The sequence below is a fragment of the Alosa sapidissima genome, chromosome 4 (assembly GCF_018492685.1).
Source record: "Alosa sapidissima isolate fAloSap1 chromosome 4, fAloSap1.pri, whole genome shotgun sequence".
In the NCBI taxonomy this organism is placed as follows: domain Eukaryota; kingdom Metazoa; phylum Chordata; class Actinopteri; order Clupeiformes; family Clupeidae; genus Alosa; species Alosa sapidissima.
The window spans coordinates 2,960,413-3,236,505 of record NC_055960.1 but is presented as its reverse complement, the minus strand read 5'-3'; the positions used below and the strand labels follow the sequence as shown (position 1 = coordinate 3,236,505).

Below are 276,093 nucleotides of genomic sequence, written 5' to 3'. Positions count from 1 at the left end.
AATAGTTAAAAAAGTATAAAAGTTTCAAAGTTGAAAAGACATAGCAGCTTGGTCTGTTTGAATACCTACGTTACAAAGTTTGAATGAAGTTTCTAAGTTAAACTGTTCAAGAGAAATTGCGTACGGAAAAAGTGGTAAGCGGAATAATAATAATAAGAAGAAGTTGTTGAAGTTGCCTAGGAAGAACTGTACAGTGCATTTTCATACACTGTAATAAAAGTTTGTTTTGCATTTTATGTTAATATACAGTATGTTTATATTTTCATGCACTGGTAATTTCCTCGAAATTACATTTTCTAGTTACAGTGCATGAAAATGCACTGTACTGTTCTTCCAAGGCAACAACAACAACTTCTTATTATTATTCCGCTTACCACTTTTTCCGTACGCAATTTCTCTTGAACAGTTTAACTTAGAAACTTCGTTCAAACTATGTAACGTAGGTATTCAAACGGTCCAAGCTGCTATGTCTTTTCAACTTTGAAACTTTTATACTTTTTTAACTATTAAAGAAAAACTTTTTAAAAATCCCCATAGACTTAACATTGCTGATTGTGACATCATAATACGGCCGTTAAGCAATTAGAATCCTATGGCAGGTGTTCAGGCCACCTGGATCAACTGCCAGTCTCAGGCTTTAAGCATACAAACTGGCCTTATTAAGACTACACATCCTGTTCAACTGCTTCCTCTGCCAAAAAACTGTTTCAAAATAAAAGTCCTCACTACAATATTTCACTGTTAAACAATTTAACCCTTTAAACTACTGAACTTTTCAACTGTTCAGCCATTGTAATTGTTACTCGTCATGAACTATGACTCTTACCCACTGTAGCTAGTTAGCATGTTAGCATAGTTAGCATGCTAGTTAGCATTTTAACAAAACTGCTAAAAATGATTAGCTAAGTTAGCTAAGTAACATGGTTAGCATAGTTATCATGTTAGCATTGTTAGCATGCTAGTTAGCATTTTTTGCTAAACTGCTAAAAACGATTAGCTAAGTAACATGGTTAGCATAGTTAGCATGTTAGCATGCTAGTTAGGATTTTTAGCAAAACTGCTAAAATATTAGCTAAGTAACATGGTTAACATAGTTAGCATTGTTAGCATAACTACTAAAAATGATTAGCTAGGTTAGCTAAGTCACATGGTTAGTATAGTTAGCATGTTAGCATAGTTAACATGTTAGTTAGCATAGTTAGCATAACTATTAAAATGATTAGCTAGGTTAGCTAAGTCACATAATTAGCATAGTTAGCATGTTAGCATGTTTAGCAAAACTGCTAGAAAACGTTAGTTAAGTTAGCTAAGTAGCATGGTTAGCATGTTAGCATTGCTAGCACTGCTATAAATCATTAGCTAAGTAGCATGGTTAGCATAGTTAAAAATCTTAGCATAACTGCTAGCAAACATTAGAGCCATTCCAACTTTCAGTTATCGTCAAATATCTACCTATACACAGCCATTAAACTATTTGAATATCAACATTCATTAAACTTCCAGTCTGTCAACAACTTTTAAGTTATTTGCCTTCAACTTTTAAACGGTCTACTTTTAAACTATCATTAAACTATCTATTAAACTAGCTGTCTATCAACAACTTTTAAACTATCTACTGTCTATCAACAACTTTTAAACTATCTACATTCAGCTTTTAAACAGTCTACTTTTAAACTATCAACTTTTATTAAGCTATGCAACCACCATGTCTATCCTAGCATCACCGTAGTAACCATCTCTGTATTATCTGTTTTAACTATACATGATATTTTACATCACAGCATTTCTAGTTATTATTAGGGGTCCGAGCAGCGTAGCTGCAGGACCCCTATTGTTTCTGTACCGTTCATTTTTGGCCAAAATTCTGTAAAAGTCATACTGCAGCCTAAACCGTAACTCCAAAACTCTTCAAATTTTCAGGTATGGTTACCAGTACCCCCCTCTGCCCATAACCCAAAATTTGGGGTACTGCACCCAAAGGTGGCGCTGTTGGGGAAAAAAGTTAATTATGCTAATTTCTCCTTACCAGATTGACCTAGACTCAAAATTCTTTCATAATATTAATCTCTAAACTCAGATGCATCTTTTTGGCCCTGGTCTTATGGTCTAAAAATGTTTACTTTTGACACAATTTCATGGAAAAGCCAAACATTATAAAAAGTTTCACACTCTTCAAAAATAATTAAATCTTCACCAAAATTCTCACAGACAATGTTTAGACCAAGCCTCACAAAAGTTATCGATCAGAATTTTGATATTTTGTTCCATTTCAGAGATATAGGCCAATAAAGTTAGACCACTTAGGCCATTTTTCCTAGATCACCTATATTCCTATAAACCGTAAGTCCTAGAAACTTCACATTTTCAAGTATTGTTACCAGTACCCCCCACTACCCATAACCCAAAATTTGGGGTACTGCACCCAAAGGTGGCGCTCTTGTCAAAAATGCTTATTTCTCCTTACCAGATTGACCTAGACTCAAAATTCTTTCATCATATTAATCTCTACATTCAGATGCATCTTTTTCACCCTGGTCTTATGCTCTAAAAATGTTTACTTTTGCCACAATTTCAGAGAAAAGCCAAACATCATAAAAAGTTTCACAGGCTTCAAAAATTATCAAATCTTCACCAAAATTCTCACAGACAATGTTCAGACAAAGCCTCACAAAAGTTATCAAAAGAATTTGGATATGTTTTTCCATTTCAGAGATATAGACCAATAAAGTTCGACCACTCAGCCCATTTCTCCTATATCACCTATATTCCTATATGAGTAATTTTTTTTCCTTGGAGAACAACCATACAACCATCATTATGTGGATACCATTAACAGTGCACATTTTCAGATCTGTACTCTTTTTTATAAAGCCCTTAATTCTATTGTCAAATGTATGCTAGGAATTTTCTTGATGTTGTGTGTTTGCCAACACACATTTTCACCATGTGAATGTGACTGCCAAATATGTAGGGTTGTCAGTGGCTCAGTGGGATAATGCCTAGTGCTGATGTTTGTTAGGTTGAGAGTTCGAATCCCTGGTAGTGCTTTAGGCTCTAGCTCGAATACTATTGGTTATTGAAGATTCACACCATTGAACAGCACCTGAATGACATCAGGCAATCAACATACACAGTCATTAGTTGCCAAGAATCAGAATGCCGAGACACTCTGACATTTAGGGGAACTTCTTTGTTTACTATTTTTCCTTCATCATTAAGTCTATCATATTTATATTTCATCCATTAGTGTTCTTCTCTACAAATGTCTAATTGCCCCAGAATTTCAACAAGTTTTCAGGTGTACTCTTTCAGGAAAGCCCTTCATTTTATTGTCAAATGTATGCTTGGAGTTTTTCTTGTTGTGTGTTTACCAATACACATTTTCACCATGTGAATGTGACTGCCCAATGTGTATGATTGTTAGTGGCTCAGTGGGATAATGCCTTGAACTGGTGTTTCTTAGGTTGAGTGTTCAAATCCCCGTTAGAACTTTAGGATCAAGCTGCACATGCTATTGGTCATTTAAGATTCACACCATTGAACAGCACCTGAATGACATCAGCCAATCAACATTCACCAAGTTGCCAAGAATCAGAATGCCGGGACTCTCTATTACATTTAGGGCAACTTCTTTGTTTACTATTTTTCCTTCATCATTAAGTCTATCATATTTATATTTCATCCATTAGTGTTCATCTCTACAAATGTCTAATTGCCCCAGAATTTCAAAAAGTTTTCAGGTGTACTCTTTTAGGAAAGCCCTTCATTTTATTGTAAAAATGTATGCTTAGAGTTTTTCTTGTTGTGTGTTTACCAATACACATTTTTACCATGTGAATGTGACTGGCCAACATGTAGGATTGACAGTGGCTCAGTGGGATAATGCCTTCTACTGGCGATCCTTAGGTTGAGAGTTCAAATCCCACTTGAAGCATTAGTGTTAGAATACTGTTGGGTTTTGGATGGTAGCATACTACAATAGAATGCTGTTGGGTTGTGGAGGTTAACACACTATAACATTACAGCTACTTGTCAATATGGACTTGTGTGCAAGGCAAGTGTAACTGTATAATTATAGGCTGTTTATCTTATTGACTCCGACACAGCTGTAGCCTATAATTATTTGTTATTCTTATAATATTTGTTATTTCTTATACATATTTAGTCGGCTCTTCCACTTGACAGAACAACTCTGTATCGGTTAAAGATGTCACGCATGAAACAATGCTGCAGAAACACGAAAATACGACTTTGAGTTTAGTAGGCTATAATTTTCAATTTTCATCTAGTGCACGATGGGTAATAATTTAAAGGAATCGTGTTGCAGTCTTGTAAATAGTGACCCTGCAAGATCCCTAGTCATTGCAAAATCATAGTCTGTGACTTAAAACTCTACTACTTGTCTTTAGATGTGAGAGGGTCTGAGACTGTAGTCTTTCAAAAATCTTTTCCAAATCTTTGCAAATCTTTCCAAAGTCTGTCAGTGTAAGGAGGGCTTGTGGTGAAAGTGCTGTGGAGAAATTGCATGATTGTTTGGCTCTGCCACCTAACCACACCCAGTTTACCTGCTGGGAAACCCTGTAGCGCCGGAGCAGGGGCTCAGACCAGGATAAATTGTTTGCTCGCCCTCAGTTCACTCTTTTGTTCATCTCAACCCAGCACTCCAGTGTGTCCTGCTTTGTGTGCGTCTTTGAGTTAACGTAAGTCATCACTTTAATGACCCTCACTATGACTTTTGTGATGTTTATCAGTTTGTAGAGTAGCTCTGCCATCATGTGTCAAGTTAAGGTCTTTGTTTGCTGGTTTGGTGTGTTGGAGTCCCATGTGAGAGATGATTAGGTGATGTTGGTTGACTTGGGATGTCAAGTATTGTTTAGTTGTACCTTATATAGCCATATGATTTCAGTTTATTGTTCAAATGTCAATTGGTTTGTTTGTGAGTTGGGATCTGTACTGATTTACCCCATTTCACTGATTACTCCATTTTCTGTTTGTTTCCTCTTTGATTCAGCACACATACAAGTAAAGAACAAAAGAACAGATGAATTGAAACTCAAATAAAGTTCACTTGTGTTGCACCAAAACCTGCCATCTCCGTGTCATCACTCCATACCATTGAACCTTCTGACCGAGGCTCTGCCTGCTTGCCACACACTCACTCTACCTCGACCCACATCGCCCCCTACAGTTCCTTAATAGAATACTGTTAAGAATACTGTTGGGTTGTGGAGGTTAGCACACTATAACGTTACAGATACTTGTCAGGACTTGTCGTGCAAGGCAAGTATAATTGCATAATTATAGGCTGTTCATCTTATTGACTCCAACACAGAACCCACCCCCACCCCCCTTCACCTACCACCACAAATACAATTCCATTCTGTGGGAAACACTGCCTTCCATCAACAGACGCTTCATCTTATCCATGACAAATGCATAGTCCTGTAGAATAGAGTATTGTTAGAATACTATTGAGTTGTGGAGATTAGCGCAATAGAATACTACTGTTAGAATACTGTTGGGTTGTGGAGGTTAGCACACTAGAATAGGGTATTGTTAGAATACTATTAGGTTGTGGAGGTTAGCACACTATAACGTTACAGCACAGGGTAATCCTAATTTTATGCATCAAATTTATTCCAATCCAACTCAAAAGTTTTGAACAACACAAAGTGAAGGTTTTATCCAGATCAAAACCAAGAATAGATTATGTGATCTAATTCAATTTCAGGATCCTTGTTTCCCTTTGAACAAGCCATTTTCAAGATTTGATCCAATCCGATAGCCGAAATCCGGTAACTGAAATCCGATAACCAAAATCCAATCACGTTTCTTTTGAACAATTGGGCCCAAACAATCAAAGCATATGTAAAACTAAAAAGCTATGCTACCTCATGTTCGTTTTGCTCGGACCCCGTAAATCACCGCTTGCGGTTATATTTATTATTATTTTTCTTTTTACCTTTTTCTGCACGCTATTCAGCCCAAACCGCTTAACGTACAAATTTTGTTGAAGCACCGTTCCGTAGATCTTCCAAGGCTTTACCGTCCTATCCGTTTTTCATTTTTGAGAAGTTTATACTTTTTGAGATATTTGTAATTAAAAGTGTATTTTTCCCCATAGACTTGAATGGGGGCTGTGATGTCATAATAGAGCCAGCTGCGCTCGTTAAGTAGTTCTCAGAGCAGTTCCCAGGCTAATCAGAACACTGGCACAGGTGTCACCTGTGAGGAATTCAACTGTCTCAGCTTCTAAGCATACAATCTAGCTCTACCTGAACTACACATCCTGTTAAAGTGTTTCCTGTGTGTCAAAATAAAAGTCCCAGCCATATCTCATGCATTCAGCATTATATCTCCAGAACGGCTTGACGTACATGCTTCAAATTTGGTACAAGTGTTTTTATGGACTCAAAGATGAAGTGAGTTGAAGTTGGAGGTTGAAGGTCAAATGTCAAGGTCAAAAACACCTTGAGTATGATATCTCAAGAATGCCATGTCACACAATATTCAAATTTGGTTACTCCAAAAGCACCTTTGCAGGTATCACAATTACCCTACCAACCAGCTAGCAGCAAGCTCAACAGCCCCACCAACACCCTAACCAGCAGACTGCATCCCCTCATGTAATTCCTCGGAATTACATTTCTAGTTAGCAACAACAGCCGTGGGAATATCCATGACCAATCCCACGATCACGAGTGCTATATTGCTTTTATACAACAATTCTACCACAAACTAAATAATCTGAAAACACCCCATTATTGTTTAAAAATTTTAATTTCAACATCGTTCTTACGCATCAAAAAATAGTTCCCTTTTCAATAGACAGCGTCTTGGTTGCTAGGTAACCAACATTACAGATCCCTCGTTACGGGTCTTTGTGGTTTACGTGTCTTCCATAGGTGTCTTCTTGAAAGAAATGTTGAAAGTCGGGCTGAAATCACATTCATATCTAGGTTTGCTGCATGCATGTTACATGGACACTGGGCCATGTCATGTAAGGGACATGGTACTGCAAAAAAACAGAAACATAGTCTACATTGCAGAACCACTCAACTTTATTAATTTATGGTGAATAAATGTTACACTGTGCACAGCCTGACGTGACGATGCTAGCACGTTAGCAGCGGTTAACTAATTATGCTAATGTTAGTTATCTACAAGTCTCCTCCAAGTGACAATCATATTATACACAATGCTGAGAACAATTAGCATCCTCGTTTATCTTACTTACATTGAGTTGACTGTGTGGCTTAATCCACAGATGTGGTGAAGCACTGTTTCGTTATGGTTTGCTAAGGAGTAGGCCTAACCCATTGCTTGAAATGGTGGAGAGCTGGGATGAGAACATTATGTGAAATCTTCGCATTGTATCGCGGAGTGATTTATTATTAGCTGTGCAAAGTCTGAGTTGAAACAGAGACTTTCTAATGAGGAGACACAGCACTCAAAAAATACTCCATAGAAATGCATGGGGCCAGTTTGTCACGCCAATAGAGTGGTGAAGTCCCGCCCCTTCCGTTTGCCTCCATGGGACCTATCTTTCAAAAAAATTTGAACGGCAGTCTATGGCGAAAAATAAATTATTTTCTGGTCCCGGTTGACTTGTGCCTTGAATTACCCATATGATGTTTGTCAATTTTAAAGACAATTTTTCATGTAAAGACATTTGCAGTTTGTTTCGTAACTATTGAATTACAACATTGTGAAAGATCGTAATTCCAACGACTACAAACCCATCAGTCGCGCTAGTGACGTTAGCTCATTCACAGCCACACTAGATTGTACAAGCATACCAGCAACAGGTCTAAATTGGGCTTTCCTTGCCGAAGAAAATACCATGAGTCAGAGGATTAAACACATCAGGTAAGTTGTATTCGTCCATAGACTGTACATTACATACTGTTAAGTGACATAGCAGGCAGCAAGATGCAACCGTTAACTAGCATAACAGCTCTTATCGTTTCATTACGTTGGTGACGTACATCGTTCGAGACGAGAGAGGTAGTCCACTGAGTGGATTCGCACAAAACCAACATAACTTTTGAAGTCTATCGAACAACAGTACTTTATTGACGTGAAAAATTATCTTTTAAATTCACACACATCATATGTGAAATTTGTGGCACAATTCAAACTGGACCAAAAAATAATTGTTATCTCTCCATTAACTCCCGTTCATAATTTTTTGAAAGATAGGTCCCATGGACCGGAAGTAGAAGGGGCGGGACTTCACCACTCAATATGGCCGTTGTCTACTACACAACGACAAACGTCGACATGTGAATACATTGAGCCAATCATGTGGTGTGATGTGAATACATTGAGCCAATCATATGGTGTGTTGTGAAGACATCGTGCCAATCATGTGTTGTGATCTCGCTGCTGGAGCAAGATTGGTGTCGTGAAGCCTTGCGCACGTGCAGTTCGACCCAAAGACTGTGCCCGATGAGTGCCCATAAAACGTTGGTATATGGCCGCCGAGTGGAGGGACTTGCCTAAAATGTCCAGGGATATTCCAACTCATGGAACGTCTCTCAGCCAATCAGAAACAAATAAATAGTTCCCAATTGTTGTATAATAAATGTAATGAGTTTGCATCTTTTTTCAAAGGCAAAATTGATCAAATCAGACTGAACATATCTTCTCAACTACAAACTCAATGTAACCCTTTAACTGGCACACCATGATAAAAGTTATGAAAAAATATATTTTTTGTTTATCTTGCTCTATTAGGCTGTAGTATGAAAAATCTGTGATTTATTTTTTCAAAGGACCCTCCCATTCAATTTCTATGAACCGCTACCAAACGGTTGAGGCGCCAATTTATGGTAAAAGTCAGTTATCTGACTTAAGTAAATTTCCCATTGAAATTAATGGGATTTTATGGATTTAGGTGAAGAAAGTGTACACATAATACATTTTTGGTCTGTACCATGAAGGGAAAACTGGCCCACTGGTTAGCACTCTGGACTTGTAACCGGAGGGTTGCCGATTCGAGCCCCGACCAGTGGGCCGCGGCTGAAGTGCCCTTGAGCAAGGCACCTAACCCCTCACTGCTCCCCGAGCGCCGCCCTTGCTGCAGGCAGCTCACTGCGCCAGGATTAGTGTGTGCTTCACCTCACTGTGTGTTCACTGTCTGCTGTTTGTGTTTCACTAATTCACCGATTGGGTTAAATGCAGAAACCAAATTTCCCTCACGGGATCAAAAAAGCATATATACTTATACTTATGTCCCGATTGTCATGCTAATAAAGCAACTTTAAAGGAACATGCCGACTTTTGGGGACTTGAGCTCATTCACTGTATTCCCCAGAGTTCGCTAAGTCGATACATATCCTTCTCATCTCCGTGCGTGTAGTTACTCGGTCTGACACACCCACCGCTAGCCTAGTTTAGCACAGGTGCCTCGAAGTGGCCGGCTTCATTAGCCTACACCTCCCAATAGTGACAAAATAATTCCAACATTTTCCTATTTACATGCTGTGATTTGTATAGTTACAATGTGTACAAATAACAATGTCATATGAGACACAGCCCTTCTGTAAGCATATAGGCCTACTGGTTAGCGCTCCGGACTTGCAACCGGAGGGTTGCCGGTTCGAACCCCGACCAGTAGGCACGGCTGAAGTGCCCTTGCGCAAGGCACCTAACCCCTCACTGGTCCCCGAGCACCGCTGTTGTTGCAGGCAGCTCACTACGCCGGGATTAGTGTGTGCTTCACTTCACTGTGTGCTGAGTGTGTTTCACTAATTCGCGGATTGGGATAAATGCAGAGACCAAATTTCCCTCACGGGATCAAAAGAGTATATATACTTATAACAATTAGATTATATACTTATATACTTATAATATCATATACTAATAATTATGACCGCCACGCAGCGAAGTGGCAGTCATAAAGGTTTAGTCAGATTTTTTTTTTTTTTTCTTTTTCGCATGCCCAAATTTCCGTCAATGATTCCCGGGACACTGAAAGACCGGGGTACACGAAACTTGGTGGGCATGTAACCCCACATGGATAGCATGGAACCATCGTTTTTCGTTTTGATCTGTAGCCCCCCCCCCGCTGGACTGGACCCCCCGAAAGGAGGGTAGGGCAGACACAGTTCTCTGTGAATATCTTGAGAACTGTAGGGCCTAGGATGACCATTTTTTTCCGTATGTTTGCCTCCATGGCTCATGTTAACCCATTTCATGTGCACACATGTGCACAAACAGATACACACACACACACATACATTCACAGTAATCATACATATGACACATACTCACACAGTAGACACATGTATGCTTGCATGCACAGGCACATACGCAGGCACACACACAAGCACGCACACACACACACACACACACACACACCCACACACATAAACATAACACAAACAATCAAGAATTTCTCAGAATTATGAAGGTGGAGGTGGGGTTGTATAAAAGGAATTTTACATGTGAAATCTATGAACTAATCATGTTTTGGTACTTGTTGTCTAGCAGATACCAGTGAGAATTGAGTGTGGATAATGCAATTCAGTGAGACAGTTAGAATCATATAGGCCTTTCAGCGTGATTTCTTTTTGTGGAAAAAATGTGCTGGACTGGGCGGTAGTCATATTTTGTACCGCTCTGCGGTACATCTAGTTATATACTTATACTGGTTGGAACTATGTTTTCATTCAGGGAAATCAATGCTCCTTGGGGTTTGAAGAAGTAGTACTAGAGCTTTTCAGGTGCTGCTTGCAAATCACTTCGCCCAAGTAGCTACGGAATGTCAACATAGTACCAATGTGGTATGAAATTGGGTTAGCCTATTCACCATCTTCCCTAGACTTAGTGAGCAAACATTTTTGTCTCCTTGCATGCATTGTCTTAGCTTAGCATAGTGAATGGAATCTCTCGTCGCTGGATAGCATGTTGTTAGTAAAAGTGAGACAATAAAAAAAAATCCCTAATTACTTGTGGTCTGGTATTCACACACCAAGCACTACATTAATCAGAGCTCCCGTAGCACAAAGGGTTAGACGTCAGTTTTCAAAGCACTTGAAGCATTGTGCCAGCGTCGCAGGTTCAAATCCTGCTTCATCACGTGACCACCGCGGTCTCCCGTTAATTTTACCGTAGCCTAGTCAGTGCAATCGCTGATCGGAAGATCGCGAGAACTTGCGTGCGTGCGTGCGTGCGTCCGTGCGATCTCTTAAGAAGCCAATTGCGTCACTGTTTCTAACTGTTTGCTATCTGTTGCGCTGTTTACTGAGGGCACTCATATTAACCACTGATATCAATTGCAACAGCCAGAGAAATAAAAATCATTTTTTACAAGGAAGGCCTTTGGCCTACACACACTACGGCAAGCGTCACGAGACTGTCATAATGGATAGAACACCGAGACTGTCCTAATGGATAGAACACTGAGACGGTCATAATGGATAGAACACCAAGCACTACATTTATCAGAGCTCCCGTAGCACAATGGGTTAGACGTCACTTTGCAAAGCACTTGAAGCATTGTGCCAGCGTCACAGGTTGAAATCCTGCTTCATCACGTGACCACCGCGGTCTCCCGTTAATTTTGCCATAGCCTAGTCAGTGCAATCGCGGATCGGAAGATCGCGAGAACGTGCGTGCGTGCGTGCGTGCGATCTCTTAAGAAGCCAATTGCGTCACTGTTTCTAACTGTTTGCTATCTGTTGCGCTGTTTACTGAGGGCACTCATATTAACCACTGATATCAATTGCAACAGCCAGAGAAATAAAAATCATTTTTTACAAGGACGGCCTTTGGCCTACACACACTACGGCCAGCGTCACGAGACTGTCATAATGGATAGAACACCGAGACTGTCCTAATGGATAGAACACTGAGACGGTCATAATGGATAGAACACCAAGCACTACATTAATCAGAGCTCCCGTAGCACAATGGGTTAGACGTCACTTTGCAAAGCACTTGAAGCATTGTGCCAGCGTCGCAGGTTCAAATCCTGCTTCATCACGTGACCACCGCGGTCTCCCGTTAATTTTGCCGTAGCCTAGTCAGTGCAATCGCGGATCGGAAGATCGCGAGAACGTGCGTGCGTGCGTGCGTGCGATCTCTTAAGAAGCCAATTGCGTCACTGTTTCTAACTGTTTGCTATCTGTTGCGCTGTTTACTGAGGGCACTCATATTAACCACTGATATCAATTGCAACAGCCAGAGAAATAAAAATCATTTTTTACAAGGACGGCCTTTGGCCTACACACACTACGGCCAGCGTCACGAGACTGTCATAATGGATAGAACACCGAGCACTATGTTAATCAGAGCTCCCGTAGCACAATGGGTTAGACAGAGCTCCCGTAGCACAATGGATTAGACGTCGCTGTGCAAAGCACTTGAAGCATTGTGCCAGCGTGGCAGGTTCAAATCCTGCTTGATGACGTGACCACCGCGGTCTCCCGTTAATTTTACCGTAGCCTAGTCAGTGCAATCGCGGATCGGAAGATCGCGAGAACGTTCGTGCGTGCGTGCGTGCGTGCGATCTCTTAAGAAGCCAATTGCGTGACTGTTTCTAACTGTTTGCTATCTGTTGCGCTGTATACTGAGGGCACTCATATTAACCACTGATATCAATTGCAACAACCAGAGAAATAAAAATCATTTTTTACAAGGAAGGCCTTTGGCCTACACACACTACGGCCAGCGTCACGAGACTGTCATAATGGATAGAATACCGAGACTGTCCTAATGGATAGAACACTGAGACTGTCATAATGGATAGAACACCGAGCACTACGTTAATCAGAGCTCCCTTAGCACAATGGATTAGACGTCGCTGTGCAAAGCACTTGAAGCATTGTGCCACCGTCTCAGGTTCAAATCCTGCTTCGTGACGTGACCACCGCGGTCTCCCGTTAATTTTACCGTAGCCTAGTCAGTGCAATCGCGGATCGGAAGATCGCGAGAACGTGCGTGCGTGCGTGCGTGCGTGCGTGCGATCTCTTAAGAAGCCAATTGCGTGACTGTTTCTAACTGTTTGCTATCTGTTGCGCTGTTTACTGAGGGCACTCATATTAACCACTGATATCAATTGCAACAGCCAGAGAAATAAAAATCATTTTTTACAAGGAAGGTCTTTGGCCTACACACACTACGGCCAGCGTCACGAGACTGTCATAATGGATAGAACACCGAGACTGTCCTAATGGATAGAACACTGAGACTGTCATAATGGATAGAACACCGAGCACTCTGTTAATCAGAGCTCCCGTAGCACCATGGATAGACGTCGCTGTGCAAAGCACTTGTAGCATTGTGCCAGCGTCGCAGGTTCAAATCCTGCTTCATCACGTAACCACAGCGGTCACCCGTTCATTTTACCGTAGCCTAGTCAGTGCAATCGCGGATCGGAAGATCGCGACAACGTGCGTGCGTGCGTTCGTGCGTGCGATCTCTTAAGAAGCCAATTGCGTGACTGTTTCTAACTGTTTGCTATCTGTTGCGCTGTTTACTGAGGGCACTCATATTAACCACTGATATCAATTGCAACAGCCATAGAAATAAAAATCATTTTTTACAAGGAAGGCCTTTGGCCTACACACACTACGGCCAGCGTCACGAGACTGTCATAATGGATAGAACACCGAGACTGTCCTAATGGATAGAACACTGAGACGGTCATAATGGATAGAACACCAAGCACTACATTAATCAGAGCTCCCGTAGCACAATGGGTTAGACGTCACTTTGCAAAGCACTTGAAGCATTGTGCCAGCGTCGCAGGTTCAAATCCTGCTTCATCACGTGACCACCGCGGTCTCCCGTTAATTTTGCCGTAGCCTAGTCAGTGCAATCACGGATCGGAAGATCGCGAGAACGTGCGTGCGTGCGTGCGTGCGTGCGATCTCTTAAGAAGCCAATTGCGTCACTGTTTCTAACTGTTTGCTATCTGTTGCGCTGTTTACTGAGGGCACTCATATTAACCACTGATATCAATTGCAACAGCCAGAGAAATAAAAATCATTTTTTACAAGGACGGCCTTTGGCCTACACACACTACGGCCAGCGTCACGAGACTGTCATAATGGATAGAACACCGAGCACTATGTTAATCAGAGCTCCCGTAGCACAATGGGTTAGACAGAGCTCCCGTAGCACAATGGATTAGACGTCGCTGTGCAAAGCACTTGAAGCATTGTGCCAGCGTGGCAGGTTCAAATCCTGCTTCATGACGTGACCACCGCGGTCTCCCGTTAATTTTACCGTAGCCTAGTCAGTGCAATCGCGGATCGGAAGATCGCGAGAACGTTCGTGCGTGCGTGCGTGCGTGCGATCTCTTAAGAAGCCAATTGCGTGACTGTTTCTAACTGTTTGCTATCTGTTGCGCTGTATACTGAGGGCACTCATATTAACCACTGATATCAATTGCAACAACCAGAGAAATAAAAATCATTTTTTACAAGGAAGGCCTTTGGCCTACACACACTACGGCCAGCGTCACGAGACTGTCATAATGGATAGAATACCGAGACTGTCCTAATGGATAGAACACTGAGACTGTCATAATGGATAGAACACCGAGCACTACGTTAATCAGAGCTCCCTTAGCACAATGGATTAGACGTCGCTGTGCAAAGCACTTGAAGCATTGTGCCACCGTCTCAGGTTCAAATCCTGCTTCGTGACGTGACCACCGCGGTCTCCCGTTAATTTTACCGTAGCCTAGTCAGTGCAATCGCGGATCGGAAGATCGCGAGAACGTGCGTGCGTGCGTGCGTGCGTGCGATCTCTTAAGAAGCCAATTGCGTGACTGTTTCTAACTGTTTGCTATCTGTTGCGCTGTTTACTGAGGGCACTCATATTAACCACTGATATCAATTGCAACAGCCAGAGAAATAAAAATCATTTTTTACAAGGAAGGTCTTTGGCCTACACACACTACGGCCAGCGTCACGAGACTGTCATAATGGATAGAACACCGAGACTGTCCTAATGGATAGAACACTGAGACTGTCATAATGGATAGAACACCGAGCACTCTGTTAATCAGAGCTCCCGTAGCACCATGGATAGACGTCGCTGTGCAAAGCACTTGTAGCATTGTGCCAGCGTCGCAGGTTCAAATCCTGCTTCATCACGTAACCACAGCGGTCACCCATTAATTTTACCGTAGCCTAGTCAGTGCAATCGCGGATCGGAAGATCGCGACAACGTGCGTGCGTGCGTTCGTGCGTGCGATCTCTTAAGAAGCCAATTGCGTGACTGTTTCTAACTGTTTGCTATCTGTTGCGCTGTTTACTGAGGGCACTCATATTAACCACTGATATCAATTGCAACAGCCATAGAAATAAAAATCATTTTTTACAAGGAAGGCCTTTGGCCTACACACACTACGGCCAGCGTCACGAGACTGTCATAATGGATAGAACACCGAGACTGTCCTAATGGATAGAACACTGAGACGGTCATAATGGATAGAACACCAAGCACTACATTAATCAGAGCTCCCGTAGCACAATGGGTTAGACGTCACTTTGCAAAGCACTTGAAGCATTGTGCCAGCGTCGCAGGTTCAAATCCTGCTTCATCACGTGACCACCGCGGTCTCCCGTCAATTTTGCCGTAGCCTAGTCAGTGCAATCACGGATCGGAAGATCGCGAGAACGTGCGTGCGTGCGTGCGTGCGTGCGATCTCTTAAGAAGCCAATTGCGTCACTGTTTCTAACTGTTTGCTATCTGTTGCGCTGTTTACTGAGGGCACTCATATTAACCACTGATATCAATTGCAACAGCCAGAGAAATAAAAATCATTTTTTACAAGGACGGCCTTTGGCCTACACACACTACGGCCAGCGTCACGAGACTGTCATAATGGATAGAACACCGAGCACTATGTTAATCAGAGCTCCCGTAGCACAATGGGTTAGACAGAGCTCCCGTAGCACAATGGATTAGACGTCGCTGTGCAAAGCACTTGAAGCATTGTGCCAGCGTGGCAGGTTCAAATCCTGCTTCATGACGTGACCACCGCGGTCTCCCGTTAATTTTACCGTAGCCTAGTCAGTGCAATCGCGGATCGGAAGATCGCGAGAACGTTCGTGCGTGCGTGCGTGCGATCTCTTAAGAAGCCAATTGCGTGACTGTTTCTAACTGTTTGCTATCTGTTGCGCTGTATACTGAGGGCACTCATATTAACCACTGATATCAATTGCAACAACCAGAGAAATAAAAATCATTTTTTACAAGGAAGGCCTTTGGCCTACACACACTACGGCCAGCGTCACGAGACTGTCATAATGGATAGAATACCGAGACTGTCCTAATGGATAGAACACTGAGACTGTCATAATGGATAGAACACCGAGCACTACGTTAATCAGAGCTCCCTTAGCACAATGGATTAGACGTCGCTGTGCAAAGCACTTGAAGCATTGTGCCACCGTCTCAGGTTCAAATCCTGCTTCGTGACGTGACCACCGCGGTCTCCCGTTAATTTTACCGTAGCCTAGTCAGTGCAATCGCGGATCGGAAGATCGCGAGAACGTGCGTGCGTGCGTGCGTGCGTGCGTGCGATCTCTTAAGAAGCCAATTGCGTGACTGTTTCTAACTGTTTGCTATCTGTTGCGCTGTTTACTGAGGGCACTCATATTAACCACTGATATCAATTGCAACAGCCAGAGAAATAAAAATCATTTTTTACAAGGAAGGTCTTTGGCCTACACACACTACGGCCAGCGTCACGAGACTGTCATAATGGATAGAACACCGAGACTGTCCTAATGGATAGAACACTGAGACTGTCATAATGGATAGAACACCGAGCACTCTGTTAATCAGAGCTCCCGTAGCACCATGGATAGACGTCGCTGTGCAAAGCACTTGTAGCATTGTGCCAGCGTCGCAGGTTCAAATCCTGCTTCATCACGTAACCACAGCGGTCACCCGTTAATTTTACCGTAGCCTAGTCAGTGCAATCGCGGATCGGAAGATCGCGACAACGTGCGTGCGTGCGTTCGTGCGTGCGATCTCTTAAGAAGCCAATTGCGTGACTGTTTCTAACTGTTTGCTATCTGTTGCACTGTATACTGAGGGCACTCATATTAACCACTGATATCAATTGCAACAACCAGAGAAATAAAAATCATTTTTTACAAGGAAGGCCTTTGGCCTACACACACTACGGCCAGCGTCACGAGACTGTCATAATGGATAGAACACCGAGACTGTCCTAATGGATAGAACACTGAGACTGTCATAATGGATAGAACACCGAGCACTACGTTAATCAGAGCTCCCTTAGCACAATGGATTAGACGTCGCTGTGCAAAGCACTTGAAGCATTGTGCCACCGTCTCAGGTTCAAATCCTGCTTCGTGACGTGACCACCGCGGTCTCTCGTTAATTTTACCGTAGCCTAGTCAGTGCAATCGCGGATCGGAAGATCGCGAGAACGTGCGTGCGTGCGTGCGTGCGATCTCTTAAGAAGCCAATTGCGTCACTGTTTCTAACTGTTTGCTATCTGTTGCGCTGTTTACTGAGGGCACTCATATTAACCACTGATATCAATTGCAACAGCCAGAGAAATAAAAATCATTTTTTACAAGGACGGCCTTTGGCCTACACACACTACGGCCAGCGTCACGAGACTGTCATAATGGATAGAACACCGAGCACTATGTTAATCAGAGCTCCCGTAGCACAATGGGTTAGACAGAGCTCCCGTAGCACAATGGATTAGACGTCGCTGTGCAAAGCACTTGAAGCATTGTGCCAGCGTGGCAGGTTCAAATCCTGCTTCATGACGTGACCACCGCGGTCTCCCGTTAATTTTACCGTAGCCTAGTCAGTGCAATCGCGGATCGGAAGATCGCGAGAACGTTCGTGCGTGCGTGCGTGCGTGCGATCTCTTAAGAAGCCAATTGCGTGACTGTTTCTAACTGTTTGCTATCTGTTGCGCTGTATACTGAGGGCACTCATATTAACCACTGATATCAATTGCAACAACCAGAGAAATAAAAATCATTTTTTACAAGGAAGGCCTTTGGCCTACACACACTACGGCCAGCGTCACGAGACTGTCATAATGGATAGAATACCGAGACTGTCCTAATGGATAGAACACTGAGACTGTCATAATGGATAGAACACCGAGCACTACGTTAATCAGAGCTCCCTTAGCACAATGGATTAGACGTCGCTGTGCAAAGCACTTGAAGCATTGTGCCACCGTCTCAGGTTCAAATCCTGCTTCGTGACGTGACCACCGCGGTCTCCCGTTAATTTTACCGTAGCCTAGTCAGTGCAATCGCGGATCGGAAGATCGCGAGAACGTGCGTGCGTGCGTGCGTGCGTGCGTGCGATCTCTTAAGAAGCCAATTGCGTGACTGTTTCTAACTGTTTGCTATCTGTTGCGCTGTTTACTGAGGGCACTCATATTAACCACTGATATCAATTGCAACAGCCAGAGAAATAAAAATCATTTTTTACAAGGAAGGTCTTTGGCCTACACACACTACGGCCAGCGTCACGAGACTGTCATAATGGATAGAACACCGAGACTGTCCTAATGGATAGAACACTGAGACTGTCATAATGGATAGAACACCGAGCACTCTGTTAATCAGAGCTCCCGTAGCACCATGGATAGACGTCGCTGTGCAAAGCACTTGTAGCATTGTGCCAGCGTCGCAGGTTCAAATCCTGCTTCATCACGTAACCACAGCGGTCACCCGTTAATTTTACCGTAGCCTAGTCAGTGCAATCGCGGATCGGAAGATCGCGACAACGTGCGTGCGTGCGTTCGTGCGTGCGATCTCTTAAGAAGCCAATTGCGTGACTGTTTCTAACTGTTTGCTATCTGTTGCGCTGTTTACTGAGGGCACTCATATTAACCACTGATATCAATTGCAACAGCCATAGAAATAAAAATCATTTTTTACAAGGAAGGCCTTTGGCCTACACACACTACGGCCAGCGTCACGAGACTGTCATAATGGATAGAACACCGAGACTGTCCTAATGGATAGAACACTGAGACGGTCATAATGGATAGAACACCAAGCACTACATTAATCAGAGCTCCCGTAGCACAATGGGTTAGACGTCACTTTGCAAAGCACTTGAAGCATTGTGCCAGCGTCGCAGGTTCAAATCCTGCTTCATCACGTGACCACCGCGGTCTCCCGTTAATTTTGCCGTAGCCTAGTCAGTGCAATCACGGATCGGAAGATCGCGAGAACGTGCGTGCGTGCGTGCGTGCGTGCGATCTCTTAAGAAGCCAATTGCGTCACTGTTTCTAACTGTTTGCTATCTGTTGCGCTGTTTACTGAGGGCACTCATATTAACCACTGATATCAATTGCAACAGCCAGAGAAATAAAAATCATTTTTTACAAGGACGGCCTTTGGCCTACACACACTACGGCCAGCGTCACGAGACTGTCATAATGGATAGAACACCGAGACTGTCCTAATGGATAGAACACTGAGACTGTCATAATGGATAGAACACCGAGCACTACGTTAATCAGAGCTCCCTTAGCACAATGGATTAGACGTCGCTGTGCAAAGCACTTGAAGCATTGTGCCACCGTCTCAGGTTCAAATCCTGCTTCGTGACGTGACCACCGCGGTCTCTCGTTAATTTTACCGTAGCCTAGTCAGTGCAATCGCGGATCGGAAGATCGCGAGAACGTGCGTGCGTGCGTGCGTGCGATCTCTTAAGAAGCCAATTGCGTCACTGTTTCTAACTGTTTGCTATCTGTTGCGCTGTTTACTGAGGGCACTCATATTAACCACTGATATCAATTGCAACAGCCAGAGAAATAAAAATCATTTTTTACAAGGACGGCCTTTGGCCTACACACACTACGGCCAGCGTCACGAGACTGTCATAATGGATAGAACACCGAGCACTATGTTAATCAGAGCTCCCGTAGCACAATGGGTTAGACAGAGCTCCCGTAGCACAATGGATTAGACGTCGCTGTGCAAAGCACTTGAAGCATTGTGCCAGCGTGGCAGGTTCAAATCCTGCTTCATGACGTGACCACCGCGGTCTCCCGTTAATTTTACCGTAGCCTAGTCAGTGCAATCGCGGATCGGAAGATCGCGAGAACGTTCGTGCGTGCGTGCGTGCGTGCGATCTCTTAAGAAGCCAATTGCGTGACTGTTTCTAACTGTTTGCTATCTGTTGCGCTGTATACTGAGGGCACTCATATTAACCACTGATATCAATTGCAACAACCAGAGAAATAAAAATCATTTTTTACAAGGAAGGCCTTTGGCCTACACACACTACGGCCAGCGTCACGAGACTGTCATAATGGATAGAATACCGAGACTGTCCTAATGGATAGAACACTGAGACTGTCATAATGGATAGAACACCGAGCACTACGTTAATCAGAGCTCCCTTAGCACAATGGATTAGACGTCGCTGTGCAAAGCACTTGAAGCATTGTGCCACCGTCTCAGGTTCAAATCCTGCTTCGTGACGTGACCACCGCGGTCTCCCGTTAATTTTACCGTAGCCTAGTCAGTGCAATCGCGGATCGGAAGATCGCGAGAACGTGCGTGCGTGCGTGCGTGCGTGCGTGCGATCTCTTAAGAAGCCAATTGCGTGACTGTTTCTAACTGTTTGCTATCTGTTGCGCTGTTTACTGAGGGCACTCATATTAACCACTGATATCAATTGCAACAGCCAGAGAAATAAAAATCATTTTTTACAAGGAAGGTCTTTGGCCTACACACACTACGGCCAGCGTCACGAGACTGTCATAATGGATAGAACACCGAGACTGTCCTAATGGATAGAACACTGAGACTGTCATAATGGATAGAACACCGAGCACTCTGTTAATCAGAGCTCCCGTAGCACCATGGATAGACGTCGCTGTGCAAAGCACTTGTAGCATTGTGCCAGCGTCGCAGGTTCAAATCCTGCTTCATCACGTAACCACAGCGGTCACCCGTTAATTTTACCGTAGCCTAGTCAGTGCAATCGCGGATCGGAAGATCGCGACAACGTGCGTGCGTGCGTTCGTGCGTGCGATCTCTTAAGAAGCCAATTGCGTGACTGTTTCTAACTGTTTGCTATCTGTTGCGCTGTTTACTGAGGGCACTCATATTAACCACTGATATCAATTGCAACAGCCATAGAAATAAAAATCATTTTTTACAAGGAAGGCCTTTGGCCTACACACACTACGGCCAGCGTCACGAGACTGTCATAATGGATAGAACACCGAGACTGTCCTAATGGATAGAACACTGAGACGGTCATAATGGATAGAACACCAAGCACTACATTAATCAGAGCTCCCGTAGCACAATGGGTTAGACGTCACTTTGCAAAGCACTTGAAGCATTGTGCCAGCGTCGCAGGTTCAAATCCTGCTTCATCACGTGACCACCGCGGTCTCCCGTTAATTTTGCCGTAGCCTAGTCAGTGCAATCACGGATCGGAAGATCGCGAGAACGTGCGTGCGTGCGTGCGTGCGTGCGATCTCTTAAGAAGCCAATTGCGTCACTGTTTCTAACTGTTTGCTATCTGTTGCGCTGTTTACTGAGGGCACTCATATTAACCACTGATATCAATTGCAACAGCCAGAGAAATAAAAATCATTTTTTACAAGGACGGCCTTTGGCCTACACACACTACGGCCAGCGTCACGAGACTGTCATAATGGATAGAACACCGAGCACTATGTTAATCAGAGCTCCCGTAGCACAATGGGTTAGACAGAGCTCCCGTAGCACAATGGATTAGACGTCGCTGTGCAAAGCACTTGAAGCATTGTGCCAGCGTGGCAGGTTCAAATCCTGCTTCATGACGTGACCACCGCGGTCTCCCGTTAATTTTACTGTAGCCTAGTCAGTGCAATCGCGGATCGGAAGATCGCGAGAACGTTCGTGCGTGCGTGCGTGCGTGCGATCTCTTAAGAAGCCAATTGCGTGACTGTTTCTAACTGTTTGCTATCTGTTGCGCTGTATACTGAGGGCACTCATATTAACCACTGATATCAATTGCAACAACCAGAGAAATAAAAATCATTTTTTACAAGGAAGGCCTTTGGCCTACACACACTACGGCCAGCGTCACGAGACTGTCATAATGGATAGAATACCGAGACTGTCCTAATGGATAGAACACTGAGACTGTCATAATGGATAGAACACCGAGCACTACGTTAATCAGAGCTCCCTTAGCACAATGGATTAGACGTCGCTGTGCAAAGCACTTGAAGCATTGTGCCACCGTCTCAGGTTCAAATCCTGCTTCGTGACGTGACCACCGCGGTCTCCCGTTAATTTTACCGTAGCCTAGTCAGTGCAATCGCGGATCGGAAGATCGCGAGAACGTGCGTGCGTGCGTGCGTGCGTGCGTGCGATCTCTTAAGAAGCCAATTGCGTGACTGTTTCTAACTGTTTGCTATCTGTTGCGCTGTTTACTGAGGGCACTCATATTAACCACTGATATCAATTGCAACAGCCAGAGAAATAAAAATCATTTTTTACAAGGAAGGTCTTTGGCCTACACACACTACGGCCAGCGTCACGAGACTGTCATAATGGATAGAACACCGAGACTGTCCTAATGGATAGAACACTGAGACTGTCATAATGGATAGAACACCGAGCACTCTGTTAATCAGAGCTCCCGTAGCACCATGGATAGACGTCGCTGTGCAAAGCACTTGTAGCATTGTGCCAGCGTCGCAGGTTCAAATCCTGCTTCATCACGTAACCACAGCGGTCACCCGTTAATTTTACCGTAGCCTAGTCAGTGCAATCGCGGATCGGAAGATCGCGACAACGTGCGTGCGTGCGTTCGTGCGTGCGATCTCTTAAGAAGCCAATTGCGTGACTGTTTCTAACTGTTTGCTATCTGTTGCGCTGTTTACTGAGGGCACTCATATTAACCACTGATATCAATTGCAACAGCCATAGAAATAAAAATCATTTTTTACAAGGAAGGCCTTTGGCCTACACACACTACGGCCAGCGTCACGAGACTGTCATAATGGATAGAACACCGAGACTGTCCTAATGGATAGAACACTGAGACGGTCATAATGGATAGAACACCAAGCACTACATTAATCAGAGCTCCCGTAGCACAATGGGTTAGACGTCACTTTGCAAAGCACTTGAAGCATTGTGCCAGCGTCGCAGGTTCAAATCCTGCTTCATCACGTGACCACCGCGGTCTCCCGTTAATTTTGCCGTAGCCTAGTCAGTGCAATCACGGATCGGAAGATCGCGAGAACGTGCGTGCGTGCGTGCGTGCGTGCGATCTCTTAAGAAGCCAATTGCGTCACTGTTTCTAACTGTTTGCTATCTGTTGCGCTGTTTACTGAGGGCACTCATATTAACCACTGATATCAATTGCAACAGCCAGAGAAATAAAAATCATTTTTTACGAGGAAGGTCTTTGGCCTACACACACTACGGCCAGCGTCACGAGACTGTCATAATGGATAGAACACCGAGACTGTCCTAATGGATAGAACACTGAGACTGTCATAATGGATAGAACACCAAGCACTACATTAATCAGAGCTCCCGTAGCACAATGGGTTAGACGTCACTTTGCAAAGCACTTGAAGCATTGTGCCAGCGTCGCAGGTTCAAATCCTGCTTCATCACGTGACCACCGCGGTCTCCCGTTAATTTTGCCGTAGCCTAGTCAGTGCAATCGCGGATCGGAAGATCGCGAGAACGTGCGTGCGTGCGTGCGTGCGATCTCTTAAGAAGCCAATTGCGTCACTGTTTCTAACTGTTTGCTATCTGTTGCGCTGTTTACTGAGGGCACTCATATTAACCACTGATATCAATTGCAACAGCCAGAGAAATAAAAATCATTTTTTACAAGGACGGCCTTTGGCCTACACACACTACGGCCAGCGTCACGAGACTGTCATAATGGATAGAACACCGAGCACTATGTTAATCAGAGCTCCCGTAGCACAATGGGTTAGACAGAGCTCCCGTAGCACAATGGATTAGACGTCGCTGTGCAAAGCACTTGAAGCATTGTGCCAGCGTGGCAGGTTCAAATCCTGCTTCATGACGTGACCACCGCGGTCTCCCGTTAATTTTACTGTAGCCTAGTCAGTGCAATCGCGGATCGGAAGATCGCGAGAACGTTCGTGCGTGCGTGCGTGCGTGCGATCTCTTAAGAAGCCAATTGCGTGACTGTTTCTAACTGTTTGCTATCTGTTGCGCTGTATACTGAGGGCACTCATATTAACCACTGATATCAATTGCAACAACCAGAGAAATAAAAATCATTTTTTACAAGGAAGGCCTTTGGCCTACACACACTACGGCCAGCGTCACGAGACTGTCATAATGGATAGAATACCGAGACTGTCCTAATGGATAGAACACTGAGACTGTCATAATGGATAGAACACCGAGCACTACGTTAATCAGAGCTCCCTTAGCACAATGGATTAGACGTCGCTGTGCAAAGCACTTGAAGCATTGTGCCACCGTCTCAGGTTCAAATCCTGCTTCGTGACGTGACCACCGCGGTCTCCCGTTAATTTTACCGTAGCCTAGTCAGTGCAATCGCGGATCGGAAGATCGCGAGAACGTGCGTGCGTGCGTGCGTGCGTGCGTGCGATCTCTTAAGAAGCCAATTGCGTGACTGTTTCTAACTGTTTGCTATCTGTTGCGCTGTTTACTGAGGGCACTCATATTAACCACTGATATCAATTGCAACAGCCAGAGAAATAAAAATCATTTTTTACAAGGAAGGTCTTTGGCCTACACACACTACGGCCAGCGTCACGAGACTGTCATAATGGATAGAACACCGAGACTGTCCTAATGGATAGAACACTGAGACTGTCATAATGGATAGAACACCGAGCACTCTGTTAATCAGAGCTCCCGTAGCACCATGGATAGACGTCGCTGTGCAAAGCACTTGTAGCATTGTGCCAGCGTCGCAGGTTCAAATCCTGCTTCATCACGTAACCACAGCGGTCACCCGTTAATTTTACCGTAGCCTAGTCAGTGCAATCGCGGATCGGAAGATCGCGACAACGTGCGTGCGTGCGTTCGTGCGTGCGATCTCTTAAGAAGCCAATTGCGTGACTGTTTCTAACTGTTTGCTATCTGTTGCGCTGTTTACTGAGGGCACTCATATTAACCACTGATATCAATTGCAACAGCCATAGAAATAAAAATCATTTTTTACAAGGAAGGCCTTTGGCCTACACACACTACGGCCAGCGTCACGAGACTGTCATAATGGATAGAACACCGAGACTGTCCTAATGGATAGAACACTGAGACGGTCATAATGGATAGAACACCAAGCACTACATTAATCAGAGCTCCCGTAGCACAATGGGTTAGACGTCACTTTGCAAAGCACTTGTAGCATTGTGCCAGCGTCGCAGGTTCAAATCCTGCTTCATCACGTAACCACAGCGTCCACCCGTTAATTTTACCGTAGCCTAGTCAGTGCAATCGCGGATCGGAAGATCGCGACAACGTGCGTGCGTGCGTTCGTGCGTGCGATCTCTTAAGAAGCCAATTGCGTGACTGTTTCTAACTGTTTGCTATCTGTTGCGCTGTTTACTGAGGGCACTCATATTAACCACTGATATCAATTGCAACAGCCATAGAAATAAAAATCATTTTTTACAAGGAAGGCCTTTGGCCTACACACACTACGGCCAGCGTCACGAGACTGTCATAATGGATAGAACACCGAGACTGTCCTAATGGATAGAACACTGAGACGGTCATAATGGATAGAACACCAAGCACTACATTAATCAGAGCTCCCGTAGCACAATGGGTTAGACGTCACTTTGCAAAGCACTTGAAGCATTGTGCCAGCGTCGCAGGTTCAAATCCTGCTTCATCACGTGACCACCGCGGTCTCCCGTTAATTTTGCCGTAGCCTAGTCAGTGCAATCACGGATCGGAAGATCGCGAGAACGTGCGTGCGTGCGTGCGTGCGTGCGATCTCTTAAGAAGCCAATTGCGTCACTGTTTCTAACTGTTTGCTATCTGTTGCGCTGTTTACTGAGGGCACTCATATTAACCACTGATATCAATTGCAACAGCCAGAGAAATAAAAATCATTTTTTACAAGGACGGCCTTTGGCCTACACACACTACGGCCAGCGTCACGAGACTGTCATAATGGATAGAACACCGAGCACTATGTTAATCAGAGCTCCCGTAGCACAATGGGTTAGACAGGGCTCCCGTAGCACAATGGATTAGACGTCGCTGTGCAAAGCACTTGAAGCATTGTGCCAGCGTGGCAGGTTCAAATCCTGCTTCATGACGTGACCACCGCGGTCTCCCGTTAATTTTACCGTAGCCTAGTCAGTGCAATCGCGGATCGGAAGATCGCGAGAACGTTCGTGCGTGCGTGCGTGCGATCTCTTAAGAAGCCAATTGCGTGACTGTTTCTAACTGTTTGCTATCTGTTGCGCTGTATACTGAGGGCACTCATATTAACCACTGATATCAATTGCAACAACCAGAGAAATAAAAATCATTTTTTACAAGGAAGGCCTTTGGCCTACACACACTACGGCCAGCGTCACGAGACTGTCATAATGGATAGAATACCGAGACTGTCCTAATGGATAGAACACTGAGACTGTCATAATGGATAGAACACCGAGCACTACGTTAATCAGAGCTCCCTTAGCACAATGGATTAGACGTCGCTGTGCAAAGCACTTGAAGCATTGTGCCACCGTCTCAGGTTCAAATCCTGCTTCGTGACGTGACCACCGCGGTCTCCCGTTAATTTTACCGTAGCCTAGTCAGTGCAATCGCGGATCGGAAGATCGCGAGAACGTGCGTGCGTGCGTGCGTGCGTGCGTGCGATCTCTTAAGAAGCCAATTGCGTGACTGTTTCTAACTGTTTGCTATCTGTTGCGCTGTTTACTGAGGGCACTCATATTAACCACTGATATCAATTGCAACAGCCAGAGAAATAAAAATCATTTTTTACAAGGAAGGTCTTTGGCCTACACACACTACGGCCAGCGTCACGAGACTGTCATAATGGATAGAACACCGAGACTGTCCTAATGGATAGAACACTGAGACGGTCATAATGGATAGAACACCAAGCACTACATTAATCAGAGCTCCCGTAGCACAATGGGTTAGACGTCACTTTGCAAAGCACTTGAAGCATTGTGCCAGCGTCACAGGTTCAAATCCTGCTTCATCACGTGACCACCGCGGTCTCCCGTTAATTTTGCCGTAGCCTAGTCAGTGCAATCGCGGATCGGAAGATCGCGAGAACGTTCGTGCGTGCGTGCGTGCGATCTCTTAAGAAGCCAATTGCGTGACTGTTTCTAACTGTTTGCTATCTGTTGCACTGTATACTGAGGGCACTCATATTAACCACTGATATCAATTGCAACAACCAGAGAAATAAAAATCATTTTTTACAAGGAAGGCCTTTGGCCTACACACACTACGGCCAGCATCACGAGACTGTCATAATGGATAGAACACCGAGACTGTCCTAATGGATAGAACACTGAGACTGTCATAATGGATAGAACACCGAGCACTACGTTAATCAGAGCTCCCTTAGCACAATGGATTAGACGTCGCTGTGCAAAGCACTTGAAGCATTGTGCCACCGTCTCAGATTCAAATCCTGCTTCGTGACGTGACCACCGCGGTCTCCCGTTAATTTTACCGTAGCCTAGTCAGTGCAATCGCGGATCGGAAGATCGCGAGAACGTGCGTGCGTGCGTGCGTGCGTGCGTGCGATCTCTTAAGAAGCCAATTGCGTGACTGTTTCTAACTGTTTGCTATCTGTTGCGCTGTTTACTGAGGGCACTCATATTAACCACTGATATCAATTGCAACAGCCAGAGAAATAAAAATCATTTTTTACAAGGAAGGTCTTTGGCCTACACACACTACGGCCAGCGTCACGAGACTGTCATAATGGATAGAACACCGAGACTGTCCTAATGGATAGAACACTGAGACTGTCATAATGGATAGAACACCGAGCACTCTGTTAATCAGAGCTCCCGTAGCACCATGGATAGACGTCGCTGTGCAAAGCACTTGTAGCATTGTGCCAGCGTCGCAGGTTCAAATCCTGCTTCATCACGTAACCACAGCGGTCACCCGTTAATTTTACCGTAGCCTAGTCAGTGCAATCGCGGATCGGAAGATCGCGACAACGTGCGTGCGTGCGTTCGTGCGTGCGATCTCTTAAGAAGCCAATTGCGTGACTGTTTCTAACTGTTTGCTATCTGTTGCGCTGTTTACTGAGGGCACTCATATTAACCACTGATATCAATTGCAACAGCCAGAGAAATAAAAATCATTTTTTACAAGGAAGGTCTTTGGCCTACACACACTACGGCCAGCGTCACGAGACTGTCATAATGGATAGAACACCGAGACTGTCCTAATGGATAGAACACTGAGACTGTCATAATGGATAGAACACCGAGCACTCTGTTAATCAGAGCTCCCGTAGCACCATGGATAGACGTCGCTGTGCAAAGCACTTGTAGCATTGTGCCAGCGTCGCAGGTTCAAATCCTGCTTCATCACGTAACCACAGCGGTCACCCGTTAATTTTACCGTAGCCTAGTCAGTGCAATCGCGGATCGGAAGATCGCGACAACGTGCGTGCGTGCGTTCGTGCGTGCGATCTCTTAAGAAGCCAATTGCGTGACTGTTTCTAACTGTTTGCTATCTGTTGCGCTGTTTACTGAGGGCACTCATATTAACCACTGATATCAATTGCAACAGCCATAGAAATAAAAATCATTTTTTACAAGGAAGGCCTTTGGCCTACACACACTACGGCCAGCGTCACGAGACTGTCATAATGGATAGAACACCGAGACTGTCCTAATGGATAGAACACTGAGACGGTCATAATGGATAGAACACCAAGCACTACATTAATCAGAGCTCCCGTAGCACAATGGGTTAGACGTCACTTTGCAAAGCACTTGAAGCATTGTGCCAGCGTCGCAGGTTCAAATCCTGCTTCATCACGTGACCACCGCGGTCTCCCGTTAATTTTGCCGTAGCCTAGTCAGTGCAATCACGGATCGGAAGATCGCGAGAACGTGCGTGCGTGCGTGCGTGCGTGCGATCTCTTAAGAAGCCAATTGCGTCACTGTTTCTAACTGTTTGCTATCTGTTGCGCTGTTTACTGAGGGCACTCATATTAACCACTGATATCAATTGCAACAGCCAGAGAAATAAAAATCATTTTTTACAAGGACGGCCTTTGGCCTACACACACTACGGCCAGCGTCACGAGACTGTCATAATGGATAGAACACCGAGCACTATGTTAATCAGAGCTCCCGTAGCACAATGGGTTAGACAGAGCTCCCGTAGCACAATGGATTAGACGTCGCTGTGCAAAGCACTTGAAGCATTGTGCCAGCGTGGCAGGTTCAAATCCTGCTTCATGACGTGACCACCGCGGTCTCCCGTTAATTTTACTGTAGCCTAGTCAGTGCAATCGCGGATCGGAAGATCGCGAGAACGTTCGTGCGTGCGTGCGTGCGTGCGATCTCTTAAGAAGCCAATTGCGTGACTGTTTCTAACTGTTTGCTATCTGTTGCGCTGTATACTGAGGGCACTCATATTAACCACTGATATCAATTGCAACAACCAGAGAAATAAAAATCATTTTTTACAAGGAAGGCCTTTGGCCTACACACACTACGGCCAGCGTCACGAGACTGTCATAATGGATAGAATACCGAGACTGTCCTAATGGATAGAACACTGAGACTGTCATAATGGATAGAACACCGAGCACTACGTTAATCAGAGCTCCCTTAGCACAATGGATTAGACGTCGCTGTGCAAAGCACTTGAAGCATTGTGCCACCGTCTCAGGTTCAAATCCTGCTTCGTGACGTGACCACCGCGGTCTCCCGTTAATTTTACCGTAGCCTAGTCAGTGCAATCGCGGATCGGAAGATCGCGAGAACGTGCGTGCGTGCGTGCGTGCGTGCGTGCGATCTCTTAAGAAGCCAATTGCGTGACTGTTTCTAACTGTTTGCTATCTGTTGCGCTGTTTACTGAGGGCACTCATATTAACCACTGATATCAATTGCAACAGCCAGAGAAATAAAAATCATTTTTTACAAGGAAGGTCTTTGGCCTACACACACTACGGCCAGCGTCACGAGACTGTCATAATGGATAGAACACCGAGCACTCTGTTAATCAGAGCTCCCGTAGCACCATGGATAGACGTCGCTGTGCAAAGCACTTGTAGCATTGTGCCAGCGTCGCAGGTTCAAATCCTGCTTCATCACGTAACCACAGCGGTCACCCGTTAATTTTACCGTAGCCTAGTCAGTGCAATCGCGGATCGGAAGATCGCGACAACGTGCGTGCGTGCGTTCGTGCGTGCGATCTCTTAAGAAGCCAATTGCGTGACTGTTTCTAACTGTTTGCTATCTGTTGCGCTGTTTACTGAGGGCACTCATATTAACCACTGATATCAATTGCAACAGCCATAGAAATAAAAATCATTTTTTACAAGGAAGGCCTTTGGCCTACACACACTACGGCCAGCGTCACGAGACTGTCATAATGGATAGAACACCGAGACTGTCCTAATGGATAGAACACTGAGACGGTCATAATGGATAGAACACCAAGCACTACATTAATCAGAGCTCCCGTAGCACAATGGGTTAGACGTCACTTTGCAAAGCACTTGAAGCATTGTGCCAGCGTCGCAGGTTCAAATCCTGCTTCATCACGTGACCACCGCGGTCTCCCGTTAATTTTGCCGTAGCCTAGTCAGTGCAATCACGGATCGGAAGATCGCGAGAACGTGCGTGCGTGCGTGCGTGCGTGCGATCTCTTAAGAAGCCAATTGCGTCACTGTTTCTAACTGTTTGCTATCTGTTGCGCTGTTTACTGAGGGCACTCATATTAACCACTGATATCAATTGCAACAGCCAGAGAAATAAAAATCATTTTTTACAAGGACGGCCTTTGGCCTACACACACTACGGCCAGCGTCACGAGACTGTCATAATGGATAGAACACCGAGCACTATGTTAATCAGAGCTCCCGTAGCACAATGGGTTAGACAGGGCTCCCGTAGCACAATGGATTAGACGTCGCTGTGCAAAGCACTTGAAGCATTGTGCCAGCGTGGCAGGTTCAAATCCTGCTTCATGACGTGACCACCGCGGTCTCCCGTTAATTTTACCGTAGCCTAGTCAGTGCAATCGCGGATCGGAAGATCGCGAGAACGTTCGTGCGTGCGTGCGTGCGATCTCTTAAGAAGCCAATTGCGTGACTGTTTCTAACTGTTTGCTATCTGTTGCGCTGTATACTGAGGGCACTCATATTAACCACTGATATCAATTGCAACAACCAGAGAAATAAAAATCATTTTTTACAAGGAAGGCCTTTGGCCTACACACACTACGGCCAGCGTCACGAGACTGTCATAATGGATAGAATACCGAGACTGTCCTAATGGATAGAACACTGAGACTGTCATAATGGATAGAACACCGAGCACTACGTTAATCAGAGCTCCCTTAGCACAATGGATTAGACGTCGCTGTGCAAAGCACTTGAAGCATTGTGCCACCGTCTCAGGTTCAAATCCTGCTTCGTGACGTGACCACCGCGGTCTCCCGTTAATTTTACCGTAGCCTAGTCAGTGCAATCGCGGATCGGAAGATCGCGAGAACGTGCGTGCGTGCGTGCGTGCGTGCGTGCGATCTCTTAAGAAGCCAATTGCGTGACTGTTTCTAACTGTTTGCTATCTGTTGCGCTGTTTACTGAGGGCACTCATATTAACCACTGATATCAATTGCAACAGCCAGAGAAATAAAAATCATTTTTTACAAGGAAGGTCTTTGGCCTACACACACTACGGCCAGCGTCACGAGACTGTCATAATGGATAGAACACCGAGACTGTCCTAATGGATAGAACACTGAGACGGTCATAATGGATAGAACACCAAGCACTACATTAATCAGAGCTCCCGTAGCACAATGGGTTAGACGTCACTTTGCAAAGCACTTGAAGCATTGTGCCAGCGTCACAGGTTCAAATCCTGCTTCATCACGTGACCACCGCGGTCTCCCGTTAATTTTGCCGTAGCCTAGTCAGTGCAATCGCGGATCGGAAGATCGCGAGAACGTTCGTGCGTGCGTGCGTGCGATCTCTTAAGAAGCCAATTGCGTGACTGTTTCTAACTGTTTGCTATCTGTTGCGCTGTATACTGAGGGCACTCATATTAACCACTGATATCAATTGCAACAACCAGAGAAATAAAAATCATTTTTTACAAGGAAGGCCTTTGGCCTACACACACTACGGCCAGCGTCACGAGACTGTCATAATGGATAGAACACCGAGACTGTCCTAATGGATAGAACACTGAGACTGTCATAATGGATAGAACACCGAGCACTACGTTAATCAGAGCTCCCTTAGCACAATGGATTAGACGTCGCTGTGCAAAGCACTTGAAGCATTGTGCCACCGTCTCAGGTTCAAATCCTGCTTCGTGACGTGACCACCGCGGTCTCCCGTTAATTTTACCGTAGCCTAGTCAGTGCAATCGCGGATCGGAAGATCGCGAGAACGTGCGTGCGTGCGTGCGTGCGTGCGTGCGATCTCTTAAGAAGCCAATTGCGTGACTGTTTCTAACTGTTTGCTATCTGTTGCGCTGTTTACTGAGGGCACTCATATTAACCACTGATATCAATTGCAACAGCCAGAGAAATAAAAATCATTTTTTACAAGGAAGGTCTTTGGCCTACACACACTACGGCCAGCGTCACGAGACTGTCATAATGGATAGAACACCGAGACTGTCCTAATGGATAGAACACTGAGACTGTCATAATGGATAGAACACCGAGCACTCTGTTAATCAGAGCTCCCGTAGCACCATGGATAGACGTCGCTGTGCAAAGCACTTGTAGCATTGTGCCAGCGTCGCAGGTTCAAATCCTGCTTCATCACGTAACCACAGCGGTCACCCGTTAATTTTACCGTAGCCTAGTCAGTGCAATCGCGGATCGGAAGATCGCGACAACGTGCGTGCGTGCGTTCGTGCGTGCGATCTCTTAAGAAGCCAATTGCGTGACTGTTTCTAACTGTTTGCTATCTGTTGCGCTGTTTACTGAGGGCACTCATATTAACCACTGATATCAATTGCAACAGCCAGAGAAATAAAAATCATTTTTTACAAGGAAGGTCTTTGGCCTACACACACTACGGCCAGCGTCACGAGACTGTCATAATGGATAGAACACCGAGACTGTCCTAATGGATAGAACACTGAGACTGTCATAATGGATAGAACACCGAGCACTCTGTTAATCAGAGCTCCCGTAGCACCATGGATAGACGTCGCTGTGCAAAGCACTTGTAGCATTGTGCCAGCGTCGCAGGTTCAAATCCTGCTTCATCACGTAACCACAGCGGTCACCCGTTAATTTTACCGTAGCCTAGTCAGTGCAATCGCGGATCGGAAGATCGCGACAACGTGCGTGCGTGCGTTCGTGCGTGCGATCTCTTAAGAAGCCAATTGCGTGACTGTTTCTAACTGTTTGCTATCTGTTGCGCTGTTTACTGAGGGCACTCATATTAACCACTGATATCAATTGCAACAGCCATAGAAATAAAAATCATTTTTTACAAGGAAGGCCTTTGGCCTACACACACTACGGCCAGCGTCACGAGACTGTCATAATGGATAGAACACCGAGACTGTCCTAATGGATAGAACACTGAGACGGTCATAATGGATAGAACACCAAGCACTACATTAATCAGAGCTCCCGTAGCACAATGGGTTAGACGTCACTTTGCAAAGCACTTGAAGCATTGTGCCAGCGTCGCAGGTTCAAATCCTGCTTCATCACGTGACCACCGCGGTCTCCCGTTAATTTTGCCGTAGCCTAGTCAGTGCAATCACGGATCGGAAGATCGCGAGAACGTGCGTGCGTGCGTGCGTGCGTGCGATCTCTTAAGAAGCCAATTGCGTCACTGTTTCTAACTGTTTGCTATCTGTTGCGCTGTTTACTGAGGGCACTCATATTAACCACTGATATCAATTGCAACAGCCAGAGAAATAAAAATCATTTTTTACAAGGACGGCCTTTGGCCTACACACACTACGGCCAGCGTCACGAGACTGTCATAATGGATAGAACACCGAGCACTATGTTAATCAGAGCTCCCGTAGCACAATGGGTTAGACAGAGCTCCCGTAGCACAATGGATTAGACGTCGCTGTGCAAAGCACTTGAAGCATTGTGCCAGCGTGGCAGGTTCAAATCCTGCTTCATGACGTGACCACCGCGGTCTCCCGTTAATTTTACTGTAGCCTAGTCAGTGCAATCGCGGATCGGAAGATCGCGAGAACGTTCGTGCGTGCGTGCGTGCGTGCGATCTCTTAAGAAGCCAATTGCGTGACTGTTTCTAACTGTTTGCTATCTGTTGCGCTGTATACTGAGGGCACTCATATTAACCACTGATATCAATTGCAACAACCAGAGAAATAAAAATCATTTTTTACAAGGAAGGCCTTTGGCCTACACACACTACGGCCAGCGTCACGAGACTGTCATAATGGATAGAATACCGAGACTGTCCTAATGGATAGAACACTGAGACTGTCATAATGGATAGAACACCGAGCACTACGTTAATCAGAGCTCCCTTAGCACAATGGATTAGACGTCGCTGTGCAAAGCACTTGAAGCATTGTGCCACCGTCTCAGGTTCAAATCCTGCTTCGTGACGTGACCACCGCGGTCTCCCGTTAATTTTACCGTAGCCTAGTCAGTGCAATCGCGGATCGGAAGATCGCGAGAACGTGCGTGCGTGCGTGCGTGCGTGCGTGCGATCTCTTAAGAAGCCAATTGCGTGACTGTTTCTAACTGTTTGCTATCTGTTGCGCTGTTTACTGAGGGCACTCATATTAACCACTGATATCAATTGCAACAGCCAGAGAAATAAAAATCATTTTTTACAAGGAAGGTCTTTGGCCTACACACACTACGGCCAGCGTCACGAGACTGTCATAATGGATAGAACACCGAGACTGTCCTAATGGATAGAACACTGAGACTGTCATAATGGATAGAACACCGAGCACTCTGTTAATCAGAGCTCCCGTAGCACCATGGATAGACGTCGCTGTGCAAAGCACTTGTAGCATTGTGCCAGCGTCGCAGGTTCAAATCCTGCTTCATCACGTAACCACAGCGGTCACCCGTTAATTTTACCGTAGCCTAGTCAGTGCAATCGCGGATCGGAAGATCGCGACAACGTGCGTGCGTGCGTTCGTGCGTGCGATCTCTTAAGAAGCCAATTGCGTGACTGTTTCTAACTGTTTGCTATCTGTTGCGCTGTTTACTGAGGGCACTCATATTAACCACTGATATCAATTGCAACAGCCATAGAAATAAAAATCATTTTTTACAAGGAAGGCCTTTGGCCTACACACACTACGGCCAGCGTCACGAGACTGTCATAATGGATAGAACACCGAGACTGTCCTAATGGATAGAACACTGAGACGGTCATAATGGATAGAACACCAAGCACTACATTAATCAGAGCTCCCGTAGCACAATGGGTTAGACGTCACTTTGCAAAGCACTTGAAGCATTGTGCCAGCGTCGCAGGTTCAAATCCTGCTTCATCACGTGACCACCGCGGTCTCCCGTTAATTTTGCCGTAGCCTAGTCAGTGCAATCACGGATCGGAAGATCGCGAGAACGTGCGTGCGTGCGTGCGTGCGTGCGATCTCTTAAGAAGCCAATTGCGTCACTGTTTCTAACTGTTTGCTATCTGTTGCGCTGTTTACTGAGGGCACTCATATTAACCACTGATATCAATTGCAACAGCCAGAGAAATAAAAATCATTTTTTACAAGGACGGCCTTTGGCCTACACACACTACGGCCAGCGTCACGAGACTGTCATAATGGATAGAACACCGAGCACTATGTTAATCAGAGCTCCCGTAGCACAATGGGTTAGACAGGGCTCCCGTAGCACAATGGATTAGACGTCGCTGTGCAAAGCACTTGAAGCATTGTGCCAGCGTGGCAGGTTCAAATCCTGCTTCATGACGTGACCACCGCGGTCTCCCGTTAATTTTACCGTAGCCTAGTCAGTGCAATCGCGGATCGGAAGATCGCGAGAACGTTCGTGCGTGCGTGCGTGCGATCTCTTAAGAAGCCAATTGCGTGACTGTTTCTAACTGTTTGCTATCTGTTGCGCTGTATACTGAGGGCACTCATATTAACCACTGATATCAATTGCAACAACCAGAGAAATAAAAATCATTTTTTACAAGGAAGGCCTTTGGCCTACACACACTACGGCCAGCGTCACGAGACTGTCATAATGGATAGAATACCGAGACTGTCCTAATGGATAGAACACTGAGACTGTCATAATGGATAGAACACCGAGCACTACGTTAATCAGAGCTCCCTTAGCACAATGGATTAGACGTCGCTGTGCAAAGCACTTGAAGCATTGTGCCACCGTCTCAGGTTCAAATCCTGCTTCGTGACGTGACCACCGCGGTCTCCCGTTAATTTTACCGTAGCCTAGTCAGTGCAATCGCGGATCGGAAGATCGCGAGAACGTGCGTGCGTGCGTGCGTGCGTGCGTGCGATCTCTTAAGAAGCCAATTGCGTGACTGTTTCTAACTGTTTGCTATCTGTTGCGCTGTTTACTGAGGGCACTCATATTAACCACTGATATCAATTGCAACAGCCAGAGAAATAAAAATCATTTTTTACAAGGAAGGTCTTTGGCCTACACACACTACGGCCAGCGTCACGAGACTGTCATAATGGATAGAACACCGAGACTGTCCTAATGGATAGAACACTGAGACGGTCATAATGGATAGAACACCAAGCACTACATTAATCAGAGCTCCCGTAGCACAATGGGTTAGACGTCACTTTGCAAAGCACTTGAAGCATTGTGCCAGCGTCACAGGTTCAAATCCTGCTTCATCACGTGACCACCGCGGTCTCCCGTTAATTTTGCCGTAGCCTAGTCAGTGCAATCGCGGATCGGAAGATCGCGAGAACGTTCGTGCGTGCGTGCGTGCGATCTCTTAAGAAGCCAATTGCGTGACTGTTTCTAACTGTTTGCTATCTGTTGCGCTGTATACTGAGGGCACTCATATTAACCACTGATATCAATTGCAACAACCAGAGAAATAAAAATCATTTTTTACAAGGAAGGCCTTTGGCCTACACACACTACGGCCAGCGTCACGAGACTGTCATAATGGATAGAACACCGAGACTGTCCTAATGGATAGAACACTGAGACTGTCATAATGGATAGAACACCGAGCACTACGTTAATCAGAGCTCCCTTAGCACAATGGATTAGACGTCGCTGTGCAAAGCACTTGAAGCATTGTGCCACCGTCTCAGGTTCAAATCCTGCTTCGTGACGTGACCACCGCGGTCTCCCGTTAATTTTACCGTAGCCTAGTCAGTGCAATCGCGGATCGGAAGATCGCGAGAACGTGCGTGCGTGCGTGCGTGCGTGCGTGCGATCTCTTAAGAAGCCAATTGCGTGACTGTTTCTAACTGTTTGCTATCTGTTGCGCTGTTTACTGAGGGCACTCATATTAACCACTGATATCAATTGCAACAGCCAGAGAAATAAAAATCATTTTTTACAAGGAAGGTCTTTGGCCTACACACACTACGGCCAGCGTCACGAGACTGTCATAATGGATAGAACACCGAGACTGTCCTAATGGATAGAACACTGAGACTGTCATAATGGATAGAACACCGAGCACTCTGTTAATCAGAGCTCCCGTAGCACCATGGATAGACGTCGCTGTGCAAAGCACTTGTAGCATTGTGCCAGCGTCGCAGGTTCAAATCCTGCTTCATCACGTAACCACAGCGGTCACCCGTTAATTTTACCGTAGCCTAGTCAGTGCAATCGCGGATCGGAAGATCGCGACAACGTGCGTGCGTGCGTTCGTGCGTGCGATCTCTTAAGAAGCCAATTGCGTGACTGTTTCTAACTGTTTGCTATCTGTTGCGCTGTTTACTGAGGGCACTCATATTAACCACTGATATCAATTGCAACAGCCAGAGAAATAAAAATCATTTTTTACAAGGAAGGTCTTTGGCCTACACACACTACGGCCAGCGTCACGAGACTGTCATAATGGATAGAACACCGAGACTGTCCTAATGGATAGAACACTGAGACTGTCATAATGGATAGAACACCGAGCACTCTGTTAATCAGAGCTCCCGTAGCACCATGGATAGACGTCGCTGTGCAAAGCACTTGTAGCATTGTGCCAGCGTCGCAGGTTCAAATCCTGCTTCATCACGTAACCACAGCGGTCACCCGTTAATTTTACCGTAGCCTAGTCAGTGCAATCGCGGATCGGAAGATCGCGACAACGTGCGTGCGTGCGTTCGTGCGTGCGATCTCTTAAGAAGCCAATTGCGTGACTGTTTCTAACTGTTTGCTATCTGTTGCGCTGTTTACTGAGGGCACTCATATTAACCACTGATATCAATTGCAACAGCCATAGAAATAAAAATCATTTTTTACAAGGAAGGCCTTTGGCCTACACACACTACGGCCAGCGTCACGAGACTGTCATAATGGATAGAACACCGAGACTGTCCTAATGGATAGAACACTGAGACGGTCATAATGGATAGAACACCAAGCACTACATTAATCAGAGCTCCCGTAGCACAATGGGTTAGACGTCACTTTGCAAAGCACTTGAAGCATTGTGCCAGCGTCGCAGGTTCAAATCCTGCTTCATCACGTGACCACCGCGGTCTCCCGTTAATTTTGCCGTAGCCTAGTCAGTGCAATCACGGATCGGAAGATCGCGAGAACGTGCGTGCGTGCGTGCGTGCGTGCGATCTCTTAAGAAGCCAATTGCGTCACTGTTTCTAACTGTTTGCTATCTGTTGCGCTGTTTACTGAGGGCACTCATATTAACCACTGATATCAATTGCAACAGCCAGAGAAATAAAAATCATTTTTTACAAGGACGGCCTTTGGCCTACACACACTACGGCCAGCGTCACGAGACTGTCATAATGGATAGAACACCGAGCACTATGTTAATCAGAGCTCCCGTAGCACAATGGGTTAGACAGAGCTCCCGTAGCACAATGGATTAGACGTCGCTGTGCAAAGCACTTGAAGCATTGTGCCAGCGTGGCAGGTTCAAATCCTGCTTCATGACGTGACCACCGCGGTCTCCCGTTAATTTTACCGTAGCCTAGTCAGTGCAATCGCGGATCGGAAGATCGCGAGAACGTTCGTGCGTGCGTGCGTGCGATCTCTTAAGAAGCCAATTGCGTGACTGTTTCTAACTGTTTGCTATCTGTTGCGCTGTATACTGAGGGCACTCATATTAACCACTGATATCAATTGCAACAACCAGAGAAATAAAAATCATTTTTTACAAGGAAGGCCTTTGGCCTACACACACTACGGCCAGCGTCACGAGACTGTCATAATGGATAGAATACCGAGACTGTCCTAATGGATAGAACACTGAGACTGTCATAATGGATAGAACACCGAGCACTACTTAATCAGAGCTCCCTTAGCACAATGGATTAGACGTCGCTGTGCAAAGCACTTGAAGCATTGTGCCACCGTCTCAGGTTCAAATCCTGCTTCATGACGTGACCACCGCGGTCTCCCGTTAATTTTACCGTAGCCTAGTCAGTGCAATCGCAGATCGGAAGATCGCGAGAACGTGCGTGCGTGCGTGCGTGCGTGCGTGCGTGCGTGCGTGCGATCTCTTAAGAAGCCAATTGCGTGACTCTTTCTAACTGTTTGCTATCTGTTGCGCTGTTTACTGAGGGCACTCATATTAACCACTGATATCAATTGCAACAGCCAGAGAAATAAAAATCATTTTTTACAAGGAAGGCCTTTGGCCTACACACACTACGGCCAGCGTCACGAGACTGTCATAATGGATAGAACACCGAGACTGTCCTAATGGATAGAATACTGAGACGGTCATAATGGATAGAACACCAAGCACTACATTAATCAGAGCTCCCGTAGCACAATGGGTTAGACGTCACTTTGCAAAGCACTTGAAGCATTGTGCCAGCGTCACAGGTTCAAATCCTGCTTCATCACGTGACCACCGCGGTCTCCCGTTAATTTTGCCGTAGCCTAGTCAGTGCAATCGCGGATCGGAAGATCGCGAGAACGTTCGTGCGTGCGTGCGTGCGATCTCTTAAGAAGCCAATTGCGTGACTGTTTCTAACTGTTTGCTATCTGTTGCACTGTATACTGAGGGCACTCATATTAACCACTGATATCAATTGCAACAACCAGAGAAATAAAAATCATTTTTTACAAGGAAGGCCTTTGGCCTACACACACTACGGCCAGCGTCACGAGACTGTCATAATGGATAGAACACCGAGACTGTCCTAATGGATAGAACACTGAGACTGTCATAATGGATAGAACACCGAGCACTACGTTAATCAGAGCTCCCTTAGCACAATGGATTAGACGTCGCTGTGCAAAGCACTTGAAGCATTGTGCCACCGTCTCAGGTTCAAATCCTGCTTCGTGACGTGACCACCGCGGTCTCCCGTTAATTTTACCGTAGCCTAGTCAGTGCAATCGCGGATCGGAAGATCGCGAGAACGTGCGCTCGTGCGTGCGTGCGTGCGTGCGATCTCTTAAGAAGCCAATTGCGTCACTGTTTCTAACTGTTTGCTATCTGTTGCGCTGTTTACTGAGGGCACTCATATTAACCACTGATATCAATTGCAACAGCCAGAGAAATAAAAATCATTTTTTACAAGGAAGGTCTTTGGCCTACACACACTACGGCCAGCGTCACGAGACTGTCATAATGGATAGAACACCGAGACTGTCCTAATGGATAGAACACTGAGACTGTCATAATGGATAGAACACTGAGCACTACGTTAATCAGAGCTCCCTTAGCACAATGGATTAGACGTCGCTGTGCAAAGCACTTGAAGCATTGTGCCACCGTCTCAGGTTCAAATCCTGCTTCGTGACGTGACCACCGCGGTCTCTCGTTAATTTTACCGTAGCCTAGTCAGTGCAATCGCGGATCGGAAGATCGCGAGAACGTGCGTGCGTGCGTGCGTGCGTGCGATCTCTTAAGAAGCCAATTGCGTCACTGTTTCTAACTGTTTGCTATCTGTTGCGCTGTTTACTGAGGGCACTCATATTAACCACTGATATCAATTGCAACAGCCAGAGAAATAAAAATCATTTTTTACAAGGAAGGTCTTTGGCCTACACACACTACGGCCAGCGTCACGAGACTGTCATAATGGATAGAACACCGAGACTGTCCTAATGGATAGAACACTGAGACTGTCATAATGGATAGAATACCGAGCACTCTGTTAATCAGAGCTCCCGTAGCACCATGGATAGACGTCGCTGTGCAAAGCACTTGTAGCATTGTGCCAGCGTCGCAGGTTCAAATCCTGCTTCATCACGTAACCACAGCGGTCACCCGTTCATTTTACCGTAGCCTAGTCAGTGCAATCGCGGATCGGAAGATCGCGAGAACGTGCGTGCGTGCGTGCGTGCGTGCGATCTCTTAAGAAGCCAATTGCGTGACTGTTTCTAACTGTTTGCTATCTGTTGCGCTGTTTACTGAGGGCACTCATATTAACCACTGATATCAATTGCAACAGCCAGAGAAATAAAAATCATTTTTTACAAGGAAGGTCTTTGGCCTACACACACTACGGCCAGCGTCACGAGACTGTCATAATGGATAGAACACCGAGACTGTCCTAATGGATAGAACACTGAGACTGTCATAATGGATAGAGTGCTGTCATAATGGATAGAACACCGAGAACTCTGTTAATCAGAGCTCCCGTAGCACCATGGATAGACGTCGCTGTGCAAAGCACTTGTAGCATTGTGCCAGCGTCGCAGGTTCAAATCCTGCTTCATCACGTAACCACAGCGGTCACCCGTTAATTTTACCGTAGCCTAGTCAGTGCAATCGCGGATCGGAAGATCGCGAGAATGTGCGTGCGTGCGTGCGTGCGTGCGATCTCTTAAGAAGCCAATTGCGTCACTGTTTCTAACTGTTTGCTATCTGTTGCGCTGTTTACTGAGGGCACTCATATTAACCACTGATATCAATTGCAACAGCCAGAGAAATAAAAATCATTTTTTACAAGGACGGCCTTTGGCCTACACACACTACGGCCAGCGTCACGAGACTGTCATAATGGATAGAACACCGAGCACTATGTTAATCAGAGCTCCCGTAGCACAATGGGTTAGACAGAGCTCCCGTAGCACAATGGATTAGACGTCGCTGTGCAAAGCACTTGAAGCATTGTGCCAGCGTGGCAGGTTCAAATCCTGCTTCATGACGTGACCACCGCGGTCTCCCGTTAATTTTACCGTAGCCTAGTCAGTGCAATCGCGGATCGGAAGATCGCGAGAACGTTCGTGCGTGCGTGCGTGCGATCTCTTAAGAAGCCAATTGCGTGACTGTTTCTAACTGTTTGCTATCTGTTGCGCTGTATACTGAGGGCACTCATATTAACCACTGATATCAATTGCAACAACCAGAGAAATAAAAATCATTTTTTACAAGGAAGGTCTTTGGCCTACACACACTACGGCCAGCGTCACGAGACTGTCATAATGGATAGAACACCGAGACTGTCCTAATGGATAGAACACTGAGACTGTCATAATGGATAGAACACCGAGCACTACGTTAATCAGAGCTCCCTTAGCACAATGGATTAGACGTCGCTGTGCAAAGCACTTGAAGCATTGTGCCACCGTCTCAGGTTCAAATCCTGCTTCGTGACGTGACCACCGCGGTCTCTCGTTAATTTTACCGTAGCCTAGTCAGTGCAATCGCGGATCGGAAGATCGCGAGAACGTGCGTGCGTGCGTGCGTGCGTGCGATCTCTTAAGAAGCCAATTGCGTCACTGTTTCTAACTGTTTGCTATCTGTTGCGCTGTTTACTGAGGGCACTCATATTAACCACTGATATCAATTGCAACAGCCAGAGAAATAAAAATCATTTTTTACAAGGAAGGTCTTTGGCCTACACACACTACGGCCAGCGTCACGAGACTGTCATAATGGATAGAACACCGAGACTGTCCTAATGGATAGAACACTGAGACTGTCATAATGGATAGAACACCGAGCACTCTGTTAATCAGAGCTCCCGTAGCACCATGGATAGACGTCGCTGTGCAAAGCACTTGTAGCATTGTGCCAGCGTCGCAGGTTCAAATCCTGCTTCATCACGTAACCACAGCGGTCACCCGTTCATTTTACCGTAGCCTAGTCAGTGCAATCGCTGATCGGAAGATCGCGAGAACGTGCGTGCGTGCGTGCGTGCGTGCGATCTCTTAAGAAGCCAATTGCGTGACTGTTTCTAACTGTTTGCTATCTGTTGCGCTGTTTACTGAGGGCACTCATATTAACCACTGATATCAATTGCAACAGCCAGAGAAATAAAAATCATTTTTTACAAGGAAGGTCTTTGGCCTACACACACTACGGCCAGCGTCACGAGACTGTCATAATGGATAGAACACCGAGACTGTCCTAATGGATAGAACACTGAGACTGTCATAATGGATAGAGTGCTGTCATAATGGATAGAACACCGAGAACTCTGTTAATCAGAGCTCCCGTAGCACCATGGATAGACGTCGCTGTGCAAAGCACTTGTAGCATTGTGCCAGCGTCGCAGGTTCAAATCCTGCTTCATCACGTAACCACAGCGGTCACCCGTTAATTTTACCGTAGCCTAGTCAGTGCAATCGCGGATCGGAAGATCGCGAGAATGTGCGTGCGTGCGTGCGTGCGTGCGATCTCTTAAGAAGCCAATTGCGTCACTGTTTCTAACTGTTTGCTATCTGTTGCGCTGTTTACTGAGGGCACTCATATTAACCACTGATATCAATTGCAACAGCCAGAGAAATAAAAATCATTTTTTACAAGGACGGCCTTTGGCCTACACACACTACGGCCAGCGTCACGAGACTGTCATAATGGATAGAACACCGAGCACTATGTTAATCAGAGCTCCCGTAGCACAATGGGTTAGACAGAGCTCCCGTAGCACAATGGATTAGACGTCGCTGTGCAAAGCACTTGAAGCATTGTGCCGGCGTGGCAGGTTCAAATCCTGCTTCATGACGTGACCACCGCGGTCTCCCGTTAATTTTACCGTAGCCTAGTCAGTGCAATCGCGGATCGGAAGATCGCGAGAACGTTCGTGCGTGCGTGCGTGCGATCTCTTAAGAAGCCAATTGCGTGACTGTTTCTAACTGTTTGCTATCTGTTGCGCTGTATACTGAGGGCACTCATATTAACCACTGATATCAATTGCAACAACCAGAGAAATAAAAATCATTTTTTACAAGGAAGGCCTTTGGCCTACACACACTACGGCCAGCGTCACGAGACTGTCATAATGGATAGAATACCGAGACTGTCCTAATGGATAGAACACTGAGACTGTCATAATGGATAGAACACCGAGCACTACTTAATCAGAGCTCCCTTAGCACAATGGATTAGACGTCGCTGTGCAAAGCACTTGAAGCATTGTGCCACCGTCTCAGGTTCAAATCCTGCTTCATGACGTGACCACCGCGGTCTCCCGTTAATTTTACCGTAGCCTAGTCAGTGCAATCGCAGATCGGAAGATCGCGAGAACGTGCGTGCGTGCGTGCGTGCGTGCGTGCGTGCGTGCGTGCGATCTCTTAAGAAGCCAATTGCGTGACTCTTTCTAACTGTTTGCTATCTGTTGCGCTGTTTACTGAGGGCACTCATATTAACCACTGATATCAATTGCAACAGCCAGAGAAATAAAAATCATTTTTTACAAGGAAGGCCTTTGGCCTACACACACTACGGCCAGCGTCACGAGACTGTCATAATGGATAGAACACCGAGACTGTCCTAATGGATAGAATACTGAGACGGTCATAATGGATAGAACACCAAGCACTACATTAATCAGAGCTCCCGTAGCACAATGGGTTAGACGTCACTTTGCAAAGCACTTGAAGCATTGTGCCAGCGTCACAGGTTCAAATCCTGCTTCATCACGTGACCACCGCGGTCTCCCGTTAATTTTGCCGTAGCCTAGTCAGTGCAATCGCGGATCGGAAGATCGCGAGAACGTTCGTGCGTGCGTGCGTGCGATCTCTTAAGAAGCCAATTGCGTGACTGTTTCTAACTGTTTGCTATCTGTTGCACTGTATACTGAGGGCACTCATATTAACCACTGATATCAATTGCAACAACCAGAGAAATAAAAATCATTTTTTACAAGGAAGGCCTTTGGCCTACACACACTACGGCCAGCGTCACGAGACTGTCATAATGGATAGAACACCGAGACTGTCCTAATGGATAGAACACTGAGACTGTCATAATGGATAGAACACCGAGCACTACGTTAATCAGAGCTCCCTTAGCACAATGGATTAGACGTCGCTGTGCAAAGCACTTGAAGCATTGTGCCACCGTCTCAGGTTCAAATCCTGCTTCGTGACGTGACCACCGCGGTCTCCCGTTAATTTTACCGTAGCCTAGTCAGTGCAATCGCGGATCGGAAGATCGCGAGAACGTGCGTGCGTGCGTGCGTGCGTGCGTGCGATCTCTTAAGAAGCCAATTGCGTCACTGTTTCTAACTGTTTGCTATCTGTTGCGCTGTTTACTGAGGGCACTCATATTAACCACTGATATCAATTGCAACAGCCAGAGAAATAAAAATCATTTTTTACAAGGAAGGTCTTTGGCCTACACACACTACGGCCAGCGTCACGAGACTGTCATAATGGATAGAACACCGAGACTGTCCTAATGGATAGAACACTGAGACTGTCATAATGGATAGAACACCGAGCACTACGTTAATCAGAGCTCCCTTAGCACAATGGATTAGACGTCGCTGTGCAAAGCACTTGAAGCATTGTGCCACTGTCTCAGGTTCAAATCCTGCTTCGTGACGTGACCACCGCGGTCTCTCGTTAATTTTACCGTAGCCTAGTCAGTGCAATCGCGGATCGGAAGATCGCGAGAACGTGCGTGCGTGCGTGCGTGCGTGCGTGCGATCTCTTAAGAAGCCAATTGCGTCACTGTTTCTAACTGTTTGCTATCTGTTGCGCTGTTTACTGAGGGCACTCATATTAACCACTGATATCAATTGCAACAGCCAGAGAAATAAAAATCATTTTTTACAAGGAAGGTCTTTGGCCTACACACACTACGGCCAGCGTCACGAGACTGTCATAATGGATAGAACACCGAGACTGTCCTAATGGATAGAACACTGAGACTGTCATAATGGATAGAACACCGAGCACTCTGTTAATCAGAGCTCCCGTAGCACCATGGATAGACGTCGCTGTGCAAAGCACTTGTAGCATTGTGCCAGCGTCGCAGGTTCAAATCCTGCTTCATCACGTAACCACAGCGGTCACCCGTTCATTTTACCGTAGCCTAGTCAGTGCAATCGCGGATCGGAAGATCGCGAGAACGTGCGTGCGTGCGTGCGTGCGTGCGATCTCTTAAGAAGCCAATTGCGTGACTGTTTCTAACTGTTTGCTATCTGTTGCGCTGTTTACTGAGGGCACTCATATTAACCACTGATATCAATTGCAACAGCCAGAGAAATAAAAATCATTTTTTACAAGGAAGGTCTTTGGCCTACACACACTACGGCCAGCGTCACGAGACTGTCATAATGGATAGAACACCGAGACTGTCCTAATGGATAGAACACTGAGACTGTCATAATGGATAGAGTGCTGTCATAATGGATAGAACACCGAGAACTCTGTTAATCAGAGCTCCCGTAGCACCATGGATAGACGTCGCTGTGCAAAGCACTTGTAGCATTGTGCCAGCGTCGCAGGTTCAAATCCTGCTTCATCACGTAACCACAGCGGTCACCCGTTAATTTTACCGTAGCCTAGTCAGTGCAATCGCGGATCGGAAGATCGCGAGAATGTGCGTGCGTGCGTGCGTGCGTGCGATCTCTTAAGAAGCCAATTGCGTCACTGTTTCTAACTGTTTGCTATCTGTTGCGCTGTTTACTGAGGGCACTCATATTAACCACTGATATCAATTGCAACAGCCAGAGAAATAAAAATCATTTTTTACAAGGACGGCCTTTGGCCTACACACACTACGGCCAGCGTCACGAGACTGTCATAATGGATAGAACACCGAGCACTATGTTAATCAGAGCTCCCGTAGCACAATGGGTTAGACAGAGCTCCCGTAGCACAATGGATTAGACGTCGCTGTGCAAAGCACTTGAAGCATTGTGCCAGCGTGGCAGGTTCAAATCCTGCTTCATGACGTGACCACCGCGGTCTCCCGTTAATTTTACCGTAGCCTAGTCAGTGCAATCGCGGATCGGAAGATCGCGAGAACGTTCGTGCGTGCGTGCGTGCGATCTCTTAAGAAGCCAATTGCGTGACTGTTTCTAACTGTTTGCTATCTGTTGCGCTGTATACTGAGGGCACTCATATTAACCACTGATATCAATTGCAACAACCAGAGAAATAAAAATCATTTTTTACAAGGAAGGCCTTTGGCCTACACACACTACGGCCAGCGTCACGAGACTGTCATAATGGATAGAATACCGAGACTGTCCTAATGGATAGAACACTGAGACTGTCATAATGGATAGAACACCGAGCACTACTTAATCAGAGCTCCCTTAGCACAATGGATTAGACGTCGCTGTGCAAAGCACTTGAAGCATTGTGCCACCGTCTCAGGTTCAAATCCTGCTTCATGACGTGACCACCGCGGTCTCCCGTTAATTTTACCGTAGCCTAGTCAGTGCAATCGCAGATCGGAAGATCGCGAGAACGTGCGTGCGTGCGTGCGTGCGTGCGTGCGTGCGTGCGTGCGATCTCTTAAGAAGCCAATTGCGTGACTCTTTCTAACTGTTTGCTATCTGTTGCGCTGTTTACTAAGGGCACTCATATTAACCACTGATATCAATTGCAACAGCCAGAGAAATAAAAATCATTTTTTACAAGGAAGGCCTTTGGCCTACACACACTACGGCCAGCGTCACGAGACTGTCATAATGGATAGAACACCGAGACTGTCCTAATGGATAGAATACTGAGACGGTCATAATGGATAGAACACCAAGCACTACATTAATCAGAGCTCCCGTAGCACAATGGGTTAGACGTCACTTTGCAAAGCACTTGAAGCATTGTGCCAGCGTCACAGGTTCAAATCCTGCTTCATCACGTGACCACCGCGGTCTCCCGTTAATTTTGCCGTAGCCTAGTCAGTGCAATCGCGGATCGGAAGATCGCGAGAACGTTCGTGCGTGCGTGCGTGCGATCTCTTAAGAAGCCAATTGCGTGACTGTTTCTAACTGTTTGCTATCTGTTGCACTGTATACTGAGGGCACTCATATTAACCACTGATATCAATTGCAACAACCAGAGAAATAAAAATCATTTTTTACAAGGAAGGCCTTTGGCCTACACACACTACGGCCAGCGTCACGAGACTGTCATAATGGATAGAACACCGAGACTGTCCTAATGGATAGAACACTGAGACTGTCATAATGGATAGAACACCGAGCACTACGTTAATCAGAGCTCCCTTAGCACAATGGATTAGACGTCGCTGTGCAAAGCACTTGAAGCATTGTGCCACCGTCTCAGGTTCAAATCCTGCTTCGTGACGTGACCACCGCGGTCTCCCGTTAATTTTACCGTAGCCTAGTCAGTGCAATCGCGGATCGGAAGATCGCGAGAACGTGCGTGCGTGCGTGCGTGCGTGCGTGCGATCTCTTAAGAAGCCAATTGCGTCACTGTTTCTAACTGTTTGCTATCTGTTGCGCTGTTTACTGAGGGCACTCATATTAACCACTGATATCAATTGCAACAGCCAGAGAAATAAAAATCATTTTTTACAAGGAAGGTCTTTGGCCTACACACACTACGGCCAGCGTCACGAGACTGTCATAATGGATAGAACACCGAGACTGTCCTAATGGATAGAACACTGAGACTGTCATAATGGATAGAACACCGAGCACTACGTTAATCAGAGCTCCCTTAGCACAATGGATTAGACGTCGCTGTGCAAAGCACTTGAAGCATTGTGCCACTGTCTCAGGTTCAAATCCTGCTTCGTGACGTGACCACCGCGGTCTCTCGTTAATTTTACCGTAGCCTAGTCAGTGCAATCGCGGATCGGAAGATCGCGAGAACGTGCGTGCGTGCGTGCGTGCGTGCGTGCGATCTCTTAAGAAGCCAATTGCGTCACTGTTTCTAACTGTTTGCTATCTGTTGCGCTGTTTACTGAGGGCACTCATATTAACCACTGATATCAATTGCAACAGCCAGAGAAATAAAAATCATTTTTTACAAGGAAGGTCTTTGGCCTACACACACTACGGCCAGCGTCACGAGACTGTCATAATGGATAGAACACCGAGACTGTCCTAATGGATAGAACACTGAGACTGTCATAATGGATAGAACACCGAGCACTCTGTTAATCAGAGCTCCCGTAGCACCATGGATAGACGTCGCTGTGCAAAGCACTTGTAGCATTGTGCCAGCGTCGCAGGTTCAAATCCTGCTTCATCACGTAACCACAGCGGTCACCCGTTCATTTTACCGTAGCCTAGTCAGTGCAATCGCGGATCGGAAGATCGCGAGAACGTGCGTGCGTGCGTGCGTGCGTGCGATCTCTTAAGAAGCCAATTGCGTGACTGTTTCTAACTGTTTGCTATCTGTTGCGCTGTTTACTGAGGGCACTCATATTAACCACTGATATCAATTGCAACAGCCAGAGAAATAAAAATCATTTTTTACAAGGAAGGTCTTTGGCCTACACACACTACGGCCAGCGTCACGAGACTGTCATAATGGATAGAACACCGAGACTGTCCTAATGGATAGAACACTGAGACTGTCATAATGGATAGAGTGCTGTCATAATGGATAGAACACCGAGAACTCTGTTAATCAGAGCTCCCGTAGCACCATGGATAGACGTCGCTGTGCAAAGCACTTGTAGCATTGTGCCAGCGTCGCAGGTTCAAATCCTGCTTCATCACGTAACCACAGCGGTCACCCGTTAATTTTACCGTAGCCTAGTCAGTGCAATCGCGGATCGGAAGATCGCGAGAATGTGCGTGCGTGCGTGCGTGCGTGCGATCTCTTAAGAAGCCAATTGCGTCACTGTTTCTAACTGTTTGCTATCTGTTGCGCTGTTTACTGAGGGCACTCATATTAACCACTGATATCAATTGCAACAGCCAGAGAAATAAAAATCATTTTTTACAAGGACGGCCTTTGGCCTACACACACTACGGCCAGCGTCACGAGACTGTCATAATGGATAGAACACCGAGCACTATGTTAATCAGAGCTCCCGTAGCACAATGGGTTAGACAGAGCTCCCGTAGCACAATGGATTAGACGTCGCTGTGCAAAGCACTTGAAGCATTGTGCCAGCGTGGCAGGTTCAAATCCTGCTTCATGACGTGACCACCGCGGTCTCCCGTTAATTTTACCGTAGCCTAGTCAGTGCAATCGCGGATCGGAAGATCGCGAGAACGTTCGTGCGTGCGTGCGTGCGATCTCTTAAGAAGCCAATTGCGTGACTGTTTCTAACTGTTTGCTATCTGTTGCGCTGTATACTGAGGGCACTCATATTAACCACTGATATCAATTGCAACAACCAGAGAAATAAAAATCATTTTTTACAAGGAAGGCCTTTGGCCTACACACACTACGGCCAGCGTCACGAGACTGTCATAATGGATAGAATACCGAGACTGTCCTAATGGATAGAACACTGAGACTGTCATAATGGATAGAACACCGAGCACTACTTAATCAGAGCTCCCTTAGCACAATGGATTAGACGTCGCTGTGCAAAGCACTTGAAGCATTGTGCCACCGTCTCAGGTTCAAATCCTGCTTCATGACGTGACCACCGCGGTCTCCCGTTAATTTTACCGTAGCCTAGTCAGTGCAATCGCAGATCGGAAGATCGCGAGAACGTGCGTGCGTGCGTGCGTGCGTGCGTGCGTGCGTGCGTGCGATCTCTTAAGAAGCCAATTGCGTGACTCTTTCTAACTGTTTGCTATCTGTTGCGCTGTTTACTAAGGGCACTCATATTAACCACTGATATCAATTGCAACAGCCAGAGAAATAAAAATCATTTTTTACAAGGAAGGCCTTTGGCCTACACACACTACGGCCAGCGTCACGAGACTGTCATAATGGATAGAACACCGAGACTGTCCTAATGGATAGAATACTGAGACGGTCATAATGGATAGAACACCAAGCACTACATTAATCAGAGCTCCCGTAGCACAATGGGTTAGACGTCACTTTGCAAAGCACTTGAAGCATTGTGCCAGCGTCACAGGTTCAAATCCTGCTTCATCACGTGACCACCGCGGTCTCCCGTTAATTTTACCGTAGCCTAGTCAGTGCAATCGCGGATCGGAAGATCGCGAGAACGTGCGTGCGTGCGTGCGTGCGATCTCTTAAGAAGCCAATTGCGTCACTGTTTCTAACTGTTTGCTATCTGTTGCGCTGTTTACTGAGGGCACTCATATTAACCACTGATATCAATTGCAACAGCCAGAGAAATAAAAATCATTTTTTACAAGGAAGGTCTTTGGCCTACACACACTACGGCCAGCGTCACGAGACTGTCATAATGGATAGAACACCGAGACTGTCCTAATGGATAGAACACTGAGACTGTCATAATGGATAGAACACCGAGCACTCTGTTAATCAGAGCTCCCGTAGCACCATGGATAGACGTCGCTGTGCAAAGCACTTGTAGCATTGTGCCAGCGTCGCAGGTTCAAATCCTGCTTCATCACGTAACCACAGCGGTCACCCGTTCATTTTACCGTAGCCTAGTCAGTGCAATCGCGGATCGGAAGATCGCGAGAACGTGCGTGCGTGCGTTCGTGCGTGCGATCTCTTAAGAAGCCAATTGCGTGACTGTTTCTAACTGTTTGCTATCTGTTGCGCTGTTTACTGAGGGCACTCATATTAACCACTGATATCAATTGCAACAGCCAGAGAAATAAAAATCGTTTTTTACAAGGAAGGCCTTTGGCCTACACACACTACGGCCAGCGTCACGAGACTGTCATAATGGATAGAACACCGAGACTGTCCTAATGGATAGAACACTGAGACTGTCATAATGGATAGAACACCGAGCACTACGTTAATCAGAGCTCCCTTAGCACAATGGATTAGACGTCGCTGTGCAAAGCACTTGAAGCATTGTGCCACCTTCTCAGGTTCAAATCCTGCTTCGTGACGTGACCACCGCGGTCTCCCGTTAATTTTACCGTAGCCTAGTCAGTGCAATCGCGGATCGGAAGATCGCGAGAACGTGCGTGCGTGCGTGCGTGCGATCTCTTAAGAAGCCAATTGCGTCACTGTTTCTAACTGTTTGCTATCTGTTGCGCTGTTTACTGAGGGCACTCATATTAACCACTGATATCAATTGCAACAGCCAGAGAAATAAAAATCATTTTTTACAAGGAAGGTCTTTGGCCTACACACACTACGGCCAGCGTCACGAGACTGTCATAATGGATAGAACACCGAGACTGTCCTAATGGATAGAACACTGAGACTGTCATAATGGATAGAACACCGAGCACTCTGTTAATCAGAGCTCCCGTAGCACCATGGATAGACGTCGCTGTGCAAAGCACTTGTAGCATTGTGCCAGCGTCGCAGGTTCAAATCCTGCTTCATCACGTAACCACAGCGGTCACCCGTTCATTTTACCGTAGCCTAGTCAGTGCAATCGCGGATCGGAAGATCGCGAGAACGTGCGTGCGTGCGTTCGTGCGTGCGATCTCTTAAGAAGCCAATTGCGTGACTGTTTCTAACTGTTTGCTATCTGTTGCGCTGTATACTGAGGGCACTCATATTAACCACTGATATCAATTGCAACAACCAGAGAAATAAAAATCATTTTTTACAAGGAAGGCCTTTGGCCTACACACACTACGGCCAGCGTCACGAGACTGTCATAATGGATAGAATACCGAGACTGTCCTAATGGATAGAACACTGAGACTGTCATAATGGATAGAACACCGAGCACTACTTAATCAGAGCTCCCTTAGCACAATGGATTAGACGTCGCTGTGCAAAGCACTTGAAGCATTGTGCCACCGTCTCAGGTTCAAATCCTGCTTCATGACGTGACCACCGCGGTCTCCCGTTAATTTTACCGTAGCCTAGTCAGTGCAATCGCAGATCGGAAGATCGCGAGAACGTGCGTGCGTGCGTGCGTGCGTGCGTGCGTGCGTGCGTGCGATCTCTTAAGAAGCCAATTGCGTGACTCTTTCTAACTGTTTGCTATCTGTTGCGCTGTTTACTAAGGGCACTCATATTAACCACTGATATCAATTGCAACAGCCAGAGAAATAAAAATCATTTTTTACAAGGAAGGCCTTTGGCCTACACACACTACGGCCAGCGTCACGAGACTGTCATAATGGATAGAACACCGAGACTGTCCTAATGGATAGAATACTGAGACGGTCATAATGGATAGAACACCAAGCACTACATTAATCAGAGCTCCCGTAGCACAATGGGTTAGACGTCACTTTGCAAAGCACTTGAAGCATTGTGCCAGCGTCACAGGTTCAAATCCTGCTTCATCACGTGACCACCGCGGTCTCCCGTTAATTTTGCCGTAGCCTAGTCAGTGCAATCGCGGATCGGAAGATCGCGAGAACGTTCGTGCGTGCGTGCGTGCGATCTCTTAAGAAGCCAATTGCGTGACTGTTTCTAACTGTTTGCTATCTGTTGCACTGTATACTGAGGGCACTCATATTAACCACTGATATCAATTGCAACAACCAGAGAAATAAAAATCATTTTTTACAAGGAAGGCCTTTGGCCTACACACACTACGGCCAGCGTCACGAGACTGTCATAATGGATAGAACACCGAGACTGTCCTAATGGATAGAACACTGAGACTGTCATAATGGATAGAACACCGAGCACTACGTTAATCAGAGCTCCCTTAGCACAATGGATTAGACGTCGCTGTGCAAAGCACTTGAAGCATTGTGCCACCGTCTCAGGTTCAAATCCTGCTTCGTGACGTGACCACCGCGGTCTCCCGTTAATTTTACCGTAGCCTAGTCAGTGCAATCGCGGATCGGAAGATCGCGAGAACGTGCGTGCGTGCGTGCGTGCGTGCGTGCGATCTCTTAAGAAGCCAATTGCGTCACTGTTTCTAACTGTTTGCTATCTGTTGCGCTGTTTACTGAGGGCACTCATATTAACCACTGATATCAATTGCAACAGCCAGAGAAATAAAAATCATTTTTTACAAGGAAGGTCTTTGGCCTACACACACTACGGCCAGCGTCACGAGACTGTCATAATGGATAGAACACCGAGACTGTCCTAATGGATAGAACACTGAGACTGTCATAATGGATAGAACACCGAGCACTACGTTAATCAGAGCTCCCTTAGCACAATGGATTAGACGTCGCTGTGCAAAGCACTTGAAGCATTGTGCCACCGTCTCAGGTTCAAATCCTGCTTCGTGACGTGACCACCGCGGTCTCTCGTTAATTTTACCGTAGCCTAGTCAGTGCAATCGCGGATCGGAAGATCGCGAGAACGTGCGTGCGTGCGTGCGTGCGTGCGATCTCTTAAGAAGCCAATTGCGTCACTGTTTCTAACTGTTTGCTATCTGTTGCGCTGTTTACTGAGGGCACTCATATTAACCACTGATATCAATTGCAACAGCCAGAGAAATAAAAATCATTTTTTACAAGGAAGGTCTTTGGCCTACACACACTACGGCCAGCGTCACGAGACTGTCATAATGGATAGAACACCGAGACTGTCCTAATGGATAGAACACTGAGACTGTCATAATGGATAGAACACCGAGCACTCTGTTAATCAGAGCTCCCGTAGCACCATGGATAGACGTCGCTGTGCAAAGCACTTGTAGCATTGTGCCAGCGTCGCAGGTTCAAATCCTGCTTCATCACGTAACCACAGCGGTCACCCGTTCATTTTACCGTAGCCTAGTCAGTGCAATCGCGGATCGGAAGATCGCGAGAACGTGCGTGCGTGCGTGCGTGCGTGCGATCTCTTAAGAAGCCAATTGCGTGACTGTTTCTAACTGTTTGCTATCTGTTGCGCTGTTTACTGAGGGCACTCATATTAACCACTGATATCAATTGCAACAGCCAGAGAAATAAAAATCATTTTTTACAAGGAAGGCCTTTGGCCTACACACACTACGGCCAGCGTCACGAGACTGTCATAATGGATAGAACACCGAGACTGTCCTAATGGATAGAACACTGAGACTGTCATAATGGATAGAACACCGAGCACTACGTTAATCAGAGCTCCCTTAGCACAATGGATTAGACGTCGCTGTGCAAATCACTTGAAGCATTGTGCCACCTTCTCAGGTTCAAATCCTGCTTCGTGACGTGACCACCGCGGTCTCCCGTTAATTTTACCGTAGCCTAGTCAGTGCAATCGCGGATCGGAAGATCGCGAGAACGTGCGTGCGTGCGTGCGTGCGATCTCTTAAGAAGCCAATTGCGTCACTGTTTCTAACTGTTTGCTATCTGTTGCGCTGTTTACTGAGGGCACTCATATTAACCACTGATATCAATTGCAACAGCCAGAGAAATAAAAATCATTTTTTACAAGGAAGGTCTTTGGCCTACACACACTACGGCCAGCGTCACGAGACTGTCATAATGGATAGAACACCGAGACTGTCCTAATGGATAGAACACTGAGACTGTCATAATGGATAGAACACCGAGCACTCTGTTAATCAGAGCTCCCGTAGCACCATGGATAGACGTCGCTGTGCAAAGCACTTGTAGCATTGTGCCAGCGTCGCAGGTTCAAATCCTGCTTCATCACGTAACCACAGCGGTCACCCGTTCATTTTACCGTAGCCTAGTCAGTGCAATCGCGGATCGGAAGATCGCGAGAACGTGCGTGCGTGCGTTCGTGCGTGCGATCTCTTAAGAAGCCAATTGCGTGACTGTTTCTAACTGTTTGCTATCTGTTGCGCTGTTTACTGAGGGCACTCATATTAACCACTGATATCAATTGCAACAGCCAGAGAAATAAAAATCGTTTTTTACAAGGAAGGCCTTTGGCCTACACACACTACGGCCAGCGTCACGAGACTGTCATAATGGATAGAACACCGAGACTGTCCTAATGGATAGAACACTGAGACTGTCATAATGGATAGAACACCGAGCACTACGTTAATCAGAGCTCCCTTAGCACAATGGATTAGACGTCGCTGTGCAAAGCACTTGAAGCATTGTGCCACTGTCTCAGGTTCAAATCCTGCTTCGTGACGTGACCACCGCGGTCTCTCGTTAATTTTACCGTAGCCTAGTCAGTGCAATCGCGGATCGGAAGATCGCGAGAACGTGCGTGCGTGCGTGCGTGCGTGCGTGCGATCTCTTAAGAAGCCAATTGCGTCACTGTTTCTAACTGTTTGCTATCTGTTGCGCTGTTTACTGAGGGCACTCATATTAACCACTGATATCAATTGCAACAGCCAGAGAAATAAAAATCATTTTTTACAAGGAAGGTCTTTGGCCTACACACACTACGGCCAGCGTCACGAGACTGTCATAATGGATAGAACACCGAGACTGTCCTAATGGATAGAACACTGAGACTGTCATAATGGATAGAACACCGAGCACTCTGTTAATCAGAGCTCCCGTAGCACCATGGATAGACGTCGCTGTGCAAAGCACTTGTAGCATTGTGCCAGCGTCGCAGGTTCAAATCCTGCTTCATCACGTAACCACAGCGGTCACCCGTTCATTTTACCGTAGCCTAGTCAGTGCAATCGCGGATCGGAAGATCGCGAGAACGTGCGTGCGTGCGTGCGTGCGTGCGATCTCTTAAGAAGCCAATTGCGTGACTGTTTCTAACTGTTTGCTATCTGTTGCGCTGTTTACTGAGGGCACTCATATTAACCACTGATATCAATTGCAACAGCCAGAGAAATAAAAATCATTTTTTACAAGGAAGGTCTTTGGCCTACACACACTACGGCCAGCGTCACGAGACTGTCATAATGGATAGAACACCGAGACTGTCCTAATGGATAGAACACTGAGACTGTCATAATGGATAGAGTGCTGTCATAATGGATAGAACACCGAGAACTCTGTTAATCAGAGCTCCCGTAGCACCATGGATAGACGTCGCTGTGCAAAGCACTTGTAGCATTGTGCCAGCGTCGCAGGTTCAAATCCTGCTTCATCACGTAACCACAGCGGTCACCCGTTAATTTTACCGTAGCCTAGTCAGTGCAATCGCGGATCGGAAGATCGCGAGAATGTGCGTGCGTGCGTGCGTGCGTGCGATCTCTTAAGAAGCCAATTGCGTCACTGTTTCTAACTGTTTGCTATCTGTTGCGCTGTTTACTGAGGGCACTCATATTAACCACTGATATCAATTGCAACAGCCAGAGAAATAAAAATCATTTTTTACAAGGACGGCCTTTGGCCTACACACACTACGGCCAGCGTCACGAGACTGTCATAATGGATAGAACACCGAGCACTATGTTAATCAGAGCTCCCGTAGCACAATGGGTTAGACAGAGCTCCCGTAGCACAATGGATTAGACGTCGCTGTGCAAAGCACTTGAAGCATTGTGCCAGCGTGGCAGGTTCAAATCCTGCTTCATGACGTGACCACCGCGGTCTCCCGTTAATTTTACCGTAGCCTAGTCAGTGCAATCGCGGATCGGAAGATCGCGAGAACGTTCGTGCGTGCGTGCGTGCGATCTCTTAAGAAGCCAATTGCGTGACTGTTTCTAACTGTTTGCTATCTGTTGCGCTGTATACTGAGGGCACTCATATTAACCACTGATATCAATTGCAACAACCAGAGAAATAAAAATCATTTTTTACAAGGAAGGCCTTTGGCCTACACACACTACGGCCAGCGTCACGAGACTGTCATAATGGATAGAATACCGAGACTGTCCTAATGGATAGAACACTGAGACTGTCATAATGGATAGAACACCGAGCACTACTTAATCAGAGCTCCCTTAGCACAATGGATTAGACGTCGCTGTGCAAAGCACTTGAAGCATTGTGCCACCGTCTCAGGTTCAAATCCTGCTTCATGACGTGACCACCGCGGTCTCCCGTTAATTTTACCGTAGCCTAGTCAGTGCAATCGCAGATCGGAAGATCGCGAGAACGTGCGTGCGTGCGTGCGTGCGTGCGTGCGTGCGTGCGTGCGATCTCTTAAGAAGCCAATTGCGTGACTCTTTCTAACTGTTTGCTATCTGTTGCGCTGTTTACTAAGGGCACTCATATTAACCACTGATATCAATTGCAACAGCCAGAGAAATAAAAATCATTTTTTACAAGGAAGGCCTTTGGCCTACACACACTACGGCCAGCGTCACGAGACTGTCATAATGGATAGAACACCGAGACTGTCCTAATGGATAGAATACTGAGACGGTCATAATGGATAGAACACCAAGCACTACATTAATCAGAGCTCCCGTAGCACAATGGGTTAGACGTCACTTTGCAAAGCACTTGAAGCATTGTGCCAGCGTCACAGGTTCAAATCCTGCTTCATCACGTGACCACCGCGGTCTCCCGTTAATTTTACCGTAGCCTAGTCAGTGCAATCGCGGATCGGAAGATCGCGAGAACGTGCGTGCGTGCGTGCGTGCGATCTCTTAAGAAGCCAATTGCGTCACTGTTTCTAACTGTTTGCTATCTGTTGCGCTGTTTACTGAGGGCACTCATATTAACCACTGATATCAATTGCAACAGCCAGAGAAATAAAAATCATTTTTTACAAGGAAGGTCTTTGGCCTACACACACTACGGCCAGCGTCACGAGACTGTCATAATGGATAGAACACCGAGACTGTCCTAATGGATAGAACACTGAGACTGTCATAATGGATAGAACACCGAGCACTCTGTTAATCAGAGCTCCCGTAGCACCATGGATAGACGTCGCTGTGCAAAGCACTTGTAGCATTGTGCCAGCGTCGCAGGTTCAAATCCTGCTTCATCACGTAACCACAGCGGTCACCCGTTCATTTTACCGTAGCCTAGTCAGTGCAATCGCGGATCGGAAGATCGCGAGAACGTGCGTGCGTGCGTTCGTGCGTGCGATCTCTTAAGAAGCCAATTGCGTGACTGTTTCTAACTGTTTGCTATCTGTTGCGCTGTTTACTGAGGGCACTCATATTAACCACTGATATCAATTGCAACAGCCAGAGAAATAAAAATCGTTTTTTACAAGGAAGGCCTTTGGCCTACACACACTACGGCCAGCGTCACGAGACTGTCATAATGGATAGAACACCGAGACTGTCCTAATGGATAGAACACTGAGACTGTCATAATGGATAGAACACCGAGCACTACGTTAATCAGAGCTCCCTTAGCACAATGGATTAGACGTCGCTGTGCAAAGCACTTGAAGCATTGTGCCACCTTCTCAGGTTCAAATCCTGCTTCGTGACGTGACCACCGCGGTCTCCCGTTAATTTTACCGTAGCCTAGTCAGTGCAATCGCGGATCGGAAGATCGCGAGAACGTGCGTGCGTGCGTGCGTGCGATCTCTTAAGAAGCCAATTGCGTCACTGTTTCTAACTGTTTGCTATCTGTTGCGCTGTTTACTGAGGGCACTCATATTAACCACTGATATCAATTGCAACAGCCAGAGAAATAAAAATCATTTTTTACAAGGAAGGTCTTTGGCCTACACACACTACGGCCAGCGTCACGAGACTGTCATAATGGATAGAACACCGAGACTGTCCTAATGGATAGAACACTGAGACTGTCATAATGGATAGAACACCGAGCACTCTGTTAATCAGAGCTCCCGTAGCACCATGGATAGACGTCGCTGTGCAAAGCACTTGTAGCATTGTGCCAGCGTCGCAGGTTCAAATCCTGCTTCATCACGTAACCACAGCGGTCACCCGTTCATTTTACCGTAGCCTAGTCAGTGCAATCGCGGATCGGAAGATCGCGAGAACGTGCGTGCGTGCGTTCGTGCGTGCGATCTCTTAAGAAGCCAATTGCGTGACTGTTTCTAACTGTTTGCTATCTGTTGCGCTGTATACTGAGGGCACTCATATTAACCACTGATATCAATTGCAACAACCAGAGAAATAAAAATCATTTTTTACAAGGAAGGCCTTTGGCCTACACACACTACGGCCAGCGTCACGAGACTGTCATAATGGATAGAATACCGAGACTGTCCTAATGGATAGAACACTGAGACTGTCATAATGGATAGAACACCGAGCACTACTTAATCAGAGCTCCCTTAGCACAATGGATTAGACGTCGCTGTGCAAAGCACTTGAAGCATTGTGCCACCGTCTCAGGTTCAAATCCTGCTTCATGACGTGACCACCGCGGTCTCCCGTTAATTTTACCGTAGCCTAGTCAGTGCAATCGCAGATCGGAAGATCGCGAGAACGTGCGTGCGTGCGTGCGTGCGTGCGTGCGTGCGTGCGTGCGATCTCTTAAGAAGCCAATTGCGTGACTCTTTCTAACTGTTTGCTATCTGTTGCGCTGTTTACTAAGGGCACTCATATTAACCACTGATATCAATTGCAACAGCCAGAGAAATAAAAATCATTTTTTACAAGGAAGGCCTTTGGCCTACACACACTACGGCCAGCGTCACGAGACTGTCATAATGGATAGAACACCGAGACTGTCCTAATGGATAGAATACTGAGACGGTCATAATGGATAGAACACCAAGCACTACATTAATCAGAGCTCCCGTAGCACAATGGGTTAGACGTCACTTTGCAAAGCACTTGAAGCATTGTGCCAGCGTCACAGGTTCAAATCCTGCTTCATCACGTGACCACCGCGGTCTCCCGTTAATTTTGCCGTAGCCTAGTCAGTGCAATCGCGGATCGGAAGATCGCGAGAACGTTCGTGCGTGCGTGCGTGCGATCTCTTAAGAAGCCAATTGCGTGACTGTTTCTAACTGTTTGCTATCTGTTGCACTGTATACTGAGGGCACTCATATTAACCACTGATATCAATTGCAACAACCAGAGAAATAAAAATCATTTTTTACAAGGAAGGCCTTTGGCCTACACACACTACGGCCAGCGTCACGAGACTGTCATAATGGATAGAACACCGAGACTGTCCTAATGGATAGAACACTGAGACTGTCATAATGGATAGAACACCGAGCACTACGTTAATCAGAGCTCCCTTAGCACAATGGATTAGACGTCGCTGTGCAAAGCACTTGAAGCATTGTGCCACCGTCTCAGGTTCAAATCCTGCTTCGTGACGTGACCACCGCGGTCTCCCGTTAATTTTACCGTAGCCTAGTCAGTGCAATCGCGGATCGGAAGATCGCGAGAACGTGCGTGCGTGCGTGCGTGCGTGCGTGCGATCTCTTAAGAAGCCAATTGCGTCACTGTTTCTAACTGTTTGCTATCTGTTGCGCTGTTTACTGAGGGCACTCATATTAACCACTGATATCAATTGCAACAGCCAGAGAAATAAAAATCATTTTTTACAAGGAAGGTCTTTGGCCTACACACACTACGGCCAGCGTCACGAGACTGTCATAATGGATAGAACACCGAGACTGTCCTAATGGATAGAACACTGAGACTGTCATAATGGATAGAACACCGAGCACTACGTTAATCAGAGCTCCCTTAGCACAATGGATTAGACGTCGCTGTGCAAAGCACTTGAAGCATTGTGCCACCGTCTCAGGTTCAAATCCTGCTTCGTGACGTGACCACCGCGGTCTCTCGTTAATTTTACCGTAGCCTAGTCAGTGCAATCGCGGATCGGAAGATCGCGAGAACGTGCGTGCGTGCGTGCGTGCGTGCGATCTCTTAAGAAGCCAATTGCGTCACTGTTTCTAACTGTTTGCTATCTGTTGCGCTGTTTACTGAGGGCACTCATATTAACCACTGATATCAATTGCAACAGCCAGAGAAATAAAAATCATTTTTTACAAGGAAGGTCTTTGGCCTACACACACTACGGCCAGCGTCACGAGACTGTCATAATGGATAGAACACCGAGACTGTCCTAATGGATAGAACACTGAGACTGTCATAATGGATAGAACACCGAGCACTCTGTTAATCAGAGCTCCCGTAGCACCATGGATAGACGTCGCTGTGCAAAGCACTTGTAGCATTGTGCCAGCGTCGCAGGTTCAAATCCTGCTTCATCACGTAACCACAGCGGTCACCCGTTCATTTTACCGTAGCCTAGTCAGTGCAATCGCGGATCGGAAGATCGCGAGAACGTGCGTGCGTGCGTGCGTGCGTGCGATCTCTTAAGAAGCCAATTGCGTGACTGTTTCTAACTGTTTGCTATCTGTTGCGCTGTTTACTGAGGGCACTCATATTAACCACTGATATCAATTGCAACAGCCAGAGAAATAAAAATCATTTTTTACAAGGAAGGCCTTTGGCCTACACACACTACGGCCAGCGTCACGAGACTGTCATAATGGATAGAACACCGAGACTGTCCTAATGGATAGAACACTGAGACTGTCATAATGGATAGAACACCGAGCACTACGTTAATCAGAGCTCCCTTAGCACAATGGATTAGACGTCGCTGTGCAAATCACTTGAAGCATTGTGCCACCTTCTCAGGTTCAAATCCTGCTTCGTGACGTGACCACCGCGGTCTCCCGTTAATTTTACCGTAGCCTAGTCAGTGCAATCGCGGATCGGAAGATCGCGAGAACGTGCGTGCGTGCGTGCGTGCGATCTCTTAAGAAGCCAATTGCGTCACTGTTTCTAACTGTTTGCTATCTGTTGCGCTGTTTACTGAGGGCACTCATATTAACCACTGATATCAATTGCAACAGCCAGAGAAATAAAAATCATTTTTTACAAGGAAGGTCTTTGGCCTACACACACTACGGCCAGCGTCACGAGACTGTCATAATGGATAGAACACCGAGACTGTCCTAATGGATAGAACACTGAGACTGTCATAATGGATAGAACACCGAGCACTCTGTTAATCAGAGCTCCCGTAGCACCATGGATAGACGTCGCTGTGCAAAGCACTTGTAGCATTGTGCCAGCGTCGCAGGTTCAAATCCTGCTTCATCACGTAACCACAGCGGTCACCCGTTCATTTTACCGTAGCCTAGTCAGTGCAATCGCGGATCGGAAGATCGCGAGAACGTGCGTGCGTGCGTTCGTGCGTGCGATCTCTTAAGAAGCCAATTGCGTGACTGTTTCTAACTGTTTGCTATCTGTTGCGCTGTTTACTGAGGGCACTCATATTAACCACTGATATCAATTGCAACAGCCAGAGAAATAAAAATCGTTTTTTACAAGGAAGGCCTTTGGCCTACACACACTACGGCCAGCGTCACGAGACTGTCATAATGGATAGAACACCGAGACTGTCCTAATGGATAGAACACTGAGACTGTCATAATGGATAGAACACCGAGCACTACGTTAATCAGAGCTCCCTTAGCACAATGGATTAGACGTCGCTGTGCAAAGCACTTGAAGCATTGTGCCACCTTCTCAGGTTCAAATCCTGCTTCGTGACGTGACCACCGCGGTCTCCCGTTAATTTTACCGTAGCCTAGTCAGTGCAATCGCGGATCGGAAGATCGCGAGAACGTGCGTGCGTGCGTGCGTGCGATCTCTTAAGAAGCCAATTGCGTCACTGTTTCTAACTGTTTGCTATCTGTTGCGCTGTTTACTGAGGGCACTCATATTAACCACTGATATCAATTGCAACAGCCAGAGAAATAAAAATCATTTTTTACAAGGAAGGTCTTTGGCCTACACACACTACGGCCAGCGTCACGAGACTGTCATAATGGATAGAACACCGAGACTGTCCTAATGGATAGAACACTGAGACTGTCATAATGGATAGAACACCGAGCACTCTGTTAATCAGAGCTCCCGTAGCACCATGGATAGACGTCGCTGTGCAAAGCACTTGTAGCATTGTGCCAGCGTCGCAGGTTCAAATCCTGCTTCATCACGTAACCACAGCGGTCACCCGTTCATTTTACCGTAGCCTAGTCAGTGCAATCGCGGATCGGAAGATCGCGAGAACGTGCGTGCGTGCGTTCGTGCGTGCGATCTCTTAAGAAGCCAATTGCGTGACTGTTTCTAACTGTTTGCTATCTGTTGCGCTGTATACTGAGGGCACTCATATTAACCACTGATATCAATTGCAACAACCAGAGAAATAAAAATCATTTTTTACAAGGAAGGCCTTTGGCCTACACACACTACGGCCAGCGTCACGAGACTGTCATAATGGATAGAATACCGAGACTGTCCTAATGGATAGAACACTGAGACTGTCATAATGGATAGAACACCGAGCACTACTTAATCAGAGCTCCCTTAGCACAATGGATTAGACGTCGCTGTGCAAAGCACTTGAAGCATTGTGCCACCGTCTCAGGTTCAAATCCTGCTTCATGACGTGACCACCGCGGTCTCCCGTTAATTTTACCGTAGCCTAGTCAGTGCAATCGCAGATCGGAAGATCGCGAGAACGTGCGTGCGTGCGTGCGTGCGTGCGTGCGTGCGTGCGTGCGATCTCTTAAGAAGCCAATTGCGTGACTCTTTCTAACTGTTTGCTATCTGTTGCGCTGTTTACTAAGGGCACTCATATTAACCACTGATATCAATTGCAACAGCCAGAGAAATAAAAATCATTTTTTACAAGGAAGGCCTTTGGCCTACACACACTACGGCCAGCGTCACGAGACTGTCATAATGGATAGAACACCGAGACTGTCCTAATGGATAGAATACTGAGACGGTCATAATGGATAGAACACCAAGCACTACATTAATCAGAGCTCCCGTAGCACAATGGGTTAGACGTCACTTTGCAAAGCACTTGAAGCATTGTGCCAGCGTCACAGGTTCAAATCCTGCTTCATCACGTGACCACCGCGGTCTCCCGTTAATTTTGCCGTAGCCTAGTCAGTGCAATCGCGGATCGGAAGATCGCGAGAACGTTCGTGCGTGCGTGCGTGCGATCTCTTAAGAAGCCAATTGCGTGACTGTTTCTAACTGTTTGCTATCTGTTGCACTGTATACTGAGGGCACTCATATTAACCACTGATATCAATTGCAACAACCAGAGAAATAAAAATCATTTTTTACAAGGAAGGCCTTTGGCCTACACACACTACGGCCAGCGTCACGAGACTGTCATAATGGATAGAACACCGAGACTGTCCTAATGGATAGAACACTGAGACTGTCATAATGGATAGAACACCGAGCACTACGTTAATCAGAGCTCCCTTAGCACAATGGATTAGACGTCGCTGTGCAAAGCACTTGAAGCATTGTGCCACCGTCTCAGGTTCAAATCCTGCTTCGTGACGTGACCACCGCGGTCTCCCGTTAATTTTACCGTAGCCTAGTCAGTGCAATCGCGGATCGGAAGATCGCGAGAACGTGCGTGCGTGCGTGCGTGCGTGCGTGCGATCTCTTAAGAAGCCAATTGCGTCACTGTTTCTAACTGTTTGCTATCTGTTGCGCTGTTTACTGAGGGCACTCATATTAACCACTGATATCAATTGCAACAGCCAGAGAAATAAAAATCTTTTTTTACAAGGACGGCCTCGTGCTATCTGTTGCGCTGTTTACTGAGGGCACTCATATTAACCACTGATATCACTTGCAACAGTCAGAGAAATAAAAATCATTTTTTACAAGGAAGGCCTTTGGGCAAGTCACCTAACCCCTTCACTGCTCCCCGAGCGCCGCCGTTGAAGCCGGCAGCTCACTGCGCCGGGATTAGTGTGTGCTTCACCTCACTGTGTGTTCACTGTCTGCTGTTTGTGCTTCACTAATTCACCGATTGGGTTAAATGCAGAAACCAAATTTCCCTCACGGGATCAAAAAAGCATATATACTTATACTTATGTCCCGATTGTCATGCTAATAAAGCAACTTTAAAGGAACATGCCGACTTTTGGGGACTTGAGCTCATTCACTGTATTCCCCAGAGTTCGCTAAGTCGATACATACCCTTCTCATCTCCGTGCGTGTAGTTACTCGGTCTGACACACCCACCGCTAGCCTAGTTTAGCACAGGTGCCTCGAAGTGGCCGGCTTCATTAGCCTACTAGCCAACTATTTGTATAGTTACAATGTGTACAAATAACAATATTATATGAGACACAGCCCTTCTGTAAGCATATTGGCCTACTGGTTAGCGCTCCGGACTTGCAACCGGAGGGTTGCCGGTTCGAACCCTGACCAGTAGGCACGGCTGAAGTGCCCTTGCGCAAGGCACCTTACCCCTCACTGGTCCCCGAGCGCTGCTGTTGTTGCAGGCAGCTCACTACGCCGGGATTAGTGTGTGTTCCACTTCACTGTGTGCTGAGTGTGTTTCACTAATTCGCAGATTGGGATAAATGCAGAGACCAAATTTCCCTCACAGGATCAAAAGAGTATATATACTTATAACAATTAGATTATATACTTATAATATCATATACTAATGTAACAAGGTGGACCTTAAGTGTGTTGCAGGTGACCCAAATAAATGGATAGGAACAGAGAGCTTTGGTCAATAATTTTTGCTTTTTATTTCTCTTTAACTGCTCCAGGAGGGGGAAAGGAGACTTGGTCAGGGAGAATGTCAGAACAGAAACAAACAATAATAGCTCAATAAACTTGGGGATAACACAAAGACAAGGACCCCTGGGTACAGCTGTGACTGTCTTTTAAGCACTAGTTAGCAAAATACCATACGCCGTCGCTCGACTAGGAGGGAACAAAACTGTGCTCACACGCACCCACAAGTGCCACTACACTGCAATCATCAGGAGTGAGTAATCAATCACACTAAAGAACACTCATGAAATGGTTTGAAACCCACACTGGCCACTAGGGCATATACTAAGAAGGAGCCTACTGCTATACAGGCATTGGCTATCTAGCAAAATTACAATCGGTCACAGCTAGGAGGGGCAAGGAGACAAGAGGAGACAAATAAAAATAATAAAACTCAAACCAGTAAAAGGGAGAAAAATCAGGAGGGGAACATTAACTGAGGCAGCCCTCGAGCGGATGGTTAAGAGGGCTGCTCAAAAACACTGGCCGACTAGGCCAGTGCCGACAGGGTAGGAGAGGGGAAAAGCAGAAAACAAACAAACTGGGGATGAACAACCAACTAACTCAACCTGACCATAAACCAACCTAGCGCCGCTACTTGGCATTGGAAGGCACAATAATGGGCTAAGGACAGAGCAGGTCACCACTAGGGGGCATACAAACAAAAAAAACACAAACTAAATTTAATCAGGGGAAAACAGTGGTCAGGCTGTCATACTGACAGCCAGCTGTGATCTTGGCCTTGTTTGTGCTATGGGCAAGAGGCCCGAGGGGTCAGAGTGGAGGAGGGAGGGCGCATCAGCGATGCCCAGCGTGAAATAAGCACAAGAAAACGCTCCTGTCCTCCAGAGTAGCCTACTGCCAGCGAATTATGACCGCCGCGCAGCGAAGCGGCGGTCATATAGGTTTAGTCAGATTTTTTTTTTTTTTTCTTTTTCGCATGCCCAAATTTCCGTCAATGATTCCCGGGACACTGAAAGACCGGGGTACACGAAACTTGGTGGGCATGTAACCCCACATGGATAGCATGGAACCATCGTTTTTCGTTTTGATCTGTAGCCCCCCCGCTGGACTGGACCCCCCGAAAGGAGGGTAGGGCAGACACAGTTCTCTGTGAATATCTTGAGAACTGTAGGGCCTAGGATGACCATTTTTTTCCGTATGTTTGCCTCCAGGGCTCATGTTAACCCATTTCATGTGCACACATGTGCACAAACAGATACACACACACACACATACATTCACAGTAATCATACATATGACACATACTCACACAGTATACACATGTATGCTTGCATGCACAGGCACATACGCAGGCAAACACACAAGCATGCACACACACACACACACACACACACACACACACACACACACACACACACACACACACACACACATAACATAAACATAACACAATCAAGAATTTCTCAGAATTATGAACAGGCAAGATGGAGGTGGGGTTGTATAAAATGAATTTTACATGTGAAATCTATGAACTAATCATGTTTTGGTACTTGTTGTCTAGCAGATACCAGTGAGAATTGAGCGTGGATAATGCAATTCAGTGAGACAGTTAGAATCATATAGGCCTTTCAGCGTGATTTCTTTTTGTGGAAAAAATGTGCTGGACTGGGCGGCAGTCATATTTTGTACCGCTCTGCGGTACATCTAGTTATATACTTATACTGGTTGGAACTATGTTTTCATTCAGGGAAATCAATGCTCCTTGGGGTTTGAAGAAGTAGTACTAGAGCTTTTCAGGTGCTGCCTGCAAATCACTTCGCCCAAGTAGGTGTGCTACGGAATGTCAACATAGTACCAATGTGGTATGAAATTGGGTTAGCCTATTCACCATCTTCCCTAGAGTTAGTGAGCAAACATTTTTGTCTCCTTGCATGCATTGTCTTAGCTTAGCATAGTGAATGGAATCTCTCGTCGCTGGATAGCATGTTGTTAGTAAAAGTGAGCCAATAAAAAAAAATCCCTAATTACTTGTGGTCTGGTATTCACAACAAGTACAAATGGCAATGCAGATTAAGAAGAGGTGATTTCCTAGGCAGATGTATTGACTTGAGACTAGGGTGAAGCACAGGCGAAGTACTACTACTTCGGTGCAGAGATATCACGCAACACAAGAGTGTTATGTGTGTCAAACAGCATAAGAGTGGCACATGTCCGCCATATCCATTCATTTATTTCACGTAAAACGTAACGTAAAACACCTACAACACCGGATGTACGTCATTCAACAGTCCAAAAGCCGGCTGTCGTAAAACTGTCAGACATAACATTTCCCCCCCTTTTGCCCAGGATAAAAAGACCCAAACCACATCCCTGAGAAGTAGTTACCAAAATTTAAAACAGTCCCACTAGAACAAGCAGGAATATAAACGCTGTAAAGAAAACACCAGACTAAAACGGCTCACCACAAATGTCCATCTGTATATGCTCCCAGGGCCCTGCCGGCCACTGCAGGGGCTGGAGGGGCGGGGCCGATGGAGGGCCCGTCTTGCCACTCACCAGGCAGTACAGTCCTTGACCATGGCTTCGATGTCCCAGTCTATTCCTGGCCACCAGACCACCTCTCGGCACCGCTGCTTCACCCTGATGACGCCCAGGTGTCCTTCATGAGCCATGGCCAGCACCGGGGCCCGTAAGGCAAGGGGTACAACTGTGCGGTGTCCCCGGGCAACACAGTGATCGTTCCAGCAGAAAAGCTCATCCTTAAAGAGTCTGAGTCTGTGGTGTCCGTATTGAAGTCTGTGGCTGAGGGAGAAGTAGCCGGAGTGGGTGTAGAGCGTGACAGTAGGTCTGCCACCACGTTCTCTCGGCCTGGCGTATACTGCAGTGTAAAGTTATACTGGTGAAGTCTAACATACCAGCGATGGATGCGCAGGGGCCTGTGTCCTGATCTGGGGCTCATGTTAGCAAGCAGAGCTGTGAGCACTTGGTGGTCTGTACGGAGAGTGAATGAACGGCCATACAAGTATATGTGCCAGTGCTCGCATGCCCAGACGCAGGCCAGGGCCTCTCTCTCCCCTCCACTGAGTACTTCTGCTGAATTAAGGGCCCGTGAGGCAAACGCAACCGGCCGCTCTGTGCCGTCATGGAGCTAAGACAGCACAGCCCCGACTGCAAAGTTTGAGGCATCGCATGTGAGAAGAGTTGGGCTGGACGGATCAAAGTGAGACTTCAGCTGTGCGATGGCGTCCGCACAGGCTGGGGTCCATGTCCATGGGGCGTCCTTCTTGAGGAGTAGACGGAGCGGAGCAGTAGTGGCAGAATACTGTGGTAGGAAGTGCAGATAATAAACCGTCATACCCAGAAAGGAGGCGAGGTGGGCAGGACTGGATGGCATGGGCAGCTGTTGGATGGCCTCCACATTGGAGTGTAGAGGGCTAAGTCCTTCTGGGGTCAGGCGAAACCCCACAAACTCCACCTCAGATGCAGAGAAGATGCATTTCTCCCCATTCAGTGTGAGGTTATGAGAGGCCAGAGTGTCCAGTACCTGTGTCAGACGTGGGTCATGGATAGCAGGTGTTGGTCCATGCACCACTATGTCGTTGAGAAAAATGACCACTCCAGGGATGCCAGCAAAGATAGTAGACATTATCTTTTGAAAACAGCTAGGGGCGGTTACAACAATTTGGGTGCAGGGGAACCTGCAGGTAGCCCTGGCGGAGATCAAGCTTGGAAAATGTCTTGGAGCCATAAAACTGTGAGGTCAGTTCTTCTGCGGTGGGCAGCGGGTATTTATCTGGTACCACAGCCTTGTTTACCGCCCTCAGGTCCACACACACTCGCAAGCCGCCTGTTTTCTTTTTGGCAATCACCAGATTCGAGATCCATGGTGAAGCGTCGACTGGTTCGATGATGCCTGCTTCCAACAACTTTGTCAGCTCCGCTTTGACATCGTCGCGCAATGCCAGGGGAATGCGTCAAAGGGGCTGTATGACTGGGTGCGTGTCCGTGTGCAGGAGAGGTTGATGCATGAAGGCTGAGAGGCAGCACAGGCATGAAAAGAGCTGCGGCCATCGCTGTTCCCATGCTGAGCTGACCTGCAGGATCAGCGCCCCGCTGCTGTCCAGGAATGTGAAACCCAGGCTGGTGATAAGGTCCAGCCCCATGAGGTTAGCACCGTGCTGTGCCACCTGGAAGGTGAAGGTCGGGATGCATTTGCTCCCATGACGCATTGCACAGTTCAGGGAGCCAACTAGGGAGATCTTTGCATTACCGCACCTGTGTAGCACTGCAGATGACGTCTGTAAAGTTATGTGGGGCAGGAAACGCTTGACTGTGGGCCAGTTGAGAAGTGATACGGCCGCCCCAGTATCCAACAGCAGCGATACACAGACTCCATCCAACTCCACAGTGCACGTCTTGAACAGTACACGGGCAGAGCTGACTGAATGTATGGGAGTGGGGCTTGTAGTGGTACCTTTCCCGTGTCGTGGACCAGCCCGTGGTCCCGCTGTGGCTGGTGCAGAGCGGCAAACCCTGGCAAAATGGTTGCTTCTCCCACAGTGTTGACACATCTGTCCTCTGGCGGGGCAATCGTGGGCTGTGGTGGAGTGCGAGGAAGAACCACAATCGCCACAGCCACGGCGTCGTCAGGCAATGCTGGGCTAGGCGGGCTCAGGCTCCTTGACCTGTTGAGTTAAGACGGGCTGCATGGAAGCGTGGGAAGATAGTTTTGTGGCTAACTCAGTGGCTGTTTCAATCTGCAGCGCTATCTTTAAAGCCTCGCTTAGTGTCAGATCGTCCGGCGACATAACCAACTTCTCCTGTGTCTTAGGGTGGATTGCATGTTCAGCGAGCTGATCTCTTATCATTTCCTCCTCCATTGTCCCGAATTTACAGAGGGAGGCTAAGCCACGGAGGTCGGCTACATAGTGCTGGATCGACTCACCCGCGGTCTGTTTGCGCTGCCGGAAAACAATTCTGTGAAGTATTACTGTCTGTGGCGCCACGAAGTGTGCCTTAAGCAATGTAGTAGCGTCCTAGTAGTTCTTCGCATGACCCAATGTCCTGATTATGCGTTGTCCCTCGGCACAGGAACTGTGTAGGTGGTGGGATTGAAAGCTCCATCCTCGTCGCCAATGTTATGTGTTTTCAAACAGCATCAGAGAGGCACATGTCCGCCATATCAGAGACCGTCTACGGATATTCTCTGGCCATATCAGAGAATGTCTAATAAGGGGAGAACCTTCACTCTCGCAACTCTTCCGGTGTGGTACTGCATCTAGGGTCGCTCGCGGGCGAGTCCAGAATGAATGGAGGTCTATGGAGCTGTACCCCTCAAAATCCATACTTTTTTTTCAAGTAATTTGAATATTGTATTCGAAAGTGGAGGCAAAGACAATACACTTGGTTGAGTATTATATTTTTTAAAGTCACTTAATTGTTCTAAAAAGCCTTTCAAACGTGTCAATGACGTCATTCATTAGCGTGATCATAGCATAGCATAGCATCAATGCTAGCGTGTTATGGGCAACAATGACCCAACCTGTAAGAAAACGAAAGGACATGACTCCTGGATTATTTCACTTTTGATTGATAATCCATATCCATTTTGCGAAAAATAAAATAAAATCTGAGGGTTTCAGTTGTTAAATAGGTGAAAACAAAAAATGTAGCCATGTAGCTCCATAGGACCCCATGTATTTTGGACTCGCCCGCGATCGCCATCTAGGTGAACTCTGGTGAACTGCAGCCAAATTCGGTTTGTATGGGATTAATAGAGAGTGGGGAGGCTCTCCGAAGACGGGCTCTGGCCATATCCATTAATTTATTTCACTAACGTAAAACACCTACAACACCGGATGTACGTCATTCGACAGTCCGAAAGCCGGCTGTCGTAAAACTGTCAGACATAACAATGAGTACCTTGTCTCACTCGCCACAGCACGGACAATCTCTAGCCTACTCTTTAAAAACAGCCCCTACAAGATGCTTGGCGATTCTGACCTTTTGACGATCAAAACTATCTCAGCAACAGACATGAAACTGCCGCAAACAGCCCCTACAAGATGCTTGGCGATTCTGACCTTTTGACGATCAAAACTATCTCAGCAACAGAGACATGAAACTGCCCCAACTGGTCTCTGACAAGTCCTTAAAACTACAGTCCATTCTCATCCAAGCATTTTGGGATGCCTGGAGCCATAGTGCTCAATGTCCCCAAATATGTTGCTGGCTGCACTAAGCCATTCTAAGCTGTATGTATAGGCTAAAACCAGTCCTGGTAGGTCCAGCTATCCCCTGCCCCCTCCTCATCCTTTTAACCTCTGGATGAGACCTTCTCAGCAGCAAGCACACACTCCTGTACAGAATATACGGCCCCCACTCTCCACACACTAACATATGATTGACTTGATATGCAAATGAGCAATAAAAAAACCCAACTGCAAATGAAAGCTACTATTTACCCCCCTGTAAGCACTCATATCGCACATCAGGATCCGCCACCATAGTTATTTCTGAATCCTTTGCACTGCACTCTTAAAATTAATTCCAAACTATATGTTACTCCTGTCCAAGTAGCCTACAGATAGCTTACATGTTATGCCGTAGTTTGATAGTTTATATACTGAATGGATAAATATGCCCGCAGGAGTTAGCCTACAATAACAAGGCTACCATTAACGAACATCTTGATGTCATCAAAGGTAGCCTGCACAATGTATAAACATTTATTTACCTTCACATTTCTTGATACTTATGTTGCAAAAACACAACGCTGATATGCGTGTAAGTTTGAAATACCAGTCATTGATGATGATTCTGTAATCGTTTCGGTTAGCTCCGTGGAACAAATTAAATTGTTTAGGCTATCAAACCCATAGATCGAACCACATCACTGGGATCAGAGGATCCATTACAATATCACATGATCCAAGTCAGACGACAAATGAGAGCATGTTCAGTGATGTTCATCCCTTTTCCTTCTCATACTAGATAAGAAGCGAAGCTGCGAGGCACCCATAGTGATTGTACTTTTTCCTATTATACAAAACGCTCATTTGTCATTGAACCATACAGTAAAAAGTTGTGAAATTTTCAGGTATGGTTACCAGTACCCCCCCTCTACCCATAACCCAAAATCTGGGGTACTGCACCCAGGTGGCGCTATTGCCAAAAAAGTGAATTATGCTTATTTCTCCTTACCCGATTGACCTAGACTCAAAATTCTTTCATCATCAGATGCATCTTTTTTAGAGTGGTCTTATGCCCTAAAAATGTTTACTTTTGCCACAATTTCATAGAAAAGCCAAACATCATAAAAAGTTTAAAAGGCTTCAAAAATAATCAAATCTTTACCAAAATTCTCACACACAATGTTGACACCAAGCCTCAAAAAAGTTATCAAAAGAATTTTGATATGTTGTTCCATTTCAGAGACATAGGCCAATAAAGTTGGACCACTCAGTCCTTTTTTCCTATATCACTTATATTCCCATATGAGTCATTTTATTGTATAACAACCATACAACCATCATTAGGTGGATGCCATTAACAGTGCAAATTTTCAGACCTGTACTCTTTTTCAAAAGCTCTTAATTCTCTTGTGAAATGTTTGCTTGGAGTTTTCTTGTTGTGTGTTTACCAATACACATTTTCACCATGTGAATGTGACTTGCCAACATGTAGGATTGTCAGTGAGTCAGTGGGATAATGCCATGTACTGGTGATCCTTACAGTAGGTTGAGAGTTTGAATCCCAGCTAGGGCAGCCATTCAAAAACTCTGTGTAGGACATGGGTAGAGTCTTCTAAGATGCAGTTGGCTTTCCTTAATGTTGCCTTATCGTGCAGTGATATTAGAGACTGAAGAGGGTGGCCAATGATTTTAGAACATGTTCACAATGCTCTGGAGGTGTTTCTTATTTTTGGCTGAGAGGGAGTGAAACCATGCAGCACATGGATGAAAAGGTCAGTATACTTTCAATAAAGGAGGTGTAAGAGGAATGACTCCAAAGGAGTAAAGTTTCCTCAAGAAATACTGCCTCTGTTGACATTTTTTAACAATCACCTGGGTCTTAGGTCATTACATGGACTCACGTCATCCGTTGCCGAACTGAATTGTGGGTCCGTTGCGTCACGTTTCTCCCGTCGCTCGCATTGAAAAGTACAGCTGTTGCTGCACCGACAGACAGCACCGGCCAATCAAGCCAATCGACGGACGGCACCAACCAATCAAATTACGGTTATACCTTAAGTCATTTGCATAGCTACCGTTGGGAACACCCACTGGCATGCTTTGACGGAACAAAACTGTTTGTAGAAGCCCTTACGGCTCCTACACACAGTTGCGTGCGTTGCAGTGCTGGAGACGCATCCCATTCACTTTACATGGGCTCACGTCATCCGTTGCCGAACTGAATTGTGGGTCAGTTGCATCGCGTTTCTCCCGTCGCTCGCGTTGAGAAATTCAGCTGTTGCTGCACTGACAGACGGCACCGGCCAATCAAATTACAGTTATACTTTAAGTAATTTGCATAGCTACGTCGGGAACACCACTGGCATGCGTTGACGGAACAAAACTGTGTGTAGGAGCCGTTACGCTGGTGATCCACTAGCATGCGATGCAAACTCTGCGACGCAGTATCCCTATTCATTTCTATGAGAAGCGAATTCCGCACCCGCAAAGGAGTCTGGGTATGCGGTGCGATGAGAGCTGTGGATGCGGTGCGTCCAAAACTTTGGTACTGGGGATCCATAGGTTGAGAGTTCAAATCCCAACTACAGCATTATAATCACATTCTACTATTGCCCATTTAAGATTCATATCATTGAACAGCACCTGAATGACATCAGACAATCAACATTCACGCTCCTCAATTTCCAAGAATCTCAAAAAGGAAGTCAACTTTTATCTCAGCAAAGCTTTCACATATCAAAACCAAACTCGCTACATGGACTCAGGACCCACTTAGGATGAGGCTCAAGAAATTTGCTGATCTTTGACCACTAAGGGGGCGTTATAATCACAGGAACTAGGCTCATATCTCAGCAACGCTTACACGTATCAAAACCAAACTTGGTACATGGACATGGGACCCGATCCTGAGGACGCAAAATAAATGTGGTGTCTTTTGACCACTAAGCTCATATCTCAGCAATGCTTTCATGTATAGAAACCAAACTTGATATATGGACTTGGGAGGCCATCCTGAGGACGCACAATACATTTGGTGTACTTTGACCACTAGGGGCACTATAATTAGCAAGACTTTGTCGTATCAACACCAAACATGGTACATAGACTCGTGAACACGCCCTGAGTGCCTAAAATAAATTTGGTGACATTTGACCACTATGTGCGCTATAATTAGAAGGAAATCCAGTCTTATATCAAAATCCAGTTCAGTCTAATCTAATCCAATCCAATCCATTTCAATCCAATACAATCCAGTCCAATCCAATCTATAATTACAGGAAGTAGGCTCATATCTCAGCAATGCTTTTACGTATGGAAACCAAACTTTTAGATGGACTCAAAACCCATTCTCAATCCAATTCAATTCAATCCAGTCCAGTCCATTCCAGTCCAATCCCATTTATAATCACAGGAAGTAGGCTCATATCTCAGCAATCCCAATTGAATCCAATCCAGTCAAGTCAAGTCAAATCAAGTCAAGTCCAATTTATAATCACAGAAAGGAGGCTCATATCTAAGCAATACCAATTGAATCCAATCCAGTCCTATCCAATCTATAATCACAAGAAGTAGGCTCATATCTCAAAAATGCTTTTCCATATAGAAACCAAACTTTATACATGGATTCAAGACCCAATCTAATCCAATCCAGTCCAGTCCAATCACATCCAATCACAATCCCAACTCCTGCTCTCTGCTTGGCCCCCACATTGCTACTTGCAACTTTGTATTGCAACTATATATTTTTATATTTTTGTATCTGTTCTTCACCTCATAGCAGCAGACCTGCTTCACATTGTGTAAATGTATCATTATTGTCTGGCATATTCCTAAGTCCCTGAAAAGCCCCTTCTCAAGAAGACTAATTTGGATGCCACCATACTAAACAACAGGCCCATGTCCAATCTACCTTTTATGAAAAAATTGTCTTTAATCAACTAACCACCTTCCTAACATCAAATGGGTATTTTGATTACTTTCAGTCAGGTTTTCGGGCCAATGTCCTTGACCTGTGGTGTTCCCCAGGGGTCGATCTTGGGGCCACTATTAACCTCTATATGCTCCCACTTGGACAAACCATTAAAAACAATTTGATTTCCTATAGCTATGCCGATGACACCCAATTTTACTTAGCTTTATCGCCTAATGACTATGGTCCCCTTGAATCCCTTTGTCAGCAACTGGATGTCTCAATGATGTCTTCAGTTGAACAAAGAAAAAACTGAAGTAACTATTTGGTAAAAAGGAGGAAAGACTTTAGGTTGCCATTCTCCTTGATATTAAAGAGCTTAAATCAAAGGATATTGTTAAAATATTGGTGTCATAATTGACAGTGATCTAAATTTAAACAGCCATATGAAAGCAATAACTAAATCAGCCTACCTACTACCTCAAAAACATTGCCAAACTTAGAGGGCTAATGTCAAAACATGATGTAGAAAAACTTATTCATGCATTCATCTCCAGTAGGGTTGATTACTGCAATGGACTTTTCACAGGCTTTCCAAAAAAAGACTATCAAACAGCTTCAAATCATACAAAATGCAGCGGCTAGGGTTCTCACGAAAACTAAAAGAACTGACCACATTACTCCAATACTTGTCCCTGCGTTGGCGTCTAGTAAGTCACAGAATTGACTTCAAAGCACTTCTGCTTGTTTGTAAATCACTACATGGAACGGGACCAAATTACCTAGCAGACATGCTTCAGCAGTACACACCTTCCAGACCTCTAAGGTCTCAGGATAAATATTTGTTAGTAAAAACCTACAGTACTGTTAGAACTAAACATGGTGAAGCAGCTTTTAGTTGCTATGCAGTTCAGCCCTGGAACCAACTTTCAGATTAGATCAAAGTTGCCCCAACTGTAGTCAGTTTCAAATCTAGACTTAAAACCAAACTTTTCTTTTATCCTTTCATTGCCCAGTTCACAGAGCACTCTTCGGGGTGAGTGTTTGTTCCTTGTAGTATTGCTGTCCTTAGTTGGGCAAAGGGGGATTCTGTGTAGTAGTTGCCCTGTCATTCAACAGAATAGACAGATCGGGCATAGTCAGAGTGTAATGGCTCGTTCTTTACGGCTTGAGAGTTACAGTTTCTCTGAAACTCTGAGTGTTAACTATTTTGGCTGTTAATACTCCACGAGGGGGACTGTCGAGCCCTGTGGTCAGGCATTTTGGCCCTGAAAGGAAATATATGTGTGCGTGCACAGTTTGGGACTACCTCAAGAATCTCCATAGAGTGCTGCTGTTCACTAGGTGCTTGACTAGTAATCATTATATGTGTTTTTTTGTGTGTTGTAATTATTATTTTTTAAACACTTTAAAACTATTGCCATTTTATGTGTTTTACCCCTTTACCCCTTTGAGCTATTCTATCAATTCCTGTGGTCTTTTAAAGAGGACATCATGGGCTTTCTAATGATATATCATGTGATTGGCTGGGTTGCTGGGAACCTCCTCTTTCTTGTTCTCAAAAATGGTTGACATCAAAACAAGCACATTTTATGGAAGGAGGAGAGATAAGTCAAATAGTGTCTTCTTATTAAGCATTCATTATGATGGCAATATATGGTCTTGTTAATGAAAATGTCAGGAATCATATGATTAATTTTGAAAGAAGTTAAGTTATTTACATTTTGAAATAATAGTGACTTTATGAATGTCCATTATAATGGACACCAGGACCAACATATTTAGATTTTTTGGGAAATTTAGGAGATCATTTGTATAGGATGAATGAGGGGGGGGGGGGGGGGGGGGGGGGTTCAGATTTGGAGCTCTCAGGTGATGATTGAGTGAAACAGAGATGAGGACTATGAACCTGTGCCTCAAGAAGATAGCGAGGAAGAGTAAGACTAAAAAATGAAAGAAAAACAGATGAAAGAAAAACATGAAAATTAAATGAACAATCCAGAAAAAAGAAATACAACTGTCCAAAAAGGCAAATAAAGTAGTCTAGAAGGATAAATAACCTTTTCCCTTATATTTGGTTAAGTTTACCCTTAATTTAATACCACTAAAAGCATAATTTCTCCATTTTTGTCTATTTTCATGGCTACCTTTTCATACTAAAACGCTCCTTTTGTCCACCACAGGGGACATGCTATAAAATTTAAAATAAAAATAATAATAAAAAAAAAAATTGTAAGATGTTTTTTTTTTATCCTAAATAGAAAGGAAATCACAACAAAAAAGAAATTGTTGGACACTTTTTTTTCTTGGTTCCCAGGATGATAATATAAATCAGATTGAACGACTGTGTATGAAATGCGCTATATAAATAAAGTTGACTTGACCTAACTTTCATTTTGAAATTCTTGAGGGACATGTGCATTTTGAACAATAAATTTAGAGCATCATTCTTCTCTTCACACCTTTTGAAATTTAGGCTACCTGGATCACCCAGAGTAAGGAAAGACAAACTACGAAAAATCTGAATTACAAAAAGGCTTGTCGATGACTTTCGAAATGTGAACCATTCATAGATTTCCTTTTCATTGTTTCAAGAAACCTTTTTCATCCAGAGGAAAAGAAAAGCCAGCATACTTTGATGAATTGAATCAATCTTAGGTTGGGAATGTGCTAGGAAAGTATAGCCTAGACTTAAAATTTGGAGTCAGGCTATGTTAATTTTTGTAAGGCAATCAAAATATAATTTAGATAAAAATTAACCACAATTCTAAAAATTGATTTCTGATGAAACGCCTGATAGGGTAGGAAAATCACTTTTTAAAATGTGGACATATAGATAAATGTCCAGATTCCCCAACCAGCCATGTAGCCTACCACTCTCAGTTTAAAAGCATGTGGTGCCTATTTCCTACTATGCTATCTGCTCTGTTTTGTAGCCTACCACCTGAAAGTAGATTGCCCTGGCAAAAGATGGATATGGATATGGACATTGGACACCTTAATTTCGTTCTGGATAAGTGAAGTAGCCTATCTCTATCTACTATGATCAGTTACTTTATTTTGTGCCTTGTGTGTTAAAATGTCTGTGGTAGCCTAGGAGGGTCTGAAGTCTTGTTAGTTGCAACTTTCTAACAAAGGTTAGGCTACAGTAGTCCTACAAGACACATCACAAATGTGACGTCATTTGATCCGGTCAGCTGCTGTGTGATAACTTCCTCGCCACGTTGTTTTCATCTGATTGGCCGAGATGACAAGCCAAAGGGGCGAGACTGATGACATTTCAGACATACCATTTTGAAGTGAAGACAGTGGAATGACGCATTGTTGTCGACCCAAACTAGAAATTTCCCATTAATGTAAATGTGTTTTTAAATGACATTTACAACGACTAGATCAACGGAAATTTGGAGGTTAGCATACTCTACCCCTTAGTGCTAGCTTATCCACGTATCGCCACCTAAATACTATACGTTAACGTTATATTTTTTATGGTCAAGTCATACATTGCCATTTTAGTCTTTTGTTGGTGTGCACGCAAACCCAGCAGTCTACACCTGCCTCAGAATTGGTACATCTTGTGACCTCATACGTAGGCGTTGTTGTTGAATGGCATTGTGGTCTTGAAACGCCCCTAACGTTACTTGAATTTCAAGTCTCATTCATTAGAGAGGTAAAGCCCGTTTTCCTTGTAACATTAAGTGTAATTCATGTGTCGTTGTGAAAGGTATATTGGTGGATAACTGCCGATCCATTACCATTTGATCGATAAGATATCTACAAGACCACTTAAAGCAGCAGCGTGATTGAGTTTAGAAGCTACGTTAGCTACGAGGGTGTTAGCACCTTCCAACACTGGTAAGTGCAGTGACATGTCTGGAAACAGCCTTGCTAACTAGCTAATGATTTTATATATTTTTTGTTCTACAGTGACAAGACACTTTTTTAAATCCACACAAAACTGAAAGGACATGTGTAGTTAAACCCCTGTCGTATTGTCACAGCTAGCTTCTAGGTAACTAAAGAAACTGTGTAAAGGTAACATCAACCAAAGTTAATGTTAGCTTGCAAGCCTCCCCGCTAAAGTTAGTCGACCGTAGTACATTACAGTGTTTAGGTTATCTTAGTGCAAATTCAGTAATAATCGCGACGCTTCTCTGTCATGCATTCATCCGGAATTTTGAAAATGGTACTGTTATTTATAAAACAAAGTACAGAGGTTTGCGAGGTACGTTACTGTTAGCCATGTTATCTGGCTGTTATTAGAGTTTATTCAGACAACCTCTAACGTTGACCATTTAACATTAACAGCTGTTTGATTTAAACGAGGAACGTTTTGAAAACAATCTGGGTTTATGACAAAAGTAAAGTTCAAGTTGATCGTGATGTGGTGATATGATATGGTGTTTCATTGCCTCTGGTGGCAAGAACATTGTTTGACATTGTATTTCATCATATACCAGGTGTTGTTCTCACATCGGACCCCATGCTCAGCGGCTTCATTTCGTGTGTGTTGCACTAACCTCCCTTACTGTGGATCCACAATGAAGGCCTTGATTCTGGTCGGTGGTTATGGTACACGATTACGACCCCTGACTCTCAGTGTGCCTAAACCTCTGGTGGATTTTTGCAACAAACCTATTCTCCTGCATCAGGTGGAGGCACTAGTGAAGGTTAGTGTTCTCTTTTTTCCTTGCCGACATTCTATATTTCTTCCTTTGTAAATCACATTTCAGAGTTTGTCACTAGATGTTTGCTGTGATTTGATTGACACCCAAACGCGCGTGATTGTCCCAGCGACCAAATCGATCTTCCAATGTCAGAATGCCAAGTTACATTTCATCACATGTATTCTCTTAGACACTGCCTGCGATGTCCCCTGAATGTGCATGAGCTCTCTTCAAATTATTGAAGTGGTGTGTGTGTGTGTGTTTGTTTGTTTGTTTGTTTTGTGATTGAGAGATTTCCATCTTAGGCTTTACTGAGAGTGTGCTCTCTTTATTCAGGCTGGAGTAAGCCATGTCATTCTGGCTGTTAGCTACATGTCTGAGTTGCTGGAGAGAGAGATGAGGGCACAAGAGGAAAGGGTAAGTTCTGTCCACATCATCTTGAACTGCAAGCAAAAACTCTCTCTGCCTCATTCAAAGTGCAATAGGCTATGTGCACGAAAGCCTCTTCAGTTAGCTCATTTATTTCCGGTAGAGCGTTAACTGTGTTGTAATGCCATCTTTTGTTATATTCTGCTCCTTTCGTCTTCACTGCCGCACGTGTTTGCCCAATAATAACAAGTTTAACACATGCATAAAGCCTTCTGTATTGTAATATGCTGATTCACTAGGTGCAACGCACAACCGGCTCCGTGTAGACACTAATTACATTAAAAGTACACTATGCAAGATTTTCGCCTTAATATAACCTTTCCGAAGGTAAACAAACTTGTAATAGGCAAATCATTCACCTAACATAACAATACAGCATAGACGTAGCGAGTTGCTACCGAGAAAACCAGTAATGCAACTTCCAAGAACAGCGGCCCGACAAATCTCGCGAGAATCGTGAAACATTAACTTATTTGTCAGTAGATATACCTCTTTGGAGTGAGTTTTTGCCTGTTAATCCTTCAACTCTACAACAAAAGCATTTTCATTGTGTACAGGGGGGACAAGTCATGAAAAGTTTGCTATATACAACGGCAGAGTAATATATACATATATTGCAACTCTAGATGGAGCTCTACAGTCGCCAAAAATACCTAAACCTGCATAGTGTACCTAACACTATTAATAATAGCGGCAGGTTCAAACACACCTGGCTCCACCAGTAACAAACGAACGCACAGAGAGCCTGTTTCCTTTTCTTTGACATGTCTGTTAACAAGCATCTGTCTGTGGGCGGCTCTAAGGAGCACTGCTGTGCCACTCTGCTCGGCTTCAAGTCATTATAAAAGCCATTTCGGCTTCCACCCTTTTCCTAAAAACGCCAGCCTATGTGCAGTGGCTGCACAAAATAAGGAGGGAAGGATTTTCAGTTAGCACACGTTTTAGTACAGCTGAAGTACTCTTCAGGTGCTTGTTGTTCTGTTTTTTGACATTTTCTCTCTTTCTCTCTCAGCTTGGTATTACAATTTCACTGTCACATGAGAAGGAACCTCTGGGAACAGGTTAGTAGATGCATCTAACGCTGACAGTGCTAGTGGTTTTCATTAACACTCACGTAAGAGGTGAGTAAAAAGTTCAGGTAGCATTCTGTGTCAACACTATAACATCTCAAAACAGTACTTTTATTTGTTTGTTTGTTTTTGTTTTTCAAGCTCATTTGAAGTAGTATATTTAAGTGTTTAAAGACTGCAGATAGTTACTGAAGTCTTCAGTAAGAATATTCCATTGTCAACCATTGTTCCATTGTTAATATTCCATTAATAAAGGTTAATGGTGTTGCACAACAGTAGTAGTAATACTAGAACAGTACTTGTGACTAAGGGTTCTCCCATTCACGTGTAAGGCCTTTTTTTCCGCGCTTCCAGATACGCACTTTTCAGTTCCATATACAGTATTCACCCATTACCGCTTCTGTCACACCTTCAGCACCGATCCACCACCTCATTAATTTAGGTTGATATGAAAACGTGGAATTTTGACTTTCTGAATGCCATTTAAATTCAGAAAAAAAAACACAAACCAGTCTTTGATTTTTAAATAGCGGTATACAATATGACAGCTGCTCAGTTCTGTACATCGTACATGGGAGAATTTGCCCTTAGTGAATACTTGTTACTTGTGAAATAGTGCCCGTTGAAATATGCTATTTCTGTAGAATTCTGTAGAAAACCTGTAGCCCAATTACATGCCTGCAGGTAGGCCTGCTTTAAAAATAGGATGATTGGGAGAAACATCATTCCAGCTAAGCAGTCAGTAATGAATACAGAATATTATATTATAATAAATGTGCAGTGAGCAGAATTCTTTTACAGATTAAAATTACAAGCCTAACAACGGTTAAGGCTATATGTTATTTAGTGTTTTTTATGTGTGTCTGTTCCTTCATAGCTGGACCTCTTGCTTTGGCGAGAGAGTTGCTGTCCGACAACGAGGAGCCTTTCTTTGTACTCAATAGTGATGTTATCTGTGACTTCCCATTTGAGGATATGTTGAAGTTCCACAAGCATCACGGCAAAGAGGGCACCATTGTGGTAAAGTGGGCCATTTTACCTTACCCTGCTTTTAAACCTATTGTTCAGTGTACCGGTACTCTGTTTTTGCTTGGATTATCTAAGGCACCAGGCAAATGTGCAGGGAAAATCTACGGCTGTCGGCTTCCCTCTTTGTAATAAATTTAGTATGCAGTACATTTTACCGCATTATGTAATAAGTATTATATCGCGGTTGTTATTACAAAATGGGGGTGTTGCAATGAAAAATGGATGTAAATGTAATAATATGGTGCATTATGTAATAACCAAATAAAATTGACATAATGTATTTACATTTTGACGAGTTATTACATAATATGTTGTTACAACTTTCCAAGACTTACTTTGACTTCCCCTACTAGCCAGCCAGTGGTGAATGCAACATGGAGACAAGCTTTATTAGCCTTGTTGTCTTTGGTAGCACCTGTAGTGCCAAGTAAGCCTGTAGTGCTGTAGTCCCAAGTAAGGACACCTCTGTATTCAGAAGTTGACTAATAAGGAATTCTACATTGCATATGACAGGTGACTAAGGTGGAAGAGCCATCAAAATATGGAGTTGTGGTGTATGAGGGAGAGACGGGAAGCATTCATCGGTTTGTGGAGAAGCCGCAGGTTTTTGTTTCAAACAAGATCAATGCTGGGATGTACATTTTTTCACCCTCTATGCTTCAGAGAATTCAGGTAAATTCTAGAAGTGAAATGGCTGAAATTAGCGTGAAAGAATCAAGTATCCTCCATTCCAGTATTCTAAGACACTGGCTCGACCGTAAAGGCATTAAGCCTGCTATGTTTAAAATACTCCTTTGAAGTTTTAGGTCAGACCCTCTAAAGTGTGTGTGTGTGTGTGTGTGTGTGTGTGTGTGCGCGTGCGCGCTGTCAATGCAGTTAAGGCCCACTTCAATAGAGAAGGAAATCTTTCCTGTGATGGCAGAGCAGGGACACCTCTATGCCATGGAACTTCAGGGTATGGTGACGAGTGTTTTGACTGATAAAATGAACCTCAGCCTTCTATGCTGATTTTACTGCTGTACTATAAACATTCTTTTTATACGATTTACTGTGATATTCACCAAAGTTTATATTTAAATAAGGGTCATAGTTGTGTCGATATCATGCTTGATATCATGCTGTTTGTGTGTCAGGCTTCTGGATGGACATCGGCCAGCCTAAAGACTTTCTAACCGGCATGTGCATGTACCTGCAGTCTGTTAGACAGCAGACCCCAGAGAGACTGCGCACTGGACCTGGATTTCATGGCAACGTACTTGTGGTGAGACCCCTGATCCATACAGTAATCCCAGCTTGTCAGGAAAACATGCCTGAGCAGTAATAGTATTTAAGTTGAATTCAGTCAGGTCAACATCATATAGGAACACGGATCACTATAATTGCCAGTGAGAACCAATGATTTTGTAGTAGCCAAAATAAGATACCACCCCATTTTCAAAAAACTTTGGACACCATGTAAATAGAATGATTTGCAAATCATATAAACTCAATTATTTTAGAATAGTTCAAAGACAACATGCATTGTTATAATGGAGAATAAAAAAAAAAAATGTGTTATTTGAATTTGATGCTAGCAACATGGAGCATCACAGTGGTAAAAGTCCCATGCTGCTATGACGACTCCTTTTTTTTAAGGAGAAATCCAGCGAATTATTATTATTTTATTTATTTTTTTCCTGCACCCACTTACTTGAATGCCCTCATACAGGCATATGCTACCTCCGGACCGTTGCACTCCTCAGACGAACGGGGTCTAGCTCAAGCCAATCCAAACTAGTAGTAGAATCTTTGCAACAATGACCGCTGCAAAAATATAATAACAGTGACAACAGGTTTTGAGCTATGAATCATGTCTTTCATCTCTTTCTGTGAGTAGTTCTTTCGCTGTCATTGAAAGTGAAAGTAAGCAAGTAGGCTATGTTTCTATGCAACATTTGCAACTTTCAAGTTATGTTGCCGATCTATTTGTTTATTCTCAGCAGATGCATGAAAGGGTAACCAAATACCTGTAAGTTTCTTTTTCTCATTTTGATAGGCCTATAGCCTAATAACATATATTGTCCACTGGTCATTATTGGAAAATAAATCCTGACCATGTCAACATTGGGTGAATAGAACACCGATGCAAAGCGGAGTTAATATGGCAAGCCAGTTTAACATGACGTAGCCTTTTGTCACAGTTGATAAGCAGCTGTTTTCCACACGCCAAAGTGGTGTAGTACCTGCCATAATTCAGCCTCCAGTACACACAGCACAGGAAGCAAAATCACATTGCCTGTTTTGATATGCATTCTTCTCATCTGCCCAGAAGACATTTGTTGCATGACAGTAGTCAACCTTACCAATCAATATGTAAGTACATCGCTCATGGTTCCTAAGTGTAGGGAAGACCCCTACGCTGAAGTAGGCACTAAAATGGTTTTAAGACCTGTGGCTATAGACCTGAATTACAATCGCCCCATGTCGTGTGAACACGCAAAAAGTTATAGGAACCACAAAAAAGGTATTTCTATGCCAGGCACTGAAATTTCATCATTCTAAAGTAAACCACTTAAAGGTGCTGTCAGCGATCCTACGAGATTTCAAGGCCATATCATTTTTTGTCATATTTAGCGGTCATCTCCTCACGACCCACTAGCTGCCCATTACATTACATTAAATTTAAATATAATCATAAACATAAACAAACGGGACTTCCTGTGCAATTGCTGACTGCACCTTATAGCCAAAGCAAGATTGATCATTGTGTTTTTCTGTGTGACCTCAGCATGGTGTTGATGTTGATTCCTGTAATGTGTTTTCATGCAGGATCCAACGGCAGTGATTGGGGAGAATTGCAGTATTGGACCAAATGTGACTTTGGGGGCAGGTGTTGTTCTTGAGGATGGTGTGCGCATTAAGCGCTGCACTGTGCTGAAGGGGGCACGTGTGCGCTCCCATTCCTGGCTCGAGTCCTGCATTGTTGGCTGGAGCTCCTCTGTGGGCCAGTGGGTGAGTAAGGAAACTGCTCCTTATTCTGTGTGAATCACACAATTTCTTTGTTCTATCTATTTTCCTATGTCATCCCCTTTACATCCACTGTGTATTGATCTCCCAAAGAGAAACTTACAATGTCACTGTTCAATTTCCTCCATAATGGAATTGTGGAATAGTTCTATTGAATCGGCAGCTATAACCATGCATGTATAACCCATGTATAACAAATGCCTCTGACCATTTCAAACAAATTAACTTGAGCAGGAACCATTCTAAACAAAAACCATTCTAAACCATCCATTTCCATAGGTGCGGATGGAGAATGTGACGGTGCTGGGTGAGGATGTGATTGTCAATGATGAGCTCTACCTCAATGGGGCCAATGTACTGCCTCACAAATCCATCACAGACTCTGTTCCTGAACCACGGATCATCATGTAGCCTGGACCTTGCCAACAAACATCACTCTCAAAGTGCCCAAATATGTGACAAACTAGTCAAAGAGGGTGAGGCAACTGATGGAGCACCTATGTGTTTGGTTGGTTGTTGATTGATTTATGATGGGGAAGAAAACTGACTGATTATGGACTACAGAAGAGATTAAACTTCTGAGAGATATGCATCATAGTGGGCACTAAGTAGCACTAATTCTATGGAAGGAATTCGAGCATCAGTTTGGTATTTTCGTAAAAGCGAAGACATATTAGTGGGATTGCTTATTGGAACTCCACACACCCATGAAGGAGTTAGGCAGAAGGTTAAGACATCACATTGCCTTAAGACCAGTTGGGATAAGGGTTACTTTTATTATGCATTTTTTTTTCTGTCTTGGTTTTTGTCTTTTTTGTAAGCTCAGCTTTTGCCTCCCAGTGTCTTATGTGTGATGGGTTTTATGTTAGAAATACAGACTGGTCTAGTGTTGTTACTTTGATTTTATATCATTATTTTAAGAACCCAACATTATAACAGGTTTCCCAAATGTGCAAAGGTTGTTATTATTGGGTGAGGAGCTGCTCAGTTGCAAGGGTCATTAATTAAGAGTTTGTATTCTTTTATCAGTGATCAAGAACAAAGAAATGTGATGATGCACCTTTGTCATTTCTATCAGTGCAAGATTCAAGATTCAATCCTTTTGCATTTATATAAAAAGAATCAGACATCTCTTTTTTGTCTTTAGTGTATTGCATAGTAGTAGGCCTTTCATGATGATGGCTTGTTTACATGTGCATTGGGTATCTGACAGTAATGGTCACAAGGTGGCAGAAAATGCACAAAAGCTGAACAAAGAATATCATTCAAGTTCTAAATATGATGCAACATATCTCAGAAGAAAGGGAAAGAGCACATCAGACTAGTTGTACACTACCTCCAATTGAGATATTTTAGATTATTTAAGGTATTTTAGATGATGTCCTCGTATTACATCCTTGAATTAAACTCTCTCTTCCATTGCTAAGTTCAGTGAATGTGATCGGCCAAAGTAGATCTGACTGCACAATCTACTAGACAAGTACGCTTACATTATTCATTACTAAACTTCTCTCTTCCTTTCTGCGTCTGCGTCCTCTGAAAATAGTGCTGCCCTGACAGATTTTGATGAATCAGGTGGACAGGCATTTCAGCCTGAAATTAAATTTTTACTCTACCCTTCCTTAAAAAGGCAAAACAAAGGCGTTGAGTCAAATTACAGGAAACATCCTCCCATGATTCTGTAGCTGATGTCAAAGAATGCGACCAGTACATTCTTTTCAGCTTGTATCGCATACTCACTCACGGCTTCGGGTGATGTCATGCCTTTTTTTTTTTTTTTTTTTTCGGAAGGTTGGGTGTTCCCAATTTGTAGCATTAAAACATTAAACGTTATTAGAGCGGAGAAACTCAGCTGTCTATTGGTTTGGCAACTCCATGTTTTGTTGTAATTGGATGACTGAACTAGAGAGACATTTTACCCGCCTCGTTTCTTAGGCTACATAAGCTTTGTGCAACGCATGTGTGGCAGAAAACAATCATAGCTTTACCTACCTATCGCTACACTCTGATTACTTTTGTAGAAAGTCACAACTTTAGACCACAATCAAAGAAACCAATGGATCTATCCGCGGGAATACAGAAAGTGAGTAAACATCTCGACATTCTCTGCATTAACTTGACCTTGCGTAAATTGCCTTGAGTGAATGAGTTTGTTCTACTGGTATTTGAAAAGTGTCTAACCTTAAACTATTTCACCAAGGAGGCCGTCGTAAGTCCAGGTAGCCTAGCCTATGTCAATAGTGAAAAATGCCATAGACTACTTAAAATCACCTTAGATTGATGAACTAGACTAATATTAGGTTGAGGCAATACCTACGATATGATAGATCTAATCATAATTGGAGATTAGTTTTGAGACTTGATCTGTAGCTAAACAATCCCGACAGTTTAATTAGCCTAGGACAGCTATGTTTCATAAATTGGTTCATCAATGATAAGACATCTAGTTTAAAACCAAGTTCAGAGTTGGTCCTTTATTTATATATAGGCCTATATATTTTATTTATTTCAGACGTATGTAGGCTACACGTCTAATAGTTTAATAGATTCATATAAGATGGTTTCGATTCGGTTCTAAACTAAAGGCAATTCTGTGGCTGGCATGTGTCGTAGGCCCATACATACAGTCATATTTCGGTTTGAGTGTACAAAATTGCGAGATTGCCTATTATTAGCATACATTCGGGACCCCATCTATGCCTACCTCTTGACCTGGCGAGTTAAGAAACGAGAGGAAAACAGACCGGTCGCTGACTTAATTGCCTGCTCGTTTCACTTCTGTCACATTATTTGCCGTTTGGGCCGGGTTATCAACTAACCGGACTACACAGATGGGGTACTACTGTGGCGGCAGTGTAGTAACCAGGCTATGAACAGTAACACGCTCTGATCTATGTGCTATGGACTCTACATCATGTCCTATAGTCTCTCAGCCAGTGACCTGTTAAAGCATTTGCGTCACGGTCATGAAATTAGTAAGGCACTTAATGCAAAAGTCTGAAGTCTTATCCATGTTCTAAATTTAAACTGGTCAGAACCCCCCCTCAAAATCAACATTCCTTTATTTTTGTTCTTAATCAATTGCCACAGCGGGCCTAGTGGTGCTATTCATAGGGAATTAAGGGAATAAGTTTGAATTTGAAGTTGTGTTAACAAGACACATGCATGCGTTGGATTTAGATTATGAATGTTACTATTTAAAAAAAAAAAAAAAAAAAAAATATATATATATATATATATATATATATATATATATATATATATATATATATATATAAGCTTATATCAAAGTATCTGCCAGGGTCATACTGCATCTCAGCGTACAGTGTAATAAAGTCACTTTAGTGCACACAACACAGAGGCACAGGCATGAGGATGTGCCTATTGGCCCCCAGGGTCTTTGCACATATTTGCTTTGGAAAGGGGATTATAAAAGGGTTTAATTGTCATGGACACCTCTTTGTAGGTCTGTTGTTTGGTATCTGTTTATGACATTATTTTGCTTGTCATCTTTTCAACAGTCCTCTTTATTGGCACTGTGTGAAGTGTCATTCTATTTTTGTGGGGATTTGGAGAGTTGGAGTGTGTATGAAACAACCGGGTTGTATTTCACCAGTTACTTTACATGCTGCTTATTTGTCAATTGACAACCATTGTTTTGTTGCCTAGCAGACCTGTTCACTGTGCCCTTCATTGATAACAGAAACATTAGAGGCCTATCAGACTTACCTGTGCAAGCACTAAGAATGACACTTGTCTTTATTTACATAACCCTAGGAAAATCACAAGAAAATTGTTCTGCAATACACAGGGCAGGTCCTCATGTGCAAGTTGTATTTGAATGGATGTAAACCTGCTCCATTCTTCATTCACAGTGCAGAGGGAAGTAAAATTGATTACTGGCTACATAATACATTATTAAGTAGGGTTGTAGACGTGTGCTGCCTAGGTCTATTTAGTCCCATCTGACTGCACCGCTGCCTCTGAAATGTGCCAGGAGACAGACAAATGTTTGATCTTTTTAAGGCACTTGCTCACCACCACAAAGCCTCTCATTCACACAAAAAACCTTCCCTGCAACTGAAGGAAAGGACTTTGGCTTCTGTCCCAAAAACTATAAATAGTTTCAAGACTTCAGTTTTTTTTAGAGCAAGGACTCATAGACACATTCATTCATACAAGTATGTTGTTTAGGCTGTAGGAATTAAGGCACAAAAAAAGTGTTTGCAGTCTGTACTCAAGACAGGGTTATAATCTAGACCACAGCCATTACAAAACAGAGTTTGTCAAACAGCACAGGGACGTCATTAGGCAGAGCTAAAGAGCAGGGCTAACTTGGGCAGTTGGAAAGGATTGGGTAGGCAAGAAACAAGCAAGAAGAGGAAACTTGATGAGTAGCAGCTTCTTAAGCACAACAATGGCAATGGATGAACTGGTATGATTTTAAGAGGAGTATTGGCTGAAGAGGATCATGGGCAATGGATGCTAACTCTGCTCAGTAGCATCAAAGCTACATTATTTAGGATTTTCTATTTGCAGAGACCTCACCCAGTTTATATCTTTTATGATCAAAAATTGAATATAATATTCACTCATGGTGCAGAATTAAGGTTGAGGACCTTCCACAGTGGCAGAGCTAGTGTCTGCTAACCAGGCCGGCTCCAGTGGTCAGTCCTCCTGCTGGACCCAGCAGACCCTGGTCTTGCTTCGCTGGACCCAGCAGTCCCTGCCTTATCCATGCCAGATCCTGAAGCTAGATTTGCTACAGGGTCGACTACAGACATGGTCAAACGTTTTGGCAGTGACACAAACTTTGCTGCTTCGGTTTTTGTGGTGACAATTTTTATCAATCGTCCTATATTAATCACATCTTTGAACAAACGGTTTTATATATTTATAAAGAAGAAATTGCCAGAGCACATGGGTTCTGTGACTTCTCAGGTCCACGGCATAGGCACTTCTCAGGTCCACGGCATAGGCACGGAAGTCCCTTGTGGTGACAATTTACATTCTTCCTAGATTATGACTATATATATTATAAAACAATGTCGGAATTATTTTACCTTGAAATCACCCGGATCTGACACTACCAGTCCTCTAGTATCAAGTCCGGATGTCACAGAAGTGAGCATCTATCTGAACAAAAAAGGTTAAAGCGCGGTTCGATTCACCGAGTGAGGGGGCGTGGTGATAATATTCTGAACTCAATTCAAAACTGATGATATTCTCTTGGACCAACAGTAGCCTATACGTCTTGATAGCCTTTATGTAGACAGGGTTTAGGCTACCACTGGATGAGAACGATAAATTAGGTGCTACAGAAACTATAGCCTAAGTTAAAAAAAAAAAAAAAAAAGATGGTCTTAAAAGGGCAACTTTCGATCCCCAGGATCTTGTTATTGCAAGTGCATCTTGGGGATGGAAACATGTTGCCCTTTTTGCCTTTATTGTGACAGAACAGTAAAGAGAGAAAGGAAGTGAGTAGGAGAGAGAGATGGGGTGGGATTGGGAAATGACCCAGGCCGGACTCCAACCCGGGTCCCCACGGGCACCTGGACACAAATGTGGTATGAACAAGTTTGAAAACTTGAGTCAGTTTGAGATTCAGACCCAATTGTACGGACATAGTCCGCAGGTCATGTCTGAAAACAGCTCAAGTAAAACCTAGTCTAAAGTAAAATGTGCATTATTTCACTGTTATTTTAAGAGCCCACTGTCAAGAAGTCTAGCTTGTGATCTGCCTAGTGTGCAACACAATGAAAAGAATGTGCTAGTGTGCCAAAGTCCTCAGGATCTTTATTCACTGATCTGAATGTCAATTGGGATGAGTGCTTTTTTCTAGCTACATTTTAAATTTGAACCCCTTCTCAATCAGTACTATAAAAGTAAATGACTAAATGTTAGACTCGTCATTGCCTATAAGATCAATGCCTAGGTGAGTACAGACACATGTATCCTCTGCTTGTCACACACACACACACACACACATATATTTCAGCTAATCAAGTGAAGTCCTTCTGTTACATAGATGGTGCTTGCAATCGGCTCTCATAGGCAATTGGAGATGGGCTGCCCTCGTCACACCCATGATTGATTCAAAAGCTTTTGAACCATGCGTCTGGAGTCTGATCATTTATTCTGCCGCCAATCTGGCAAAAGTGCACTTGGACACACCCCTAAAGGCACTTAAAGGAATACGCCACCCCTAGGTGAAATTGGGTCACTCCCAATTTCACCTTTTCAGATGCCAGAAAATAGTTCCAAATCTAAATTGGTCTAGTAAATCCCTTCGTGTTCATTTGCATTGATATTTGTACTCGATGTGAATGTACAGGTTACGAGAAATAATTATAAAAAATATTTTATTTGATTCACTTTTGCAACGATATGCTAGCTGGAATCGCCGGATTACAGTGACTACGCTAAGCTAAAGCTAACCGGGCCGTTTCTAGATTAGGACAATGGCTGTGTCGGCTATAAAACGCTTTGGCTCACTCATCCAACTCTAGGGACTGCGGGGAGTGACCCAATTTCACCTACAAAATAGGACTCTCTGTTTTCTTCACCTGTGAGGTAACCATATAAGAATTTATTAGCACAACAGTGACCCCGGTCTTAAAGGAGAAATCCGGCTGATTTTTACATGGATCTTGATCGCTAGACGTCGCCGAGTACTGTTGATAGAAAAAAAAAGACCAAAATCGGTGCTACCAAACTGGAGTAGCTACAGCTAATGGCCAGTACTCCCAGTCAGCTACAATGCTCGGTCTGGGGGTATCATCTAAATGTGCCTTTTTTGCCTCTTAAAGCAACACCAAAGATTCTTTTTCGTATTCGTAACAGGATGAACGGCACTTCTGCATTTATTTTGCAGCCCTCTATCGGCTATAACCACACTATGCAAGTTTGCCAGATCAGATAGCGGATCTGTAGTTCGAATGAGACATAAGAAACTACAAATTCGACTTGCTTTACGGCAAGCGTTACTATAGCCGATAGGTGGAGTAAGGCTCTGGGTGGAGCGTACTCGGCAGGTACATATTTTGAAAGACTGTATGCTGCGGTAGGCTAAATTATTTACCACAGCGGTAATGGACAATTCCGCTTACAACCTGTAGGGGGACCGAAGAGGAAAAGTGCTTTGGTGTTGTTTTAACAGACTCAAAATGTCATTAGAAGTTCTGTGCAACATGAACAGGGCCCTTTAGTGACAAAGCAATGCATTTTCAACTCATGAATTGTGAAGGAACTGTTTGAATTCAAAGTTTGTACTGTCACATACCTCAGTTTCCATCAGTCGCTTCCAGGAAAGCCCAAGACAGTCTGTTCGCAACGCAAACTTGAAGTTTATTTCCCCTACAAAAATAGGTTGCACTGTAATGATTATGACCATATAATGACTATGTAACTACATGGAAATGGTCCAAAGCTTACACGTTACTGAAAGCTAAGTCTATTCTTGTGCTGAAGTATCAAGGGAATTCAGTTGTTGCAGGAAAAGGCAAACAGACAGTATAAACTTTGAATTTAGATGGTTTCTTCACAGCTAAGTAGAAAATGCATTGTTTTGTCACGTAAGGACTCATTTAGTACAGACCTTTTAATGACGTATTGAGTCTGTTAAGAGACAAAAAAGGCATGATGCCCCCAAACCTAGCTTTAGCTGACTGCGAGTACTGGCTATTAGCTGCAGCTACTCCAGTTCGGTAGCACCCATTTTGGTCGTTTTTTCCCCTATCGACAGTACTTGGTGACGTCTAGCGATCAAGATCCATGTAAAAATCACCAGATTTCTCCTTTAATAAAGACACCAACAGTATGTCCAGCAACCTGCTGTATGTTAAAAATGCTCAATTCAGTGGGCTGTTTTGTTTTTATATTGCTATCTAGATGTCAGTGGGACAGCCTACAGTTGGTGGTGCCATGATGTGCCTGACGTGTAAAGGGGTCTGCACTGGATTTCAGCCGCATTCCTGGAGGTAATTTATTGTCCTTGCTAAAAACGTATAGAAAACCTGGGAAGCTTCCTTCCCCATCCCAGATAGCAAGAGGCTGGCGGACCACTGTTGGTCTATTGGGGGCATAGCTGGCAGTCCGCTGGCATTTTGCTCATCGGTTCTCTGGTCGTCCGCTGGCAGTTTGTAGACAAATTGCCCAATATTTTGCCACTATATTTTGTCCGCTATCTGCCAATCAGATTTTGCTATCTGGGATGTTCCTTTCACATTTGCAGAATGTCTCGTTACATTCCTCGTGGCCAACTCTGGATTTCCAAATGCCTTAAAAATGACACATGTAGGGATATTTAGCACATTCCCACCTATCTGGCATGAATAACATAGTTGTCACAGAATGATTCTACATGGTATTTTAACTAATTCTGTTAACAGTTACTTGTAACATGTTCCTTTCAAGGGATAATTGACAAGGTAATACAACCTCAAATCAGAAAAAGTTGTGACGTTGTGTAAAATGCAAATAAAACAGAATTTGATAATCTGCAAATCTTGTAAACCCATATGTAACTGTAAAAAGGATAGACAACATATCAAATGTTGAGAATTAGAAATGTGATAAATGGTAAATATATGCCCAGTAAACAATTTTCGGTTGCAGGATGCAGGAACGTTCGCTGCTAATTTTCCCTCATGGTCGTTCAGGAATGTTTTCTTGACAGCGCCATAACGTTCCTTCATGGTTAAATCTTTTGGGAATGTTCGCGGAAGGTTCTTTGAAACTTTAAAAATCGTAGCCTACTAAGCGGGCACTGAGTGATTTGATTTGGGAGATATATCAGCCTACGATAGGAGAGAGATCAAGTGCATGTATCAAATCTAATTGTCATTCATTCATTGTTAATATAATATCAAAACACCAGCAAGAGAAGGCTAAACTGTTTCATCCATATTATTTAAAATCAAACAATAATAAATGTGGCAACTGACTTTCAGTGCATGCTTGGAACTAACTAAAGCTAAGTTACAAAATGAACCTCAATAGAGACGCTTCCAAATCAGCACAGCGCCGGTACTTTATTGAATCCAAGGTCGAACCAGACAGAGATCTGGGAACGTCAGTTAAAGGATAAAAAATGTATCCTTAATATAACCATCAAGGAACGTTCCCAAAAGGTTTCCTGACAGTTGCACAAAACTATACCATTATGGAACGTTCTAGGAACGTCAGTTAAAGGATAAAAAATGTATCCTTAATATAACCATCAGGGAACGTGCCCAAAAGGTTCCCTGACAGTTGCACAAAAACAGCTGTAGGGGGACTTTCTGGGAATGTTCTCTGACGGCTACACAACACAATACCTTTAGATGACATTCCCAGAATGTCTTTTAAAGGTTAAAAAGGAATGGAATGTTGCGTGTTTGCTGGGTGTTTAGTTTGAATTTCATGCCAGCAACACGTTTAAAAAATAGTTGGGACAGGGGCAACTAATTGCTTGAAAAAGTTGTGTAAGGAGGAATATTTCACAACTAATTAGGGTAACTGGCACCATAATTGGGTATAAAAAGTTCTCACAAGATTTGTCGGGCTGCCGTTCTTGAAGTTGCATGGGTAGATTTCTCGGTAGGGACTCGCTACGTCTATAGCTATGCTCGGTGAACGATTCTAGTTTGTTTACCATCAAATTAGCTTTGTAAAGGTGAAAATCTTGCATAGTCTACCTTCAACATGAAATTGCAAAGAACTTGGGTATTTCATCATCTACAGTACATAACATCATTAAAATATTCAGAGAATCCAGATAAATCTTTGCAAACAAGGGACAGAGCTGAAAAACAATATTGGATGCCCGTGGTCTTTAGGACCCCAGATGGCACTGCATAAAAAACAGACCTGTTTCTGTACAGAAAGTCACAGAAAGTCAGTGTATAGGCTCAGGAAAACTTCAGATAACCATCGTCTGAGTACAGTTTGATTCTCAATTCACAAAAGCCACCATGCAAAAGAAGAAATTGTATTTAGACATGATACAGAAATGTCACCGTCTTATCTGGGCCTGAGCTCGTTTAAAATTGACTGAGGTAAAGTGGAAAATGGTCCTGTGGTTAGACCAATGAAAATGTGTAATTCTTTTTGGAAATCATGGACACTCTGTGCTAAAGAGGAGAGGGTCTATCCAACTATCCAACTTGTTATAGCGCTCAGTTCAAAACCCAGCATCTAGGACGGTGTGGAGGTGCATTAGGCATGGGCATCTTGCACATCTGGCAAGGCACAATCAATTCTGAATGATGTACACAGGTTATGAGCAACATATACTGCCATCCAGACAATGTCTTTTTCAGGGAAGACATTGAATATTTCAGGAAAACTATGCCAAAATGAATTATGCCCATATTTAAACAATATGGCTTCATGGAAGAAGAGTCCAGGTGCTAAAATGGCCTGTCTTCAGTCCAGACCTGTTAAATTGGGTGCAACATGGAATGAAAAAAATGATCAAGAAGACCCTTTTGAGCAGCTGAAATTCTATATCGGGCAGGAATGGGACATTTAATTCTCAACTCTAGCAAGTGGTCTCCTATCTATATATATATATATATATATATATATATATATATATATATATATATATATATATATATATATATATATATATATATATATATATATCTTTATATGAAAAGATGAAGCAGCACAGTGGTAAACATGCCCCTGTCCCAACATTTTTTAAACATGTTACTGGCATCAAATTCAAAATGAACATCTATTTTCCATGAAATAGTCAAATTTGTCATTTCATGTTTGAAATTTGTAGAATCACATTCTGTTTTTATTTGCATTTTACACAACGTCCCAACTTTTTCTGATTTGGGGTTATGACTTGCAACAGCTGTCTTAAGTTCAAGCAAAAGAAACTCAACTCAAGAGAAGAATGTAACCACTGCTTACATGTGTTTACCACACTCCATAAAAGGCCTAACCTGGAAACAATTATTTTCCCTAAAACTGAGTTGATTTCATATGGAATGCAAACAAGCTGTACAATTTATCAAATTTGTCTATTTTTTGTTTGACCCTTGGCAGCGCCTTCTTACGCTTCAAATAAATTTGCAGTGAACCAGTCAATTGCCAGTCAAACCCTTTTGTGAACACAACTTTTAAGTTGCTAGCAGATTGCCAGTGATGCAAGCACACTGTGTTTGCATCAAAAAGATTGGCTCTTTTGTCTACTAGTGAATAACATGTTTCAGCAGTATGTAGACAAAGAGGTGAGTAAACTGAATGACTGTGCTGTTTCAGGAAAGCCTGCATAGTGTGCCACTGCAGCCAAGAAGAACATACCCCTAACTCTGACTTGGAGGATGACCGGAAGATGGGCTGCTTGCTGGCAGACTCTCGGTATAGTCACCTCACAGCCAAGGTCAAGGGTGGCGATGGCTTGCGTGTGTACAAGCGCAACCGCATGATCATCACCAACCCAGTGGTGTCACGCAAAGACCCCACCTTCCACACGATCACCTATGATTGGGCCCCTCCAGGCCTCACACAAAAACTGGTAAGAGTTAACATATTTGGCCATTCTCAGCAATCTGTTATAAAAGGATATCATGTTATGGTGCAAAGGGAATTCTGTTACAAAAGGAAATACACCATTTCAACATGGGGGGAATAGCTCAGGTGTAAACAATAAGGTCCAACCCTGACTTGTTAACCAAAAGTGGCTGATGGCTAGAGGTGGGTCGGTCGCGAACGAACTAGTTCGTTCGAACGGGTCTTTAAAATGAAAAACCTAACTGGTTCGACTTTCCAGTTCTTGTTCGTTCTTTCATTCGTCGCTGAATCACACTGACCTAGTGCTGCTGTGAATACCTATGGCCCAGCTTCCTAAGGCGAGAGCCAAACCAATTGTATGCTGTTGTCTGTATTGTTTCTAAAACATTCTCATCGAATTAGCCAATGAGGGGCATGACAGCATAGCAACCGTTTCCATGAAAAAAAACAAAATAAAAAAACAAAAAACAAATGGGCTAGTAAGACTAGTGGGAGAGCATATGATAAAAAATAACGATAATGGTTTACATTAACAATTCCATTTTGCATTTCATTTACATTTACATTTAAATATCTGTCTAACGGTAAATGCATGGGCGGATTATGAACTTTCGGGCCCCTGGACCCAGATGTATTGAGGGCCCCCCACTAATTGTCGTATGTCGACACTAATTGTCGTATGTCGTATATGTGAGAGGGGGGGGGGGGTTTGGGGGTCCTCCCCCAGAACATTTTGGTAACACTTTACTTGACGGGTGAGTTCATAAAACATTCATAGCAGCTGTCATGAACTGCACATAAAGCATTTCATGAGACATGACTCAACATTCATACCAAACCTTTCATGAATGTGGAAGACAGACTGATGAGAACTTGGAATTATCCTTTTAAGTTAAGTCTTATGAAGACAAATTTACTCAACGCTCTGGCAGAAAAATGTGCTTGTTTTTAGGACAAATTTCCTTAAAGCACTGGCAGATAAATTTGAATGTTTTCAGGATGAGATGTCTTAAATTAAGTCAAATGATTTTACGTGTAAGCGCTAGGTAAGTCTGTTTATACTGAAAACAATACCAACTAGATGTTTTGATATTAAGATTATATAAGATTAATGACACTTGGTTAGATTTTATTAGGTAAGCAATTTTTGCAGTGTGGTGGCCAATTTATGTGATTTAAATGATTCCTCATGCTCTCTGAACCACTTTTCCATAATTTCCATTCAATTAGCCAATTGACATTGTCATCCTGGAGTATGCTGGTGTCGTCAGGGTATATGATTGCTCATGGCAGTGCATTTAACACAACCAATGGCTGCGCTGATGGCGACTGGGTTAAACAGATATGATGTGTATTTTCTTTGGAATTGGAATAAACATATATTTAAAGGTGCTCTAAGCGATGCCACGCGTTTTTTAGGCTAAAACATTTTATGTCACTGCAAACATCACCTAACCAACCGCTAGCTGTCTGTGTCCTGAAAACACTGTAAAAAAACGCGATCTCTGTGGACAGCCCAGGCTCCAAAAACGGCAACAAAAACCACCTGGGCAAACCTAGCCCATAAAAACATAACAAACTGTTCCAGCAAATCACAGACGAGATGTGCGTTTAGGAGAGTTTCAATTGCACGGGAGCAGCACGGGAGGGAGGGGGAGGAAGTAGCGAGCTAGCTCTCTGTTTTGTTTGAAAGTCAACAGAAGTGACGTTACCCGGCCAGCATCGCTTAGAGCACCTTTAACCTTTTTTGCAAGAAAGCTGTGTTTGCTGCACTTCTGAAAAGATTTGGTAAGTTTAAAGGAGAACTCCGGCCAATTTTAACACAGAGCTCAGTTGATCATGTTCATGGAATACTGTCGGTCAAAAAAAATGTGAAGAAAATCGGTGCCATCTGGCTAGCGGATAAAGCAGCCAAAGTGCCTACAAGCTATGCTATGAGGGCATGTACTAAACTGTGCCTTTGTGCCTCATAACAGACTCAAAATGTCATGACAAGTGCTGTGCAACATGAAAAGGGTCCTTACATGACATTACTGTACGTGTTCAACCCAATAATTGTGAAGGAACAGTATAAATCCTGTGTTTGTAGCCTAGGCTGTCAGCCTACCTGTTTTGCTCTGATGCTTCCTGTAGCCTAAAGTCCTTTTCCCATTTCCACAGAAACCAAACGTGAAGTTATACTGATGATTTAGCATTGCAATGTTTATATTAATGACTGTAACAATATGGAAACTCCAAATGAGAGCTGCAGCTACACGCTACTGAATGGAATATGGAGGACCAAAGACGACAGTATAAGTAAATAAATGCAGAAATAAATGAGATATTTTCCCCCCCGGAACATTGAAAGACCAGGCTGAATGAAACTTTATTTTCATTTTGATCCGTCACCCAGCCGCCACTCCGGACCCCGCAAAAGCAGGGTAGGCAGAACACAGTTTTCTGTGATATCTCGAAAACTGTAGGGCCTAGGATGACCAATTTTTTTGTATGTTGGTCTCAAGGGGCCATGTCAACCCATCCCATAATCACTCCTTTAAAGTATAGTGCCACCTAGTTAAAAATGAAAAGGCAAAAACTTGTAATCACAGGTATCTTTGGCTGACGTTCAAAACTGCATGAAATTTGAATGAAATTTGAACCAAGTGCATATTATTTCCATGCGGTTTGGCCTTTCATTTAAACGAAAACAGAGGTTTTATCACTGAAAACGATTATTTCTGAAAACTTAGGGCAAAGTGGATATGTGAGAAAACTCCCGTTTCACTTTCATCAAGGGAAAACAGTGTGTTTGCATTGTGACATATCTTTCCCGCGTTTGTTTGAAATCTCTGATTGTCCACATGTTTGCAACACCCTTCCCAAGCTGTTTTTAGCATCGGTGTGAACGGAATTATTTTTTTTAAATAAAGGAGGGGACATATCTGTTTTTCCAAATAAACTACCCTGCTAGGCCTACGTATTTGTCTTAGATTTTGTTATTGGGTGTTGTACAAGATATTGACAGCGCATATTGAGCCCCACCTCTCAACGCACACATTCCTTGAAAATTAACTTTATTAATTTAACAGTTGAATTGAAAACCGAATTGTCTGTAGTCTCCTTATTTCATGCGACTGCTTAACAAACTTGCAACAATGTTTTCTTCTTCTACACGATTCACGCGAATTAAACGTGAAGCTTATGCACGGCCGGCGCCATCGACTGGTCTGGCATATGCACTACAGCACATTTAGCCGGTTACACCTCTGTGTGTGCATGTGTCACACCTTTAACGGAAGAGAAAATTCACCCGGCGGTTTCGTGTAGACGTACCCTTAATGTTATCTGCAATGAGCTAGGCTCCACCCCTTCACCTGAGTCTATGGGCGAGGTGAATACGTCTTTGTACATGGTGATGAGCTGTTGCCTGCCAAGTGACCCAAGCATAAGGCCTTCCGCTCTGTGGAGCTCCTTGGTTATGGTAAAATGCATCAGCCCAAGTCATTCACATCCATCCAACAATGGATGTTGGTGCGTTCGACTTCTTGCATTCCTGCGCAGATCTGGCTGAGTCTTACAATACAAACATACATCACGTTCAGCCAGATCTACACAACAGTGGAAGAAGTCAAACACGCCCACTGATTTGGTGCTACCGGAACACAAAGTAAGGCAATGTGCTGCCTTAAAAAACAACCCTTGTTATAACCTCTCTGTACACTTTCAAGGTTTACAATACTTTGGTTTGTCTTTAGGGACCCTATATAGGCCTACGCTACCACCGAAGTGTAAGGCTATTTTGAGCCTAGTCAGTGGGTTTGAAATAGCGATATATTTTGACGTGGCTCCATGCCTGCTGCTACAGGCTATAAACCATTTAGTTACTAATGCAAACAACGGTGTAGCTCAACTCCTCTTAACATAATTTTGCTCTCAAATGAAAGCTTGAACTCCTTATCATCCATAAATAGACCCCAAATTGTTTTAACTCAGGATCTTTCCTTTAATATAAAATCAATATGCATAGTAAAGAAACGATCAGACACGATATAGCCCTATGCCGTGTAGGCTATTAATTAAATCACATCTTGTAGATTGCACTCAACTTGTCTGATACATAAGGCGACGTGACCTTAAACACCAAAATGTGATCAGGCATTTCAAACCTCCACATTATGAGAGTTTTAATGTCTAGCAAGCAACAGAAGTTGTTTGAATAAGAATAGTTCATCAAGATTGCAATCCCCGTCAATTTTGTGAAGAAGCTGAGGAGCCTGAATCCTTTACATAACAGCCTCTTCCATCTCTCCAACAAGGAACGAGAAAAAAAAATCCTTTTGCAGTCTTCCAACGGAGAATAATCCATAAGGACATTTTTATAAGATGCCTAATTTAGATTAGCCCCAATTTGAAAACTTTGATGCATTAAAAATGAGCAAAGAATCCCACGATTTCGGTTCAATGGCTTTCAGTGGTTGCTTATTATTAATCCGTGAATAGGATTATGGAGGTATCACTTAAATTCACAAGATTTAAGAAATCCACTGTTACCAACCATTACAAGCTAGCTTGTTGGTAAGGGGTTGAAATAACACTCCAAAATAGGCTACATTTAGAGAATAGGCTTGTCTGATAGGAACACTCGTGCATGCATGGCTCAGATATCAGACCAGCAACATTTTGTAGATAAAGCTATTGCTAATTTGCATCTTTGATTTAGGCTATGGATCTCCCCTTGGATTTTAATAAACTGAAAGCATAACAAAACAAGGTTAAGTTCAACATGTCAAATAGCCTGGCTATCCATGATTCAAAATAGCCTACTTGCCTTAGAGAAATAAGTAGGCTTGTCTATTGGTTAAAAAACCACACATTGGTCATTGCAATTGAAAAATACCGTATCGAGTTTGTATCGTGTCACCAAAGTGTACTGTTTAAACATGTGGATGCTTGAATGATGGACATGGGCCCAACGTTTCAATAAAGAGGAATGTGTCTGTTGTCCTTATTCGGGTTGGGACCCAGGCCTCTGACCTTTACCATTTCAAAGACATGGCTGTCACTGGTCTTATTTTAGCACAGTGTTGTAATTTATTCTGCCCAGGCCTGAGCTAAGCACTAGGTGTTAGTGCTGCTGTTTCTGGTGGCCCTGTGGGACCCAAAGGCCAGGATGCATCAGGACAGAGATCTGGACCAATATCCCTTGGTGTTTCCATCTTGCCTGTGGCAGCAATGATCTATTGCTTTAGAGATTAGAGCAGAACGTTGATCCCGTAATGACTGAGCAGTTAAAGCAGGCTGTCATGTCTTTCATTCTTTGGATTTAATAGGTAGCAATCTTGCTTCAGTATTTGGTTGATAGATATTGTAAGCAATGGTGGCTGTAACCATAAATGTTAGTCTCTGATTGTCTCTGATTGGAATTGGTTTTCCCGCAAGTGGAAAATGTTTGAGTTTGGAGCACATTTTGGACCCTAATTTCACTAACATGCAAAGAGTAATTTTGGACATTTTCACACACTCAGTGATGCCTTTTGGCTATATCAGTTGACACGGCTGATCATATTAATGGTTACAGTTCACAGTCAGTGTGTCCTGGAAATGTTTAGTAGCAGAAGTTAAGGTTGATAATTATCATGAACCTGTCTGTTTCAATATTTCGCTAAAGAAATACTTGTAAACTATAATTGCCACTAACAAAGTCTAAACAAATGTCCTATTTTGGGGCCCTTAGTAATGGCAAACAAAAAGTTAAACACAAATCTATAAATCGAAGCCAACATTCCCACATACAATGTATAAAATCAGTAACAAAATAACAAAACAAAATCAAATGTAAGATTTTATGAAAGACTTTTTTAGTTATCATTAACATTGGTTGAATTAATGCCATAAAAAGGTTTCGTCACAAAATGGTGATGCAGTCTTTGTTATTAATAAATGTTTTAATTAAATTAATAAATGTTATTAAAAACAGAATATGACTATTTGCAAATCATGTTAACACGTATTTAAAAACCTGGAGGAACATTCCACAACTAATTAGATTAATTGGCAACTTGGTTTGGTATAAAAATTGCTCTTTTATTTGTGACTGAAGCATTGAGAGTAGTTAAAGCCTCTCAGTCAACGGGTTTACAGTACTTGACTTATCTAAAGCCTTTGACACAGTGAACCACAGTGAACCTGACATTCTATCTACATTATTTGAGCTGGGAATTTCTGGGGAAAACCCTTAATTGCTTTATTTCCTACCCCAGAGGATGTTCATTCAGTGTATCTTGGCAAGAAGGGGGGTATCAAGGTCTCATGACCTCACCACAGGTGTACCTCAGTGATCAGTATTGTCAGCCTTTCATTAACTTTAAGGGCTCTATCTATGGAGCTAAAGTTGTCTCAATAATATTTGTATAATGCGCAGAGGGGGATCCACAAATATTTCTTGATTTGCATGTGTATTTTGATATCTACAAATAAAAAAAACATATTTGTAACTCGTATATTGATTTTTACAAATATAGATAGCATTTGTAAATATAGATAGCATTTGTAAATAAAATGCCATTTGTAAAACCGAAAATTTCATTTGTGAAATGTGATTCTGCATTTGTGGATCACCAGCACACGCATTCTTCGCTTTCCAAAGTTACGTGTTTTTGAGACGTTCTTCGCATGAAAGTCACATAAATCCACACGTAAAAAAAACATATTTGTAACTTGTAAATTGGTTTTCGCAATGTAGATGTGTATTTGTAAATGAAATGGCATTTGTAAAACTGAAAATTGCCTTTGTGAAATCTAATTTTGCATTTGTGGATCACCAGCACACGCAGTTTTTGTTTTCGCATTTGTGGATCAGTACACGTGTTTTTGAGACAATCTTTGCGGCAGAGGAGCCACCCAGATCCACAAATAGCCAACCTCTAATTCGCCTGCTGACAGACTTTCTAATCCAGTAGATGGCAGTGTTGTTCTATGGGATTCATAACACACAGAGCTAGCGAACCTATCGTAAACGTGCTAATTACCAACCATTTCGTTCGAAAATTCTAAAACAACGTTTTTTAATACTTCAAAATAACATTTGTTAAATGAACCTTATATTTTTCAGTAGCAATAGGTGTGTAGATTTGAACAAAATCTAGTTTGGTTCTTACCGGGGCTTTTACTGCCTGAAATATCCGATTTTTTTTACCACGCTCAGAGTTTAGTGCTGGGCTGGTGGGTACTTATTCCCAACCTTTCTCACTGCACATCAACGGTTAGCCCGAGAATTCTCGTCGTCGCAATTCAAAATTCCACTGGAGCTCCAAGCGGATTTGTACAAGCAGCCTTACAACACTGTTTACAGCTCTTCGAGTCACGGTAAAATGTAATTTTTGGTACATAGCTAATTTAGATAAACTTATGGTGTGGGTGCTTGCGTTTCTTTAGGAATCCGCCGACTTGGTTTGTATAGAAATGAATATTAAGTGACACATACACGTAAGAGTTTGGACATACTGTACGTGACGGTTGGTAATATATGACGTTCCTATAGTTCTCACAGTAAATCTAACAAGTTATGCCTTTTACAACAAGCTTTTTGATGGAAAAGTGGTTTAGAATTACGAACTTTGAGTTTGTTTATCGTTACCTAGTAACCGAGGCTTTATTATTGCAATTTCGAAATGTACAAGAAATGCAGTAGTGCAGTGGTTAGAGGAGCGAGCTTTGACTCCAAGGATTGTTGGTTCAAATCCAGGATCAATCATTTTGCTAGGCCTACTTTTACAACTTTTGTGTTAGCATGTAAATATCCTGTCCAACACTAACATTGGCAGAATGATTACTCCTGGATTTCAACCAACAATCCTTGGGGTCAGAGCTCGCTCCTCTAACCACTGCACTACCGCATTTCTTGTACATCACGAAGATGGAGTACTGAAGTCTGACGTAGCATTTCCATGACCGCAGAATCACTGGATCTAAACAACAAACTTTGTTCGAAGTGGCTTAAATAGCATTGAATGTAGACATGTGTAGTGTTTCTCATACATTGACTTATTTGTGGCGGCCCACCACAATATCAACATTGACCACCACACAATGATTTTCCAGGTTGTACTAAAAATTGTGCTTAACTCTAGTTAGCATCATATCCATGCTGCGCTAATTTGTTAAAAACTGCTGCATTCAAGTTAATTCTGCAAACCTGCCACCACAAATAGAATTCAATTCTGTGGGAAACACTGCATGTGGCATCATTTCTAGCTAATAAATTGTTTTAAATGTAGGCTATAGCCAGTTAAACGTGCTTTACCTGCTAGGCAGCAGCTTACCCACATAACACGGATTCCCTGGCAGGTGTAATATAAAGAAACAAAATTCCAGTGGATATTTCACGTCTTCTCAAAGACTGACGGCTGTTAAGAGTGACGTTTTTTGCTTAAAAAATAAAGCCAAAACACGTCCGTGAATTTAAGGATTTTAGCCGCATGCTGCGACTTTACATACTTATCTCTTTTACGGAGGAAACCCATGCTAAAATAAAACTCTGTAGTCACGAATTTGATCGTGTTGGTATAAATATATGTTGTAGTATGTGATTCCTACAGTGTAAAAAAGTATACTAACATCTTAGAAACGTTGTAAAATGATTGAAATAGATTAAGAAAGCCACGCTAATGGTGTTATCAATGGTTAGATTGATTTGTTTAGATCCAGTGAAATTGCTGCCTTGGCAACGCTACGTCATAGCTTCGGTACTCTATTGCAATACATTTTAAGCTCTATTATCATGGTTACCCATGAAAACAAAAAAACATGGTCAAACTACAGTCATGGTTACCCAAAAAACTATGAAACCGAAAAAACATGGTCTCATGGTCTCTCCGAAAAAACTCTTAAGCAGATTCACGAAGGTGTTCTTAAACCTCAGAATTGTTCGCAGTTTCGTTCTTATCATGATGAATACCATTTCTTCTTTGGTTTTAACACTTTAACACTGGTTTTAACAGCCTCGGTTGCTAGGTAAAGATAAACAAACTGAAAGATCGTGATTCTTGATTTCGCTTACAAACTGACGGTTTTATGCGTTCATTTACGGTAATCAAATTGTCTTGCTCATGTAGTGTATAATATAAGGTAGAAATGAAAGGTGGTGTATCAGCCTCAATTTGTGTGCACACGGCCCTGCAGTATCATGCCCTTTTATGGGGATTGACAGGGCGTTTACCTATGCTAATTAAGAACAATTGGCACAACCCATCAACTTAAGAAGAAATGGTATTCATCATGATGAGAATGAAACTGCGAACAATTCTGAGGTTTAAGACTCTTTACTATGACAAAATAACCATGTTTTTTCGGTTTCATGGTTTTTTGGGTAACCATGACCGTAGTTTGACCATGTTTTTTTGTTTTCATGGGTAACCATGATAACCATGGTTTATCACTATAGTTGATAAATAAGCACCATGCCCCGCAGGGGTGCTGCTAGAAAATTTGGGCCCTATGACAGACAATAATTCTGGGCTCCCTGTCAGTGCTGGGCTCTTAGAATTGTCCTGACTTCCCCCCACCAGCAGCACCCCATATGCTCTGTGTGAGGATTGAACTCACAACCTACTACCTACATGTACCTGCTACCTACCGTGCTAACAAGGCTTCAACTGCAGATGTCAGTACGGAGATCTCATGGTTAATCACTATTGTTTTATCATGGTTTCACTGCAGTTAAACCCTAACATTACCATGGTATAAACCATGGCTTTCCTCAGAAGGTATAAACCATGGCTTTTCCTAACCCAACTTCATAGTTCAAAAAACACTGTAGTTACACGGTTACCTTGTTAAAGCCATAGTAGTACCACAGTCACCATGAAGTGCGATAGGGGAACCATGGTGGTACCAAAGTTACAATGAAGAACTATGCATTAACCATAGTAGTACCATGATTAGGAGCATGGTGATCATCACCACCATAGAGTACCATGGTAAAACCATAGTTACTGCATTAAAACCATAGGAAACCATAGTGAATTTTCTTAAGGGTTTGACCATTCTATTTTTTTAATCTCAAAGACCTGTGACCTCACCCCCTTCTCTCTCTCTCTCCCTCTCTCACCTGCTCTCTCCACAAGGCTATGCAGTATATGGAGCTGCTTCCTGAGGAGAGACGTCCAGTGGCAGGCACTGAGGGAGCTATCCATCGTCGTAGGCAGTTGGTGAGGCAACTCCCTCTCCATGATCATAATCCTTTGCACTGCCACAACCTGTCTGATGCAGAACTGCAGGCCATGGCCACCTTTGTGAAGAACTTTAAGGAGCAGGTTTTAGGTGTGGGGGAGGTATCTCTGCCTGGGGAGAGGGAGAAGGCACAGGAGAAGAGTGAATCTCCTGCAGAACCAGCTCAGACGATACAGCCCATTACCAACGGCACTTCGGAGAAGAGTGATAAGAAAAGTGAATATGTGAGTCTGCCCTACTTTTCTCTCTCTCTCTCTCTCACTCACTCACTCTCACTCTCACTCACACTTGTGCATACAAACAAATTAACTACATAATATTACATAACAGGCTCTTGAACATGATCACCATCTCTATAGCTTTCCTCAAGTCATCAGGGGCCTCATGTACAAAGACTTGGATTTCAAAAAGTGTGGATTTCATACTAAAACATTGCGTACGTGCAAACCTGGGCAAATGCGTGAAGCTGACCCCATTTATCACAGTTTTTGTGGAAAGCTCTTCAAAATCTGAAATGTTTGATAAGCCAGTCATCAACAATCGTGTAACCAAATATCGGCGCTGTGTATAGGTTTCACATTCCCTTTTCATTCTTATCCTTTAATAAGTCTACAGTTGTCATTATAGATAGGTTGTTGCATAACTTAGTAGTATTTGCGCATGTTGCATGTCCATTTATCTAGAAACATAGGCCTACTTCAAAGTGTTATCATTTTTAATAACCCACATTTCACAATATACTGTGCAAATAAAGGCCTAGACTCGCGATCAACTAATGTTGTTGCGCTGCATTGCCTCTAAGTGCCGCCAACTGACGATACACATTGAAAATGTGCGTACACCAGGCCAGACATGAAGTTGGCGTGGAGGACCGCACATTCTCACGTTCAAGTCAGTCTTCGTACATCCGAACGTGAGCGCGAGAAGTGGCGTATGCAGCATTTTTGTGCGTATTCAAGCTTTGTACATGAGTCCCCAGGTGCTTACTCTAAATCAACCATACTTGTGTTCATTGAGAGTGTGAATTGTCTTTACAGTTTTTCTCAGTTGCTAAAACACTAAAACCCATTGTCTGTTGTCAATACCTTAAACCATTTCACATGGACACAATTTGCAGATCTCACAATTTTTAGCAAAACTTTGAACACATTCTCATTCTCAAAACACATTCTGCACTCTAATGCACATGCATCCATACTGGTAAACACAAGTGGCAAAAATGAAATAGAAATATAAACATGTCGTTGATTAAACACTCAAAATTGATTTCACTTGTTTCAAATGATGTGACAAAACCAATATAAGCCAGTTCAGAGAGGTTGTTGGAGGTGGGAATGAGAATGGATAGAAGAAACTATGTGAGAGGACGAGTGCATATGCGAGGTGGGGGACGAGGATGAAAGGGAGGATGGCAAAAAAAGGATTTTTATTGGACACTGTAGAGTGCATTGTAGGCTGTATACTGTACAATACTGTAAACAAATCGTATGGCCCTGAACATTGTGCCTTCCATTTGTTTACAGTACTGACTGCTCAATAGATTTTGACTGGTTGCAAGTTCATATTAATAAAGAACAAGAATCAAAGGACAAGTTTCTGAGATGCAGGGTACTGTAAAAATAGGGGTACAAGGAGGAGGAAGAACAAAAAAAGCAAAGAGCAAAGCAAAGTTCATCAAAAGACAATGACGGAAAAATGAGAAATTTGTTTTGAGATTAAAAATGTACTTCTCCCTGAGAACTATATGTTTTGAACAATGTGTTTTCTATTTTCTGGTTTATTGTTTACTGACTGCTTAATAGTGTATATCATTTTGATCACTTTGAAACGTTGATCTTTGATCACACTAAAACTGTTTTGAGGCGAAAGTTTGATTTTGCAAGAAGAGTCAGAGGTTTTGTAAATAATGCTTGAAGCTGAAGTTTTGTGTTTTAAGAAAATAGAGCAAGGTTGTGTTTCAGCAATTGAGAAAAACTGTAATTATACCTCCGCACTGGCGATAGCCGTGGCCATAGGATTAAGTTTTGGAGGTCAAGGAGGTGGAGGTGAAGTTCAAGGTCACTGTGACCATGAAAGTCAAGAATGCCTTGAGGCACATGCTTCAAATATTGTAGGAATGTTTAATTGGACTCTAAGATGAACTGATTCATTGAATTGATGAATTTTGGAGGTCATAGGTCAAATGTCAAGGTCACTGTGACCACATGTATGCCCCATTCTCATGAACACAATATCTAAAGAATGCATTGAGGCATGTTCTTCAAATTTTGTATGAATGTTAACTTGGACTTTGAGACGATCTGATCGACTTTCGAGGTCAAAGGTTAAAGCTCAAGGTCACTGTGACCACATGTATGTCCCTTTCTCACGAACACGATATCTACAATGCCTTAAAGCATATTGTTTGGTATGAACATTCACTAGTGAGATTCCTTTCAACTCTGTGGGCCCTATTTTGACGATCAGAAACGCAGCGCATAGCGTATTCTTATCACGACACAAAGTTTATTCCTATCTTACACTCAAATTTTTCTCCATGCTCTTCTTGTGGGCAGCCGTGGCCCACTGGTTAGCACTCTGGACTTGTAACCGGAGGGTTGCCGGTTCGAGCCCCTACCAGTGGGCCGCGGCTGAAGTGCCCTTGAGCAAGGCACCTAACCCCTCACTGCTCCCCGAGCGCCTTCGTTGTAGCAGGCAGCTCACTGCGCCGGGATTAGTGTGTGCTTCACCTCACTGTGTGTTCACTGTGTGCTGAGTGTGTTTCACTAATTCACCGATTGGGTTAAATGCAGAGACCAAATTTCCCTCACGGGATCAAAAAAGTATATATACTTATACTTACTCTTTTATTACATGATGCGCCCAGGGGTGTGGCAAATAACAACATAAGGTGTGGTCTGGCACGTGATCTAAAAATCACTATCTTACACCATCTAAAAAGCATTACGCCACTGACCAAGAAAAACCTGGTCTATAGCGAAAGGCGTATATGAAGCACAGCTGAAGACGCAGTCACGAGATGCAAGTGTAACGGATGCCAGCTAGCTTAGCTGTGCTTGTGGAATGTTGGTAAACCTCACTCCCCGACGCCTCAAGAGTGCTGCTGGCATGCAAGCTAGTAGCCTGTGCTTTTAGCTCAACTGTCAGCACGCTCGCCTACCGATCCGAGGTGCTGCTGTTCGCGGGTTCGAGTCCGGGCGTGTGCAGGGCTGAATCGTGCAGGTTCAACACAACGCAGGTTACATAAGCAGCAACTCCTCTGCAGAATAAATGTTCTTAGGTTTTTTATTCAATCATTCGAACATTATTGGGGTAAGTGCTTTTTTCAGGCTATGTTTTTTCGATGGTAACCCATTGTCAGTCAATAGTGAAAGTAATTAACTGTGTATAACTGTTTTGTCATTGACTATGACACCACAGTGAAGTTAGTTTCACTTTGCCTATGAGTTCAAATAATAGACGAGTGCAGATGCGTATAGCCTATACTCTTCTAGTCACAAACAATTTCAGTTAAGCATTGTTTAGTGGAATACCTGTTCCATACGGTCTCACATGCAAGCAGATTTCTTCAAATGCGCTGGTGACCATCAAAATACCGATGCGGGAATCTCTCATTGTTTTAAAGGATGTTACACCCAAAACACACCCATGACTGATTAAGAAACATAAGAACCACCTTTTTGAGCCAGGCGTCGACGTTTGATAACAAAACCACCCCCAATGTGGACTGGACAAACCCCCGAAATTTATTTAAAACTATTCACCAGTGACCATGATCGCCAATATAGGGCCCTATAATCTATATCTATATCTATTCTATATATATATATCTATATATCTATGTATAATCTATATTACTTGCCTTGCGACACACATGTTTGTCAACCAGAAATTCTGTGTGGAGGCATATCATTGCAACTTGATCATTCTGGTTTTATTCTTTTTATTATCATATATTATTATATGTAAGTGTGTTGCTGTGTTTCTTGCCAGAGGTGCAGTGGCTGTGGGGAACTGGCAGCAGAGGACAGTCTGGTGGTGTATGCTGAGAGGGCTGGTTACCAGAAGCTGTGGCACCCCACCTGCTTTATATGTGCAGAGTGTGGGGAGGGGCTGGTGGATCTGGTGTACTTCTGGATAAACGGAAGACTGCTGTGTGGACGCCATTACGGCCAGAGTGGGAGACCCCGTTGTCCTGGTTGTGATGAGGTAGGGGTGGCAATGGTTATGCATGTTGTGATGTGAATGTCTAATGTTTTACTGAGCCACCCTGTAAATGTAGAAATTAGAAAAGAAATCTGTAGTTAAAAACAAATGAAAAATATGAAAATGTAGTGTAGTTATATTTTCAAATCTTTGGTAATGTATCTTAATGTTATGATGTGTGTTTTGAATTGAAAATATGTCCGCTATAACCTGACTCTATCTCCCTGTCTATTCACCCACAGCTGATTTTCTCTGAGTTGTATCATAAAGGAGAAGATGGGCAGTTATGGCATAAAGAGCATTACTGCTGCTGGGAATGTGGTCAGAAACTCAACACTCCATGTGGTTGTGCCAACAGAAAGCTTAGACCTGTCTGAACGGCTGCTCAAATAAACGTAGATGTGTCCATCTGAATAAGCCTTTCAACTCAGCCTGTTAATCAACAATTATACTGTTGTCTCATCCCATATCCATTACAAAACTCATGACTGTTTAATGCATTAAATGCAAAACAGCCTCTTACAAACGGCTCTTAAATTCATCTGAATAAGCCCATGCCAGCCATAGGAAACGTAAGCCCATTTAAACATGATTTGTTTTTACCATTTCGGGAGGAATTTGTTTCTGTGATTTGAAGAATGAGAAGCCCTACTATGCAGATGGATTGGATATATCTTATGTATTTCTCTCTTTCAGCCTAGCCTATAGCCAATATAACAATTCATCTGAGCACCTTGTGGATATAGCTCACTGATTCTTGAGATAAGGGACAAAACATGTCCCCCGTCTTTAAGTTGTAGTTTTGCGCTAAAAATTTACAAATTAATCATTTAAAAATACTTTAGAGGTTTAGTGTATTAATGTAAAGGACCATGTTTACTTATGACATCAATTTCACATATTTTATATATTTTCATTGGAATGGCTTAAAATACGGACCCTGTGCCCTGAAAGACATGCAGTTTAGCCTGTCCTCAGCAAGAGGTCACAATGTGAAACTGCAAAAACAAGTGTAATGCATAAATATAACTAAATGAATTGAGTGGTTAGATAAAATGTCACATAATACATGAAGTGAACTTAACATCATTATTACACATAAACACTGCTAACCAAAGTTGTGTCTTCACTTCATGTCAACTCTTTGCACCTCTTACTTGTGGTGCATGTAACTGTAGGACACATGGTTTCATAAGAAACAGCTGCCGTCACAGCTTATGTGTGTCAACACCATCTTCCAAATATGACACCACTAGTTTAAAATTTTGGAATAAATGTTGACATTTTGTGTAGGAAACAGATTGCTACTGAGGAAAAACTAAATGGCTCCAGAGAGCAAGTCATGGACATGAACATCAAGTTTATATGTAAAAAACATATAATTTTGTCAACTCCATCAGGCATCAACTCCGTCAGATTGTACGTTGTTTACGCTGAAAGAGTTGAAAAGTGCTCCCAAAAACTCTTATGTAATGTATAACAACCACAAACAATAATTATAAGTTCATAAAGTTAGAAGAGGCCATGGAACAAGTGTCAGTCAATTAAATCAAATAACCATCAGGTGTATAATAAGCTAAAGGAGGTAACTATGGGGTGTTATGGGGTGTTTTGGAGCCTGACACAAAGTAATGTCCCAAAAATCTCACTTAGCTGTTGTGGAGCGTAACTTATGCCCTTGCTTGCATAGACTATGACAAGGCACTTCAATATGTGTGTTAACCTTGGTTTGTCAACTGCGTCAGACTTTGTCAACATAGGAGCACACAAGGCTGCAAATGTTCTTGTCTTCCTTTTCCCCTTTCATGTTCATTCTAGAACTAGGCAGAGTACGCCAACACCGAACAAATGTGCTACCTCTGGAATTTCGATTTCAATTTAATTTCACTTAGAGTGCCAAAACATTACACATGTCTCATGGCGCTTTACAGAGTGTTAAACATTCAGAGAGGGCACATGAGTAACAGGGGCGAGGACAAAACTCCCTAGAATTGGAGATACATACAGTATAGGAAGAAACCTTGAGCAGATCCATGACTCAAGGGCCTGACCCATCTGCCTAGGGTAGGTTTACTGGTAATGGTTTACCTCGGGGGGAAGAAAGAGAGATATAGAGTGGGTTAGTAGTCATGTTAGTAGTCATGGTGGTTAGTATTAATAGTATTAATAGTTAGTATATCAATGGTACTATATAGTGTTATACTATAGAGAGAAAAGGCAAGAGAGGGAGAGTTGAGAGAGGGGGAGAAGAGGGAGTTGAACGGCAAGACAGAGAGAAGAGGTAGGAGGGAGAGTTGAGAGAGAGAGAGGGAGGGGGAGAGAGGAGGGGTTGTACTGTACGGCGTGACACATGAAAAGTCCATGACAGCGCTATGCTATAGCAGCATAACTATGGCATGGTGAAGGGTAGTCAGCACCAGCGCAGGTATGGTCAGTGACCAACATCGCACGCATGACTGGGGTGCCAGTCACACAAGGACACAGCAGGGTGGTCCATTCCAAAAAAACCCTGAGGTGGTTGAAGTTCCACACTGCTCCATACCTAACTATGGGAAGCACTAAAGAGGTATGTCTAGATTTAAAAATAGGGAGGGTGTCTACTAATCAAATTGAGGGAAGGAGATTATTCTACAGGAGGGGTGCGCGGTAGCAGAAAGCTCTGCCTCCTACTGTAGTTTTTAAGATTCTTGGGATTACAAGAAGTCCAGTTTTCTGTGATCGTAGGGGTCTAGGGGGGTTATATGGGACTAGGAGATCTTTAATATATTCAGGTGCCCAGCCATTTATGGCTTTGTATGTTAGAAGTAATATTTTGAAGTCAATATGACTTTTAACAGATAGCCAACATGCTAGGATGGGGGAAATATGTTCATATTTTTTGGTCCTAGTGAGCAGCAAGCAGCTGCATTTTTTATAAGCTGTAAGCTCTTTAGACATGTTTATTGCAGCCAGCGTATAGAGCATTGCAATAGTCTATCCTTGAAGTGACAAAAGTGTGGGTTAATTTTTAAACGTCTGGTAAAGATACGGACTTCCTTATTTTTTAAATGTTCCCTAAGTGGTAAAATAAAGTTTTGGTGATCTGTTTTATGTGATTATTTAGTGATAGGTCCTGGTCAATTTTAACTCCTAGATTTTAACACTTGTGGATGAGGTCATGGGAAGATCACTATACTGTATGTAGCCTCTGATAAGGATAGGATATTCATCTTTTTAGTATCTAAAACCATGACTTCTGTTTTATCTGTGTTCAAAAGCAGGAAGTTGTTCATCTTTTATGTGTCAAGTTTGGCAAACAGGGTTAATTAATCAGGTTTTATGAAGATATATAATTGTGCATCATCTGCATAAGAATGGAAATTAATGCCATGTTTCCTAATTTCAGAGCCTAGGGGAAGCATATAATGAGAAAATAACAGGGGCCCCAGTACTGAGCCTTGAGGCACTCCATATTTTACCATAGTAGATGGTTCAGGGTAGATGGTTCATTATGGACCTGTACAAATTGTCGACGGTTAGAAAGGTATGATCTCAACCAAGCAAATGCTGAGTCTTTGATGCCTATGGAATGTTCAAGCCTATGAAATAGTATGTCATGGTCTATGGTGTCAAAGGCATCGCTGAGGTCTAGGAGGACCAGTATTGATACATATCCATTATCAGCAGCAATGAGGAGGTATCTATAATCAACAGCAATGAGCTTTCCCTTTTTGAAAGGCATCTTTATTAAACAGATCTTTTTAAGTGTGAGCTGGGCTTTGGGAGACACCTTCAATCCCTTTTATAATTTGCACTCCTTCAGTGCCAATAAGCTGTCGCTTTTCATTCTAGCTGGACATGTGCGCTTGTCAATGTTCTGCTTATGTTACATTGTTGACCTGCAGCCAAAACTCCCAGCTGTATGTGTACTGTGTGAGTGAGTGCCCTTTCCTCCCATCCCATCCATGCGAGTAGCCCTCCTGTGCCAGCGAGCTGCTCCTATCCAGTACTCACTGAAGCTCCGTTGTTGCTTGTATATCACAAATGAAGGGCTGTAGTATACGTGTGGTTAATATTGAGTGAACTCGACTGAAAAAGAGTGCATGGTTATCAATAGTATCAGCTTCGGCACGAGTCTCTGAGCATAAAATCTTACCCGACTTTGCATTCAAGTCATTTTGTCTCAGTCAGAGGTCAGGATTTCCAAATATCCAATGTGTAATGAAGGCGGCATTATAGGCAGTGGCTCACAAAAATATCTCTGAGACAGGTGATTGGAGATTGGAGATGACCTCATCCAAGTATAACTTCCCATTGGTTAATGTCTCCTGTACTCCCTTAGAGAACGGTGGTAGTATTCATTACAAGATATTTTAGATTATTCGGTTTTCTTTTGAAGCTCGGCACATTATTCTCTTTCCATGTCTGCCACTGCCTTCAAAATCTTGTTACCTGTTGTTTTTTGACTTTCCCTTCCCTTGAGGGTTCCATATCAAAACTGATTTGTAATTAATTTCCCTTTCTATCAGCTGTTTGTCAACACAGTCAGTTGTAGTCAACACCGTCAGTTTGCCAATGTAACGGAGGCGAACTGAGCTAGCATGCTAGTTGCGCATGTAAATCCTCACATCCCTAACCTTAAGAACGCTTCTAACTGCTGAGTTGGAAGCCTGGGCTTTTAGCTCAGTGGTTAGAGCGTTCGACTCTCACGCCAGTGTGTGTTGAGGTGGCGGGTTCGAGGGCTATGAGCGGCGGACGAACAGACCTCTGTTACATCAATACCATAAGATGAAGGTTTTTGTCTTTTTTTAACAAATATCTGTTACTTTCTGTGGAATTTATTTTGGTAAATATAGTAAAACATACTTTGAACTACACACAATGATTTCTTATTTGCCTAAGAACACTGATTATATGCTTAATATTAAAGATGAATATACAAAATTAATGTATTTCAAAATGGGGTGTTCCAAAATAGTGTAAAATCAAAGCAAAATAGTTTAGAATGAATTTTACTACATAACTGTGCTAGAAAACAACACTATTAAACACTTAAGAACTTTACAGTCTTTATGAATTTATGAAATTAAGATAAAATATGTTTTGATGTGTCTAATGGAGTTGACCAAATTAAATTATGAAGTGAATGAATGTCAATTTTCATAAAAAAGTCTTTTAATATAAAACATGTTCCCTTTTATATTTTTGTAGCCAAGACCTGTATCTATACACATAGCAATTTTGATTTATGTAGGATTTTAAAAAAAATATTGAAGACAAAATGGTTTTGTCCCTTATCCCAAGAATCAGTGTGCTATATGATCTGTTCATTTGAGTGCCTAATGGATTAAGCTGTAGGATCTGTTAATTTAATTTTAATGTTTAATTTTGCTTAGTATTATACTGCTAAAATAGTAGCTTAATGCAGTCAAGGACCCTTTTTGATGATCTAAAACACATAGTTTGATGCATGGTTTAAGCGCTTTTAGGGTTTGTCGTGTCCAGTCCACTTTTGCTAGTTTGACAGCGGAATAAGTGATCAGACAACAGGTGCATGGCTCTAAGGGATTGTTCTTCTGTTTCTTAATTAATCATGGGTGTGTGTTGTGCATAACATCCATTAAACCAATACGAGTGACATCTGCTATTCTCTTTAAGAACAAAGAGCTCAAAATCAAATGGCACATTGGTATTTCGGTGACGAGTGAGTGCATCTCTGCAGAAGGAATCTTCTTGCACGCGTGACCGTGTATGCAACAGCAGGATTCCACTAAAGCTTGCTCTGCTAAAACATGTGTGTGACAAGCCGATTATACACACGTCTGCACCTAGTATTTGAACTCGTAGGCAACGGCCAATTAAAGTCCTACTCTTAGTTATTTGTCTGGCTTACCCTAATAATATTTCTTGCCACATGTTAGACTTCTTGACAGAGCCTTCTGAAAATAGCAGTGTAGAACTGCACATTTCTCTAGGCCAGGTTCTTCTGACATTAGCATTTTAATGGTATTAATATAGCAATTTGTGACCATGCGCCTGACCACACCTAGTTTTTTCATCGACACGCATGTGAGTGAGCAAGGTTCATTTGACAACTCGTCAACTCGAGCGCCTGGCGGAATAATGATCATTGTGCCGGTGTAAACTAGCAAGGAGAGTTGCATGGCATTTGGCGGAATAATGATCATTGCGCCGGTGTAAACTAGCAAGGAGAGTTGCATGGCGCCTGGCTCCATGATTCACCAGGTGTAAAACAGGGCCTGACCATACGTTTTACACCAGTTTTGTATTGTTTTCTAAATTATTTCTATAGGTATTTGCTTCATATGCCAGGAAATGACAGCAACATGCTCTTTTATACCCTACATCTCTCTTTCACAAAGTATCTTTAATAATAATGCCATGTTTTAACTGGAGGACATTCATCACATACTACCTGCAATTTTTTATTTAACTGTAATATGTTTGTATATAAAATCATACTGCACAAGCAAATCATCCCCAAACTTTTTTTTTTTTTTGACAAAAGTAAGGATTTCTTACTTATAATTAAAATTGTCCTATGGTTGCTGTAGTGCTATGAGACATTATATTAACAATCAAAAAAAAAAAAAAAAAAAATTATATATATATCTGTTTCCCCAGATGGCCAATCTGATACTGGAATTTATAGCAGGTTTTGTGTATTGAAGTTACCAGCTCAGTCCAATGTTATGACTAATTACTTCTCTTGATTGTTTGTAATATATTGTATGTCGTATTGTACCATAAACATGCCATGTAACCAGTGTCCACCACATTCATGCATATATGTGATTCCTACCCTAATAAAGATGTTCTAAAGTACTATTGAACTGTTACAGAAATGTCATAAATGTATGATTGTTTACATTGTTCTTTACATTTTGTTTAAAGTTTTTGCAGTTTCAAGTAAATATTTATTCATTAGTAAGTTTGCAAGTATTTATTATCACAGGCTGTTCTCATGTGTTGTTACTTGTGAAGGGTAAAGCGCTGTGGAAGTACAGACCTTGGATCTTGGAGCATACAGTAGCGCTCCAATCTTTGCTCCAGACAGCTTATGACATGAGGGTCTAATTGTTGGTGGTTTTACACAAGATACAAAGCAGGTATTCATACCTGTTTGTTTGAACCTGTCTCAACTGAACACTCTCCAGATGTCTCAGTGCAGACACACCCAGAGTACTGGCTCTCTCACTTAAGGCACTTGATTGTGTGAGTGATATTGCAGGATAAACACATCTTTCTCTGAGATCATGTTCATATATCCATTTGTTGTAACATCTACAGTAATGCAATTTTCATGACGAGTGCTGAACTGAATTTCTGATCAGAATCTGAGTATCAGCTTTCAGAAGCGTAAAGTACCATAGCCTATATTTAACCTGTTACACCATAACTGATTTTTCTCTTTTTTTCAGTTATGAGGCTCTAAAAGTTTTACTGAATGACATTTGTACATGTTTATACACATTGTTTTTTGGTCTACTAATCTTTTTACTCTGTTTTTCCTTTTAGTCATGTTTGATCCAGATTAAGTATGCAAAATGCATGCAGGTATGAACTATGAAGTTTATGATGATGACTTACCCCTTAATAGGTCAAATAGTTTGCACTTTCCAGGCTATTGGTCGAGCATTCTGGTTGCGCTGTAGACTGCCAGTGACTTTTAAATGTATAAAATAATTGGGCCAGCATGTATAAGAATTTCCATTAATTTATCAGGAGAAATATGTTCATTCACATTTCTTTCAGTGCCACATCTCATTGGTCGCAGTTGTGAGAATACCATTACCATTAAAAAGATAAGGGTTACTAATGATATGTGATTTGGTTATTTTTGTATTTGAGGAATGATGTGATTAAACATTATACCAGCATGTGGTGTTCAAGGGGAAATATTGTGCTCACATGATATGGCAACAGGGAAGTACAGGAGACTTTTGAAAGGTTGTCATGTGGTCAGAATGGTCAGAAACAGCAAGAAAAGAAACAGTCTAGCTCTGTGTTCTATTATTAGTTTTAGAAAAAAGGTTCCCCTGTGGGATAGTTAAGAGTGTTCTGAAAGTATTTATTACTTAAGAATGGTAAGTATGTAGGGGTTAAGAACAAGAAAAAGGAAAGCGCAATACTGCCTACTCTGAAGGTTTGACTGACCGAAGTGTCAGCTCATCAGTACATCAGTCAATGCGTTGAGCAGTGTTGCACTTTTCTTTTTCTCGCTGTTAGTTGTGGGCGATATAGCTGCACCTGTCATATAACTTATCAAGGTGTACAGGCTCCCCTCTATCCAAGCATGTAGTGGTGATATTATGTCCTCTCCGGGGTATTTTGTGCCATAATATGCTAAAGTGAAATACTGTATATGTTATAGGAAAAACAAACAGACAGGGTATCCAGGAGCATTCATTTGTTTTTGGCTAAAGTACATGCTCTGCACAAATCCCCTTAGCAAAAACCAAGTGAACAAATGTGTAGCTGCCATCTTTTAAATGGTATGCCACAAAGCAAGTCTATATTTATTATATCTATCTCTGAGCCTGCACATGGGATAAACACTTGTGAGATGGAAAGGTAGCCTATTGTAACCCTAAAAACTCCAGAGAGGGATACAGGAATTTCAACTGATTTCACTGCACTTGGCGAGAAACACTGGCATTCACTGTGAGCTTTTAGACTCCAGAACTGTTTCCCTGACCACTTTCTTCTATTTGGGTAAAACAGAAAACTAAAAATAACCATACTGCTTACTTTGCCTCTGAAAATATTTAAACTATTTCTCATATCACATTTTATACCAATTATGTCATCCATAGTTACTGAAAGCTTTGTTCTGATGTGGTAAATAGAATGGTTGTTATTTACAAACTTTGATTTCTAACGGCTGACTGAGGTCAAATAAGGTCCTATACGATTAGACTGCCACATCATTGAATTCAGTGACATTCTGCAAATTACAGCAGTCTTGGATCTGTGAGTTGGAGATAATGTGTCTCATATTGTTTCAGAGATATGCTCTGTTTCAGCCAATTCATATCTTGCTTAGGGAGCACATAGGTAAAGGTGTAATTGGACTGTCTGTTCCACTCAAACATCTAAAATCTTTCACCAGAGTTGTGGACTGTGCCTTTAAAAATGTTATCTGTCAGGAGACCATGAAATTGTTGAATGCAGGATGATGATTTGGTGTGTGCTCTAGCCTGATGTCTGCCTGGGCATGAGTAAGGTAAGGTAGCCTACCACGTGCTCCTCCACGGCCTCCTCTCGTGGTTCATTAGAGGCACAACTTTGAGTGTACTTACTCCTGTGTGTGTCTTTCCCATTTGAAGTGTGTACACTACCACCTAGTGGATGCTTGCATCAGAACAGCCACAATTTCTTGGACATGATTTCATGTTTTATTTGCACATTTCCATCACATGTGACCCTGTGTATATTCATGCTTTAGGGTATAATTGATACATTTTCAGAGAAATCAGTCATTATTATTATAGCAGTCATTATTGACCCTGAGAGAGGGTCAATCCTCCCAGGTGCTGTCCATCGGCTGCAATGACCACTGTGTGGCCTCTACCTCTACCGCAAAACGTCTCGCTCTCACACCATTTTCACCATGATTCTGCAGTCCAAGGAGACCAATGGGGAGGTCAACATCTGGTCATCGCAGTTTAAGCTGGTGGACCTGGCTGGGTCAGAGAGACAGAATGACACACATGCTGAGGGCTCCAGCTTAAAGGTGAGTTGGTATCAGTGGGAATACTGTATTGTGGCCGTGTTACCGGTAATAACATTTTGGTTAAGGCCCCATGACTCATGTGTGTTTGGTGTTTGGTACCAGTGTGTTCTTCAAGAAGAGAGCAGCATCAATCAGTCTTTGATGTGCTGGAGTCAGGTGATCATGCGTCTGGGGGATGTGTCCACTGGGAAGACCCGACACATCTGCTACCGTGACTCCAATCTCACCTTCCTGCTGAAGGTGGATTCAAATGTTATCAGAAATGTGGGTGTGCAAGAAAACCGCACAGCTTAGTTCAACACTGAAAATGTAGCATATGAGACAAAATTGTTACACAAGATAGAACTTATTTCTGCCCATAAGAGCAACTCTAGGTTTTTTTTTTGTTTCAGTAGATTATCTGGTAAACCCAAACCCACCTTGTGCCCCAGTTACTCAGACAGCCTATTTCCACCTGAGAAACATTGCCAAAGTGCGGCCCTTTTTAACTCAACAAGATGCAGAAAAAACTAATTCATGCCTTTATCACTAGCAGGTTAGACTACTGCAATGCACTTTTCACTGGTCTTCCCAAAAAACATCTAAAGAAATTGGCACTCATACAGAACTCTGCGGCTAGACTTTTAATTAAAACCAAGAAGAGAGAACACATCACCCCTGTGTTGGCTGAACTGCACTGGCTCCCTATTTCCTATATAATTGATTTTAAGGTTATGTTAATTACTTACAAAGCTCTGAATGGCATAGCACCTTCATATATCTCAGAGCTTTTAATATCTTACCAACCACAAAGGAAACTTAGATCATCCAATTGTAATCTTTTAATCGTACCCAAAGTGCTCCACAAGCAAAGTGGAGAAGCTGCTTTTATCCATTATCCCCCAAATCTATGGAACACCCTGCCTCTGTACATCAAGCAGGCAAGTTCAGTAAATATTTTTTAAAAAGATCTGAAAACATACCTGTATAGGAAAGCTTTTAGCTAACTCATCTTATCCTGTAGACTACTTTTTCAGATTATTCTACATCTGCTGCTATTGGAAGGCGCAGCCAGCCAGAAGCAGATGGTCTCCCCCTATCAAGTCAGGTTCTGCTCAAGGTTTCTTCCTGGAATATGGGAGTTTTTCCTTGCCACAGTTGCCATATGGCGTGCTTGTGGGGGGTAAAGGGTTAAGGCTGCCAGTCTTATGACATGTTATTTTCTATATTTTTGATATGTTGCTGATTGGATCATAAACGGCCACAGCAATGAAGAAAAGTCATTGATAATGACTGACTGACTATTATTGTGTTACATGCTTCAAATGTAAAGCACTTTGAGCTGCATTCTGTGTATGAAAGGTGCTATACAAATAAAGCTTATTATTATTATTATTATTATTATTATTATTATAATTAAAAGTGATGCTGATTGTAAAAAAATCTTGTCCTTTTTTACTGAGAAGGTGGAGGCTATTAGAGCTTCTATTACTCCTGGTTCAAGTTAATTAGAGGACCCCATTCTCAACAATGTCTCATATGAAAGTGTCTTCCAGCCCTCTGTGAAGCGGCGTCATATGGGTTTAGTCAGAGTTTTTTTCTTCCGGATTTTTCAGTAATTTTGTGTCAACGATTCCTGGGACACGGAAAGACCGGAGTGCATGAAACTTGGTGGGCAAGTATCCCCACAAAGATGACACGGAACCATTGTTTTTCATTTTGATCCGCCTAACTGGACCCCCCAAAAGGAAGGTAGGCCGGACACAGTTTTTTTGTGAATATCTAAGAACCGTAGGGTCTAGGAGGATCTTTTTTTTTTTTTTAGTATGTTGGTCTCAAGGGGCCATGTCAACCCATCCCATAACCCCTCATTTGATGTATAGTGCCACCTAGTTAAAAATTAAAAAGCAAAAATGAGGTGTTGTAAGCGCAGGTATCTCTGGCTGACAGGGTCAAAACTGCACAAAATTGGAGGAGTAGGATCATTCTGACATCCTCTGAATGCATGCCAAGTTTCATGGAATTCCGCTCATGGGGTGCCATACAATAAATTAATTTATGTGTAAATTTGAGTGACTACACCAACTGGCCTGTAAATGGCCGGACACAGTTTTCTGTGAATATCTCGAGAACCGTAGGGCCTACGATGACCAATTTTTTTTGTATGTTGGCCTCCAGGGGCCATGTCAACCCATTCCATATCCACTCATTTGATGTATAGCGCCACCTAGTTATAAATGAAACGGCAAAAACGAGGCATTGTAATTGTAGGTCTTTAGCTGACAGGTTTTGTGGAATTCCGTTCATGGGGGGGGGGCATACAATAATACAATAAATGAATATTATGTGTACATTTAGTAACTGTACACTATGCATGCACACACACACACACACACACACACACACACACACACACACACACACACACGCACACACACATAAAAACACAAACATGCAGGCAAGCAGGCACACACACACTTACACACCTGTCCCATACCTCAGTTTCCATCAGTTGCTTCCAGGAAAGCCCAAGTTTATTTTACCCTCAAAAATAGGTAATTGAACACTGTGTTCATAAATTAATAAATCGTAAAATTGATTTTTATTCCTCTGGCTGTTGCAATTGATATCAATGATTAATATGAATGCCCTCAGTAAAAAAGCACAACAAACAGAACGCAAACAGTTACAAACAGTCACGCACTCGGCTTCATAAGATGTCGCGTGACAAGTCAAGTCAAGTCAGTTTTATTTGTATAGCGCATTTAACGTGCACAGTATGCAACCCAAAGCGCTCCACATATAGGCTAAGACATTGTCAGCGTAACAGAAAGGGAGATCGCGGAAACGGCGGCGCAGTGCATCAGGCCAGATTCGAACAGGCGATGCAATTCTTAAAGTGCTATATAGCACAGGGCTGCCTTTTCTATGTGTGCCACGGAGACGCTGATTAATGCAGTGCTCATTATATACATGATTAGAGTCTCGTGACGCCGGCTACTGCGTGTAGGTCAAAGTCCGCTGCTCGGCGACATTCCCCTATTTTGTAAAATTGATTTTTATTCCTCTGGGTGTTGCAATTGATATCAATAATTAATATGATTGCCCTCAGTAAAAAAGCACAACAAACAGAACACAAACAGTTAAAAACAGTCACGCACTCGGCTTCATAAGATGTCACGTGCCAGCGGGACCGCGCTGACCACCGGGCGGCGTGGCGTAAAAGAACGGGAGATCGCCGGTTGGGTGTGAAAAAGACCCGCACCACCCCTCTGCATCCACAAAGTGATGGACTCGTGGAGCGATTTAATCACACCCTCACCACCCAGCTTGCAATTCTAACCAGCACACACCAGTGCGACTGGGACCAGCACCTTCCCCTTGTTCTCTGGTCGTACAGGACAGCCGTCCAGGAGTCAACAGGTTGCACCCCTGCTGCCCTCATGTTTGAGAGGGAGCTACGGACACCTGTGGATTTGGTGTTTGGTGCTCCACCAGAGCCAGAGATCCAGGGAGGCAACAGCATGGAACATCTATGCAGGTAGTGGGACAGGCTGAGAACTGTCCATGAACTTGCTCGTACAGCACAAGGAGAAGCTGCGGCAAAACAAAAATGGGCATATGATACCCGCAGCAACCAGAGAGACTTTGTTGTTGGAGACAAAGTCTGGGTTCACTGTCCCGTTAGGAAGAAGGGACTGTCACCTAAACTCTGCAGTCACTGGCAAGGGCCATGCGAGGTACTTAAAATGGGTGGTGTACAGCAGTGGTTCTTAACTGGTGGGTCGGGACCCAAAAGTGGGTCGCGGAACCTTTCTTTTATTGGGTCGCGGAGCTTGTGGTTAAAAAAAAGGAAGAAATCGCCCATTTCAAATAGACTTAAATTGAGACGAAATGGTGCAGAATCAACAGTGTGCGATATTCACAATTGCTGGAACATGAGTGAAAATGCCTCATAATAAAGTACACCTGTCAAAGACAGACCTGTCAAGTACTTTAAGGTGACATCAGGAGTTAGAGACTTCACAAATGTAATGCCAAACAGCATGTTCCAAACAAATAGGCCTACAGGCACTTCGCCTTTCTTAGCATGTAGCTCACCAAATCTGTTGTCTTGAACGCTATAAAATATATATGGGTCGTGACTTCATGAACAACGGAAATTGTGGGTCCCAAAGCCAGACCAGTTAAGAACCACTGGTGTACAGGGTGCGCATGAATGGTCGTCGACGTCGCATGGTGGTTCTCCACCGTGATCACTTGGCCCCATATCAGCCTTTGGCTGAGCCAGCTGTGACTGCAGGTGAGGACAGAGACTGCAGCGGCCCTACATTCCCCCTGACTCAATCTCAGCCGCCGAGTCCAATGAGGAATGCGTCAAGAGACCCTCTGGCCTCTGCTCCTCTGCCTTCTCAGACCACTGCTGCCTCTCCGCCACGCACACCACTACCAACTGGGCGCCCGCGGCACCAGCAGAGACTTCCATCAGCCCTGCAGGACTTTGTGTGTAGACTTTGGGAGTCGCCCGGGACGGCTGACTCCATAGGTGGGAGCAATGTGATGACTGAGGAAACCTCTGAGCTTCCTGGTTAGAACTCCTTAGCAACGAGTCCATAGCAACCAATTCATGTGTTGAATTTGCCATTACCCAGTGTGCTTTGTTTAATGGTCTCAATGTTTTATTGTTTTATTTCATGTGGATATTAGTTATTAGAGGTGTAACTGTGTTTTTGCAGTGATGCAGGAATTGTGCATTCATGTTCATGCTTGTGTGTTTCCACAATGTTGTTCTGTAGCTGTGCTGAAATGGCCACCCTTTTGGTGGAGTGTGTTGTGTAGGATGACAAGCCAGAATGTAAGTCATGTAGGTTGAGGTTGTTAAAAGCAAACGACTGACTTGTTTTGTGAAACATCATTAAAAGTGAAAATCATCACAATATAAATGCCCTCAGTAAAAAAGCACAACAAACAGAAAGCAAACAATTACAAACAGTCACGCACATCATAAGATTTTGCGTGGCGGCCTGCACTCGCGAACGAGCTGACCACTGGACGGCCTAGCGTAAAACAGGAGAGCGAGAGACACCGGCCGCAACGGCAGCCGAAGCATCAAGCCGGATTTGGACCGGCGATGCTTCTGGCACAATTCTTAATGTGCTCAACACAGCACGGTCTTCTCAATAGTGCCATGCAGGAGCTGCTCAACGTAGTGCTCTGTATTATTAGTCTCGTGACGCTGGCTATTGCATATAGCAAAGTCCGCCGCGCAGAGGCGTCCTCCTTTTTCGTAAAATTAGTGCAGATTAATCGATTCCGTATGACCTTTGACCCCGAGCCGTTCTAATCAGTAAAAATTAGACTGTAAAATGAAGGAGAGAGAAGAAAACGTGCTGCCTGGATCATTGATTGGAACATTTACTTTTAAAAAATGGCCTAATGGTGTTGATAAAAAAAGTGTTGAAAATGAAAGTCCCCTGCAATGTCTGCAGCAAGGAATTGCATATCACCGGAGTCAACTCATCAACTCTAGTCACAATGCAAAGAAATGTTGACATTGAGGGGAGTGTTAATATATTTTCATTGTGTCCCCAAGGTTATATCTGTGGCCTGAAATGCCTTGTATGTGAAAAAAAAACTTTAGCCTACTTTATTTTGAATTTATTTGAATTTGAAGCACTTTGAATTTATTTCCTCAACATAGGTCATATCATAGATTATTATGGCAATTATTTGAACAGTGAAAATAATAATAAAAGAGTTTTTGACCTTTAAAGTCACTAATGCTGATTATTCAAGTATTCATTTGAATACTTTCACAGCAAAAATTATTTATGCGATTAATTTAGATTAATTAATTACAGAGTATGTAATTAATTAGATTATTTTTTTTAATCAATTGACAGCCCTAATGTATATATATATATATATATATATATAATCATATTACATATTACATATTACATATTCTCTACCACAACAGAAGAAACAGATGTTCGCTATACCAGATTCGCTATACCAGAAGGCATGTGAAGCAGGCAGGACTCAGTGTCTTCAGAACACTGTAGACCATCTTCTGAACCTGCAGCAACACCTGTACCTGCGTCAAGTCCATCTAGTGAGACTCGTTCAGCAGCAACTGCTGCCAGCACAGATCAGTGCCTCTTCTATCAGAAGCAGACAAAAGAGCGTTTTCATGAGTCATATTTCAACATGAAACATGAACGTTCAACATGGTAAAAAGAGATATGACGAGGGTAAGGAATTTGAAAAGCAAGAACAATGTTGGCATAGTCAGATATCAGATATTGAGTTTGTCAGCCTAGTTTGCTTCAGCCTGAAAGCTGGAGAATTCCACAACATGACTGACCTTAAGTCAGTCTACTTCAGCATCTTTGAACGTAACAGTGCACAATGTACAGCCAACTACAAAAGCCATCAAGAGCATAATCACGTTCATAATCATAATCGTAGTCATAGCGACGTTACCCAGATCTAGTGTGTTTGTCTGTGTGATGCTGCCATAGACGATTTTTGAATCATGCGCCAGACCACACCTTAGGTTGCTAATTACGACACACATGGGCGCAAGGCTTAATAAAAGTGGAGCGCATGACGAAAAATCATCACATTATTAAGTGTAAGATAAGAATAAGCTTTGCGCCACTTTGCGCCAGGTGCATGATAGATCCCATTAGGTTGTTGGGGAATAGTAATAATCCAGCAGCATCAGTATTAAAATATCAAACAAAGGCTAAGGGTTTAGATGGGACATAGGCCTACATAATTTATCAGAACAGTACGGCATCAAAGAGTTAGAGTTTAGTCCTGCAATAATTGAATGAAGTTACTCGCTGGATGCTTCCAGTTCCAGAAGTAACTTTAAAAGAAAAGAGAGAACACCCAGATGATCAGAGTTTTGCATGGTATGGTGAAAGATATTTGTCTTCTTCATTTTAAGGTTTTGTTAAAATTTACACAGATGGATCAAAAAACCAAAATGGTCATTGTGGTGTAGGAATTTACCTTCCTGAATTTAAAAGAGGTCTGAAGTGGGCTATATACATTTTCAGTGGTTCTTAACTAGTGGGTCGGGACCCAAAAGTGGGTCATGGAACCGCTCTGGGTGGGTCGCGGAGCTTGTGGTTTAAAAAATAAAAAATAAAAAATCGCCCATTTCAAATGTTACCCCTTATCAGATATATTATTGGACCTTTATTTTTATAGACGTATATACTATTTGTATGTCAGTCTTTGCCATGGATATAGACAAGATAGTAGGATATGGATTGACTTAAATTGAGATGAAATGGGACAGAAACCCAGAAACCAGTGTGTGATGTTCACAATTGCTGGCACATAGAAAATACCACATAACAAAAGCACCCCTGTCAAAGACAAACCTGTCGAGCACTTTGAAAGGTGACATCAAATTTCCCTCATAGGATCAAAAGAGTATATATACTTATCAGGAGTTGAAGACTTCACAAATGTAATGCCAAACATCAGAATGTTCCAAACAAGTATGCCTACAGGCACTTCACTTCTTAGCTCACCGTATCTGTTGGCTTGATCGCTAAAAAAATATATGGGTTGGGATTTAATTAATAGGATCATGGAATTGTGGGTCCCACAGCCAGACCAGTTAAGAACTGGATTAAATAATAACCTCTCAGTATATTCAATTGAAATGACTGGTAATAACAGATGCTCAGATTCAGTGGTTGTATTGCAGAGCTTTGAAAGTGGTGTTTCAGTCAGAGATGATCTAGTAGGTTAGACATATGTTAAGTATTCAAAGCCTAGGAATTACAGGTCAGTTCTGTAGGGTTCCAGCATGCATGAAAAGGCAGATGATTTAGCTAAAGGCACTAAAAAATAAATAGAAATTCAGGTTCCAATAGGGAAAGGAGAAGCAAAAGCTAAAATAAATTGAAATAACAACGAAGTGGCAAGAAGAATGGGAAGCAGAACCTAGGTACTATACAACATTCAAAAACAGGTTGGAGGAAAAATAATTAAGAATAAGGAAGAAATACTCAAGATTAAGCATGGGACATAGCCTACAGGATTGAATGCAGCACTGAAGCCGGTAGGAAAAGGAAATGGTTTATGCACAGAATGTCATACACAGGAATATGTGGAATTTTTTTTTAGATGTAGGAGGTACAGAGAGCAGAGGAGTTGGTGACACTCTGAGCTACAGTTCTCGAGGTCAGAGGAGAGGCAGGAAAGTAGAAGAAGTGACTCACCCACGCCACTCACAGCCACAGCGTACAAAAATTGTCCCTTGGAATTACACAGTTTTATGAGTAGTTCTGAGATTTTGAGCTTCAACGTTTTAGAATTCCATAGCCGACACACTTCATCTCACCTTCTTTAATTGTCACAGAATAAGAATAGTATGTCATTAACTAAATTTTGACCAAAAATTCATATAGAACAGTGGTTCTCAAACTGAGTACCATTGGTGGTACGCGGACTATATGGCCCACTCCATGCAGGAGTCTCCGAGATGTTTTTTTTCTTTCATAAAGATGAAATAATCACTACAAATGATAAAATCAAAATATGTATAGGCCTACAATAAAAAAACCTTGATGGAGTTAAATTTAAACTAGTTTTTTTTTATTATGTAAAACATAGGGCCTAGGCTACAATGTAAAATTGGTCTAGTAGCATATTTTAATATCATATGGTGGTACTTGGAGGTGGTATTCATTGTGAAAAGTTTAGAACATTATAATTCTGAGGGGGCGTAATGAACCATATAGGCTACTAATAGCCCAGTGGTTTTCAAAGTGGGGACCTGCCAGAGAGGCCTCAGCAGGTTGAATGGTAAAATAAAAGCAACAAATAAATACATTTGAAAAATACAATGCCATTATAATAATTTGTCGACTATCTCGATAAAGTATTTGGGGGGCCTTGTCGTGGGAAAGTTTGGGATCCCCTGGTATAGCCTACAGTCTGTAATGAACTAATGAATAACAGAATAAATTCCGACTTTTATTCTGAAGGATTAGTGAATGGCGGCCATATTGAATTTTTTTGTCGTTATCCGCTGCTGCTGAAGTGTCTATCTCGCTTTCCCGCGTGAAGTTCGTACTCTGTAAGTTACTTGACGTTACTTTCTCAAAATATTTGTCAGTGAGGTGTAAAACATCGAGAAACTGTCCACTCATAACGATAGTAAAGCCTATATCTGTATGCTACGATGGAATTGCACTCCAGAAGGTAAATGGATGAGAATAATATTGTATATGTTCTAAGGTAAACCTATGAGGTGGACTCCTGTGTGTATAAACATCTACGTCTTAACGTTTACGTTACCAACATTACGTTAGCTTGTTCCACTGAGCCAAAATATAATAGACACCCTAACGTCAAGCCCAACTTGGTTCACAGATGCTGTGTCTCAAACCCTATCTTTTAGCTGCTACTGTCTATGCTCAAACAGCATACTTCCGTCCGTAACTTAGCAGCTAACGTACACTGTTAGTGTGCACTGCGCTTACTTGCGTTGTGCCCACTGTATTGTCCCAATATCTGCACTATACTTCAACTAAGTATTTGAAGTGTGCACGTAGGCGGTTTGAATCGTTGTGTGACGGTCAACTAATTGCAAGCTATTGGATAGAAGTAGTGCTGTATTTGATACTGCTGGGTCGGACCGCTGTCACGCTATCCGGAGAAATATTGTTTGGTCACCGCTATTGACCGATTTGCGGCCCCCATTGACTTCTTTTGAACACATGTAAACAAGGTTTAGGTCACAGGTTACCTTGGCGGCCGTTATCCCTAACTTGTTAGTTAATTACATTAAAAAACATACCTATATATTACATCACAATTAATAAATGAACGAAGTAAAAAAAACAAAAAAACACAATATATCAGAGGGATTACAATAATTATGGCGCTATTGTGCTGCACGGCCACCAGATGACGCCATTTCACTCCTTGCTTTTACATCCAAAAAAGGCCCGAAGTGCAGTGAAATGGCGCCATCTAGTGGCTTGAAATATGTAATGTAGCCCATTATATTTATTAGAAAAGAAGCGACCGTCGAATAATCTTTGTTTTTTCTTTTTAAACTTAGTACCTTTATAAATTGTGGAGTATTATTAAGGTACGTTTTGGAATGTAATTACATTACATTACATTTAGCAGACACTTCTTGACCAAAGTGACATATGTCAGCCATATTACAAGGGATCACATTGTCCCCAGAGCAACTTGGGGTTAAGTGCCTTGCTCAAGGGCACAACGGTGGAAGCCGGGAATTGACCCGACAAACTTTCAGGCTACTGCACGCTAGCCCAGCTCCTTAACCACTACACTACCACCGCCCTGCCATTCGACTGACATTCGACATTAAAAGACCACAAATTTAGGCAATGGGCACAGGGGTCTTAGGGGCTGAGCGACGCTTTGCATAAAATTTCTCCTCACTGCTTAAGCAGTTGTTATTCCTGCTCTATGTATGTTGTACCAAAATGTAGTTTATTATCAAAGTGAAATGGTTGCTGGCATAAGTCAGCGGCGTTAGTTTAACCACATAATTGACGTTTTGTTTACATGTGTTGAATGGAAGTCAATGGGAGCCGGAAATCGGTAAATACCGGTTACCAAAGATTATTTCTCCGGATAGCGAGACGGTGGTCCGGGAGTCCTTTCTCGAGAGAAAGTGACGTTCGCTTGCTCCAAGATCATGAGGAACAAGCGTTGTAACATTACACTCTAACGTTATATCTACAATGTAGTTTGGCATAATTAGTATTCTATTGCAAGGGCAAACAAAATTAGCTTGGTTACGTTAAACATACCCAAGACCGAGGTGTAAAGATTCTACAGTGGGGATCTAGAATACAGGGCAGAAAAGGTGTCAGAGTGACAACACGTCTTGTATGTGTAACTGTTACGTTATCAAATAATACAAACAAGATTGATGAAAAAAGCAGTTACATATAACTTGTCTTTCACGTTTTAGAATGTCTTCAACTTCCGCCATTTCTCCTGTCCTGTTCTTGGACTGTAAAGGAGAGCAGATGCGCTTCTACATTCGTCCGGGTCCTGCAAAAGCCCAACTTCGTGATATGATTTATGCTGGGGGTGGGTGTCTAACCCGTTTCCGGGAACCTGGTGCCCTTCTGCTTGCAGATCCGAAGGAGATAACTGACATCACCAACAATAGCGGAGAACTTTATGTCTCTACCCAGTACATTTGGGACTGTGTGAAGAAGAACCAGCAATTGGATGAGATGAATTACAGGCTGAGCACCACACAAAACATCCAGACGAGATCACTGCGATCTAAAGAAGCAGCGGTTGGACGAATGGGTTACACGACAGATGAGGACGAAGCGATTTTGAACTACATATCAAAGCGTCAGAAAGAGGCACGAGGCAACAGTGTATGGCAGCTTATGGAAAAGCAGAAGATTACGCCCCACAGCTGGCAGTCTATGAAAGACCGTTATCTCAAACACTTAAGGGACAGGCCACCAAAGGGCAAGATGGGGCAACTGGAGTTTGTGTCCATGCCTAAGCCTCACAAAGATACTGCACAGCAAGTGCTATTGGATAATGACATCCCTGTTCAGTTACCTGTGAATGAGCCTGCCACCTTGTCTGGAGCTGAGTCTGAGTCAGCTGTAGTTGAAGGGGTAGCAGTAGATCATCCTCCAGAAGAAAGGCCTGAACATCCTGCTGAAGAGGCACTAGATGGAGATGGAAGTGGAGCTTCTGCTACAGGGCAACAGACACCTGGAGAATGCCCCGAGGGAGACGTGGTAGTAGTGCCTGAAGATGAACCCTCTCTTAAGAGATCCAGACTTGATGCAGATGAAGGGGGTGGAAATCAAGGGATGAGTGGTGAGTCCTGCACTATTTAGGCTACGTTAGTTTCAGTCAGGGCTCGACAGTAACGGTTGCCCAGCAACCAAATTATGACGAGTGACAACCTCAACAAAATTTCCCCACATGTTCTTTTGAAGTAACATGCGTGTGCGCAAGGCATGCTTCTAGAGCCTACTCCCCTAGCCTGTGGCTGTGCGTCTTTTCTCCTCACACATGTATGTGCAGCTGTCGTGCCATAAACAGAGAGACATGGCTGCTAGTTTAAGTGATGCATAACTCATAATAATAGGCTAATATCAAGTTGATTTGCTCACTTGCATCTCAAGTTTTTGTTGCTAACCTACCTAGGCTATGGGATTTAGGTAATTTAAGCCTACTATTGGGTTTAACGTCATTTAGAAATAGGCAACTTAACCTTGGCAAACTTTTACATCTGGAGAGAGCTCCTTGCAAACTATCCTGCTAGCTCAGGTTATGTCTGTCATTCGTGTAGTGGTCACTAAAATCATTAATGAACATTGCAAAACACTTCCCATGATCCCATTAAGATTTTCTTTGACTTGTTAGTTTTTTGAACATTTATTTTATCTAATGACATAGAAAACATAATGTATTGCATCCACCTTACTCACCATGCACAACTATTATTCACTAGCCTAAAACCGTGAGACTCTTAGACAGTAAAAGATAGGGTGAGACTAAAGGCTAATTACTCATGCATTTCTTAAAGTGACAGGCACTCAATTACACCTACACACAACCAATTGCGCACTCAATTAGCCCTACACACCACATTAAACATAGATACAGACAGTATATGTATCTATGACCTAAAGATATGCCTAAGTGTAATAATTTAAAAATCAATATGAAGTATTCAAATTACTACATATTTCTAGAAGCACCCTAGAGCTGGGCTAGTCTAGTCACTCTCCATTGGCTTGTGAGCTCGAAAAATTAAACTTCTATCAGGCCAATCAAATCGTGTATAGAGTTGTTAGGCGGGCTTAATATAACGATTGATGGCAGAGTTGCAACGGTTTGGCTTGAATTCCCTGCTACTTGAAAACAAATAAGATAATGTTGCTGTTGGCGAACAGTGTGACACGAGTTAAGCTTTTATTAAGTTGGCAAAAGTTTGAACTAGCCAACTAGCTCCGCTGGTGGGAAACCATAGGACTCATAGCGCTGTCCTATTGCGTGCAGAGGAAATTTGAAAGACAACCGATTATCCCGCCCCTCGGACTGAGCACTGGGAATGGTGAGTGCCCAGACCCTACATTTTAATGTGGGTTTGGCTCGTCAGGCTAACATATTTTAGCTACTAGTAATTATGCAGATTATAAAATACTATACATTATTAACAAAATATTTAAACTATAGTGAATTCCAAAATATGTGAAATAGAAACATATGTTATAAGCCATCATTTTCTGTGTGTGTTTGTGTGTGTGTGGAGAGATTCAAGCAGAATCTATAAACTCTATCTAATCTATACAATTTCGATAAACATTGAAAAACTTTTGATTGGCAATCAAAGCAGCATGAGAAAGCTGCAAAGCGAGTGGTCGTGGCTCAATGTGTGGAGGCAGGCGCTAACTAGTGTCATCCTTATTTTAGTGCACAAATCGAGAAAACTGAAAATAACAGGCCGTTAATAATGGGGCAACCATTTTTTGTCTTTGGCAAAACCTCATGCCTTGTTGCCCAGCTGGCAACCACTTTTAAAGGCTAATGTTGAACCCTGGTTTCAGTTGCAAATTCTGCTTATAATATATTTTTTGGTATGTGTTGTTTTCTATTTATATTTTTATCTGGTATTGTAATTGGGTCTGTCCATCTATGTGCCTTGAGCAGTTTTCTAGGAGTTATCAGTTATCAAGATAAAACCAACCCAAATGTGGTGTCTTTTCCAATGAACTACTTTATTGATAGGCAGTGTTGGGAAGTATCAGAATACATGTATTCTGGATTATGAATTTAAAATACAAAATTTGAGTAACTGTTTAAATACAGTTACAATTTAAAAGGGTGGCATTTGGAATACAGTTACATTGATACATTTTACATCTTAAGTTATAAGTTAAGTTATAACATGTAGGCCAAGGCCTTTCAAACTCAAATGCAAATATTCTTTTAGCCGCACCATGTAGCCTATGGATCTCCCACGTGGCTCCTTTCTCTTTTCCTCTCTGTTTATATTGATGGCCAGAAATTATTGTTTTAGGCTAGTGTAGCTTTGTGTTTATTGAGAGTGCAAAAAGGCATGTTACTACCCTTGTGCTGTTGACATTCATAAAAAAAGAAATCTGTGTATATTTTGTCTGTGTATATTTTGTTTAGGTTGATGTTGTATGTATTTAACATGAATGTTTGAAGCTTTTATAATAATGTTTGTGAAATGCAGGTCCTGGGAATGAGTTGACCCCTAAAGAAGGAGGTTTGCAATCATCAAAAACATCGACACCAACCAAGAGAGGACTGGGTATTCTTGACAGGGCAGTGAGGGAATTTCGTAATTCACTTTGGGTAAGAGGCTGACCTGAGGTGCGTTCAAATTTGCAAAACATAGGCAAATGTTTGTGAACACTGGCAAACAGTTTGAGGAGGTAGTTCTCTGCAAACATACAGTGGAGCTGGATGCATGCTGGACAAAGTGTTACCGTTACAATGGATTGAAACACCAGATTGCGTTTTTGAAGTGATTTTCATTCACTTTGTATTTAAAGTGTAAATCTAGAGTAAAAACAACCTAGGGTTTATTTACGGTAGTTAACAACTTTATGCAAAATTATGTTAATTGGTACCGTTTTGAGCAAGACCGTTTATTTGCATTATCACTGCAGTGTTTCCCAGAGAATTGAATTCTATTTGTGGTGGTTGGTTTACAGAATTAACTTGAAGGCAACAGTTTTTTAACAAATTAGCACAGCGTGGTTATGATACTAACCAGATTTAAGCACAATTTAGTACAACCTGAAAAATCATTGTGTGGTGGTCAATGTTGATATTGTGGTGGGCCGCCACAAATAAGTCAATGTATGGGAAACACTGCACTGAATGGACTTACAGTGATGCTAACCGGGCAAGGTACCAAGTCGCTATTTCACTAACAATGCTCAAAATATAATTACACTTCTGTGGTAGTGTGGTGAGGGTTTCTACAGACAAAGTATTGTAAACTTTGAAAGTGTACAGAGAGGTTATAACAAGACCTATCTGTAGGAAGAAAATGCAATGGGTTCCTGGTCAGTTATTGTCAAATCAGCAAGCACGTTCGATCTTGTAGTGCTGAACGCACACCACTATTTTTCTATGGACGTTAGATCAGGGGACTGAGATGGCAATGGCAGAAGCTTGATTTTGTGTTCAGTAAACCATTTTTGTTTTGATATTTGTTTTGGTTTATTGACCTGATGAAGAATCTAATTATGACCCAATTTTAGTGTCTTGGCAGAGATTGACAGATTTCCATTGAAAATGTTGAGGTTTTTCTTGGGGTTCATGATTCCATGCACTTTAATAAGGTTCCCTAAAAACAGCCCCACAATATCAATTGTAAAATCAAAATTTTCATTGCAACTAATTTCATCCTTGGGGTGTATAGACTAATTAGAATGCATGTGTTTAATAGCCTGCAGAATTTTGTGTAAATATTTTGTCTGAAAAATCAGACTTGGTCTGTTTGTTACAGACTTTAAAGACATACAGCTACAGCTATTTATTATTATTGTGAATGAATAAGCATTCTTGGAAGGGTTGTAATCTGAATATTTTTTCTACATTCTATTGAGATAAATGACGTGGAGAGAAGAACTACTTTATGTTCCATACATCCTTGCTATTGAGTGACTATCTACCTTTAGAATTTAGTCAGCATGTCATACTTTGTTAATTGGGTTCAACTCTTTTGTTTTAGACTGAAGATAACAGTCGGCCTCAGATGACTGCCTCTATCCTTTCGCAGTCAGACAGTGAAACTGAGATATTTCATGAGGCTATGGAACAAGTGACTGGCTCACCTCCACAACAGAAGAAAAGTATGGGGTCAAAATGTAATAGTCATAAGACTGCTGAGTATGGGGAGAGCACCAAAACGTGTAATGTAAAGCAAAGTTCCTGCAGGAGCCACTTGTTCCTGTTAGAGGGCGAGTCACAAGAGGATGACTTTAGCCATACCTCACAGGAGGAGGGCTGTGCTCCACACCCTGTGAATTTGGAAGGAGAAAGGTTAGTCTTGGACTTGATGAAAGATTGCAGTAAGAACCTGCTTGACGTTACTAAATCACTGCTAAAGGCAAGTGGTGATGTTACATTAGCTCAGTGCCACCTTCTGCAGGGGACATTTCCTCGGCCACTGTGGAGTCAGAGGGAGGACCAGCTTCTGCTGTCAGAAGATCCAATCTCTAAGTGTCAACTTGAGGAGAAGTACGGAAAGGAGGGTGTGTGTGCCAGAGTCTCTTTCCTAAAATCAGAATGACTTTGAATCTGTTTTATTTGTAACAAATAACTGACAACTTTCAGTTCTATCTAAGTTTGTGTATTATTTTGCCTTTAAATTGTATATTGTACAGTGTGGAATTTCAAACAAATAATTAAAACATTTGGTATTTTGATGGGGAAAAAATGCATTTTTTATTATACTTCCTATTCAGGGGCATGAAAATCTTTTTCATAGAACTGGCCAATAAGATAATGGCCATGATGACAATTGTTTGAGAGAAGTGTGACACAGATGTAGCGGTGACATAGGCATGAGATTCGCGTTTTTGTGTACCTTAAACATTTTTGGTCCAACCGACGCTCCGTGACTTGGAATTGCGTGAAGAAGAGGTAATGTTACTTGTAGTGTTGACACAATTTGGAGAGTTGTTTTGAAACGAAACCGGCTCGATTCACTGAGCGAGTCGTGTGCTCACTTTGTATATAAACAACTGACGAAACGTGCACGGTTTTAGATATCTGTGTCGTTTTTCCAAGGCCCTTGGTGAGTATACTTTGCTAGGAGCTAAGCGGATAGCTGTTACTATGAGGCTAAGCAAAGCTTCAATGGCTGTCACTGTCATGGAGTGACTAACGTTAAATCATTGACACCCTGGAAAGTATCCTTCGCCAGCCAGCGAAAATCTTGTTTGAGTTGTGCGCTTAGTGTCTGTTACTGGTTGACCCCAGTTGAATCAAGGAGCTGTTTCTGAAATTGGTCTACATACCACAAGTTAGCCTGCTTGCTAGCTGCCTCTTAGCTATCGATACTGATGTTGCCGTTATCAGTCTCACTCCCAACATCATGTAATGTTACAAGATCCAGGGAAAGCAAGCAAGACACGAAATGCTGACGATAGTTTAATATGTAGTGGTTTTAGCGACATGTCCGACCATTTGTAAGACAACATTCAACATAACGTTACAATATACGAGCTGTCATCGAATTTATGTTAGATCAATAGCCTATCGTAAAGAATGAAAGTGTCTAGTTTGAAGGGTAACGTTAACCTTACAATGACATCTTTCTGAAATGAACGCGCAGTTCATTCTTTGCAATGCAAAAATTCAGTTATTCGTAGATTTACACTGCGATTTCATACAGGGTCGGGGTACAGCCCTAAACCACACAGTTGGAGGACAAACAATGTTGGTGTAAAGATGAACGGTCGGTAAGTGATTTGGGATGAAGAAAAAGCCAGAGTCCCTCAGAGAATCAGAATCAGATTCAGTTTTATTGTTGCATCTTGATTTACCGGTATATTGACATATTCAGGACTTAGGGGCGTAAGAGCTACTTCAAAGTTTTGGAAACCGAACAAGTTCGCGTTATTACCAGTCACTTTCCTGATTAAGGGCTCTTTTCCTTTCTCACTGAAATCGCCGTGGAACTTAATTTTACCTTTTGTCAAATTCAAAACATCTGTTTTCTACATGTTTCTCACAGAGCGACAACAAAGGAGCAACATGAGCTCTAAGGGAGGAGGTACAGCCTTGAGCCGTGCTAATTACCGCCTGGCCTCCGACACTGAGAAACCCAAAGCCACAGGTGAGCTCCAGCTATGCTCTATAATCTGTGTGGTATGTCAGCAAGGCACACACTTTCTCCAATCTACTGTACACATTTATTCCCTCTCCAAAGGACTGCATCTCCTTTTCATACCGTTTCCTCTTATAGATGAAACAACCTGACGGTTTTGTCTATTTATTTATTTGAAGTTAATTTGATGAATACAACAGGTTGTCTTTAGATCCGCCCCTTTCAGTGTTGATAGTACTTTACAGCATACAATGGCTCTTTATAACTGTATGATGGCTTGAATTGGAATCTGTTGTTTAAAGGAACTACACTAGCAAATTGCAAATACTCTTTTAGATTATTTGCCATTTTTCTCTACTGTGGTGGTGTTTTTTTAGGTTTTCTGAACTTAATTGTATTGAGATATGTGTGTATATCCTATACAGCTTGCTAGTACCAGAGGGACTTGTTAAAAAACTACTGTGAAATAGTTTCTTTTGATTTATCAGTCACAAATAGTCAGCAAAGTCTTTAACAAGTAGGCCTACAGATTGAATTGACAGTTAAAATGCAGTGGATGAAGTGTAGATTATTTCAGCAATCTCTGAATTTGAGATTTTCAAAAAAAAAAAAAAATGGGCTGTAAATTAATTTGGCCAGTAAACTAATTTGGCCATTGAGTTCAGTTCTCAATGTCTTGTCCAGTACTGTGTCAGACTCCTCTTGTATCATAGCAACACGGAACTGAGCTAACCCTGACTACACCTTACTCGATTGGAAACTGTGTATCCTCTGTGATGGGAATACTTTTTCTATGTGGTCGGCACAGTTTAAAGAGATAATCCAATACAAAACACTTTAATCATCTATTGAAACTGAGTATTATGATTTCCAAGCTACGATAGCTAGTTAGACAGCAGCAAAGCACTCTGAATTGATGGAGGGGGTAGACAATTCTGTGGCACACTAAACATACTGAAGGGGAAGCAGATTTGCATTTAACTTGGGGCAATAAACGCTTGTGTTTTAGTCTTGTCCTGGGTAAAACTGCAAACTGGACATATAAGCTATGCCTGTGTTCCTTGTAGGGATTGTGAATGAGAAGCTGCTGAGTGACTACCTGCACCATGTATTTCCCAGATATGGACTCACATCAGCTGCTTACAGGTTCAGTTGAATTGCAAACTCCTTTAAAGCACTTTAAATACACGATTCACAACATTTCACAGAAAATAGCAATGTAGCAAAAATTGACTGGCACAACATGACAAAACACAATATTATTGCAAGCGAAACCTTTTTTAAAGTCCTTTTTTGGGCCTTTTGCCTTAGAATAGAATAGAATAGAATAAATATTTAATGTCCACCAAGGTGGACATTTTTCTTTGGCTCACCAGACATAAAAGACAGATAGACATACAGCCACAATATCATCTCAGACATATGAGTTGAAATATCATGATAAAATACATAGAAAAGAATAAGAGTAAAAAATACATAAAAATAAAAGTAAAAGAAGAAATAGAAGAAATAGCATCTCAGTTTGATATTGTCACTTGGTTTGATTGAGGATACTGATGGCATTTGGAGTAAAGGATTTTAAATCCACTTTTGGCCAGAGGCACTCTGTAGCGCCTCCCAGACTTCAGGAGCTGAAACTGGCTAGAGAGAGGGTGTGTACTATCTGCAATGATCCTAGCTTTCTTCCTCATTCTGTCAGTATATATTTGTGTCAGTTGTATTTAGAACGGTTCACTGGTGATCAGAACACCCACTACACATTTTAATGACAAATGTAAACAGGCTCAAATTCTTCAAAAATGGGGTAGTGTGTCCACCACTGTACAGAAATGGGGGTGGTGGTGGATGGGTGGGCTCAGTTTGTTGTGCTTCCCCCACTCTTATTCTTATGTCTTTATAGGCCATTTCCAATCCTTGAGCAGAGTCATGTTTCCCACTGCTCTATACATAGTGTATGATGAACCAAGCCAAAGGTAAGATGAGCCGGTGAAGGTGGCCTGGACATGGTTTAGACTTCAGCTGTGCTTAACTCCGTAATCTGTGTGTGCTGGACCTCAGCACAGTTCCCACTGAAGTATTTTTAACTGTTCTAGATACCTCCCTCTGTGCACATCAGAAAAATATGATGAAGCAGCATATGATTTATTTAAGCGATTCAGAGGCCATCGTTTGAAAGAAAAGCTTTAAATATAGAAATGCAAATAAAGCTTGAACCTGTTTAAAAAGCATGAAAGCTTGAACCTGTGCATACATGGTTGCAGTGCAGAGCTTTAAAGTTGAACACTTTAGGATGATATACAGGCCGAGAATTTCATCATCTTTGGGGCAAGACCACTTGGCCTTCGGGCATATTGGGCAAGGTCACAAAGGTCACATGCCAGAGCATCACTTCCAAAGTTAACTATACAGTACATAAACAGTATATATGCATATGGGCACGTGAGACACCACTTTAGTGATTGGCTGGAAACATGAATGGCTTTTGAAAATAGATAGGCAAAAACACATATTTCATTCATTTGTGTCATTATGTCTTATGGCCAACACACCATAAGAAGGAAAGACAGACTACAACATTACTTCAAATTAAGGCACATTTATTAATATAATTGATTATATATAGATGTCAGCAAGGGACTTTGTTAAATAATTGGTTAAATAACTGATTTTTAAGAGTTGACAGTTGAAGGATGTTAACTAGATAGACTATTGAAGCAGCAAAAACGTAGGTGATAAAATGAAGCCTAACCGAGGCAATTCTACCAAGCAACTTCGATCAAAACAAACTAATGAATTAACCAGTACGCCACATATGGGCTAGCATTATGCTTTCTATTGATAGTTTCAGTCCCAATCTGTTGGTAAATTAATCATACCTATGTATAGCAACTAATTTGGTTTTAACTCTAGCGCTAGGCAAGGCTATCTCGTCATAACATTTATGACGAGTAGTGTAGTCCTCCTCAGATTAATGTCAGAGAATTGGATAAATTAACGTTAACCTTATCAGGACCTGTTATTAAGTCACAGAAAACATTAGTTCAGTTCAGCAACGTAAGGGAATGGACCAATGACAGCTGACATTAGGCTATTGGTTTCCAAAGCTGCTTAGTATAGCCTATCTGCATGTATTGCCTTTCATTTGGACTTAAGAGTTGTTTATTCATGTATACATGTATGTATGTATGTATGTATGTATGTGTATGGGACTATTACTGATGGGATTGTTCTTCTGTGTAGGAAAACCTTAACCTTCCCAGACCTGGAGGCCCATTTGGAGCACCTGCTGTCAGAGGGCGAGCTCACAGAAGACAGTAGAGGTCAGATTGTTGTTCAGAAATGTGCCATGGCCTGCACAGGAACTTGACAAATGAATCTTTATTTTCTCCTTAGGGATCCAGTGAATGCCTGCAGTCTGATCATGCCCTAACACCCTAACCTGCCCTGAATGTAACATATGCATATGCACAATGTGGCATATACACTACCGGTCAAATGTTAGTTAGCCTTTTAAAATGATATGAGATTAGTAAACAGAATGTGCCTATGGAACATTGGATGAATGGTTGCTGATAATAGGCAATGAAGATATTGCATTAAAGATCAGCCATTTCTTTCCACAACAGTCGAGAACCCTTTTTTCAATTATGTAAGCACATAATGTAATCTGCAAACTGCTCCCCTGATTAAAAAAAAGAATGCAACTGATCTCAGCTGGTATTCTGTCTATAATGGAGTGGAATGAAAAAATCTAAGTGACCCCAAGCTTTTGACCGGTAGTGTACAGTACCTGTATGTTGGCCATGCTCAAATGTTTTGAAACACCTGGATTCATAATAAATACAGTGAAAAGTTGTGTTTAATTAGGCTATGGCTGACAATACAAACCTCCTGCCAAAGTGTGCCTGTTTCAAGGCCAGCATATGCCCTGATGGGAGCAGCATGAAGAATGGGTTGAGGGGGTGACTGGAGTCATGTGCAATGCTATGTGCTCTGCGCTTAGTGGCTTGGCGGTGGATCATATTGGATACGTTGTGACTCGGCTGCAGAGTATAGTGACAGAGGGGGCATTTGCGATCCAGCGAGATCCAGCTGTGTTCTAACATGAGGCCTACCTTACCACCTATGGCACCATGCATGTTGCTAACTGCTAATAACTTTGCCTGTCTAACAAATTTTATATCCGAGATTGACTTTGTTGTGATAAGAACAAACTAGTTCATTTGCATGCATGAGTAGCCTATTGAACCTAATTTGCGCTGTGGTGTTGATAATGAAAAATGTTTAAGAGAAGTCCGCACACTACTTGGTAGTTTTCTTGCTTAATTTTCTTATGTTTGGCTTACATGACGTTTCGACCTACTGGTCTTCCTCAGATTCACGTCGTGTCACACGTTTATAATGCTAACATTTAGTGAATATCGGGCTGAGCTGTCATTCTGTGCTGCAACAACCTTAGATTGTTCTGATTCAAGTAGGCTACAGAGTCTCCGTTGTGTGTCTGAGAGAGTGAGAGCAGGACGAGGAGAGGCGGTGGGAGTTTTTCTGTCGCTGCATGTAGCCTAACTCACAAAAGAAGACCATATTTACATGAAATAGTAACAAAATAGAAATGTAATAGCCTATCTGGTGGTCACACTAGGGGGGCACAGATTTGATTTGAGGGGACACCGCCCCCTTTTGCCCCCCTTAGCGTCGGCTCTGTGCGTACGAGTTTGTTTCTGTTGGAGGCAGTTAGCATAGAAGCTGGGGAACATAGAAAGTATGAGTTGGGTTCTGCACTTATACAGCAGTAACGGGTGGTACAGGGCAATGGAAAGTGCTTTGAACTAGCTGAGCAGAGAGTCTCTAATAAGATGAAGAGAGGGAGCTGGAGCACACTGATCGCTTGCAGTCTTTTATTTCAGTGTAGACACTTGACTGACGTTTCAACACTTCTGTGTCTTCCTCCGTGTTGACTCTGAGGAAGATACAGAGTTGACTCTGTAGAAGACACAGTAGTATCGAAACATCAGTCAAGTGTTTGCACTGTAATAAAAGACTGATAGCGATCAGTGTGCTCCAGCTCTCACTCTAATTACCAGAGCTACTTTAATTAGCAGAGAGTCTCTGTTGGCATTGTTTATGGATTTTAAAACTCAATAATCTCTAAGCTTAATGTCCAGGGTGAGTTCTAGGTATTAGAAATACTGCACCATTTCAGCAGTTTCATTCCTGATGCAGGTAGGGTTGTGGGAGGCATTATGAACTGCACCAATGTGTTGTGTCCTGGAGGTATTGTTTAGTAGTAGTAGGGAAAAAAGTTGCATCTTGAGGTCACCAAATCTAAAGCCAAAACCTATTATTTACTGAGGAGCTCAGTACTCAGTGATCATGGATGTGGAAGAGTATAATAGTGGCCAAGACCATCCCAATCATCTAAACCATATATGTGCTTTTTGTCACATTAGCCTCTCTCTCTTTTTAAAATCTCCCACCACCCAACCAAGGGTTTGTCCTACCCCCTGGCCATATCTCCAAAATCAAGTTCCCATATTCCAACAATCCTATTTTGAAGGTCCTACATAATGTCCAGTTCTGGGCAGTCTTTGAGGGATCACAATGTTTATGGTCAATGAATAGTGCTGCTAGTGTGTTTAGTTTGACCTTTGTTAAGGGTCTGGGTTCCAGTGTGATAACATTTCTGTGCTATGTGCTCTCATTGTCTCTAGCAGCTTAGACCTTCACTTGTTTAATATAATGTCCAATTGAATTTTTCAGTTGATGATCAATTTAATTGTTGACTGGTCTGTGAGTGCATACAATGTTTGTTTACAGTTTCGTTTGTATTTGAAGAGCTTCAATCAGAGTACTACCTTGTGGCAAAATCGCCTAACATAATGACCACTCTCCTCTCTCCCTCTCGCATTTCTGTCTTTTCCCTTGCCGTTCAAGACCAGGCAGCTGAAGGCCGTCTTGGACCCTTTACGGTAGTGTTGGACCACACCAGTGGCTTTGAAGGCCTCCTCTTTGTTGATGATGATCTCCTTGGGGTAGGAAGAAATTGTTTTATGCAGAACTCTTGCACCAAGATTGATGTGGGGATATTGCAAGTGTGTGATACAAAATACCTCTGATAAATGGTTTCAAATACAAATTTTACATGCACAATTATGCTGTTTATTAATGTTTTTGTTACTTCTTCTTTCTTGAACTTAAGGTCATTGGCCACAGCAATTTCAGCTCCATCAGAGCTACCACTTGTGTATTCAAAGGTAATTCTGTGACTCACTATTAAGTGAATTTGATTTGATTGACATTAGCATTGCATGTGAAATCAACATGTAAAATGGCTAACTTTGGGGTAATTCATGACATTTGCCTATAAATCTGAACTGGCATGCTGAAATCTGGCATGCTGAGTCTTTGTATATCCTTCATTAATTTGTTTGGATCCTACGCACCACCAGTTGGATTACAGCCAAAGTCAAGGCGCGGATTCACCTTTGTATATCATGCTGAAATACTGAACATTAAGATTAACCAATTCAGCACACCAGCACACCAGTAATGACTGTGTTGCTGTGATGTTACGTCTTGTTTATTTCAGATTCTCCATCTGCATTAATCAATGCCAAGCTAATGAAGGAACCCTATCCCTAAAAAACAAGTCTGATTGTCAAAAGTCATTGTGTAGATTACATATGTATAAGTTGTTGATGATTGACAGCTTTTTATGAATTTACCCCAATGAGTTGAGACCTACAGCATCCTCATTTTGTTTGGTTGTTTATTCACCTCTCTGCCTCTTTATCCTATCATGTGCTGCTTTATTAATAAATTAGCAGGGTTCCTAAGGAATATAGAATTTCTGGAATACAATGGAATTTTGGAGAGTCTATTTTTCCAGACATGGAAAGTCAGGAAATGTTATCATTTTTGGGTCAAAGTCATGGAATATCAGGGAATTTTGTTGTAGCAGTTTAAAATTGGGAAAAATCATGGAATTTTACATTTAACTTCGAGTGGGAACCCTGTATTAGTGCTGTGTTATTCATCTGTAATCCTACATTTAACAACTTGTGCTTTTGTAGGGAAGTGGGTGTATGAGGTGCTCATTTCATCCCAGGGCCTGATGCAGATCGGTTGGTGCACTCTCAACTGCAGGTTCAATCAGGAGGTAATGTCCCATGAAAATTCATTTCAACTTGAATCAGACATGTAGTCTTGATCAACCCAACATATTTCTGTTTTAGCCGTCATATAGTTAGGGAAAGTTAGACTTTTTTTCAGCCAATCTGCAAAAAAAATTCTTACCAATAGCTTTTTTTACTATGTGTTCCTATAGGTGTCTAGTAACACCTCCCAATTTATCCACGGCCAAATCCTCGGGGAAACACCTTGTTTTGTTACAAAACAAAACTTTCTTAATCAGTTTAAACTTTAACAAACCTCATCCCTCAACTCCCCTGCACTTCCTCACTCCTGTTATCTTCTGGCTGGTTGATGTTCTGGGAAGAGTTACCATGACAGTTCCAACAAGCAGAAATACACTTGACTCCTTGCTTTTTACAGCAGCACCTGAGAGTGTCACAGACGCCTACACAGTTGCAGCTGACAAACTTCAGAAGGTAGTCTGGTGCAATAGGATCTGGTGTGACTGGTGCATAATCATGTTCTCCTTGTTTCTATCCACACTCAAGGACATCTAGTGATGGATTTTGTAGCAGTAGCCAATCTCTGGTCTGGAGATATGCCCGCAGAGAGTGCTATGCTGCACCTCCTGTAGTCGGAGGTAGTTTCTAAGGCTTGACACTAGTTATGTTGTCCTCATGAGTTTTACATGTTGCACACTGTCCACCCTCAACATTGGACACTCTTTTCTCTCTCTATCTATCTCTCTGTCTCTCACACACACATTTATGCACATTGACTCTCTCACAAACACATTCACAACCACCCACCCACCCACACCCACACAAACACATATGCATACACTTACAAATAAAGTTCACACCTTCACTGATACTGTCTCTCTCTGTCTCTGTCTCTCTCACACACACACACACACACACACACACACACACACACAAATACACACATGCAAAATGTCCTTTCTCACACACACCATGTTGAGACAAAACTGTCTATGATTATAGTACCAGTGTTTTACAAGCAAAGTGTGTGTGTGTGAGTGTGAAGAGAGTCCTCACACACACCCTGTTGAGACAAAACTATCTGTGATTATAGTACCAGTGTGTTACACGCAAAGTGTGTGTGTGTGAGAGAGAGAGTCCCATGCGGAGAGTGGATGGTGATCAACAAAATGTAAAACTCATGAGTATTAACTGAGTTAATATTTTTGTATATTTTATTATATCTTTTCATGGGACAACACTGAAGAAATAACACTTTGCTACAATGTAAAGTAGTGACTGTACAGCTTGTATAACAGTGTACAAATGCTGTCCCCTCAAAATAACTCAACACACAGCCATTAATGTCTAAACCGCTGGCACCAAAAGTGAGTACACCCCTAAGTGAAAATGTCCAAATTGTGCCTAAAGTGTTCATATTTTGTGTGGCCACCATTATTTTCCAGCAGTGCCTTAACCCTCTTGGCCATGAAATTCACCAGAGCTTCACAGGTTGCCACTGGAATCCTCTTCCACTCCATGGCGACATCATGGAGCAGGTGGATGTTAGAAACCTTGCACTCCTCCACCTTCCATTTGAGGATGCCCCACAGATGCTCAATAGGGTTTAGGTCTGGAATAATGCTTGGCCAGTCCATCACCTTTACCCTCAGCTTCTTTAGCGAGGCAGTGGTCGTCTTGTAGGTGTGTTTGGGGTCGTTCTGGAATACTGCCCCACGGCCCAGTTTCCAAGGGAGGGGATCATGTTCTGCTTCAGTATGTTACAGTACATGTTGGCATTCATGGTTCCCTCAATGAACTGTAGCTCCCCAAGGCAGCACTCATGCAGCCCCAGACCATGACACTCCCACCACCATGCTTGACTGTAGGCAAGACACACTTGTCTTTGTACTCCTCACCTGGTTCCCGCCACACACACTTGACACCATCTGAATCAAATAAGTTTATCTTGGTCTCATCAGACCACAGGACATGGTTACAGTTATCCATGTCCTTAGTCTCCTTGTCTTCAGTAAACTGTTTGCGGGCTTTCTTGTGCATCATCTTTTATAAGAGGCTTCCTTCTGGGACGACAGCCATGTAGACCAATTTGATGCATTCTTTATGTAGAGCAACAATAATTTATTGATGTCGCCATGGAGTGGAAGAGGATTCCAGTGGCAACCTGTGAAACTCCAAGAGGGTTAAGGCACTGCTGGAAAATAATGGTGGCCACACAAAATATGAACACTTTAGGCACAATTTGGACATTTTCACTTAGGGGTGTACTCACTTTTGGTGCCAGCGGACATTAGACATTAATGGCTGTGTGTTGAGTTATTTTGAGGGGACAGCACATGTACACTGTTATACAAGCTGTACACTCACTACTTTACATTGTAGCAAAGTGTTATTTCTTCAGTGTTGTCCCATGAAAAGATATAATAAAATATTTACAAAAATATTAACTCAGTTAATCCTCATGAGTTTTACATTTTGTTGATCACCATACACTCTCCGCATGGGACTCTCTCTCTCACACACACACACTTTGCGTGTAACACACTGGTACTATAATCACAGATAGTTTTGTCTCAACAGGGTGTGTGTGAGAAAGGACATTTTGCATGCATGCATGTGTGTGTGTGTGTGTGTGTGTGTGTGTGTGTGTGTGTGTGTGTGTGAGTGAGTGAGTGAGTGAGTGAGAGAGAGAGAGAAAAAAAAAAAAAGTGTCCAATGTTGAGGGTGGACAGTGAGCAACATGTAAAACTCATGAGGACAACATAACTAGTGTCAAGCCTTAGAAACTACCTCCGACTATAGGAGGTGCAGCATAGTACTCTCTGAGGGCATATCTCCAGACCAGAGATTGGCTACTGCTACAAAATCCATCACTAGATGTCCTTGAGTGTGGATAGAAACAAGGAGAACATGATTATGCACCAGTCACACCAGATCCTATTGCACCAGACTACCTTCTGAAGTTTGTCAGCTGCAACTGTGTAGGCGTCTGTGACACTCTCAGGTGCTGCTGTAAAAAGCAAGGAGTCAAGTGTATTTCTGCTTGTTGGAACTGTCATGGTAACTCTTGCCAGAACATCAACCAGCCAAAAGATAACAGGAGTGAGGAAGTGCAGGGGAGTTGAGGGATGAGGTTTAAACTGATTAAGAGCGTTTTGTTTTTTAATTGTTCAATAAAACCACTTGTTATGGATTTTTTATGTACTTGGAGTAATTTTTACTCAAAACTAATGGCTGGGATAGATTCAGCACCTCTAAAAAACCCTAGTTAGACATCTCAAAAGCTAATATTGGTCAACAAAATGTTTTCATTATTTTCGCCTAGTCTCTCTGGGCACCCCAAACTTGATGGGCTCTCCAGGTGTTTCCCCGAGGATTTGGCCGTGGATAAATTGGGAGGTGTTACTAGACACCTATAGGAACACATAGTAAAAAAAGCTATTGGTAAGATTTGTTTTTGCAGATTGGTGAAAAAAAAGCCTAACTTTCCCTAACTAATAGTTGTAGTAGCAATGCTGTTCAGATTATGATTACTATACATTTACATTTATTCATTTCGCAGACACTTTTATCTAAAGTGAATAGCACTTTGGAATAATATCTTGTTTACTCACCACAAGTGTTGGTCAGTCAATAGTTACAGTTGCTAGTCAATTTTTACTTACAATTTCTTAACACAGTGTGGGACAAGACAGCAAGCTCATATTGCCTGAACTGGACTGGCCTATTGATTTAATCATTGATTCATTGTGCCACATTTGGGCCTGGTGATGTAGAATATAAACAGGAAGTTGGGGTGCATTTATCATTTTCTCTTGTCCATTACTATTTACATGCAAGATTAGAGGAACGAGTGACAATATCGATTTAAATTTCAGTAATTGTAGTATCATTTCATTAAGTAACTAGTTGTTTGAAAATAAAGGAATTAATCACAGGGTGTGGTAAAACTGCAGTATTTAGGGCTAGTCCACACGTACCAAACCGATCTTTTTTACCTCCGTCTTCCCTGGAACCGTATCAAGAATATTTGCGTCCAAACGGATCCATCTCAACACGACTCAACACGTAACTTCATATCCCAGGCCTATAGGTGGCACTGTTTCTTTACAAAAATTGACCAAAGCTTGCGCGCTGTAGGCTATACCAAAGATGGTTGATTACGATGATACATCCTGAGAGGCCATTTCCTGACCCCGGTAATGTATGCAAATAGGGTAGCAGTAGTACGCGCCTCGCACGAGGGGGGGCCACTATCCCCCATTTATGCAGTGATCGGGCACCCTTTTTAACATGGAGGTCAATGGCAGAATCGAAGAATTTCCCAGAATTTGTCAAAGCCTTATTTTTCTGAGCAATGGATGCACATTTTGGACACGGTATCATGATCTCCAAACCCTCCTCCCCATTTCAGGAGAATGTTGTGACAGTATCTCCAGTCGGGAGAAAATCAACATTAATGAAGGTGTACACCATGTTTGTTTTGTACTCCGGCTTCTGTCTGGCGTGGAACCGAGGCGTTCATACGTTAGTGACACGCCCCTGTGCAGGCGGGGACTGAACCAAAGACTCCACTTTGCCCTCATAGACATGAACTAGGACGACCCATCTTGCTACGCATTCATTATCTTTGGCTATACTAAACAGACAGAATAGGCTACGACGAAAATCCTAGTGCAAGGAAACCAGAATTGTTTGTGTGGACTGATGGTGAACTGTCAACTGTAGTCAACTGTAAAACTAATAAACTTCATTTTTACGGTTTGTGAAGGGTGCAGTCCCGTCCTTTATTTGGCTAACGCAGGTACAAATAATCTCCTTTACTTTCTTTGGTTGTAGGATAGTCCGCGATTCACATTAGTTTTGGCTATCACCGCAATTGCATAGGCTACTAAACGCTAGGCCTACCCAAGTTCTAGGCTATTCCGTCGCCACATTTATAATATTGCTATAAAACCTTCGTTAGTAACAGTCAATACTTTTGCCTGCATCAAATCGCGCATTCGCATTTAGTGTGCTACCATCGGCTTAACATGAGTTCTAAGCGTCTTTGTATGCTCATATCTGACTTCACTAGACTGTGAATGCATGTATTTATTTTGTAAGACATGTAAAATAAATGAATGACACTGGCACTACGCACAAATTAATTTAAACTTACACCGCACTTCCCTAATAACTTCTGACTAGTTCTCTCGTGTCACTGACAGTAGCTAGAATGCATCAAGAAAACACTGGGAAAAACACTGTTCAGTCATAAGCTATTGGTGCTGCGCAGCACCAGTTGTGATATTTATCCTACTGAGTGTAATCGTAGGTAATGTCATGTATGAAAACTAGTATTGTTAGGCAATACTATGAGTGACAAGTCCAGGGCAGCTGAGGTGTGGAGATGACATCATCAATACGCAAGTATGCGGTTTCACTGTCCAAACAAACTCACAAGGGCTACAGTTTCAGATTTTTCCACTCTGGGACCAGGTTTCAAAAAAGTGCGGTTTCGGGCAGTGCGTTTACAGGATTCGTTTGGACGATCGGCCAAGACGAAGCAAAACCGGTGCGTTTAACCCAAAAAGCGTCTCTGTGTGGACGGGGCCTTAGATGCTGTCTTTGAATTTATTGTGTACATCATTTTCATAGTCCTAGAGCTTTTGGGTGGAACATGCAGACTTGAATATTTAATAGAAATGACCATTTGAAACGTATAACTGTGTGGCTAAATTGAGAAGGGCAGGCGATGTCACATCTCTAGTAGATCATGTGTGCTGTGTATAACAGATGTTATGAAGTGCAAAAACCTTTTTTTGTCAGGAGGGTGTTGGTGATACACCGGACTCATATGCTTATGATGGGAACAGAGTGCGCAAGTGGAATGTCACTACTACAAACTATGGAAAGGTGAGAATGTCACAGGAAATCATCATACGTTCCAGAAAGTTTGTTCTACTCAGAAAGCTCTTCAGTAGGCATGCTTATCAACTGCCATTTTCTCTTGCAGTCATGGGCAGCAGGAGACATTGTCAGCTGTTTGATTGATTTGGATGATGGCACTATAACATTTTGTTTGTAAGTGACATTTAAGGGTACATTTTAACATTTTAAATAGAGATTTTTTTATTTTTTGTCCTCTCACAAAATTGTTCTTTATCGTTTGTTGTCTTTCTCTCTCTGTCAGAAATGGTCAGTCCCTGGGTACAGCCTTCAGTAACATTAAGATGGGCCCTGGCATAGCATACTTTCCAGCCATCAGTCTTTCCTTCAAAGAGTCTGTGGCATTCAATTTTGGGAGCCGCCCTCTCAGATATCCTGACAAGCTTTATGAACTTTATGATGTTTTACCTAAACAGGTATATGTGTTGTTGAAAGAAATGCATATTAGGGAGGACTATGAGGTAGGGTGGTTCATATAATGCTACTTATTGGACTGCATGAAGTATTTGTAATGCTTAAGGCTGTTTTCTGATTCTGCGTTGAATTGGCGGAGCAGCCCCGCAGAGGCCTGTGTGTCGCCATGTGCCCCCCACAAGCCCTCCGCCTGACACCCCCCACAAGCCCTCCGCCTGACACCCCCCACAAGCCCTCCGCCTGACACGCACCTCCAAAACAATTCTAACCACGCGTCAACGTGACGCAGACGGCAAGAGCTGCGATTGGTCGACTCGCCCTGTGTGTTGATAGCCGGCTGCTTGAAGCGGCCTACTGTGGGGTGTAGCAACATGCTATTTCACTGACATAAGCTTTGCAAATAAACTGAGGCATATTTGGTTACAATGACGGGGTTATCCATTTGTAAATTTGTCAGTAATGTTTTGAAATCAGCACTTCGCCAGCAAGCAGTACTTTGTGGGCAGTTGTAGGAAGGTTTGCTTGCTAGCATTTTTCAATAACTTTTACAAAATCTAAGCAAGAAAAGGCCAAACAAATAAGGTTAATATTTCAGCACGGCAGTATATGGACTTCGCCATTCTGACTACCGTTTTGGTGGTGAGCGACACAGACACAGGAGACGCAGAACAACCTCCAGTGTCGAGGCAATGGCATAGCCATTGCGTGGAGTAAACGCAGAATCATAAAACAGCATTTACTTATCGGGGGTTTGTCAATAATTGTTGGTGTTGAATTCAACAAAAATTCATATGAACATGTTTTTTTGTTTTGTTTTAAAGTGTCATGTGCCAAATGTTTAGACCGACTCAGTGTCATGGAAATTGGCATAGAAATATGTATGAATGCACTCAGGGTTCAAACCTAAAATGAATTTATTTGTCATTCATGCATGTTGTGGATGATTATACATGAGTCCTATGTGTTGGGATGAGCTGATTCACCTTGATGTTGGTCTAGTTTACTATGTTCAAGTAAGAACATACCCCTATGTGGTGCACACATGACTAATATCTGACTAATGTGGTGTTTTGAGACTGCTTCCTTAACAAGGCTAGTGTCCACATATCCTGTGGAGGGTTACAAACCACTGCAGGACCCTCCTGCTGCTGACCTCATTAAAGCCAATAGGCTGCTGGGTTACATCAAAACTGTGCTGTCCACTACCATTGATACCCAGGTACACCTTTCAGTGACCATAATTACATGACCATTGTAAACCACCGTACTACCGTAAAGAAAATGTATACACACATTTAGTTATCCACTACCATAGGCATAGATATCCTTGAGCACCTTACCCTAATGATTAACTTTTCTAAAGCTGTTTTGGTATTCCCATCTCTCATCATACTGTAACAATGGTGTAGTGAGAAGAATGGGTAGCATTTACGAGTAGCTTAATCGCATTGGAGCTACATTTGTCATAAGTAGTTTCTTATTTTTCTTTACAAGAATTAGTCTTTTATTCTGCACTGTGCATTTCTTCTTACTTTGGGTACAAACATCTGGCAGACTGCATTTTGTATATATTTTTATGCAGGAGGAGAGGCTTGTTGAAAAAGACAGCTCATTTTGGCAGCTTCAAGGAGAACCAACAGTTCTTGTCACCCTTGCCCACATTTTTAACTACTTTGCACCACTGATGGTACGTGAAACATGTCCGCACCATTTATTCCTAATCATCTAGCATTTTGCAGTGGATAGCCAGCATTTACTTTTATATTGGTTAATTTGCCAGTTGGGTCACCTAAAGTGACTTGTAACTAAAGTACAATGCGGGAAATAATTCTATTTACCTCAATCTCAGTCGGTATAGCATAGTGAGGCAGAAAGTATAGAAAACACTAGACTCTAAGGCTAGATGGATGAGCGGAGAGGGAATATTGAAGTGAGGTAAAATTCAGAATGAAAAATTCTCTTGAAAACAGCACAAGTCATTTATTATTTATTATCTTTCTATACTGAATTATCTACATATCTCACTACCTATACAGTCTCAAATGAGCCTATCCATGAGTAGTTGTAGAGAAGTGCATCACTCAGAAGCGTCACACTAGTCAGATGTTTCCCCTATAACCTTTTGCATGCTATGTAGCCCTGTTCATGCCCTTTGGCTAGCCTAGAAATCTAGACGCACCCTAGCGGCAGCAAATTACATTTGCTGCCAGGGCTGGTCTAGCAACTCTCCGTTGGCTTGTGAGCTCGAAAAATTAAACTTCGATCAGGCCAATCAAATCGTGTATAGAGTCGTTAGGTGGGCTTAACATAATGATTGATGGCATAGTTGCAACGGTTTGGCTTGAATTCCCTGCTACTTGAAAACAAATAAGATAATGTTGCTGTTGGCGAACAGTGTGACACGAGTTAAGCTTTTATTAGTCAACTAGCTCCGCTGGTGGGAAACGCATGGGACTAGCGCTGTCCTATTGCGTGTAGAGGGAATTTGAAAGACAACCGATTATCCCGCCCCTCGGACAGAGTACTGCGAACGGTGAGTGCCCAGACCCTACATTTTAATGTGGGTCTGGCTCGTCAGGCTACCCTTTGGCTGCATTCAGATTCAAATGCAAGAGAAGTCAGGGCAAGATATGGATTGACTAACTGTAACTTTCCTTTTGAAAATGTTTCCCTATTTTTTTTTCAGTGTAAGGTGTATCTAGTGGAGGATGTGTTGATGAACTTCCTGTTGGGCATCTTGGAGGGTGGGGGCTCAGTGGACGAACATCCTCTCATACAGCAGCTCCTGGACCTTTTTTGGCTGCTCATGGAGGTATTGCACTTGTATAATCACTCTGCTGTGCATTTTCAGTGATCATCAACCTTCTGATGTTGTTAAAAGATAAAAGATGTTGTTTCCCCATGGTCACAAAAATGTTATTTCTCTCACATTTTGTGACTACCAATGCTGTATCCATAGATTACTTCAGTGCATTGCATGATTTCCTATATGAATTGAAACCTTTGAGATGGATGCATGTTGATTTTATATTTTTGTTCAGTTTACATAACGGACAGCTTGAGCTGGTAGTTCTGAGTTTTTGTCTCTTTCACCATCAAAATTGTTTTGAGGATGTTCTAAAATTTTGCCCTGGCAAAGGCATACTTTTAAAAACAATAAAAGCCTGCATTTGTCTCATACCCATATCAGGACTATGAGGTGAATGAGTGCCTGAAACAACTGATGATGTCACTTCTTCGGGCCTATCGATTTTCTCCCATCATCCCTGACCTGGGGTTCCAGGTGAGGGGCTTTTCATTCTCAAAGAACTTGCTCTGAGTAGGAGGACTTAACAAAGTGAGTGTGTGCCTCTGACATAAAGAAAGCCAGAATGCATTTGGTGTGAAAAGTGAATTAAAGATTTAGGCTGCACTGTGCCCACTGTGGCCAGAGTCAGAACTAGGTTAATTACTAAAAGAGTTGGTTAAGCTGATCAATAGCAGTGTTGAGCAATACCTAGAAATGGAATGTGTCAGACGATATTACAGTAACCTTTACAATCCCTATATTGTTGCGCATCTGCTGCCGGTTGCACCAGTTGAAAGTTCCATCTTCTGGCCTGTGCAGCCTGATTTCTTTAGAAATAGTTTCAACCTAACACTACAACCTAACACAAGTTATGACTTGAAGGTAAAAGAAAGTAATCCACACACTATATAGCTCCATTGATAGTTTATTTTTTATTTTTCATGCAACGTTTCGAGCCCCTGTCTCTTCCACGGGCTACTCTGCTTTATTCTGATATTTTAAGTTACTCATTTTTTGTTTTCATGAGCTGTAAGCCATAATCATCAAGATTACATCAAAAAATGGCTTATTTCACGTTATATCTAATTAATCTAGAATATATGAAAGATCCACATTTTGAACTAAATTAGGGGGTAAAAATGAACTTTTCCACAATATTCTTAATTTTTTAAGACCCACCTGTATAAGTCGAGAAGAGTTACATACGTGACCAATTACACACATTTAATTCACTTGAACAGTGTTTGAATTATGTCATAACTTAGAATCAGCAACAATATACAAATTGTAAACACCTTACACCTAAACTTATGATCGACCTTCTATTCTACTTGTGTAACTGGCTGCTTCAAAGAATAATATGTAGCATTTCTTCTGCTCCTGAGGCAATTCAATTTACAAAAACATGGTTGTAGCTTTTCAGACCCCTTTTAAATACTGTATCCAACCAGGCTGTTAACGTTACTCTGTTAATCCATAGAAAAACATATGTGATTATTTAGTTGATATCTGATAATAGGCCTACTATTATAATATTCTATCCTCGTCAGGTGTTGCTATTAAGTGGAAAGACATGCAAAAAGAGATGAATGAACTCTGGATGAATTAACTGACAACAACGCAAGTTTTGATAATTGGTTTGTTTTATCTTGATTCATGTTGGTCATGCATTGAAATACTATATTAGGCTTCCATCAAGGTTCAAAATCCCTGTGCACAGCCCTTCTTCCTCCAGGTGCTGATGGTGTGCAGTATAACTATTGAAAAGTCAAAAAGTAGTATACATCGCACACTGGAGAGTATTTTGCTGACTTTGTGAACAACTAATAAAGTCAGCAAAATACTCTCCAGTATGCGATGTATACTACTTTTTGACACACATTGGCACACATTTTTGGCACACATTACGCACAACGTCGACCTTCCATGCAACGCGGCACCGAGCTCGGGCTATAAAAAGCTCACGTTACAAAGTCACAAACAGAGAACATTTGGTGGTGTTACAGGAAAGTATATTAACCAACGTCTTCGTAAAAAAACTTACCGATTGCCAACAGCCTCTGTAGCGTGCTGCACAAAATCCTTTGCAATAAGTTCCTGTCGTCATGCCATTTAAGTAGAGACACAGGCACACACAGGCTAACACGTAAACTCGGGTCAAATCAGGTCAGATCAGTTTGTGTTACAGATATGGAGCGCAGAAAGGTCATTTTTAATCACTAAATAAAAAAAATGGCATTTATTTCTGTAAGGCGCACACCACATATGTCTGTAAATTGCTCAGCCCCAGAGAATCCCTCCACCGTGGCAATGATATTGCCAGTTTCAGGACAATCTGCCCTACACACACATGAAATGCATGTAGAGCTATGAGCTTGCTGTGGTGAGATACATGTCAAAATCTAAGATTTTTTATAATACGCTTTTTATATTTTAATTCTTTCAAAATAAAATCAATGCTAGTACTAATACATGAAATGATGGCAGATCTGGATAGCCTAGCCGAAAATCAAACCAATATATAATAATGTGTGTGGCACTTACAATGACCAGAATAAATCCTTATGAATAAAGGTAGTGAAAATGCCCTAAAAACAGCTTAGGGTACTAAGGGTTAAAATATACATATTTAAAAAGTAGAATCCATGCAAAAATACTAAAAAAAACAATTATTTATTAAATATTTCAGGAAAATATAAGTTGTATGTGTTTATTAGTTCTAAAGTTAAATAAATTAGACACTAATGGCACAGTAAGTCTTTTTTTCTCAACTAAAAATGCTCTGCGCTGGTTAGGGGGTACTTGGCTGAAAAAAAAATTCACAGGGGTACATCACTGAAAAAAGTTTGAGAACCACTGTTCTATTCTAATATTCTCATGAACTTGAATTGTCAGTTTGGTTAGACAGGCTTATTTAGTCAATGATCGCCACACATGAAGTTAAGATTAGTTTGAATGATGACTTGACACTTCTCTGAACTCCAATTATCCATTCAACACATTACTTTCAATGACATAATACTGTTTTGGACATCCTGCCATGACATGTTAATGATAGGCTATTTGCAGCCAGTATTGCCAAGGTATTTTGGCTATAGCCTATCTTGCTTAGTTTTTCACATAGGACAGCAGAATGTCCCATTCTTATAATAAAGGGATGTTTGCAATTATTTGCCCATAGACAGATCAGAATTTAAATGTGATTGGTTTACTTAAATTCACCTCAAATCATAACCAGATTTAACTAAAGAAAGATGGTTTGTTTTAAAGTACTCTTCTTAAATCACTTGCTTTTCAGTAGACATTTATACAACAACCACATTCATTGGAGAGAGTGTGAAGTTTATGCAATGTGAAGGAGAGAGTGTGAAGTTTATGCAAAAACTGCAATGCCGTTTTTACCTGAAACCTGAATAAAAACATCATGTACATCAGATACAATTTTTTTAAATTGCCATGACCACATGATTGTATGTTAGCATTTAGTAGTAATTTCATTTTCTGTTGTTTTTTTAGATTCACTACTTGCGTTTGACTACAGCCATCCTACGTCACGAGAAGTCCAGGAAATATTTGCTCAATAATGTCTTGTATCCTTTTGGCTCAATAGTCCCGTTCCCACTGGAGGGATTTTTGCAGTTCCTAGAACATAATGTTCCTAGAACCCTTTTATTCTTGTGTTCCGACCGGACCAATTTGGGGATTATTAAGTTCTTCTGACCGCAGTCCTATAACTCTTTCAGCTCCTACCTATGGCCACTTTGCCAGAACGAATGTAAAAAAAACGGTTTTGGGGAGTAGTTAGTAGAACTGATTTAGAAGTGGACTGTTCCTATAATGTTCCTATACGTTCCTGTAACTACTTGGTGGGAAAGGGACTAATCACTCCAGCACTCCACAGTGGCTGTCTACACAACTTTTCTGCTGGTCCCTAATAAGAGCAGGCTCTCCACAAAGAGGAAAAAAACACTTTTTAAAATGCCTTTCTCTACATATAATTTAAGCACACTGCAGAAGACTTTATGCATGCTGATGTATTCTCGAGTATGTTTCCTTAGCCTGTGCCATATTCGACATGTTGCGCTCCGTCGTATTCTTCTATATTAAAACACCTCTGAGGGTGAAGGAGGCTGGCCTGGAGGAGCTCATCCCTACCACATGGTGGCCCACACGCTTTGACAAAGAGGTGAGGCCCTTTGAAATGTACAGCACAATCCATCCGTCACAGATCTCCAGTTGGGATTGCATTTGGTCAACCAATTGGAGATTTCCACATTTTCTTTAATTAAAGATAGATAGAATAAATAGAAGTATATGTAATTATATATTAATGTTAGCCTTAATGATAAACAGACAGATAAACAGATTCTTAGTTGGCCAATCTGTGGAGGCATGTAGGCCTACATATTGGGATACATGAAGCAGCTTAAGCAAATCTCAATCGAATGAGTGACCCTATCTCTGTTAACTGTAGTTAGGTGGATGATGTCAGATGAGTTTTCAGCAGTAAGTGTGTGTTGGTGTTTCTGTGCAGGGAAGAGATGACAATGAGGTGAAGGAGGAAAGTGCAGATGAGCGCCTCAGGAGAAGAGCGTATGAACGTGGCTGCCAGAGGCTCAAGAAGAGGATTGAGGGTGAGTATGCAGTGGGGGCCTAAGCAACTAGACGTGGACAAAATGGCTGAAGGCTAGACATTCCTACGTATGAAAGTACTGTACTGAAAATGAGACCTGTTCCACAGTTACATCTATGTTGTGTACAGCTGTACAGTAACAACATGTCTGCTATGGATAGCTATCTAACGATGAAACACCTGTTGCCAACAGCTAGTACTAGCAATAATGTTAGCACCAGCACTATACCAGTACATCACAATTAGTCGACAACTATTATGTCAAACTTTTAAACTAGTAAAAGTCGGTAGTGGTGAAAAACTTAGGTTGTACTCACTGGTTGTTTGTCTCCTTAGTGGTGGAGGAGCTGCAGGTGCAGATCCTGAGGCTCATGTTGAACAACAAGGACAAAGGAACGGTAGGTCCCACTCCCACACTCTTTTTAAAGACTGACCATACAGACTCAACACTCACCTTTTTACACATTCTTTAAAGACTGACCATAGAGACTCAACACCTACCTTTCAACCTTTTTTAAAATATTTTTTAAAGATCAACAGGCATCAACTCATATACTCATTCTGTATTTTTGTATGAATAGAAGTTCTCCATTCCTGGATTACTGTTAATTGATGCTACTTTTTTTTTTAGGGCCAGGCATCCAGATATATATTCTTGAACAAATTCCGGAAATTTCTTCAAGAGAATGCCAGCAACAGAGCGGTAATTTTGAATTATTGGTTAAACATTCATTTAAACCCTTAAAACCTTTTAAACCCTTAATATGTATACATTCTGCTGTTTATAGAATTAGCTATAAGTAAAATGGTGGCACCAAATTTAAACACAGTGGTTTATAACAGCAAATTCTGAAAGTAAAATTGCAGATTTGTATTTTTGTGGTGAAATCTCTCATGCAATTCATGCTGCAACTCCAAGAACTCCAAATGTTGCATGGAGGATCACAGGGCTCTAGACTAACTTGTTGAATTGGTTGCACTGGTGCGCCTAAGGTGCACCAAAATGTTTCATCGTGCCGCCTTTAATGCCATCTTTTTATCGCTCTCCATATGCATTCCGTGTCTGAGCTGTTGTCAGAGCATGGACCGGAAATGACTGTTTTGATTTCATTTGATTTGGGGGCCCCACCACCTTGACGCCATCAGTTATATTGAGTACTGTGTGATCATTAACATCAGTGGCGGTCCTAGTCTCTGCTTGCCCCTCCACACACACGGAAAATGATGGCTTGTCATATGTTTCTATTTCATATTTTGGAATTCATAAACTTTTTATATATTTAGCTAATAATTTATATTGTATGATCTGCATAATTACCATATTTTTTACGGACTATAAGTCGCTCCGGAGTATAAGTTGCATTAGTCAAAAAATACGTCATGAAGAAAAAAACAAAAAAGTCACACAAATATATGTATGTAAGTCGTATTTAGAAATTTATTTCACAAAATCCAAGACCAAGAACAGACAGACTATGTAACTGGACACATAGAGGCCAAAAAGATTGAGAATTCTACTGGGAATGTTAATGAAGAAGAAGGAGTGAATGGAAGCAAGCTGAGGTGAGCTGGGCGATAACGAAGGCGGCCAAGGAGGGCCCGACGGTAATTGTAAAGCTATTTATAAAAGATTCACTGAACAAAAATGTTGATGTGGTACATGAAAATTTAGCTAGAAATGTGGAGAATGCAATGCAGTCAAGCATAACGGGTGAGGTCCAGGCACAAGCCGGCAGGAGAGCAAATGCTCGGGAGGCCACCACTGTGAAAGAGCGAAAAAGATTAGCTTTCATTCTTACGGTTTTAGGCTAGAGGAAAATAGTCGTGCATATCCCAAGGATATATGGATGCAATTCTTTATGTTTAATATGTCATTTGATAAAATAAATGTTCAAAAAACTAAGTCAAAGAAAATCTTTCTGGGATCATAGAACAGATAATGTTTTTGGAATGTTAACTTCTATGATTTTGGTGAGCACTACACAAATGATAGACTTAACGTGTGAGCTAACGGCCTAGAAGGAACTCTCACGATTTTTTACCAACAGTTTGTGTAGCTTATTTTGGAAATGTCATTACCCCAACATTAGGCCTAAATGAACTAAATTCCATAGCCTAGGTAGGTTAGCAACACAAACTTGAGAGGTGCAAATCAACTTAACATTAGCCTAATATTACGGTATTTGTTACTGTGCAACCACAGCATCACTGAAACTATCAGCCATGTCTCGCTACTTATCACGACAGCTGCAGGTTAAAAGCTGCGTGTGTGTGTGAGGAACAAGGATCAAGTTGTGCCTTTTGTCATGGGTCTCTCTAAAATAATTTGTATGTGAAATGTCATGCACTTGATTAAAACCAGTCCCTCCACCCCCCCCCCCCATCTTTCTTAGAACCCGACGGTGTTATGTCCTCCTGAGTACATGGTGTGTTTTCTGCATCGTCTCATCACAGCTGTTCGAAGCTATTGGGATGAGGGGAAGAGGAAGAGTGTGGGGAGTATAAGCAGTGAGGGTAAGCCACAAGCTTTTGAGCCAAATCACAGTATGTCCTCCAGAAAGACACGTTAGTACTAATAGTCCGCTGGGCAGTATAGGAAAGTCCTGACAGGGCAAACAGGACCCCTGACACAGATAGGACACATTATAGGGCTGCTTTCCAAAACAAGAAAATAAACTTTACACAACATCTCTTTTTAAACAATTTTGTCAGTTTTGTGGCTTCTTCTGAGAAGAAAAATAGTTATGTTCCATAAGATCATCTCTCAATGCAAATCAAACCAGCTATTAGGCTAACTGAAATAAAACCATCCCAATCTCTAGGTATGTTGAAGGGTATGTGATGTAGGGTTATTTTAATTTAATATTTAATTAAGATCCATTTCCAAAATATGATTTTTTTTTTATTTCTCTTTTTAGTCAACTTAAGCATTGGGCTGAAGACTTTTTATAGGCACTGTATGTCAAATTTGACTGCTATTGAGTAAGCAAATGGAGTAACTGGAGTAGGGTGAATATTCAATATAACATGTGACATATAGACAAGCAAGTAGGTTATACAAATTATTGAGTGGACAAGCACATAATAGCCTCTCATAGTGAGCTTGGATCTCAAGTGATATGTTACATTGCTTGGAATGTGGCCATTTTTTGGTGGAAAAACAGACAAAAATCTAAATAAACTAGAAAGAAAAGACAATTTGACTTTAAACTATTAGTTGACTGTAGAACTGTGTTTGTAGAAAAGCATTGTGGGGCTGGTAGAGAATATGCCAATGGCCAAACCATAGCCGTGGGTATATCCTTACCAACCCCACTCTCACTTGTGCCATACAGCTTAAATGTCAGATGTTCAAACTATTCAAGTCAATGGAATGTTATGCAGCATTCTGATGAGTCATATTGTAATGCTTTTATAACAAAGTTGTCTGCACTTATTATTTTAACAAGGATTTCAACCAAACTCTGTTAATCTAAATGTTCATTCATGTCTGTTAGTGCTAAACAGAAAATCTATTTGTTAGTCCCATGACCTTATGTCATCCTGATGTTAATTCATTAATTTGTAAATTTAAAAGATTGACCGTTTATAGAAAATGTAATGGTTTTCTTATTTTGAGAAATTCTTGATTATTTCATTGATAATTTCTTGATAAATTCTTGCTCATCATTTTTTTTAATTTGATCTTGTTCTGTATTCATAACCTGCTGTAGAGGCCTATGTCCCACCTCAACTTTTCTACAATGGAAAAGTGGACTACTTCGACTTGCAGAGGCTAGGAGGGCTCCTCTCTCATCTGAAGAAGACTCTGAAAGGTGTGTAAATGGCCCTCTGAACCTCATGAAAGATTTTAGCCTAACTGTCTCTTCAAAGACAATTTACAGTCATTCAGGATAAGAGATTAGGCTTCTCACACATATTAGCATACATTTCCATGTGGTGCTCCTGAACATGTTGAAATGTTTTTTGACACTTCTTTCCAGATGTACTACAGAGTGAGGTGAAAGGATTTTGTGAATATTGCACATAATCTGGTACAGCCATGACTAATGCTATTGTTTGGATGTCCACTAGAGGGAGAAAGACATCTGTGAGATTTTTACTATAAGCTCTACACAAGAAGCAATTACCTTCAAACGTTTCCCATTAAGAATATCAAAAGGCAGGCAGGCACTTTTAAGCACAATGGACATCTGAATGACCATGTTCCAAATCCCAATGACTTTGTGGGTGAACTGTAGGACTTTTTTTGTATATAATTTCTGCTGGTAGCACGGTTTACTGAGCTTACTGACATGTTTACTGAGAATTGTTTTTGCCATCAATAACTATAGCAAGCTTAGATCTGAAAATTAAAACAATTTGTCAAAACAAAATCAGAGAGGAAGTATTTCTTCACAATTAAAGTGGTGTAGATTGAAACATTTGTGAGCAGTACACTGCATGCGGAAGTGGGCTGAGTAGTTGGAGGATGATTAGTGCCCTCGTAAAGATGTCAGCATTGACAGGAATGAAATGGATTCTGCTAGAGCACCAGCAAGTGCAAATGCAGATGGGTATCGATCCCTCTCAAGGTAGTTTTGCTCTGTGAGACAGTAATAACAGCAGCCACAATTGAAACAGCAAGAGCAGTGAAGCCCTGTGTGTCAGCCTTGAGTGATGGGAAAGAGGGAGGGAAGAGGCATCACCTGAAATGTGTGTGTGTGTGTGTGTGTGGCTTTTGTTGTGTGCCTGATGTGATATTTGTCTAGCCAATGGGAAGTCTGCATTCTAAAATGGAGGGGTGGATGTGGCAGTCTAGGGGTATGTGTGTAGCTGTTGCCAATAGTATGTGTGTAGCTGTAGCCAATAGCAGTGTTGGTGGCAGGCAGCTAGAAGCTAGTGCCATGAAGTGTGCATATAGCAGGTTTGAGGGTGTTGTGTCAAACTTGAGTTACAACTCAATTTCTGTGTCAGTGGTTGTTACGTGGTGTCACATTCTGATAAATCACACCCTCTCATAACACATCTCTGTTCCCTTCCTCACTGTCATTCTCACTGTTTTTTTCTCTCTCTTTCCTGCAGTCTTATATATTGAACTTCTGTCTCCCTTTTAATAGGATTTTTGTGTGTGTGAATGATTCTTCCCTGTGCCCACATGTTCAAGCAAGCAAGGGGAGACTGTATGTGTCCTAAATTATAGCCTATATTTTCCACCATTGTTTTCCTGGCCGAGTCAGTGCCTGCCCTTTGTATATAAGTATAATTATATATACTCTTTTGATTCCATGAGGGAAATTTGGTCTCTGCATTTATCCCAATCTGTGAATTAGTGAAACACACTCAGCACACAGTGAACACACAGTGAGGTGAAGCACACACTAATCCCGGCGCAGTGAGCTGCCTGCAACCACAGCGGCGCTCGGGGAGCAGTGAGTGGTTAGGTGCCTTGCTCAAGGGCACTTCAGCCGTGCCTACTGATCGGGGTTCGAACCAGCAACCCTCCGGTTACAAGTCCGAAACGCTAACCAATAGGCCACGGCTGCCCAAATTTTTTTTTTTCAACTAGCAATAATCGCGCCTCGGATAAACCTCATAGGCTACGATACCGCCACTGCGCAGAGATTGTTGGTTCCCATGTGCTTCTTCCTTGCAGACCACCACTGATCTTTCTCATTCTGAAGCTGGTCAGAAAGAAAATGTCAGGAAGGATGGCATAAACTTGCTTTGTTGTGAATGCTGTGTGTGGCATGCTTTTCATGACTGCTATGTGTCATGTGACCAAGGAGTATTCCAAAAGACTATCCCTGTATTGGAGCTGTGTGAGGACCCCTGTGAGTTTGGCACTCATCATGTACGTTGGGGCAGCTGTGGCCTACTGGTTAGCACTTCAGACCTGTAACCGGAGGGTTGCCGGTTTGAATCCCGACCAGTAGGCACGGCTGAAGTGCCCTTGAGCAAGGCACCTAACCCCACTGCTCCCCGAGCGCCGCTGTTGATGCAGGCAGCTCACTGCGCCGGGATTAGTGTGTGCTTCACCTCACTGTGTGTACGCTGTGTGCTGTGTGTGTTTCACTAATTCATGGATTGGGATAAATGCAGAGACCAAATTTCCCTCACGGGATCAAAAGAGTATATATACTTATACTTATACTATACATGTGTTGAGGATGTCCTCTGTCAGAAGAAATTGATATAGTGCAGACTTTTCAGTTTTTGAAACCCAATGATTGCTGGCTCGTGTGACCTTGGCTGTGTGAGTGGTAAATACAATTAAGAAGAGGCAGTGTCCTTTATACAACTCAGGTGAAACCAAACAGGATGGCATGTTTAAGGTGCCTGATTAGTAGTTACCTGATTACCCCTTCACATGGCAGATGTTTGAATCATATGTATTAAATAATCAGCCATCGACCAGTAGACCAAAACTTGTATTTCATTAATGACAAAGGCATTAAGTCTAGATACTGGTCTTGCCTACAATGGAATTGTCTCTGCGAGACACTCTGGCAAGGAGCAATGATGCATGTTACTTTTACCCCTTGTATCCCGTGGAACCAATCAAATCGTATCGCTCTGATTTCTACAATGGTTTAGTAGTTAGTCTATGAGTGTTGTGCTATGATGGGACAATTTTTGATATAAATAGAGCTATGGAGTTGTGCAGGCACTTTTGCTTGCTGTGAACTCTTTAGGATTTACATGAAAGCATCCTAAGATCTTGTTGTTTAGGTGGTATTGGACCAATGTACCTTTTTTAGTGTGATCCGAAATGGCCTGTAACAACCAGTGTCATGAAAATGAGCTAGATGATGGATTGGTTGATTGGTGTCTGAATGAATCTTTAATCTCTCCCTGCTTCAGTATGTTATCCCTGCATGTTTCAAGAGGTCCACCTTCATTCCACTCCCTAAGAAATCAACAGTGAGCTGCCTTAACGATAACCGCCTTGTTATGAAGTGTTTTGAACGGTTAGTTAAAGATCATATTACATCCTCCCTGTCTCCTACATTAGAGTTTGCCTATAAGCCAAATAGGTCCATAAACAATGCAATACAATGGATTTGCTTTGAACACTGCTCTCTGACACCTAGATAATAAAAACACCTTTGTACGGATGCTCTTCATTGACTACAGCTCCGCTTTTAACACCATAGTTCCATCCAAGCTGATCATGAAATTGAGAGACCTGAACATCAGCTCCTCTCTGTGCAGTTGGATCCTTGACTTCCTGACTGACAGGACACAGGCGGTACGGCTGGGTAACATCATCTCCTCCACTCTAACACTCAGCACTGGTGCACCGCAGGGATGTGTGTTAAGCCCCCTGCTGTACTCGTTGTACACTCATGACTGTATGGCAACTCACACCTCAAACACCATCATTAAGTTTGCTTATGTGGCAACCCTGATATCTTGGTGTTAGGATGTTCAACATCAGCAAAACCAAGGAGCTGATAGTGGACTACAGGAGACTGCGGGAAGAGGAGCCAATCTACACCCATCTACATTGGGGGCACAGCAGTGGTGGAGAGAGTCAGCTGCTACAGATTCCTTGGAACTTACATCTAGAGATGCACTGATATGAAATTTTAGGGGTGCCAATATTTATTGGTTTGTTGTGGCCGATACCGATGCGATAACCAATAATATTATTCTTGAAAAAAAAGTGAATTGGGGGCGGCATTTAATAAGCATGGTTTAATTGCAGTAATTTTACCTACCAGCAATGATGGACAGAACTCATAATAGTCCTCAATGGTACAGTCAACAAAATAGCTGTAGCCTAGGCCTATGTGTGGCTCCTTTAAGGGAACCTGACGTCAGTGAGTTGCGAGTGAGTGGCCAGTGACAGTGTGTGAATCGTTATCTATGGAGTAAACGCTCAACACAGATTAACGGCCACAAGCTGGGGAAAAGCTAGTGACCGACGACCAAATCAGAGTTTTTGAGGGAAACTTATGTTTAGTTTAAACTGCGGGTAACTGAATAAAGCGGCAACTCCTCGGATTGTATCTTGTGTCCGTCTACTCTGTTGCGCACAACCTGCTGCAGCAGAAATGAAAGGGGTTAGCCCCGAAGGTTTTAATAACTTGTAATGATGACCTGTCTGGAACTGAAGCAGGAATGGTTAACATATGTTTCTGTAATTATACAAAACCCAAGCTAACAACATGCAAATATAATACTAAAATACAATAGAACTACTTATCTACTCGTCCCACCGAAGAGTTTGTTTGTTTGTTTCCCCAGGTTAGTGATGTAAAGTGCAAACACACAAGCAGGTGCCGCTTGTGTGTTTGCACTTTACATCACTAGAGTTGTCTGCTTAGGTTAAACGGAGGATCATTCACGAGGCAGCACTGATTCAACCACAGATCTTGTTAGACTGGTGAAATACATCCACATACAGTAGCTGACATTATTTTGAGGAAGAAATATAGCCAAGTAGCTCAGTGTAGCCAGACGGGCCTTATGTATGCCTAGTTGGGAAATTGGGGCTTTCAAAAATATCGGCGCAAATTATCGGCCAGAATTCTGTTACCGGAACAATAATAATATTTTCATTTTTTCACTTATCGCCCAATAATGTATTGGCTATCGATATATCGTGCATCCCTACTAACATCAGCAAGGATCTGAGCTGGTCACGCCATATAGGCATGGTCACAAGGTCAACAAAACTTCTTGTGACTCATAACTACTCTTCTTTCTTTGGCGGCTCTGGAAGTTTGGCATTGACGGTGAAATACTGACCAACTTCTAAGAGTATGCAGACCTGTACTGTCATTCTCTTCACCTCATATCTAATCAACCTATTTTTCTCTCTATCTCTCTTGCCACTTGACCCCCCCCCCCCCCCCCCCCCCCACACACACACTACTACTTGAACTTGAATGTTATCTCAATATCTAATCTCCATGACTTACTCCTCTTCCTCAGATGACCTGGCCTCCAAGGCAAACATCATCATAGACCCATCTGAGATTTTGCCTTCATCTATGGATGACCTAGATGAGGATGAGGAGAGTGGAGCAGCCCAGGTGAGGGCTCAGCTTCATTGAGATGCTGCTTAAAGGAACTGTGAACCCCACTACTTCAACAAAACCAGCACCTTTCACAGACACAGTTCACAGTGTCAGCCTGAAGAATCTAATTTTATTTTATTGAATTACGATGATATAAAGTGCGTTGAGAGTACCTTAATGGTCCACTCATAGCGGTTAAGTGTGGAATGCTGGACAGTTTTTGATCTTAGTCTTGGCTATATAACGGGAGGGGAGGGACCATTTTCAAACTTGTGATAATCTTTGTTGAGGAGGCTGGAGCAGCAGCATGAAACACACATGTACAAGCAAGTTATAACATACAGTAAACTGCTCAGGTTTTGACAAAGTACGACCGTGTAATGGTCAAATAGAGGACACCAGTAGCATCATGTTTAAATGTTGCAATCATCATTTCTGTTAAGTGCAGTTGGTGTTTAATTTGAGACGACACTACCCTTTTGAAATTCACAGACTATGCAAGTGAGCACACAATGCACACAGCGCACTGCATTAAAGTATACTGACAAAAGTACACCAATTGAGAACTTGATTTAAGTAAGTGGGATTAAGTAGAGATAACTAAAGATAAATTAGTTAAACTCTAAACAGTTCATTCTTACTGCTACCGTCTCCTTACCTAGAGGCCACTTGGAGCAGCGGCGACCGGAGGTGCCCCTGTGCGGCCCAGCTGGCTGAGCTCCCCCACTCTGGGCCGTGCCAACCGCTTTTTAAGCACAGCTGCTGTCAGCCTCATGACCCCACGTCGACCCCTTGCTCCACCTGAGAAGGTTAAGGTTCGCACGTTAGCTGTGGAACAACGCACTGAGGAAGACAGTGAGTGTTTTCTATACATTTGCTTCTGTTATTATTTATTTATTTTTAGACATCAGTATACGTGTGTGTGTGTGTTACATAGGTGTAGTTGAATGTGTGTTGCTGGATTTTAAGAGATAATTTTAAAGAAATGTAAATAAATCTGTAGTTTAGTATTCCTTAATTTGAATGTAAGAAAACCTACAGGATACCTGGTTTCAGCTTTTGTGGTTTCACCATGATGATTCATTGCATGGGAATAACCGCCCCACCCCCTACACTCCTCATTCCCCCGACCCCCCCCCCCCCCCCCTCCTCCGACCCCCCACACACACCACCACCTCCACCAGTTGAGGGAAACCATGGCAACGATGGTTTGTTGCTGGGGCGACCATTGGAAGAGCCGGATCAGCCAATCACAGAGAAGTCGCTTCTGGAGATCTTGGATGGGATTGTGATGATGTACAATTTAAGTGTCCATCAACAGCTGGGCAAGGTAAGTGGAATGGCATTTAGGCCATGCAAGTGTCCTGTTGTTTCCTTTAAGAAGAGAAAAGGCTAGAGAGAGGGAGATGGGAAAACATTGAGCAGAGGGAAGGTGTCTGTGGCCTGTTTGTTTTGCCACTCCTAACCAGAGCTGTTGGCTTTTTGTTTCCTCTGTTTTTATGTGTATTTTATGTGCATTATTACCTTATCACAAAACTAAGTTAGTATCGATGTGATATCAGTGGGTCTAGGAGATGGGAATCAGTTTCTTACATCTAAAGAAAACAATCTGCAAAATGTCTATAGAATGTTTACTTAAGCACCTGCTATGCCATATGCAGATATAATACTGTATATCTAGCACATCCCTCTTGAGACAGCTTCTTTATCTCCATATAGACAAAATCTCCCTTTCTGATTATCCAAAGCAATTTTTTGGATGGATGGATGGATTATATTTCCCATAAAGACACTGCATCATGCAAGGTCTACACAGATCTCATGCTGTTTAGGATGTCTGATTGCAGGCATGGTGGAGCAGCAGTAGTGTCGCTGCCTGCCAATCAGTCGCCGGGGTTCTATTCCCAAACCTGCCGGTACCAATTCAGCAGTCACTTTACTTTAAAAGCCTTAATGCATCTTTAAGGCCTAAACATGTCTTAGTTGTAAGTAGGCAAGCAATGCATTTGATCTGGAGCAGAATGACCAAGTGTATCTATTTACTTATCCCAAAGCAATGACCATTTTCACATTTACTAGCAAATATGTCTGCTATGGCAAAGCCAACTGTGTTCAATACTTTTTCCCCAATAATTAGGCTATGTTACACTCTAAAAAAGCAAACATTGTACCAACAAGACAACATATAATTCTTTGCAAATTGTGAGTTAGCTTTTCAGCCACAGTAAAAGGCATTTCTACATACCATGAACTTAATAGTTCTAAAACTTTTATTGGCCTGACTTTTGCACTAGTATTTTATTGACTGTCTATGCACAATTTAAACCAAATTTTGCTGCTCTTATTTTTTTCATTATTATATGTGCCCTCTTATTTACTTACTTTTTTTGTTTACTTGAATGTTATGTTTGTCTGTGGACTTAAATTGGTAAAATATGTCTTGTCTTCACCGTGGGATAGAGAGAAACGTAATTTCGATCTCTTTGTATGTCTGGAACATGTGAAGAAATTGACAATAAAGCTGACTTTGACTTTGACTTTGAATAGCCATCAATATAAGCCCATGTATCGAATTGAATCTAACAATATTTTGTTCACTCTAAACCGAACATTTGGTTAGTGGAAGGAATTTTGCATTAATGTTGTCTTGAAAAATTATTGCTTGTTCACAAGTTATTGAGCAGTTAGCATTATATTTTCCATGTGTCTGATGGTTAGACATGTCATTCTCAGGGAGTGCAGACCTTTCCAAGGCCACATGTAGCTATTTGCAACAAATCTGAAAGTAGACCTAGCAAAATATTTTGACCTGCTCAGTGATAGGTGTTTAATTTGTTTGTTTTCTGTTTAGCTTATAGATCATAATTCTTGATAATTAGCATGCAAACAAGTGAGACTAGGCTTCTAGACTGACATAGCGCACCTATTGCTGAGACCCGCCCCTTTAGTTGGAATATGTAATCATTGCAGCCTCCGTAGTCACGAGAAGAGCAGACAGACACCAACATAACATGAGGGATAGATGTATTTCTTCACAAAAGAAATATCAAATAATAATGGATTGAAAAGAGGTAATAATAGACCAGACATGCTAGAATAGAGACCAGAAAATGGACATCCACAGTCCCTTTCTATCAACACCGATGATTTTCATAGATAAGGATTAGGCTTTAAAACAGATTGTCTGTGACATTTATGTTGTTTGGTCTGTTTTTGGCTGCAGACACGAAGGCCAGCGTGAGCAATGTTTTTTCCCTGGTTTCTGTATTCTTACAGAACTTGGTAATGGCAATAATATTGTCCTCTGCTTCACAGAGTGGCACCCTTAAAACCACAGTTCATTTTCACATATTTCACAGCACAGGTATGATTCAAAGGTATGAATGGTTGACAGATATGATTCACAGGTGGGTCATTCCACGTCAATTCAACCAGGGCCCACGCACTTAGGTCTCAAAAAATTCTGAAAAAATTACCAGGTGTACCTATCTTATCCAGGAGACACACTGTAAAATTACTCTTATGTAAAATCAATACTTTCCAAGATACAGACAGTTTTACAGGGGGAGGGGGGTGTCGATTTTGGTCGGCCTCTTTTTTTTGTCAAAATTACCAAATTAAGATATCAACCGAAGCATGCTCAAATGACGTGATGGAGGAGGCAGTGTTGCTCATCTGTCCATCATCATACAAAGCCAAATTTGATTGGTCTAAACAGCTCTGGTTTGGGCATAGTTGCTCCACAACGGAACCAATCCGAACATCCTGAGCTCAAATGTTGTGGGCAGGGCTAAGTTCGGCTGGTTTTCCGGGCTATAGACCTCGTAAAACCTGCAGTAAAACTAACTTCTGTAGAAAACCAGTTAATGGTCTGTTTCTCCTTGCTATGGTTCTTGGTCAGTAATGTTCTTATGCTTGTTTTTGTGGTCCTCAGATGGTAGTTGTTGCTGATGATGTACATGAATATGCTGTGGCCCTTAAAGACACAGAGGAGAAAATAGCCAGATGTCCCAACAGGGTAAGCACTCTTCTGCTTCACTCCAACCGCAGCTTGTAAACCAGTACATTCATACACTTTATGCACTATTATTGTAGAGTAAAGATGGTAGGGACAGTGAAACTAATTGGGCCAATTGTAGGTGTCGTCCTGTATTGTCCTACTTAAAACGATCAAATATTTAATACCACCTCAGTTGATATATACCATCATTGTTTTGAACGATACCAAGTATGTTGCATTTTACATACACACATATATAAGCTTACATATATACATACAGTATATACATGACATGCTATATAAAGTTATTTTATTGCTATTCCTTCTCACCAGTGTACAATACTACTACTGATCATTAGTATTACAAGATTTCATAGTGTACCTTACATTTGCAGAGAGGAGACATAATGGATGAGCTTCTGAAGAGTCAGAAGGTTTTTGCAGAGAAATTAAACCACCTGAGTCGAAGGCTGGCCTGGATCAATGCCACCATATATTCTAAGGTAGAACAATACAATTGTACTGTTGCCAGCATTTTAGATGTACAGTACCTTCATGTTATTAACCACAATCAAATGTGACCGTAAGTAGTAGTAAGATAAGCTCTGGATACCCTGGTATCAGATCTGAAAAGCCCATTTTTATGGGATCTGATTCAATGGTAGCCATCCTTGACAGTATTTCTATGGGGTCATAAAAAGTTGGTATTGTCATTTTGTCGAGAGTCCTTTTCTCCACCACTGACATAAAGAGATCAAGCTAATATCTCTGTTACATCATAAGACCATGATAAGTACCTACACTCCTAGTATTGTGCTCTAAAGTATATGTGTGTGTTACAGGAGAAAATGTTGGATGTGTACTGGCTGCTGCGAGTGTGTATTCGCACAATTGAGCATTCTGACAACACTGGTTCTCTGTTTGCCTTCACCCCCGAGTTCTACCTCAATGTGGCCATGAACAGCTACAGTGCCCTCAAAAACTACTTTAGCCCAGCCAACAGCATGGACGAGCTGCCAGGTCAGTTCCCCCTTTCTATCTCCTTTTCTCTGTCTCTTTGTCTGTTCCATCTTCATTCTTGTAGTTTATGGGAAATATCATGATAATATATTACTTATTACGGCCTTAGTGAACTCTGAGTCGGGGTCACATATTTGAATAATGTTGAGAACATGAATTTGAGTTTACTTTGTGTTCTCCCAAAACATTAATGTGTAAAATCATTCAACCCATTTTCAATATTAACCGTATAAATTATTTAGCGTTCATTACATTTCATTAAGCCTTTGGCTGCTCAACAGAACGAAAAAAGGAATGGTCTAAGACACCAGTGGAGAGGTGTTATGAGCGCTTAACAAAATAGTTTATTGGTGTGTATGAAGTATTAAGTTTGCTAGAATACTATCTTTTGGGGGTTGATTCATTTTGCACATGGCTATTTTGTGACAGAATCAAATGGCTGGTACAGTATATTGTGCTGATATACTGAGGAAGTGCAAATTATTGTATGTGTTTATGTATCTTATACTCCACAGAGTTAATGTAGCTGGCTTGATTTAGGATATGCCTAAATTCTGATATTAAATGTCTAAAAGCAATGTCTAAATTGTTATTACCATGAGTTGTTGTAAATGAATAGAACACTGCTTGGAAAAAACAGTGTGGTTTAGGTAAATATGGAAAACCTGAGGATCAGTTCGTTTTGCAGAACAGGTGATGATTATTTTGCCTGATGTTTGGTTTCTTTTACAGGCTATGAGGACACACTCACTCAGCTTGCTGCTATTCTTGCTAAACACTTTGCAGATCCACGCATAGTGGGGACAGGTAAGAATGTCCTGTATGGTTATAGCGTGGCATCATGCTTGATGACATGTTTCCTCGAGGACATTTACCATACAGTATTTCTGAGCCATTTGACTTACAGCAGGCAATTGGAATGTGGGCAAGATTATAAATGATGGCTGCAATGAAAGTAGAGCAATTAGCCACCTGCTGTGAGATTTCAAAATTCCGTAGCCAGTATCAGTACAAGAGCCCAGTATGATTCAGTCAGATAGAATTGAGGAATTTATAGAGCACAGGCCTAAATTAGTTTGTTATTGTGTGCTGGGCCTCTGCTTTTGATATTTATGGATTAACCTGCAAAAATTAGTTACACTCTTCATCAGTCTGTCCTGGTAAATATCTTGTCTGTTCAGGCAATCTGTAGGGATTTTTTAAGACCTTTCTAGGTGTCTGTGGCCAAACAGGTATATAAAAACTGAAAGACTGTTCAAGAATGCCATTGCTTACTAGTCAAACATATTTGTTGTTTTTTTCCTCTCCAGACATCAAAGACTCTCTCATGCAGGCTCTTGCCAGCTATGTGTGCTACCCCCAATCCCTCAGGGCTGTGGAACGAATCCCAGAGGATCAGTGAGTTTTAACAGCAAGGCTCTTTTGCACTACGACTAGAACTGTGGAGAAAAGGGTGGCTACAGTCTCATCAAGTACCTTGTAACTGTTGTGGCTATAAGCCAGTTAACTCACTTTTGTGCTCAGTGATCATGGAGTAAATAGGACCTGGAGCAAATACATTTAGACTAGGTACATTTGAGTGTTTACCTGATACATATTTTGTAAGCAGTGTGTGTGTGTGTGTGTGTTCCCCACAGACGTGTGGCGATGATGAGGAATCTGCTGGCTCCTTATGAGCAGAGGCCCTGGGCTCAGACAAATTGGATCCTTGTGCGTTTTTGGAAGGTAAGATTTTCTTTGTCTTCCTTTCTTTTCTTGCTTTACTCTTTCTCCTGCTGCCTTCGTTTGTGGTCTCCATTCATTCTCATTTGCTCTCATTATGCCGCCATTGCAGCACAAGCACAACACACTCTTGGTTCTGTCACTCTTTCTTTTTTTTCTTTTTTTTCACTAATTTTTGGTTGACAGCCAATATACAATGTTTGTATAATATAATATACAATATACACATATACCACACACAAAAATAACACACACACACACAGATACATGCACAGACACACACACTGGCACACATTGTAAATATCTAGACATACCGCATAGCAGTGGGTAAAATAACCACTGCATAACGTCAGAAGTATACTTGAGGAATGCGGATCCAGGCATGTATTTTGCAGTCACCACAGTAGATAGGTAGTGCACACAAGTGTCTACAGAAACAATATTTTCATGGTGTATGATAGTTAGCAGGGTTTCCCTTTGAAGTTGAAGTGTATTGGGCATCTGAGTGATAGGAGGCCATTAAGCTACCTACTATGGGTAGTTAGCCTGCCAACGCATGCTAATATGCTAACCTAGTCGGCTGAATGGGACCTCGTAAACCACCTAAGTTGTATTTTTTGGTTGTAATAACAGGGTTATCACATAAGGCTACAGAGATGTCCCTCTATGGAGTTTTTCTTCCCTCAACTAGTGATTTGTTGGTCACTTGTATTGCACGCACACAGTGTGCAGATTGTATTGCCATAATAATGAACAAGAATTCAATGAACCATGCTTTGTGGGTGTGGTAGCTGCACTTTGATTGGAAGAGCATGTAAGTTGATATTGGACGTAAGAGACAAAGGACATAAGTAATGTGTTTTTCCCCTTGCTCAGGGTTGTGGGTTTGGCTACAGGTATACCCGGTTGCCTCATCTACTTAAAACCAAACCCGAGGATGCCACCCTACCCAGCCTTCAGAGTAAGTAGACCACCTTACACACACAGCTATACCTACTCCATTAAACAAATACAGTAAATGCAGACATAAATTGTGAGATGTAGCCTACAAATGAATAGATGAATGTACAGTTTGGTCATGAAACTAGTTATCAATACGTTCAAGTATGTATTTCTTAATTCTTTTTCTTCATTTATTTATTTCTGTCTTTCTATTTATTTACGTAGGCTATGTATTTCCACATTGCTTGATTTATCTATTTTTCCATTTCCACAGTGCTTCATATATGTAGGTTATTTATGTAGCCGGGGCTATTTCTACATGGTTTCATTCATTTAATTATGTATTTCCACATTGTTTAGTTTATTTACTGTAAATATTTACTGTACTTAAATGAGGTAGCAATTAGGTAATTGCGAAAATGAATTAGGCTTACCAGTTTGACCAATCTGTAGATACATTTATTGTATCTACAGATTGGCTATAAATAGAAACCCAGCCATAATTTTGAGGATTTAGGTATGCACGTGTGTTTCAGGCATAATGCAAGCACTAATCTCTGACTGAAAGTGCACAGAACTTGTGCATTTGAGAGCGCTCTCTTGCGGCTGTAGACGATAATGTTTCTTGTAGGGTTCATGTCGGTTAATATGAATTAACATTTAAAAACATGTTCAATTATATATTTTTTCATATATAAGTCGCACCTGACTATAAGTCGCAGGACCAGCCAAACTATGAAAAAAGTGTGACTTATAGTCCGGAAAATACGGTAAACCTCACCCAATGTGGACTGGACAAATCCCGAATTTGTTTAAACTATTTGCCAGTGACCATGCGTTTTAGATCGCCAAAATATAGCCCATTATGCACATGGGAGAATATGTCTCTGATAGAATTGGGTAGATCCAATCAATGGCATTGCCAAGCAAGAGATTCCAATATTAGGGGATTGTAATATTTCCACAGGTTCAGGACTGTTTGCCAGGAGGGCTTTTTTGAAAGGAATAAGCAGTTTCATCTGTTGTTCAAAACAATTACTGTTGACACATAATTGAAGCTGGCCACATCCCCTCTGGCTGACTGTTATATTGTTAATCAGGGTATGTTGTGTTATTTCTTATGACCGCCGCTGCAGCACAAAAAAACAAACAAAAGGTTTATGTTTATTTTCAACCTGGTATGATAGTAAGTTTTAGGAATATGGGCATATAAATGTATGTCCATAGATATAATTTCACCTCTCAGGGTCATTCCAGAGGGAGAACAAAGAGCAGTGACCATTTTCTTACATGAATGGGAACTGTGAAGGTGAAATCAAAAATCAGGACCAATGGTGACATGAATTTGTAAATAAATCAGAATTGGGCAGGGAGTGTTTGTAATTGGCACAGGTATATTACACTACGCCTATATCCAAGTGCACACCACAGTGTAATGATGTTTTAATTAATACAATTAAGAATAACAACAACCTGCCTGGACTGAGGTAGCCGTTGTTGCTGAGTTTGCACCATCAGACAAGAGTCCTAAATCTTAAATGTTCATGTCTTTATTTGGATAACATAAGGATCACAAAAAAACATAATTTGAAATAACAGTGGACTATTTCTGCTTCCTTTTTGTGGTGTCATTCTATTTTTCTCATTCTCTCTGCTTGTTTTAGACCACAAAGAATTCAACCTTTGTGTGTGTGAGTGCATATAATAAGAACTGTCAGAACCAAAGAACTAAACTATCATGACTGACAGTGGCATGAGAGATGGATATTTATAGTATCCTAGCAAAGTAATGCTATAAGTGGACACAATCAAACAGTCTCAGGCTGGAGGTTCAACACTGTTTTCAGTCTCTTTCAAACACTGCATTTTTCTTGTATGGCATTTTTAAAGCATATATTTCCCCCAGTGCCCCAGTGCTTCTAGCAATTCTTGACTTTATCATGAATATGATCTGCCAGAAATAGCAGTGGTTTAGACTATTGTCTACAAAGCAGAGTTTCTGGCCCCTACTTTGAGAATGAATAGCAGGTGGACATCTTCCAAATGCAGATAATCTGCAAGGATGGGAATCCAGACTGAATAAGATTTGTATTGTATACCTCTGCTTTTTCATTCTTGTCAAAACAATGATTTTTAACTCTATTTATTTATGGTACAATATTGGCACTTCACTAAATACCCATACATTGAACTGTTAAAGGAATTATCCGGAGTAAAATGCACTTTAGATCAATTTACGGATGATTGGGAGTACATATACGTTTAGTTGACATCCAAATCATGACATTCGGATGTGTTTTGAGAAAGTTCGATGTTACCGTTTTTAGTCAAAACTCGTTAGCCTGGAAGTGACACAGGCATATAATTTCGCCGCTACAAAACGCTATTTTTATACCTCTTCTACAGTTCCAAACAACATTACACTTACGTGGTAGTGAGTAGAGGGTCCCTAAAGTCAAACCGAAGTTACCCGAGGTCTGTGGTCGGATAGGTTATGTGGTCGGATAGAAAGTCCAGAATGAATTTCATCAAGCCAGTACCTTTCCGGAAATGTTGCCATCTTTGCTGCCATCTTCAGGGGAAAGTCCGTAGGAGTCCGATTGCTGAGTGTGGAGTAACACGCTCTGGAAATTCACAATTTCGTTGTCGTTTTTTTTTTTTAAAAAACATAGTCCAGTATTTCTTTCGAAATTGAAATGAAGTTGTATGGACTGGACTATGTTTTTTTTTTTTTTTTTAAAACGGCGACGAAATTGTGAATTTCCAGAGCGTGTTAAAACTTTACAGGCAACACTTCATATTTCATCAAAGACGCTACATCTCCATTTCTAGAAATAAAACAGCGATTTTTATGAAAACTAGCCACTGTTTAGCTTGGGATTTCTTAGGAACAGAGGCATGTAGAAATAAATGGTTTGTACCCACTGAGAGCTTAAAGTCTCACCTTTCAAACAAGCCATAGTATGTGTCCATAGCTATAACATAGAATACGCTGTGGCTCTACAAAAATCGTCAACAATGATCAAGATTGCTGGCACTCTGGGCCAAAGCTTCCGAAAACAGCGCGGCATTCAATGAGTTAATACAAAAAAAATTTAAAAAACCGAGGGCTTTATAGAAAATCAATGAGCATGCCATAGAAGGTAAACCGAAAACATGTTTGTCCTCTATCCTAGTTTGGGCTGGCTATGAGTAATACTTTTTAAGATATTAATTCCCAAACATTGCTTTCCATATAATGTTTTAATGCTGTAAAATTAAAGTATTAGCAAGGGCTGAAAAAATAAGTGTATAAAATAATAGTTTTTGGGACCCATTCATGATACCCATTCATGATTTTGTTGGACACCGTAGCCAGGGTAGTCCAACAAAAATAAATGTGCTTTTACTGATTAAAGCTTGCTGCTAGCAATTATCTGTATATAGTTAGGATGGGAAATTACTGTAACATAGCCAACATACTCCTGTCACTCACTTCCAGAGTTATTATCATTAACAAAAAGGAATCATTAACCAAACAATCTTATTAAGAGAGGCACACTCAATATAAATCCAGCCTCACAGCTTGGTGATAACCATTATAACTAGGTCCGTTATCATTACTGAGATATTGTGACTTATTAGTGGTAACTAACTAGTCATTACAGGTTAACTTTAGCTATATGTTCCCACAGAAGCAATCTACAATACTGTCAGTAAATGGGTGACCTTAATATTACAGAAAGGAAGCCTTGGATATTGGACAAGATAATCAGCTCGTGTTTGGCAAACACTGATTTATTGGACTTGTTTGTTGCATAATGCATCTGAGATGTAGCCCTACTTGTTGCATATTTCAGCAATACCTCCTTCAGGCTAACGTGAATGTGTTGACTGACTTTACAAACCCTAATTATACATTCCATCTGTAATTCAAAGACTGAACAGTGCAAGACCATTGCATTCCATTCTCCCACAATGTGAAGTTAGTTGTGGCTTATGTTTTAAAATGTGTGGATGGGGTTTTGCGGGAAATGTTCACTCCACATCAGTTCAATTATAGGCTAGTTGTGTCCTAGGTGCTAATTTCATTTCAATGTTTAAAATGGACCCCTCACTTCTCTACGTTTCCTAAGATGACCCCCTTTGCCATATATGGTGTAATTTTAGAGAGAATGATTATTTCACAGAATATCATTGATTTTCTCTGGTAATGCAAAGTATTTTTGGTGTTTTGCACCTTGTTTCCAATGGCAAAGACGTAAAGATTCTGCAATATTTGATGCAGAATCTTGATGCAGAAATGTAGTCTGTCTTTGATGCAGAAATGTAGTCTGTCTCACACGTATGTCAAACACAGTAAACATGTTGTGAGATTGTATTGACCAGAGGACTTGTGCATGAACAGTGATATGAGTGATGGCTAAGTAAGTGTCAGGTAAGTGATGCAAAATGCATCAGGACTAACAAGGCAAGGCGTCACCATCCATATTAAATGCATTTTCAGTCATTCAAGTTATAATTGCAACACTACCGTTTCTGTGTGCGTGCATGTTTTTCATCTTTTTTCACGATTTTGTCTTCAATTCCTATGTTTTCCCCCTCTAATTATTATTATTTCAAATGTTCCATTGTCATTTGCATGCTCCTCAGGAGATTTGTCCATTGCTAGCTTTCAAAGTAAGTTTTCCCCTGTTTGTTTCATCCTTGTCTGTCTTATCCTCTTTTCTGAAGAGCCTAATCCCACATGAATTAGTAGCTGTTGTCAGTGTGTAACTTTTAGAAAATGTAAAAAAAAAACCCTTTGATTGTGTGCTTTCTAATTAGCCAGTAATTATTTAGCCATAGTCAGGTATGTAATTGTAGGGTTGTATGTACAGTATGTAAACATGTTGTAAAACATGTTTAACATGTTTTTAATGAACAGAAGGAAAGCCATATCATCTTACCCAGAAAGAGAGAAGTGAAAAAGGGGGCCTGCTTCTCTGTGATGGTTTTGAATTGAGTAGTGTTGTCTTGACTTGCATAATTTAGAGGACCTAATTAAATTTAAATTTGTTTATGCTTATCCAACCTTCAGTGAAGGAGCTTTTGAAATAACCTAATAAGAGAACCTCATAGCCTCCCCTGATTTATTAGCACACTCAAGTAGTGTCTTTGTCATGTATTTGTTTGTGTGTGCGTTTTGGGAGCTCATTTCTATGTTATTTGTACTTTATTACTCTTTCTCTCTCTCTCTCTTCCTCTCTCTCTGACCCTGACCTCCATGCTTCCCCTTCTGATTCTGATTGTACTGATCAGTTATTTTTGTCTGAAAAAACAGCTTTTCAAACTTCATTTGCCTGACAAAAAAGAGTAGGGTTAAGTATTGTTCCAATCTATCTATAACTTACGTGTGTGTGTGTGTGTGTGTGTATGTGTGTGTTGTTCGCATATCTACTGTATAGAACCGTTTCTCTGACTAATTTGAAACTTGGTAGGTGTCTTGCTATGGGCATGAGTAAGTTCAGTGCCAAGTTTGATGATGTTTGGATTCTAAATGAAAAAGTAGCGTTAAATATATCGGTAAAATAAGCACACATTGGCTTTTGCCGCTCTAGCCACTGGCCACTCCCCCTCTCGAACAGCACAGCTCAGGACCAGAGACTGAGAGGGCTGAAGTTTTGGCAGCATGAATCAGTAGAAAGTCATGTTTGGATGATTATCATGATTATCGTGTTTTGCAACACGCCAACAAACATGGGTATGCAGTGGCTATTCAAAATGATGTAAAAAGGGTGTGCAATAAACAAACACTTTGAATAGACCAGACTACTTTGACTGTCTTCAGACTTTGAATAAACAAACAATTCTGACTGCAAGGTCCCAAATTGAACAAGCGATAATGGTCCTGAATTTAAGGATGTTTCAGAATGCCACACATGCAAAGCACGACCAGCTACAGACAACAAGTGGCAGACAAAGGGTGATCTCACTTATTGGCTAGCAAAAATTGTTTTTGAGTCACATCTTTGCAAATTTCATATGATGATTCATCATTCCACAAAATGGTTTGTCTTCTATACCATTGAGTTATTCAAATGGCTTAAAGTAGGCCATAGCCTTAACTCAAAACTTTAGGCTTATATAATTTGGATCAGCTACAGACAACGAGTGGCAGACAGAGTGTGATGTCACTTATAGGCTACAGATTATTCGTTGCAAATTTCAGATGCATCATTCCACAAAATAATTGATCTTCTCTATCATCAAGTTATTCATTAAGCTAAACATAGCCTATAGCCGTAACTCAAAACAGCTGTTAGGCTTATGCCATTTGTGTCATATGATCTGTAAATAATGTCACAAGCAGTCATGCTTAAATTTTGCTCACTGCACATTTATTATAATGTATTATTATGTAAGGGATAATGTATTGTCCACCGGTAATTATCAGAAAATAAGTCCCGACAGGGAGAACAGAACCCCGACGCGCAGCGGAGGGGTTTTGCTTCGACCTGAAGGGACTTATTTTCTGATAATTACCGGCGGACAATACATTATCCCGCTTATTACACGGCTACTTGCCAAAACGAGAAACGAAACCTAACACAATGAATCTTTAAAAATTATTTTGCTACCGTTTCGTGTCTTCCGCTGACAAAATAAATAGTTCGCCACACAGATAGAACTTTACAATTTCAGGTGTTGCGTGGCAACGTCTTACTAGCTTACTTTCCCTTTCAATGAAATTCCATTGCAATAAGCGAACGGAATTCTTGCGGAGGGATATGAAAGACGTTAATCAACCCGTTGCCATTGACCGCAGGGATTATATACTTTGCCTGTGATTTATATAAATTTAACATTGGGCCTTCCCAACGTTCGGGCCTTTCATGTGAATGGAACTTTCTGCAGCACTCTGAAGAGCCGTGTAATAAATAATATTAAGTATTCATTATTGAATGCTTAATTGGAGTTATGTTTTTCCCTAGCATCCTATTTTTGAAGCAGAACATGTAATTGAGTGGGCATGTAATTGAGCTACGGGTTTTCTACAGGAATAGGACGTTTGAACGGACACTAGTTGTATTTCTCATTTCGATTACAAAAAGTACTGTAATGTTTAGATGTTTAGATATACTATAGATATGTCTTTATTCTATTTAAATACAAGTATTGTTCCTCATGAATTATGCCTTAATGACTTAATAATACACATAGATACATTTAGAGCTGCTGATTAAAATAACTGCTTGGCCTTTTCTTGGCTATTGTGTTTAGGTATTGATGGGCAAGGCAATTTTATTCATATAGCACATTTCATACCAATGGCAACCCAAAGTACTTTTACACAAATAAAATGAAGATAAGATCAAATAAATAAAATGTATAAGGGAGTTCGATGGAATGTTAGGTAACAATGTAGAATAGAAGAAACAGATGAAGCATAAAGATGATCTAAGAAAAGGCAACAAAAAAAGATGGTTTTAATCTATCAATTGAGGGTGCAGTTCTAATTGAGATGGGAAGCTGGTTCCACAGCTGAGTAGCATAAAAACTAAAGGCGGCTTCACCGCTTTTGGTTCTGACAGTTGGTTTTGATAAAATCAGTCTGTCTTGGGATCTAGGGGGTCTAGAGGGAGTGTGATATTGGAGGAGGTCTACAAGAGAAGTGGGCCCCCTCCCATTTAAGTAAGTATATATACTTTTTTGATCCCGTGAGGGAAATTTGGTCTCTGCATTTAACCCAATCAGTGAATTAGTGAAACACAAACAGCACACAGTGAACACACAGTGAGGTGAAGCACACACTAATCCCGGCGCAGTGAGCTGCCTGCTACAACGGCGGCGCTCGGGGAGCAGTGAGGTTAGGTGCCTTGCTCAAGGGTACTTCAGCCGCGACCCACTGGTCGGGGCTCGAACCGGCGACCCTCCCGTTAAAAGTCCAGAGTGCTAACCAGTGGCTTAGTGATAAATTTAGTGATTTAAAAACAAGGAGCAGTACTTTAAAATCTGAGAGAGACCCTTGGTAATAACTAGGTCAAGAGTATGACCGAGGTAATGTATACAGAACCAGATGTGTATATTTATTTTAATTTCTGAATTCTTGAAATGATTTTTTGGTCAAATTACAATTGCACTGCACTCCCACACATGTTTTACAGTAGGATCTCTATGTATGTGACAAATAAAATCCTTGAATCCTTGAGTGTTTAATAATAGGCTATACTAGCCTGACATAGCCTGATACTGCACAATTGGGACGTGATTATGGGGCGTGTTTCAACCGATACAGGGGGAAATTGCCTCTGCACGTAATGGGATAGACCTAACCAATCAGAGCAAGGAAATGGTCTAACGTGAATCCTGTAGGGAGAACAGCCAAAACATTCTTCATCTCGACAAATGCCTTAATCGCTGTTTTCTGTTTGTTTTTGAAGTTATTGCACTGTCAATATCTTGTACGACAGATGCGATGGCGGCATCTAAATGTCTAGCATGTAGCGATAACCTTTTTATTGTAAAAATCAACTGATGCATGCTCAGGTCACCTGAATGACTAGGCAACGTTGTTCATCTATCAATCATCGTATAAAGCCCGCTTGGACGATTTGATTTGTCAGTGTACTTTCATATGGAGATAGAATCTTGTCAGTGGAGCAAGTCCAGACTGATTTTCCCAACCTCAAATTTTGTGGGCGTGGTTATATTGTGGGCTGGCTTCCAGGCTAAGGCTGTACAGCATTATCTTAAATTCGGATGTTGAATTATGCTTTTTTATCCCCTGTGGTGAGTTTTTTTTAATCATGAATCACCTCAAGCACATCTTTGTATCTAGACCCTTCTAACAGATTTGTAATTTGGTAAATTCAATTCTTTGTTTATATAAGAGAAAGATGTTTCCATTTGAGTTTATCCACAATACAGTTCATCTTTTCAAATTCAAAGCCAGGAATATGTTCTCTGTGGATTTTAATGAAATATATACAAACCTTTTCACAGCAGCCAAATTAAAATGGTTATAGCTACATCTGGTTATATTTTAAATAAGTCCTGCCTCATGAGGCCACATCAGTTCCGAAGTTAAGCGCTGTGGGCATAGGGGAGAATACAGTATGTGTAACTCAAAAATGCACTAGAACTAGAAACATATTAAAAATGAACTTGCACATGAGTGGGAGAATATGGCCCATACTGTAGTTATCTGGATAACAGCAATTGAGATACCATCATGCTCTGGTGTTGCTCCTCATAGATTATTTCTATGTTTGATCATAATCTTTCTGTATGCTGCATCACCACAGCACATGTGGATTAAACAGGAACACGTCATTCATCTTCTCTCTCAATCCCCTGTTGAACAGTGCTGACATTGGAATACTATGAGAGTTACAGAATTGTTAGCTGCCTGTGATCCAAAGTGAAGTAGAGGACATGTCATTTCCCAAATCACTCCCCCTGTTCCCCCACTCTTTCTTTTCCTGTCCTTTATCTGCTGCTCGTCTTATCAGCCTCCTCTCCTAGAGGAGAGACCTACTATAAAGCAATGTGTTGTCTAATTAATGCAAAGGTTGATCTCAGTGTGAAGGGTAGGAATGTAATAATGGTAAATAATTTGCTTTTGTTATTGGCCCTTATGGGGGATTTAGTGTGTACAGACCTTATTGTGGCGTCATTTCTCCCATCGGCTTGAGCTGTGAAAAATCCCCTGTGTACCAGGGAAAGGTATTAAATTACTGCAGCCACTGCGGCAGCCTGAGGCAGCTTTTAGAAACCTCGGGGGAAGGTATTAGTGAAGACTGCAGGGGCTAAATTGCCTAGTTTCTCAAGGGTGTTGTGCCTCCAGCGACCATGTCAGAGGCAATGACACAATGTCAGAGGCATCTTTTACAATACACTCTCACTTATTAAAGGTGGAATGAATATGTGTTCCTTTTGTTTATCTAAATATACAGCACAAAGGGAAATAAAAATGCAACATTATAGACAGTGAAATCTTACAGTTCAGTTCAGTCATATAATTGAACATAATAATTGGGTTGAATCTTTCAAGACAATATTGCAGTTGACACATAGCGATTGACAGCTGTTACATGAAAAAAGAGTTGCAGTGAGTGTCCTGAGGGACTGAAAATATTAAAGCCAAAAGACAAAGTATATGCCAAAAAAATATTAATTGATTATTTGCTTCTCTCTTGTGATCGGTTTAGAGCCCTGTCCATCACTCCTGCTACAGAGGCACATGGCGGAGCTGCTGAGACACGATAAAGACATGGCTGCCAGCTTTCTGAACAGTGTTCTCAACCAGCTCAACTGGGCCTTCTCGGAGTTCATCGGCATGATTCAGGAGGTGAGAGGTCTTCAAGGATTGTGTATGGTGCTTGCTTAAATTAAGAAGCAAAATGGGGTCTTCACTGCTTAAAAGGTTCTCTCAGATAATAAGTGCCGCCCAGCTGACATTTTTGAGCAAACTTTAAACAAGTAGCCAAGGTAACCAGGGACACATCAGCTACTCCAGTTCGGTAGCACCAATTTTGGTCATTTTTTTTCCTATCGACAGTACTCGGCAACGTTTAGCGATCAAGATCCATGTAAAAATTGCACAGATTTCTTCTTTAAGGGCAGTGGCTACCCTACTATGTTTTAGGGGAAATAGTGCAATTAAATTATGCTTGAAGTTTTGTTTTGTAAGAGTATATGAGCATAAAAAAAGAAAAACATTGACAAAATCAATATGATCGCAGTGCACTTGCGTTTCAGCGGTGATCATATTAAGTGACAACATGGTAGGATTGCCACCCCATCATTAGTTGTTTTATCCAGATTATTCAGATGGTAATAACTTAAATTTGTAGGTTATTTTTCAGTTTAAAGGAGAAGTGAGGTCACAGGAGAGCCACCCAGGTTAAAGCATATTTTTTTTCATATGAAGATGAGCACTACAATTTGAAAGTTCATAGCTTTAAAGGGAACTGTTGAAGATATACAGATATAATATGAAACTACGGGCCATCCACACGGAGACACTTTTTGGTTTAAACGCACATGTTTTGCATTGTTTAGGCCGATCGTCCAAACGAATCCTGTGAACGCACTGCCCGAAACCGCACTTTTTTGAAGCTTGGTCCCAGGGTGAAAAAATTCGAAACCATAGCCCTTGCGTGTTCGTTTGGACAGCGAATCGATGATGTCCTCGCCACACCTCAGCTGCCCTGGACTTGACACTCATTAGTATTGCCTAGCAATACTAGTTTTCATACATTGCATTACCTACGATTACACTCAGTAGGCTAAATATCACAACTGGTGCTGCGCCAATAGCTTATGTGTTTTCTTGATACATTCTAGCTACTGTCAGTGACTGACGCAAGAGAACTAGTCAGAAGTTATTAGGGAGATGTGGTGTAACGAAGGTATTATAGCAATATTATAAATGTGGTGACGGAATAGCCTAGAACTTGGGTAGGCCTAGCGTTTAGTAGCCTATGCACTTGCGGTGATAGCCAATAACTAATGTGATTCACGGACCATACAACCAAAGAAAGTGAAGGAGATTATTTGCACCTGTGTTCGCCAAATAAAGGACTGGACTGCACCCTTCACAAACCATAAAAATGAAGTTTATTAATTTTACAGTTGACTACAGTTGTCAGTTCTCTATCAGTCCACACAAACGATTTTGGATTCCTTGCACTAGCTATTTTCGTCGTAGCCTATTCTGTCTGTTTGTATACAGCACGCAAGCTTTATGCGCCTCTTCCTCTCCGTTTTTGGTGAATTTTTGTAACAGAAACAGAGCCACCTATAGGTCTGAAATATTAGGTAACGTGTTGAGATTGATCCATTTGGACGCAAATATTCTTGAAACGATGCCAAGAAAGACAGGGGGAAAAAAGATTGTTTTGGTACGTGTGGACGAGATGACTGTGATGAACTCAAATTCGCAGAGGATGAAGTAGAATGAATATTTCACTTGCATGCTATGCAGACTCCCATTTGTGTTTGAAACATTGTTAGTGGTGTTTATATCGGGTAAATATTTGCCAGCATGAATTTATTTAAATTAAAATAGAAGTCTTTATTTTCCACTGCTGTGGAAATTCATCTTTGGTCCCACAAAGAAACACAAACACACACACACAAAAAAATCATCTTTGGCCCCACAAATAAACATACACAAACACACACACAAACAAGACTACACAGCAAGTAAAACATATAGCACACACAAACAAGACTTCACAGCAGGTACGACATATAGCACACACAAACAGCATAAGTACAGTGGGCAGTGCTTCGACTTGGCCAGCTTCACTCGCGGTCCGCGCGTGGGATCACGCGGTATCACGCGACTTTAATTTGTATTTTTCCAGTGAGACGCTGCAACAACCCAAACAACCGGTAGATGGCTCAAGTGAGCAGGGTGTCTCGTAAAAAGAAATGGAGCCTGGAAAACCTTACACAGACTTCACTACAGACTTTAGCAGACTGGTTTAGAAATAATGTAATAGCCAGAAATATGCCTGCCCTGCCCTAATAAAGAAATATTTGGTTAACTGCGAGTGAATCCCGTTTGCAGCCGTAGAGACGCAGGACAAATTAAACATTCTGGTTTTCTCCGAGTGCAACGATGATAGACATCATTTGGACAAAATATAGATTTATATAAAATATATTTGCTCAGCCAAATGCCTTCCTGTTACGTCCTGTTATCACGGAGTTACAGGCGATAAACGATTTTTGATGGTCACAAGTTTACTTCATTAGGGACTGTTCGTTATTTATTTAAGGGGCTACTGGAGGAGTTTTGGGAGCGTTAGTCCAAAAAGACGTGACCCTCCCTCGCCAGCAATACATTTTTCTATGACCCTCCAAAGTGATTATGAAAAAATCACTGTCAACTTTTTCTGGGTTTATCGCCTACTGTATTTTAACGTTTTCACATGTTTGGCCATAAGCTGTTTATCATAGGCTATCACGAAACCAAACTACAAAGGCGAACACTTTAACAGGGGGAATTAATTGGGCATGAATCATGCTGAACGCTATTTCGCTACCTTAGAATAATAAGGTTCTATCTGCGTTTTGAGTAGGTACAACCGGGACGATTGAAACGGGGACGAATGAAACATTCCGGTTTTCTCCGAGTGCAACGATGATAGACAGCCATCATTTGGACAAAACATGAAGCATATTAACCTCCGTTGCTCAGCCAAATGCCTTCCTGTTACGTCCTGGTATCACGGAGTTACGAGCTATAAACGATTTTTGATGGTCACAAGTTTACTTCATTAGCGGTTTATTTTTTTGGATTATTAAAGAGTGTTTTTCATTTAAAGGTTTGACTTCGTGCTTATTCAGTCCCAAGCAGCTTTCAGCCATAAGGCTACTTTGAGAACATTTCAATTCACCCGACACTAATATTCAAAATGTTGAAAACTATTTCGGCATAGCCTATGAAGCAGTTTAATTAAATGGAATGTTAGTTGTAAACAAACGAGCTACTTGGTGAGGCTTGGCCTCACAGATGCGCTCGTGCCTTTTAGATGGCAGGAAAAATCTTCACGATAGGCCTATTAACTAACCACCCGATTCACGTTGGCTGGGGGGAAGGGGGGCCATCAGACAATTGTGCCCAGTTAATCTGGCCCTTCCCCCAAAAAATCACACTTTCCCACCTCTGACCGCTTAACCCTTACAAGCCCGACCATTCTAATTTCGTTAAAATTTTAACGATGACCAATCATCTAATATCTCAGCTGTCCAATGACTGATTTTATTTCTGAAATCTTCCCCGTAATGCTGACAACATAAGCTTCAATTTGATATGATTGGTTAAGGGGTTTATGGCGCGAAATGTTTTGGATACTTGAAGATGAGTCGTGAAAAAAACTTTTCACTTCAGTCGTACATTTTAACATGGACCGCTAGATGCCACCTGCACTTCGTTGGAGTTTACCTCGACTGGAAACCACACAGCTGGATAAACTGAGGTAATATATATTTTACATCGTTTCTAGTTATGGTTAATCTTAATTTGTAGTCATAAAATCATGTTATTTGATAGTAATATGCTTTCTCATCAGCGTCAACATTATGGCATAGCGGGGGCTAAGTGCATCGTCATGTAACTTTAGCTAGCTGCATTACTCTGAACTGCTTGCAGTATTCTCGTTTGCTTTTTATATCAGTTATTTTCATTTGACAATTTCATTTAAAAACCTGTTAGTATATAACCTGTAAGTAAGTTTGTTTTCTAGTACCAATTTGCTTGTTAGGTAAGCATTATATTGGCAAGTCAGTATAGCATACCAAAGCTGAATAAATCAATGGGCGCCGCGTTTCTAAGTTGCGTTCTCTTACATGAAATAAGTTGAGCGATATTTTTACTCCTCTCAATATGTAGTTGTAGAAAACAAGATGTGAAATCACGGATTCTGTCAGAAATGTAGTGCTAATTAACGTATTGCCTCTCATCGGGTTGTTACCTCGCTAGGCAGTTTGTAGTGAACTGTTTTACCTTGCTTCTAAATGTCAAACATCAGACGTGCTTGTCTCAACATTTTCTAAGATGGCATGACTTGATATTCTACTCTTCTCAATATGTAGTTTTATAGAAAACATGATGTGAAATCACATATTATGTCAGAAATGTCATTATTGCATTTAAGCAGTTAGTTACTAGGTGAAATGTAATCTGTCTTTATCTTAATGCCAGCCAGGCAATCAGATTTAGGGTAGCTAAACCCATGTGTAATAAAATGACTTTTCATACTTCTAAATATTTTTGAGTTACTCAAAATGCTTCAATAGTTTAGGCTACCTCTTCTTGTGTATGTATGTGCACACATGCACACATCTGTAGTTTTGTGGTTTTATTTTTTTAATTAATAAATGTATTACATTTGTATGATTTTACTGTTGTTTCAGATGGAGGATGACAAGACCTACACAGACCTCCTTGCAGGCCTGAAGAGGTGGCTGACTGCTGATGAGCTTGCGCTCACAATGTTGAAGACCATGTGAGGATGGAGGAAGAAGGTATAGATTTAGGTGGCGTGCGTAGGGTCGTGTAGACTGCCACTAAAACACTGTGAAATAGACTTGTTATGTTGATTTTTATGTTGTTGTCCCAGGCATATGTGGTTTTACCAACCGGAACGGGTGAGAGGTTGTGCTTAGTAGGCCGTTGTATGCAAACACACAGTGCAGGGGCATGGGACGAAGAGACCCCAGAAGAGTTTCACAGTTTTCTGGGATTGATCATTGACATGGGACTTCACTTCCCTCCCTAATATCCATTGCTACTGGGGAACCAAGTCTCTGAAGGGATCAGGGAGCGTTGACCAAATGAGAAATACATATTGTGTACACTTTTTCTCCATTGACATTGCTGTTTCAGTAGTTTCTTATTATTTCAAGTTTGGCAATGCAGAATCTGGTGTTGAACCTAGGTTTGGTAGCTACAGCCAGAAAGATTTTGGCGAAAATCTATCACAACAGCTGGCAGGCATTTCCGTCAAAATTTCAGCCTCGCCTTCAGCTGCTCCAACTACTACTCTGTCATCTTTTCATCAAGTACATATTCCTGTACAGCAGGAGCCAAAGAAAAAATTTTGGCTTTGTTATAAAAACAATACATAATAACACTAAAGTAGCTTGTATGGCCTGGAGTTTAGCGGTAGGTGACTGCTTTTTTGGTAAACAAAATTGCTGTCAGATTTGGCATTCTACAGAAGGGGATGCGTTTCGTTATGAGTCATAGGTCCTCTGTGTTTAACCTTCAGGTTCCCCACCCCACCTTTCCCTATCCTCCTCTGTGTGTGTGTGTGTGTGTGTGTGTGTGTGTGTGTGAGTTTGTGTTTATATGTGTGTATGTGTTTATTCTCAACAGGCTTGTTCTATGTAATCCACTTTCAAATGTTTAGACACATTGATTTTTGAGTGATGTTGAAGTTGATTGTATTCCTAGCTTTTCATAAATAATACATTTTATAGATGTATATCATTTTCATATTACACTAATTTATATAAGGAAGTTGTATCTGTTGAATCAAATGTATTCTATGTCTCTTCAGAATTGATCTTCAATAAATATACAGTATACTTACTTGCTGTATTACTGGTAAGGTACATGTTTTTCTTTTATATATCATTATTGTTGACTGTAGCATTTGCTTATATACAAATAAATGGTTTATTCTTATGGACCAAATACATCTAAACCATTGTGTCTGACTTCATTATTAGTTTTTATGCATACTTTTATGTTTTTGGTGAGAAAGAGAATGCGAATTCTGTCAACATTCTAAATCCCGTTTCCTGCATTTTTATACACTTATCACTTAATTTATCATAACTTTTGAAAGGTTAATGGTATTCCAATTCAGTCTTTTTTGTTAAATAGCCCACAACTTGCTGATCATGTCATACACTCTATATTTTTCTCTATCTCGTATAGAAATATGATGAAAATTCATTTTTATGCGAATGAAATTCAATTTTAACGAATTTCGGTATACATTTGGAGAGGATTTTCGAAGACTGTTCATTACTATATCAACATTACCATATGTATTTTATATCATTTGATAGAACTGACCCTTCTGATTACAATGGTATGTATATCCCATTGATGGTATGTATTATACTCAAGAAATAAGGTTTTTTGTGTAAGGAGGTCATCCAGCACCAAAAATGGAATGTTCGGCACGGGCACGAAAGGGTTAAAAGAAGTCAAGAGGACTCCTTACTCACAGACCTATTCACAAACCTGCGGTTTTGAAACCCTATGCAGCTACAGGAGCTTCCAATCGCGAGGAAGCAATTTTGCATTGTAGGCATAACTAACATGCAATAACGCCGCCAACAACAACAACCAAAACTAGGCTAATCATTGTCAACATGTAAATTAAATGTAACATTATTGTGAATCAAATTAAAATGTTCTCTTTTGCAAACGTAGGCATAGTAACAGAATAATTTAATAATGTTACAAAGATACTACATCAATCCGTATGTTTCATTGGGCTACTAGGCTATTTGTTTTGCCTTGATTCATTTAGGCTAGGTCTTTTTATTCAGGGGCCATATTCACAAAGAATTTTAAGGCTAAAAGTAGCTCCTAACTGGCGAATTTAGGAGCAACTCCTAAAAATAATGGGCATGTCACTCCTAACTTTATGACTCCTAATTTTTTCACAAAAAGTAATTCACGAAGCATTTTAGACCTAAAAGTAGCACCTATGTCTGGGACAGCTTAAGTCGAGAGGACTCCTAACTCACTAAGACCTATTCATAAACAGCTTTTTTGTGGCATTTTACTTTGCGATGTTTTGAAATAGCCTATGCGCAACAGGAGCTTCCAACCGTGAGGGAACAATTTTGCATTCATAAAAGGGATGCAATAACGCCACCAACAACAACCAAAACTACTCATTGTTAACATGTAAATGAAATGTAACGTTTCATTGTGAATCAAATTAAAATGTTCTCCTCTTTGCAAACGTAGCCTAGGGATATGGTGACAGATTAATTTAATAATGTTGCAAAGGTAGGCTACTGCATCAATCCATAGGCCTATGTTTCATTAGGCTACTAAGCTATTTGTTTTGCCTTACTCTTTATTCATTTCAGTCAAGCTCGTGCATGAGTAATGACGTCATCCATAGCCACGAAGACTCACTCCTAGTTTAGGAGTTGTCTGAAAGGCTTTGTGAATAACTTTTAAGAGAAAACTCCAATCTAAAATCTTTTAGTGCGATTTAGGAGTAGCCTACTCCTAGTAGTAAGATAAAAGCCTTTGTGAATAGCCTACGGCCCCAGTTATTAATCATCTTCCGTCCTTGTGTAGCGCACGCATTCTGAGACCTGTCACTCATCATCGTAAGGGAGGTGTTTGGAATCATGCCCGCATTACAATCATCAGCCAATCAGCCAATCAAGGTGGTCACGCTTGCCCATTTACCCAAATTAATGGTCGAATATTACTGATGATCATTGTTATTTAAGAACATGCAGTGTGCGTAGGGTACCAAAAACATCTTGCTCGTAAAAAAGCATCATAACGCACATTCTGGCGGGTCTGTTATTTACTGTAGGCTGCGCAAACCACATGCCTTTATTTTGGGCAAGCCTGCATTCATTCATTCATTCAACCTTTATTTATTCTCGGAGGGTCATTGAGGGAAATCCTCATTTTCAATGAAGCAGAAATTACAGAAGCGAAGCAAAGCGCTCCACAAACAAGACAACATTCGAGGCCTTCTGTTGAAGAATTTTATATAAAGCCTGCGCTGACAGTAATCCTCCTGCCCCTGATAGGCCTACCACAGCTCTGGATAGTGTGGAATGTTCAAGTAATAACACAATCCAATGTGTGTCTCAATTGTCCCCCGCTGACCACCTCACACATTTCTCTAGATTTTGCAACGAACTTACATGACACAATGCCATAAAATATGCCAGTTTTAGGACACAGAATAATGTTTGTAATGATACCAGGTAGGCCAGGTATTGTCGAAGGTGCATGGTGAAGTGAAATTCTTACTTTGGAAAACAAACATTTGCCGATATCATCGCCGATCATCAGAATATTGCAACAGATTCTGTGTTCTGGACTGTAGGTAACTTGTTAAGCCAGTGGTTATCAAACTTTTATTTCATTCCCCACTTTGATCAAGGGGCATGACTGATGATAGTGGAGATAACGTGTTATCCCGAGGCTTTTGCAAGTCAGCATCTTCGACGGTAGTCTATTAAAAATATAAGTTTTCGATGTCCCAAACGGAGAGCCATACTTTATTGTTTTTAACGATCTCTATGCTACTCACAAAAATGTAGGCATGGGGACATGATGAAGTAGGTTATCCAACTGTCGTGTGTTAAATTATTGTGATTACGAGCCAGTGGTTTTCAAACATTATGCGTGACTCGGACATCTAACTAAATGCAACAGGCTCATATCGTCCTCGCATTCGCAAAATGAGGACCAGTGTTTTGTCAAATTGCAAATAGCTATTCTTTTTAACTATTTTTTTTTATGATAGTAGCCTATACAAAAAGCACTTCATACTATCTTAATCTTGGAATATGGGGAGGGAAGTGGCACGTCTGCAGTCAGCCAAATATGAATGTAATTCTGCGGCATAAAGCAGATGTAATTGTTTATTGTACAGAAAAATAAAAATGACATGTCAAGCAGTCAATTGACTACATTGCAGTCAAGAAGTAGGGCAAATTAATTTACGAAACCAAAACTATGGGTCATAGTTGTCTAAGCCTCTATTGCATAGCCTGTTAAAAACGTCGCCAGATAGTATTAAATCGGCAACAACATTGTTTTCTGCAGAAGCCTACCCAAGGCTACAGATTAATTCTGAACAGTTATTTCTCTACTGGCTCAATTATCACACCACTGTTTTGATTTGCGTAGTTGCGTTAACCCCAACACTGACAATAATGTAGACAGGAAATTTCGATTTCGATTTTCGTGTAGTCAAGCCTTAAGCCATACCCAAGTAGCCTAAATCGAGGTAATGTTTAATTATGCATGATTTATTTTGTTATTGAATTCGTAGGCTGGGATTACTCTCGGCAACAATTATGTAAGGGACAGCAGGCAGAGCGATATACAGTGGCAGAGCGACGCACAGTGGCTGAAAGGGGTACTAAAGCTTCACGCAGCTTCACGCCGCGTAATGTGCGAATGAAGTGGTCATTTGAAAGCGATGCCCACTGTATATAAGTATATATACTCTTTTGATCCCGTGAAGGAAATTTGGTCTCTGCATTTATCCCAATCCGTGAATTAGTGAAACACACACAGTGAGGTGAAGCACACACTAATCCCGGCGCAGTGAGCTGCCTGCAACAACAGCGGCTCTCGGGGAGCAGTGAGGGGTTAGGTGCCTTGCTCAAGCACACTTCAGCCGTGCCTACTGGTCAGGGTTCGAACCGGCAACCCTCCGGTTACAAGTCCGAGGTGCTAACCAGTAGGCTACGGCTGCCCCCAAAAACAAGACTTCACAGCAGGTACAACATACGTAGACATGGAAATGTGCAAAAATGGTTGATCTCAATAAAAGCAACAAATAATAAATAATATAACTTAGTCCAAGATATCAAAGGTTCAGTGGGGGCAGGGATTATGAATTTAATTGATTTAGCAAAATAATGGATACATACAGTCGGCATCTAGTCATGATCGTGGTTAACGCCCCCAATTACCGTGGTTACCGTGGCTGAAACGCCCCCAAGGGGGAAAATGTTCATTTTGATTGCATGTAATCTAATGGAGGTGCACTGGCATGAGTACAGAAAACACCTTTAAAAAGATGAAATCTTTTAGAAAACATCAGTAAACGGCACAAACACGTTTGAACGGAGAGTTATCTGTGCGCCAACAAGGTTAAAGGTAACATTACAGTAAGTTCCCTCATTTTGCTAATTCCAGTTAAACTCCCAGAATTGTCTCGAGTGTACTCATTGTAGAACTGCTTTCAATGGCCGGACTGTGTAGCTCGGTTTAGCAAGCTAAGCCTATTTCCATAACACCACACCCTCATAAGTTGCATCTTAATTTATTCTCACATGAATTTACATTCCCTACAATGTCCGTGGGAATAGTTTTAACAAGTAATATGTACCAGTTGGTTATGTTACACTGACGATATAAAGATAGCTAGTTAGCAACCTACCATCGCTACCATCGAATAGTACCACTTTCAGCCACTGTGCGTCACTCTGCCACTGTACATCGCTCTGCCTGCCGCCCCTTCTGAAAAAGTTCGATTTACCTCGATTTAGGCTACTTGGGTATGGCTTAAGGCTTGACTACACGGTGGTAACGAAAATCGAAATCGAAATTTGCTGTCTACATTATTGTCAGTGTTGGGGTAACGCAACTATGCAAATCAAAACAGTGGTGTGATAATTGAGCCAGTAGAGAAATAACTGTTCAGAATTAATCTGTAGCCTTGGGTAGGCTTCTGCAACGTTTTTAACAGGCTAGGCTAAGACAACTATGACCCACGTTTTGGTTTCGTAAATTAATTTGCCCTACTTCTTGACTGCAGTGTAGTCAATTGACTGCTTGACATTTTTATTTTTCTGTACAATAAACAAATACATCTGCTTTATGCCGCAGAATTACATTCATATTTGGACCTTACGTAGTCCAATGCATCGTTACACTACATTAGTGTTTCCAAAAAACCATAGTAGCAACGAACGTTCGCAACCACTATCGTAAAGTTGTGTAGTTACAACTACACCTCTCGACCTGTGGTAGAATGCTAGTAGAAGCATAGTTCCAGGGATCTTCATGTCAAAGACGTCACTGACGCCAATTATTTGTTTGCAAATGAATAATTATAAATATATTTAGGTTTCTAATTGATATTTACACTTCTAACCACCATACATCCATATTTTAAAATGCCCAAGGAAGAAAATAGGCCTACATAAATTAAGTCAATTTGCAGCCATGTGCACGTAAGTAAAAGTCACACACCTGCAGATAATAATAAGGTGGTGCGCACTTTTTGACGAGTCAGCTGAGAATATGTAGCCTTTGATTTTCATGGGGGGGGGGTGGTCCTTGTTAGTTTACGCAAACCAAGCCAAGAAGGCTGATTCTGATTTTGATAAAATGATCTGCACAAAAGATAAACTTACTGTAGGTAAACAACGATGTCAATATTGTTGTCAAAATCTTAACCCAGATTCGAACTCTTGGACAGGGGACTGGTAACTGCTGTGCAACGGCGGCTGTCATCTGCCGGCCTTAACGCAATGCGCCACAGAAGTATGTGCAGGTGCCCGTTCACATGCTACTAAACGTCATTAACCACCTTAGTCCAAACTACTGAAGTTTGGAAACTATCATGGTCCAAACTTATAGTACTATGTAAGTACGACAGTTTTGGGAAACAGTCGTAACTTACATGTTGGTTAGTTGAACGATGCATCCTGTTAGCTTTTTACTAACGTCCGTAGTTGTACGGGAAACGCACCCCAGATCAGCTTGTAGGCCATTAGCAATCTGTTTATTTTATTTTATGAAGCCTACACAGTAGATCACATGCCACATTCTCACTTTCAATAGACAGATGCAATAGCCATTGGTCAAATATTGAGTATAAAGCAATTAAGATAGTACCCTATACAAAAAGTACTTCATACTATCATAAAAATTCGTTAAAACGAATAGCATTTTGCAACTTGACAAAACACTGGATTAAATATCGTAGGCACAAGAGAAAACTTGTACATCCATTGGCCCGTGGGGAGATCACATGCCAGTTGCCTCTCCCTTCAGTGCTATGACTCGTTCGGCTGTGAGCTTGTTTCGCCAAAAAAAACTATTGCAGATATCAATGCGTCTTTGTTCATGGGTTTGGCCTCACAGCAGAGGCTTAGACAACTATGACCCACGTTTTGGTTTCGTAATTTGCCCTACTTATTGACTGCAATGTAGTCAATTGACTGCTTGACAGGTTATTTTTATTTTTCTGTACAATAAACAAATACATCTGCTTTATGCCGCAGAACTACGCACTTTGCCAGCCTATAGAACAGGCACATTTTGGAGAGAATAGAGAATGTACGCATGCAAGAATCTGTAGGCTATTTGTGGCTGGTTACCAGCAAACAATGTTTAATGCATTAACTCAAGACCTCAAACATTTTCTAAACAATATAAACAGAAAGGATGCAGCAGGCACCAAATGTAGAAGAGTCATTTCCAGTGGAAGAACAAAATGCTGAATGAAGCCCAAAGATATGAAGGCATATCTGGCAAGTTGTTATTTTTTGAAGAGGTAAATGGTTGGGCTATAGGCCTAGTTTGCAAGAAGGAGACATAAAGCGTGAGCATCCCACACTATCCACAGCTGTGGTAGTTGGGTAGGAGAATTACTGTTAGCGCAGGATTTATATAAAATTCTTCAACAGAAGGCCTGCCTCGAATGCAGGCTTGCCCAAAAAAAGACCTGTGGTTTGCGCAGCCTACAGTAAGTAGGTCTTAGTAAGTTAGGACTCCTCTAGACTTCTTTTCAGCTTTCTCAGAGGTGGAAAGTTGCGTTCGTTGGGGGCAGGGCCGGATTAACAATTCATAGACCCTTTGAAACAAATGTTTGATGGCCCCCCCCGCCCCCCCCAGCCAACGTGAATCGGGCAGTCAGTTAATAGGCCTATCGTGAAGATTTGTATTGCCATTTAAGGCACGAGCGCATCTGTGAGGCCAAGCCTCACCAAGTAGCCCGTTTGTTTACAACTAACATTACATTTAATTAAACTGCTTATAAGCTATGCCGAAATAGTTTCAACATTTTGAATATCAGTGTCGGGTGAATTAGGAAATGCCTTATGGCTGAAAGCTGCTTGGGATCCCCCCTGTCAAGCAACAAAAAGTTAAAAATAGATGACATGATGCGCGTCACTGACATAATGCGCAAATAATATAGCCTAGATATTCCAATATATTCGAATACATGTGTTTATTTTAGAGGGGATATTCGAACGTCATTTTTAAGCAATTTTGACAGCCCTAGTCCACTGTAGGCTACGCCAATCGTCTATTAACACCTTCCACCTAACCCCGGTGAGTGGGGGGCTATAATGCGTGAGAAATAGCACCATTGAGTAGCCTATGCGAAATAGCCTAAAAATCGTTCCGGTGTTGTGTGCCTTCTGGTTTCTCCACCTACTGGTTTCCTTGCGCGTGCATGCGCTGCAGCAGTTGTCAGACATTCACAAACAAGTTGTTTTAGGTGGTTTGAAGTCGCTTTTCATACGCCATGAGCGCTCGGCTACATTACAGCCACTCGGACATGGAAAAAATATATGTTTTGAAAACTAGCATTAAACTGGATTCGATCCCGCAAAAGCAACACGCGCGTGACTCTCCATCCTGATTCCCTACTCTTTGAGCCAACTAATAGCCTATGTTACACAAATCAATTAACTATTGTAGGCTACCATTAATTAATAACGTAGGCAATACCCAGGTAACATGTTGTCCAGGCTATCTGATACAAGGGGTTGCCTCTCATCTACAACAACTCTTGGGCTGCTATAGTCGTCAGTGCACTGTGCACAGTAGGCCTATGCTACTCTTTGTGGTTGATCAACTAAAAATAAAAGATGTATTTGGTGATGACGTTGTAGGCCTAGTAGACCTAAATTCTGAGAAATTAAATGGTACGAGAAACGATCTACATAGCGCACCAGACCGCAATGTCTTCAAGGGTTGAATGAAGGGAGTTTGCAAAAATTAGTGTATTTTTCAAGTCAATAAACATTCTTAATTTTCGAATGTCTTTGTCAGGGAACATCTGACTTTTAAAAACCATAGGCCTGGTAGTCGCTCAGATAAGGAGTTATAAGATAAAGGCAATACCATTTGTGTCACCTAATGCAGTTCAGTGAATTAGCAAGATGCCATCAGAAGGCAACAATCATAAAGCACAGAGCGCGCGCGCACACTCTCTCCCCTGCGCATAAAGCTGTCTGCGTGTTGTAGGCTAGATTTGCGTGAGTTCTTTCTATCTGCTTTACTTTTGTGAGTTGCGACCACCTAGGCTATGTTATAGATGTTCTATGAGGTACCAGTGTTTAGCTGTGTCACAAAACAATACGCTTTGTCAGACTACTTTTAAAATGATATTCAGGGCTATATACATTTTAAACATTCGGGGCTGAAGACCCGACAAAGCCTTGCATTAATTCTTCAGGTGGGAAGTGTCAGGAATTTTTATACGAGAGACGCTCTCATTGTTGGTTAGTATATGGAGTAGGGAATTGACAGCAACATATCCAATCACATTATGAGAGATGCTGAATTTAACATAAACTGCGATGTTTGATTTTAAATTAATGTAAATTTAGCCGTTAAACGTAGGCCTACCTGGTATCATTACAAACATTATTCTGTGTCCTAAAACTGGCATATTTTATGGCATTGTGTCATGTAAGTTCGTCGCAAAATCTAGAGAAATGTGTGAGGTGGTCAGCGGGGGACATTGTGTCATTACTTGAACATTCCACACTATCCACAGCTGTGGTAGGCCTACCAGGGGCAGGAGGATTAATGTTAGCGCAGGCTTTATATAAAATTCTTCAACAGAAGGCCTCGAATGTTGTCTTGTTTGTGGAGCGCTGTAATATCGGCTTCATTGAAAATGAGGGCTTCCCTGAATGACCCTCCGAGAATAAATAAAGGTTGAATGAATGAATGAATGCCCAAAATAAAGGCCTGTGGTTTGCGCAGCCTACAGTAAATAACAGACCCGCCAGAATGTGCGTTATGATGCTTTTTTACGAGTAAGATGTTTTTGGTACCCTACGCACACTGCATGTTCTTAAATAACAATGATCATCAGTAATATTCGACCATTAATTTGGGTAAATGGGCAAGTGTGACCACCTTGATTGGCTGATGATTGTAACGCGGGCTCTTAAAGATTTTAGCTTGAAGTTTTCTCTTAAAAGTTATTCACAAAGCCTTTCAGACAACTCCTAAACTAGGAGTGAGTCTTCGTGGCTATGGATGACATCATTACTCATGCACGAGCTTGACTGAAGTGACCACCTTGATTGGCTGACGATTGTAACGCGGGAATTCCAAACACCTCTCTTCCGATGATGAGTGACAGGTGACAGGTGACCGGTCAGAGAATGCGTGCGCTACACAAGCGTAGAAGGACGGAAGATGATTAATAACTGAATGAAAAGGCCTAGCCTAAATGAATAAAGAGTAAGGCAAAACAAATAGCCTAGTAGCCTAATGAAACATAGGCCTATGGATTGATGCAGTAGCCTACCTTTGCAACATTATTAAATTAATCTGTCACCATATGCCTAGGCTACGTTTGCAACGTTTGCATTTTAATTTGATTCACAATGAAACGTTACATTTCATTTACATGTTAACAATGAGTAATTTTGGTTGTTGTTGGTGGCGTTATTGCATCCCTTTTATGAATTCAAAATTGTTTCCTCGCGATTGGAAGCTCCTGTTGCGCATAGGCTACGCATTTCAAAACATCGCAACGTAAAATGCCACAAAAAAGCTGTTTATGAATAGGTCTTAGTGAGTTAGGAGTCCTCTCGACTTAAGCTGTCCCAGACTTAGGTGCTACTTTTAGGTCTAAAATGCTTCGTGAATTACTTTTTGTGAAAAAATTAGGAGTCCTAAAGTTAGGAGTGAAACGCCCATTATTTTTAGGAGTTGCTCCTAAAATCGCCAGTTAGGAGCTACTTTTAGCCTTAAAATTCTTTGTGAATACGGCCCCTGAATAAAAAGGCCTAGCCTAAATGAATCAAGGCAAAACAAATAGCCTAGTAGCCTAATGAAACATACGGATTGATGTAGTATCTTTGTAACATTATTAAATTCTGTTACTATGCCTACGTTTGCAAAAGAGAACATTTTAATTTGATTCACAATAATGTTACATGTTGACAATGATTAGCCTAGTTTTTTTGGTTGTTGTTGGCGGCGTTATTGCATGTTAGTTATGCCTACAATGCAAAATTGCTTCCTCACGATTGGAAGCTCCTGTAGCTGTATAGGATTTCAAAACACGGCAAAATGCCGCAGGTTTGTGAATAGGTCTGTGAGTAAGGAGTCCTCTTGACTTCTTTTAAGCTGTCAGAGGTGGGAAGGTGTGATTTGTTGGGGTCAGGGCCGGATTAACTGGGCACAAATGTCTGATGGCCCCCCTTCCCCCCCAGCCAACTTTGTATGTATTCTAAAGTTTTCAATACACCCCTCCATAGCATAATTAAGTCCCTTTTAATAGCTTCTGGAGGAAATCAAAACGTCAAAACGTCCTCAAAGCCTGCTTTCATATACTGTCAGCTGCCATTGTCCACAATGTATTTCTAATCAAGTCTGGTTTGTTTTTCCGAGTTTTCACACGGTAACAATGGGGGCGGGGCTTAGCGACAGGTCAATTGGCAGGGGAGGGTCATGTCTTTTTTAACAATTCTGTCGGAGGGTCATTGAACAATTTCTAGCAGGCAAAAGAGGGTCATGCAACTTGCAACTGTAGCACTCAAAATTCCTCCGGTGGCCCCTTCAATAAATAACGAACAGTCCCTAGATTGCTGCTGGGCTATATGTCTTGGTTCATGTCTGTTAACAACTCATTGCCGTCAAACGCATAGCCTATCTCGCGGTTGCATCCATTACAAACAAACATGCAATGTGAACGTCTGGGATTGGGGAGAGCACTAAATGCTCTACTGAATAAGCACGAAGTCAAACCTTTAAATGAAAAACACTCTTTAATAATAAAAAATAAATAAACCGCTAATGAAGTAAACTTGCACCATCAAAAATCGTTTATCGCCTGTAGGCTAACTCCGTGATAACAGGACGTAACAGGAAGGCATTTGGCTGAGCAACAGAGGTTAATATGCTCTATATTTTGTCCAAATGATGTCTGTCTATCATCGTTGCACTCGGAGAAAACCAGAATGTTTAATTTGTCCTGCGTTTCTTCTACGGCTGCAAACGGGATTCACTCGCAGTTAACCAAATATTTCTTTATTAGGGCAGGGCAGGCATATTTCTGGCTATTAAATTATTTCTAAACCAGTCTGCTAAAGTCTGTAGTGAAGTCTGTGTAGGGTTTTCCAGGCTCCATTTCTTTTTACGAGACACCCTGCTCACTTGAGCCATCTACCGGTTGTTTGGGTTGTTGCAGCGTCTCACTGGAAAAATACAAATTAAAGTCACGTGATACCGCGTGATCCCACGCGCGGACCGCGAGTGAAGCTGGCCAAGTCGAAGCACTGCCCACTGTAAAGTCTGTAGTGAAGTCTGTGTAGGGTTTTCCAGCTCCATTTCTTTTTACGAGACACCCTGCTCACTTGAGACCTCTGCCGGTTGTTGCAGCGTCGTTGCAGCGTCACTGGAAAAATACAAATTAAAGTCGCGTGATCCCGCGCGCGGACCGCGAGGGAAGCTGGCCAAGTCGAAGCACTGCCCACTGTAGGTAAACACAATTCCTTCATATCATTGTGTTCAGAAACAAAAAATAACAAAAGACACAAGACAGGTGCCGGACAGAGCGGCGTAATCGCCAGCATACCTGTGACATCACACCAAGAAATACACAAATAAACAGACAGACAAATAGACAGTGACAGTAAAGCAAGTCTGTCTTTACAAAGACAGTAGTAGAGCTCCTTGCTAATTATCCCGCTAGCTCAGGTAATATCTGTCATTTGTATAGTGGTCACTAAAATCATTCATGAACATTGCAAGACACTTATCTCTTCTATGATCCCAGAAAGATTTTCTTCGACTTGTTAGTTTTTTGAACTAATGAAATAGAAAACATAATGAATTGCATCCACATATCCTTATGCACTATGCGTAATTATTATTTACTAACCTAAAACCGTGAGACTAATTACTCTCATGTATTTCTTAAAGTGACAGGCACTCAGTTGCACCTACACACAACCAATGTGCACTCAATTAGCCCTACACACCACACTAAACATAATTATATGCTGACAGTATGGATCTATTACATTAAAGATATGCCTAAGTGTAATAGTTTAAATCAATATGAAGTATTCAAATTACTACATATTTTACCTACTAGTATTTATGCAGATTATAAAATACTATACATTATTAACAAAATATATAAACTTTATATGAATTCTAAAATATATGAAATAGAAACGTATGACATACGCCATAATTTTCCTTGTATGTTTGTATATGTGTGTGTGTGAAGAGAGTCAAGCAGAATCTATAATCTCTATCTAATTTATAAGATCTCGATAAACATTGGCAATCAAAGGAGCATGAGAAAGCTCAAAGGGATTGATCGAGTCACAATGTGTTGAGGCGGGCGCTTATTAGTGTAGTCCTTATTTTAGTGCGCAAACAAAGAAAACTGAAAATAACAGGCCGTTAATAATGGGGCAACCATTTTTTGTCTTTGGCAACCAAAACCTCATGCCTGGTTGCCCAGCTGGCAACCACTTTTAAAGGCTAATGTTGAGCCCTGGATGATGGTATAAAAGACTTCTTGAAAATGTTGTACTCTGTATCTCCTTCCTGAATGGAGTCTTTCAAAAGTGTGATGTAGTGGATGTGAAGGGCCCTGAGCTATCTGTAGGGCTTTCCTCTTAGTGTGGGTTGTGTACAGTTCCACCAGCTGCCTCTGGGGGTTCAGTACGATTTTACTGGCTATATTTATCATTTTTGTGGGCTTACTTTTGCTCCTAGCCCCTAGATTCCCATACCAGCATGTGATGTTGCATGAGATGACACTTCTTCAAGACTCTACTTCTCTACTAACATCAAAACTGTTAAGTTTCCTTAAGAGAAACAGTCTTTGGGTTGCCTTCTTAAAAATATGATCTGTTGTTCAATAAAATTTAGGTTACTGTCTAGGATAGTACCTACTGTAGATATTTAAAGCTGCAGACAGCCTCAACATATTTGCCCCCAATTATAACCGTCTGACATGTAGGTTGTCCACCCCTAGTGTTCTAGTTTTTGGTCTTGGTAGGGTTTAGGATAAGAGCACTCTCCTCACACCAAGCCACAAGGCGGTGGATGTGATTAAAGTAAGCTCTCTCCAGATCCCCATTTCCCCTGATCATTAAACCAGCCATGTCATCAGCATATTTAAGTAGGCTAAACTGACTACTACAGATCTGCATTTCATTTATGTTTATGAAGAATAAAACTTGGAGATACAACACAGCCTTGAGGCACTCAAGTGTTTAAAATAACCTCATCAGACATGGTACCCTGTACAGATTGAACTGTACAGTTGTGCAATCTAGGCTGTGAAGTGAAAAGTTCAAGAGCAGACCAAACCTCAGGTGACAAGTACATTAGTCACTATCATCACTAGGACTAGGAGCCTATAGACCAGTCAGTGACTATGTTTCCATGCACATCATATTCCGATTTTATTTGGAATAATGACAATATTACGATTGCGCATGAGTCATGTAAACACCTTATTCCAGATGCCATAAACCGATTAAGCTCATATTCTGAATACTAAAAACCGAAATAACATCCTTAGCATATGCCTTTTTTAACCAAAAGTTTACACTTCTATAGTAAAGATGAGGTCAATTTATGTATTAAAATCTGAAATTTTAAATGTCAAGATGGAGTTTATCGATGGGTGAAATCATCATAATGCTCAAAGACGCAGGTTTTGCGCACACTGCTGACAGCTGAAGAATCGGTGAAAAGCCCTCATAGCGGCCTATTATGAGGCTAAAATGCAAAACAAAAGCAGCTACTGTATAATCTGGCAAAATTCACCTTTTTTGCGGTCATGAATGAAATTCAGGGACAGAGACAGTTAAGACATCATTACGCAGATACTACTTCTACTGCACATTGCTGCTTTATTCAGCATATGCTGATTAATATGTAAACGGTAATATTCCGTTTCCGCTATACATGAAAACATCTTATTCTAAATATTGGCATAACCTTAATCGAAATATGGTGTTCATTTAAAACCACTTCCATCGTGCCGGTGCCAAAACCCTCCACTGCAATGAGCCTTAATGACTTTCGTCCAGTTGCACTCACCACTATCATCATGAAGTGCCTCTAGAGGCTGGACCTAGCTCACCTCAAGACCAGCTTACCACCCTCACTGGACCCCCTCCAACCGCCAGAACAGGAGTACGGAGGATTCCACCTAACGACACTTCGCTCCGCCCTGTCCCATCTTGACAATAGCAACACCTACTGTATGTGAGAATGCTGTTCATTGACTTCAGTTCAGCATTCAGAACCATCATCCCCTCCAAACTGATCACCAAACTTAGTGAACTGGGCATCAATACCTCCCTCTGTAACTGGATTCTGGACTTCCTAACCAACAGATAACCACACCTCCTCAACCCTCACCCTGAACACCAGCGTACCACAGGGTTGAGTGCTGAGCCCTCTCCTTTACTCCCTCTTCACCTACGACTGCACACCTGTACATGGCTCTAGTCAATCACCATTGTCAAGTTTGCAGACCACACAACGGTGATTGGTCTTATCAGCAACAATGATGAGACCACCTACAGGGAGGAGGTCCAGCACCTAACAATGTGGTGCACCAACAACAACCTGGGTCCCAAACCAAAGAGCTTGTGGACCACAGGAAGTCAAAAGCTGGGACACACACCCCCATCCTCATCAACGGGACTGAGGTGGAGCGTGTCACCAGTTTTAAGTTTCTGGGTGTCTCTGAGTATCTCTTTTGGACCCTCAACACCTTCACCCTGATCCAGAAGGCTCACTAGTGCCTCTTCTTCCTGAGGAGACTAAAGAAGGTCTACCTGTCTCCTCAGATCCTGGTGAACTTGCACCATTGAGAGCATCCTTACCAACTGTGTCACAGTATGCTACGGCAACTGGAAAGCATTGCAGAGGGTGGTGAAAACTGACACATCACTGCGAAACGCATCACTGGTTCCTCACTCCCCTCCATCGAGGACATCCAGGGCAAGAGATGCTTGTGTAAGACTCACAGCATCATCAAAGACTGTTCTCACCCCAACCACAGACTGTTCACTCCACTCACCTCAGAGAGGCGTTACAGGTCTCTCTGCATACAGACCAGCAAATTCACAGGAAGCTTCTTCCCTGAGGCTGACACGTTACTGAATACTAACTCTGCACCTCAGTGACAACTAACTATGTCATATACTGTTCACATTGCACTTTTCTGCTTTTTTGCTCTTCTGGTTAGACAGTAACTGCATTTTGTTGTCTCTGTACTTGTTCACTGTGAGTATAAAGTTTAATCTAATCTAATCTAATCTAATCTAAAAATGGAAATGTAGTCACTGATATTTTTTCAGAAATGCTTCTACACTCTCTGCTAAATTAAATAGACATGCTAAATGTTTCTTTTCAGAAAGGTCTTATCTCTAGCTCGATCTTAATGCCGTTTTGCATTGCATTGCAGTTCCATGGATTACATAGTTGTAGTTGTATTGGATTCTGATTAGGAGCTTTCTGTTGGGAAAGAAGTGGGAGGATTTTGGATGTTCAGGATGAATGCTCCTGCTCTGAGCTCTCTCACCACCAATTGCTAAAATGTTCTTTTTTGAGACATGTATGAGTATGGTTGTTCCAAATATGGATGTGGATGTACATGTAAGGCATGGATGGATTTATGTGTGGCATGTATTCATATGGACTCACACTAATACTGCTTTTATTGGCTTCAGAAAAGCGTTTGGGTGTTGATGGCTTGTGATGTGATCATGAAAGCTTCCCTTCTCTTTGAACCTCCAGATGGGGACTAAATTAACTCTTCTCTAAAAATGCTTTTTCATCACTTTTATGGCTTTATGGTAGCTTTTATGTTGTTAGGACGTACATGAAGCTCACCACTAAATATTATGGTGTCATGAGTTTAATAAACTTGAAAAAAGTTATTTTTAGAATATGTAAGCCTTGTTACTCTGGAAAGAAATGTTTCACTGTTAAAAAAAGATCATTTTGGTATCCTACTTCATATTGCTGTTCTTGTGCTTCTTCGGTCATGAAAAGTTGATTTCATAGATTGTGTGTCATCTCTTGTCTTTGTCAGATTCAGCAGGCTGCAGAGAGACCAGAGCGAAACTTTGTGGACACACGGCAGCTAAAGGTTTGAATCACATGCTTTGCCCTTTCAACCATACTGTACCGTTAACCACCCTCTTCCAGTATCTCTTCATTATTCCTTTTATTTTGACCTCTTTACCTCGTATCACTCTGCTTTAAAACAGAGTTTTACCTCGTCTCTTACACTGCCAACTTTAACCTGTCCATTGATGTCACTCTTGCTGCAATTTCATTTTATTTCCTCCTCAAATTTGACTCTCTCTCTCTTCACTTGAATATGTCCTACCACGTTGACTTTTCCACCAGTCATGGTTTTGTGCCTCAGCACCGATGATAGTCAGAGGCATTATGTTTTCAGGTTGTTCATCTTTACGTCTGGACATTTGGACAATATCTTGAGAATGCTAAAAGTGATTTTCATTAAATTTTGTACAAACGTTTGAACTCCGAGATGAATGATTAGATTTTGATGGTCAAGGGTCAAACTTCAATGTCACCATGAGCTCATGTATGTACTATTCCCATGAATACGATATCAGAGGAATACCTCAATGACATCCTTTAAAATTTGACAACATGTTCATTCACAGATAACCTGATCAGATGGAACAAACCTTTCTATGACTTCTTTGTATATCTTGCATACCCCCTAAAAAAAAGCAGTCTTGAAGACGCCATTTTTCTCACTGGAAATTAATTTAGTAGAATCATACTTATCAGTATACAGTAGGGATGCCTCACATTTCACTTAAATTAAATTAAATTGCTTTTCACTCAACATTACATACTGTATTATATAAATGTAAACAAAATTGTATGTAGACTGAAACTGAAATGGCATGCAACTGTAGTTCTTGATAATTTTTGTTTAGCATTTTTTCTGTCTGTCTGTCTGTCTCCTTCAACCTCTGTACTCAGGTTTGTGCCACCTGCTTCGATCTGTCTGTCAGCCTTCTACGTGTGCTGGAGATGACGGTCACTTTGGTGCCAGAGATATTTCTAGACTGGTCTCGCCCCTCAGCTGAACTGTTACTGCGACGATTGGCTCAGGTGAGTTTGGAATTGTGATGGAAACAAGCCAGTTTCTCACTGCACTGTCTGGCATTGCACAGTTTAACAGAATTTTAATTATTGTTATTCCATGCTACTTAGTGATATAGTTTCACGTATGTAGGGTCCTATGGATTCTGTTTTATTATTTTCCAAATTCTGTTTTATTTTTTCTCAAATTCCGTTTTTTCAGATTTAATTTTAGTTGTTTCTGATTTTTCTTTTTTTTTTTTTTTTACATTTAAGCAGAAACCGGGATAAGGTGTATACATGAAACAGTATCCCGTTTTCTTTCGGAGTACTCTACCTAGTATGACCAGGTTAGGGCTTATCGGGATATGATGTTTAGAATACTTCAAAATCCCTATTATACTAGAAGTGCATAAACACAGACTATAACAGAGATGCTTAAATTCTTTCCTATCCAAACATTAATCTAGCCTCAATGTTGTGCCTACCTAACATTAAAATGTATTATATTTCATTCTATTTCATTGGAAATTTACAATCTAAATCTAAAACATAAAATAATAAAGCACTCATTTTTATTAATTTGAAGAGAATCACCCATAGGCTATGCTTCCGTTTAGGAACAGTACTGTTTCTTTTCTGCAAAGTTGAGTGAGGGAGTCTATTTGGAGGCTACCCCTCTGTGCTCTTCTGCTTTATGGTGGACTCTTATCTGAGACTGATGGAAAGATACAGTACCAGTGTTACACTAGCCGCGTTTACATGGACGTTTAATCTGCGTTTACATGGAACAAACATTTAATCATTTAGAAGCTCCTAGTTGTATTGCTGCCATGGAAACTCAATTGTTTACGTCACTCTTCATTATTACCACTTATTACACGGCTCTTCACAAGGCAAGTAGAACGCTCCATTGGCTTGAATGTGATTTCCCAAAGTTCTTGCAAACCATAGACTGTAGATATATACAGTCTATGTTGCAAACAAAATTACCGCTGTCAATGGCAACGGGTTTTGTGCTTCTGATACGTCTTTCATATCACTACGCAAGGACTGGAACTTCATTCAAAAGTGAAAGCAGATGGTTGATCAGCTGTGTTCTAAAGAATGTTTGATTCAAGTTCAGCGTGTGTTGATGCAAACTATTTGTTTCTCAGCAAATGCCACGATGAACGGTAACAAATAGGCTAGGCTATGTAGGCTAAAGTCATATCGTGGGGAGTTTATTATTTCGTTTTGGCAAGTAGCCGTGTAATAAGTGGGATAATGTATAGAACGGCGGTCATTATTGGGAAAATAAGTCCCGACAGGGCGAACCAGACCCCGACGTTCAGTTTACTTACATAGCGAACACCTGCGCAGAAAGAAGAAATGTACTCCAACAATCGGAGTACCTGTTTACATGGGTGGATTTTTTTAATCGATCGGATTATCAGAACTGAGTACACCGCCTCTCTCGATCTGATAGAAAATGCAGTCGGATCGGGTTGGGTGTTTACATGAGGCATTTTTATTCAGATTGAGCCATTACTCTGTTTGTAATCGGATTAAATATGTCCATGTAAACGGGGCTTCTGTTGTAGACACATGGGATGCCTGCATCTGTTGTGTTTTTTTCTTTGTGTTTATGTATGGGCGTGGTTTGCATTTCCTGCTTTGTTGAGTGTTGTCGAGGATCCTTGAGGATTTGCGCTTGGTAGAACTGAGACCTGCCGGAGTTAAATCCATCAGAGACGAGGCAAGGCTTCTTCTTAGCATTCTGAAAACAGGAACAGGAATCTGCATGTGTGTGTTATTGAAAATCATGCTTCCTGCGGGCTTCTTTTTGAAAAACGAATGAATGCACCACTGTCATTCTCCCACGTCAATAAGTTAAATTATACATGTGTGATTAATTTTCCAAAATAAACCACAGAGCAGCAACCATTAAGCAAAATCGTAAAGAGAAAAGTGTACTATTTAGCTTGCAATCGCTCTCATTGGAAGATGTTTAAATACCCTTTCTAAATGCCTTCTTTACATGTAATGGTGTAAGAGTTCAAAGTTGTCAAAATGACCTAAGCCCATATTTCACTTAGGCTACTTTACATAGTGACAATAAGACAATGTATACATTTAAATACATAGTGTACTGCCTTGTTTAGTACAGATTTTAAATCCTTCATAAATGTGCGCACAGGATTGTGGGTGTTCTGAGCACACAGAGGATACACACATGCACAAATTTGGCAAAATGAAGGACTTCGGCCTTGGTAGAGTTTGGTAGACTTTGATGGATGCTTGACATTGGAACAATACTTCGACGGGACTTCATGACGTACTGTAACATAATTCAAATAGCAGCCTTGAAGGATCCCTTGATCCCTTGACTTTGAGAAACAGCCTCTTGCTCATTTTCTCTGACTTTCTTTTCGTGTGTGTGTGTGTGTTAGACCGGTTACTGATTTCATAGTTTGTGTGCGTTGGGAAGTGTGATCTGCATTAATGAAACACTGATTGAAACCGTGACAAGCTTTCCACGCTCATCATCAGCACCTGCTGCTGATTGTGTCCTCAATCAGTTCAATCTCCTGTCTTGTTGGCCTCTCCAGTTCACCACTCCTCATAACCCTGTCATTCTGCCCACGCTCCACTAATTCTTCCTGAATGAGGCCATCAGACAGCTCATGTTGGCACAACAAACACACAGGAAGGAAAGTAAACAAGACAGTCTGCCTGGAGCAGCAGCAGCAGCAACCAATCTGTGCCTCTCTCAGGAATTTTATTCAACAGCTCCGAAATATATCACATACACACACAGAATGAGAATATCTGCAATGTGATTTCAGTCAAGAGAACAATTTTGAATTCAGTTAATGTTAAAGCATTAATGACACATTTCAAAGCTAAAAAGCCAAAGCTTCAGAAGTGTAGGTTTTAATGGGGTTTCAAATGTCTGAATTAAGAGAACTTCCTGTAATCCCTGCAGCTGCTCAACCAGGTGCTGAACCGTGTGACTGCTGAGAGGAATCTCTTTGACCGTGTAGTCAATCTGCGTCTCCCAGGTAAACTTTCCCACCACTGCCACACTCTTTCCATCAGAACGTTCCATAGTAAGCATATAAATATATACATGCATGAGTCACCTGTTGGCTCCCTGAAACTATACAGTGATGGCCAAAAGTATTGGCACCCATGCTAAAGTTGACTGAAAGAGGAATATAAAATCATCTTTTGGAAATTGATCTTAATGCCTTAAGTGAAAAATTAGGAAATATCTAACCTTTAAGGACACCAATTTTCTTAGTGAATGAATAATGTATCATAAATAAATAAATGTTCTTCCCTAAAATACAGGGGTCATAAGTATTCCCACCCCTATGTTAAATTCCCATAGAGACAGGCAGATTTTTATTTTTAAAGGCCAGTTATTTCATGGATCCAGAATACTGTGCATCCTGATAAAGTTACCTTGGCCTTTGGAATTAAAATAGCCCCACATCATCACATACCCTTCACCATACCTAGAGATTGGCATGGGTGTTATTTCAGTTTGCCTATTAGCTGGTTTGATGCTCATTGAGCTCAATGCAAATCAAACCAGCTAATAGGCTAACTGAAATAACACTTATTTCCTCATTTTTCACTTAAGGCATTAAGATCAATTTCCAAAAGATGATTTTATATTCCTCTTTTCAGTCAACTTTAGCATGGGTGCCAATACTTTTGGCCATCACTGTATGCAGCATTTTGTATGTGCATGAACTTACTTAGCATGTGTAGTCCTCAGTCAGTGTTGTTTTGTTTGTCCAATTTGGAAGTCTCCCTTATTTCCTACTGTTGCAACTGCATTGTTATACTCTATGTCTAGTTAATGAAAAGAATTATGTAACAGTTCTTGAATATCAGTACAGTATCCATCTAGGTTGCATACATGTGTGCACGCACAATGTGTATGCATGTGTGGTGAATATGTATGTATGTTCCTGTGTGTTTGTTTAATGCCAGTGTGATTGTGTGTATGTGTGTTTGTTTATGCCTGTATGTGTATTTGTGTGCACGAGGACGCCTGGGTTTGGTTGTGCCTGTAATTGTGTATTTGTATGTGTATGTGGGTCATTTACAAATGAGGATGTTGTTGTTTTTTAATAAGAAATGTGGTTCATTTGATCTTTATTTCCTCCCATAATGGATCTTATGCACAGAAGGCTCTTTAACCAGCGTTTTCTTTCCGGAGCGTTAGCTTTGTTGTAACGGCATCTTCTGTTATATTCTGCTCCTTACATGTTCAGACACTGAGGGCCAGATGCACGTACATTTGCGAACGTATCGTTATCAGTGCCATGGACAAACCGCAGATTTGTGGTATTTATCAAACTTTCACTTCATCGGGTAATCTGCGCCTTTCTCCGCCCCCCTACCGCAATTTACGAACGTCCACAACTGAACGGCTTAGCCTAAATACAAGCGCAGTTGAATGAAGTTAACTGATGACAACATTAAAAAGAATCAAATGTTTAGCGATCATGAAATAATACAATACATGATAAGATGTCACCAAGCAGGGAGATCATGAAGATCAGTAGTTCTACTCAAACTACTTGTGCACGTAGACTATAGAAGATTGGTCAAATCTAGCAAGTAGGAAAGTTTAAGTGGATGACTTGAAAGTGAAAGTAAGACATTTGAAAGGCCAACGAAAGTTAAGTCAAGTCAGGTTTATTTATATAGCACATTTCATACACAGAGGTCATTCAATGTGCTTTACATAAAAAAGGAAACCGTAATAGCAAATAAAAGCATAGAAGGGCAATATGGTCAAAGAATAGTTAAAAGGTAAAGATCATAATAAAAAGAAAACATAAAACACACAAGGTAAAATCATTTAAAAAAAAAGAATAATTAATAAGCAAAAAAAAAACAAAGGCAATAGTAGTAAAAATGTAATAAAAGTAATAAAGACAAGGTAGAATAAATTTCAAGGCAGATTCAGAATTTGTAACTCAGCGCAGTTAGCAGAAAGCATCTGAGAACAGTTTGGTCTAGATTTAAAACTGGCTACAGTTGGGGCCTTTTTGATGTCCTCCGAAAGTTGGTTCCAGAGCTGAGCCGCATAGCAGCTAAAAGCTGCTTCACCATGTTTAGTTCTAACAGTAGGTTCTACTAACAGGTTTTTCATCTGGGACCTGAGAGGACGAGAAGGTGTGTACTGCTGAAGCATGTCTGATGGGTATTTAGGTCCTGCTCCATTTACTGATTTATAAACAAGCAATAGTGCTTTAAAGTCAATTCTGTGACTTACTGGAAGCCAGTGCAGGGACTGAAGAATTGGAGTAATGTGGTCAGTTCTTTTAGTTTTTGTTAGAATCCTAGCTGCTGCTTTTTGTATCACCTGAAGCTGTTTAATAGTCTTTTTAGGAAGGCCTGTGAACAGTCCATTGCAGTAATCAACAGTTAAGATTGCTTTTGATATAGTACAAAGACACAAAACTCTACATAGCGATTCTGTTGTCTTTGAAAGGTTCTCTTATTGACGCATTTAACCACAATTTGGATTAACACATGCTTTTACAAGGCGGAGATATTTAGGTGCAGAATAGACGTGCGCTTTCACAGGCAGTTTTTGTACATACTGCAGAATATATAATCAAAGTCAAAGTCAAAGTCTGCTTTATTGTCAATTTCTTCACATGTCAAGACATACAAAGAGATCGAAATTACGTTTCCCACTATCCCACGGTGGAGACAAGACATATTTTACCAATTAGGTCCACAGACAAACATAACATTCAAGTAAACAATATAAAAAGTAAAAATAAGAAGGCACATACAATGAAGAAAATAAGAGCAGCAAAATTTGAGTTGAATTTGTGCAATTGTGCATACAGTAGACAGTCAATATAATAGTGCAAAAGTCAGGCCAATAAATGGCTGAGGTAGTTCTGTTTGACCTAAGTATGCAAGTGGCATAGTGGTGCAAGTTATGTAAGAGCAGCAGAAGTGTGTTCAGAAGTGTTTTCAGGACAACAGGACAACAACAACAAGTTGCAAAGTGTACAAGTGGAGTAGTGCAAGGCAGCCTTTGTGGGTCCAAAAGTCCAGGGAGTTCAGCATCCTAACAGCCTGGTGTATGAAGCTGTTGGTGAGTCTGGTGGTGCGGGAGCGCAGGCTTCTGTACCTCTTCCCAGAGGGCAGTTGATCAAACAAATTGTGAGCGGGGTGACTTGCATCACTCACAATTGTGGTCGCCTTGCAGGTGAGGTGGGAGGTGTAAATGTCCTTCAGGGAGGGGAGTGAAGCACCAATAATCCTTCCAGCTGTGTTCACTATGCGCTGCAATTCCCTGTTGAATTCAGTGCAGCTTCCGCCCCACACAGCGATACAGCTGGAGAGGATGCTCTCAATGGTGCCTCGGTAGAATGTGGTCATGATGGCTGGTGGAGCACTTGCTCGCCTGAGTTTCCGCAGGAAGTACAGGCGGCGCTGAGCTTTCTTCGCCAGTGATGCAGTGTTGGTGGTCCAGGAGAGGTCTTCACTGATGTGCACCCCCAGGAATTTGGTGCTGCTCACTCTCTCCACCACAGCACCGTCGATGGTCAGTGGCAGGTGTTGGGTGTGACCTCTCCGGAAGTCAACAACAATCTCCTTGGTCTTGCTGACGTTCAGCAGGAGGTTGTCGTCCCTGCACCACGTGGTCAGAAGGTCGACCTCCAACCTGTATTGAGTCTCGTCGCCCTTGGTGATGAGACCCACCAGAGTTGTGTCGTCAGCAAATTTCACTATGTGGTTGTTGCTGTAGGTTGCAGTGCAGTCATGCGTCAGCAGGGTGAAGAGCAGCGGACTGAGCACGCAGCCTTGGGGGGCCCCCGTGCTCAGTGTGATGCTGCTTGAGATATTGTTGCCAACACGTACTACGTACTCCCATCTCTTTTTACGGCAAACTCCCACTTTCCCTTTGACCCTCCTATGAAGGCATATGCATCACACGGAAAAGCGCAATTAGCCATTTTCAGCTCCCGCGACAGGCAGTCTGCGCTTTTACCTCAGTGCGGCATGTTTGTGCATACCTCGCCATGATTTTACGCGCACATTGCAAAACAAATATGCCTGAAATGGTCGCAAAAGCGTTAGCTCTGGCCCTGAATATTGTGTTTGCCCAATAATAAACATTTTAACACATGCATACATCCCTCCATCGTAACATGCTGATTCACTAGGTGCAACACCCAAACCTTGTCAAAAACCAAACCGTGTAGCTACTGTACAACACACGCACCACAACACATCGCATTTGACAGCGAACACAACAGGAGGGTTAAGAGTGTTCCGTGCATATGGTCCATTGCTCTTAAAATATATAACATGGAAGATTAGCCTATTAGTTGAAGAATGTTTGGAAACGGTACTTAATGTACAGTGTTGTTATGGTTATGCTATCCTACTACGACTGATACAACCCCAAATCGGTATGAAAAATGGAAATACCAAAATAGATTTTTTAATTGCACTTGTACATGTACTTGATTGCAGAAAATATGAACCGGTCAACATCCATTTCTGCCATACAGACCAGCAACACTTTACAAAAAAAGTTTAGGGCTAGTAAGGTGAAATAATGTAATATGTGATATGACACGGGTAATAATAGCAGGTTATTTTAATCATGATTTGGTATAAATATGGATTAAAGAGAGGCCTGGTCCTTTCAGATTAAAGATATGCCATGAACCCCACTTTGTCAGCAAATGTGTAAGAAAACTATTGAAATATAACAAATTAGAGAGGATTCAAGGAGTCTGGAGGAATTTTGCTTCTTAAATATTTTCATCATAATATTTGGCAAATTTTGGGGAAGATAAAAAATATATTTGTATTATCTTCCTCCATGTTTACCTTTAATTCTTTGGACATTTTTCTGGATACATATCCACAATAGTGCTTTTCTAACAGCTTTCAAACAAAAGCAAATACATGAAAAAACACAATAATATGTGACCTGATCTGGCAAAATGAATCACAATGACCCAAAATTCAAATTTGAGATTTTGGTATCAATGGAAAGGGGTCGCCATGAGCTTTAAAACGAAACCCATGGTCAAAGTCATATCTTGAACTGTTGTCAAGATACAGCATTTTGAATTATAGCCTCCTGCCATCATTTTCCAATTGAAAAACTCATGAAAATCGCATTTGAAGTTACAGGTTACAGGCAGGTACAGGTAGGATTTGCCCACTTGAATAATATCTTTTGTAACTTTACCTTCTTGTCTTGACTATGGAACTTAGGGAAATTAATTTTGAATGGTTCTTCTTTCATATAACAATATATTCAATGTTTTTTGAAGTAATCGGCCTGTATCTCATAATGATAGACCTGATTTCGTCTTTCTCTGTGTGTGTGTGTGTGTGTGTGTGTGTAGGACTGGAGAGTGTGGACCACTACCCTATACTTGTAGCTGTTACAGGCATCCTGGTGCGCATCTTAGTGGAGAGTGACAGACAGGGGTAAGTGTGGGACTATCTTTTCCTCATACAAGTGCCTTGTAAAAGCATTGAGAAAATATTTATGTTATTAGTTATGAACAATTAATGGATTAATTAATTGTTCATATCAATGGATCAATGGATGAACACAATACATTCATACATACAAGAGTACACATGCCCCATGCTTAGACAGAATTTGTGAAATAACCATGGCAAGAGCGGTTTTGAAATAGAATATATTAGTGTGTTTTAAAGCAACAGTGTGCAGGAATTGAGGAAAACCCTGAAGTAGTTTGGGGTATAATTAACTGTGTGTGAACACGCCCTTATTTAGACAATGCTACCTAGCCTTGGGAAGTATTGCTACAATGGTTGTCCTTGAATCATGTTCTTTGTCTAGCAGATTCCTGCTGTAATGGGAACAGTCAGTGGGTTTGCGACTCAAGGAACTCTACTCATTATTTCAGCACTCATGTTTGTGGGCAGCCTAGTGACTCTGCCAGATAGTAAAGAACATGATTTCGTCCCTTGAGTGCGAGTGTTTATGGCATGTGCATTTGCGTGTCTGTCCTGACTTTCCCTAGGGCCCTAAAGGAGCTGACAAGGTCAGTTGTTCCCAAACAAATAGGCATTAGAATGCTGGTCTACACAGAAAAAACTAATATTTTACACACATTAGATACCTTTTCAATATGTAGGCCTTTTAAAAAAGACACTAATAATTGCCTAAAAATAAATCTATGTTGCAGTGATCTTGTAGGTTACAGTACCAGAATGACTTTCTCATTTGATTAGTATCAGTATCAGTGCTTCACCATATGGTAGATAAAGGCAGACTCATAAGGGTGAGGATATATATTGAATACAAGATTGTTGCACTTTACAGTAGGTACGTTTAGTGCAACACATTGAACTTTTGTCACTTCTTGCGCTTTTATCATGCAAATAGTTTTGGTATCATGTTGAAATTGAACTGATGGTATATGGCCATGTGAAGGAAGGAGACGTGTTGTTCCCTCCAGCCATCCAGGACATGCACTATGCAGCTCAGTGTTCCAGCCTGGAACACAGTAGCCTGGCTAACGCCAAACCTCATCTCATTGAGATGGGGTCTGGGAACTACACATACATTTTCTTGTATTTGAAACTTGGTTTATGAATGGCCAGAGCCGTTTATTGGGCGCTACGATTGTCTATCAAATGCGTCTGTATGTAGCTCATAAACGCTTCGGTGTGTCGTCATCGTCTTGCTGCCCCCCCTCCGTTCTGTGATTGGTTCCTTCGTTGAGGTGAAAACAAAGTCCATGGAATCCAGGCTGCCTAGCAGCGTGAATAAAATCGTGCACGTAAGGCAGCATGGGAAAACCCAGGCTAGGAACACAGCACAAAAATAAAAAAAATAAAAAAATTCACAACATGACATTACTGACCATAGCCAAAAGACACTAGTTAGCATGTAAGCAATCTTCTAACAGTGGCAATAGGTCTGTGAGTAGTGTTTGCAAGGTTTGCATGCCTTTTAGCTAGCTAGCTCACACAAAACACAATTTGGATTTAAGCCCAATTTAAACCCTTCTCATTTTGCAACTCTCTTGCTTGCCCAAATCTGCTTCAGGGCACTTCAGAGTTTGTCATGATGCTGTGCACTATTCTGTACTGTACATATGTGGAGAAGGCAAACGAGTTCATTGTGCATCTAAGCTCATTCTCCTTTCCCCACTACCCTACTTTGGAGCTTGATGCTATCCAGATAGCTAGCATTTTTTTTTATCATATTAATGGTATCTTTCCTGTAACAGGGTATCCTAACTGCATCTGAGCAAGAGACTGTTGTGTAGCATTGAATGCTCTCTGTCTAAATCCATTCAATATGCCCTTCTATTGCATCCCAGTTCTCATTCAAAATAGCAGAGCAACGGGAGCGACAGAAAGAAAATAGAGAAAGGGCGTCCGCCAAACGTTCTGCTCAAAATGTCACGTTGCATCACGCTACACATCACTGCTTCGTGTTGCATACAGTTAGGACATTCCAATAGAAAGCAATGTAATTAAAATTATTTTATCACTAACACTCACGCACATCACATGTAGTTAGAGCATTCAAATACTGCCATTATCATGAGATAACATTAGCATTTACAATTCTAAGCTTACTGCTTACTTAGTACAGTGCCCTCCAGAATTATTGGCACCTCTGCTAAAGTTGACTAACAACAATGAAAAAACAATGAGGAAAAATCCAACCTTGAAGGGAAGCTAATTTATTTTGAGAAAAAGGAAAATCTCATAATATAAATATTTAACAAAAACATGTTGCTCACAATTATTGGCACGCTGTTATTAGAGTGCCTTTAGTACTTTGACATTTGAGTCACATCTAATTGTTAAATGCCAGTTTAATCAAATTTTTTTTTTTTTTTTTTTTGAATTATTTTTTTATAATATTTTAAATGTGTGTACACTACATTAATTTAATTTACTCTTAAAGCTGCAGTTTGCAAGGCTGACAGATTGAGGGGATTTGAATGTTTGCAACTTTCATGCCCCTCCCCCACTACCATCGAGCACCCTCTCATCGAGTTTGTGCTTGTCAGTGCAGACCAGTCTGTGATTGACATATTGGACCAGAAGAACTGGGAGCTGTGGATTTTTGCAAAACAAATAACAGGCTCTAGGTATAAGTATAAGTATATATACTCTTTTGATCCCGTGAGGGAAATTTGGTCCCTGCATTTATCCCAATCTGTGAATTAGTGAAACACACTCAGCACACAGTGAACACACAGTGAGGTGAAGCACACACTAATCCCGGCGCAGTGAGCTGCCTGCAACAATAGCGGCGCTTGGGGAGCAGTGAGGGGTAGGTGCCTTGCTCAAGGGCACTTCAGCCATTCCTACTGGTCGGGATTCGAACCGGCAACCCTCCAAGTCCAAAGCGCTACCCAGTAGGGCACGGCTGCCTCTGGTGGAGGTAGAAGTGTGTTTTTTTTTTTCTAAAACCGGCTGATTTATGTTGTTCTGTCGGAGCATAGTGTCGGTTTCAGTGAATATGATCAAAAAAATCTTGCCAACTGCAACTTTAAAGTTTAGTGACGATGGTCAGGGAAATCAAAATCAATTTGTCATCTGAAATAATGAAAACTCACCCAGTGTAAGGTGGTTACTTTATTTTCTGGTGGGGCCTGTCATAATAAATACTAGTGCTAAATATGGAATTCCATCGAAGGAAATGCAATACATCCACTTTGCATTTTTGCACATATTCCAGCACAAGCAAAAAATTGTTTGCACGGTATCATTTTATTGCAAAACAAAAACAAATGACATCCATACTATTTTATTGTGCTTCAACCTGAATCTAGCTCCCAACTCCTGGATGTTGATATGTTCAGGTGGGGCAACCTATCTGGAGCCTAGGGATTTCTCAAAAGCTTTTTGGGAGCAGTGCCAGCTGATGGCTGAAGCCTGCTCTCAAGAGCCCTGTGTCAGACACTGAGCTGAGGCAGCTAATGGTAGTGTGCTGAAAGCATCAGTCACTGGACTTTAGTGGAGTGGAGTGGTCAAACAAAGGATGAAAAATACCAGCTGAACTAAATGATTAACTGAATGCCTGTTGGATTTGCGTAGATTGGTATTCTTGCAGCAGTTTGTTTAATAGTTATTTTCTTTTTTGTGATGGAGGAGGAATGCATGTGTAAAAACAATGAGGCAGACATGCAGAGATTAACTGCAGATCTACTGAACCATCTTAATTTTAGCCATTCTCAACATGAACAGATTTCAGCCCTTGATACATCTTCATACATTTCCTTCTCTGAGCCTCACAAATCTAAGCTTTTCAGAATCAGGTTGTATTAGTGAAATGTGTTCGCACACAAAAGGAATTTCCTGACTTATATCCAATGAAGGAAGAAAAGAAAAACATTGTAAATCATCAGCAAAGACATAAATATTAACACTGCCTGGAGTGGCAGTGTTACAGATGGAGTGCATTGGTTTTATTGGAATCTCCAGTGCACTCTCATTTCCACCCCTTCTGCAGCAGTTGCGAAAATCAATTTAGATAATTTGCCTCCATTACTGCTATCTAAAAGGCATCTGATGTAGCGAACAGTGCTCCACTAATACGATTTTGACACAGTGTGATTTGCTTACCGGGTTTTAAGTATAGTATAAGTATATATACTCTTTTGATCCTGTGAGGGAAATTTGGTCTCTGCATTTATCCCAATCCATGAATTAGTGAAACACACTCAGCACACAGTGAACTGAACACACAGTGAGGTGAAGCACACACACTAATCCCGGCGCAGTGAGCTGCCTACAACAACAGCGGCGCTCGGGGAGCAGTGAGGGGTTAGGTGCCTTGCTCAAGGGCACTTCAGCCGTGGCTACTGGTCGGGGTTCGAACCGGCAACCCTCCGGTTACAAGTCCGAAGCGCTAACCAGTAGGCCACGGCTGCACCCTTTTGAGGATGGGACAGAGGTTGGGTGGGGGACACAACACACTTCATCCTATTGTGTGTAACCTTGCACACAGAACAGCTGCTCACATACCCTTAGGTCAGTTTTGTCCTTCAAAGCAAGAGAGGGGGCTTTCTCATCTCTGCCACTGATCTCGTTCATTTATGCCTTTAAAAATGTTGTTCAAGTGTTGAAGGCCGAGGGCAGCCACCCCACCTCCAATCTTTGTCTCTGGGTCCATAACCATGCATACTTATTACAACACCAAAGAGCCAGAGGTCCCCCTGACAATATTCTGCTACAATCCATGCCAACCCAACCAGATGTTCCTGGTATGGATTTGAAATGTTATTAATTATTTTATTCATAAAGAATAATAAAGAAGTACTTAAGGAAAAGACAATAGACATCTAATTATTGTTATAAACGCATTTAAAAGATATAGAATATGTACACAGAATTGATCTGTTTTCAGTAGATATGAGCCATGTTTTTTTTTTTTTTATCTCGTATTTGAAACCAGAGTGAGCTTTTTAAATAATTTTAATAATGGCAAACTAGCTAACGGACAGTATTTGGCATTTCCTTTTTTGAACATGGCAGGTTATCAGCATTAGATTTTGTTGTTCACATCAACTTGTATGTACTTTTTAATTGTCATTTCATACATACTCAGTTATGTTGATATTTCTGTATAATATATTGCATCAAACATTGAATTGGTCCCCCATATTCCATCTCTATACCCTGTCCCGAAACCTGAAATCCATGGTCAAGGCTCCAGTCGTCATACCCAACAGATTGGCAGATTGTGAAATTTTGGCAAAATCATTGAAACAAATTTACTAGAAAAAAAAAACAGATGTAACATTTTTTTGCCTAATCCTATATGACTGCTGCTTTGCTAGCGTAGAGGTAGTTTGGGATCACAGCAAAACGGTGTGTGGTCGCCTACACAACTTCACCACTTGGTCCCCACTAAATGGTGGCCTGTTACTACAGCATTGGCCAAAGTTAGTACAATATTGAGAAATATTACATTATTAGGTTCTGGAAAAAGTAAGGTTAACCTTATAATGTAATAGCCTCCCGTTAATGTAATAATTTGTTAGATTATCGGTACAGAGATTATTACATTTTTGGCAAATGCAATTTATTACATTTTCAGGGATTATTACATTATCAGTTTTCATGTAATCATGTTTTTTGGAGTTATGAGTTGTTTTATTACATTATTGGGAGTTATTACATTATTGGGAAATTATTACATTATCAGGTTCTACAGGGGTTATGCCACATGTTTGGGGATTCAATGTCCTCTTCATTTACAAACCTAGAGGATTTACAAGAATATAGAAGATAAGGTAGGCTGTGTTTGCTATCCGGGCCCGCTGTGGCATGATTAATTGCAGTCTCTGAGAACTAGCAAGTTATGACTGCGTCACAACTTTTTCGGAATTCGGGTTGTATATTCGGTCCCTTAGAATGAAAGTAGTCTTTTCCGCTGCTTGTGCAAAGCTGATCCTAAACAAACTGCTGGTGCATTGTGGAAATATAGCAAAAATATAGCAAAAATATGTTAGGATAGTTTATCAAAATGGGTTCATAACTTACATCGCTGAATGTAGGGCTAATTGTCATAGGCCTACTAATCTGAGATCATGTTTAGGCTAGTCAAGGGTTTTAGCACTCCACCAATCAGATTGGTCATTGAGGCCGACGGCCACTGGCCGATTGGACATGTGTAATCGGCCAAAATGAACACCAATATCGACTCCGACCGACGATGGCATGGGACACACCGAACCGACTCGAGTCACCAACCTCGCCTGACTGTCTGACGACGTCCGATGGCCGATAATCGGGTTGGTGTGTCCGGGCCCTAACAGATTTAGTGGCTGGTGTTACAAATCTTTTAACCTCCTTTTTTTTGTAGTTCAATCTTCTCAATAATTTTACCTTCCCTAAACTACGTAGCTATAATGTTATATGTACATGCGCTGGTGTATGCAAATTACATGTTATACAGACATTTCAGTAGGTATCCTAAATTGATACATAGAGTAAAAATGTTATGTGATCAACAGTATTGACTGAGTTGACATGGACTGAGTTGTTTGTATCATATGGCATGTGTCCAGCTGAGGGTTGTTGTATAGGGTTTGGGGCTGAATGATGTGTTTGCTGTGGACGGAGAGGTTCTTGAGTGATATGTATTCATAGTTAGTGGGAGTCATGTCTGCTGTGCCGTCCTTGCAGGTTGCTGTGGAGATGAAGAGGTGGTCCATAGATCAGGGACAGGGCAGTGATTGGTCATTGTCTGCCTGAGAGGGAAAGAATAAAGAGAGGGGGAGAAGAATTGAAACTCAGACATCATTAGTGTCACCAAGTTCACCAAATTTCTTGCTACTATTTTGCTCTTTCCTTTTTTGGATTATGTTTTCATCAATTTTGCAACTTTTTCCTGCTTAATATAACATTGTAGTCCTTTGAGTCACTTATGGTGGTTGGCCTTTTCAGTTTTCATAACTTATCATTTCAAACAATTTGGTATCCAAGGTTATGTAAGGTTTAGGTGTAACATAACATCAATGGTAATGTGATTTCCTAGAATACAATTTACACTTCTTATTACATATCTTATTATAACATCATGGTCAATAGTAAGGGTTAGATTACACAAGCTGTGTCAAAATCCAGTCTGAAGGATGGTGCTGGTGATCAAAGCAGGTCAGGATGTCCAGGGAGAGATTCTGAGATGCTGCTGAAATCGCAGGAATGACAGCAACTGAGCCATTAAGTCTTATGTTACACACTTTGCCTCTGCCTGAATGAGAGAAAGAAAGAAAAGTTATAGCATCCAAACATAAAATCTATGTATAACCTTAGAAAACATGGTTATGGGCAATTACACAAAAGTTAGGTCTGGTTGAGCTATTTGTTCATTTCTGATTGGATGAGAGGCATTCCAGAGTGGGGATATCCCAGGACATCCCAACTCGGACTTTTTACTGCTAGTAATTACTCCGACATAAACATTCCATTAGTTCAAAACGTGAGCGCAGCGATTTTAGCATCACATTTGGACATTTTTGTGAGAGAAAATGGAATAGGATGAATGTTCAATTTAGCATGTGACACAGACAAGCAAGTACACATATAAATGTTTATGGGCACAAGCATATAAAGCCTCTCTCACTAAACTTTACTCTTGAGTGATATGCTGTGTTGCTCTGCAAAAGGAGATGCCAGGGCTAAGATTGGAACCATTTTTTTCGGCAGAGGATGAATTGACAAAATCAAAAAAAGACTTGATGATTAATTGGTAGTAGAACTGTTGCATAACCCCAATGGCACTCGTGTCGTGTAAATATCATGCTGAAATATAATAGATGAGGCATTGATTCATGTAGTGTCTTTTTAGTGCAGTAGTTCATGTGATTTAAGCCAGTATTTCACTGCCTTTGATTATGATATGTGCTTACAGAGTCTAGAAGACAATAAGTATTTCTGAAGCGTGGTTTTCCTTTGTAGTTTATGGATTTTTACTAAGGGGCTTTGACAGTTTGGCAAAAGTTGTGTTATATCAAGCTTAAAATGTATGTATCTGCTGCTGGAGATTGAACAGGCATCTGAGATAAGCATATCTCTGCAGGGTTCCTACGCAGTATGGAAAACCTGGAAAAGTATGGCATTTGATTTTAGTAATTTCCAGGTCTGGATAGGTATGGAAAAAAAGAAACAAGGGTATGGAGAAATATTTGTGTTTCCAGACTATTGCATCTACAGTACTAATCACTTCACTCGGGTCATAATGAACCATTCCTACTGTTGTGTAGCTTAACTGTCAGTCCACATCATCAAGATACAATTGAATGGGGGTCCTCCCACAAGGGGACCCTGGTACCAAAACCAAATCGAGAACCCCTGCAACATGCAAGTGCCCTACACCATTGTGCACTGGTATGTTTGCGTAGCTCTGCTATTTTCGGCTAAAACACTGGTAGACTTTTTTGATTTTGCAAAAGTTAACAAGACATGCATTATCTGATAAACTGTTATTACAAACAAATAATATTGTTTACGGTGATTTCTGAGGCCTCTGCCAGCAGTGCACTAGTCTCCCAACACATGTAGGCTATGCTGTATCTACAGAGAACTAAAAATGTGAGTGCACCTTCCAACACAGCACTTCCCCCAACGAAAAGTATCCAACAGTGGGCAAGTGTTTTCTGAGGGCTAACAAGTTAATAATAAACATTATTATACAGTTCTTCACAATGCTAGTAGAACACTCCATTGACAATGTCTAGAATATGGTCAGAAAAATGTACCGAGAAGTTTGAAAATTTGAGTATGGAAAAAGTATGGAATTTTGAAATGGAAAATGTGTAGGAACCCTGTCTCTGTCATATATCTGGCAATACTGATACTGTCTTTTCATTAAGATGCAAAAAAGTCTGTAAATAAGCAAGTCAATAATGTCAAAATAAAATAACAATTCACATAAACAATGCCACTGTATTCAGTATGCAAAAAACAGCTCCACTTCTGTACTGTGTAGTGATCTCTGGGCCAGCTCAACCTCCTTTCCCCCTTAAACCTTGTTGTCAATGAGCCTGCAGTGTTGCCAATACTTCACAGTTCATCATTGACCCAGGTTTATTCCTGAACAGTGTGGCAGGGTGCATTATCCTATTAAAGGAAATCCTTTCCATCAGAGAATGACATTGCCATGAAGGGGAACTCGGCCTGCAACAATGTTTTAGTGTGTGCCAAGAGGCAGCATCAGATTGTGGTGTTGTTTTGCTGTGTGGGAGATTTGTGTACTTCTGAAGATCGGTGGCATCATGAAGAAAGAAAATATTGTAAAACTTCTTCTTGGAGACGTCTGCCAGAAGGCTGTATTTAATAGACTATATTAAATATTTTATTTTCCTAATTGTGAACATACGTTGAAAATCACCAAAGTAATCATTTTGGATTGGTAAAATAAGTCAAAGCTGAAGGTAAAAATCCTCTCAACTATTATTCTGGAAATTCACATCAGAAAAAAAGTAGTTGGACAAGCTACTATATGCCTCTTACATTTTCAAAGAGAAATTAAATGAATAGATTATTATAATTATAAACACTCATTATAAACGCTCCTTACCACCACCAGCTTGTGAGTCTCGTCTTTTAAGACCCTGGGTTCAATGCCTACATCAGTGAACCAATCAGTGGAGCTGTGCTGATCAATATCCAAATAAAAATGTACATTTATTCATTTAGTAGATGCTTTTAACCAAAGCGACTTATATTGTCCCCTGAGCAACTCGGGAAGCCAGGAATTGAACCAACAACCTTTAGGGTTGCAATTTACATTTATTAATTTAAGGTTTAGGATTACTGTTATAAATAATTCTCACGGCTTGAGCCTTTCCCCCTGGACACTGGTACATGTGCATTTGTTTTGGAGCCGAAGGACTAGCAATAGGCAAAAACGATCTCCAAAGACCTTTATCTACTGATCAGGTAATGTTTCATGATTCTTGCTAGATTTTTCCGGCTCACCGTCAGACAAGCCAGGCTGGTTTTCTGCCTGTGAGGCGCTGCCAGCTATGCTAGGTGCACAGTTCTCCCCATCACACGTTTGTTTACTATCTAAATTACCTTAATATAATAGCTTTGAAGCAGAGTGCTGCTTTAACTCATATTTAGTAACCTACTTTGTGTCACTCACTGGACTATCAAGAAAGTTAAAATAAAAGCATAATGTTGCATGATTGCAATATTGCACAATTCCAAAGGTAACATTAGGGTAAGTGCATTTATCATTTTATCTGTCTCAAACATGCTCAGTTAGCTAGAGAGCAATAAAGTCCCATGACCAATGAGAATATTTATTGGCTGATGTGCAGGTCTAGTTTTGGGTATTAAATTCCTTGTTTGTGTTGTGTTTTCTTTTTATTTCTTCCAGTACGTACTGATCACATTGACGGCTTTGATTGTGTTGTGTCAAACAGCAAAGTTCACAGCTTAATAGAAAATTCTGAGCTGCTCTGAAACACATTGATCCTGAAAATGCCACTTCGAGACAAAATGAGAGGGGTATTTTAGGGGCAAAACTAGAGGGTACTAGGTGCAGAGGACACTCAAAGGTACTCAAACACTGCACAAATCTGGGGAATAATTAAAGGAAGTGTTGACGGCTAGAAATGATACCCCAAAATATGGAATTAATGGATGAGGTTTTCTCTGCCAAAGTCTTTTTTTTTTTGCTTTCATTGAAAAAAGAAATGTTCTGAAAACCCTATAGGAAATTTCAAGCTGATTGGCTTTGCTTTGATTGGCCAACATCTTTAGGCATTTTCCAGATGTAACACTAGATTGCTGTTTGCTATGGTTCCATCTTATTGATTCAGATTGCTTTGGGCACTCCAATGTTAACAGGGAAGGGAGCATAATGAATATGAGAAGTTTCTATGTAGAAACCATGCACTTTTCTAATTGACACATGCTCTATGACCATTTCCTTTCTATGGCAGGCAAGGAAGCAAACAGTCCACTTTGAAAAGCCCAGTACATCCCCTAGTTACATTGACATCTTATTTCATCCCCTAGTTACATTGACATCTTATTTCAGAGCCAACAAGAAAACAATTGCTACTGTACCTACAGTATGGCATGATCCCTATAACGCCACACTCTGGCGCTATCATTTAACAAGGTGCAGCACAGCAATTCTGTAACAGAGATGACCTCTTAACCCTCACGTGGTCACAGCTATTCAAATATTATCCACTGAATGCTCAAAATGGTTTGATGGTTTCCCTTCATAGTGTGCAATTCCCCTTATTGAGATCTGAAAACACTTGACCTCTGAAGAGCATGTATTGTCTTTGCCTTCACTCCCAAGATGCTAATCAAGACCTATTTCATTAGTAGTAATTCTGTGGTAGAATTGCCTATCTAGAGCAGGGATGGGCAGTAATTGAAATACAAAAAAGGGTAACACTTTAGCAAGCACATGTTATCCATTAATACATCACTAATATGTGTATATATTATTGCTCATCACGGTCTGTATTAAGTACCATTGCACATTTTTAAGGTCTTATTCTTAATCAATAGATAATTTATTCTTTGATATTCAGTTTGGTGACACACTGGTCAACAAAAACTGACCATACTTGTGTCTGCTGTGGCAGTGCAGACCATGTCACCTGCAGGTGACTGAAAGGATACAGACATTGAAAGGTCCACTCTTTCTGATTGGGGACCTTTAAAACTCTGAGCACATTGATGTAAATGTATATGCCACCACATCGGCAATAGCTGTAGCCAGAGCAAATTATTGGCTTGTCCATTCATCCCTCCATCCCATTCTTATGAATGCAATATGGTCAGTGTGACCTCTTCTTTGTCTCATTCTTGTGAACGCTCAAGAACACCGGCACAGACATGCGTTTTCTTTGAAATGGGAAAGAAAGAAGTCTGCTATACGAAAGGATTCGGTAAGAATGAACCGTTCTATATTTCCTGGTATGCCCATTATGCCCCTAGGAAATTGAAAGTGAGCTGAGACTGCCCAGATCAATATCTTAATGGAAAATAAATAGGCTACTAAGACATCAGCAGCGTTTTTACGTATGGTGAAGTTGTCAAAGGTATAAATTACTCATTTGAAAAGCAGATTGTGGACAAAATTATAGTCGATCACAATATCATGATACAAAGCTGCTGTTAAAAGTGAGAATGTTAAGAGGTTTGTGTATTTTATTATTTATTTGTGATGGCTTGTTGGCTGTTACATAGTGTTATGGGCATGTTTCTTGTTCTTATGATTTTGTAATTCTTAGCGAAAGTCTCAGTTGTACATCTTTACTTGCTAATACAATAATCAGGTCATGTAGGGAGGATGTTCTCTCTCCACACCATATGCACACACTCAGAAATGCAAAAGACTGCACATACTGTACATTTTCTCAACACACTGCTACAGTCTTCAACATGAATACAAATAATCTGACAGGCAAAAATACCAAAATAAAAAAATTTAAAAAAAAAAACGGGTTGAGCTTCTCTCAATATCTGTTCAGGAAATTCACTGCAATATAGACATTGTGAAACACAGTCTGTATAATCTGCACAATCTGTACAGCTCAAATGCTTGAAGTGTTTACACTGGATCTAAGTCTAAATAAGGCTTGTGATGGCATAAAAGTTATTATTAGTAACAAAAAAGCATAGAATCGTGGTGTCAGAACCTGAACAAGATGCAACCTTAAAGATGACATTGGATTATACACCTGGAATTTTCCCTGGACACCTGGAGTTTTACTGTGTTTACTTCAAACAGTTTATTTGGTGCCTCTGTGTTAGTGTGACCTCTCTTAAGGTGTCAGGAAGTGTGATTTATATATTGTGTTATTGTGTCAGTTTTGTATATTTCAACTTCTTCAGAGATCTCATAAATAAGCTAATCAACTTTAGGTCATAAGACATGGTTGAAATAATTTCCAGGATATGTGCCTGTTTTCTGGACAGTTATTGATTATAGTCAGTGATGCTAGTTGTGCCGATGATTATTGATGAGGATGATGGAATCATGCATTAACACGAAAAAAATACATGATGCAGACATTACTTGCAGTTGTTGTAGAGGTAGCTTCTGCTTATGTGCAGTATGTAAAGTGTATAATCTGTGTTTCTAGCACCACAGAGCAAGTTTTCAGAAAAGCCAGTGGCGTTCACACTCCACCTCCAGGTGTGAGAGTGCACACAATCTGTTAAGGGATCACTCTGTCTCTATTAGCTACTATAGCTGCTACTACTACTACACACTGTCATCTGTTCGTTCTGATTTGTTTGTCATCTTCTGTTTTCCCCTCTTACAATAACAAGCAGACATTTACCTCAGTGAAGCAGAATGATTTATTAGGGCTTTGGTAAAGGGAAAAGGGAAGGTGTTAAGAGAGAGAAAAGAGGCATGGGATGATGACAATGGGGAAAGGTTACCGTATGGAAATGTTCTGTCTGTTCAGTCCTTTTAGTTCCACTGTTACACTGTTATCATCCGTGCACGATCTGTTCTTGTCACATGGTCAATATCTATTTCCCTCCTGACATTACAAGTCAAGACCTCACGATTGGCAAATATCAATAGGAGACTTTTCAATTACCCTTCTTGGTTGTAAATTGTAATCAAAATACAATTAATCTTTTGACCCATTTTTTTTTTCTTTTTTCACAGAAACTGATTTGAATCAAGTAGCTAGGAAAATAAAAAAATAAAAGTGTGGTGTAAATCACAGTGCAAGTGGAAACTAGACTTGTTCACAGTTGTTTTAGTGTGTTCTCTTTACCCAACTGAAAAAACGTTTGCTGATCGTAAATAGATATACAACAGCAATTGTTGTTTTTTGAAGCTACTGGATTTTTGTCAAAAATTGCTTTTGTATAATGCAGTGTCTTATTTATATTTCTTAACAAGGCATTCATAGCTTAAGGTCTATAAAGATACTGAAGGAGTGTAGCTCCACCTTTTGCTTGTAGTGTTTGTAGGTACTCATATTAGCCACACTGTCCTCCTCCTTCTTATGCTTCTGCAAGTCTTACTATGACATCGTAACATTTCCCTTCTTTATCTCCATCCCCTCTCATCTATAGTTACTCTAGTACTCTAGCCCTGTTCTCAGAGGCTGTAAGGCCGGCTGCCCTTGTGTACCATTCAGCTCTAGGGATGGAGTTTGGGTTAAAGGAGCAGTGCAGGAGGTTGCTTATGGCACAATGGGTGTGTCGGAAAAAACAGAAGTTACAGACTCTGCATTGTGGCGCAGCGCCTGAGGTTTTATATGCAGCCGCCCATTCTGCACCTCCTTGACAGGCTCCCGAAACACCACGTGCTTGTTATTACTGACCTTACGGCCGGGTCCCTCAGTGGTGGCGGGGGGCGTGGGTGTTAGGATGGATGATTGCGCACTGCACTCATTGGCTGGGCTGGGGGTAGTGGGTGCAGGGGGCTGCTTACGGCACCAACAACGACAGGGTGTCAGGTACAGGTACATCAGGACCAGCACCAGGCTCACCACACAGCCTAGGAGGGTAGTGAAGCCGGTATTGAAGGGCTCATACTCCACATGGCGTGATACCACTGTCACATTTACCTCTTGTGTCTCATTGCGCTGGTGGTCCAGGGCCATACACCAGTACACCCCAGAATCTTTGACCTGTGCTGAGATGATTTCCAGACTTCCGTTAGCATGCATGCGCAGTGAATTATTGTTGCCTGGAGGGGCAATGTACTCCCGCTGGGGCGAAACCCATACATGTCTCATCTGTTCCCCTCTCAGTGAAGTCTGGCACTCAAGTGTGATTGAATCACCGACATAGGCCTGCAAGCTGTTGTCTTTTTCGCCCACCAACCCCTGTTGTATGTGCAAGGTGCAGTTTTCAAAGAAGCGTCTATGCTGGAAGAATCGTACAGAAGCTCTTCGTTCTCCATACAACAGACAGGTGTGCTCATGGTGGTAATCCCTAGCTGAGGCAAAGCCCCGCTGCTCCCAGTGATGAAAAAGGCTGTACATGGAGCAGTCACAGATCAGTGTGTTGTTATGTAGAAAGAGACCACTCTGCACTGCAGCAGGCAAGGCCCAGATGTCCTCTAGTGGTAGTTTGGGCAGGCGATTGGAAGAAAGGTCCAGTGTGCTCAGCAAAGGGTGGCTGTGCTCCTGTATTGAGAAAAAGGGGAAGTCTGTGAGAAGGTTGTGACTCAGGTAGGCCTTGTGCAGGTTGCTAAGCCCGGCTAATGCCCGACTCTCCACTTGGGTGATGCGGTTGTTGAAGAGAAGCAGCTCTTCCATCCCGACCAGCTCTTGGAAGTAATGCTGCTCCACAACATAGAAGAGGTTGGATGACAGATCCAGGTGCCTCAGGCTGCTAGCATTTTGGAAGGTCCCTCGTGCCAGTCTGCTAAGTCGGTTGTGGGCCAGTTGTAGTGTATCCAGCCGAGGCAGTTCTGCAAAACTGTGTTCTTCAAGTTGTGATAGTTGATTGTGGTTAAAGTCTAGTGTGGCAGCTGTTGTGGGCAGTGTGGCAGGCAGTTGCTCCAAGCCGAGGGAGCTGCAGCTAAGGATATCAGATGCACACAGACACTTTGAAGGACAGCTGCCTCCAGCCTGTTTCAGTGGGACTGAGCCCAGTATCAAGGTTATGGCCACACCCCAAGCCGACAACATGGTGCTGGCAGTATACTGCAAGGAATTTTTGCAAATGAACCTGAATTTATGAGAACAAATAAGCTTTGAGCACGTCCCAGTGTTTTTGGAAAATCAGATGCCAAATTGTGGAAAGACCAAACTGTGTAAACAGTTGAAGAACATATTGGGCTGACGGAGCTGCAATGAAAAGCAAATGAGAGAAGATATTTATTAAATGAGTTTATTGATTAACTAATATTTCATTTAATTGATATTTTATTAATGGGTGGTTTCCAGCAGTGATTTATAAAGAGAATACATATCAGTAAGAATGTATCTTTTTATCCTTAGTTTTGAAACTATATCAGACCATCAAAAATAGTTTTACTTACCAATGTGTTGTCAAAAGATACAATGGATATCCCAAATTAGAATCTGCCTTGCATGATTACTCCAGTAGGTGACAGCGGGTTTCAGTTGTTTTAAAAGCAAGACACATTAAGTGCTGCCTAAGAATCAGGATGCTTTTCTCAAGTCAACCTGATAATAGTTTCTTCCAAGTAGTCTCTGCTTCCCCATTGATTTGATTTGCACTTCCCAAGTACTTACATCAACACCCAATTGGCAACCACAGGCTTTTAAGTTTTTTTTTTTTCCAAACTATCTTAACAGTCAATAATTAGAGTGCATTGACTTAATGTTATATGCGTCACTTTTTACTTTGAATATATGGTCCCTTTAGTTGCCCTTTATTAACAGTAAAGAGTCTGGATGGATAGTCATCGAGTGCAGTCATATCCATTTACCAGCAGGCTTTCAGCTTTTCTCCTTAGCTCAGAACATCCATCTCCCATGTTTCTGCTAAGTGTTCATCACAATCTCAATCTCCATCAAAGATCCCAGAAGTTAAGTACAATACGTCATTAGAGGTGTTTTGATGAATACTTAGAGCTCCCCCTCACATCCAGATGCATAGAATTCCAGCCCTTTTCTCCATCCTTCTCACTCCTTCTGGTACTTGTGTTGCTGTTAGTTCTCCATTTTGCTCTGTCACTCCTCTCTTCTCTTGACCTTTCCTCTGTTTTCACTCTGTTTCATTATTACATTTACTCTGCAGCTTAATGAGCCGTGTCTCTCCCTATTGGTCTGTCTTTCCACACCGTCTTTCTGACTTGCACATCGCCTTGTGGTGTGTCTCTCTCGTTCCTTCTCTCTGCTCCCCCCTCACAACCTCACGTTGACATTCTCCTCCCTCTTTGCTCTTTCCCTCAGCATTGTGATTGGTCAGAGTTGGGGTTTGTGAAAGGGAAGGGCTTATGAAAGCCTTTCTTGTGTTTTTCTCTTTCATCCTGTTGCCCTATGGTGACTCCTCGAGGATTTGTTTTGCTTTTTATGTACAATCGTGTTGTTTGGCTGAGCCCTGATTTGTCAGACGTTTTTCCAGTTGTGCAACTTCCCTGTTTTATTATGGACTACTAATACTCAGATGTAGAACCTAGGGGAAGTGCAAAAATAGGACATGAAAGGTGATGGATGAAAATGATTGATGGAATGAAATGGTTTCACAGTTGTCCCTCCGAATTGGATCCCAGTGTCAATTCAAAAATGTAAAAAGTGTATAAATAGTGTTTAAGAAGTATGTCCAATGACAGTAAAATGCCCTATAATATGAATGTGTTATGTGATGCATGATGTTGGTGAAAAAGTGTTTATTAGTCATTACTTGAGCTCTTTGGCAGTAGGTGAGAGAGATCAAAAGACTTATTTCTGCATCTTCTGCTCAATTAGTATGCGGCAATCTTATGCTCCTGTGGCCATCCAAAAGGATGTCATGTATTTTGTCATGTATTTTTGATGGTGGGGTGTATATCCATGTTGACTATGTTGTTATAGTTCCCTGTGGTCATAGTGTCCGCTGCCCTGACTGCTGTCATAAAATATTAGTCTCTTCTGATCCAATGCTGAGGGCTAGTGCCAAGGGCTGCAATCTTTTCCACTCTACACCACAAGCACTTGCACACACATGTTCTTGCACAGCAGTACCTCAATATTGTATTCATATCCAGTGCCTTCTCTCTCCACACACTAGCTGTAATTTGAAATGCATGAATGAACATTATTTGACCAAATGAAATGAAGAACAATGTCAGCGAGGATAGACAGGCTGTAGTGACTTCCTCAGATGAAATACATTATGACTATATGTTATGATATGTTACTATACGTTATGACTTTAACCTTTTGAAAGAAATTAGATACGTTTTTCTCTTGAATCTATATTCCAGGCTGTCATAGTGTCTGACAATGTAAAACTGACTTATAGAATATCCTCTTACTGAGTTATTTAAAATGCCCCACTTGGTACACATTTAAGAACCTCCGGATAATCATTTTCCCCCCCCATACTTGACAGATGGTGTCAGCACTCTTTTCATATGTTCTTCATCTCAATTTTTATTGGTGACGTTATTAACATCCCATGGTTATGTTCTTCTGAAGTCTTCAATAACAGTCGATCAGCATAAATAACATCTGCTGCTCATAATTGTGTATTAGTGTAAGTAGAGTTGTATTGCCTTAAGTCTTCTGGACACTGTGGCTAGGCATCGTGATTGATACATCAGGATTTTATTGTTGGACTTTTCATCTGCTTTAATATTCTAATCATGAATGAGCTTCTGCATCACCATCTACCACAAGTCAACACTTTTGTTGCGGATGAAGAACGTTTCAACAGAATCAGCAACATGTTTAACTACAGGGCTCCTACATGTGGCCCATCTTCTCCATATGCACACATGAAACACCTGCAGCAGCAATGGAGTGTGACTTTTCAAATATGCTGATGACATGGCCTTGGTGGTCCACCTGACAGATGAGCACTTCCTATTCACATACAGGCAATATGTAAACACCATGGTCTTTTGGTTCAAGGAGAGCTCCCTGGTACTGAACAGCAGTAAAACACTGTAAAAAGGCACCACAGATAATGCAGCTTAGCACAGACTATAGATGTTTTCATGATTCTCTAATCCTATGGGTGTTTATAACCCAAGAAAATGTTCTATTAATATTTGATAGACAATAAAGGTTTTTAATCCTTGAATTCTGATTCAGCTCCATTGCCTATGATTTTACATAGCTAATGCAAATGTTAAAAACCCAGTAAATAACCCACTGGATAAAAACTGTGACTCTAGCAGTAAATGATCTTCTCACAGGAGGTGCCCTGTGATTTAACGACGATTTTGTTTGAGGATCATTCATTTGTGGTTCTTCTGCCATGCCTCGCAGCTTTCCCCAACATGGACATGGACATACTGTACAAAGACATCTCTTTATGCACAAGCACTCACAATCACTCAGTAGGATTTGAACTGAAATCACAAATTATGAATACCATATTCTGTAAGCTTTCAAGATAATGATAAATGGTTATGAATAAAAATTGTTATTGTATCTTGAACCCTGAATAGCAAAGGTCAGTGTTGAGTTGAGAAATGTCATCGTTCTCCTTATTGTCTCTTTATAGGCACTGTGCACAGAGAGCAGATAACTCACTGCACCTCACTGCAGTTTCATTTTGGTTACACAGATAACAAACCGCATGACAAGATACAAGAAGAGACATGTCATTCACAGAAAACTGGAGGCTGGAGATTTTTTTCACCATTTTACTGTGCCTATTTTTGAAAGTTATATAAAAGGAAAGTTAAGGAAAAATGTTAAAAAGATGTCTCTTTCTGTCAATCCACGCCTCGCTGATGCCAAGGCGAGTGTTGGATGTCACCGCGCAGAGCGAGTAAGTGACTACTGTCAGGGGACAACTCCCAGGGCTCTCTTCTCTGCACAGTATTACTGATGTGTTTGAGAACATGAGGTTCTGCCAGGATCTGAGTGACGTAAATGTCATTATTATAGAGTGAACGCATGCCTCTCTGTGGTCGTCTGTGTGCCCTCCATTGTGTTTTTTTCACTACGTGGCCATGGGCCCAACCAGTGTGTTGTTACATGGAGCAGCAGTGGCCTACAGTCGGTGGTAGAGGAGTCGTGCAGCAACTGGAAGGTCGACCCTGTCAACGTGTCCTTGAGCAAGACACTTAACCCCAGTGCTGCTGATGTGCAGGTTGGCGCCTTGCATGGCATCCTCTGCCATCGATGTGTGAGTTAGTGTGTGAATGTGAGGCATGGCATTGTAAAGTGCTTGGAGTGGTCAGAGGAGTGGAAAAGCGCTATAGAAATGCAGTCCATTTACCAAATACACTGGTACCATGTGTTCATGAATTGTTTTTAGCTGCCACTTCCACCGCACTGACCATCATTTTGCTTGCATTAAAGTAATGTCGAAGGCACTGTTTGTAAAGATTGCATCATATAGACACTTTTTCAGAAATATCTGTGTGACTGGCGTGAAATCACGCCAAAGGTCCTATGATCCCTGAACTATTTTCATTGTGATCCACTCAGTGAATTTGTTTTGGTCATTAAAAGGGCTGATATGTGGTGTTCCTCTCAGGGCAGTTTGGGTTATCATGATTCAGTTTGCATAAATTACATCTTGTTCTTTGTTTTAAATTGTCTTAATTTTACCTGTATGACAATTACAAGAGGTTAAAGGAACATGGCAACATTTTGGGAAATTAGCTCATTCACCATCTCCCCCAGAGTTACATAAGATGATACACACTCTTCTCGTCTCTGTCTGTGCTCAGTCTGAAGCACCTACCGTTAGCATAGCTTAGCATAGCTCATTGAGGTGGGTAGTTCCAACTAGCCTATCTCCCAAAAGTGACAAAAGAACTCAAACAATATTCTATTTCCATCTCTTTTCAGAGTTGCAAGGGCAGCATCTGTACTCCTTTCAGACCCCTGTTTCCAGCTCCACTCTATCCAGCACCTGCTTGGAGAGGGAGAAGCCAGTGCAGCTGGAACTGACCGCAAGCACTTCTCTCTGCATGCCTGTGAGTACCCCTCTATCCTGTGGCCAGGGGCCATCCAGACAGCCTACCCAGTCCCAGCTGGGCTACACTGCTGGCCCAATGTGTTTATGGAAAAGCGGGGCCCATTTGGGACTCTATTTTGGCTGTATTTATGTTGTTAAGCTGTAGGAAAACAAAGCAGAGAGTTATATTCAAAATGGTAAAAGTAAATGATATGATGGGCATGTCTGCCCATAAACAAGTGCATCAGTGGATATAAACAAGTTTCTAATATTCCTAGTAACACTGAGTCTTTTGCTCAGTGTAGGCAACCCAGTGAAATTGTAAGACTGAACATATCAAGCCATCAAGCCATAGTGCGATATTGTTACCTCCATGAAATTATCTTTATGCTCCATTATCATGTTCCCAAAGCCAGCTCAGCTACCTAGCAAGACAGTTTCATCAAATGTGATCGTCAAATGTATGCTTAAGTACAGCCTTCCAGATAACAGATTCTGTGGAGGGATAAACCTGTGCTATTCCTAGCTTTGAGTATTCTTGATCAGGGCTAAAAGGACCAGACTGAAATGTAACCCTCTTTCATCTGTTTTAGCATGAATATTTTATTGGAAAGCCTCACTTACAACCACAACAGTATTTTGTAGCTGATAAGAGCTTCTGTAAACATAAAACAAGGTCATGCAATCCTGAATGCAAAGACATGTACAAAGAGGCTGACAACACATACAGTATGCACACAAACAAAGTTCTCATTCATTTCGTTCCGCCCCCAGAGGTTGACTTTTTCTTCTCATTTTGTATCTTTCTTTTCTGTCTTTCTTTGCGCTTTGCTTAAATTAGAAATGGGAATGGGATAGAAAATCAATGATGTGATACCAATACCTCTGACTTATTTTTATATCAAGTCCTTCTGCTTCAGTGTCTTTGCCAATTCTACTTCCAGAAGATACTAGAATGTAGTAGTCCAATACCATCATATCTATTTTATTAAGTTTGGGTAGGATTAATGATCCAAGGTTGTATTTTGTGTAAGGCAAAAGGAAAATCATCACAGGTAGATGTCCAGGAAAATGAAAATGATATAATTGCTGTCATCCAGGGATATACTATTCTGTATTGTGAGCATACCTTTTTTGCTACACTGACATTCATTTACAATGCCTATAAAAAGTATCCACTTCAGCCGTGCCTACTGGTCGGGGTTCAAACCGGCAACCCTCCGGTAACAAGTCCAAAGCGCTAACCAGTAGGCCACGGCTGCCCCAAAGTGAAAGCACTACAAAGTAATATTAATTAATAAAAAATATATAATGCAAAATAAGCGATTGGATAAGCGGGGTGTGTCTACGGGGAAGCTGGGGTAAATCCTGCCCCCCCTGAGTAATCGTCACACCAGTATCACACACATATGACCTGACAGAGCACAAACTTTAGGTTTCCGATATTACAGTAGATACTAGATACTGTGAAGAACGGTTCGAGAGAAAATTAACAATGAATTTGTATGAAATGTAATCATATTTACATTCTGCACACAGCTCTGCGTCCATCTCCATACCTATTACTCTCAGTGGAATATCTCATGTACTCACTCAACACATGGCAAACCATATATTGAAATAAACTGCAGACCTTACCGAATATGAGGGTATAAAGCATTAATCAATACAATAAGAGAATATAAGGGTATAAAGCATTAATCTATACCATAAGCCATTCTCGAGTAATCCGGGTATGAAATTGGAACACATTTCTACATGGTCTTTCTGCCCCTCAAAATAATGAACTTCCTCTCCATATCAAAGAATAAACAGTTAGTCCTGACATGCACAACAAAAGCATCAACTGTGCTTTTGGCTACTGTACATGACATCTGCACATGTGGAAGCACAGCTTAGCCTGGTTCATTCTATCAGTTGGCTAGTCTTGTAGTTTCACAGTGGAGTTTGCACATTTTGTCAGCAGGGAGTGTTAACTTGTTGGACACTCATTTAAGTGACAAAATCAGTTTCTATTTCGCTAGCTTGCTAACTTTCATCTATCCCTAATGCTATCCTAAAGTGGCTCATTAAAAAGCAAGCAGCACAGCACCTTCAAACCCCATGGTGTGCATGTCTCCCTTTTCTATTGCATCGATACCATGTCACTCATAAAGCAACTGTGTTTGACTGTGGGCCTGAAATCAATAATTCGTGTCATATCATTAAGCTATTAATTTACAAATAAAATAACAACATCAGAGAAACTTACCACTACTGTCTGACTACTGTGTTCTAGTTCATCATATGAAAATATTGTCCTCCACTTGTTAGGTTTTTGAACATTTATTTTAACTAATTACATAGAAAACATAATGAATTGCATCCACATATTCTTATGCATTATGCACTATGTTCCACTAGCCTAAAACCTAGAGACTGAAGCCTAATTACTCTCACGTTCTTAGGCGGGGATCACACTGGAAACAACCAAGCGGCAGCGGTAAGCGTAACACAATGCTCCATAACAAGTTCTATCTTGTTCAAAACTGACAATTGAATACGCTCGGGTTGCGCTTTGAAAGTTGAACCAAGTTCAACGCTCAGCTTGTTCAATGCTAGCGTTATGCTAGCACTGCCAACGTTCCTCTGCCAAACTATAGGGAACAATAGGAACAATAGGAAACCTGCTGCTTGCCACTAGTCAGTGTGATCCCTGTTAGGTATTAAATTTGACATACACACCATAGCCTAATTACTCAGAATGGTGGTCCCTCGTTCATAATCTGTTGAAAACCCCTGCTCTAGTAGATTAAATATGATGCAGTGAAGTAAAGGGCATCCATAGAGGAGGCCCAAGGTCTAACAAGAACCAAGGAGCAGGACCGGAGCGCACAACGCTTTAAGTGATTTTTATTAGCCTAGTGCAAACCGACTAACGTTTTGGCGCCCATGCATCTTCTTCAGAGTCCATATTTGCATCAATTTAGGGAAGTTTCCTATGTTTCCTAATGGTTGCCCCTGCAGTGGAAGAAATACAAATCATAAAGTGCCCTCTTAGACATCACTGTGGCGCTATGAAGTGCCCTTGCAATGGAAAGGAACAAATCCCAGTAAAATGAGATGTAGTGCCCTACAATATTCCTTACCATATGCCCCCAAACCAGTTTTTCCCAAAGTCAGTGCCATGACATTTTTTCTGTATTTCTGCAAGAGGCAGATCAGTTAGGCTAATATCTAGCTGACATGTTGGTGTTCTCATTTGCACTGTCCATATGTTCATGTTCAATGGGCACTTTAGGCCAGGGCATTCAGTGTTACATGAATAACACGAGCAGTCATGTCACTGCACACCCTCACCCCTATCTCATAACGGACAAAAAGTGAGACCAACCCAAGATATGGATCCTGATCTGTCTAAATGTAGGAGGACTGTGATGCAGGGTCTCTCACACGGGTTACGTGATATGTCTTAATTGGGCCCCTCAATCATATGCCATGGGCTATGTTATTCACCCCTGGTATCTGATTGAGGCCCCTAAGTCAAATAACACAGTTCATGCTGTGATGTGATAATCATGCTTTGTAATTGGCATATTTTGTTCACAGCAAGGTTATGTCATATTTCCACAAAACCCTCCAGAAGTCATCATTTAAGGGCTTGTTATGACATAGCCCTTTGGTTTTTCACCCCTGCCCTTTTTTGTGCACGCCACTGTGTCTACATTATTATAATTACAACTATGGGGGTGCTCGTAGTTATTCCCACCTCAAATTGATCATTTTAGACAGCTATCATTAAATGGGAGTTGTCCAAAAGGTGGTGAATAGTTGTCATGCCGTGGGAAAACCCTGATCCTTGATATCTGTACAAGTGTGTGGAAGGATGTCGAGATAACAGGTGCAGCAACCTTCCAACTGGCATTCTCAGTAGAATCTCCTACCCGTTAGTCAAAGACCTTTTCTAGTCAAAGGCCTTTTCTTAGAAAAAATACAGGTTTTGTCCTTGACAATTAAAAAAAATATCACTGCATATGAAACCGAGCATGTGTGATTGGGCCCATCTGTTCCTTCCCAGACAGCAGATGAAGCAGCCTTGGGTTATAGAAAGAAGCTGTAATAAGTATGGGACATTCTACCAGCCCCATGAGACTATAGGCCTTTTCAGACAGAGATCACGCTAAATTTGCGGGAAGAGGGGACGTCTTTTTGCCGTCTTTTTGTGTCTGAAAGCGAGTATATCAGCTATAGTTAATTAAATTGTGACGTGCAACAGAGGGCGTGTAGAGTGATAGTCGTAGCAGGCCTTATGTGCGTGGGCCTTTAGATACAGCAGGTGTGTGATTTCAAAAACCATGGCGGGAGAACCGACTGCACTTTGGTCAGCTTGCATTTGCTTTGCTGTTAGAATGTTAAATTCTTGCAATAGATGTCTTCAGACAATAAAACGTAATTTGGAAGGGAAATTGAAGAGAAGAGTTGCCTCTTGCGTTGGCCGTACAATGTACTGTGCATACAATGTATTCATGAAATAATTCAATATTACAACAATAAAAATAGCTTGTGTACTGTCTTAATTGAAACATGCTTCGCGCACAAATGATAGCCTAGGGCAAAGAGAATGGATATCTCAACATAAGGATACATTAGACGATGATGATTAGTGTAAACTTTGTCACATGGCGTAATAACCAGTTCTTTAAAAACGCAACGTTCCATTCAGTCATAAATCATTCAAGCGTAGGCCAGGCCTAGTGCTCGTCATGAAAAGAAAACAGCAGCTTAATATTTTTCAGATGTTTAACAGTAGACCTATGCGCACTGTTAGCAGTTATGCCGAAGGCAGTGAGATTATTAGGCATTGCATCCTGTCACTCAACATCGCCGTTCGGTTTATAAGATTCAGTTAATGCGTGTATGGATCGTCTCAAAGTTTGGGACAACCAAACAGCAGTGTAGGCAGAGCAAATACTAATTGTTAGGTTACCATAGCTGTCTTTTCTCTAGGCCTGGGCCTATCGGAAATTGCGACATAAGCACATTGGTTTCTTTTTTATTTTCTTTCTTGTTCGCGTGTTGGGTAGTGAAGCGATAATGCATTTAAAGCAGTACATCATGTGAGCCAGAGCCGATATGGCCAGAACTGCTGCTCTGTAAATGTATTTCTGTCCCACCCAAATTTGCTGAACTACTTGCGAAGTAGCCTATTCATCACAGACATCACATGTATCACACGAAAGAGCTTTTTCTCAGCCTTTAAACGATGTTAGTGGTTAGTTGTTGTGGTAGGCTAAACGGTTCGCGAGAAAAGTAACTTTAATTTAATCATATTTTTTGCGCCCGTCTCCCTACCCATTCATCTTGGTGGAATACTTCGCGAACTTTCCCTCAACACATGACAAACCATATATCAGAATAAACAGCAGACCTTACTGAACATAAAAGTGTAAAGCATTCCCCTGCACAGTTAGCCATTCCAGAGTAATCCGGTTTTAAATTTGCAGCAATGTCTTTATGCATGTCTCCAACTTTGCGGTTCCTAATGTGTTTAAATTGTTCAATAAGTCTACATGATTTTATAACAGGCCAAATACAAAATAAATGTTACAAATATCGCCTAGATATCTGTAAGCATTACAATCAGAGGATATACATATAGGGCAGACAGACGCTCATGAGTTCATGCAATTGTTTTATCGCTGGATTTTAGGATAGCCTATTATGGATTGCATTCCAAGCTACAGTCAACTCTAGCAGGCATTGAATGACAGGAGACTTTGTGAATTTATAGATTGACATACTGTGCTGTCTCTGCTATTGCTGCTTTTAATCAGTTAGATTTATTTGCAACCTCCTGTGGTGGGCTGGACATAGCATTGAAATGCCCGCCCAGATTCCCCTTTCCGCCTTGACCCATTCACACTGGTGGCGGAACGAAAAAACTCGGCAAAATGTCTAGGGGGCTTGGTAGTAAATTTGGCGAGACACTTTGTCCCGCCGTTCCGCCTCGGTTTATGTGAAAGGGACAGTCGTTCCGCGATTCTGGTACATAAAATCGCGGCGATTTTGCCAGTGTGAAAGGGCCTTATGTACCTAGGGCTGCGTCCTCCTAACTGATGCAACAGACTTGGAGTTGTCATCAGCAATTTTCTGTTAGTGATTTATGAAACAGCACAAGTAAGATAAAATGTATAAAACTGAAAAATATATGTAATAATTATCACTAGTTTCGTTTTTTTTCATGTCGAGTAGAAACATGGTTGGATGTTGTGCTATGCTGATACCCTTGGTATCTGGGCCTCTGGCCAGCAAGATCCTTGTGTAGGCCTGACACTGCTCCCAGATTGATGGAAATCCTTTATCCAGAAAAAGCCACTTTATGATCTACCCATTGCAAGATTTACTCACACATCTTCTGCTTCTTGTGGCTCTGATCGACAAGCAGTATCGCTTGCTGTAACTGTGATGAGTGCCAATGTCAAGGGAAATTTGGTGGCTCTGAGACTAGACAGGCGTGAAATTAGACAGGGAATGAGAGCTGGAGGAATTGAGAGAAGAGGATGAGAGCTGGGTGGCTAGTGTTAGCTGAGGAGCTCCTCTCAGGGAGTGCTAATTATCAGCCTGCTTCTCCCAGCCCAGCAGCATGATGATGAGCTTTAACAGAAGGCCATCTATCCCTGTGGCAACGCCAAGCCAATTATCAAGCCTAGCCTGGGGCCTCTACTGCCAGCTTTAAGGAAGCTGTGTGAGAAGGACATAGTCATCTTAAATGTAATTCAAGGAAGACTTTCACACAAAGTTCCATCTCCTGTGTTTATTGTTGTACTAATTGTTGATGAGATGCTTTTAAGTTTACATCATGAATATGCCAGCTCCGTCATTAGCCTATATTCCTGTCTGTGAGCAAAAGTAGATAGATAGATAGATAGATACTTTATTGATCCCCAGGGGAAATTCAAGGTCTCAGTAGCATACAGACAACACACACACATTCACTAACAGCAGAAAAAGTAATTAAAAGTATATAATATAAAAACACAACTACAGTAGAAGATAAAGAATATACTAAAATACAAATTATACTAACTAACACTTCTAAATCTAAATCAATTCTAAGAACAGTATCCACATAGTGGTGATTAATCAATCAAGAGGCGCTTGCAATGACTGAGGCAGGGACTGAGCCTGTGATTCTCTGTGCATAGTAAGGTAAGGCAAGGTGCTCTGTGTGAGTGAGTGTCATGGTGATAGTGCAAATGAGTAAGTCCAACAGTGCAACAGTGCAAGAATAGAGTCTATATATCTCTATATATATATATATATATATATATATATATATATATATATATATATATATATATAACTATTTTAAGAAAAGGTATAAGTGTGGCCACAGTTCGGCTATGGCATGGAGGGAGGGGTTATGCAAATGTGCTAATGTGCTAATATAGCACGCAAACAGTGAGGCATAAAGACAGTGGTAAAAAGTGGCAAGTGGACAGACAGTATCCAAACATGGAGGGGGTGAAGAGGCAGACAGACTATGCAGAGAAGTCTATCTCTCCTCTTCCCTTAAGTGAAGCATTGAACAGTTCAATGGCCCTGGGGACAAATGACTTCCTCAGTCTGTCTGTTGTGCAAGGCAGTGAGCGAAGTCTCCAGCTGATCAGGCTCTTCTGCTTAACAATAGTGCTGTGGAATGGGTGACACTCATTGTCCAAGATGTTGATCAGTTTGTTCAGGGGCCTTTTGTCAGATAGTGAAGTGATGCACTCCAGTTCAGCTCCCACTACAGAGCCAGCTTGTCAATTCGCCCAGCATCCTTCTTCTTTGTGCTTCCCCCCCAGCATACCACTGCATAGAAGAGGACGCTGGCAACAACAGACTGGTAGAACATCCTGAGGAGCTTGCTGCACACATTGAAGGACCGCAGCCTCCTCAGGAAGTACAGCCTGCTCTGCCCTTTCTTGTAGAGTGAGTCAGTGTTGGCTGACCAGTCCAGTTTATTGTCCAGGTGGAGACCCAAATACTTGTAGGTGCTTACCACCTCCACATTGACCCCATCAATGGAGACTGGTAGCAGAGTGTGCTTAGACCTGCGGACATCCACCACCATCTCCTTGGTCTTTGAAGTGTTGAGTTGAAGATGATTGAGATTGCACAAAGTCCTCCACCAGGCTCCTGTACTCCTCCTCTTGCTCGTCCCTGATACACCCCACAATTGCAGTATCGTCAGAAAACTTCTGCATGTGGCATGACTCGGTGTTGTAGCAGAAGTCAGATGTGAACAGGACTGGAGAGAGCACAGTTCCCTGTGGCGCTCCGGTGCTGCTGATCACAGTGTCAGAGAGACAGTTCTTCAGTCTGACGAACTGTGGTCGCTCGGTCAGGTAATCTGTAATCCAGGTTACCAGGTGAGCGTCCACACCCATCTGCAAGAGCTTGTCTCCCAGTCTGAGGGGTTGGATGGTGTTAAAAGCACTTGAGAAATCAAAGAACATGATTCTCACAGCACTTTTCCCCTTGTCTAGGTGAGAATGTGTCCTGTGTAGAAGATAAGTGATGGCATCGTCCACGCCCACTTTCTCCTGGTATGCAAACTGTAACGGGTCTAGTGCATGGCGTACCTGGGGTCTGAGCATACTGTACCTAAGACCAGTCGCTCCATTGTTTTCAGTCGCTCTATTGTTTTCATCACGTGATGTAAGAGTCTTGTGATTTGGCCATCTCTTGTTTAAACCTGTGTTTTGTGTGTTTAATTTTCTAGATGCTGATTACATCAGTGCAGAGGAGGAACAGAAGGTGGAACAGATGTTGGCCTTTCTGACAGAGGAATCTAAGCAGGCAGCAGCCTGTACAGCAGTAAGTACAGTGTCACTTCATTTTATCCTCTCAGTCCCAGACAGGTGTGTCTAAGGACTAACACTCAGATGGCTTCACGTATAGTGTCGCCTCAAATCGAACACCAACTCTGCTGTTATAGACAGCCAAATCTTAGGTGTTCCAATCACACACAAGAAATGATGGAGGGCTGCTTGTGGAGGAGGCAGTTTGGTGGTCTGGGGATTGCTTTGGTGGTGGTGGTGAAATGGGTGATTTTGAATAGGATAAAATCTTGAAGGAAGACTATAACTCCATTTTGCATTGTCATGCCATACCCTGTTGATGGTGATTGATTGAAGCCAATGCCCTCCTAAAAGAGGACAGTAACCCAAAAGCACAGCTCCAAACTATGCAAGAACTATGAAGAGGCAGTTAGCTGTCATTCTGTCTGTAATAGAGTGGAAGGGACATTTCTAAGTGTCCCCAAACTCTTTAATGGTAATGTGTACAGTTTCACAGAATTTATCTACAGCCCTATAATGATTCATCTGATTCAGGCTCTTACATCTGTGTGGTGGATCACAGTATTTTTTACTATGGTTTTCCACCAGGAAGGTTATAAAACTATATTGTCCTGTGTTATATGGCTTGTTCTTCACTTGACCTCGATCTGGTGAATCTCTGCTAGAAGCAACTGCCTAATGAACTCCCCTGGGATGGTGGAAATGGAGTAGAGTGTTTCTGAAGGCTGTGTGCCTAACAGGGGAGTTTGTGAGGATCTGTAGTTTTGGTTTGCAGTGACAGTAGTAATCCATTGCATACATTATTCAAAACAGCTCAATGTGATGAAAATACAATATAAAAGATAGGGGTCAAACTGAATAGCTATTTGCATTCATGCACTCCTACTGTAGGACAGCTAACATACCCCAGAGCTTTTGTGGGGCAGGTAATACTCATAAGTTTGTGTCTTCTGAACCACTCATACCAAAGGGAATTCTGATATGTGCTGATAATTACACTCACAACCTTTTTGGTTCGAGCGCAAATTCAAATTATGTTCTGAAAGTATTTAAACTCTTAGTGTTCAAACTAAATTGTTATAATTAAAAGATTTAATATAATATTGAATTGTAAACATGCCATCGCAAATTATTACAATGCAGGCATGCTTCACCAAAAATCTGTCCAGTACAACATTTTCATTGGTCGCTCCAGTACACCTAAAATTCTGCTGGTGTGCATGCATAAGTATGCAGCATTATTTTTTTTCCCTACACAGTGAAGGCAACGCATGTTTCTCTGTCTGTAAGAGGACATCTTAGTATAACTGATTCCATAGCAAAGACAATTCTGCGAGAACCCCCTAAAAATCTATGGTTTTGTGCAGGAGACATGTCCAGAACTCCCCTAGGGGTCCCCAAACCATTTGCTTGCTTGGGGCGTTGTAGCACGGTGGCCTTAAGTTACCTGTTAGCCATCAACCGTATCTCAGGTGACCTGAAGGGAGGAGTGTACTTGATTGGCTGTTGAATTAATATATTACTAATATATTGTCTTTCGGCAGGGTTGAGGATTGCACCTTTAAATTATTACACTATCTTTGTAGTTATACACACGTCTGGTTGTGAACACACATGGGAGTAATCATATTGTGTCCTTCGGATTTGGATAAGATTTGTAGGATTTGATTTTGTTTATTTGAATTCATGTGATTCTGTGCACTAGTGATGCAGATGCAAGTGACAGGGCTGTGAGGAAAAAGGGTGGTAGTCAGAGGGCCATTACTAAATCACAGGGATACTCTGGGGGTCTCAAATTACTAGTAATTGTCTGTCAGCCTGACCTTTTCTGTCTGCTAAGCTGAGAGCACAGTCTTTGTGTGTACACAACTTCACTGCCACAATCACTGTTGCTTTATGTTCTCCAATGCTTTTTCTATATCTGCTCTGTGACGTTTGGAGTTGTGTAGTCTCTAGTGCTGTTAAAAGAGGTGCCTTGTTTGTATTTTTGTGAGCAAAAATGGTGCAATTTCCACTATAGACATGTACTCTTATTTCCTTCATGTTATGGAATGACTAATATTTTTGTAGTTATTGTGGTTCCTAGACAGCGTTCCGGAAAGTTGTTCACTATTTCCACCCGTTTTGACCCTGCAGATAAAACCTTTTTTTGCAGAGCTAGTCTTGCCTTGAGAAGAGTTGCCATTGTTCTCTCCACAACAAATGTGTTAACATGTGCTGCACTGACACATATCTACCAGACTTCACATGAAACACATAAATCAGATTTACAGTACAGTTTGTTCTCGCTGAGGATGGGGTCCCCCACAATGTTTGCACTGCACTGTAACTGGCTAACAGTTACCTTTTAGAGTACAAGCTCCTGAGTTCCTGTATGTCCTTCATTCAGTTATATAATTGCAATCTATTTTAGACTGTTACATGAAACCCAATGATATGGTAGACTTTGTATTCATTCATTTGCGAACAATGGCAATGCGGTATTGGGCTCTTCCTGGTACCACAGTGCCATGCCTGAAGCCCTCTGATACTTTTTGACTCCTGGTAAATATCATTCAGCCCAAAGTTCTTAGGCTCTTATCTCCAGAAATGTCACCTGTCAGCTGTGGAATCTCTAGGAAGTAGGGCTGCAGCTATCGATTCTTTTTGGAATCGAGTATTTTAAGTAATCGGATAAAAAATAATTTTGCGTTATTAAGTGCAATTTATTAATATGCACAACACGTCATGCTGTAAACTAGCCCTAGTCACTTCAAAGTAATTTAATACTGTATATCTGTTTTTTGTAGATTTGTGCATCTGCAGCATACCATTACTACCAAATAACTTCCGTTTTTACAGTGCAGTTATACTACAATACAATGCAGTAGGCTACTTTAGTATTTTTCATGTCCAAAATACTGCATTATCTGCAGTAATGGACAGTAGGCTATATTTAGTACAATGCAGTTTTTTTGTGTCCTAAATACTGTATTTCCTGCATAAGAACTGCAGATATTTTCTCCAAAACTGCAGTTTTGATACTCAGAAAGCTGCAGTTTTGACACTTGAAGTAATGCAGTTTTTATGTAAGGGCTATAATAATTATGTCTGGGGTAGGTGATAGGTGAGGTGGCCTAACCTATGTGTTTGCGCGTGTGCGCACATGAGAGATTTTCCCTTCCAATTTTACATGAATTAGTTTACTACTTAAAATTTCCACAACATATATCAACTCACGACATTAGGCTACAGCTGCTACAAATACTGTACGTTCTAACTAGCTAATAAATTAAATCAGCTAACATCAATGTTTACGTTGTCTTGTGTCGGCTACGCTTGGTGACCTGGTGTTAACAACTGGATGCTTTCGTCTCAGAAGTTGAATCATCGTTGACGTGCTGTTGTGGTACGCCAGTTCTGCTTTGAAGTGGACACATTGCACCTTGTCTTTTCTACGTTTGAAATAATCCCAAAACTTTGGACATTCTCTGCCTTTTACAGTTTCTTGGCTCTCTGTCATCTCGCCAACTTAATTCTGAAAGTGGTGTGCGTGTCAGTAATAACAGTCCATGTGAAGCAATAATCCTGAGCTGAGCAGGCCACATAACGCCAGTGATAGGAATTAAAAGAAGCTTCGAGGCAGATAATTTTCCTCAATATTTTTTTTTGTTTCAGCCCTACTAGGAAGCTAAGTATCTTTGTGGTACTCTCCTGCTGTGGAAAGCTTCTGAGTGCCCTCTGTTGCCAGAAAGTAGTTTTGAGAGCCATAAGAAAGACTGAAGAGTGAGAGTATGTCAGGGAGTGGTTTACACAGCAGTCTCCTCAAAGCTGCTGGTGCATTAATGGGAGTGGACAGACAGTAGAATTAGCCAGCAAGAGCAACAATCTGTGCACTGCAGTCAGAGGTGGAATAAACTGATAGATTGATGCACAAAGAAAGTCTGCAGCAGTTCCAGAGGGAGTTTGAAAAGATGGAATGAGCCCAGCTAGTCTATTTGCAGATAAAGCAACAGATAAAATAGAGTTACGATATAATGATTCACCACTTTTACAACATTATACATGATCAGGATGCTAAAAGAGGGAATTAAGTACATAGCATATCTAATGTAAATGTTATTTGAAGAAAAGTAAGTAATAAATAAGTAAGAAATATAGGTATGGGAATTTGGCATCAAATTACTTTTGACTGCATGCATGATATGATTTTATAATGTATAATGTCAAATGGCATCATTATGAGTTACTCAGTGTTAACCTTACTCTTTCTTACTGTTTCTGTCTAATTTGACATCTGTAACACAGTGGAAGGATTTCTTGATTTCGCTGGCCACTTCTTGACTCATTCCTCTGAGAATAACTAGACTTAACAAAACATTAACATGACACTTTGGCAATATACTTTGTGATTAATTGTTTTGCTTTGGTTATGCAAAAAATGTAATGCCAAGAAACTTCACACATTGGTATTCAAATTGTTCATTATAATCCTGTCGTAAAAGGTCTCATTAAATTGCATATCAGATCTCCCTGTTCCAGGAGACTTGTGCCAGACCGTTACCATCATTAATAACACACATGAAGGTCACTGACCACACAAATGAAATGGTCTTTGGAAATGGTTAATTAGACCATATGAGTTCCCTAAAGAAGCACTGCCTCGAAGAAAGTCATTTTGTAACAAAAATGAGTCTATTCCAGATAAGTATGCAATAGAACAATTGCACAGTTCTATATCAGATAAATTATTAGCATTGGACCTTGGCAATGCTTGCTCATGACGGTTGCTTTGTTGATCTTTTCGTTTTGGTTCTTTGGTTGGGCATTTAGGCTAATGGCAATCCATGAAGATCGTCCATTATGAATCCTGGGGTACAACCTGTGTTTGCTACTGCTGCAAGCCAAATGTGCATTGTTGTTGCATCATGTTGTGTAATGGTAAGTAGGCTTAGTTGTTGGTTGGCCAGAGGGAATTCCTATATCTACAGCACAAGGGATTTAACACCACTCCTGTGTCTGAAATGACCACCCTCTTAACATCAAATGGCTATTTTGATCACTTTCAGTCAGGTTTCTGTGCCCACAGCACTGTTCACTGTGCCCACATTTCAAGTTCAGCTTTAGACATGCTCTCCAAGGGGAGGTTTACTTGGAAGATTTACATGCCAATCCAACCAATTTAAGGTGGACATGAAGTGTGTTCATATGCACATGATGTTACACTGATTTTCAGATTTATGAAGAGAATGTGTATAATTTGTGTGGTATTTGATAACTGACAAATCCCCTGTACACAAAAAAATGTACACATAGATTTATGGCAAGTTGTACTCAAAGATTGATACATATGGCCCTCAATATTTTGATAAAGGGTTGATAAAAATCCTCCTTAGCACTAAAACTAACACCAAAGTTTTGGAGTGTCATGGAGCTTGTAAGGGATGCAGTAATATCACTAACCAGCTGCCTTTGTCACTCAGTTATTTCTGACTTTTTTTTTCACCATTCCATGTTACGTATGTCTTCGAAATAACATTGACATCAACATTGTTTTAATTTATTTTCTTTTTTTCTTTATGTATGTATTTAGATAACAATTTTATCCACAGCGTCTTGCAGAGACCAGTTGTTACCACTTGTGGATACTACCACCACCACCACCACCACCACCATCATCACCTGTAAATTGCAGTCATTTCAATATGATATTTATGAACTGTTGTGTCAACCCACAGAGACAAATTTTACAAGTTGTTGCCATTTGACGCACAGAGTATGGTTCGGGGATTGAGATAGCTTCACAGTATGCCACTTTGTCATCTATTCCAATAAGTGTGTTCCAGTTGTAATGTTGTGCTTTTGATTGTGTGGTCCCACAGCCCACTAGCGAGGAGGACCTGTGTCCCATCTGCTATGCACACTCAATCTCTGCCATCTTCAAGCCCTGCTCACACAAGTCTTGCAAGTGAGTACACACACACACACTCACGCATACATACAGATATATCTATATGTGAGTATTCCAACCCCACTGCTTTTGTGTTTGTGTTTGACTAATTCTAATTTAATGGATATAAAATATCACTCTGCTCCAAAGATGTTGGAATGGATACGGATAGTTGGAAGTTGGAACTACTCAGATAAAGTTACCTTGGCCTTTGGAATTAAAATAGCCCCACATCATCACATACCCTTCACCATACCTAGAGATTGGCATGGGTGTTATTTCAGTTAGCCTATTAGCTGGTTTGATGCTCATTGAGCTCAATGCAAATCAAACCAGGCTAACTGAAATAACACCCATGCCAATCTCTAGGTATGGTGAAGGGTATGTGATGATGTGGGGCTATTTTAATTCCAAAGGCCAAGGTAACTTTATCAGGATGCACAGTATTCTGGATCCATGAAATAACTGGCCTTCAAAAATAAAAATCTGCCTGTCTCTATGGGAATTTAACATAGGGGTGGGAATACTTATGACCCCTGTATTTTAAGGAAGAACATTTATTTATTTATGATACATCATTCATTCACTAAGAAAATTGGTGTCCTTAAAGGTTAGATATTTCCTAATTTTTCACTTAAGGCATTAAGATCAATTTCCAAAAGATGATTTTATATTCCTCTTTTCAGTCAACTTTAGCATGGGTGCCAATACTTTTGGCCATCACTGTAACTACATGAAACACAAAATCAGTTTGATGACTTTGTTTTCCATTAGAACGTCCCAACTAGGGATGTAACGATTACCGGTATAATGGTAAACCGCGATAAAAATGTTGATGATAACAATTACCGTTTTCTTTTCAAATATCATGATTATCACGGTTGATTACCGCGGTGTGGAAACCGTGTGTTTAATCCTTCCCAGCTTAATCCGAACCTGCTTTTGACATACAGTAGGCCTGGCACAATGAAACAGAACTAGTACCCTACTGATTCTGTTGTACACCTGATTTTAAAAGGCAGAACATTTTTACCACAAAATGTGCACTGTACCATGTAGCCACTCTGCGTCTTTTTATGTTTGCGTCCACATGAAATCCATTCCACTTATGTTATCAGGAGAATACAGTAAAGTTTTATTTTGAACGCTAACTTTGGTCTCATTCATTAGATCCAAATAACAGAAATAGCAAACTCCAAGTTATGGTAGGGTAAGTTAAGATATAAGCACATATCAACAATTAAACATGACCAAGAAAAAAGTGAACGGGACACTTTTTGAAACTATTTCAGCTTATGTAGACCTATCAGTGCTTTCTGAATATATTGAACACACTTTTAGAAATACCGTGATAATACCAAAAACCGTGAGGATTTTGGTCACTATAACCGTGAGGTTAAATTTTCATACCGTTACATCCCTAGTCCCAACTGGATGCAAGAAAAGCAGTATGTGCAGCGCGATACGATGCAGTGTTTTGTGTTTTATCGGACGCCCTGTTTCTATTTTCTTCAGCTGTTCTGCTATTTTGAATGAGAAACATGACACAATAGAAAGGCATATTTAATGGATTCAGTGTGGACAGAGATCATTCAATGCTACTTCACAGTTGGAGGCTCAAATGCAGTTAGGACAAGCTGATAGATTAACTGCCATTAATATTTTGTGAAAGCGGTGTCAATAGATAGATAGATACTTTATTGATCCCCAGGGGAAATTCAAGACATACCGTACAATATACAGTATTTAACCTTTGTTTTGTTAAGCATATACATGTAAGTGCTAACTTAACTGAGACATGACTCACATGGCTACTGAGAATTTCAAGTTAAGAATCGGCCTGCCCTAAGGTGGCACACAGGTGCAAATGGTCTGCATATTAAGAAAACACATGCAAACCGACCAAACACAAGCAACTTCTGGAAACATCTTCATTGAGTTTGACAACACATGCACAACATTTAGAAAACGGATACTTAATACAGATGATGCTTAAAAGTGATGAACATGTCTGCTGTATACATATTATATTAGCAATGTGCAGGGACTATATTCAATCTTAATGGCATTCTGTAGATTAAAAAAAAACAATCTAGAAATGAAAGCATGAATGTGCTGGACTCCCTACTATATGCTGATTGAGTCTGTTTGTAAATGTATTTGGCCTGTGCTCTGTTTTTCTTTTCTCCCCCTGAACACTCTTGCCCTTTCCTTCCTCAATTAGAGCCTGCATCAATCAGCATCTGATGAACAACAAGGACTGCTTCTTTTGCAAGGCTACCATTACAGGTGTGGAGGATTATGTCAAGCCACTGGGGTCTTAGCATCCAGAGAAAAATATGATGCACACATGCATGTGGATACAAACACACACACACACATGCACATATACACATTCACAAAAAACAACAACGGCTTATAGGCACTGACTACACTGCAAAGCACATACCTCCAAAGACCTCATATAACCACTTTCTCATATTCACACCCTTCACAGTCACTTGTAATACACACTCTTCTCGTGAAAAACTCCATCTCTGACAAACTGAAATGATGACCATTTGTGATCTTACCTTCACCTGGGTGGAGGAAATCAAAAACCTCTGTACTGGTAACAGTGGAAACACCTGTGTGCGCCTTTTCCTGTTCTTTCCTTCTCATACTGATGTATAAAGACACCATGTCCGACGGCTGTCTCAATTTACATACTTGATGTAATCACACATCAAGATGGAATAAGTCATTTTAGTTGCTATTAAGGTTCCCCTTGGAATCTATGGATAATAGGTTATGGATGAAAGGTCTTGTAGAGGAAGTGCTCTAGTCGGTCACCGCTGGATTATTTCCAGAAGATACAGCAGTCAGTAGAAGGCTTAACCCTGCTCCACTCAATCAACAGACCTGAGTCTTGTTCTGCCTTCAGTCTGGGGTCATGTTCCCCATCACAGCTCCTGACGACATACGGTCCTTCAATAATCTACTGAATCAACAAAGCACTCTTTCTCAACGAAACACAAACTACGGTCATAAACTGCACATCAAGGGGACGGCTTCAGGAGGAGCACCAAATCTCTCAAACACTTGATCATGTCTGGCCCTCCCACTTCTTGATTGTGGGTCTGAAAAATGGCCTGCCTTTGAAGAACCACAGCTCATTACAGAATTATGTGAATCCACATAGCCCTCACATTCATCAGCGTTTCCAATGTCAATCTTCTTTCATGTTGCACATTTACATGTCATTTGTATCTTCCCAGCTGAAGTGGAGCTGTTGGCTCGTTCCTAATGTGGCTGCTCGGTGCTCATTAATCTTCAGGATTCAATGGTGTTAAATAATGTTTTATGTTCTTTGGGACTTTTTTCTAACTGACCTGAATCGTCATACCCTGGCATGCATTTTAACTGGAATCCAGTAAATTCAGTTTAGGTCTAACATCTATGATCTTAAGTGTACAATTGGATCCAACTGTTGGCTCTCAATACACTGCAAACATCTTTCATATTAGTGATATCAAATGTGTTTGCCAAGGTGTTGCCATTGGCCACACGTGCCCTCCACATGCTTGGTATGGGTGTGGGATGGCAGCCGATTGAAGAGATGTGGAAAGCAGAGGTACACAACACAGTGATTCATACGGTGACACACAACACACATCCATGGACAACATGCAAGCACATTTACATGTACAAATGACCCTGTCTGGCTTTCCTTTGGGATTCTGGGGTAGTGCCAGTCCGTGTTTTTTTTCCCACACCAAATAAACCTTGTGCTCTTCATGAAGACATCCCAGGCTCTGTTCAGCAGAAGACGTATTAGCAAATACACAGATTGATTACAGTTTGACTGTCACTGATGTGCTTTAGTGTAGTATGGCTTGGCATGGGGGCTGCATGAAAATGAATTTGGGAATCCTTTGTATAGTTCTTATTGTGTGTGTGTGTGTGTGTGTATGTGTGTGTGTGTGTGCGTGCATGAGTACGATAAAGAGAGAAGGAGAAAAAGCATTTTTTTGAGATGATGAATTGATTTGTTGAGTGGTGGATACTTTTTTATGTGAATTTTGATTTAATCCAGAAAGGGTTCCCAGTCTCAGGCTCCCACCGTGTTTGCTAAGGGAATTTTAGGTTGCACAAAGCAATATATTGACAATGGACTGTTTGTATTGTTTTACTATGTTTACCATTTGTTTGTTTTGAAGGAAAAGGACAGCTTGTTCTTAACTGTTAGTGAGAATGCACATATATTGAAAGTGTAATGGTATTAAATTATTTATCCAAAGCATGCAACGTCCTGTGTTTTTTTATTATTATAATTAATTTATTTCATTTTCACTGTAGTGTTTTTAATGGGACAGACTCATTTGACATTAGATATTCTGAATCACATTTAGGAAACTCATAATTGCAAAATGAGTCATCCAGCTGTAATAGATGCTCATTGTGGCATGTATGCACATCAGGATTCGATGTAGAGGGGCCCCACTGTAATGCCATGGGACAGATGGACATTAAGAGTGGGAGAGAGAATGGATGTACCTCCATTCTCTGTTGCAACTGATCAGCAGCATAGAAATTGAACCCACAGCCTAGCACACTGGGACCTTTATAGATTGCCTACTGAAATAGAATGAGGAAAGGCAAGAAGGACAAAGGCAAAGAAAGAGAGGCTACTTCACAGTAGTCTTGCCCTTGACGAGACCTGATTGCACCATATTATGTATTTATAGTAGCATTACAGCGACCTTACTCCATGATCAATATCCACATGTTTGACCTGTCTATATAATCTGTAGCGGCAACACAAGATGTACTGTAGGTTTTAGGAGAATGACTATGACATGCTACTACAGTAATGTTTACTTTGTGTTATTAATAAAAACATATTTTCAGTTGATCCTAACCTGATCCTCACACATTAGAGAATATTGTGATCCAATCACCTTTTGGTTTAATTTACTGAGGTGAACGCAACTCTTGATCAAATAAAAGTGAGTATGCGTTTGAATTTGTCTTAATGTCAACTTCAAATGTCCCATACACAAACATCTTGATAAGAAAAATAAAAAACAAAGCGAGACTGCCACCTACTGGTCTACAGAAGATACTTTATGGAATACTTTTTTCCTTCCCCTATCTTTCACACACACATTTTGCTGTTAGTTAAGGTCATAATATGGTAAACTAATTCAGATTGATGCACTCACTGAGACACTGGGCATTTCACATCAAGAGATTAACAACAACAACATACTACGTTTATGTAATGCTTTTTAACCTCAAAACGCTTATTAAACATGTTTCTGCACTGAAATGCATTTCTAATAAATAGTTTTTCTATCCTCTCAAAAAGCCTCTAAAGTTAGTCACAGTAGAGCGTAGTCTTGTTCTGTTATTCCATCATTTACCTTATTGCCATTCTGGAAGAGTCTCTGCTTTCATCAAATAGGCAGTCAGTGAAATGATGCGGTTTGTGGAATGTACAGGTGTGCTTTAGAATTGGTGGGACAGTTCATTTCAGGTGCTTTCATTCCACGACAGATTAACAATAGTGTCTGAATCTCAATTTAACATTGCAATAGGTAACAAGCATAGATTTGTCCTGAAACATAATTATCTTAAACACCTGTGGTGTGATTCTGCCTCCCAGGAGCTATTATCAGGCTCTCAGATGTTGGATGCACTTGTGCTTTTTTGTCCATCTATTAAATAACTTGTCATTTAAACAGTCAATTACTGTCTCAAGTGTAAAAGTATTGTGTCCTAAATTGAAGGGTACTAGTCTCTTGAGTAAAGAGCTCTGCATTTCTATAGAGCTGCTGGTATTTGGATTTGAAATTGCATTTCAGTATGCATGTGCTGCTTTCTTTTCATCCTTGGATCCCATCAAACTGATTTTTCTCTTTTCAAATCCCTTTTTATCCAGTATCCATTTAGTGGTTTTTTTAGTCTAAATGGTGTCTTTAGAGCTTACCTTTGTCATGAAACAAGGGTGAAGTTTGACTCATGTTCTTGCAATTTTACATAGGCATAGAGAAGCCCATTATCAGCAACCACCAGTCCTCTATGTTTTCTAATCCAAGTTGATTATTTTAATAGGCTAATTGAACATTAAAATAAATTAAAATTAAATTCCTTTTGCAATGATGTTAGTGCAACTAAAAACTGATGTACTGATTGAAGAAGAAATAAAACTGGTCTTCTTTAGTTGAGTATTCTTGTTCTGAGCAATGGAGGCATGTACTGTAAGAATTAAATGGTCAGGAAACTTAAGATCCCGTACAACACAGATACGGGTCCTCAGTAGTTCCTTAAATAGTACCCACAAAACACCAGTGTCAACATCAATAGTGAAGAGACGACTCCAGGATGCTTCCCTTGGGAGAGTTGTGGAGTGAAAGCTGTATCTTAGACTGGCCAATAAAAAGAAAAGATAAAGATGAGTAAAAGAACATAGATGCTTTCTGTAATTGAGAGGCCAGTGCCTCAGTACTCCACCATATTGAGCTGTTTTGGGCACATTACTGTAAGTAGTGCTTATCAAGTCAATCCAACTTGTGGAATGTGCTTCATGAGATAAGGGGTGTAATCTCTTCAGATTACATTGAACAAATGAATAATGAGTTCTATAGAATGCCAAAAGTCAGCAAAGCGGACGGAGGATTTAAATACAGGCCTATATCTCCATATGTATGGGTATAGGCTACATGAGGGTAGAAATGGGATTGGGCTTTAGACAGTTGTTTAAAATACAAATATTCTGCAACTGCAGAAGCCCAGTTAAATAGAATAAAACAAACGGAACTGCAATGAATGCCTTTAAAGGGACACCAGGCAACATTTTCGTGTTAATTACTCATCTTCGTAAGTCGGTAGGCCTATATGGTTAAATGACTCGTTACAGGGCGAATGAAGACTCTCTCGCCCGCCCCTACTGCCTGTAGGAAGAATATCCCGTTTGCAAGTTAAGTGTACCCGCCGACCGAAGCAGGATCAGTTTACAGCACAGAGGCAGGCTAAAGAAACGCTAGAGATTGTTGCAAACGTGTGTATAATGGCAGAGCCGGCGAAGAAGCAGCGAAAACCCTTGACGGAAGACTCAAAGAAAAGGAAAAGAGCTTCAGACCGAGCGAGGGGGAGTTTTGTAGAGAAAAAGCATCAGGCTTGCCTGGTGTCCCTTTAAAGAGAAAAGATAGTACAGCATTGCATTAGGATTGATACTTAGCGTAACCATTTTCACAGCATGCTGATCCAACAGCTCCACTCTTTTTTTGCACCATCCACAGCACATTCCAGTGCACTGCAGTGACTAACCACTGGCTGCAGATAAAACATGTCTGCAGATGTCAGCCTTTGATCCATACATGTTTCAGAGCAATCCATTACATCCGGTGTTATCCGCATTGAAAAGAATTGCTGAAATTTTTATGGCGGAGATTTGTAGTGCAAGTACTGTACATGCATTTCAAATGCATTGAATGCATGTCGATTTGTCTGGAGAAAGTAGCAGAATATCGCAGAGCACATTTGACAGTACAGTTGTACGGTAACTGCTGGTTATCTAAATTCATTATTTCATTCATAATTCCTTATTTAGGTTTTAACCAACCCAAAGGCTTTTTAATGGTTCACTGACAATATGGTGCCTTGGGGTTGTAATGGACCCTATCATCTTTTAGAAGCCACGTCATGTTTCTAAGGGGGTGTGACCGCTGCATGTCAGCGCAGCTCTCCGATACTCCCGTCCATTTGCACATTTGGAGTTGGTGGCTGTGGTGAGCTTCTGAGGGGAGAGGAGAACGATTAGACTGCACCACTTTGAGCTCAGGCCATCTTAACATATCTCTTTTATGGGAAAGGATCGCTGGCTGACCACATCATAACTGCCTTAACCTCTCAGCTTAGAGTGTGAGAGCGGATTAGTCTTATTGAGACACTATATCATACTGTATGTCTGCTTAAGTGGCTTAGATGTAGGCTACAGTAGGAGTTCCTGGTAAAGAACCATATAGCTTGTGTTCTTCAATATTTTAAGCTGCATACAGATGATTTCACTACTGTTGACTCCTGTGTAGTGTGGTATCATTCATATCAGGCAATGGCCATGGGCACTTTGTTTTATGAACAATTAAAAACTATTATTTTCAACATAGCAACAGTGCCACTATGATGATCTGAAATCCACCTGGAAGACCATCTGAAATATGTGCCTAGAAGTTGTCTTCCAACCCGTATCCACTGTTTCAGATCTTAATATCTCATTTGCGGTTGTGGACATTGCAAGATCATGTATCATTTAAAAAAATAAAAAATGATTGTACCTGCTTATTAAAAGTGAGAAGAAGCCAGGAAGCAGGTTGCTGGCTGGACCCAGTTGCTGCTCTTTGTGTAGAACATACTGGATGTCAGGGTGTGGGCTGTCTGGACATTTGCTACAGCCTCCATCTGCCATGCTGGAGTCTACTGGTACATTAAACAAGCCTGATGGATGACTGTTTAATAAAGTCAAAACAAGTCATTGATCCTGGTCAGTTACAGCAAGATCATTAGCTGGCGAGAGGATTGACAGGCTAAGGTCAATGAGACCTGCTGAGTGAGTATTGATGTGTATGTGTCTGCATGTAAAACACTGACTAATTAGGGAAGGCCTCAACATTGGATTCAACTGTCAACTTACTGGTTATTTGACAACTCATTCTCACCATCTTATTGCATTACTGAGCATATAGCATCAGAGTGTCAGTTCCCTGCCTGGAATCTGAAATCTGGTGGGTAGCTTATCATCTCATATTGCTTATGCATAGGCCTACAGCTGTACGGTAACTGCTGGTTATCTAAATTCATTATTTCATTCATAATAGATTATCATCTCATATTGCTTATGCATAGGCCTACAGTCTATTCCTTGTGCGTTTTACCGAAACAATAAAGTTGGTTAGTGACAAATAGGCCTACGCAGAAAGACAAAGAGTTCATACAAAACCCAATTACACAGCTTTTCAACTGTAACTTCAATAATGAAGTCCAGGGAATATGCTGTATGTGTAGGCCCTACACCCCTTCCCCTTGCTTTTGTGCTCACAAGCAAAATACTACTGAAGAAGTGACACACACACGGGCTAACACATGTGCCTTAAGAACCAGCAGGGGGTGCTGTGGTGCTTCTGTTGGCAACATTAGTCATCCGTGTGGGAGGTGGACACTGAGCGATTTTCAGACGCCTGCACCAGCCTTGGCCATTCTGTCAGGTCTGCTGTAATCCAGTCCAACCGGAGGTGCTAAAACTGTGTAGCGTTTCCTTTAAAGGCTGTTGGGAATTTGATCCTGTTTATGCGCGAAGCCTTGAAATGTATAGCGTGTGGGAGGAAGCCGAGAACCGCACTCAGCATCACATCTCTTTGCTAGAGAGCTGTTTAGTCCCATCAGTTCTGCAACAGTGCTACATGCTGATAAATGAGAGAGAAAGAAAGAACCCTGCAGCTCGCCTACGTTCGGTAAACATTTACATATAGAGCCATCAGTCTTGGCTGTTCTCTGACTTGACTGTATAACAATACAACATCAATGTTACGTAAAACACTTCTGCAAGAGGGCGTGTTATGTTTTGTTTGGTATCCTGCGTTGTAAGGCAATCAAGTGCCTGTGTTGTTATCGATTTCCCTATATTAATTGGTTCCTGCTACTGACGGCTTTAATTAAATACGCTAAGCACAAAATAATAATGGAATGCTTGCCATCATATTTGCAGAAAGAAGAAAGAACCCCACATGGCACATCATATTAATAGTAGCCTAGTAGTCAGAATATAATATCTAAGGTCTAATTTGTCATTGAGTTTTTCTATCTGAGCATTGGGCTATAGGCCTACTTCTGACATACATGCAAGTCAAACTTGCCAAAGCACTGGTCTCTCAGTGTTGTTTAGATTGAATTATGACATGTTAAATAGGTATATGAATGAAATATGTTTAACATGCAAGGAAAATTCTCAGAAATCACATGGCAGAATGACAACTGATGATGATAGGCCTACTTTCCCTCTCCTACCATGTAGCCTACAGTAAATAGGTCACTGACTGTTTTTAAGACACCACAGTTGCTGCATATGGAAACAAAACATGCAACAGAAATGAATCCAAAGTATGGTGCAGTAATTTATATCTTTTAACATCCTACATTGTAATTTCCACAAATTATATTTGCAGACATTGATGGGATTGGAGGGAACCTGATCTAAATGTGGTTGGAGTGGAAAGATAGTAGGCTACAATTTGAGAACTCGTCTTAGCCCATAACAACAGATCGCATGGCTGTTGTAACTGTAGACCCAGCATTCTCCAATCACCGCTCCCATTATGAGCCCCCGGCCGGGCCAGTGCTTATGGGCAGAGTGCCTTCACTATGGAAGGTAATCTGAGAGGCCCAGGCGAGCGGCTCCTTTGTCTCGTCTCCTGGAGACACTCTTTAGTTGCTGATGTAGCTCCTCTCACCCCCATTTCTCTCTCTCCTCCTCCTACTCTCCACCCAGCTCCTGTTCACCACCCGCCCCTGCAGCCCACCCGGCCTCAAGGTTTCCCCTAGTGCTAGAAATCAGCTGGAAATTGCCTTCAGATTGGCAGAGAGTGATGGGCTGCTTCTGGGGCCAAGGTCGGGACAGCAGCTAATTTATGCTGTGTGTGTGTGTGCGTGTGTGCATGCGTGCGTGTGTGCATGCATGCGTGTGTGTGTGTGAGAGAGAGAAGAGAGAGAAACAGCAATGTCAGGAAATACTGATTATGGATGAGCATATGTATGCGTGTGGAACACAGAAGAGACTGTGTATGCAGATGAGTATGTGTGTGTGTTATGGGCGACAGGGTTGGAGTGTGTGTGTGTGTGTGTATTTGTGGGAGTGTGTGGGTGGGTAAAGGGTGCGCGTGGGTGGCACTGAGAAGTGTGAGGCTGTGATCCATAACTCCCTTGATGCTTTCTAATAGTCCTCAGGTGGCTTGGGGGAGGAGTGGAGCAGCAAAACATCCTCCTCTCTGCGTGTCTACAATCCCCCTGTGAGATCCGTCACAAACCTCCATGTATCCCGATATGAGTGCTTTTGCTGGTACATCCTATTTAACTGGGTTTGTTGGCATGTACATTATGTGTGCATTCTTTGTGTGTGAATGAATTTGTGCATTTAAGTCAAAGTCAAAGTCAAAGTCTGCTTTATTGTCAATTTCTTCACATGTCAAGACATACAAAGAGATCGAAATTACGTTTCCCACTATCCCACGGTGGAGACAAGACTTATTTTACCAATTAGGTCCACAGACAAACATAACATTCAAGTAAACAATATAAAAAGTAAATAAGAAGGCACATACGGTGAAGAAATAAGAGCAGCAAAAAATGGGTTGAAATTGTGCAATTGTGCATACAGTAGACAGTCAATATAATAGTGCAAAAGTCAGGCCAATAAATGGCTGAGGTAGTTCTGTTTGACCTAAGTATGCAAGTGGCATAGTGGTGCAAGTTATGTAAGAGCAGCAGAAGTGTGTTCAGAAGTGTTTTCAGGACAACAGGACAACAACAACAAGTTGCAAAGTGTGCAAGTGTACAAGTGGAGTAGTGCAAGGCAGCCATTTTGGGTCCAAAAGTCCAGGATGTTATGTAGCTGAGGGGGGAGAGGGGGGAGAGAGTTCAGCATCCTAACAGCCTGGTGTATGAAGCTGTTGGTGAGTCTGGTGGTGCGGGAGCGCAGGCTTCTGTACCTCTTCCCAGAGGGCAGTGGATCAAACAAATTGTGAGCGGGGTGACTTGCATCACTCACAATTGTGGTCGCCTTGCAGGTGAGGTGGGAGGTGTAAATGTCTGATTTATGTCTGAAGTGGTGGCAGTTGGAACATCGATGCTAGAAACGTGGATTCAACCTCATATATGAACAAATACACTGAAGAGATGGTTTGGCACACACGCCTAGGAAAGTAACCGACTTTGGTAAGGTAGAGCCTTTAGAGTCTTCGTAGAACATTGAGTTACAACTTTATCGGGAAACGGAACCATGGTCGTGATGTGGTGTAGATACAGTGGACCTTTCCAGATCAGGTTAGGTTATCAGATTAGGTTATCAGATTAGGTTAATTGCTACTCATTCTACTCTCCCCCAACTCATGAATTCTCTTCCAGGAGACTTCTAGATTTGACTCAGAGATGAACTACATGAAATCACAGAGGGGTCTGAGAAAATCTGAATTGATCAAACCACAAAACAAGAAAATGTGTCAGGAACTGGCAGTTATGGCCACTTGAATTGATTATGTCTCAGGCGTTGCTGATCCTCTAATTAAAGCTCTCAAAAACTATGTAAACAAGACAAGAGAAAAGTCTTTACTTCAAAAAGCTATACTTGTATTGTGTATATTCTCAAGATAAAAACTGGTAGCCATTGATGTTTATCTGATAATTACACAGATGTCTCATGTATAATCAGACAGTGTGCCTGTGAAGAGCATTTTAATTGTAATCACCTCTCTCTGACTGAGGCGGTGTGATGTTATGCATAATGGGCAGAGAGAATTGATTCTGAAATTAGATATATCAGAGAAGAAGAATGGAGAATACAGAAAGTCACACCACATGAACCCAACTTATTCCTTGTGGTGTAAACCAATGTTCACCTTTTGTCATTATAAGCTTCAATAAGCTGTTAAGAATCAATTAAAAACTGGTAGCACGTCAGCATTAGAAGGTGAAATGACATAATCTTCACAGGCATACACAGACTTCTGATGCTGCTGTTATATTATTTCCAATTTTCCCTAATGCCTAATCAATATCTATGCATGACAGAGTGCACTCACGTGCTAAGAGCCTCCATCAACAAAGTGAATGGATTTTCAATTATGTCAAGGGAACCATTTGAGAGAGTAGGTTTCCCTCAGTTTAAGACACTTATCAGGCCAGGCACTTTATCTTATGCTTTTACTCCAGTGGAGGCTGCACCACTAATAGCTTTAGGCGTGATTTCCTTCTCACAACTGGAGTGTGTAGAGGGTAACAAAATATTGCCCTTTTCACACACATCAGTCTTTATAATAAATATCTATATACCCATGAGGATGCTCAGGTCTACTGGTTGAAATGGCAAATACACCCATCTTAACAAAAGATGACGGAGACCTGCCTCCTTAGTTCAATTTTGTGTGATTAAATGAATTTCAAAATGTCACATCACATGCATCCTAATGTGCCATAAACTTGTCACATCATGTGTGATGTCACACACGATGTCTTTAGCAGGTCAGCAGAGGTGTGGGCCCAAGGGCAGCTTGTGTGCTGACCAGGATGCCATGTCCTTTTTTGACCACCGAACAGCTCTTCTCCTCACCAGAAAGTCATATGAATAGACATGCTGGACTAGAGCTGTGATTTGGAATTTGTCTGTCTGCAGAGCAGTGTGTGTGGTCACACTATTGTATGATGCAATGTATTAGCACATCAGTGTTTCCCATACATTGACTTAATTGTGGCGGCCCACCACAATATCAGCATTGACCACCACACAATGATTTTCTATGCTGTACTACTTAAATTGAATGAAATCCCCTTATTGCAGAGTTATGTGCACTTTTGCACAGCCTCTCTGTCCCTCAATGAACCTGCATGCTCGTTTAAAGAAAACATTAAAAATCCTGCAAGAATTGTTGTTGGCATAGAAAACGACTGGCTAAATTGTGATTAAATCCGGTTAGCATTATAACCACGTTGCACATTTGTTCAAAACTGTGAACACCCCCTGTCACCTACGACCATAAATAGAATTCAGTTCTGTGGGAAACACTGCACATGGTCTTGTTTCCAATGCTTTGCCTTCCTTTCTCCTCTCCTTCATCATTGTGTTCCTAATCCTCCTCTCTGTTCATACAGTAATTATCTATCTTAATCTTTGCATTTTTTCATCATCATCAATGTGTAATCGTCACAGAAAACATTACATTATATTTTACATTACATTACATGTGGCTAACGCATTTTTAGCCAAAGCGACGAAAACCTTACCAAAACCCAGTTATTCTTGAAAACACTAAGAGATTTCAATTTTCTTAAATTTATTATTGACCTTTTCTGGCTTGTTTTAAGCGTGTTTTAAAATTTAATGCAGATAAAAAAAATAGAAGGTTGTTATTTATTTATGCTTAGGTCGCTTGTCCTCTGGTGTTATCCTCAGTGGCGTCACCCATGCACAGGGTTGCCCAAGCGAGCGTATGGACCAGTCCCTGTGGATCAATGGCCACTGGAGTGGAACCAGCTATAAAGGGGCTTTTTTCATTTAGACTGACATGCTGAATTCTTAACCAGAAGGCCAGTCAGCTGGCTCGTCAAGGCTCTAAAGTTCTTGAATGAAAAAGAAGGATTTTTTAACTGACAAAGACAAAGGTATTTCCCCTGCACCCTCTGGGAATCAAGTCAGTACTCACAGAAATGAAATATGCTTCCCCACCTCAAAGTACCTCCTATGATTCTTGCAGAAGTGTCCCATTTAGTGGCTTTTGAGGAGCATTTGTCATTCTACTCACATACTGTAGATTATGTGGAATACAAACATGCTGGTTCATGTTTGCCTGTGTGTAGGATTGTTTTAATGGCTCTAATAAATACCCCATTGATTGGCTGTGCAGCACTGTGCGGCTCTGAGGAGTTCTAACATGGACCCTGCTGTAAAAAGAGCCTGAGAGGAAGAAGTATGGTGATCAGGCTTCACACTTAGAGATTTATTGTTATTGGCGACTCTTCCATTGATTTTACGTACCTGGGTATTTACGGTGAAAAGAAATACAATTATTGTCTTGCAGACAAAAGCTGTATTTCTTGCCTGTAAGTGGCTCCTTTTTGCTTTTTAACTGTCTTTATGCCAATAATTGGTTATTCCTTACTGAAGCCATCTGCAGGGTGACAGTGTGGATATTGGAACATTGAGACCAATTGAGAAACCTAATGTGCCGTTACATGATGAATCTGGGCCGTGCCCAGAATCCACTCCAGATGAGAATTGTTTGTCTCAGTCCTGTCACCGTTTGCAGACTATCGTCACATGGAATCTGTGCTTTGAAAATCATGTCTGGAAAATGAAGTTTATTTAAGATATAGGATGTAGGCATTACACTGTAACAATATCAATTGAACAATTGTATCAGTTGATGCATTTTGGAGTGTTTTTTTTTTTTCATATATTACAAGTTTTCTGTAAAAACTTTAACACACAAAACCAGGTTCACCTAAATTATGGCATTTGGCTGCCGGGACTATAGGCTATAACGTGATGTTCATATGTGAAAATAAACAATGTGAATCAATATTAAGTAAGGATTCACTTTAGGCTACACAAATAATGATCCCTAAATGCTATTTGGACAAGCTGTATTAGGCTATTAAAGGTAAACTATGCAGTATTGGCAATTTCTTTACTGTTTTCTCAGTTTTTGCTTCTTTTTCGCTGGCTCTGTCATGACGAATGTCTGAGAAACTCCATTGCTACCTTTTTCTAGCCGGTGCCTGGCGTGTATGTGTATTTGAATGCAGTAAAGCAATTTGTTACATTCGTTATACTTCCTGACACTGAGGCCCCCCGGCCCGAAGTTGCAAGGGTGGTTTTTCCGCTCACAGGCGCTAGGGGGAAGCGAGACGGCCACCATTCAACCCGAGAAAAGTCATATAACCATTCCAATGACTCCGAAGCTGTAAATGAAGGTAAATTAAGCTAAAAAACTTGCATATTAAGCTAAAAAACCTGCATAGTGTACCTTTAAGTATGCAATATGTAGGCTATCCAACGAAAGTGACTATAATTAGACATGGGACGTAAGAAACTTGTGGATAGCTGGGATTTTGCTGCACCCAGTGTGAACTTGTTTTGGCAGCTTGTTAAACCTACATTTGCAGGCAGACGAAATGAAGCCAACGCAAATTGAACTTACCAATAGAAGTGCACATCCCTCAGGTGTATTGTGGTTCGAACCAGGCATTTCAAGAGTTTGCAACTGCTGTCACTATAAGAAACTTTCCTTTGATGCTATCTAGGCCAGGGATTCCCAAACTGTGGTACATGTACCAGCGGTGGTACGCAAGCTGCCACTAGGGGGCACACGAGATGAAAAGGGCAATGTCAGAAAGGTGTCACAAATGATTTTTTAGTGTGAGAGCTCATAGACCAGTTGCACATTTGATTTTGTTATTTGCTATTATGGGCTAATGAAACATGATGCCTGGAATGGGTCAATGGGCTGGATATTTAGCTTTTGCCTCGACTGGCAGCCTGACCATTTACATCAAATGCATAACCTAATCATGTCAATGTTGCAAGAAAGCAAACTAAACTCAGACATTTATTTAGTTTTAAATCACTTGGGGAGACATACAGTAGGTTACATGATCCCAACGCGTTGTTGTCATGGATTACAGGTAGGAACTACAGCCTGTGTTTTAAAATAGTTTTCATAGCCTATACGACACAGTGAGAAGGCTAGGCCTAATAATTGGATTTAGGTCATTGCTACGCATCTGCTAAAATGTATTGTCATATTTACTGTATCTTGCCAAACCCCAAATAATGCAAATAATCCCTTACAGAAATTTCAGGTTTCTGGTAAACAGTTGCCGCAAATTTGCAAAAAGGTATTTTCACATCCAAATTAGGTTTCTAGCAAACAGTTGTGGTAAGCTTTTGGCAATGTTGCAGTAAATTTGCAGCAATGTCTTATGCAAATTAGGTGTGTCACCAGAAGTTCACTGAAAGTTTGCCATTAGTGATTAAGTGTGGTGGCAAATCACTGGCGAACACATTTGCCACTAGTGGCAAACTTCTCATTGTTGCCAGAACTTTGCTGGAAGTTTGTCTCTAGCGGCCAACATTGGCAAAATTTTAAATTGGCAATATTTTCTAGTGAACTTGTTTGTTTCCCACAAATCACCCACAAGTTTGCTGCAAATCTCCCGCAAACATTTAATTTTTGTAAGGGATAGTAACCATGACAACATTTACTTTTTTCTTTTATTTACCACAAAGTCCGGTAATACAGCCTAAACCTTGTAGGTATTAAGTCAAGTATCCGTAGCTTAATCCAAATAGGCAGTCGTTTTATTTGTTGTCTTCCAGAAATACTTAACGAACATGGACACACGATCCGATGCTTGTGCATGAGCTGTCATCTACCAATCAGCATGTAAAAACTGGTGCCGGAAGTAGAACCGGAAGTAGAACCGGAAGTTGAACCGACATGTTTTAAAAAATGTCGGCGGCCAAATAATTGGCTGAAGCTAACCCTCCAAATCCTGACCCCCTGGTCCCAGCACCCTCTGCAGAACTATAGTATATATAAGTATATATACTCTTTTGATCATGTGAGGGAAATTTGGTCTCTGCATTTTTCCCAATCCGTGAATTAGTGAAATACACTCAGCACACAGTGAACACACAGTGAGGTGAAGCACACACTAATCCCAACGCAGTGAGCTGCCTGCTACAACAGTGGCGCTCGGAGAGCAGTGAGGGGTTAGGTGCCTTGCTCAAGGGCACTTCAGGCATTCCTACTGGTCAGGGTTCGAATCGGCAACCCTCCGGTTACAAGTCCACGGCTGCCCTGAACTGTCTAAGCAAGTGTTTGTCTGAGTCTCCAAAGAGAACTCCTCTAGAAATGACTTGTGAGAAGTGTCTCAAATCTGAACAAGTAATCAGATGGCTTCTCAATCTCACCAGCGTTTTGGTTTGAACTCACTGGGGTTGCAGTGGTACCAAGCAGTTTGACCATGTCAGCAGCTGGGTCAACCTGACTCCCTAGGATCTTCAGTGACATAGGTGTCAATAAGAAGCAGTTCAACCTGAGTTTTTCAAGCTTCATAATCAACTTCACCATTCGGCTTTGGAAGCCTTCCTGAGAAGGTGTGGATTTTACTCTGGCTAAAGAATGGTAGTGCAGAATCATTCCTGGTGACATGTTCTACAACAACCCTCTGGACGCTTGAGGGGGTTGATGACGTTGTTATCAAGGTTCAGTGGGCTGTGCACAGTTGAGTGGGCACTTGGAGGGAAACCCTCAAAAATGGATGAGTGTCTGTTGCTCTCTAGGGTGATGCTAGGAGTGTGTTTGACATCTATAGACCCTTTCATCAATAAAAACAAAAACAATGCTTGAACATTCTATTTGGCTCCCAATCTACTTCCTCTGCATTAAGATAACATATGGAATGTTAAAACGGAAGCCTTGTGGGGCCAACTATGATGCTGATAATGGAACTCTCTTGAAAGGGTCTATACAGGACTGATAATGTGGCAAAGGGCAGAGAATTCACTTGCAGTTACACTTTATACATTTATTTTACATTCAGATAGGGTTCCGCTAGTTTCTGGGGGCGTTCCCTGATATTCCCAGGTGGCATGAACAGACCATAAAACCTTCTGACCATCCACTTGATCAACCAAACAAACCTCACACCCTCTGCCTTACTGACATGTATCAGAATAATCAGTGTTGCCACAGTTACCGTAAAGTAGTCTGATTACTGATTACCGGTACTCCTTTAAAAAGTAATTTAGTTACTTTACTGATTATTTGATTTTAAAAGTAACTAAGATAGATTACAAGTTACTTTATTAGTTAGATTCAGCAGCTGCCAACAACACCCCCGTCACCTCAACATAAAAATTACAACCGGTTTTGCCAATAATCACTTTATTGGAAGTGCATTTTAACAGTAACGTGAGACATCCCAACCTGCAAAAGTAATTTCAGGGAGGTATCCCGAAGCCCCCCCCCCCCCCCCCCATACTCAGATAGTGAAATACAGATGAATATGTTTGTCTTTGTTTGTCTTAGATACTGAAATACAGATGAATATGTTTGTCTTTGTTTGTCTTAGATACTGAAATACAGATGAATGTTTGTAATGTCTAGTCAGTACACCAAATAAGGAAGGCCTATAGGTAGAAATTGTGATAATAAAATATGTAGATTTTGGTAGTTTGGGCTTTTCATGTAAAGGCAACTAGATCTCTCTCCTATCATGAGCTGATATATAGTATAAGTATAGGTATAAGTATATATACTCTTTTGATCCTGTGAGGAAAATTTGGTCTCTGCATTTATCCCAATCCGTGAATTAGTGAAACACACACACAGTGAGGTGAGGCACACTAACCCGGCGCAGTGAGCTGCCTGCTACAGCGGCGCTCAGGGAGCAGTGAGGGGTTAGGTGCCTTGCTCAAGGGCACGTCAGCCGTGGATGTGGGCATGGGAGAGCAGTGCCCAACCACTTCCCCCGCCCTCACTTTTCCTACTGGTCTGGGATCAAACCGGCAACTCTTTGATTACAAGCCTGAAGCCCTAAACATTCCCTAAACGTTCCCTAAAGGTTCCCTAATAGTTGCACAAAACTATGCCTTTAGAGAATGTTCTCAGAACGTCATTTAAAGGTTTATTTTTTATGACCTCCAGGGAACCTTTAGGGAACGTTCCCGGAATGTTGCGTGTTTGCTGGGCACCTTTCTTCCTCCGTTATTTTTATAACCACCAGCCGCCACTACTCCATTCAAAACGGGAGGCCACCGCCGCATCATCTACCCACTCCATAGAGGTGAATAGCCTAGGGCAACGAAGTACAATATTGGCATCTAACCTCCTGATGTCATTTTCCAAGTTAGTCTCTCCATCCTCTTCTGCTGTGTTATCCCAATGAAGCTAATTAGCCAAAACTAGCTGACCGGAATATTGAGCACAAGGTGGAAGAAAATACATTTCTAAAATGGGCGTGGTGAATAGGCTATGATTAAAGCTCCTACGGTTCACAACAACTCATAATACACTATCCATACAAATGAACCACAATTTGTATGGACTTTACGTTAAAGCAGTGTTTCTCAAAGTGTGGTCCGCAAGCATGGGCATAGATTTAGGGTGGGACGCTAAGGACTAGTCCTAATCAAAATTAAGATGACAAAATTGTCTCATTCCGACAGTCAGCACGACAGTACAAGAAACGTCCTCATTTGATTGGCTAAAAAAACGAGGGGGAAGGGTTATCTGACACACACGCTACACGCACGGAGAGTGTCAAAGCACAGGCTACTTTACACTGGCAGTCAAATGAGCGGGTGTGTCAACGACAATTGTAAGTTACCAGGGCTGTCAGCCAATACATACCCCATCAAAGGCCAAAGTAAAACATTTTGATATTCCCTTTGCCCTCGGCATGTACATGTGACCGCTAAGGGGCGCCGTTTGCCCCAGTTATATTCTACCCCAAGGAGCAACAACACCCGCCAATAAAACCCGAGCAGAGGCCAGCGTTTAGTAGAAAAGTATACAATTTTATTTTTAAAAGTAAACTCGCTGGTGCGGGAACCCTTGTGAGGGCCAAAAGCACTGTCTCGGTCCCGGGAGTCTCTGGCCACACTCCCCAACTCAGCGCCCACACCGCCCCGGACAAGAGAAGACAAAGGGACAATTAGGCAGGGTCAACCACT

The 276,093-nt window shown here is 41.8% G+C and overlaps 5 protein-coding genes and 1 pseudogene across 14 annotated transcripts; 4 read left to right on the top strand and 2 right to left on the bottom strand.

The window, feature by feature from the left end:
- Positions 1 to 80,453: 80,453 nt before the first annotated feature.
- gmppb (GDP-mannose pyrophosphorylase B) lies at positions 80,454 to 88,212 on the top strand. 2 transcript variants are annotated; one of them, XM_042090059.1, is made up of 10 exons: positions 80,454 to 80,548; positions 81,339 to 81,548; positions 81,882 to 81,962; positions 82,987 to 83,035; positions 83,922 to 84,064; positions 84,587 to 84,745; positions 84,950 to 85,028; positions 85,207 to 85,334; positions 86,882 to 87,064; positions 87,359 to 88,212. In XM_042090059.1, exons 2-10 carry the CDS (start codon positions 81,420 to 81,422, stop codon positions 87,488 to 87,490), a joined length of 1,083 nt encoding a protein of 360 aa, XP_041945993.1. In that variant the 5' UTR covers positions 80,454 to 80,548; positions 81,339 to 81,419; the 3' UTR covers positions 87,491 to 88,212. The 2 variants fall into 2 exon arrangements, with proteins under 2 accessions (XP_041945993.1, XP_041945992.1); XM_042090058.1 differs by having other exon boundaries at positions 80,482 to 80,733.
- A 113-nt stretch (positions 88,213 to 88,325) lies between these two features.
- lmcd1 (LIM and cysteine-rich domains 1) lies at positions 88,326 to 113,421 on the top strand. The gene is made up of 6 exons (XM_042090060.1): positions 88,326 to 89,162; positions 94,970 to 95,058; positions 98,339 to 98,594; positions 108,697 to 109,026; positions 112,796 to 113,011; positions 113,251 to 113,421. The coding sequence occupies exons 1-6, from the start codon at positions 89,136 to 89,138 to the stop codon at positions 113,383 to 113,385; spliced, it is 1,053 nt and encodes a 350-aa protein (XP_041945994.1). The 5' UTR covers positions 88,326 to 89,135; the 3' UTR covers positions 113,386 to 113,421.
- Positions 113,422 to 131,753: 18,332 nt separating this feature from the next.
- LOC121707449 (telomeric repeat binding factor 2, interacting protein) lies at positions 131,754 to 139,202 on the top strand. 3 transcript variants are annotated; one of them, XM_042090042.1, is made up of 4 exons: positions 131,754 to 131,832; positions 133,714 to 134,597; positions 136,990 to 137,111; positions 138,502 to 139,202. In XM_042090042.1, exons 2-4 carry the CDS (start codon positions 133,715 to 133,717, stop codon positions 139,060 to 139,062), a joined length of 1,566 nt encoding a protein of 521 aa, XP_041945976.1. In that variant the 5' UTR covers positions 131,754 to 131,832; position 133,714; the 3' UTR covers positions 139,063 to 139,202. The 3 variants fall into 3 exon arrangements, with proteins under 3 accessions (XP_041945976.1, XP_041945978.1, XP_041945975.1); XM_042090044.1 differs by having other exon boundaries at positions 131,784 to 131,957; positions 133,884 to 134,597; XM_042090041.1 differs by having other exon boundaries at positions 131,789 to 131,957.
- Positions 139,203 to 139,330: 128 nt separating this feature from the next.
- Positions 139,331 to 259,890, top strand: LOC121707433 (E3 ubiquitin-protein ligase RNF123). Of its 4 annotated transcripts, none has more exons than XM_042089988.1 (40): positions 139,331 to 139,415; positions 140,512 to 140,613; positions 141,672 to 141,750; positions 143,845 to 143,924; positions 146,539 to 146,636; positions 146,804 to 146,858; positions 147,678 to 147,763; positions 153,552 to 153,638; positions 153,739 to 153,806; positions 153,916 to 154,041; positions 155,190 to 155,304; positions 155,668 to 155,772; positions 156,772 to 156,897; positions 157,276 to 157,368; positions 160,390 to 160,463; positions 160,942 to 161,059; positions 161,408 to 161,507; positions 161,843 to 161,904; positions 162,138 to 162,209; positions 163,900 to 164,020; positions 165,220 to 165,321; positions 170,429 to 170,529; positions 171,177 to 171,369; positions 171,699 to 171,844; positions 174,449 to 174,532; positions 174,910 to 175,017; positions 175,357 to 175,534; positions 176,267 to 176,341; positions 176,845 to 176,932; positions 177,172 to 177,259; positions 178,133 to 178,217; positions 188,371 to 188,510; positions 210,766 to 210,822; positions 211,698 to 211,829; positions 214,768 to 214,843; positions 220,199 to 220,283; positions 240,746 to 240,873; positions 249,601 to 249,695; positions 255,541 to 255,626; positions 257,833 to 259,890. In XM_042089988.1, exons 2-40 carry the CDS (start codon positions 140,532 to 140,534, stop codon positions 257,930 to 257,932), a joined length of 3,894 nt encoding a protein of 1,297 aa, XP_041945922.1. In that variant the 5' UTR covers positions 139,331 to 139,415; positions 140,512 to 140,531; the 3' UTR covers positions 257,933 to 259,890. The 4 variants fall into 4 exon arrangements, with proteins under 4 accessions (XP_041945922.1, XP_041945921.1, XP_041945923.1 ...); XM_042089987.1 differs by lacking the exon at positions 139,331 to 139,415 and adding an exon at positions 139,422 to 139,569; XM_042089989.1 differs by lacking the exon at positions 139,331 to 139,415 and adding an exon at positions 139,880 to 140,236.
- LOC121708130 lies at positions 166,959 to 167,111 on the bottom strand (annotated as a pseudogene).
- amigo3 (adhesion molecule with Ig-like domain 3) lies at positions 226,322 to 237,093 on the bottom strand. Of its 4 annotated transcripts, none has more exons than XM_042090047.1 (4): positions 236,305 to 237,093; positions 234,635 to 236,110; positions 227,409 to 227,493; positions 226,322 to 227,053 (listed from the first exon to the last, which is right to left on the bottom strand). In XM_042090047.1, the coding sequence occupies exons 2-3, from the start codon at positions 235,949 to 235,951 to the stop codon at positions 227,461 to 227,463; spliced, it is 1,350 nt and encodes a 449-aa protein (XP_041945981.1). In that variant the 5' UTR covers positions 235,952 to 236,110; positions 236,305 to 237,093; the 3' UTR covers positions 226,322 to 227,053; positions 227,409 to 227,460. The 4 variants fall into 4 exon arrangements, with proteins under 4 accessions (XP_041945981.1, XP_041945980.1, XP_041945982.1 ...); XM_042090048.1 differs by having other exon boundaries at positions 227,033 to 227,053; positions 227,409 to 227,556; XM_042090046.1 differs by having other exon boundaries at positions 226,322 to 227,493.
- Positions 259,891 to 276,093: the final 16,203 nt, after the last annotated feature.

Excerpts from the sequence above, each read along its gene's own strand:
- gmppb (XM_042090059.1), top strand. The coding sequence starts at position 81,420 with ATGAAGGCCTTGATTCTGGTCGGTGGTTATGGTACACGATTACGACCC. Across the intron at positions 81,549-81,881 it reads AGGTGGAGGCACTAGTGAAG|GCTGGAGTAAGCCATGTCAT; the intron begins GTTAGTGTTCTC and ends CTCTTTATTCAG. Across the intron at positions 83,036-83,921 it reads GAAGGAACCTCTGGGAACAG|CTGGACCTCTTGCTTTGGCG; the intron begins GTTAGTAGATGC and ends GTTCCTTCATAG.
- lmcd1 (XM_042090060.1), top strand. The coding sequence starts at position 89,136 with ATGGATCTATCCGCGGGAATACAGAAA. Across the intron at positions 89,163-94,969 it reads TATCCGCGGGAATACAGAAA|ATGTCAGTGGGACAGCCTAC; the intron begins GTGAGTAAACAT and ends ATTGCTATCTAG. Across the intron at positions 95,059-98,338 it reads TTTCAGCCGCATTCCTGGAG|GAAAGCCTGCATAGTGTGCC; the intron begins GTAATTTATTGT and ends GTGCTGTTTCAG.
- LOC121707449 (XM_042090041.1), top strand. The coding sequence starts at position 131,938 with ATGGAATTGCACTCCAGAAG. Across the intron at positions 134,598-136,989 it reads TGGAAATCAAGGGATGAGTG|GTCCTGGGAATGAGTTGACC; the intron begins GTGAGTCCTGCA and ends TGTGAAATGCAG. Across the intron at positions 137,112-138,501 it reads AATTTCGTAATTCACTTTGG|ACTGAAGATAACAGTCGGCC; the intron begins GTAAGAGGCTGA and ends CTTTTGTTTTAG.
- LOC121707433 (XM_042089988.1), top strand. The coding sequence starts at position 140,532 with ATGAGCTCTAAGGGAGGAGGTACAGCCTTGAGCCGTGCTAATTACCGC. Across the intron at positions 175,018-175,356 it reads ATGCCACCATATATTCTAAG|GAGAAAATGTTGGATGTGTA; the intron begins GTAGAACAATAC and ends TGTGTGTTACAG. Across the intron at positions 249,696-255,540 it reads AGGCAGCAGCCTGTACAGCA|CCCACTAGCGAGGAGGACCT; the intron begins GTAAGTACAGTG and ends GTGGTCCCACAG.
- amigo3 (XM_042090045.1), bottom strand. The coding sequence starts at position 235,951 with ATGTTGTCGGCTTGGGGTGTGGCCATAACCTTGATACTGGGCTCAGTC.